Here is a 241277-nt window from a genome sequence, read left to right as displayed (position 1 = left end):
AGTGTAACAACCAGAGGAAGGTGTTGGGGCTCTTATGTACGACAAGTAGTTTAACTGCTGGTCTTAAACCTTATTTTATTTTGAAAAGGGTTAAATTAAGCTTTTAGTAGTAAAATCCAAACACTAGCATCTCCCTGTCTGAGACCTATGCAAGAGGCAAGCTTACACTTCTTCATGAGAACAGGGCCTGATGTAATGGTTATCTATCCCACAGTACCATAACTTTCTCCAAAAGCATTTATACCTGCGTGCTTATCCCCAGCTGGTGAGCCTTTCTTTGGAGACATCACATCATCCAGAGGGATGGCAACTAAGAAAACATTGGGTGTGCATGGCTCAGCCCCAGTTTCCTCTGCAGGATTAGAACTGGGGTTTGTCATGTCTGTTTTCTCATCAGCTGGCCTGGCGACTGGCACTGGGACTGTAACGAATCTCCTCCTGGCACCTGCATCTCGCTGAGCAAAGACAGCACAGCCAGGAACAGGTTTCCAGTCCTGCGCATTCTGAACATTAGAGCCCACTAAAATGAAAGGTGGAGCATTTCCCCTCGTGCTGTCATCTTGCATCACGTAAACTGGAGCAGCTACTTGTGCCAGCTGACCACAATGTTGATCTTCCCCCCTGGAAAGACGGAGGGTTGCCTGGGAATAAGGAACACCAGCTCCAGCAGGAGGAAGGGATGGTGGTGGGTTTTGGCCTTGTCTCAAGTCAGTTAGGCAATAGAGGGTCCACACATTAGAATGTGGTGGTGGCTGTCCTGCTTCACTTGATGCCATGGCTACAAAGATAAAAGTGAGAGTGCTGGTATCAGGAGCAGTGAATTCCAGTCATACTGTAAATCGTTACATCTAAACCAAACATACCTACAGTTGGTGACAGCAAACACATTAGAGAAGGGAGCTGGGAGAGCAAACAAAAACCTTCTGGTATGTGGCTGACAAACACCTGCAGCCTAAAAAAAGTTAAACTGTTCATGGCCGGAGCTCTGGCTCTGCTTATGGCCAGGCCCTTCTGGGTCAGGATTTGTCTGGTATTTCTGAAACTGAAATTTGTCAAACTCCCCTAAAAGTATGTTTTGGGTTTGTTTTTTTTTTTTTTTTAAGAAAAGAAAGAGCCAATGTGAATTTACAGATCTGCCTAAGATCAGCTCCCCTCTGCCAAATGCTTTGCTGAGACCTCACAGCTGTACTATTGCTGGGGCCTGGGACAGGGCTTGGACAGATTCTGCAGTACCAGGGAGACTCAGGGCAGGGGACCTCCACCCTGGAAGGTTTGTCCAGCTGGGCAAGAGTGGAGCTGGGCACATGTCACCACAGGGAAGAGATGCTGGTGAGGCCCTCACCAGCATAAGACAAGCACCAGGTCTCTTCCTGTTTGTGGAACTGATGCCCAGTGCTTAGCCCACTCGGCCCAGCTGCAGAAACCCACCACGCTCAAGACAGCACAGGCAACCACCACCATTTTTTCCTAAATGGAAAACCTCCTAGGTCAGTGCTGAAATACGAGATCTTTCAGGGGAGGAGTCAAAACTAGGGCTCCAACTGGTCACCTCCCTTCAGCCACAGGGCACGTGTATTACATCGTAGGACCCTAGCACCCGCTTCAGAAAATATGGCTCGTTTTGAGCAAGACCATTTGGCATCAACGGGCACTCTCCTGTCACTCTTATCTGTGTATTTGCCCGCAGGAGTCCTGCCCAGAGCTAGCCACATCTCTGGGAACAGATGGCAGGGAGATCTAACACATGTGCACTGGGGCCAAGCAGACCGTGTTGGGGCAGTAGTTTCTCAGAAATCATCTCTACCCTGTGTCACACTGACATCGGTGCTTTTCCGTTTAATGGCCACTGACGAAGCTGTAGAGCTGGAAGATGAAACAGGAAAATGACACACAGTCTCAAACCTTCTTACCTGACAAGACATACACTTGCTCAGCTGATTCCACTTGTGCTGTAGATTCCATACTCTCAGGATGGCATACTAAATCATCAGCATATGGACCTAAGGTTGTAGCACTTGAGCCCTGGCCTGCATTTAAAGGCTGATCAATCTTTACCAGATAGGCTGTTTGGTCTACAAAGGGAACGATTATTTTCTGTGGAAACTGCTCAACATAAGGTGGAACCTCTGCACCCATAATCAGCTTATCATCCGAGCAGAGCCATAGAACCTCAATGGTTGAGGTAACCTCAGCTTTGTCGCAGGAAGGCACAGCCTGCAATGGATCTTTAGGAGCAGGTGATGGTGGTGGTGAAAGAGGTAATGGTTCTTCCCACAAGGGGACAGAGGAAGCTTGACTTACATCATTTGTTGAAACATCAGCCTGGCTGTCTGAGGGCCCTAGTTCTCCAGCTATGGAGGACTGACTTTGCATTGCTGGTTGTGACCTAACAGCCTCTACAGAAGCCTCAGCTGCTGGGACAGCAGAAACATCTTCAGCAGCACCTTCTACTGGTGTAAATTCATTCTCTGAGCTCTGAGAGTCTTCGTGAAGAGTCTGCACACTGGTTGCCACATCCCTCACAGCATAAACAGAGTCACTGTTACCTAGCACGTGGGCAGCAAGCTGTGTGGACTCAGCAGGGACATACACCAGTTCAGGTCCCTCAGGGGATGAAGCTCTATCAGATCCAGGGGGGGTTTTGCTTTCTGCAATGGAACTGGCAATTGATGGGTGCTGAGTTACTTTGGAGCTGTATTGAATATCAGGTTCTTCAAGGAGCTGGTCTTCCCCTGTGTCAGTACACTTGTCCTTTTGTTTGGGCTCCACAGAAAACAAAGTATCTGTGTACTCTGATGTCTTCTCTTTCAGTCCTTCATTCCCATTTTCTGCAAGGTAAAAAGTACTTAACAGCAATACATAAGCAACTGTTTCCACTTAAAATTAAGACTGATTTCAGCACCAACTCAATTAGATGCTCTACAGCACATTTATGAGGCTTCCTGGGTTGCAGAGATGGAATAATTTAAGGAGGGGGTTTGCTGCTTGCCTATCAATAAGGGGAAAGAAAATTCAGAGAGCAGTGGTACAACTTCAAAACTTAAGAAGCCTTAACTGTATTCCTGATCCTGCAGTGATGGCTACATTCTTATCTACTGCCCACAAACATTGCCACACTTAGGGGTTAAAAGATTAAACCTTTTACATTAAGCACATCACCAGCTAGAAGACCATTCTCTTCTTTGCAACACGTCAGAACTCTTTGGATCCATACAAGTTATTTTTAGATCCACAGGTGGTGACATTTTAGCTTCCTCAAGAATCTTGATTGACCTAAGAAGTATCCAAGTGAAGAACAGGGTAAGACATGAACAAGTTTTTGATATAGTGCAAAAAATGGCTTCTACCTTGACTTCAGCAAGGCTTTCGACACTGTCTCCCACATCATCCTCACAGGCAAGCTTAGGAAGTATGGGTTAGATGAATGGACAGCACGGTGGATTGAACAGTGGCTGGCAGATAAAGCCCAGAGGGTTGTGCTTAGTAGTGCAGAGTCTAGTTGGAGGTCAGTAACAAGTGGTGTCCCTCAGGGGTCAGTACTGGGTCCAGTCCTGTTCAATATATTCATCGATGATCTGGATGAAGGGATAGAGTGTACCATCAGCAAGTTTGCTGATGACACAAAACTGGGAGGAGTGGCTGACACACCAGAAGGCTGTGCCACCATACAGCATGACCTGGACAGGCTGGAGAGTTGGACAGAAAGAAACCTTATGAAATTCAACAAGGCCAAGTGTAGGGTACTGCATCTGGGGAGGAAAAACCCCATGCATCAGTACAGGTTAGGGGCTGACCTCCTGGAGAGCAGCTCTGTAGAAAGGGACCTGGGAGTCCTGGTGGACAACAGGATGACCATGAGCCAGCAATGTGTCCTGGTGGCCAAAAGGGCCAATGGCATCCTGGGGTGCATCAAGAAGAGTGCGGTCATCCTTCCCCTCTACTCTGCCCCAGTGAGGCCACATCTGGAGTACTGTGTCCAGTTCTGAGCTCCCCAGTTAAGAAAGACAGGGATCTGCTTGAGAGGGTCCAGCAAAGGGCTATGAAGATTATTAGGGGATTGGAACATCTCTCTTATCAGGAAAGGCTGAGGGACTTGGGTCTTTTTAGTCTAGAGAAAAGAAGATTGAGGGGGGATCTTATTAACGCTTATAAATACTTAAAGGGAGGGTGCCAGGGGGATGAGAACAGTCTTTTTTCAGTGGTGCCCAGTGATAGGACAAGAGGGAACAGGCACAAACTTGAACATTGGAAGTTCCATCTTAACATGAGGAGGAACTTCTTTCCTTTGAGGGTGGCAGAGCACTGGAACAGGCTGCCCAGAGAGGTTGTGGAGTGTCCCACTCTGGAGACGTTCAAAACCTGCCTGGACGCCATCCTGTTCAACCTCCTTTAGGTGACCTGGCTCAGGCAGGGGTGTTGGACTAGATGATCTCCAGAGGTCCCTTCCAACCCTGACCACTCTGTGATTCTAGATTAGTTATAAAGGGAGGAATACAAGGGAGTACTCATGGGATCAAAACAGTGTTCCACCACATGGTTAATAAAACCCTCAGCATTGGAAAAAAAAACAACCAACCAAGAGGTATAGATTCTATCATGATTAGCAAGCGTTGGCCAATATGTAAAACCAGCACGGGAGCAGAAAAGAAGGCGAGTCTTTAATACATCATCACAGCTCAGCACTGAGCTGTTTTCTGAAGTCATGAATAGATGGGATGAGAAATTACAAGAGAAACATAACTCAAATGATGACAGAGCTAAGTCCTCTGTGAAAAAGCATTATTCTGACTGCCATCCCAAGCCAACACAGCCCCATTTATAATCCAATGTCAGTATCGGGCAATGCTACAGAAAAGAAAGGCTCCCCTGCAGCTACGCAAGCTGGCTGGCTACCTCCTGGGGCACAGCCAGTCTCAAAAGCCATGCTGGCACTGCAGGTGGGACACTCCAGAGGAAACCTTGCTCGAGTTTGCTAAGGAATTCCTCCCTGGTCATCCCCTTTCGTAACACAGTTATGTGACTGCATAGTACGGGATGTCAGACACGTTAAGAGAGGGATAAAAGAGCGGACCTGTACTGGAGTTCGGTGAACGTGCGGGGGTCAGTTCATATCACATAAGCAAACCACTGACAGGCACAACGACAGGAAATTATGCAGCCAATCTCCATCATACTTGAAAAGTTATGGCAGTCAAGCTAAGTCCCCAGTGATGGGAGAAAAGGGAATATTGCACCCATTTTTAAAAAATGTAATAAGGAGGACTCTGGGAACTACCAACCAGTCAGCCTCACCTCCATGCCTGGTAAGATCATGGTACAGATCCTCCTGGAAGATATGTCGAAACATACGGAAGACAGAGGTGATTAAAGATAGCCAGCACGGCTTTACCAAGGGCAAATAGTGCCTGACTAATCTAGTGGCCTTCTACAATGGAGTGACAGCATCAGTGGACACAGGAAGAGCTATGGATGCCATCTACCTGGACTTCTGTAAGGCCTTTGATACAGTCCTCCACATTCTTGCTGCTAAATTGGAGAGACATGGGTTTGATGGATGGACTATCTGATGGATAAAGAATTGGCTGGATGGCTGCATCCAAAGAGTTAGAGTCAACAGCTCAATGTCCAAGTGTCCAGTAATAACTGGTATCCCTCAAAGGTCTGTACTGGGACCAATACTATTTAATATCTTCATCAATGACAGAGAGTTGGATCGAGCATACCCTCAGCAAGTTTGAGGATGACACCAAGCTGAGTGGTGCAGTTGATTCACTAGAAGGACAGGATGCCATCCAGAGGGACCTGGACAGGCTTGAGGAGTGGGCCTGGCCCATGTGAGCCTCATGAAGTTCAACAAGGCCAAGTGCAGGATCCTGCACCTGTGTTGGGGCAATCCCCAGTATCAGTACAGACTGGAGGAGGAACAGATTGAGAGCAGCCCTGCGGAAAAGGACTTGGTGGTACTGGTGGATGAAAAGCTGGACATGAGCTGACAATGTGGGCTCACAGCCCAGAAAACCAACCGCATCCTGGGCTGCGTCCAAAGAAGCGTGACCAGCAGGTCCAGGGAGGTGATTCTGCCCCTCTACTCTGCTCTGGTGAGACCTCACCTGGAGTACTGTGTCCAGCTCTGGAGTCCTCAGCACAGGAAGGACATGGACCTGTTGGAACGAGTCCAGAGGAAGGTCATGAAGATGATCAGAGGGCTGGAGCACCTCTCCTATGAAGACAGGCTGAGAGAGTTGGAGTTGTTCAGCCTGGAGAAGAGAAGGCTCCACAAAGACCTTATTGCAGCCTTCCAGTATTTAAAGGGGGCTTACAAGAAAGATCGAGAAAGACTTTTTACCAAGGCCTGCATTGACAGGATACAGGGCAACAGTTTTAAACTGAAAGAGGATAAATTTAGATTAGAGATCAGGATTTCTTTTTTTTTTTTTTTTTTTTTTTTTTTTTTAAACTTTTTACAATGACCATGGTGAAACACTGGAACAGGATGCCCAGGGAAGTTGTGTTCAAGGAAGTGTTCTGGAAGTGTTCAAGGCCAGGTTGGATGGGGCTGTGAGCAACCTGATCTAGCAAAAGACATTCCTGTCAGGGCAGGGCATGGCGTTGGACTATATGATCTTTAAAAGTCCCTTCCAACCCAAACCATTCTGTCATTCCGTGATTCTACAAAAATTGCTGTGTGATAACATTAATGCAACACTTCCACATGCAACAAATTTCAGCCTTCAGTGATACTTTTAAGTCACACAACAACATCCACCAGTCATTTTTACAAGAAAACTGCTTCAAGTGCTGAAATCAGTGGTGGTTAGCTTTTTTAGCTGAGATCCTAAGCAAGGAATAAGATATTAGACTTTCTGTTCATAGCTGGGGCTTCTCTTCATTACTGTAATTACTGTAGTGTATAGCTCTCAATCTACAGACCAAAGCTGTCTCAAGTGCTGGCTGGTTCCAGGGTTACCTGGAATCCAGCTTAGGCGGCCTTTCTGAATAAAGGGAATATTTTAAGCTGCTCACATTTATGGTAACCAGACGATGGAGACCCAAACCAGTGGGGCAGATACAAACAGGCTGTGGGCTAGAGAACGCATCCATATCACTGCTCCCACACAACCTTCAGGTGGCACCATGTAGTCCAGCCCTTACAGCCAAACCCAGGGAGCAGCTGAAAGCGCCCAGCACTTCCCAAAGGAATCAGCATCCCGCAGAACTAAGTCATCTTTTTATAAACAAAGAGATACAATATCTATTTGTAAAGAATAAATAAGTGTAAAGTCGCTATCTGCTTAGGGGGTGATAAATCACACTGCAATATCTTAAAATTAAAATGACCAAAGGCATCCAGGCTCTCCTCTGCACTCAAGAAGAAAGTATAGCACCCTCAGAGACTAATTCTTCCCACATTAAATAGAAGCAAGCGCTTTCTGAAGACGCCTGCCTTTTTAATACCCAGAGCCTATGTGCCTCTTTCACGTAACCAGATACAGATGGGATGCAGCCCATAAAAAGGGAAAGCTACTCGCATCCATTCGTGTTGGAACATTGTCTCAAAATACATTAAAAGAACAAAGGGCAACTATCTTACCGCTAATGAACTCAAACTTATCAACCAGTTCTGCTATATCCAGATTTGGATGCCCTGGAAACAGAAGCAGAAGTTAAGCTGGAGCAGGACAGCACTCTCAAATAGCTCAGCTCTTCATGTGAAGCGCAGGTAGGAACAAACCTTTCCGAAAGGTGACAAGCTCCTGGAAATAGAGAGCAAAAAACTCTGCAATGTCGTCGGGGTTGTTTTCCATGACAGCCTGGCTCACCCCCTCAAGCAGGGTCTTGAGGCCCCGTGGAACAACCAGCTTGATCTTTGAAGACTGCATCTTTGCCCACTCAAGCCAGCTTACGGTTTCTCACCTGTACAAACAGAATTCTCCTGGCTGAGCATCTACCCCACCTCAGTGAGAAGTGTCCAACGCCAACAGCGTGATTGCAGCTGCTCCTCCCTTGCCATGCCATCCATAGCCCTCCTCCAGCTCCTCCTTTCACTTAAGAGGGGGTATTTACCATTTACAGTCCCCAAATCCTTTACACGCCCCTGTGCACCTTTAGGCAGCAGGAGGGACGGTCGGGAGCCCAGCCAGCAAGGGAACCACGATGTGAATCCAGACCCCATGCCCTGAATTCCCTGTTTTTAAAGATAAAACCCACCAAAACACCTCCTGATGAGCCAGAAAAGCCATTTGTGTTCAAACAAAGAGTTTACAGGACACTTCTTCCTCCCCCTGCAACCTCCTCCTCCATCCCCTCCAATACTTGCTCGCTCCTGGTCCCAGCCTCCCGCCAGCAGCCGCCGATGCCCTCATCCTGCACCCGGGGCTGCCACACCCAATCGGGAGGGCATGACATCACAGAGCCCATGCGACATCAGCATGGTGTAGCAGCGCTGAGGTTCCGAGCCAACAGTGGCTGCGCTCCAACGCTGCAGTTGGTCAAAAAGGATTTAAAAAAAAAAAAGGAGCGGGAGGTGAAATACGCAATTAAAATTTACACTCAGCAGAGCGCTCTGCGGCTGGGTGATGCTGCCGCTTGTCAGCGAGGGCTCTCCTCCTGCAATGAACACCACTACGTTATTGCACAAGAACCGGTGCAAGACCATTTGAGCACAACTCTATTTGTAATCCTTTTAATAATGTATTTTAAGACCGAAGCACGGTGCCGTGGCTGCCGTCACTCCAGACAAGCAGCATAAGGGCTGCGAGGGCAAGGCTGAGCACCTACGGGTGCTGCCTGCAAGCGCCCCATGAGCTGCTGCATGTCCTCCCATCCCACGGTACTACGAAACCTGTTCCCACCTTCTGCCACCACTGACTTGCCTTCAAGTGGGTAACCAGCTGAGCCCACAGCGCAGGCAGAACCCCTCTGAGGATGGGTTTTGCCTTTGCCAAAACAGCAGTTTTCCTCAGCAGCAGCAGCTGAACCAGAGATGTTTCTTCCCGGCACAGGACAGTGTAACTTTGTGCTGAGTCTCAGGTCGTGGTGACTCCACACGATGCAAGGCTGTGACCTGCGGAAAGCAGAAAGGCTGCAGCCACCACGTCCCTCCCAGCCCTCTGCCTGCCACGGTGGAGCGGGTGGACGCACAGAGCCACCTCCCGGTTCACAGCCTGGACTTTTGAGAGAGGTGACATACAACACCCAAAGGACTTAGACTGCAAAATACAGCACCTGAGAAGCAATGTTCTGTGGTGATCTCTGAGCAAATGCCTGGGGACTGTAACCTCTTCAGCCACGGCAGTTACATGCAAAGAAGAACGAGATTATTCCTTAATATGGCTCCGTTCATACAGCAGAACCTTACGGTTGCAAGGGCAAAACTTGGAACAAACCTCAACAGCCCCAGGGATGGCATCTGCTTTCCAGTACACATTTTCAGTGGATACACACAAGATTATTTTCTGTTCAAATAAAACAACCATAAAAAAAGGTAACTGTATAGTGCCGTATTTTCAAGGTTACCACTAACTGGATTTCTGAGGATGACAAAGGCAGGAAGATCATGGGGGCAAGCCATAATCAGGAATCTGCTGTGGGATAAAAACTCTTTATCCACCAACAATGGTACAGATCAGTCTTCATCAAAGTTGGAAAACCATCATTTACCCACCTGCTCTGGCATTCCTGGATGTCTGCGCCTCTGCAAAAACCTAAGGGGAATTCCAGCAGCACTGAAGATTTAAGTGTCATTGTTGCTAAAGCATTTAGACTATCTACAACAGCTTCCTTTAATAAGTAATATATTCTTAATAGGTCATTCAAAATTAACAGAACATGACATCACTTTCAAGTGAGTTGAAGCATACTGGAAAGTATGTTAATGGTAAACTCACCACAAAATGCTTCTTCCGTAAAAGAATCCTTAGAAAGCAACTTGTCATTAAGAAAATTTCTCACAAGTCATCAGTCCTGGAGAACAACAACACAGACCATATTAAAAAAGTTAAATACAAATACACTATGACTTATGAAATTAGGAAGAACAGCTTTCCTATAGAAAGAATAAGATATACGTCAAGAATATATATGAGGAGTAGAAAATGTATCATTTCTGGAGTTGGGACAATAACCTGAAGTCTAGACTTCTGTATGGAGAGCATACGGAAGCAACAGGACTTCATAAAGGCATTAAACTTACCTGGGCGCAAAGGCAGTCGTGTCATTACTTTGAAACCACCCTATGAATACAGATCAGAAGATAACTTGTAAATTTGCTTCTTTTGAAAACTTTCAAAATTCTAGCTCTGCATAGCAAAGGCTTCAAATATGTTTAAGTACAGATGTCATAAACCACAGAAAAATTTATTATCAGAGGTAACAGAACAGAAGCATAAGCCTCCTTAAATATTTAAAAAGGCTTCAGCCCCTAACACAGAAGCGTGTCTGTCTGAAACTTAAGAAGAGCTATAGGGAAAAAATATGTCTGGAAACCGATTCACTGTGCTGGAACTTCAATGCCGTTTTTGGATGCCATCCAGAGTAAACCCATCATGTGAAGCGTACCCACTACTCTGCTAAAACACATTGCCCTTCGGCCCCAGACTGAAGAGCCTGCCAGCCTAAGAGCACTTTGCCCAAGTGAAGGTTGCCCCATCTGTAGAAGTAATAACTTCCAGATAACGTTAATGTCTTAGAAGATACAGATTGGACAGAAGTTCAGCAAATCAAGGTCCCAGATAAGCCATGTATTTCTGCCAAAAAAAAGGAACAGGTCATTTATTTGGTAGTCACAACAGGTTAATGAATCACACTGGCTGGGGGTGTGTGTTCAGGTTTATTTTTGGTTTGTTTGTTTGTTTGTTTTCTTACCTTGCAATCTCTTTCAAAGCTTCAGCTAAACAGGCAGGAGAACAGGTCTCATTTTTCACATGCACCATCTTTGTGTTTCTACCTGCCAGAGACTTCAGTGGGCCTCTTGCATTCACATACAAAAATCTCCACGAACACCCTCCTACTTTTTCTACCAAAAATACTGTTTTTATTTAAGGTGTCTTTATGTGCATCTCTCTGGCTCTTTGTCTTCCCCTTCGTCGGGGCCTTTTCTACAAGTAAGTATATGCCCCAGCACCACAGTTAACTTTTTTCACTATAGTAAACTTATTGCTTTTAATGAAAGACTGGGAGGCATTTGTTACATAAATGGTTTTGCTCAGTGAAGTCTAACAATCTCTCTCCCCTTCCCTTCCCCTCTCAAATACTCAAACAAGATTTTCTCTCTCTCTCTAAACTTCTTCCCCTGGGAGCCCTTCTGGGCATCTCCTATAGATAAGCATGGCTTGCCAAAAAAATGACTGAACACCACTGAGGACCAGCCAGTCTTGCTGAGCTTAACAGACTACTTGATTGGAACACCGTCTTGGAAGAAGTCACATCAAAAGATAAACAGGATTTTGGAAAAGGCAGCAATGAAGATGACAACTGAACGTGAGCTCCCCATGGCTACCACACACTGGTAGTTAAAAGACAGGGCCTAAATAGGTCAGGAAAATTTCAGGTAATTAAGCAAAGATATTCTGAGCAGAAGCAGGGAGGCAATATGCAACTCAGATACGCACCTACCTTGGGTTACTGACGCCGGGTCCACTTTTGGGGTCCAAACATACATTAAAAAGAAGTGGCCAAAAATAGAAATAATTCAGTATTTAACTCTGGGAAGTCTGTCTCAAGTTCAATTTCTTACTCTTGTAAGAAACAGGGATGGGGTCAGGGAGTGGGAATATAATTTTTTGCCATCTATTAACAATGGCACACTTCTATAACTTGAATTGAACAAGTTCTGAAGTTCAGGGAAAATATAGATTTGTAACATTGTGACAAAGTTAGGCCTTTTGTAAAAGAACCCAATATTTTTTCCAGTGCATCTTGAACACCAGTTAATTTCATACAAGAATTTGCTTTGGCATAAATTAAGAGTACTGTATATAGATACAGATAACTCAGTGTAGAAACAGCAAGTTCTCATGCTTTCTCAATTTCTGTATAGAATACCGTATTTTAATTGTTCATTGGCAAAAATGGACCAGAACTGGAACTTGCCTATTTCCACCTTCTGTAAGTAAAGTTTTCCAGATAAAAGTAGTCTTTGAAGTAGTACTTTCTAGCTCACCTCAAAACACCAGAATGCAAGACAATATTGTATAAGCATCTACCCAAACTGTAATTAGCAGAGAATCACAAAATGGTCAGGGTTGGAAGGGACCTCCGGGGATCATCTAGGCCAACCCCCCCGCCAGAGCAGGGTCACCTACAGCAGGTTGCACAGGACGGTGTCCAGGCGGGTTTTGAATGTCTCCAGAGTCGGAGATTTCACCACCTCTCTGGGCAGCCTGTGCCACTGCTCTGCCACCCTCAAAGTGAAGAAGTCCCTTCTCATGTTTAGATGGAACTTCCTATGTTCAAGTTTGTGGCCGTTACCTTGTCTTATCACTGGGCACTGAAAAAAGACTGTTCTCATCTACCTGGCACCCTCCCTCTAAGTATTTACAAGTATTGGTAAGAAGCAATTCCCTTTCCTGCCTTTTCTTTTCTAAACTCCTAATTTATATAAAATAATTTGTCACGCAGTTCCTTCAGGATGAAGGATGATCAGAGTCAACATACCTGTATTTCTTACACCTAAATTTCAGTGGAGTTTACCATTGGTGTTCCAGGCTGCCTGCAAAGCCCCGGGGGAGCCAAGGGCAGGAATGCTGCTCATATACCACTGGCTGCCTAATTGCCCTAAAGGACAGCTAAGTATTCGTTTACTTCTTTACATTAGGTTTAATACTTGTTTGGGATTACATAATTTTTCATGAAAGTGATGTCTATCGCTGTTTTTATTTTGTAATGATGACTGGAAAGGGAATTTTGAGTGTCATTTATAGGCTACCCTGCTTTCACCTCACTGATGGGTTCAATTAGCACCCTCGTAACACCACATATAGCCCTTCGCCAACCTAACACTTGCACCCATTCAAACTTCACACAGTTACAGAACATCTTTTTTAAACACAAGACAATCAGATTGTTGTAAATTCAAAAGCAATTGAATACAACATTAGGGGAATTTTATTTAAGATAAAGCATAACTAGAATATGAAACAAGCATTCAAAATCAGAGAGAGAAGAAATTAAAGTGCTTGCTTTAGAGTAAATTAGAAACATTTTTCAAAGGTGTAGGAATACAACAAATACAATTGTGTGTGGTTCTTTTTCTTTAATGAAGAACAAGTAAATTTGATGTCTTAAAAACACATCTTAAACCTTGTTCACTCTACGGTTGATCTCAACATGACACATGTAACTCACTTTCTAAACCAAGAGACTATAATTATACTGGAAGAACAAAGGCTGAGGTAATTGCTGACTAGAAAACTTTGTTACTGAGTCACTTCACATTCCAGAAGTTTTCCCAATACTTGATATCATCTTGTTCAGGAGGCCACCAATTAAAAGACAAATTCGAGGAGCAAGGGAACAAAACTCATGTCCACGTTTCTTTTAATTTTACTCAGAAATATAAAAGTGCAAGTTCTGTAAATTAACAACATTTACAGTACATCACAATAAATATGCCACCTTGTGACATCTAAAAATTCTAGTTATTTATTTGAAATGAGTCATATTGAGATAAAAACTGCATCAACATCAACAAAAATACCTGACCCCGGTAAAGATAGTCTTAACATATTAACTAGCAAGATGCATATTCCATTATTGCTATTAGACCATGCCTCCGAGTTCCAAAGTATAAAAACTTACTAGTTTACACAAAATACAGTTGAAATTTTTCTCATCACAGGCACAATCTAACATAAAAAATAATTTTGACATTTACAGTGTAGGAGATTCTCCTACGAGGGGAGAAAAAAATAATTAATATAGAAACAGATAGTTCTATTTCAGTGATGATTCGCTAAATCCACAGAAAAGCTGCAATTTGCACAGAGTTAAACTTTTATATGAATATATAGTGTCCTTTCATAACCACTCCTGGCCTGGTGAGAACAACAGGCTTTTACTAAACTTACTACAATTTGCTAGCTACCTCCAAGTATGTAGACCCTAGATATCCCAACACAAATTGCATGCAGGTGCTTTGTGTCCTGAACAGCCTAGTCTCACGTTATGTTTAAGCAGTGTATTTAAAAGGAATTTTGTCAGTACCTGTACCGTTTCTAGCTATTTACCCAGAATGGACTGTGTCTCTGCAAACATTAAAATCAGGTAGGACAAAATAAGATTTCAAGTACATTAAAGCCCATTTTAAAAATCATTATTTGAATTCTAAGTAGTCACTATGTATACAATATATTGTTTTCTAGTCAATACTTATTTGGATTGACCAAATAAGGTTGAACACTCACTTATGACTCAATATTACTCTCAAAGTTCAATAAAAAAAAAAAAACAAAAACAAAACAGTGTACTATCTGTAACACACCTAGATAATAGAAAAATAAAACTGCTATTTTAAGAGTTAAGAATCTCTACTCTTCTTCAGGAACTGCAACAGAAGTGTTTAACTGCTCTAGGAATGCCTTTCATAGCAGGAACTGTGTATTTCTACAGAGAAATAGAAGTGTCTCAACCATTTCATTCGGCCTACCAAATAGGATATTACTTTTCTCCTCCATATCAGTCTTGCTTTAGATGCAATCTCAAAAGCAAATCAATGAAGGTTAGGTGTGGGCAAGGTCTAAAACTTTGGCAACATATTCTACAAAAAAGAAAGAAAAAAAGAAGTTTAAGCTAAGCAACTGTTTAAGGCAACCTGACCAAAGTAAAGATAAGGCTTTTGGATAACTATTTCCAAGGATATCCAGTTTTCTTAGCTTTGCAAAGCAACATAATTCAACTAACTTTCTGGTCAGATTTCCATTCATAAACTTCTTTAAAAATATATTTACCTTCCTAGAATACGGTATTAACTGCATATAAACCATAAGGAGATACTACATATTACAAACAAAACTAAAAGAAGGTACAGATGAGCACACAGATGGCCAAGTTATTAGAAATTATATGGTCACAATAGAAGTTTTAAGCTCTCCGAGGTATTTCAATATCTTAACATCACAGGTTTGGAATACCACATAGACTTAGGATATCGTGTTATTGGTATAACTACCAAAGTGGATTTTTGGTTTTGTGTTTTGGTTGGTTCATCTTTTTAATACCTTTAAAGATCACCGCTATAAAGATTCAACAGCTTGAATGAAAAATATGCAAGATTACTGTATCTGGCCTATATATTTTAACATAATATTCAGAATATTGAGAGCAGAAATAAGAACTGCCCACACTGTAATTGCGTGTCAAACAAACCAAAGTATTCGTCCGGAATGTACCAGAAGCAGAGATCCTAAATATTGACATAATTTACATCACAAGTATGAGCTGGGTTGGGGGGAAGGAATGAAGAATGGAAGGGGATGTGAGGTTTAAAATTCACACATTAGTCATCATGAAGTCACTGGCATAGGCTGCTAAAATTTAGTAAGATCTGTTTTTTGTGGCTAAACAATTTTCCTTCTCCTGTGTATTGGCTAATGCTTGAAGAAAGAAAGAAAAAAAAAGTGTTCTGACCATTCCCAAATTCAACATTTACACCAATTACTTTTATTGTATTACTCTAATCAAAACAGAATTTCTACCCTTGGCATATTGTAGATCTAGATCTATTTCAAAAGGTAAAAATCACACCCGCCAATATTGTTGAAGTAAATCATGTGTGCTTATTTAGGCTCACCCACAGAGTTACAAGCAACTGTGTTCAGCTTGGTTTAAACAAAATAAAAACTGAAGAGTTAAAAACACAAGGTCACTTAACCTTCTTCCTGGTTGATTTACTTTTAGTTAAAATTGTAACATTTTACTAAGCCATACCAACTTCGACCATACTAGGAAAGTGTCTCTGGCACAAGTGGTTTTCAGAAGAAAAGCTGGTCTTCCCAACAGCTTTTTCTTCTGCTTCATCTTAAAGTGCAGAAACTGTGGGAAAGGATAACAAGACTTCCTGTCCATCACTGTGGAACTACTTCCCTTAGAGAGGCTAAGGCTGCATGTATGCGGACGTGCAATCTGTTCTCAAAGTCATAGCCAGTAAATTCCTCCTGGGATAAAACAAACAAACAAAACATGTAACTATTAGCCTCCTTCACTTATGATATGAAGATAATTTTACTACTAACATTTAAGAAGTCATGTTACAAAACAGACCACAGAAAAGAGGTGAACTGGAGATTGCATGTTGCAATATCCCCGCATTACCCAAAGCAACAGAACTACAGAAATTCCAAGTTGGTGAAGAGAGGAGAAAGCTTCCATTTCCAACATGCTGTTTGGATCCTGTGTAGTTGAACAGCACCCAGAAAGTTCTGCAAGTCCAAAAGCTCTAGAAAATCCCAACATGTCCAAGGTAGGAACCAGTTGGAACAGACAAGGAGTGGAGTGTTGTTATTTTCAAAACTTTCTCTAGCCAAATCTTAGTTGAAAAACTTGGCAAAGTTCTAACACCCCAGGAGAGGTCACTAATGTGAGCTCTGTGCTGTAACTCACCTAAAAATACATATCTACAAAACATACATAAATGTGTATCAGATACATGGATGTACATCTACACAATAGTGCTGTAGATTGTAGGTGAGGGACACCAACACTTACCATCCACTCCCCTTGCCCCAAATACACAACCTCTCAAATGCCCACATCTCAGAAAGATAAATTTGAAAGTGTCTTAGTTTTTACCTTGGCTTGGAGAAGTAAGGTTTTGCCTCTTGGCACAGTCTACAAAACGACAAACACTGCATTAGAAATGCATTGCAAATGTTACAGAAAATATCTTAAGTATATAACCTGGTCAGTCCAGAATAGCATCTCTATCTTGAGAGCAAGGTACTGGGCAAACAAAACCCTCTCAAATTAGGAAACTAGAAATACTAATGAGGCACCCACAAAATGCAGTACTACGTATTTCTAGCCTTTTGCAGAAAAAGATAAATTACACTTTTAAATGCAAGTTGTTACTGATGATGCTGAGCTACAACAATGCACAGGGAAACAACTGAGGCTACAGATAAATGACTAATTGATCAATAGAGTACTTATTGTTTCTCAACCAAAGTTTAAGCCATTTATTTACAAAACAAATCACTGGATTTTAAGCATTAAAAGTTGCTTCAGAAATCTCAATTTCAAACTCAAGGACAAATATATGTATTTGCAGATTAATATTTACTACTGAAAAGCTCATGGTTAATTTCTTATCATACATTTTTATTTTAAGCCTTACAAATAAATAATCAACTTCCTGATAAAGACAGAAAAATTAAGTTTTCTTATTCAAATATATCTGAATATGAACATATGTACTTATATTGGTTGAATTACATTCAGTGTCTAAGACAAAAAAAAAAATCTGTAAACCTCTTGACATAACCACATTAAAATATTAAAGAACTTGATTAGAACTAGAACAAAGATGATTCCGACGGCATGGTAAATCAAACAGGTAATTATGAGTAATTTTAAAGCAAAGTAAATTTAATATGCTTTTTATACTAAAATGCATATTCATTTCTCTATCTGTTGCTCAGATCTTTAATACGATCAACCTCTCCGGTAAGTGTGACTTGTAAAATCCTATTTCCTTTCCCTTCTTAACCATTACAAAGCTCTCGCATAACACCTCAGCTAGTAAATGGAATTTTCTATAAGTAGCATCCACTCACCTCTAATTCTAGCTCTTGCTTTTCCCCACCTCATCCCACTTTATTCCAGTCAAGCATAATTTACCTCCTTGTTGTCTGAGTGCCACAAGAGGGAGTTTCCTGCATGTCCTTCACATCCTAAGCGCTACCACAGCTTCTCAGTACAGCTACAAGCTGAGGCTTGTTCAGTCCTCAAACACCCAACATGAAGCATGTTCGGTTAGGTTACTGTGTGCATGTACTACAAGTAAGGCAGGGAGAGAGGAAGGACTGCTCCCACATTCTCAAAATCTTCAAATAACTTCACTACTCACCACATCTTTTTTTTTTAAGAGACATTTGACACGATCAAATTTAAATATGAACATGGAAAAAAGGCAACAGTAACATCACTGGACTAAGACCTCCCTACCAGGCTTCAAGGTCCAGTTCTAAGTCATAGGGCAGCAGGGTTTGCAAAAAAGAACAATTATTTTTAAAAGTGTTTCCTAGTTTTGTCCTTTGTCATGACAATCATTTTTACTGAAAGATTTTCCTTTCCTTTCCTCTTTAAGGGGAAGGTTCAGCTCAGATTATCAAATCTGACAAGATTAAAAACAACTGAAAACAGAATCTTAAGATTGTGAGATATGATCAGCCCAAACACACTACATACAGTGATGTGGGAGTTCAAGTCATTACTCTGAAACCGCTTCCCCAAACTTGCAATCTGATTCAGGAAGTACGACACAAAGCGACATGATCTTCAAGTAGCGGTCTTACATGTTTGACGAGGGACACACCACCAAGAATGGTCCAGAAGCTGCCCTAGTTTAAAATTCCCTGGGCTCCCTAGGTGACAGGGTATGTGGAAAGACCTGAACAATTAAATGTCTCATCAACCAAGCCATTTGGAAAGTCTGAAAGCCAGTTGAATTATTTTCCTCTTCATCCTGAACAACAAAAACCTCGCTACTCAGGGTAAAAGCCAAAATGCCAACCCATACAGCTTTAACAGAGTTTAAATGACTGAAATCACTTTACTTATACATCCCCTGCAATGAAAAAGTACGATGGTATGCGTGCCCTCAAGTCCAGGTAGGTTTCCTGGTAGGTTTCCTGGTATCTGTCGTAAGAGTGGGGATAAATAATCCCAAAGTGTAAAGACTTTTGACAAATACCATATTGTTCCAAATATGAGTTTGATCTCAAAAACATGGAGCTATTTTAGGAAGGCACCAAATTCTATTAGGAGAGGATAACTACAGGTAATCTTTGAGCTCAAACAGCATCCAACAGAAAAATAAATAGATAAGAAAAGGATCCCAGGCACTCACCACACTAAATACCACCTGCAGACAATAAATCCCTGCCTACCTAAGGCATTCTTGCCAGGCTTCTGCTGCCGCCAGCAGCAGCAACACTAAGGCAAGCAAAGGGGCAGAGAGGCTTTTGTGTCTTGTGGGGTGATGGAAGTATTTCCATACCCCAGTACTTATATATACTCTTTCTGTAAGGCACATACAAAAGAAATGGGCATCATGGCATGATCAGAGATGTGAAAAGTGAAGCCTTTGTGGTGCTTTTTAGGGTAATATACTAAATAATAGAACAATGTGGTGCTACACTCATCAAAATTCTTGCATTACTGCTTGCTGTAGGTTTGCAGACGTATTCATTTTACTGTTAGAGAAAGACACCACCAATGGTCAGGAATGTAACAGCTGCCCTGAAGGACCCCAGAGAGTCACAGGCTCTGTTTTTTTTATGTAAAAATGAAACCCAGTAACAACAAAACAGTTAACAAGACAAGAGTGTCATCAGCAGATAACTAAGCTCCTAAGAATGTCCTTATAGCTCTTGATATTGAAAAATTAAGATGTTACCTTAAACATATTGCATTACTTGGTTTGCAAAAAAAAAAAAAACCAAAGTAGTAAGTTTCTTCACAATAGGTAAAAAACAAATTTTAAAAACTTAAAATACATTATAATCTATAAACTTAATTTCATTTGTGTAACAGTATGGTGACTCCCCACACTAATTTTAAGAGATTAAAAATATGTTATGCCATTACCTCTGGATTGTCTAACAGAAGACAGCCAAGTTCATAGCAAGCATATGGCTGGACATATAAATTGTTTTGACGGCACAGTTCATCTTTAGCAGCTCGCTGAAAGAACTATAAAAATTAAAGAAAAAAGATTGTAGCAGTACATTAAAATTGACTGTTTGATACTTAAAAAAAAAATCCAGAAGCACTGTTCAACTTTAAACACTAGAAATTAGCTCAAAGCTAAAATGAGAATAAATTTAAAACTTCCAATAGCAGAGATTCTTTAAGCAAGAATGCAGGGGTTTTCACTGACACTAGTCTACCAAGGCAAAACTATTTGTTTGGAATTTTATGAAGTCAATATATTGACTGTTTCAAGAGTTTTCCAACTTCATATTGAAAAAATACTAAATCTAACGAGGAACTTTAACATTAGAGAGTAAGTACCCAGATTATTTAAAATATGCTTGAGAGGCAGGAAATAAAATAAAAGATTTAACACCAGCATCGGCTCCCTTGTTGCTTATGTGAATTGCAATCTACTTTGGGGAGGAAAAAAAACTCAATTGTGCCTACCGATCAAAGCCTGGAGCAGTGGCAGAATTATTCTTTGGTATGTGCTAATAATCAAACCTTTCAGGTCTGGAGGAGAAGCAGCAAACCCATGCTTCTCAAAGGTCAATTTCCAAGTTGTTTTTTTTTTTTTTTTTTTAAAAGTTGAACTTTCTATGTTGGACAAAGTAAAGCCAGCAGAGCCAAGAACTTCTCCATTCTTCTTCCCAGCTTCCCCTTAACTCTTTCTCCTACAAGCCACTTTAGCTACCGTGTTCATCCAACATAGGCATTTACTTTTACAAGACAGAATATAACGAATACATGCTAAACAGAAGATTTTAAAAGAACATGACACTCAGTTGGAATTCACAAAACAGGATGATCAACAGCACAGAAAACTAATGGCTTGCTTAACAATATTTACTGTTTAACAGAATAGCTTATAAAATAAGATTAACGGTGTAAATTATCATTTAACAACTTACCTGAACAGCATCTTCAGAATTTCCTAAGCATTTGTGTATGGCACCAAGAAGCAAATTTCTCAAACCGACAGCTGATGAATCATCAACATCCTGACAAGCTTAATGAAAAGATTCCAGTAAACAAACAAGATGGATTGAAATCCTTCTGTAGACAACAGTTGTGGTCTATGGTGACTTTTAGACCAATGATTAAGTTTACATAGAAAAAGGAGAGGCTACTAACATTAATATAAATCAAAGTAATTTGGTTTCTTTTAAATACAACCCAGTTTGTATGAACCTCATCAAGCAATCTGTCACTCATGAGAACAATTCCTAACAGGAACAAATGGGCTGAAGTCAAAGGCAGTTGCTATGTTCTTCTCAGAAAAGGAGAATCCATTTCTCTTTGAAATATCCACTAAAAGGTGAAGTTAAGAAACAATCACCTCCTCTTGGTGTTATGGGAAACTAGGTTGTCCCAGATATTGAAAGGAAAATACGTAGTCCAAGTTAAAAGGAGCACAGGGCAAGCAGTTCAGACAAAGCCAATTTGTTCTGAACTGAAGCGAAGTGATGGATGAACAGAAATCTGTACTGGGCTTAAAAACCCAGACTAGGGTATTGTGGCATCATAATTCTCGACATTGATGAGAGGATAAGGCTTATTTGCCAGACTTTAGCTGGTCTATGATCCAGAGACAGACACTGCCTCCGCTGAGTAGTGCTGTTTCAGAAAGAACTGAATCATGATGCACATAACTGTCTCTAGATGAACCAGGCTCCATTTTGATCCAGCTTGTTAGCGCCGGCTCTGTTAAATCAGGGCTAGTTCCACGAGGAGCCATTTGCACTTGTCTGCACCATTGCCTCCAGAACGGCCGAGGTGCAGGGAGGCCTGCAGGGCTTCTCATCCCTTCAGAAGGAGCACTCCAGCTGTGGCTGGAGTGGTAGAGCTCCTTCAACTTCACATTCTGCCTCATCTCATAAACCATGCCAGATCTTAACGAGCTCTGCATTCACAACACAGTTAATCCACAACCCAAATAAGCCACCTATGAATAACTAGGAGTTGGCTGCGTGAAGTATTTGGACACTACACAATACACAAGGCTGTCAACTCACCCTTGCATTGCAAGCCTCAAGTTACTTGGCTTTTTACTTACGTGGATACAAATTAATTCCTTTATTTTTAAGTCCACTTCTAGCCCTGAGGAAGAGCCTGGAAACTCGTTCCAGCAAATTACACTCCAATTATTCAAGAGAAGAGGAAGCAAATAAAAAAAAAAAATCCTACCATCTCGTAATTCTGAGATACACACAGGGCACAGCAATAACATTGCCACTGTGCAGAAAATCTTCAGTCAGGTATCGCTGATGCAGACACATCTGTCAGTGTCAGACTTTACAAGAAGCATAGAAGAGTTTTAACCTATATTCCTGTTTCACATTAAAATGCGCACCACCAGCAAGAAGCTTATACAAGGAAGAACTGCACTGCTTCTGAGTGTGCAGGAAAGAAGTGCATATCCTTTACAATCTCTAAAGCTGATGGTTCTAAACGCAAGTGACAGAAAAAAAATTGTGACATTTATTTTTATGTAAATAAATCTAATTTTAAAGCCTTCACCATTATCTTTGGGACTAGAAAACTAGGGATCTGAATGTAACCCATCACCATCACACAATTTAAATGGAAAAATTATCTTAAAAACAGAACAAAACCCACAAACTAGTCCTGACTCTCAACTTAAGCCCTGGTAGTTTTCTCACTTAACGTAAAAATCGTGTACAACCCGCAAAAGTTCACAACTGCAGAAAAAAGGAAGTAAGTATCTCTGTGGCAGACATTTTTTGTTTTATTTGCTAAATGAGCGGGTAATAACTTGAAACTGTTTGCAGAACACAAACACGACTGATAGCTGGATGGGGGAGTAATGAAAACTTCATGATAAACACTGTTACCATAAGCTTCACATGACAGACATCCAAAGCCATCTGGAGACTAAGAAAGAAGCAACCATAAAATGTTCCTTTCACCACTGAGATGGTCCCAGCAGCCAAGATAAACAAAATCCTTATGTCATAGATGACCTCACAAGCCACATACTTCCTCTTAGAAGAAAACTGACACGCAGAAATTAATTGGTAGTTTTCATTTGCTTTGGGTTTTTTTTTTTTATTTTGTAGCTAGGTTTAAACGAGTTAAATTTTGTTTAGTGATTTTGAACAATAGCTATCACACTATTGTTTCATTTTAAACAACAGGCAAACATAACTGATTAAAAAAACAACTATATGCAGCAAGGCAGTTAAACTTCTCCCAAAAACCTATTAAAAAATTGTAAAAAAGAAGCATTAAGCTGAATCTTAATGGGTCATTGTTAAACAAACTGTTTCGCTGTCACACACACACAGAGGTTTAAATTTTCACGCTACAATAATCAGCTACTCCACACAACAGAAGAAAATTACACACCTCATTTAAAAGAGTAAATAAATAAATCAAGGAACCATACCTTGACTCATATGTTGTAAGTTCGAGAGGGAACAGTTTGGAAGGGCTTTCCATAAGTATAATACTTCAATGGATGCCAGGACACAGAGCTCTTTGGTTGGCATTTGTTTTCTAAATCTATCTGCCTGCAAAGTGGGGAGAAAAAGGGAAGGGAGATCCGTCATCTGTCCTTTTACAGGGAACAGAATATTCACAAATAATATATCACAAACAGTAATTCTGTTTCATGAAAGCATCCAACAATTTTATGAAAATAAAGTCGGTGGTAACTTAGCTTAAAGACTAAAAAGCAAAATCTTTCAATTAATTTAAGGGCTTACATATTGATCAAAATTAAAGCTTCCTTGTATGCAACCTAGATTTGTTTTGTTATATTTCACAATTCCAAGTACACACTGACTGGATGCTGAAACGGCAACATCTGCAAAGGCCATGAGTTGGGAGATATTTCCCAGACAACTCCTAGCTTTCAAAAAAGAACTAAGGCTTCGATAAACAAGACAAGATAAAAAGGAGTAAGAAAGGCAAAGCTAGAAGGAAAATTGCCAAAGCAACTACAGTACCATGTATTTTTATCTTTAATAATTACTTTAGTTGTAAAGTGAGTAGCTAATTCACATTTCTTTTGCTAGATCCTTAAAATACATGACGCTATTGTTTTTCCACCTGAATCCTCCCCCCTAATTCTACAGAAGCAACACAGGAGAAAACAGATACATCCTTCAAAAATAAATACTGGTAAAGAATCCAACAGAATTACCAAGAGTAATTACTGTACTGAAACAAGTCAGCCTATGCTAAACCAAACCTTTTTCACTGAGAATTGTTCAATCTGATTGTTTTTTCTTTTGAAAAGTTTCTGAACTTCCTTGAACACATTCTGAGCACCATTGACATCACCAGTGGCTCCTTGACACACTGTAAGAACACAGAAACAAAAATGTGTTAACACTACTGGGATACGAAACTGGAAAAATTAAGATTAGATACCATTCAGTCACAGGAAAAAACACACTCACTTCCAGAAAGGATCTAAACTGAGGATTTGACAAACATGCAAATCCCAACTCTCCCAGGTACCCTCTGTGATCATTAACAAGTCAGTGCTTCCTTTTCATACCCAATAAAGAAACTAATACCACCCAACATCTACAGATTTATTTATTAAATCTTTGCAATACACTGTTATATGACCTGTCACTACACTGACAATCATAACTGCATCTACATCTAGGAGAGGGAAGCAGGGGGGGGACAGGGGAGAAAGTATTTATGCACATGAATGTGCGTGCATGCAAGTGTACATTATATAAACAAAATTATGCAAGTCTGGCATAAAGCTGCATAAGCAGCAGGCAGCATGGAAGGCACTTCGTGCACTAGTAAGTTTCCCAAAACAAAAAATAGTGCTAAAGCCTTATCACATCACTGATTTATCACTTAGCCAACACATTGAATATACTTACCTGCTGTTAAATAAGCATAGTAGCACTGAGACCACCTGGATTCATTTTTAAGCCTTTCAAAGGATTCAAACGCATCTTTGAAATTCATCTCTATCATGCTGCACCAACCTAAAAAAAAAAAAAAAAAAAAAAAGACTAATTTAACTTCAGAGAAAGCACAGTAAGTCAAATTTGGTATCAACGTTACCGAAACACACAGTCTGTTATGACAGCTGGAGCTAGTTTAACAATTACACCAATAACTGAAAAAGTTAAAACCAAAATAAATCAATAACATACATTTAAAGCCTGATTTAAACTTACTGGGAAATGTTATAAGATTCCATACAAAACAATGAATCCACTTCAGAGCAACAACAAATCTATAGAGAGACCAGAAGTTTGGGTTTTTTTATTTAAATACTATGTTTTGTAGGATGCTGAAACTTACAGAGCTACTACTTGCTCCCTTATTCTTCCCCACTGTGAAAAGATCCCTTAAAGAGATACATTTAAAGCTTGAAGCAATATATCTTCTCCACTCTAAAGACCTGTATGCAAATTAAGAACATATAGCGTATATTGCTACTGAGAGAAGGAAATGAACATGAAATACAGGTCCTGCAAACTGTGAAGCTTCACTAGACAATCAGTATTTGGCACAGCAATGGTGATTCCACAGACAAATCAGATGAGTTAATTTCTCATTTTAAATAATATTCTGTAGGTGAACAGTTTGCCCTTGATTCTATAGTCTACTCTCTGATTTTGCATCACCTTATATTTGCAGAAAACTTTAAAATAATGAAGAGTTGTTGAATTCTACTTGCCCAAACAAGACGACAGGATTATTGCCATAATCCACTGAAGACAAAGGCCAGTACTCTAAAACGTTTGTGGTTTTTTTTTTGTTTTTGGGGTTTGTTTTTTTTTTTTTTTGAAATCTGAATAAAAATAATCCATTTTGTTTATTGAAGTTACTAGTCTAAACTTGAAAGTGAGCTATTTATAGTATAGAAACATCCAACTTACCTATTTCGTATAAGCAGACATGTTGAATCTCCCTTTGGTCTGTTGCAAGTTCCAGAGCGGTATGAAATGAGGTCAAGGCACTATTGATTTGACACTTGTAAAAGTGAAAGAAGAAAAAAAAATTCAGATGTCTGAAGTTTCAAATTTGTTGGATAATTTGATTTTGATAAGGAAAACATGCAGATTTGTGTTAATAGGTATTTAAAAATAACTATAGAGTTAAAAAAAAAATAATTGAAGTGTCTTACAGGCTTCAGGCTCTGGTTTGATTAGATGAAAGAGGCACGATATCCCATTGAGATGAAAGCCTCAAAATTAATTTCAGACTCTAGATTATTTTAAATGAGCTAAAACCCACCATAGAGCTAACAGTTTAAAGAAGGGCTAATATTTATTCAATACACAACCTCCACATTGCAATTCCTTTGGCCAGCTTCCCTCCTCCCAGCTCTCTCAACCTGATCACTTTTGAATGGAAGTATGGGCAAATTACGACAAAGCCTTTATTTACAATGATAAAGAAGCATTGTAAAGAGGTCCCATAGCAAACTGATTTTTCCATGTACTTCATATTCATGATATGAAACATAATACAAAAGCCAAATTATACGAGACAAGGGAAGTAAGAATCACTACTACAAAGCAACTCAGATTTATATTTAAATGAAACTTTAGACAAGAATGCAAAGTGTTTGCTTGCAAGGTACTAACAATTAGTTCCACCATGTGCAACAGTAAAAATTAAAAAACATATGGTAAGGAAATTGCACTCTAAAAGTCATATAAAAAGATAAGTATAGAACCCTACAGAGTTAAAAAAGGGGAGAGGGGAATAGTAGGAGTTTAATAATGTAGTAACAATCACCAATAACTTACAGCCAGTTCAGATCATCTCTTAACCTTAAAAATCAGTGGCTGTATTCCTTCTATTTGGTGTCAAAGTCCAGAATTCATTGGTTTTGTGCAGTAAGCTTTTGAGTAATCTCATTTCTACTCTTATTAGTCATTCCACCTTTAAAAGCCACATATTTTTAGCATCTGTCAATAAAGTTTAGCTTTCTGCACAATAAGGGTATCTTTAATGTTGGATTTTATTTTGAACTATCTCCCCTTTTTCCACATCCCTCAGTGGATGTGAAAAACCACTTTAAGCAACAGTTAACAGAGAATTCGTGAATGCTGCATGACATGTAAGAAGACACAAAGGCATATGGGATAAAAAAAAACATTTTGATAAAATCATTAGTTACCAACAGCTTAGCAAAAAGAGATTGACAGTTTTGTAAGAACAACTTCTTTTGACTACTTTAATTTCTAGTTTTCCCAGTCTAGGAAGGGACTTCTCTGTCACATTCGGGGGGGGGGGGGGGGGGGAATGCAAATCAATATTTTATTAGTTTTATACAGACACACTATATATCCCAATATAATTATAATAATTTATACAACAGAGGAACATATAAGCCACTCTCTGCTGGCTAAGCATGTAAGTAAAAGAAACCCTTGAAAAAGCAAGCCTGTCATCAACACAGGTGTAACTGAATTCAAAAATTCCTGCAAATGTCTGCAGCGTTGTATCTTAAGACCACACACAGAGCTCTAAAGTGATTTTATTAGATTTGCTTTTTTGTCTCATCACGGGTAACTGTTTTAGTTGCTAAGGAACAATTTAACCATAAATCACATATATTGCATCAAGACAGTACAACTAACTACCAACAAAGGGATCCATAGCTGTACCAACATAAACACTGTACACCTAGACAATAAAATGGTGATTAGATCAAGATGTTTGTTGGCATGACAGAAGAATATACTACACAGAAAGACAGGTGAGTTATATTTGCGCTCAAAATTTCCAGGGAGCCTGAGCAACATACATCTTGTTTACTTTTGTAGCAGCACAGTCTCTCCACTACATATTACTCCACTGATGCTGCACCATTCCAACACGTCTTCCTGGAAAATAAGTGTTATGAGCCCAGTCTTACAGAAAAAATAAAATAAATCGGCTTAAAACTTTATCTTTGCAATAAGAAAATATTAAGTCTATGTTTTGATTGCTTCTGAGGAAAATGCAAAAAAAATAAACAACCTAAATATTTAGTCCTCTGTGAAGATACTTTGCCTTCAAAAAACCTAAATATTTAAAAATAGAAATTACTTATTGTAGCGTATGTTATTCCACACAATGAATAATGGCGACTACATCACTGTCTGCAATGCCGTATACCAGCCTGGAGCAACACATGAAATACTGACCACCTAGTAATACACAAGTCCAGTTAGTTGAATATTCAATCTTCAATAATCTATTTCTCTAGCTGTCTAGATCTCTCAAGTGCTTTGACACCTGCCTAAGTTTTCCTTAAGCATCAAGCTCAGTAAGTATGTTTCAGACACATTCCTTAATAATTAAAGTCTCAATCATCTCCAGGGATTGTGACAACACACTGGAATATATATTTCTATTCTTAGTGTTGATTCTTTAAATAAATTAATTACTATCCATTTACTGTTTCAGAGAATAAACAGAAAGTCCCAAGAGTCTGCAAGTATAACATTATGGCTGACACTTAGAATCACAGAATCATTTAAGAGTTGGAAAGGACGTTGAAGATCATCGAGTTCTAACCCCCCTGCCATAGACGGGACACTTCCCACTAGACCAGGTTGTCCACTTGAAATTGATGTTCTTGAGATTTAAAAATACACATACACACACACACACTTGTAATTCTTTCAACAGGCATCACTCATACCTCTTGGGCATAATAAGAAGACAAAAAAAATTAATCCACAAAATGTGTAATATACAGAACTACATAAGCATAAAGAGGATCATTAAAGCTAATGTGATAACCATAACCTTACATTTCTTGGCTTCAGATTAAAACCAAAACCACCCCTACCTACTAACTTAAGCATCTACAGAGCTTACCGAGCCAAGCCAGATTCCTGAGCCGACACGTTTTTCCCAGAGTTTTTCTCAAATCTCAGGACACCCTCCCTCTCCCAGGACTTCTCTATTCTCAATCAGCCCTACAAATTTGTAAAGCTTTTAAGAAGCCATGCTCATAATTAAGGGGAAAACCAGCAACCAATATCTAAAAGGGGACAATTTACACTGAAAGACACTATAGGGAAATTTCAAAGCCTGTATTTTCTATTGCTTAACACACGCCCCTTCTTCCCTGGACACACCACAAAATCAAAATAGAGTAAAACTAGGATTCTGTATTTTATAGCCTAGAACAAGTAAGTAGAGAAGCCAGCACAATTCCTGAAAATGAACTTTGGCATTACACAAGCTCTGAAAATTTCTTTACTTAAGACATCATTGTGACTTTATTCCAGACAATTTATTTAATACTGTTCAATGCTTATTATTACTCTTGCCCTCAGTCTACTTTTCTGTGCCACACCCTCCCACCCCTAAATAAGAATGATACCACTGATACCAAGATGTCTACAAAAGGTAACTAAAAAAGCAAGTGTACTTGTCAGCGGTGTATTTAAGCTTGCAATACCACTACACACCAAACACACTGTAGCACACCTGAATGTACCACTGGTGTTTTGCCTGTCAGCTGGAGTATTCGATACATTCTTGTTCACTCTTAACATGCACCAACTGAACTCTACAGATCAAGCCTCAGAACCTGAGTTTTAGTCCCAGCCCAAGAAATTTCTTCTTGTTTATATATGCCCACCTGGAGTCTGTTCCCAAGAGAAGCAATCTTGCCCAGTTCACGATTTTGTTTAGGCAATTTTTGCTTTTTTACCCTTACTGCTCTCCACATGAAGCTATCAATCTATTTAACTATTTCTGAGTGGGGTGATTTGTACTATTTAAAAAAAACAGATGGAGATTTTTAAAGTGTTTCTGGTTAGTAAAATAAAATTTAAAAAAAGAGGGAAAGCAAAATTGCAAGCTAAAAGCGCAGAGGCACGTAAGAAGATTCAGAACACCGCTTTTTACTTTGCCCTCTCCCATGCTACCACCATGCTCATCTTTCACTACTGGCCACAATACCGCACTTAAATAGTCTAAGTCACAGTCTTAAAAGTAAAATGGTATTTATTAACATAATTATAATATTAGACAAGACATTTGGCAAATGGATGGTAATATTTTTATTTTCACAGTAATAAGAAAGGCCCAAGGGTACAGCTGGAAATTCTGGTTTTCAGACCAACGGGTTTCAGCAGCTATTATACTCATTACATTTTTAAGTACCCTTTATGCACAAGTATAAAATATTATTCTCAATCGTTTTTAGCAGCTTAAGCTTACATGAAACATCACTATCAGCTTTAGTGGAAAGTACTTCAAAGATACAAATAGTCAGACATTCACAAATAAATACTTGTGAGGCTGGAATACATACCATACAATCACAAGTCAAGCACAGCAATAGTTATGCCCATAAAAACAGCCTAAGTGAATTACACAAAAGTCAAGGAAAATGCTACTTCTAATACACAGTCTCCTAACCTACTCTCTGAAAAAGAGACAGCCTACCAGTGCAACCTTTAACTTTCTGGTGCACTTTCATTCCAGCCTCCCCAGATCATCCTCCTCTCCTTTCCCTCAACTCATTCATTTCAATAGTCTCCAAACGCTTTCAGACTTCATTTCTCAAAAACATGAATCTGGGAAAAAAGTTGAAAGGTAATTTGGTCCACACTTCTAGTAGCTATAAGGCTACTTTGTAGAAAACTGAAGTCTGTTAAGGCTTTTATTCACTAGTATTCATATATGCTTTTTGGAGCACAAAGCATTATACAGTCACATGCTCTTCATTTGTCTTTCATAGCCCTGTCACTGCGAAATATTCCTTCCTCCTTCATTGCCTGCCTTGGCAATTGTCTCCTTTGTCAGATTTGGGTCTCACTGTCAAGTCTTGCACTACTGCTTCTGCCTCTAGATTGGTTTCCCTGCTTCCAGGTACTCATGGCTGAACGGTGCTCCTTACTGTTTCTTTTTTCCACAGAAAAGAAAAACATACACACATACACATAAATAGCTGTGTGTATGTATGTTAGCATACACACACACTTACTTGCCAATAGAAGCTGAACATACCATCAGCTGAAAGTTACACAAAATGTATGTGTCTGTAGGACCAACGTCTATAAAATAACCCTGATGGACTGAGTGCTAGTAGGCTCTAATACAAAGCCTACAATGACCATTATTGATTCTTATTTCCAGACCACACGAGCTCTTCTGTATAACAACATATAAGCTGCCGTTCATCTGCGTACAATTAAATTTTATCACAGAATTGTTAAAAGATTACAGATGTTAAAGACTATAAGATATACAAGCTTTAGCTCAAAGTATACTTTAAGTGCTTACAGGTTAAAGCAGAGACTTACTAGTTTCGGCACGTCATCTCAAAATAATATTCCCATGCCTGGCAGAAAGAATTTAAACCTACCTGTGTATTAACAATTTCAAAGAAGGCCATATAAGCACTTTGTAGGTTTTGCAGGACCTTCACTCGGGCCTCTGAGAGGTGAGATGGAAATTACTACTCAGCATATTAGTTTGTAATCCAAGAGTATATGTGCGCTTCTGGTTCAGAATGTAGAATAAGGCCAATGCCAGGATTTGGGACATATGTAACTACAAGTATATTGTGCATAAATCTAGTATAGCTCCCCATGCCATTGCCACCACATTTTCACACATCTGCCTTCACTATTATGTCAACAACATTGGAGCAAATTAAGTTTGCAAAATTCCTAATATAGTCTATAGAAGAGCTTGAGACATTTAACCAAAACATTTAGACACAGCAAAGCCTCAGTACTACAGTACCACTTAGAACAAAAGCATGACGGGGGAACAAACGAAAAAAAAAAAAAAAAACATAGCAACAAATAACCCACACCAAAACAAAACAAAAAAATAGAGAGGGTCCTGAAAAAAAGCTCTCATGCAAAAAAATACGTGAATAGGGACATTTAATTCCTGTTAGCAACTAATAAGCATTCTGCTGACTAGGGGTATGGCTACATAGCATAATCCATAGCGTTCTGCCTGCCTCAGCTAACTGCGCTATCATGGCTACACAGTCTATGGCACAAACTATTTCACTTGGAGCTAAACTTCAATGTCTATATGGAGTATCATTTAACGCACAAATACTAAGATAACAGGTAAAGAACTCTGCTTTGAAACATAACAGTACTCCAGAAAGGGACTGACTGTACAAAACTGACACTCATCCCAAACCTAACCTCTGTATTTATACATAGAAACATGTACTCAGTTTATTGACAATTATGTTTACAATTTTGCCCTGAAAGTCAGAATAATCATATAATAGTTTAATTTTATTCCTCATGACATTAAACACGAAAAAAGTTTCACATACCAAGTCACGCTCTGGCAATCAACATATTTACATTTTTAACTTCACTTGTGTTCATACACATCTAATTGAACCAAGACCAGTAAAATCCTTCCCACTCAGAAAACAGCAATACCTCCCATAGGCTTCCCAAGCTTGCCTGTGACAGTGTAATTCCCCAAATGCACTTTTGCATTCAGAAAGATAGCAAAAAGAGAAAAACAATATCCAAACCCCATGCAAGTATATGCCTGCAAAATCTGATAGGTCACAGAGTGTGCCCCCACTGTTCTGCTACTGTTGTTACTTCCCTCAAAATATTAAGTTGTATTTGCGAGAGTTAACTGCAAACCCTAGCAAAGAATGACCATCAATGTTAAGAGCTGGATTAACTCTTGTAACTATGATGTTGAGATGAAGGGTTGAACATTCCAGTTTTGTGCTTTTGTGTTGGGTTTTCTTGTTAATGTAATCGCTCTGGAAATATTCTAGTCTGATAAGAGCAGCAGCCAGGAGCTGAGTAGTTTGAGGTACTCATCACCATCTTGTATTATCACAGATTCTTAAAGAGTAACTCAGCCAAAAGCAACGAGGCTGCTGCAGTGTTTGAACAACACTCTGCAACAGCATGCAGAAAAACATTTTTGGTGAATAAATTTGTGCTTGGGTCAGAGCTCACTCTTAGCAACAGAAAACATCCTGGTTTGACCTCGTAAAAGCCAAAGCAGTTATTTGAGAGAAATTATTGCAGAGAATTAGCTGTATACGACAATGCATAAAATGAGAAGCAGAAGATAAATACTATGTACTCAGCAGATAATAGATTTTAGCTTGACAAGCAAAACTGAAATAGCTATTTATACCACAAGAAACTCATGAGTGACCGAAAGCACTTCCTTTTAGCACAGAGCTACAAATGTATCAAGCAGCTGAAAAAGAATTTCAAAGTGCCATTAATTTGGATAGAAGTAGTAGAAGAGCAGGTTTGGCATGTGAATTTGAAACTAGGATTCCTTTCTTCTTATTTATCTTTGTATGTATCTGTATCTTTAGGCACAATTTCCTGAAGCTGCACGTTCATTCACATCAGGAAAACATAAAATAAAGAAGGCAGAGGGGAGGTGGAATTAGTCAAAAGGGTGAAAACATGCAGTACCTCTAATCGCTGTATCCTTCCCTTGAAGAACATGAACAGAGAGGAATTTGGATAAGCAGATTCTTTTTTTGCAAGAATTTCTTTTGCCTCTTTCAACCCTGCCTTGTTATCGCTGCCATCAAGGGCAAAAAAGGGACGAACAACTGTGTGGTACCACAACAGAGCTAATCTAAAAGAAACATAAGAGTAAAAAGGATTACAGCTCATAAACAGAAATTTGAGGATAACGTTCTACACAGGTAAATTTATTAAACGATTCTGAAAGACAAAGATAGATATGAATCTTCTCTTATACAACCTGGCTTTAAAACAAACACCATATTGCTGCCATACATCAATGTACTCCTAAACTGCACCTGAACATACAATTCAGTACACATTACCCACAGGTAAAGTAACAAATCAAGCTCATAGCATCAAAGCAGTTGACCATTTAGAACTCTGTAGGTTTTAAAAAAGAAAAACCAACAGGAAAACTTTGAAAACAAAGTGTTCTTTAGCAGGGAAAAAACCCCAAACTAACAAACAAAACCAACAACAAAACTAAACATACATCAACAGACACACTTGAAATCAATGTCAAAAAGAAATACATCCAGTGTTCAGAAGCACAGAGATCTACACAACTTACATTGCTGCTGGAAACAAGAGCAGAGCACAAAGATTTCCAAGACCATCTGAAGGAATAAACACCCCCAAAAATACCACTTTTCTTCCCCAGAAAGGAGTAAGAACAAATCAACAGGAACATTTAATCCTAAGATCTCTTAACCTATCAGAAATCCAATTCTTCTCCCTAACAAGAGACTTTAGCTCTGCTGTCAATGTTTCAAAAGTGACATCTGATGGTGCATGCAGTAGGTCCAGTAATAGAAGCATTAATCTGGAAATAATGGAATAATAAACCCATTTATGAGGGCAGTTTAAACAAATCTGGCTAATCATTCACCTGATAAAAAGACCTGAATGCAGGTGCAGGATGAAGGCTTGCGAAGGAGCATACACAAAAAAATACTCCTCTAAAAAGACTATAAGGGAACATCCCATTTTACTCAGATGCTAAAATTAAAAATAAACTGGAAAAGATCTTTGGCTAATAGTAAGATAAATAGCTAAGTGAAATGAAATCAATGACTCATACAAAATAGCATGCTCTCCATAGCAGAGAATATAACTCACATAAATTTACTCAGCCTTCAGGGGGTGCTTTAATTTACTCTGCTGGCATATAAATTACTAGACATTAGAATAGCAGGTACCGAAGAACACAGAAAAATACTGACACAAACCCCAAATACATGTAAATAACTAACAGCAGAGAGATCTCATACACTAGTAAGTGACGAATTTACTAAACCATGGCATGTTAAACAACAAGCTACGAGTTTATTTTACCTGCTGTTGTTTCCTTTAAAGCAACATGACTTTTTGGTTTTGACTTTTTTCCAGTTACTTACTTTTAGTACTAAGTTATCTACCAAAGCATTTCAATATAGCTACTCACGTAGCTAAAGGGGCCTTCATGTCCTTACTTTCACTTGCATACATCAGTGAAGAAAGCCCCTGTAGGCGGTCTCCAGGAAAACCCAGCAGGTTGATGATTTTGAGCAGGTTTGGGGGCACCATGGATATGCAAAGATGAAAAAGTCCATATCCAAAGCTAACAGCACCTTTCAGTCTGTTTAGCGAATCCTCCGTTACACCTTCTGCAGCAATATGATTATCATTTGCAGCATCAGAAGTCAAGGATTCCTGAGTTGTTTTCTTCTGATATATTTCCTGAAGTGTATTAATGTCCGTATAGCACTTATTGTAAATTTTCCAGGCTTTTCGGAGTATCCACCCACCTTTTATGTATGCTAAAAGTTAAGGAAAAAATATTTCAAGGACATATTTCAGACGTGGAACATAGAAAGTAGTAAATGACATTTCACAAATCCTAGGATGCTCTCTCTATTTGGATTAACTTACTGTATAAAGGATTTTGTAATAGCTACTGTCCTCTCAAAGAGGTCTTTTATACTGGGCAGTACAAACCTTTCAACCAGAGACTTTAAAACAGCATGCAATACAAAGGGACTTCCCTTCAGCTATGTAGCAACACAACTGTCAGAAAGAAATACAGAAATTAAAGAACTTAATGCTGGATTCCGCTCCACTACAGAGTGGAGATGAAATGGCTGCCTGGCAAACAGCAAGAATCAAAACTCAATGAAGAGATTATACCTCTTAAGCCCAAATGATGTTACAAGACAGCTGATGGGAAAATACTATGAAAACACCTTCCTTTGGGTTAGAAAATAATATTTTCAACACCATTAATTTCCCTGCCTCTCATATGAACACAGCGTCTTATAATTAAGAAATAAATCTAAAAAAAAAAAAACAACAGAAGAATGCATACATTTTATGATTCTAAAACATTTTTCAGTTGCCTAACTTCCTCAATTACGAATGTAAGCTGGGACCCTAAATTTCCCTGAAAATCTGGTCTTCAGCATTCTCAGTTGAGAATGAGAGAATTATCAGTCTCGTTACCCTCTTTGCAGGAGGGTAAAGAAAGGCATGACACCAAAAGGTGAAGATGTCCAATTTGCCTATTTACACAGCACTCATCTTGGTTATAGCACATCCCTGGATAAGGATAAGTGGTAAACAGAAAAACACACACAGAATATACTTGTACATCTTAATTGTAAAAGCAGACACCAGCATTTTGTCTGTGATAGAGCCCTGAGAGTTAGGAACTGCAGTGACAAAGGATTTAACTAAAAATGAGAGAAAATAAAAGCATAGTTATAGCAGCAGTGTTCTAAACAGATATCAACAAATTTGCAGAGATCGTTGTTATGACTGATGCCAGAATTAGATCATAACAGGTGGGGTGTGTCAAAGAAAAGGAAAACGCTATTAATACCAAACCACAAAGAGGGGCTGAAGCTAGTTTGACATTCCTAAGAAACCTCACTGAGAGAGACTGCAAAATTTGTATTCTCAGTTGCGACAGAAGGATTCTGTCAACATGAACTTAAAGTATTAAAAACATTAATCCTCTATCTTGAGTTCCATATTAAAGTGCTATAATAAAAAATGTAAACCCTTGCCATGATTCAGCTGCATTACAAGACTACCATTACTTCAATTTTAAGCAATTAGGTCACTTTTTGGCTGCACAGAATATTTTAAAAGTTATGCGGTTCACCACAAAATGAATGCTCATACAACTATGCATAGCAATGCAGCAGACAAATAATAAGGAAATACCCACATTTTACTTATCCTACGGATAGCTATTAGCAGAAACACTAACTACTGTGTTCTGATGCATGCATCAAATGGAAAGGATAGGATGTCAAAAAAAGTATAGTTTTAGATTTTACTTCCGTCAGTGTGCTTTTATTAAGAGTTCACTAACACAGCATAACCCTAACACATTTGATATACTAAGATAAAACAATCTAACAAATTAAAATAATGAATTTCTGACTTTTCAAACATAAAAATTAAATCAAGCCCACTTACTGAGCTGATTTCCCAACATGAACTTCTGAAAGTACTCAGACCCATGACATCAGTGGTAAATATTAAGAAAAGGTAGTTCAATATTGCTGTGGGAAGCTAATATAAGTTGCTGTGTTACTAACTTTATGATGAAGCTATTTGTAATACATCCATGAGGGTGGAAAAGAAAAATCTAAAATGTGTTAGGCATATGAGAAAGCAGCTTGCATGTCATCATATGCTTCTTGTCAAACTGTTCCAGGAAGAAAAACAGAGGAAATTTTTTATCCATCCACCAATCAGAAATATTTGTCTGCCTCTGAAGAATGCCTTTTTTTTTTTTTTTAATTACACTCATTTGAATAATCTGGTTGCTACTTCTGTACAGGAACATGATAAAAACAAAAGATGTTTATACATAATCAGAAAGATAATATACTTAAAAAAATGAAATAATGGATCCAACAGTTCAGCAACAGCAATAACTAGCAGTCACTGAGGTGGCATTTAACAGCTTGAAATTTTAACTAAAGATTTCGGGTGTATTTTTCACTCAGCAAAGTAACTCAAATATACTACAAGTTCTGCAGTACTCTGCTACCCACTTCAGTTCTCTGAGCAGCAGACGAGAGAAAAGGAACAGACACCACGCTCAGTTACAGCATCCAACCCAGCTGTGCAGCTGCAGAATATATACTGAAATAAGGAAAAAGCTTCAAAAGGGGGGAACAACCCACAAATGAAAACCCAGAACTGCATCAAAAATAGTAAGAAAACCTTTCTGCAGCACTACATGCACAGCAGACAAATACCCCCTGTATTTCTGCTAGCTGGAACCAAATGCATTCTTGATGCCATGGCTATAGAAGAACTCAAGTCTGCACATTGCAGAAAGCATTACATCCCTGACTGACATCCCTAGAGTTATTTTAAATAACCCGAATGTTATTTCCCCAATTCCTTTCAGCTGATCAGCAGGGTTTTCAGTGACAATCTGGTCTGACTGCCTTCTCCTGGTCTTCACTGATTTGGTAAGAACCTGGGAACACGCTCACTTTGTATATGACCTTGACCACATTTTCTATAAACACATGAATAAAGGCATGTTTTAAGATTATGCAAGAGATCCAGAAATGCAAGAGAACATTAGAAACAGCTTTGTATCTGAGATGAGAAGGTTTGTATTCAACATGACGGGATTAACCTCTTTGGCATGCAAGGATGCACTATGGTGACCAGAGAATAAGAACTGATTCAGCAGTTTCATCTTCAATATGCTCATTTAAAATTACTTTCACTGGCAGTTTGTCATCTCCCTGAGTTGTCATGAACGTAACACATATAGACTATTAGGATTTTCCCAGTGGCCCGGATTTATAGCCTCTTTCATCTTGCAGGCCACACGGAGCACACAGATGCTACCCATCTTTGTACCAACTCCTCAAATGCCTCTATGGGAGCATGCAAAGGATTCCAACCTATATAAGGAGAATCAGTTGAATATGATTATTGGTCTGAAAAAAGCAGAAAGCTGCAATCTGTAGCAGTCCAACTCATTTTATGATACTGCTACCTATACAAAGGTAGAACAATACCTCTGCAAGTGTACCAATCTTGGAATGTCTCAAATAGAACTGTGCTCTTTCTTACAAAACAATCATCTTTACTGATAGTTATATAGCCACTTTACGATCAAGCTTTATTAAAAAGGTTGTCATGCAAAAAATATATCTAAACATTAAAGCCACAGCACACCTGATAACTCTTGTTTTACAAACGAGAGCACAGCCAAGTAGACTTGACAGTCTGCTACAATTATTTGTCTTTGCAGACGATCTATCATGGATAGAGTGGATTTTCGTCCATCAACCTGTTTGAAATATACAAACACAGAGCACAGAAAAATGTTAACAAAGATAATACAGAATACCAGTCTAAACATGACAAATAAAAGATCAAAAAAATAACTACAAGTGGTAGTATTGCTACTAAATTAACTCAGCATTTTGAAGTGCAAAACTACGCTAAAAGTTTTTTGACAGCTCATCAAGCAAGCTACTGTTTAATAAACATATGCTATCAACTATTTTTCTTAAGATTCTACAAATACTCAGAACAGATTTACATCTCATTTGATTATTACTAAATAGATCAGACATGCAACTAAAAGATGTTAGACAGAAGGGCACAGAAATGGGTATATGACAAGTGGCAGGGAAAATACAGTACCCAAGAGCAGAGAGCTAAGTATGTCAGGTTCTATACTTTTTACCAAGTAAACTAGATATTGAAGACAAATTTTCTGCTGTAGGTCTGCTGCATCACACTAGGCAGGCCACTAGACACTTCTATACTACTACTTTAACTAGTTCCCAATCTGCATACTTTATTCTTCCTTCATTATTTAGAATGAAAAACCTAAAAATGGAAGGAAAGTTCCCAAGGAATATGCCTGGCACACAGCACTATGAAGCCTCAATCTCACAACTTTTGAACATTACTAGAACACATATGAATCAAACTTAGCCTGAATTAGACAGGCTATAGGCTTCCTGAAATAATTTTAGTAGGTGACTGATTTGAGGTGTTAAGAAAGTAATTACTAACGTCAACACAACCTGCTGATTTACAAGATGAATTACCTGAGTCTGGCTATTTTATGAAACTTAGGAAGTCCAAGCAAACTATTTGACTTAATTTCTAAATTTATTATTAATCTCAACTGCTCTTTGCATATCAAAAATAATCTTTTCAAAATACAAAGAAGACAGAAACAAAGTTTCCAGAAATATTTGTCCAATACACAATTCCATATTTTATAAATAATGTTCTTACATTCTTTTTAATTTTATTCTTGATTGTTTCTATAACTCCAGCTTCTTCACTTTCACAAAGTTTCTCTGTAGCCTTTAAGTCATCACATGCCAGCTGCATTTTCTCCTCTTCAAATGTCATCATGGCATTCTACCAAGAACCAAACATATTTGAATGGTAAAAATCATATATATTTTTATTTCTACAAAAGCTACAGGACAGTAAAAGTTTTCATAAAAACTTGACAGTAAAACTTACTTTTTTTCTTAAAACCTATTAATGCACACACAGATCAGTACACATACTTCTACACAGAAACATCAAACTAGAGATTTGAGAACGCTTTACTAAAAATTTCAAGACAAATCAGAACATACTAAGTCTTGTCCCCTTGTCTTAACAAAGCTTCACAGGCAGTCAAACTGAATGAGCTGTCACATTACATTAGCGGAAGAAAGACTTATATAAATTAATTTTCAATTATTGTTACGTAAGGCACGATTTGCATCTGTGCAGATACTGCTTTTTTGTACAATTCATCCACATAAATAGCAGGCCTCGAAAGTCAGTAACAAGTAACAGCTATTGCCTTTTTCAAAATAATAACCACATTTCCTACATATGTAGGAAGGGAAGAAAAATGCATCCAACTCCAACTACTGCTGAACCAATTTAGAAAGAATTTCAGAACAAGTAACTTCTTATCTTGATGCTTTATTAAACGAAAGCTCTGAATGACACAGGCACACAAAGTGCTGTTGCTATGTTTAGAACAGTAGCTAAGCAAGATATTTTCAAGATCCACTGATGCTGCACTGTGATGTTACACTGGTTCAGTGCATCAATTCAGATAAGCAAGCCTGAGAGATTCTCCCTCTTTTCTTTCCCCTCTCTGTTAAAAGCAAGCATATGCCCCAGGAGGTTTCCTAACCAATATATTTTTTCATATTGCATAGTCTACAGACCCTAGAGAGAATTTAAATTAATTTCACTTACAACTTAGCTATTTCTGGCATAAATTCTCTCTTTAAAAAGAGTATTACCATAGATAATTTCTGGTGTACTCTAAGATTATGCAGCAAAATCAGAATAAGGACAATCTAAAAATCAAGATCCAAACATTTTCTAACACACCTGCTCAGTTTTTATATAAGATATTCCCACTTCTAATACAATAAAAAAAATAAAAATAAAAGCATTTAACTGACCTAACTTGCTCATTACAACTCTTTAGTCAGCCAATATTCTCAGTTCTCATATATTCAAAAAGGAAGCAATGTGAATGGATTGAATTAACAACTTTCACCCAGCCGTATGAAGAAGTTTTCAATAGCAAAAGCCATCAGGAAAATGGCATTTATGACTAATTATTTTAATAATACCTCTACTGCTTATTTAAGAGAGGGTTTTATTATGGCTTTTCGAATGGAACACATTATTATTTCATACATTTGAGAAGCTGAATCACAGAACCTTTACTTTCTATTTAAACCATGTGAGTAAACAAGTTTTAGAAAACATAATTTGTGTTCTAGCTACATTTAATCTAAAACTTTTAAAAAATTAAGTCTCATAAAAAAAAAAACCAACAAATTAAAGTATCCACTGTTATGAACAGACATGCACATACAAACATTAACCACATGAGAAGAGATGCATACTCTCTACTCCCGGCTACTCACCAAAAAGCTGACAAAACTGGCTCCAAAGCTCATTAATGGGCTATGGTTTCTGTGAAGTAAACAAAATGCAATTACTATATGCGCAGGTATTTCCTATCATAAAGATCAATATTGCATTTCTCGATTTTAACATATATCTGTAAATAAATCTTGGGGTTTTTATATCAAGTTACAAACAAATGTCCTATCATTCTTCAAGATATAACAGAAATGGAAAGCCAAAAACTTCTTCATTTTCACGGACTTCAACATATCTTTAAAAAAATAATTTTTCAAGCATTAAGTTGCAGATATTTTTTAAGAAAAACCACTGCCATCAGGACATTCAGTGCAGGTAAAAAAAAAAAAAAAAGTAAGAGCATCACAAAATTAAAGATCCACTAATTCTACTTTTTGTGACCCATCACTACAATTTTGACCTAGCAGACAAGTGTTAACTGGTTTTATTAAGAGATTCCTACTTCCCCCTGTTCCTATTAATTTAATCTACTCTACTCAGATTTCAGACAAATGCATATGTCACATGATATAAATTGCTGGAAATACAAAATTCTTATAAGGTTTATGACTTGATAGCTGCTTTGTTTCAAGCCCAGAATACACATCTTACTACATTATGTGGAACAGTTTTAAGATGTTTCACCTATTCTGTTTGCAGGGATATTCCAAAAGGTTGAAATCAATTGCTAGATCAAAAAATGTAGGCAGCCAAAATTTTGCTAATATACATGACAGGTTTCAAGCTTCAGGGCTATTGTAGTCACACACCACAAGGCTGCAGTAATGTCATATAGAAGGCATTTAAAAAAAAAAAAAAATAATAATAATTGCAGGATCTCAGCAGTATCACTGATCCACACTGTTCAGCAGTGGGCTGACAGGTTAAGATGTCCATGTGAAAACTTCCCCACCGGAGTAAGGATAAAATACATATAGCAGTCCAGAAGAAAAAATTATATACAAACATTGACTTTCAGGATTTAAGAGTTGGGAACATTTACACTACAGGTACATATATTGCTTTAGTACAGGTACATATATTGCTTTAGTACAGTACTTATGCTGTTTCCAACCTAATTAGGCAAGCATCAGATTAAAGTCAGGGTTTTAAAATAGGACAAGCACTTGAAACACATGGAGAAAATAGTATATTGCTTATTAGAACACAAATTTCCAATAGTAAAGCTGCATTATAATACAAGAGTTTGGGGTTTTTTTTAAGGCAGTCATCAATATTCCCCCTTCTCCCTTTTTGATTTAGAATAATATCTAAAAGCAAGGACACTAACAAGAAGAAAGGAAAACGAGGAAGATAAACACAGCAAGTTATAACAGAAAAACCTTCCCATTTTATATACATAACGCTATTCTCGATATACATATAAGATCGACATAACTTGTCGCATTTTATTGCCTTTTTTTTTTTTAAAAAAAAAGAAAAATAGGTTAGGTATTTTCCCCTTTGTTGGCAGGCCAACAAGAACAGCTGCCAGTAAATGCCTCTGGACTGTTCTCTACCAACAGCTGTGTTACAAAGAGCAGTAGAAATCAGCTACACAAGTTGTACTTGCAGCAGCTGGCACCTGCAGCATGAACTCTTGCTGCAGAGGGCACATGGGACCCTCACAATCCACTTTTCAACCCACGAGGCATGCAGGACCCATTCAGCAGCCAGTTTTATCACCCTACTCTACAGCACGTATCATCCACCATACATTTCAAGGTCACACCTACTGCATTATCAACACCCAATGGATCAAAAACTGCAGAACAGACCAGCACAGGAACTATTTACGTTTATGTCCTTATGTATGAAGTCACACTTACATCATACTTTCAAGAAAGCTCAAAAATAAATCAAGTGTTTCATTTATGAGCTTTCTTAGGTCTACCTACACAGAGAGAAAGCAGTTCTGGGGAGGCGAAGCAGGTAGGCATCTCTAGATAATCAATCTTTCATATTGAAGTCCATTCAGAGCAGAAAATTGTCAGAGAAACACTGTTTAATCATAGTGAATGAATTAAGAGACATCAACCACAACAATCTTTGAATATAACCAGAAAAACAAAGATGCATAATCATAAGAAATAGTTAATCAGTTTGCACTATTCAGTAAGATTCTTAATATTCACTTCTTGAATATTAAGCTTCCATCCACACTGAAAATTTTACTTCCCTACCAAGAATGGATCCAAAGAAATTATGTTAATGGAATAACTAAAATTTGAGCATCTGAACCCCTGTAAAAAAACTACTTGTAAAACTGATTAAGTATCACACTCTTACTAAAATTTTGCACAATAGGAGCAATATTTTGAGGTTTTTTTTCCCCTCTGAAACATACACAAGGAAATAAAATAAGCTGAGCAACACATGCATTTAGCTCTCAGAAGAAATTAGCATCCAGGCATTCCTTGGAAATTGGCAAGAAGGATAGGAGTTTTATCAGCAAAACATAAATAGAAATTAAATACCGTGGAATTTTAGAATAGTAACAGTGTTGCATATGAAAACATTTTATGTTCCAGACTATTTTTCACGTTCTATGAATTTATAAAAAAGATCCTGCTGTTGCAGAAATAGCTATTGAAGCTTAAAAAAAAACCCCCAAAAAGCCCACAAAACAAAACAAACAAACAAAAACCAAACATCTGCTGTAGAGGTAAATTGATTCTCTGTCTATGGGAACAATATTTTCAAATAGAGCAACTTGAATAATAGCCATGTTTGGGAGTGAAACCACTAAAAACTGAATAAACAGGAACATAGTTGAGAATCAAACAGCATATACATGCTGTTATAGCAGCTCAATATATACACTAATTTGGGCATACTATTTGAACATTTTTTAAAATTTGGTTTTCTTTCCTCTTCAGGACTAAGAGCCTGTTCTTAAGAGTGCACATATATACGTGTGAAGGTATCAACTAAATATAGATTTTAAAAGCCTAACTGAATAGCAAATTTTAATACTATGTTAAAAAATAAGGCAGCTAGTTACAGTTGAGAGCCAACTGCTCTTCAAGATTACAAAAATTACTGAAGCACTTACTGCAAGCAATGATAATTTATAATTATTTCAACATATGTTTGTCCAAGTAAAACTGAGTTTTCCCGAAATAAATACTCATCTTTCAAAACTGTTTCCCCACTTGAACTCTGACACTCACAGCTCACTGTTTACAATTCTTCCAACATGATTAAAGATGAGACAAAAGACTCAGGAGCCACACTGAGATTATCAGTAGCTGTAATACACGAGTTAAAATGTCGCAGATTAGTCCTTTTTAAGTTTCAGTCAGTCTATAAAAAGCATTGTCATTACAGCACATATGGGCTGTAGCCATAAGGACCCTGAAGCAAGAAAACATGATGCATAATATTATACAATGTCTGGGAGATGCTTCTGTTGAGACCATGGGGTTTGGCAATCAAAACATGAACGCTTTACTGCAGGAGCTCCTCATACAGAGTTTGTGTCATCACTAAACAAAATAAGGAACGCTTCTACCATATTCCTACTGTTCACTGGGTAGAGACTATAGTTGCAGCTTTATGGAAGATCACTTACGGTAATTTCAACATATACAATCCATTTTAAACAACAACCACGTTTAGTGCTCAATCTTTGCAAATATTATGTTCAACAGTTTAGCGTTATCTTTTCTTCGAGAGCTAGGAAAGAAGTTTGCAATGGCCCAGTACTGTCCCAGTAAACACTAAGGCATGACTAATGATGACAGTAAGTTTCTGAGAAAAGCACAATTCCATGAAAATAACCCTCGGCTCAAACTCCTTATAAGTGACCTTCAGCATCAGACATCACTTTACATTTTTTGACAGATTCCAAAAAGTTGTTGATACAAAAAAAAAAAAAAAAAAAAAAAAAAAAAAGAGGCACTTGAGAAAATACTAACAGCAGACCAATGGCCATATTGATGTTGACAGGAGTTATGGAACAGAATACAAATTAACATTGGGACACTGCACTACACATGCTGTCCTCACTACTTTGAAGCAATACCCTCCACTAAGAAAAACAAAACAAAACAAAACAAAAAACAACCACCAACCAAAAAACACAAAACTCAATACTTTTAATTAGGTCAAAGATGAAGAAAAATTCAGTCTCCAGACATATTTTCCAAAATACCATTTACTCCTCACCTATCAAACTAGGACTCAGAAGATAACTTTATTATAAGAAACTCCGTTATCAACACCATTTCTACCACACTAAGAGGTTGTACATATCAATAAAGTTAATATGTATAACTAAACTTAAGTCATAAGCTTATGAGCACTGAAGCAGACCTTTCTTCCAGGTATGTAAACTGGTGTTACATGAGACACTGCTTCTCCCAATAAACCCTGACTAACTCATTTCATTTCATAGCATATCTTTAAGATGTTAATTCACTTTCAGAAGAAAGGTGTTTGCCATGCCCCACTTTCACACACAACAACATTCAGGAGTTTTGAGCCTTGGTTTAATAAGGCTGTAATAATACAGCCCAATTTTACAATTAAAAAAAAATAATCAGAACTGAAGCATATCAAAAGAAAAATCAATTACTTCTCAGTATTTTCTTTTTTCTATAGTCCTTTCCACGATAGTGTTTCACTTCCAAATACATCAGCTTCTAAAGCTAGCTCAGGTTTAAATTTAAGTAATGTAATTAAACCACCAACATTTCCTCCTGCTTTTCTAGGTGCTGCTTCTTTAACCACAGTCTACTAAGAATTCCAGTCATCATACTGACAGCGATGTTCAAGTTGAAACAAAATAAATTATTTTCCTCCAACGTGGAAGAGAAAAGCATAATGAAAAATTAAGAACTCATGTAAGTTCATAGATAAATATAGAAGCAGCTACTGAGTATTTTAAAACACGCACAAATACGTATAACCTACATATAAAGGTAGGGAATTTACTGCAACAACATACAAATCTTTTGGTCATTATTCTATCCCAGATTATTCCAGAATATATTCTAAAAATTATTTGTGAGGCTACAAATATAAGACAGATCTTTACACAAGTATGCATCTCATCCAATATTGGTACATGAAATAGCTAAGGCAATGTAAGTGTCATTACGGTATTAAGACACATTGAGAACTGCAAATGTCACTTCTAGGTTTAGTTTAGATTTCACTATCAGCCCAAATGTGTTTTAATTGTTAAATGAGCTCTTAGTGTACACTTCTATTTTCACTAGAAATACACAACCAAAAGACAAATCCAACAATATAAAAAGAATAATTCTATGGCCCTGTCCCATACAGTTTTTACCCGATTTGTTTTGTCCCGATTTGTTTTGTCCTTCTGCAAATTAACTGGGGATTGTTTTGCTCTAACTTCAGGCAGTTACATGTAGATGCACAAGAATATCAAAATATTGGGAATTATGAGAAGCATTCTAAATTGCACCTTTACTTTTAAAAGTAGTTACAAAGCTGACAGACAAGCTAGTCTAACTGTTGTACTAACTGTCCAATTGTGCACTCTTAATCCATAGGAATTATGGACTTTTGCAAAATCTTTTTCCATTGTAGGTTTAACTAACCTGATCAAAATTACTTTCCAGGACAAACTATAACAGCTTAACTGACATCATATAACTTTTTAACACCTCCGAAATCCAGAAGTATATTAAAACAAACACATACAATATATAGTGATCAATGACTAGGTGCACTTAGCAAGCATGAAAAGTCTTTACAATATCTGTATCTTTCACAGAGTTAATTTCTCCAGTGTTAAAATAAGATCTGCTTACTATTGCACCTCTCCTGCCATCTCCACCAAATCTAACTTCTAATTTCTAAGTCATAAAGTCAGATTTTTATTGAGCTTTCTGTCATCTTCCCTGGGACTTCTAGCCACCAGATTTTTCTCCGTATGACAAATGGATCTCTCAAAGCTCCCTCTACCCTTTTTACCACTTCTTTTGGCAACAACACCTGTCTCTGTCATGAAGGCCACAAAACTATGTGTCACACTCAACCTGATCATCTCTATATATCCAGGTCTTGAAGATTTAAACTGCAGAATACTTAATTTTTTTCTACTCTATCCACATAACTGGAAAACTGATACTGGTTTTATGTGCATTAACACTACTATAACATGCTCTGCCTAGCCTTGAGCAATTAAACCTTACCTCACTAAAGTACGCATTTAGAATATTGCTGCTAAAAATCACTTCCCTTGTACATAACTCTCCTTTCTATACATCCTTCTAGTAGTTGAGCATCTGCATATCACTGCAATAAACAAAAGCACACAGGGTTGCTACCAGGGCACTCATGATTTATTCTCACACTGCCAATCAACATGCCCTCATCCTTCTCCCAACTGACTTACATCAGTTCCCACCCTGCCGTCTTTATCTTTAGAGAGGCTATTGAAACATCTACTAAATCACTTCATTTTTGTTCTTCAAGTTCCTTTGCTGAGCTCCATAAAAAAGAATTTTGACAGCAGTTACACTGCCCATGATCTACCTGCTGATCAATGATGGCTTAATATCACCTTGTCTCCACTCATATGTGGGACAAAAGTATTTTGAGCCATAGAAACCATTTGAAATTGGTAATATTAGATTCAAAAACCTACCCACAATGGAATTTCTGGTCCATTACTGAAGTTTGTATGTCTGTTAATACACACATTGTAACATGTCATAACTTTAAAAATTTGAGATAACCATATTAAGCTTTTTTCCGCTCACTTTCCCATTTGCTCCAACTTTCTATTCTTCTCCATGTTCTGCTTTAACCTAGCAGGTTGTACAACATGTTTTCCTACACTGACCCCACTCCTTAAATCATAGAAAGGTCCTTTCTAACTGTAACCATAAAGATCATCAAGTTTGAACTCCCCTGCCACAGGCAGGGACACCTCCCACTACACCAGGTTGCTCAAAGCCCCATCCAGCCTGGCCTTGAACACTTCCAGGGATCGGGCATCCACAGCTTCTCTGGGCAACCTGTGTCAGTGCCTCACCACCCTCAGAGTAAAGATTTCTTCCTTATATCTAATCTGAATCTACCCTCTTTCAGTTTTAAACTGTTACCCCTTGTCCTATCTCTACACTCCCTGTTAAAGAGTCCCTCCTCATCTTTCCTGTAGGCCCCCTTTACGTATTAGAAGGCCACAATAAAGTCTCCCCGGAGACTTCTCCAGGCTGAACAACCCCAACTCTCTCAGCCTGTCTTCATAGCAGAGGTGCTCCAGCCTTCTGATCACCTTCGTGGCCCTCCTCTGGACTTGCTCCAACAGGTCCATGTTGGGGGCTCCAGAGCTGGACATAGTACTCCAGGTGGGGTCTCACCAGAGCAGAGTAGAGGGGCAGAATCACCTCCCTGGACCTGCTGGCCACGCTTCTTTGGATGCAGCCCAGGATAGGGTTGGCTTTCTGGACTGTAAGTGCACATTACCAGCTCGTGTTCAGCTTCTCATCAATCAACACCCCCAAGTCCTTCTCCTCAGGGCTGCTCTCAATCCATTCTCTGCCCAGCCTGTATTTGTGCTTGGGATTGCCCTGACCCAGGTGCAGGGCCTTGCACTTGGCCTTGTTGAACTTCATGAGGTTGGCACAGACCCGCCTCTCAAGCCTGTCCAGGTCCCTCTGGATGGCATTGCTTGCCTCCAGCTTGTCGACTGCACCACATAGCTTGATGTCATCGGCAATCCCACTGTCCATGTCACTGACAAAGATATTAAGCAGTGTCACATATTCTGTCTTAGAATCACATTTCCTCTGTATCATCTTCATTTTCTTCTTTGGAGATGACCTTATTACATACATTTTACTTATACATCTTGTACTATTTGTCTTTTCATTCAGATGCAAGTTGAAAACTTTATCAAGACTTATCAGAAGTTAAGCATCATTCATGCAAAGAGTTAAATGTTACCCTTGTAGGAGACAGAAGATTGTTGGATTTCTTGTCCAACATCCCTGGTCTTATGCTTTATGTTGTGAGTCAACATTTAGCTGAAGAACTCCTGATTTTATTTGACACTGTCTTCTCTCCTCTTAGCTGGAAGAAGTTTTTAATTCATTTCTGAATTGCAAATGCTCTTAAGAAGTGAAGAATCAGGAAAAAAAAAGAAGTCTCCTGATAGTTTCTTCTTTTCTTAAGTGTTTAGGAATCCACAAAGCTAGAAGGGGAAAAAGAACACTCCAATTCCAGCTTTCTTGTTAATGTCAGTGGTTCACCAAAACGATACCATCCCATAGGCTGATTGTGGGCTCCACCTCCAATGCCTATGTCCTTAGTTAACCTCCATGTCTCTTACGGTTTTCACAGGTACTCAAAACTTTAAACTGATGAGAACTGGGATGGTGTCAGCACCGTTCAAGCTGAATAGAAAGATTGATACCTGACAGTTTCAAATACAAGTTAGCACTGTGGAGACCTGACGCAGATACAAGCATTGAAGACAGTGGTGCTGTCTGTTGCAGATTTATGAAAATATTACATCCACTGGTATTTGATTCATGTTGAGAACATTGTCACCACTTGCAGGTGGAAGATTTGGACTACTTTAAAAAAAATAAACTCACAAAAAAGCATATGCAAATATTGATGCTACTTGCAAATGATTTTTTCAAACCCTGCTATCTACCCCTCAAGTACAACTTAAAACAAAACAAGTCACAAACTACACCTGACAAATCATTAACTGCTTTACAGTGACAGTCAATTCAGTTCCAACTATATGGTGTATCTGACACACAACAGACACATTCATTTGACTTCTTTGGGTTCTAAATAGATATATATGAGCTCTAAACACCCAAAGACAAAATAGTATTCTCCCACACCCAACACAGAAACAATGGTTCAATAGCCAATGATTTCAAAGTACCACCGCTCTTCAAAGGCAAGACTTCACTGTTGCAGTTATCCATATGAAACACAGCTGCCATTTCTACCCTGGTTTCCTCAAGACCTGCACTATGACCAGCTTTCAAATATAACTCTTTTTGGGCTCATCAGCCAGCTTTCTGGAAGATGCAAAAACACAGAACAGCCAAGAAAGAAACAGACCCAGCTTGCTTTGGAACGACAGCTGTCCTTAGGCTCACCAAGGCTGTCTACTGACCCATAAAGATAGCAGCATTGACTTGAATTAATTTTTCACAAGGTCCTTCAGGTGGTGAATGAAGAAAAAAAAATTAGAGTAATAAAAAGTAGAAGCAAAACCAGTAGTTTCTAAAAAGCAGTTTTAACTACTTTAAATGATATGGGTAATGAAACTGAAGTTTTGCTGAGTAATTGAGTTTCCAAATAGTCTTGCAGATTCTTAAATAGTTTCCATAAAAAAAAAAAAAATTCCATTCTTCCCTTCACTTCTAGGATTCATCTGATAACTGTTAAGCTTCTGAAACAGAGCTAAACTACCTGCATAGGCAGAAGTCTATAATTAACACTTTGTATAAGAAAGGTCATTTGAAATACAGACAACACACAATCGCATTAAGTTCAAAAAGCTGCATTTCATCAGACGTCTCTGAGCTCCAATACGGCAAATTACAAACATCCATATTAAATTATGGAAAGCTCCCAAAAGCTGCTCATTTGGCTTACCATTTAGGATGGGTTCTATTTCATAATTTCAGGCATGCACCAACAAAAATATACTTATTTAGGACTGTATGCAAAGAAACACATAATAGCATTACTTAAGTCCTTGTAGGAAGAACACATCCAAAACAAGTATAGAACCAAAAACCACTGGGAAGAAAAAAAGTGGACCTCACTGCACGTGTCTCCAAAATCCAAATTTACAGGAAGTTGAGCATACTTTGCCGTATCTTCTCTCCTATGTCTAACACAAAGTTTCAACACACAGCTAATCTGCAATTCAATAAAGGTCTATTAGTTTACAGCAAGAGGAACCCTGCTACGAATTTTGGGATGAGGTAGACAGGGCTGGAGATTTTCACAGTCGTTTGAAAACTAAGACACCAATTATCAATTTATGAATCATAAAACCACTTAATCTAATGAAGGAATTTGTATTTACTCCTTGCGGGTAGGGTTTATAGGCCAAGATCAAACAGTACACTGAACTTAAAGGCACTTCTTGATAAAAATCAAACACAGAAATGCCCGCACCTGGAAAAAAGATAGGTTAAGTTTCTACATTTAAGAAATCCTTAGTAATAAGCCTTCTAGATAACCAAAAGAACAGTCTGCATAAGACATCGTTTGTCACCCTTTCAAGGGAGCATTGAATTGCATTTTGAAAATAGGAATCTCAACAATTTTACTCCCTAGTATTACTATACAATATAAGAAGCATCACTCATTTAGAATTCGTAGACTACTTCCAGATTCATACTACTGAGAGAAAGCAATGGCACAACACAACAAAAAGAAGACAGAAAACCTCAACAAGCATTCCTTAACTAGCACCTTAAAAAAAATACACACCATAAAACCAAACAACCAAAACCAACAGGTTCCTCAGATACCTTCAACAATTGATGACTCCAACAGACTCAAGAAATAAGTAACTCATAAGGTTGCAACTTCATAGGAACACAAGTTGCATGTTATCCGTGTGAAGAATGCAGAATTGGGACCTTACTTGTCACCTATAATACTCCAGTTAGTTCTACACAACAGTGTTGTGTATGTAACACAGCACTATATACTAAAGACAGAATGATGTGTTTAATATTAGACTGCGGCTGGTACATGGTGAAGTTATTATTGCATTATTACTAAGGAGAGCTTTCTTAATTTGTCTCACTCCTCCCACTCTACCTCCAAATATCCTTTTTGTAAATAAGATTTAAGTACCTAAGTACACCATCACTATGAAGTGCTATTTTAAGTCAAAGTCTTTTTTTAATCATACAGACAACAGCAGTATAGTGCATATTAATTATTTAGAACATATGCGCAATTACAGCAGCTCAAGCTTGCGTGGAACGCATTAGTCCTCAGACAAAAAGCAAGGGCAGGTACGGGCAATCTTTTCTTTAAGACTGACTTACACAAGTCGTGTTAATGCCGTTCCTACCGGATGACTACTTAACGCACAAACCTAAACATGATGTATGCAGGGATTATGAACATAATCTTGGAGCCTGAAGATAATCACAGCAGCATTCAAGGACCTTTCGCCGCTATCCGTTTGGTCGGCTGAAACCGGCATCGGATCACACACGAGCGTCGGAGCGAAAACTCCCCAGGAGAAAAAAAAAAAAAAAAAGCCTTCGGGCGCACGTGTGTGTTTCCCCACCCGCGTTAGCGACACGCAGCCCACAGTACCGAGGGACCCGCCGCTCCCCGCCCGGCCCTTCCCCACCCCTTTCCGCAGCAGCACGCCGCCCCCACCCCAACCGAGCCCCGCACAGACCCCGCGAAGCAGATCCGCGCACGGGGCCGGGAGGGGGAATCACGCGTGGCCCCTCCCCACCAGAGCGCGGACTGAGGCGGCGACGGGAGGGGAAGCGACCCTCCCCGCTCCGAGGAGCCGGGCACGGCCAGGCTGCCCGCCCCAAAGACACGCGCCCTTCCCCCCCCCCCCCCCCGCCCCCTCCCCGAGCACCGGGCCCTGTGCGCCTCACGGCTCCGCGGGTCAGGCGCCGCCACCCCGGGGGGGGCGCCTGAGGGGAGAGCGGGGCCGGCGCGGCCGCGCAGGTGGGTGACGGGGACAGGTGCGCGGAGGCCCGGCGGGCGGAGGGGGCCGCGCTGTGGTTAGAAGGCGCCCGGTGAGCGGTCGGCGGAGGGGCGGCCGGCGGGTGGGTGAGGGGGGGGCTACCTGTATTTCTTGAAGAGCTGGTCGGACTCGCGGAAGCCGTTGTTGAGCAGCATGTTGATGCCGGCCAGCGCCAGCTCCGCGTCCTCGATGGGCAGCGGTGCTTCCCCGTCCTCCCGCCGCGGCGGCGGCTGCTCGGAGCCGGCCATGACGCTGAGGAGAGCGGCAAGACCCAGCCGGCTCCCCCTTACCTACCTACCTACCTACCCCCCCACCCACCTATGGTACCCGGGCGGCTTGGTGCTGCTTCGGCGTGCCCGGAGGCAGGAGCCGGGAACGCCCGGTAGCCGCGGAGGCGCGAACCACGGTATCCTCCTCCTCCGCCGCCGGGCCGTGATGCTCCCCGCGCTGTCGCGTCCCTGCCGCCGCCTCCCGCCCGCAAACCCTCCAAAAGCGGCGGCGCCCGCCTCGCTCCGCAGGGCGCAGGCGCTGAGGGGGCCGCGCATGCGCGGGCGGCGCGGGCGGTCGGGCGAGCGAGCGGCTTGGCGTGGCGGTGGGATGCGTAACGGCCGCGGGGCGGTTTCTCTGGTGGCGGTGACTGTGTGTGGGGATGGCGCCGGTTTACGTCGCCGCGGAGCCCTGAGTCGCCCTTGTGCGTCTTCTGCCCGGTCCCACCGGCAGCGGGGAAAGCACGGCGGGCCCCCGCGGGAGAGAGGCGGGCGTTGATGCCCGGCTTGGGAGGGGATTTGTGTGTGGAGCTTGCTTGTTTCGTTCCCCTTCAGGTTAATTTTTCCTCCTCGGTGTGGCTACCCCCACCCCCGCAGGCCTCTCACGGTGGGTGGGTGCCGGGCGGCCTCTCCACGGCCCTGAGGCTTCTCGCAGATCCCACTGGGGATTTTCACGGGTGGGATGCGGGAGCTGAGGCCGCAGCCCAGCCGTGGAGGTGAAGTAATGAAGTCCTCCTCTGATAATGCAGCTTTCCCTTTTCAGAGAAATGGTGGTTGGGTTGGTTTGGTTTGTTTTTTGTTTTTTTTTTTTTTTAAAAAAAGAGTTATTTTAGTCAGTGGCCGAGGTCACTAGCACAGACATTGAAGTTCCTCATTTGTGCAATGGTGACTTTGTGACCTCCCTGGTGCAAGTCTTGGAAACCAGGGTTTGTAGGAATTTACTGCCTAACTCTTTGACACCCAGCTCCGTGAGCAGCAACCTGAACCTGCCCGTGAAACTGACAGCAAAAATCTGTATGTTGCAAGTGTGGTTCAGATACAGGCTGGTCTGGCAGGTGTTTCCAAGCACAGGGTGGGTGAGAAGTACACCTGCATAAATGTATCTGTTCCAACCCAAAATGGCCAAGTATCTGAACACTGAAAATACACCCACATTCACAGAATGGCCAGGGTTGGAAGGGACCTCTGGGGATCATCTAGTCCAACCCCCCTGACAGAGCAGGGTCACCTACAGCAGGTTGCACAGGATGGCATCCAGGTGGGTTTTGAATGTCTCCAGGGTCAGAGACTTCACCACCTCTCTGGGCAGCCTGTGCCAGTGCTCTGCCACCCTCAAAGTGAAGAAGTCCCTCCTCATGTTTAGATGGAACTTCCTATGTTCATGTTTGTTCTCATTGTCACTTGTCCTATCACATTGTTTTCACCCTCCTTTGCAGGAAGTTTTCTTTGCTGCGCTTAAATTTAGGTGAAGGCAAAGGCTATTACCTCAACTTGGTCTTCCTTCCTGTCAGCTAGGATGGTGCTGCTACAGCTGCTCTTGTGAAGATTTAAGGATCAGACTCCCAAGCCCCACCTGCTAGCATACAAAAGAGTGGGACCACACTCTACTTTTAGTAGCGACACCTCTTCCCTGTCAAGAAAGAACATCTGTCTTCCTGTGAATCAAGTAGCAATATTTCTGTACATGTCTTATGGGAATCACTACCACCGCCTCGGGAAATAGTCTGTACCAAAAAAACTCTCGAGACAATGCTTTTTGAAAAGCAAGGATTGTCTAATGCCAGGAGGCTTCTGAAATCTGTCAGGTGTGATTCAGGCCCTTTGGCTGATTCCCAGTCCCTCCATCTTACTATTAGTGAGCAGAGATGGATACTCAGAGGGGTGTTTAAAGAGAACGTGCCTTCTGTTACAACACACATCTCCAAAACAGCATGATCTACACAGCCTATAAGTCCTCAAGGGCTTGTAGGAAATCAGCACAGCATGAATTGGGAATGACGTGTTCTCCCATGTGTTTGCAGGTTATTTGTGAAATTTGGACTCCAGCAATTCAAGCTGCCTTGCTAAAAGGGAGTTGCAGGTTGCAGTTTCACCACCTTTGTTCTCTGTTTCAGGTGTGTGCAAGACACTGCATTCCAGATGAAAAGTATTACTTCTGTAAGTTTATCTCCCGTGCAGGATTCTGTGGGTAGGGATTTACGGTGGAACCATTTATAACATCCTTTCCCTTAGTCATATGTAATCAATTTGATCAAGAAGCAATGAATCTTCTTAAGGATTCCCTGAGAACTTGTCATAGAGAAGGCTATCTCCTACCTCCAAGTACCATTTCTGAGGAGTAAGCAAAGAGCTGCTCCTTTGGCTGTTTCCTTTGTGAAACACCTATGCCCTTTCTTCAAAACTAGACTCCTATTTCCTAGACCCTGTGTTTGAATAATGGTGTAGCAAGGCTGTGTGCTCTCTGCAGGTTTTTGGCCCTGTGCACATGGAGCTAGAATTCTTCTGAGATCTTCTTTCTAGCACCCAGTTGCTCAGGGCTGGCACTGATAATCTCTTTTCTGTAATAAATGCTTGTATAACGATGTGGTAGCTAGCTATTAATTTTGAAACTCAAGACGTGAATAGCTAAATCAACTCTCCAGAAACACAGCTATAAATCTATGGAAAAAATTGGCAGAATGAAACTGCGTTTCAACTGCTCAAGTTGAGAAGTAAGGCATTTGAACACCAGTAATGAAGCAGTATGACATCTGCAGTTTGACTTCAACAGCTGAGCAGCAGCAGTTTTACAGTGCCCGTGGTGTTGTGAACTGCACTGGAACTGCATTTTTCTGCAGAACTGGATTTGAAATCAGCAGGGCTGTAATTCTCCCTGCCTGCTGTGTAACGGCAGATGAGGTCTTGTGGTGGGTTACAGTTAGTTTGATTCACCCGGAGGATGTGGTACTGCTGATTCAGCCTGCTAAAAATGGCCAGGGGAGCATGGAAACCACAGCGAGCAGAGCTACATGGATGACTTGTACTTGCTAATCAAAGCTTGTATTTACTTCCCAGTCTACCAACACTCCAAATGTCTTTCTTGTTTTGGTTTGTTGCTTTTTTTTTTAATTCTTGGTAGCATACGAGCATGATAGACAGTCATCAGATAGTAATTTCGGCAGAGGGGCCAGCTAGTGGCCAGCTTTCCACGTGCCCCCGCAGCTTGCTGCAGTGCAGCATTGAATAACCCATGCTACTGTGGCCTCCATTACCTCTCTCTTATGAAAAGAGATTGAGGCAACTGGTTTGCGATTACTCAAGGACAATAAAGTTACTGATGGTGAGCAAGAATTGTACTTTTAATGAATTAACTGGCCTAAAATTTCCAAGACCTTTACTCTGGTTTCCCAGAAGTTGTTAGACAGATAAAAGGCAAAGTGGCTACAATATTCGCATCCTGTAAGAGATACACAATTGTGGTGGGTTTACAGCGCCTTTGCAGGACATTGCTGTTGTAGCTCAAGATAGCCTGTACCTTTGAATATTCAATAGCTCAGCCCTTTGACAAGCTTTCCAAGTTTCTGCCCTGTCTTTGTGCTTCTGACAGGGACAAGTCCTGCAAGTCATGGTCTTCATGATGGTGGTCCTGAGTCAGGAACTGTTTTTCGTCGGTGTTTTTCCTCTAATTGGAATTTAGCCCTACTATAAACTCCATGAGCTACAGAGAATGGCAAAGGTTCAATTAGCAGGGAATAAACTATTACAGAAAACTATATTGATTTATCTAAAGCACCAGAGAGAAAAGAGTTAAAAACAGACCTGTATTCATGTTTTCTTTAATATCATTTTCATACTCTGTAAATTGGGTCCCAGATATCCCAGGGCCCTTCTCCACTGTGTCTGAATGAGGCAATCTAACCCCTTGCTTCTATCTCAGAGTGCCCTAAATCTGATTTTGCTGGGTTTCTTTTTACCTATCTTGTTCCAAAATTCTACCTCTGTCCTGGAACACCTCAATAAGCCTGGTACAATTTACAGTTTTTAAGATGGAGATGAAATTTCAGCAGTGGTTTTAGAATATTTGATCATCAGCAATTAAGTTAGAGTCACTGCTCATTTGAGAGAAGTAAAATCCTTCAGAATGGAATTAACTTTTTTCCTCTCTGTTGCAGAAAGTGTGACTGTGTATAAAGTGTTGAAAATACTAGTTAAAATCATAAAAACATCTCCCACGCTTTTTCAGTCCTAGTCACAAATCTGCAGAATCCTCCTGTAATTTTAAATTCCTTTCAAGGATTTGCTATTCTAGTAAAATGTCAGGTGTGGTCCTGCTGTTGGTTATAAAGGGGTGTTACAACCCAGGGCACAGCCATCTTTTCCACATCAGCTGTTAGAGGGATCTTATGTGTGTCAGTGACTGCCAATAATGGCTCGTGAATACAGAAATGCGAGTATGTTCCCTTTTTGAATATATTGTACTTGGTAAGAAAAAAAATTATTAAGTTCACAAGTATATTTCTAAGGAAATGTACTTTTAAAGTAGCTAAAGGTACTTGTTCTTGGGCTTTGTGCCTCGCACTATACTTCTGAGTTTTGCAGCAATGAAGGTGCCTGCCTATTGTGTCTTATCACTTAAATATTTATGAGTGGTGAGCTCTACATCTGTTATCATCACGCATTTTCCATCCAGCACAGCAACTTAGCAATACTACAAAGCCAAGCTAATCTTCAGAGCTGGCTCTCCACATTTTCCTATTAATATGCATTGTCATTTTAAGGGCTAAACCCTGCCTAAGGACACACACATTAAATGACTATTGAAATGACTTGTCTGTGCTGTCAATAGACAAGGAGTAGGCATACATATCCTGGTAAAACAAAACAGGCTCAAGGAGCCTCTTCATCCAAAGTACTCCAAGGATACTGACATTGAGTCTTTTTACCCTTTCCTCTGGTTAAAGAGCATTACAGTAATAACAATTAGAATAATAACCTCCATTTGTTGCAGTGGACTTTACTCCAGAATCAACTACTCCTTCCTCTCACAAGCTTTCTCTTTTCCCTGTATATTTGTTGCAGGAAACCTTTCATGTATGGAGAGATACCAGATGGAAGGTGACTGATCTCTCGATCTCTCTTGGTCAGGGCAGGTAAATTTCTTGGAAAGGCCAAAAGGAAAGCAAAAGATAAGACAGAGCAAGTAAGAGCAATTTCATATGTTTTTTCATATTTTGATTATATTTTATAATGTTTATTTTTATCCACACTTATTGTTGCTCTGGGCCCAATATATAATCAGTCATATAATGGGATAAATTCATGTGCAGTTACACAGAGTTATTTTTATTGAAGCATATGAAGGTGTATAATTTTTGCTATATAAAGGATGCTAAATGACAGAGCTTTTTAGTGTTGGGTTTGTTTTTTTTTTCCCTCCGAATTTGCTAATGGCCAAACATATGCACACAGTTCCGGAGAAAACAAAGGAATACACAAGTATTAAATACTAACAGCTGCTCTGTTCAGGCGGCAGCCACATGCTGGCCTGTTTTATGAAAAATAATTGGAAAAACTTCCACACAAAATAATCATCCCACTTGAATTTTTAAGAGCCACTTTAAAATGTTTTACTTTCGGAGGAATGACTTCCTGAAGACTTCAGATCTACATTTCGTTGTAAAAATACCTGCTCTGTATTGCCAGAGAGCATGAAATGTAAAGCCCAAAGTGGTTGTCAGAAACCCACCAGTGCTAGCCCAGTCCTTTCTGGGAAGTCAGAACAAATTCATCTTTATCTAAATGTCCTGAAAGTCTTTTCAGTATGGAGAGTGCAAATTAATCTTCCCTCTGCTTGCTCCAGTGACCAATGAAAACAATTGATTGTATCTTTGTTACAGAAGCAGGGGGTAACAGCAAATTAAAATGGGTGATCTTAATGGTTTTGTGTATGGAGAGTGAGGTAGGTTGTCTTGTCCAAGCTGGAAAATATAAACATCATTTGTCCTGCACCATACCCTTTTTTCTACATTATGGGATCTTGATTGGTACCCTATTAGTCTTTCACTTTTTAGAACAAATAAGAACCTGTTCACTTAAACCTTTCACAAGCAGGCCATAAATTTTAATACTCTATCATTTTTGCTGATCTGCTTTGGAGGGTCCCTCCAGTTTTCCTGCATTTTTCAATTATGCATGAAGCCATTTCACAGACCAGATGCATTTGTGAAGGATTTTCCTCTATATACGTGTACATGTATCTAACTATATGTGTAGCATTCACAAACAAATTACTTGCCTAGTTACTGAGGATGGGCCTTTGTACTTAAGCGTATGATGAAAAATGAGGAGTCAGCAAGGCTGTGGCAAACAGTACGTGGCAAACATACCAGCCTTAATAAACACCCTGTGTGTTAGTGCTCTATCCCAATCCCCGTAATTTAAAATAACCAAAAATCCTTGTAGGACATATTTTGAAATGTTTGGAATGTAATAAACATAATATCTTGCTAAGGCTTATTTTCCTTTTACTAGTTTCTTAGTAAATATTTTCTCACAGGTGTCCAGCAGCTTGATGCATAATGCGATTTGAAATGAGATTATTTAAAGATTACTTGTCAGCAACATTTGTACTTTTCTACTTCCATTTGGGACTTTTGGCATTATATGTGTTTTATATTTAGCATCTTAACATTTTTCACTAGCTTATTCCTCAGTCCTTCACTACAAAAATAGAATGGCCTCTGTTGGGCTACAGAGGTTTTATTTTGGCCATGTTAGACATCATGTTTGGTTTTGAGTTTTGAAATCGGCACTTCTTGCCTCCCCTTCTTTCTCCTAGCCTGAGAGCAGGGAATATTTTGTTAAAAAGTTCTAGGGACAAAAAAAGTCAGTCATTGATGAAAGGAAGGCATGAAAGAAAGACCTGGTGGGCTTATAATTGGGTACCGAAGACAGCCAAGAGCTCAGCTTGAGAGGCAGAGGGAGGTTATGAAGCAGCCGTGGCAGAACTGTGAATCTCCCTTTGAAAAATTGGTAAAACTGCAGAGAGTGGATTCTTGTGCAGATGTCCTGTTTTCACATTTTCTTGTTGCTGTAGGCTTGTAGATGAGAGTACCACTTCAAAGTCTAAGAAAGCATCACCACCTAATAGTCATATGTCACTCATATATGAGGAAACCTTGCCTCACCTGTGTCTTTCAGCAAGCCACTTAAATTCTCCATGCATCGGTTCTCTGACCTATTGGTGGGGTTGTAATGCACAGTAATTTTCTGTGTTAACATTGGTGGCAATACTACATCAAGGCATTCAGCAGTCTACAACTGCCTCAAACTAAAGCATCTTGACTTTGTAACTGGAATAGACCACACAGAATACATTCATTTGAGCAGCTCTGTCAGCAGTGTATATGCCTACAAAGATGGTGAGCTTCTTCCCTTGCATATACACCGTGTTAGCTATTGATATCTTTGTCCCTGATTATTTCAGTTCCTTATGTTTTGGGAGTTTAATCATGTCTTCAGGAACATAGGGCTGTGTTCTTTACAAAACTCTTCTCTGAGGCTTGCACACACAGAGATGGCAACTGGCTTTTAAAAGAAGCAGTATGATCTGCAGCATATATCATAAGACAGAAAAAAGCCTAAAAACCATATTGAGAGACAGATGCTACCCCAGATATCAAAGTTTTTATTTCTGGATACTAGCTTTTCATCTGTGAAACTTGTGCTTTGGTCTGAACACTGTTGCTGCTCACTCAAGAAAATAACTAGTTGTACCATTTAATTTGGAGAACCATTTAATTTGTTAGAAAAGTCATTATGTCTATTTGTATAAACCTAAAGTGAAGGGATCATCTTCTATTAAGGGTGTATTCAGACAGTATGTATATTTATATACACTTGGGCTACAGTATTCTCTACAGGTAACAGCTAAATAGAGCCACGTGCTTAAATAATCTTCATTCTATTCTTCTTTGCCTTAATTTGTTGTTCAATAGTCATAAACATTAGTTTATGTGAATGGACTTTCAGTTTATATAAATAGAAGATGCTTCACATTTTGATGCATAGAACTATAAAGCAGACATAAAAAATACACATTTGTCATTTGGTGAGATGTATTTTTTTGTACCTGTATTTGTATCATTTCTGTATCTGACAATTTAAAAGAGACTTTAAGAGAATGGAAGCTGATGCTTGACCAACTAGATTTTGAGTTGACGATTCCATAATGAAATTAAGTAAAACCAGGAACGTATGTGTTGTCTTCTGGTACTTAGCGTAACAAGCAGCACGTAGTTGACTGAGGTTCCTATTCTCTAACCTATTAAATGATTTCTCTTTTTGCTTACCACTAGGATTTCCCATTCTTCCACTTATTTCTGGAAACTTAGGCCATTTATTTGGAATATGTACTCTGTCCAAATTGGTTTCTAAAGTGTTCCTGTTTGGGCACTTGTTAATCAAGGTATGTGAATTGGGAAACACTCTTGAGAATTAAAGATTCCTCCAAGCAGTTACTACCAGAATCAGTTCCCACTATGGGAAGTGGCAGCGTTTGCTCTGCAGGTGAAATGCTGCATTGCAGATAAAGGAAGATGGCAAAGTCAAGAATCTGTGTGCATGTAATGGTAACCACAGAAGTGACTTACGAATCTAAACATGCAACAAGATTTGTATGAAAATAACAGCAGAATAACAAATTTAATAACCCTCCTCTTTTTAAAAGTATATTTGTATTCTGAAAGCACTCCTACCCTTAAACAGCACAGTACCTTTTAAAACCGCATCTTGGGTGACTTATTCTGTACTGACTCACTATTTATTGTCCTACCAACAGCATTTTGTGAGGCTGAGCTACATACCAGGCAAGCATCTCAAATTGAGTTGTGTAATTTTAGCCATTATGAGTTACACACAGCAATAACCAGGATAATACAGTGAGAAAAGCTGTGCTTTTACTGCAGGCCATTTTTTTCAGATTTCCTCTTCCAGACATAGCACAAGGAGAAATAATCTTTTATTTTCTCAGTGCACTTTCCCATTTTTCATTGCATTAGCATTTTTCTCAAATGCTTTTTTCTACTGCAATTCATCCAGCAAGTGTTCCTCTCTTTTTCCTTCCATTCCTTTCATTTTAATAGCTCTTGCAGGTACCTATTTTTAGGTACACAAACACATGTAAATACACATTCTATCTCACATCTCTTTATTTTGTATGCCTTTCACTTGGGGTTCAGCCTACATTTTCTTCTTAGATTCTCAACCTTCAAATCACACAAAGCACCAACAAAATAGTTCATATATATTAGCTTCCTTGGTGTAAGGTAGAAACTAAGAAGAAATATATGAGCCCACTGATGTGTCCAGCTCTTCACAAAAGCAAGGAGTTCAACTGAGATTTTTTCCAGTGGTGGCACCAAGATACTGAAAAATAAAAAGGTGAAGAAATGCCAGCAAATCTAGTGTCATAGATCCAAGCACTGTCTCATCATCGTGATGAGTCACAGCATCATAATATGGAGATGCCAGGAGCTAACCACACTATATTTGGGTAACGCAATACTGAAAAGGATGAGTGACAAAAGCATTTATAATGACAAATATTCCCTGTAATTGGACGCAGGAGATAATTCCCTATCACTTGTTCCTTTCTTCACTGAGGCCTGCTGACACCACTGCACAATGGTATTTCTATAGCTAAGTTGTAAGGCGGTCTAATTATTCCAGAGGTCTAAAGTAATCAAGCGCTGCATCCATCTTCAGGGAATTAGCTCAGTGGGTTTCTTGCTTGGAGCCTGAAGCTAGGTTGGCTGCTGCCATGTCCTCTTATGCCATATGTTTAAGAAGATGTGTGGGTGCGTTTTTGTTTGGGGATAACTAAACCCCTTCCATTGATTATAGAAAGACAGCCTAGAGTACATACCCAATTGTTATACAACTGAAGTTGTGAGATGAGCAACCACACTGCTCCACAAACGCTATCGGGCTTATATTATATAGCAAGTACCAGTACAACTGGCCAGTTCCATATGCACACAAGTCTGTATAGCCATTCTGTTTGCTTAAAATCAAGTAGGTCCGCATATTTTCTAACTTTCTGTGGGCCCCAGATGAAAAATAGTGAATTTGCCTACTCCAATAGTAAAAGCCTTAAAATTTTTGTCTGGATTTGGTGGTGGAATGTGCTCCCATAAGCACAGCTATGCCTGAAATGCAGATGCATGTGACAGTGTTACAGTGCTTGTTGGTGCCAGCCAGGGTTGTTCTGTGCCTTGCTGTTACAGGACATTCACAAAACCCATACATTAGTATTCGCACTGAAACAGAGAAGACTTTGTTTTACCTGTATGAGAAGCAAACTTTTGTTTTCAAACAGGTCTCTGGGCCTTAATAAGTTTCTGAAAGCTACAGTTATATTTTCAAATAACTACTTGATGAAAATGCTTTCTGCAGTTTGTGTGAGTTTTTGTAGCTGGGAATGCCTACGTACTATTAACATGCACAAGTAAATCCAATGGAAATATTGCAAATTATACCCAAGAACTCTATTTCAAACATGCAGGAACTCTCCAGCAGAGATCATTATGTAGGCATGAGACTCTTACCTCAACAAAGGCTTTGATCAGGCAGCTCCATTAAACAATGAGCAAATGCGAAGGGTCACATGCAATAATCACTGTTGTCCAGATTGTGAAGCCATTTCATGGAATCTAATCCCTGCTTGAGGCATGGTGGGCCCTTTGATCATCACACTCCGGCCCTTTCTTCTCCAATTTGCACCTGCCCTTGCTGAAGCCTGCCCTATTACTACACTCCGTTTCAGTGTACAGATAAATTAAAAGATACGATGCTAGAGGCTGACATTTAGGAATAGGCAACATTGTCTTTGGTTTTCACCAACCTCAAAACTTGTTTTGTTTTGTAAATGACTCTGAACTGTGTCTCTTCATTGCAGCCCTGAGCAGCTTCTGTTTTACCTGTCTAGAAAATTTGACTCTATTACAGGATAAATGAGGGCACCAATATTAGGCAACAAAATGCTACCTATGGCTTCACTGCCAGGGGACTCTATAACTGAAAAGACAGGCATAGGATATATGTATTTACTTGACATGATAAGATTTAATAATATGCCCTTCATAGAATGCCTGGGGTGGAAACTGTAGGGCAAATGTAAACTTCTTTATAGCTGCAGGGAGTAGAGAAGCCAGTATTTACCTTGGGCAACTGCAGAGAGGCAAAGGCCAGCCATAGGAAATATCAGCAGTCAGAAACAAATCTCCAGAGCTCGGTTTCCTCGGATCTGAGAGGAGGAACTAGGAACAAAACCTGCTTATAGCCCCCAGCTAAGCTGGGATGCAGACACGGGTGTTTGGATTTGGGTCACTTGCATCCTGTCTTACACAGAAAGCAGTTTCTACAGGAAATGGATATATCAGAGGAAGTTCATCCTAGTCAAAGTGATACTGAAGGGTTTAAGCTCAGCTGTACCACTGTCTTCACAAACAAGAAGGAGGCCAGTGCTCAGTGCCTCCCGGAGATGCATGTGTGAGAGGGCCCTCCCAAGGGAACAGAAGAATAGGCAGGAAGGGGCGTGGAAAGCTATCTTATGACTAATTGCTGTTTGCAGCTGCAGATAGACACGTGCTTAATTATCTGCTATATGCATGCAAATTTGGTTTGCTGTCAGTAGAGTCCAGATGTTCCATTCCATTATACTAAGCACAACAAACAAAAGGAAAAGGGTCAGAGAGCAAAATGAAAGGGGCCAGGAGTGGCAGCTTCATGCTATTTTCCTTCCTGTTATACACTGGGCCTGGCTTACCATTTTCCCCAACCTCCCCAATGCAGACAGGATTTGTGGGTTGATGGGCTGGGAATCTGGTCAGCGAGAAGCTGTTCCCCACCACCACCCCAGCTACCTGGGATGCCAGGGAAGGGATGCAGGCAGGCACCTAGCACCACAGCAGGCAGAGTTTGGGCTGCAGAGGGGCTGGGGCACCCGGGATGCCATGCAGGCACGTAGGAGCTGCCTGGGAGCTCTGACCACCGAGCCTGGGGTCAGAAGGGAGCAGTGGCTGGGCTCCTTGACACCACCACGTAGCCTGAAATTGTTGAGTCTAGCTAACAGTCATCACAGTTTCTAACTAGCTTTCTCTCCTGTAGACATTTCCCTTGGCAGGGGTAGATCCTCGCAGAGCAGTCTTATGGCTTACTTTTCCTTAGGTACCTTTCCTTCTTCAGCTATAAAGCCTTTTTCTTTCTATGCACCCTCTAGGCTCGCATCTGTTCGTTAGGTATTTTTTTGTACAGATAAAAAAAATTCAGTATTTTTTCACAGAAAGTGAATCGAAACATTCTTCATTTTAACTCTTTGCAGCAAAGTCCGTTTCATAAGATCTATACATTGTGTTCCCAACATTTAAAAACAATAAGCTGCACAAACACAACTAGAACCTTTTCTCCTATCAGCCCGAATCCAGGAACAATAAAGCTATGTTGATTCATACCACTTATTCACCTGGCTTTTATTCTGTTCGATGGCATTCAGTGTCTCTTTGGAAGATTTAACCTATTCATTCCATTTTAATTAAATAACAATGATGATCATTAGTGGTTTTGTGGTGTCTGTTTTGAATTAAATTTGTTCTGAGTACATATGTCATGTGGATTCGTTTTATCTTTTGCGATAAATGCAATATACGTAGATTCAGTGATCACATGTCCTCTTAAGTGGCTCAGCAGTGGGAACATTTCCTTCCTTTAGCATGGCAATATCAAGTTACAAGAATTTGACTAAATGCAACTTATCAGTTCAAAATTTGGTCCTACTCCTCTGCATGCAGGGATGATGAAATTCCCAGAAGGGTTTTCTTTTCTTTGAGCTTGGCAAAGGCATAGTGGGATGACTGCAGTTACGTCTGATTTCGAGCAGCATGGGAAAGGGCTGAGCCCAGGCGGGCTCTTCGGGCGTTCAGGCTGGCTGGATCATGGATGGTGGTCTGATACCACCCCCAGACTGTCTTCACCACGGACACTCGTCAGGAAGAACGCTTTATCTGCGTGGTCTCCTTGCTTCCACCCCTATTGCTGATGCAAATCCCTTTGTATTTGCGTAAAGTTTCCATTTATATATATTTGCATAAGAAGGGTTATCTTAGGTTTTCTGGAGACTGTGTCCTGCCCTTTATTACACAAGAAACAGATTTAATCTGCAATGACAATTCTCTATAAACCTTGGCAATATCTTAGAATACAATTTCTATAAACTGTATGTAAGATTTTCTTTGTGTTTTAATGAGGTGTGTGAGCCAAAGTCCTGTGAAGTGGTTAGATCTTTCCACTAAGCCACTGAACCTTGGATCACACCTACGTGTTTTCTTGGAGAATTGCCCAGAGTACCTTTAGCTTCTTTATTACTTAGGTTACTGTCCCCAGAGGTATGTCATTACCTTTGATTTAACTGAGTACAGCAAAAAGAAAGTTAGAACTTTATTATTGATTTGATACCTTGTTCTCAGGTAAATTTTATTAGTTGAAACCCTTGCCTTAGCCAGAGGAATCATTTTCCAGGTGTATTACTGACTCTCTAGGTTTGTAGCATCCAGACAATAATTCTGATCAGAAAGTAATCAGAACGCTATAGAATTAAGATTTATGGCAGGTGCTGTTACCTAAAAATATAAATCCTCTATTAAGTAATATCTCATGCTGATCAATTTTGGCTGATTATGTTATTAATACATTGTTAATTAAAACTGTGTCTGCAAGAGCTGGACATAGAGCCATTTATTTCTGTATCCTTTAAAATTATTCTCTTCATTATTTCCTCAGGCTTCAAAAAACAAATCTGAACAGTTCTTTCTGGATTGAAATTCTAACAGTCTTCTTCCATATCGATTTATAAATTACTGACATTTCTATGAATGTGATTATTCATTCTTACCAGTGCATAGTCCTCCTGTGACAGGAATCTTAGACACAGGCTCCCGCACAATACAGAAATCTGTTGCTGTTCCCAGTTTAAATATAACTGAACAGAGACAAAAGATCATGATGCTAACTATCTGTCTTTTTATTCTGTGTAATAATGCAGCAGCGCTCAATCTTTATCAATAAGTAGATGACATCTTAACAAAGAAAATGCATCTCATGGAACATTTCACATATGCTTCACATTCAGAACAACCTATAGGAAACACAGTAATTGGCTCAGGTGCAAAATAATGATAGAAGTGTATTTAAAAAAATCTTATATATTTTGAATGCTATCAGTTGCAAACCAGGAAATACAGTATGATATGCACAACAGGTCATAGTTTGGTTTCATGGTTACAGAGGATCCCCAAAATTGACAGAGAGAACATAAAGACTCATTGGTGATTTTGTGTGCAATCCTTTATACTCAGAGGATGCTTCATTGCAGCTCTGGCAATGCAGCCTCTTGCAGTTTTGAGATGCCTGGGCCGGCTGCACAAGGGAGGATTATGCTTATGCCTTGCAGTCTTAATGCCCTCAGGAAGCTATAACATTGTATTATGGCACTATCCCCTTTAACGTAAAGTAGTTCCTTTTGCCAGGGACATCCATTTAATGTATTTTTAGAAAATACAGGCAGATTTACAGAATACGGGACCATTGTGCCCTAAATTTCTTTACATCATTAGAGAAAGATGCAGGAGGTTTTTAAAATGAGGAAACCACAAAGAGAATGGTAAGAGGCAAAAAGCATGGCAAAAGTTCATTACAGAGCCATAATGCATTTGTAGCATTTTCAGTAAGGCTGCATTTCCAGGCTATTTTATGAGGGGCAGAAAGGAAGCAGAGGGGAGAAAAAAACCCAAATAATTCACAGAGGACTCCAGAAGAGGGAAAGCTACTAGCAGGAGGGAGAGCTAGAATGAACTGGCTCACAGGTAACTCCAAAGAAGTGGTTACAAACCCAGAGAAAGTGAACTCACCCAATTAATTTTGCTGCCAACAGAGTGAAAGGTCAATGGCTCTGTGTTTTACGTGAAAGCTCCACAGTAATAAAAGCACAGACCTTCAAGCTCAGATACGAGGAGACTGTTAAGAAGTTTTAATTGGAAGCTTTTGTTATTACAAACTTAAGTTACAATATCATTTATAAGCAATGAAAAGGAAAAATGTTTTCCTTGTAAATACATTCTTTTTTCTACAGTGAATGTGTATTTCCATCTACAGGGCCCTGTGATCTATTTCATTTTATTTGCCTGCAGTTCTCAGTGTTAGGTTTCCTAACTGTCTTTCAGCTCCCATTAATCTGGCTGTGTTTTGTAGTTATAATAAATGGGAACTTACAGACCTTGGTGTCATCCACCTCAGATAACATGATCCTATTAAATCTAATCCAAATTAACCGGAGGAGAACCCTTTGCCCTTGATACTTATATGGACAAGAAAGAGATTTGGCACTAGCAATACCAATGTGGCTTAGTCGGGAGAGGAAATCTTCTGCTCTCCTTATGTAATTGATTTGGGATTCAAATGAGCCATTATGGCAATCTAAACACACTGTTAAAGAGCGTGGGGTTTTTAGTCATGCACTCTCAGTGTATTGAACATTATATTTGATCCTTTTTCATTAAATTTTTCAAAACTTTCCTCAGAAGCTTGAATTTCAAGAGGTACAAACCATATAGCAAAATCTTGCCAGGAGACATTAACATATGCATTTCTTTGGTTATTACTTCTAATTTTAAAGTGAATGAAGCAAAATGCAAGCTGTAATACCTTTGCACCCTTGAAAACAAGCAATGAATAATAATGCAGGCTCAGAAAGGATGACTGGAATTGAGAGGTTTTTACCGCTGAAAATATTAGTATTACTTAAAGGCTTGAATAGCAAATAGTAAAGATGACTAGAGAATACAAAAATTACATTATCCCTCTCCTGTGGGAGTTATTTACTTCTATTCTAACACGGAAATTGATAGAGTTGGGGGCCCACCTGAAATGCTATAGCCAAAGGAGGTAAATAATCCACGGAAGTTACTGTAAAATGGCAGCATTCAGATGATGAAGACTTGGAACTGCTACTTATCACAATTAAAAAAAACCCGTGACACAGTGTTTCCCCAAGGCTAACATTGCTATTTACTCTCATAACATTTCATCTTACTTCAAGTTTTATTTACTTCTGGTCTGCTGTAAAATGCATTGCAGGGAATTGTTTACTTTAACAAAGATCTTTCCTGGTGAACCTGAAGAGAAGGAATCTTTACAATTGAAATGATGTCTACCATTCATGACTTGAAATACTTGATAATTCAGGCTCTTGTTTTCCAGAACTCGTTTCCCATGTGAGAAAATTCAGAATATTCTAAGCACAGAACAGACAATGCATGAAATACAGTTCAGTGTCCTTGTGGATTTCTTCAATAATAAGAATTCTTCATCAGACTAATCTAAATAGGACAACTTCTTTCCTCATGTAAAGATCATTCACTGGCTCTTCAAGATCAAAAAGCTTTTTACTAAGTGTTCATCAGTCTGGCATAGGTGTATCTACGTTTAAGTACAAAACCTGAAACTCTAATTGGCTGTTATTGATTGTCCCCACAATGCGTGACAGCCTGACTCTATGGAAGCAATACAACTGAAGAAACTGGGGAGTAAAAAAGAACCACTAAGAACCTTAAAACCAGAGAGACTTTTCTAGTTTTTCATTATGCATTAGGATTGTCCTGGAATTACTACTTGCTAGCCATTATCACTTATATTTATGTGAGTCTTTATACATTTTTCATTTCTTCTTCTCAGCATTAAAACTACTTCTGATAAAATAAAATCAGATGGAAAGGAATTGAAATCCAGGATGGGCTCCAGGTTGTGATGCAAAAATCTTTGCCATGTTTGCTTTTTCTGAGGGGGGAAGGGAAGAAGGAAAAGACTTTTTGTGACAAGGGAAAATCTGCCTCAGAGAGCAGTCTGGTGGGCATGAGATATGAAATGTTACTAGAGAATTGCTTGATAAAATTTAACTGTTCTTCCTTTCTCCTTGTGGAAATTCTCAGTGCCAACTAAGGCCAGTAAATCAACTGAGTATTTCCACAGTTTTGGTCCCCTGAATATTTGACATTCGACTTCAAAGGCAGGGGGCTTTACATGTAGAAAGGGTTCAGATGTTGCTATCTGAAAAGGTGATTTCGGAACCCCACCACCTCTAGGTTGATGGGTGTTTCTGTCCCACATGGCAGGCAGCCATACAGGAGAAGCTGTTTCTGCAGAGCATCTCCAGGGAGAGGGCTCTGCCATTATGTGCCAATTCCGCGCTCCTCAGAGGCTTCACCCATGGCATGCTTTCACCGCATCCCATTCCCTCCAAAACTAGCTCTACAGCTGAGGAACCTCTGCGTGAACATAGATTTGCCTGTAGCAGAATTGCCATAAAAGAAAAAGCAACGCAAGACTTGGTGTGAACAGCTTTCTGACACTTTTGCCGACCTGCAAAGGACCTGCAAAGCTGCAAAAATTTGATAAGGGATTAATGACCAAAGCCATAAGGGCTATTGGTCTGGCATCTTCTTCTATTAATCCAGCTAGCACCTCATTCCAAACACACTGAGGACACACTGCTGCACCTTGAGCAAGAAGGCAGCGGAAGGTGGGAGCAAACATTGCATTAGGTGGGAAGGAGGGTTTGTTTGCATCACTGTCTACTCCCGCCTAGGACCAGCCTTAGAAAATGTTTTAATTTTGCAAAAGAGGGCTGGCATCAGGAAAAAAAAAAAAAAGTAATGATCAAAGTGCTGCTTCTGAATGATACTGGAAGAAGAAGTCACATCAACTCTGTACAGTCCAGCCCTGTATTCAGAAAAATGAAGCAAACGGGGTCTCCTGCTCTCCACAATGGGTCAGGGTCAGGTACAAAGTAAAGATCTGAATGTCAAAGAAAACATCAAAGAAAACAGTTTTGCTGGTTTAGTCATGCAATTCATGCTATGTAACTCTAGCAGGTGCAACTGCTGTTCCTAAAATAACTTGTCTTCATTTAACCAAGAAAAAAAAGCCTATGGAGGAAACTTTCTGGTTTTCAAGACTACAAGAAAAATTACTGTCTTTCTGAGGTTTTTATATAACCAAATTCTAATAAGCGGAGATGATGGACTCCCGCTTATTCAGGCAAATCAGCTTCTTAGAGCTACAGAAATATTTGCATAAAGCAAGCGGGATTTAGCAGCTTGTAAAAAGCACATAAAAGAAACACCAGGTTAAAATAACCAAACAAGAAAGTGGATGGTTTTAAGAACATACTGCATTTATTTGGCCCCAGAATTCCTCGCATTGTAACAAACTCCCAGAGTTTCACTCCTTAAAGTGCTTCAAACTCCATTTATATTATTATTATTACTTTTAACATTAATGTACATTTCTGTATAAACATCAGTCCAAAGAGATTTATATTTTTATAAAATTCTTTATATTAGTGGATCAAATTTGCTCTCAAGATGACCAGCATTAAGGCAAATTTCCAAATTTAAGATACTGGAGTTACTCAAGTCTATGCTGTTGTGGGTGAGAGCAGAATTTGGCCCAGTAGGGTATATACAATTATATTTTCTGCATATATTTCAAAAGGCACAATGGATTACCTTGGAAATCAATAACGTTTAAAAGGGAGTCTATCAAAGCAAATACTTTTAATTTGCTTTGGCGCAGTCCACATCCAGAGGATGCATTTGCTCACCAGCTGTTCTGAATAACCAGCCTCATGACAGTGACATGATCAGCAAAAGGGGAACCAACGCTGCATGAATTCACACGGTACTTCAGCAGACCCAACCTGATGTGTGTACAAGCACCGTAACAGCAAAGTTACTTTGCTGGGCACCCGTGCAAACTCACTACACCATGAACCTCTGAAATTCTCCTGGCGGAGACATGTTTGTCATTGATGTTAATATTCCGAAGACAGCCAAAAAATGGGTCTTTAACTGGATGCCACAGTGTGTCCAAAGTTGCTATGAAAAACAAGGTGGAAAGATCAAATTAATAAAATGAGAATTATTTTAAAGAACATTCATTCCTGCTAAACTTTCAAAAGAGGTGGAATGATATAGAACTACATGCATGAATGGGACCTTTGTTTTGGAAAGGAAAAAAAGCCATGTAGATACATGAAAAACTAAGCAGCAATAATATTACCTGGAATTTTGCCGAAGTAGAGTGGCTGATGCACCCGTCTAGGAGGAGAGGGTGGAAGGCCAGTGGTATAGTTACTCTGTGTGCCCACCTCTAGCTGCACCGTGTTCTCCTTCTGAGAGACTGTGAAGAAGCAGGTAAATGAGTACTCCTTCTCAACTCTATTAAAGAATCAACTAGATATGGCACTATTTTTAAATAGCATCTGTCTTGAAATTTAACTCATAGGAAAAATAGATTTTATTTTAATTCAAAGTCAGATTGACACATCTGGGTACTCTGGGGCTAAATACAGTCCCCAAACCTCCTCTTACGTAAAGCCTTGAATTAACACGAGACACTTACATGGTTCTAAAGAGTGTTCTCAGAATAAACAGAAATGAAATGATTAATAAAAATCTGGAGCTGCAGTGCTCTGTGCCGACCGTCCTTTCAAAGTTTCAGAAGAACTGGTATGATACAACATACCTGCAATAGTATGCCACTGTCCATCAGACAGAGGTTGCTCAGGTGTGACTGATGTCTGGAATTCCCCAGCACCACTATTTCCAGCAGCAATGACCTGTAAAAAAGTTCTCTTTTAAGTTACCATGGCGAAGAAAAGAGCAACAGAAACACACGGTACTTTAAGTAATTTACTGTTCTTGTGATGGCTGAGTTTCACCTAGTTTTAAGAGTCACAGTCACTGTATACATATTTCAGAAATTATCCTCTCCAAGAGGAAAGTAAATTTCCCTCATAGATTTTACAAGCATAAATACATACCTTTGTCTCTCCCTCACAATCTTAAAAAATTATGTTAATTCTTTTGACCTAATCTTTCTGCGACAAGGTCTTTCCTACTAGGCCTTGCTTTCCTTTCCCGAAGCAGTCATCTACATGTTTGGCAGCTCTGGAGAGAATCTCTGCAATACATTTCTCTGGCCTTTCACACAATTTTGCACGACTCGTAATTCACTCATGAAGCTTGTAGCCTGGCTATTTACAATGACATTTTGAAGAAGCACCTGCTTGTGCTTTTTCACATCTTCCTTCTCATTCCTTGTGAGTGCATTAGTTTCTTTCAACATTTTCCTTTCAAGCTCTCTTTTGGGGTGATGGTTACAAGAATCTTGGTAATGCTCAGGTACCTGATATGCTGAAGCCACTTCCTATCAGGCTGATTGATGGTGTCCCACTGACCTTTTATTCCTTCCTGCTGCATCCTGGCCACACTCACAGCCAGCATTAATATAAGTTACTGCTGAAAAAAGGGGTCAATCTTGCCCTTAAGGAGTCCCCAGCTGTTGATGCCCCTGCTTCCATGTGCAAGTTGTGTCTTGAACCAGATCAGTGATTTGGGGGAAACTAACTGATGACAAAAAGATAAATAATAAAAACAAGTTCCCTAATCTGGGACGAGAAGAGCACATCTTCTATTTGACTGACATCTTTCTATTTGATGTCTCTCCAGCAGCAACCACAATAATTTTGTAGTCCACAAGTCACATTCTGAAGCTGTTACATTATGAAAAAGCAACAGTGATAATAATCACCATGACACACCCATCAACTAGAGGAGAAGATGCTAACACAAAGCAAGACTGCTCAAGTTCTATAGCGGACATGGTTACAGAGATGCATCAGTACAGCTGCGTGATGACTGACGTAGGAGTGGGAATAAGCCACAGAGTTCTGTAGCCTCTGGCCAAAACCCCAGTGGTTTTTTGCAAAGGCTCAAAAGCCTGAAAAAATTAAGACTATGCCCTACTGCTGACCGCTGTGAAGAAAGCATGTGCAAGCTAGTGTGCACACAATGGAAGCTGCTAACATAGGCACAGAGACAGGTTAAATGCTTTTTTTTCTATGCGATGTTTTTAAACAACTCTGAGGAAGTTGTTTAACCTGTAGTCATATGTTATAATACATCAGTCCAGAGTTCAAGGTCAGAATCCCCCTGCTGAATGTGGGTAATACAGCTAAAATGGAAACACAGCCTGTACTTACCTTTCCTCCTTCCATGTAAATAGTCAAGTAATTGTCTTGCTTGCTTCCAGCATGGAGAAGTATACCTGTTGAACTCCTTGGTCGAATGCTAAATACAATCCTAAAATCCAAGCCCATCAGCAAATTACCTGTGGAGAATTAAACAGTGGGTTGAGGAATGATCATAGGAGGAGATAATTGGAAAACCACATAAAAAAATATATTAAAAAGCCCTTACATGTACATATTTAAGACATAATTCCATATACCATAATCTCTACACAGCTTACCAATGGTGATATATCCTCCTTCATTAAAGAAATAAATCCCCGTCTCCATGGGAACATCCAGACATGGAAGTATGCCATATTTTTGCTGAGGTGCATTCATGACTTTTCCATTCATCTTAAAATTCCTCAGGCAACCCTTGAAACTGTTCATTGGTATATTCTGAAAGCATATTTCAACACAGGAATACTAAAGCATTATGGCAATTTTTTTAGTAAGAATATCCATTAGTTCTTTTGTATTGTTGGACTGTAGAAAGCCAACTGGCATTAAAGGCACCTAAAACCCATCTCTGATGCAGTGAAAAGGTATTCCAAAATTTAGAAAAAAGAGCTTAAAACATGAAAGTAACAGTTGCTTTTGAGTTAACATAACTCCTGCTTGCAGAACAGATACTTGCCAGTGATGTGTCAAAAAGACAATACAAGAGGAGTTGTGAAATCTCAAATATGCCCTTCCCTTCTAAGAGGCTGTTTATTTCTGATTTTATAGAAGGCTCTGCATCATTAATTGTCCAATTTTTAAAGTAATAGGAACCACACATATTTCGGATTAAAATCCACTGCTACATTCATAATTCCTTAATGAGAAGGATTCCTTTGCTTCTCTACAGATTAGCGCTTAGTCAACTGAGGTGAATATTCTGTGGCAAGAGGGTATTCCTGGAATTACAAATATGACTTTGGGCTTTTCTATTTTTTACAGAATAGAAATGAAAACAGTACATGCTTGTCAACAGTGTCTCAGCAACAAACATTGAAATTATGGGCCTATCTGAGAGCTGTATGAAGAGGAGAGGAAAAAGATCTGTAATGAACAACTGCAAAGACCACAGATGGTGCTCAGTCAGTGCTTGGAAATATCCCCCAAACCTTTTCAAGATGGAAATCCTGCATATTAACACTTTCACATGTAATTAGTGCAGCATAGGTAGTGGGGGGGGGTGGATGTATCAATTATTTACCTGTCTTTTCAGTGATGGCAGCCCTCCCACATAGATTGGTGGCTTAATACTGATGGCGGACTTTGTTGCTAATCTTCCGTGCTGGGCCCTTAGACCATCAACAACAAGGCGGACATCCTTCCCATCTGTGCTGAAGACCACCTTTGCAGGGTGCAAACATAACAGAATGAGAAACCCCAAAGCCAATGAAAGCCACTGGAGGTTTTTCTTTTTTCCTTTAATTTGAACACTGTGTTGTTGAAATATTTAAACTGAAAATAACCTGCTGGGACCATCAATCTCTGTAAGCTCTCTTATAACAGAGACCTGTCAACCACATGAACTTTCAGGCATAGGAATTAACTTCAGATGACTAAAATCAAATTTCTAAAAACTTAAAAATTCAATAGGCTGTGCCTGCTGAATGCTAGTTGTAGTTTCACCATGGTTCCTGTGCCATACTACTTACACTGTGCCACTGCCCATCATTGTATTTGGTACTGGTTTTGATTTTGATTCGTTTTCCTCCAGAGCCTAGTGAAAAGACCAAACGTCCTTTTGAAATGTGGAGAGCCATATAAGAGTCCTCAGAGCTTTCCTCCGTGAAAACTATTAATCCTTTTGATGATCGAGTCCGTACATCTACAGAGAAATGTAACCTGTAGTGGAAAGTAAGCATATTGAAATATATGTCTGTTTTGTTAGTTGTTGTATTCTTTCCATTCTCCAGAAAAATGCCAAGGAAACTCCATTTGTGAAATGCAGAACAGCTTTTGGGTGGAATCACAGTGTTCTACATTGCCTGCATTTCTGAAAGTGAATGAAAGTTGACACATTCAGGCTTAGGATTTGGCATCAATATACACTGTAATTGTCCACCACATACAAGTCAATCTACAAGTTTGGGTAAAAGTTAGCAAAGAAAAAAAATGCCTGAACCTTTAGAACCACTCTTGTGCTATGCCTCAAGACATACAGAAGAAGAAATCCTAACTTCCAGCACCCAAAGATTCAAGCACCTTTGACAATTCAAGTATTAGGAGAACAGAGAACGTTTGTATTACCTGTCTGTAGATGACAGTGGAGAAAATGTGTAGGACATGAAACTGTTGGGGGTGTTTCCAAGGAGATATGCTTCACTGCTAACATTTAACTGAGTTGGTAAAGTGTGTTTGTTCTGGTTCTGCACATTAGCGGCTTTCAAATAATCAAGGTATTTTTCATTCTGTACCTGTAAGGCAGAATTGAAACATATACTATGTGTGAACATGAAAAAAAAACATTTCAACCTACACATTTAAGAGTTCCCATCTGAGGCAGTCAACAGCCTTCTCTAAATGACAGAGAAGCTGTTGTTATTCTGGACAGGTATGGGTTTAGCGTGGAGCTTCAACACAGAAAGACCTTGCTTCAGATGTGAGATGGAAGGAAAATAGTAACATCTGAATCTCAGTTCTAGAAACCATGGCTGTGCAGACAAAGCCTTGGCATGAATACGGAGCAAAGATGACAGTAAAAACAAGCATACCTTGAGCATCTTAAACCTGAGAGGGTTTTTAAATTCTTTCAGTAGCAGTGGTTCGAGGTTCTCATATTTGCGGCAAGCTCCGAGGGACACACCAGTCTTTGCAGTATAATTAACGAGATTTTGAACCTCAGGGAGCTGATCTGCCCTAGAGTGATGAAAGCAGTAAGTGCTGTGATGCAGCATTCCTTTTCTGTAGCGTAATCAAGAACATACTGTAAAACTGTGGTCTGTACAAAATAGATTTCTGAGTGACCTGATGTTAAAAGTACTGATTTTTATTTTTCAATGAAAAATGTAGGTTCAATGCTGAAAAACGTATTCATATTTGTCATGGTTCTGCCTATTTCTTTTTGGCTATGGAAAAACCTCTGACGTTTTGTTCTCATCTCTTCTACACAAAGTATTTTTTGCTAAAAGCTATCTATTTAAAAAAACAAACAAACAAACACTGCCATTGAAGAAAGGGGAAAAAATGACAGCAGCTTTGATTGACTAAGATTTCTGGATCAGACTACAAGATTTTGCTGGTTAATTATGCATAACCAGTGGCAGATCAAGAAAAAATGGCAACATCAAATCTTGCTAACTCAACAATTCACTCTTTCCTTAAATAACATGTTCTAATGAGACTTCTCAAGGGGTAAAGCCCATCACAACTTAATATGTAGCTTTAGTATTATAGCCATATTATCAGAAAGACTGTCAAAACCAATTTCTTGTGTGCATAAAGAATAATAATAAGTATTACTATAATTTTGTAAGTTGTACACAGCATAGAGATGCTGTGTACACTGCATTTGTAATCAGTAAACTACAAAACACTTCACAGCTACAAAAAGCAATGAAAGTCCTTGTCCATGTTTATTTATGATGAGAGCAGTAGAGTTGGGAGCAGAACCTGTACTTCTTCAATTCTGGTCCAGTTCTCCATTCACTTGATCAAACTAGCTACAATCTTAATTCTCCATCTATTTTTTTTACTAAAAGCAATTTCCAAATTTGTTTTCTGACAGGTAGGTTAATATACAAGTTACTTCATTGTCTTGTAGTGCTTTAAATGAAGATATAATTTGAGCAATCTGATCTAGTAAAGATGACCCTATGCGTGGCAGGGGGGTTGGACTAGATGATCTTTAAAGGTCCCTTCCAACTCAAACCATTCTGTGTTTCTATGATAATCAAATCAAAATACACTACTATTTTTTTTAAATTCTACACATTTATAGCTCTTCATCAAAACTTAACTAAATCAAAGCCCCACTGGGACATCACTTGTGACTCAAGGAATGCTTTTCTTTAAAGAACATATTTATGCATAATTTTTCGCCTAAATTTTGCCTGTAAGATGTCTCCAATAACCAGACAAACAGATGTGAAAAAGGAGACAACATAAATCTGGCACCTGATTTCTATACATATGTTCTCATTTGTTTGTGTAACTGCTTTGGTTCTGCCAGTAAGCTTCGCTCATTTCATTCCCTGGCTCCCTGAGTAGCTGTAATGATACTATCTAGCAGATCTTTTTGGATGCTTTGTTGGGACACTCCCAATTCACTATGTTGAGTTCATTCTTTGATTAAAAGACTACTAAACAGGTATGATTCAGACTAAAATTCCATTACATCTGAACAGCAGATTGAATTACAACTTCATACCATGTATAATCTGCCTGAATGAAGGAATATTTCAGGGCAGCAAAGTTATGCGTTCGTGAAGGCTTCATCCACGTAGAACAAAAGCAATTTAGCAAAAAGTGATTTTAGTATGATTATAGAAGGAAAACAGGCCAAAATACATGAAACAAAATTATTTCTAAGCCAAATACCTTTTTATAAAGATGTTTGAGATGCAACCTTCAAAATTATCTCCACCAAGTTTTATAGGTTCAATTAATGCCCGTGCTCTTGGAGAGTCAACTGGTTCTGATGTCAACCCATCATCAACCAGCAGATGTACTCTGAAACAAAGTGAATGAAAATAAGCATGAAAGCTAAAGAAATAGTTACAAACCTAAATGAAATATATATATATTAAAAAAGAACCCTTCGACAGAAGTGTTTTCTTGTTACACTGTAATTATGCTAGAGCTTCATTAGCTTACTTCTGCTATTTTTTCAGTATGTGCTCATTGACTGCTGAAACTGCTCTGCTTTTTGGTAGTAGGTATTGAGCTGAAGGTAGTACTTCAGTCCTACAGTGAAATCCTGGTCCAATTGAAAGTCATGAAAAGACTCTCATTGACAACTATGGGACAGGATTTCATCCTTTGTGTCCAAATGGTGCACTTGACATGTTAGCAACAGCCAGTACAGATAATATTAAGTCATAATTACCCAAAGTTGTAGCCAATCATTCAAAACTTTCCACTTTAACTAGCACTTATATCATTTTATGTGTGCCACAGAAATCAATATGACTTAGGAGCTTTTTAGTAAATTGTCTCTTCTGATATGTACATAACAGATCATTGTTAAAAACCCAGACAGAATATTAGCTTCTTCCCTGGGCCTTTAACTGCCTGTGTTAGAAATTTAACATAAAGTTACATATGTAAAAGCTAAGGGAAGGTGAAGAGCTCCAAAGCTCCAGCTTGACAAGCAGTCAAAACTCACACAATCTATAAAACACACGCATACTGATGTACAGCTGATATATCACAGGTACCGACATGCACATTCATAGACCAAAAATCTCCTTTTGCTTCATTATTTCAGTATCCTTTGCTAGCAGAGGTCATTTTTAGCTGTGTACTCAAAGAACAAAGTCACACAGAATTTTAATCTTTCCCCAACCACAACATAAAAAAATCAGATAAAGAACTGGACTCACGTGTTGTCTTTTTTTATTACTGTCACATAATGCATCGACCCATCTTCATATTTGTTTTCCAGTTTGATTTCCTTCTCTCCCATCTTTGCATGTACAAAGCCAGGTCTCAGAAAGATGGTAAGAATATTAGGCTATAAAAGAATGCCACAAAATTATCAGGTAAATGTAAATGCCTTTAGTTCTCCTTGATATTGCCATTAATAAAGTTCTCAGTGGCCTCTTGTGGGAAAGAAATTTTCTTACACTAAAACTGCATCTCTCAGTCATCTACTACCAGATATTACACCCAGTTCTGCACAGTTAGCATAGTTCCTGTTTAAAATACCTCTGCACTCTGAATACTAAACAGTCATTTAAAATATTTGTTTAAAGTATTTTTACAAAAAGTGGAGGATTCAGTCCTCCCCTTCTCAAATGCCTGGTGTGCACTCACTCCTTAACTCCTCCAGCCAGCAAGAATGGAGTTCTGCTTGAACCTCCCTGCTTTCTGAGGGAACATAGCCAAAATCAACCCCTTTTCTCTGCCTATTTGGTCATGGTAATGTCTCTGCGTGGGAAGAATGCCAGTTTTTCCTGAGAAAATTTCCAGCCAACTTTATTAGGCAACAGTTATTTTACTGGGATGGTGGTGTTCTGGTGTATGAGCTACTCTGCAAAAGGATCAAGTTCAAAGCTCAGTTACTCATCAATCTACTTGTTGGCTGAATGAAGAGATTGCCAGGATTAATTTCTCTGGCCTAGGGCATGCAAGATGCCATGCTCAAAAGATGATTATGATAACCTTTCCTTGACTTAAGATACAAGAATCTACATGAGACTTATGACACAAACTGATGCCAAACTGACAGAGTCACGAAGAGACATCACTGATCCAGAAACAAAAACCAGTCACATATTCTAAGTTGAACATGTTTCCTACCCATAGATTGTAATTTAAGAGTGTTCCAGTCGATGCTGTGGTCTGAAAGCCAAAGCCAACTTGGAAATCCTTGGGAAATGGGAAACCCACAGCACTCAGGCTCAGTGTTCCCTGCTTGGAGAAAGCTGCAGATCTGATGAGCTGAAAGAGAGACGATGCTTTCAGTGATTTTTCTTTTAATCAGAAGTGTTCAGCATGGGACAGCAACTGCCCCACTCAACATAATTGCGACTGACTCCAGTCAAAAACCAAGCACAAGGGAAACTGCAAGTACAATTATTTCAGTATGGAACAGACCGCTTCCACCAGCACTAACTATGATCTGAGAAATTCTAAAGGGACGTGAGGCTTGCTGGTATAACGAGCTGTTTGTCTCTAGCTAGTCTTCGCATCGACATAATGGCTTTGAAACTTTTCATGTTTGGGGACACAAAAGTGAGCAGCTGGAGGAATGGTTCGTAAGTACGGAGCTGTGCAGATGAGCTACATAACTGAAACTGTGTGAGTCATAGGACAGACTATACCTGGGCCTTTTTGAACAAAACACACTTTAATACATGAGAAGTCATACAGATACAGAGAGAGAATGAAGGTCAGATCCTCTGCATAGGGAAATGGCCTGCAAAGAAACTGCTCTGTGAAAGGTTTAGATGCCACAAAGGGAATGCAAATGAGCACAAACTTTCAGTGCAATGCTATAGTAAAATGGGCAAATGGGATCATGCACCGTGTAAGTAGCAGCAAGTAGAAGCAGAAGGGTAGTTTTCATCTCTCCATGCAGCATTGGTTAAGCCAACACTGAAATGTCACATTGTCCCATTTTAAAAAGAATGTGGCAAAACTCAAGGGTGCACAGAAAATAATTATAAAACAATCAGATGAGCGGAGCAATAGCCTTTCAATCAGAGACTTCGGTGGAAGTAGAATCTGCTTAGCTCTTTCAAGAAAAAAGGTTGAGAGGTCATTTAATTAGGAAGCATAAGCACTTTGGCAAGAGGAAAGATCATAAGTAGCATTAAGTAACTAAATATTCTGTCCTAATCAATAACAGCAACTGGAAGCCAACAAGTTTACATGGTAAATATGAATTCTTAATTGTACACAGTATTAATTAATAGGGTGGACTATGTGCTGGAGAAAGCTACCACAGTAGGGGTGGAGTCTCTTTTCTTCTGTGTCTTCATACCAAGCCCAAGTTCTTTTATTACCATCACATGTTAACCAAATATAATTTTTTACCTAAGTAAAGCACAATGGTCCAGGATTTATAGACAAACCAGACTCTGTGAACTCCAGCAGAAGTTTTTAAAGAACTTGGTTAGTTACCTTCCAGTCATCTGAACATTTCTTGCTGACACCAACAGTCTCGTCAAAAATAACGGATGCAGTGTTAGGGTTTTTCACATTCTTCATACAGCCCCGGAACGGAGGTGTGGATATATTAAAGCTGGTTTCAGGGAGTGGAAGGAAAAAGAGTTCAGTAGCCTGGTATTTCAAAGCACACACCAGTACAGTAGCCTGTAAATGCTGACAATATAAGAAAGAGAAAAACAGAACGAGCAATCTCTCTTGCACACACATACTTCATGCTGATCAAACCCGATCTTCCGGATACACTCCAACAAAGATCCCACCATTAGCCAAAAATCACAGATTATAATCATGTATTATACACTTGTTATTTTCATATCACATAAGATACCCAATACAGAGTGTGAAAGAAATTGCCTAAGGAAAGAGTTTAAATGGAGTTTCCATACAAAGCCTGTGTATTACAGTGTTTTTATAGTTACTCACTGTTCCCGTAGAGAAGGTGGAATTCCACCTAGATAGTACTTGGTGAAAAGGAAGACATTTATGTTGGCTTTAATATTGGGACTGACATGAACAGTATTCTTACTTCGGGCAAGCACCAAATGAATCTGAAATAGGTGAATAATGAGAATGACTTAACTCAGCAGAAATAAAAATAATTTAGCAGATTAAAAGTACTCCCACAGAGCAGGACACATTGGGGTTTTTTCCCCTCCTCTTGTTTACTCATGACTTAAATCCAGAATAACTGCAGCAGTTCAAAGGTACTTTGCAAAATTTGGGCATTTAGCCAAAGCAAATGCCTAAGCAAAATGCTCTACTATCCAAATACAAGGTGAGGTTTTATTTTCCTCAGGAAGATTGCCCTAAAAATACACCTCACCTAAGATTCAGATATTGCTTTCTATTTGCAGTTGAAGATTCAGGAGCTGCTGCGTGATACAAAGACTAGGTCAGTCAGCTGGCTGGGAGGTAACTTGACCCAGTACGGCATAAAGATTCCTTCCAGCAGACCCTGCAACCTACGCTATTTAGTTGGAGATGTATTAAGGGGAAAAGGGAGAATGAATCAACATGGCAATCAAAGGTTTTAACAATGTCTTTACAATTTCACTCTGGTAGCACTACAAAACAGCTGGACTGAAGCTAAGTAGACAAGCAACAACAAAAAGACTCTTTTGTAGTACAGATCTCTGTAAAGATCCCTTAGGTGGCAAAACCACTAATCTAATTATTAAACTAATGTTCAGAATTGCAGTGTACACAGCTCTCTCTACATAAAGCATTGCTCTGTCAAAGTTTTTTGATTGGTGGTTTTTCTGTTAAAACTGAACGTATTCACAGGAAAGCACAACAGTAGAAAGATTAATTTTCACGTGTCCAAACTCATCTCCAGCAGCTTGATCTCCTCAACACAAAAGGAAAACTTCACAATTAAACTTTACAACAGGATGTTTAGTTTCAGCTAATGTGTATTTTTACAAATAATGATCACTTGACTGTTTAAAATTACATACTTGTTTATATGTTCCGTCATTTACAGTTGCGTTGGTTCCTATTTCTTTTGGAGGCTCAGAGCCAACTTTGTATCTAAAAACTGTGTGACCATCTTTAATGAGCACACTGATGAACTGATCCTGCAATAAAAAAAAATGGCCAACACAATTAGAAACATAGAATCATAGAATGGTTTAGGTTGGAAGGGACCTTAAAGATCATCTAATTAATTAAACTGCCAACATTTCATATATATTTCATTGTCATGTGAATAATCTTAATGAAGCTATAGAGTTGCTTGAACAAAGCTTTTGGAGGAAAAGATAACACAAAGCAGACTAAAACTTATAGTAATCAACCATAATTACTTTAATCTGTTATAAACAGATCTGGTATCAGCTCCAGATGTATCCTCCAAATCTCTAGAGGACTTTTTGTCATTTCAAGATGTCTACTGACTTCTTACAGCATTAAGAAATTATCCAGAACATGTCCAGTGATTGCAAACATGCCTATAATATTATTAGATAAGTAGCATGACTGCTGTTTTGAGCACTTTTGCAGGTATAAGTCACCACTTATCCCATGTCACTTTCTACATTCTTCCTTACTCTGTTGCCATGCGTATCCAGGTTTTGGAACAGTGCATTTCCACTTTTGGAGGATCTCAGTATTTCAAAATCAGTTTGATTCAAATTACATCCTCCCTGCCTACCCCCCAGTTCCGAATTCTCTTCACGGCCTAATGGAGGAGCTACTTGGAATTATTTTTTTTCTCAGCCTTGACAAAGTGAGTATTCAGCAGCCATTATAGAATCATAGAATAACTCAAGTCGGAAGGGACCCATAGGGATCATCAAGTCCAACTGTCTGCTCCTCGCAGGACTAGCTAAAACTAAACCATATGACATTAAACATACAGCAGAATCTACCCATCTGCCACGCAGGCAAAAATAACACTTTTAAGAAATTTCCTTACAGTTATTACTAAATCTAACATGTTCTTGAGTAAGCAAAGTTTTAAAAAATGTTCTCGGACCACAAAACAGACAGAAGCATTCCACGAATTACCCCATTTGCAGCAAAAAACACAATGCCTTCATCTGCGGTAGTCTCAATTGTCTGCTCGTAGCGCACTCGGCTGTGGGTATTTTGTTCTTTCAATTTGACACTGGCATAACCAGTGCCTTCAAAATAGCTTTGGTCAGTCTCTTCTTTATACCTGTAATAATTCAGTGTCACAGATGTGAATAAACAAGAGCAAAAACTGTTACCATATGGACTTATTGTCATAATTTTAAAAAAGCTTAAGTTAAAGCATTTGGCCAAATTCTGATCTAACCCAAGTAAAGAGAAAACCTTCCACTGGCTTCTATTGGATTCTCATATGGTCTTTAGAGAGGAAATCATTAGTGACTGACTTTTTTGCACTTAAGGTAATATTTACTTTATAAAGGAGCTGAATACATCAATCCATGAATTGTGTCTGGGTATTACAACATTTAAATTGTTGGTCAGCGCACTGAGATTGCCATAGATGTAAGTTGTGACACCAACACTGAGGATTTTCTCTAACAAATATAGTAAGGACCAATAGTTAGAAAAAAATCACCAGTTTACCCACAGTGATTATTCTTCTGAATATGAAAAAAAAAAAAAGAATTCATAATGATAAAATCACAGAACCATGAAACACTTCTGTGTTTATACCATACCTTCTGCAGGGTTGTACTTCAGTGGTATTGAGATTAAATGTCCTCTTGAAGTTGTAAAGGCTGATAATATGCTCATTTAGGTTGTCTAATTCAATGCAGCCTTCATAATGAGGATAGTCTAGCTTAAGTGGAGGCTGCAAAATAATGTCATCAAAAACATTCCGTCAAAATCAGCTGACAAAATTTTACATTGACATGTAACTGCTAAGACCTACTGCAAATATTAGTAAGACACAGAATATGACATTCTAAATATCATAACATTATTATAGCTTTGTATATAATATCCAAACCATCTGATACCACCCCAGGAATACTGCAGCACAATTTACAGTGGAGTCATATGGATGGACTTGGAATAGTACTTAGCAGGACTGGACAGGTTTCATGCTGTCCTCGGCAGATGAAATACCATCATGCTCCCTTCTAGCATACTATAAGCCAGGCAGCTTCTGTAGGAAGTAGCATCTCTTTGCATCCCCTCTGTTCCTACTGACACAGATAAACTTTTACACAGCCTTTGAAAGACTGCTAGTTTCAATCTTTACTTGTAAGAACAACAGAATGGTTAATATGGAAATCTCTTAAAAGACTAAGCAACTCTTTGTACCCTAAAATCTGGTGGGTATCCTCCAACATAAAAGACAACAGTGCTGGGATCAAGATTTAGGAGAATGTCATTGGCTTCTCCACTTGCAGTCAAAGGTCTTTCATATTCTGGAGAAGTTGATGTTGCTGCTTTGATGTAATTCAGCTTTACATACTGGTAAATCCTAAAACCAAAACAAACAAAATATCACATCATGCTAATAAAAGATCTTCTGAACAGGTTTTGGAAAAGGCTGTTGTGCACTGTGGATCTTATACCTTTCAAACTTAACTTGATCCATAACAGCTTCTTCAGTTTCACTTTGAGTCACTAATGGCTGCACATCTATTTCTACATCGCCGTCTCCCAGGTTATAGACACAAGTGAGGCGACCACCTTTCACAGCCATACCAATATAGTCCTTGGAAGCCTAAGAATAGCAAAGCAAATAATCATTAATAAATGATTAATGTTAATGAAGGTAAAATACAGAAGCACTTCCTCAGAGACATCATCATACTGTGCATGAGTCGTAAGAAATCCACCCACCTAATGATGAGAATTGTTATTAAGTTTATCAGTTCTCGGAAAAAAAAAATTGTAATCATACATGTTGCACTGATTCAACGAATAACGTGTTGCATTGATTCAGTGAATATCGTTATAGAGTCATGTGTGGGTTTTTATTTTTATAACAATAGTAGCTAAAATAATTTCCACCTTCGTAACATCTCCCAGCTAAAGCCATGAAAACATGACACCTTTACTAAAAATTAGACTCAATGTCTGTGAAATAAAAAGGAAGTTTGGACTAACACTCAGTCAAGGACAACGGTTCCTCCGGAGATGACTGGAAGCAGTCATTTTCCCAAACCATTCACATTTTATTTCTCCAACATATCATATTTCACAAGTAACAATTAAAATGCTGCCAACAGATATCCTGGCCAGATATTCAGGGGATAAAAAGGTGAAATCCAGTGTAGAACAACTACCTTTAAACAGCTTTCTCTGTATCCACAAGACTCACTACAGATACAGCTGCTGTCATATAACAAGATTTAAAAGTACATAGTTAGGAACTGCAAGCAGGAAATTTCTAAAATGTTTGATGGTGCTGGAGCAAGCCTGAATGCACAAGCAGGTCTGTATTATTCTACGCATTCAGAAGAGAAAAACATTAAAAGCCGAGGGACTGAATTTTAAAATTTGTTTTTAACCAACAGAGAAACTCACAGTGACTTATATTGTGAAAAGAGCCAAAGCTCTGAGGCAGCAGTTGGGCTGAGTTTGTGCTGACTGCTGCAGAACCTGACACTTCTGACAAGACTGTGTGATGGTATCCGTGACTGAGAAGTAACTTCCAAAGGAGCAAAACAGCAAAGCATCAAAGGGCAAAGCAGTCACCCACCCAACAAGTTACTTTGCTAGTGGAGGAATGAACTATTCTTCACAAAATACTTCTGCCACCATATAATGGCAATTATAAAGAAATGGGCCAACAGTAGCTATAAACTTCAGTCAAAATAAATAATCTCCCATCTGTTTCTCAAAGCGTTTTGTCTGTTCTAAAAGTCAGATTAAATTTCAAAATATACCTACATCTTTATTTCCCAGGTACAGTACAAACTTATTTGATGCCCTCTGGGGAGCGTCTAATCTTGTCTGAGGTCTTTGGAGAAAGAAAGAAAGCGAAGTATAGCCTTTCAGATCTTCAAGGTTGCTTGGAGGTCGAACCTCTACACCAGAGCTGCCATTGAACCTCATAGGAATAGCAACCTGTTAAGAAAAACAAAATTCAGTATGTTATCATTATCTATTGCTACTAATCCTACTTATTTCACTGCTGTCTTTAATTGCAAAGTAACCCATTACATATCCTAGTCATGTTACAGCCATCAATTACTACAGATTTGGACTCTGATCCTACCAAACAATATAACTAGGAAACAGACTGGATAATACAGTATTCTGTATTATCAATACTTATCACTTAACACAGCACTTTTTTACTCCAGACATTAATTAATCAACCTTTACCGCACCTCTGACAAGTAACTGTTACCTTCAATACACGGATAGGGAAGGATGCGCCCTGCGGCTGTAAAGAGCAAGCCTATGAATTATTTAGATGACTGCATACATATCCTGATGCTTCACTTAGCTGGACTTGACTGTCTGTTGGAAATTATAATGCACCTCTGATATTAATAAAGACATGTCCTATTACAGCTATTTACACCATGGTCACAGATTCCTCTTATTCATTATAAGCGTAGGTTATTTGTGATGACCTAAGGGATGCTCCTCTGGGACTTGAGACCACACTATCCCATGAGCAACCACAGTAGTTGCTTAAATGGAGAAAAGGCAGTGTAATAAGATGCTAGTAGCCAACTCCTAAAATTGTGGGGCAGCTGGAGACATGAGAGCACAGGGCTCCACACTTTTTTGGAAGTGCCACTGTTCCACTGGCCATGCGTGGGTGGAGAGCCCTGCCTCTAAGCTGCAGAGTCGACTCTACCCCTGCTGCCAAAGCCAACAAAATGTACCTTGGGAGGAAAGAGGCTATTGTACAAATAAGTATTACAGAGATTACCTGGATAAAAAAACCCTACGGGAGGAGGATGGAGCAGGATGCTACTGCACCCACTCATTTTTATGTACAAATTATAATGCTTCCCATCATCACAGTTACTTTAAGTGCTGGGTGGTGATGTTGAATTAAATTTATGTCTGGTCTTGCACATACATTTTAACAAAATGATTTGGAAGGAGAAAGAGGAACAACAGTACTACTCTTTGTCCAAACCACTGAGGTCAAGCACAATTACAATGTTCAGGACAGACCTTATTTGCAGCATCTCTTGCCTGCTGAATCAGCTCTCTGATACGATTTACGTTCTCAGATATGTTGCTTATTGGCATCAGCTGCTGGTTGATACTCTCGATCTTGCTGAACAGATCTGGAAGTTTGTTTGTCAATTTTTTTACTACAATGAAAGAAAAAAAACATTGATGATAGAAAGGAGAAGGAAAACAGATGCAAAAATATGATATGACTACATGATTATCAGAAAAGCAGTCTGTAGGGTGATGACAGAACTGAAAGGATTAGCCTGAAAGTATTAGTAGTCTGCAACTCTATGATGCAGAGGGCAAATAAAAAGAAATTCAGACCTATTATTTTTCTAAATATGACTTAATAAGTCATAAGCCGGTCTTGTAACTGCAGGGATGACTTACGACTCTGCAATAACATTCACGGATAGCTCTTGTATTTTCCTTACTTAAAATGTTTTCTCTCACTTGACTTTATCAAACAAAGTTGCTGAAAAGATGAAAAAAAGATGCTGTTTGGGATTGTGATTATCCCCTATTTTGCATTCAACGCAGGCTCTATGCAATCTATTTCACTTAATTTCAGCTAACAGACACCCAGCCCAAGCTAATTGCCAAGGTCCCTTCTCTAGTCAGCGTAGTGGAAAAATCACAGAATCACAGAGTGGCTGACGTTGGAAGGTACCTATGGAGGTCATCTTGTCCAAATCCTCTGCTCAAGCACGGCCATGTAGAGCCAGTTGCCTAGAATCATGTCTAGGTGGCTTTTGAGTATCTCCGAGGATGGAGACTCTACAACCACTCTAGGCAACCTGTGCCAGTGCTCGGTCACCCTCACAGTAAAAAAGTGTTTCCTGATGTTCAGAGGGAACCTCCTGTGTTTGCCACAAGGGTACATTGCTGGGTCATGTTCAACTTGGTGCCCCTCAGGACCCTCAGGTCCTTTTCTGCAAAGCTGCTTTCCGGCTTGGCCACCCCTCAGCATATACTGGTGCATGAGGTTGTTTCCCCTCAGGTGCAGGACTTCTTGTTGCACTTCATGAAGTTCCTATGAACCCATTTCTGCAGCCTGTTGAGGTCTGTCTGAATGACAGCACAACCTTCTGGTCACTCCTCCCAATTTTGTGTCACCGGCAAACTTGCTGAGGGTACACTCTGCCCCATCATCCAGATCAATAATGAAGATGTTAAACAGGGTCAGACCCAGTACTGAACCCTGAGGTGCACTGCTAGTCACTGGCCTTCAAGCCTTTAGCGACCAGTCACAGTATTAGCTTTTAACACATACCACATGATGGCCTGAATCACCATCTGCAGTACCTGTCCCTTTCCACTGGTAATAAAGGAAGCTCAGAATACTGGCTTAGGCTAGGTGCCTAACTTTTGGATGACTAAAATTTCTGCTGCAAAACTGACCACGTTCACCTAAAAGCGGTCTCAGATAGCACCTGCAATACCTGAATTGTTTGCCTCCATCAATGCTTTACTGAAGCCAGCGCTCTGTGTGCTTCCATAGGTACTCTTTATTTTTTCCACATCTACTTGAATTGGGAGCAGTTCGTCCAATACATTAGTCGTGACATCCTCGGCACTTTTTACCATGCTCTTTGCATTGGTGATGATGCTGTCGATGTCATCTGAAACACACACAAATGCATGTGCAGATTCTTATAGTGATAGATAAAAGCAGCAAAACAGAAGCAATCAGGAAGTAACTAACCTCTGTTTATCCCATTGAGATTATTTTGAAGAGTGACAAGATCAATTTGCAGTGTATTCTTCTTTCCATCGGTGACATCAAGTCTTTGCTTTATGTCTTCAAGGGTTGGACCAATAGCTGCAAAACAGTGAATGCCCTGTATGAATTTTAAACAGAAATACCACCTCTCTGTTGGACAGGTGGTGTGGCAGCACCAGTCTGCACTCTTGCACAGCTCATGTTACCAGTGAGCAGTGAATAAGCATTTGCACTGCAAAACAAATACAAGGCTAAGGATTTGCTGGATTGGAGTACTTCAAGGATGTATAGCATAGGAGAGGTAGGAAATCCACTTTCTCGCCTTTTTACCATTGGAAATAACGATCACAAGATGTCCCATTGTAATGGAACTAGCCCCTTCTGGTTAAATATAGGCTGCAGAGCTTTGCTGAACTGTGAAAATTCATGGTTCAATGGAAGCTTGTCATGCTGGGCCAACATTTCTACTATCGCTTTCTTTCTCGGTACCTTGCAACGTCCTCTCAGTCTCCTGTGCTTGATTCAAGAGTGTATTGCTCTCGGTTTTTAACTTTGCGGCTTTTCCTGATAGGTCTTCTCTCTTCACAGTCTGGTAATAGAAGCATGGTTCAGTAAGCCTGCTTTAGTAATTATACTAAAATTTAAAGAGTAAAAGAGATAGCCCAATCCAGTTTTAAAAAAACAACTATACAGGGGGAGAGATTTCATGTGAAGAACACCACCTTAAATAACAATTATCAAGATTAATTTAAGCATAATACAACCTTGGTGTTTAGCAAACTTCTGATATATTTTTGGGGCATTTGGAAGAAATTACTAGCCCACAGCTGTTAGATACTACTCCTCTGCAGAAGAGCTTGTGGGTATTACTAGTGCAAAGTGAAAGAGAAAACTGAAATCACCTTCAGTAATCACCAGGCTTGCCTTATGCAGATCTCTTTATTTTGCACTGAAAGGAACAGTTAGCATTCACATGGACAGCCTCATCAGGAAGGCAGTAATTGGCCTGTTTAGTTCTGAACCAAGACTAATTCATGAACATGTAGAATAGCAGCTCATATAATGACCACAGATAAAGAAGGCATGCCAAGACACACAGGTCTTTTTTGGTGCCTCTCTGATAGTTAAAAAAAAAATCTAGTTGTATCAAGTTTACCATCATTTGGCCACTTACGGGTACTTACCGATAAAGCTGAGTCAGCTGCATTCCCAGCTTTGTTGGCTGCTTCCTCTGCTGCTTTGATGGCATTAATAATATTGTCATAGGCAGTAGAAGCTTCCACAGCACAGCCTACTAACTCGTCCTTCCTGGCACTGTTCTTTATTCTGTGGGAAAAGGGTGAAAAATGCAGCCTTCTGCAAAGACTGAACTTTGAGAAGTATTCTGAATCCACCTGAACTCAGTATTTTCTCATTAATGCCAATACAGAAAATGTTTTTTGGTTAGATCCATAATGTCATTCTTCAAAAATATCAAACTTAGAGGCAGACCAATATGAAAAGATTCTTCAGAAGATAGGATAAGTTCAGGTGCTTGGAAAAGCACAGCTGTGGGCCTCCAAAGCAGTCTTTAAATGATTAAGAATGTGAGAATCACTAAGGCACAAGGTCAATAAGCCACCTCCATCACAGCCCCCCAAATATACTTCGGTTCAGAGAAATGCAGCTTCCAAATAAATTCTGGCTGCTCCAGCATCCTACAGGAGCAGCAGGTGGAGCACAAGATGGAGCAACTACACGACCCTTGGGTTTCTCCCCAAGAACCAGTGCAGCAGCTCTGGCATCAGAAACAATGGACAAAATCTTTTGTACCCACTCCCTGTGAACTATGCAACTGCCCAATATCAGCTGCCTTGTATTTGTGAGAACATTGTCTTCTTCATTGAAAAAAATCATACAGAAAACTAAAAAAACGCTAATGACTTTTTTTTTTAACCAAGATTTTTCCAGCAGAATTAGGTATTTTGGAATTAAACTTTGAGAGTTTCTAGTTGGTGTAATGACAAAATGCAAACAATTTGCACAGGAAAAAAAATAACCAGGGTTTCATTTTTTAAATTTTGTTCTGATGTACCATACAAGGCCTCCAAAATCTCACTCATAATTCCAAGGTGAAGTGCAAATAATGGAGAGAGAAACACTTGATACATAACAAGTTTCTCAGTTTTGCCTGTCTAGAAGATTCCTCAAAGGATGAGAAACCTATAGGAGTTCTTTTCCTCATGAATGCTAAACAGGCATGTCTGAAGACTTTACCAAGACAAAATTTCTTCCAACTATTTGGCCCAATTCACTGACATCATAAAGGTATCCCTGAGTATGAGTACAGGCAATAACACTACAAAAAGGACATTCTAAACATCTTCCCACTCTGTACATGAGGTTTTTCTCTCATTAGTAATAAGTTAATGAAGTTTTAATGCAGTAATATAAAGTCATATTATGGGAGTCCCCAATTCTGGGGAAAAAAAAAAATCAGGAAAAATACAGGAAGACCTAGTTTGGGGGAAAAAAAAAAGAAAATAAAGCATCTGTACATCAGGAAGAAGCAGAAAAAGACAAATTTCTTTCTAACTTTGCAAATGGTCATTAAAGCAAGTGAAGTTGCAGACAGAGCATTGCAACCATGGATAGTATGCACAAAAATTGCTCATTTACAGGAATAGCAACGTACTCTTCCAGTTGTTTTGCCAAGTCTTGCAAAGATTTGGCATGTTCCTCAGCCCTCACCACCAACGGTTCTTTGCTTGCTGATAAGGAGTGATTTGTCAGCTTTTCATTCATATCCTTCCTTGCTCCATCCAGCTGAGCAGCCAGGCTTTCATATTCCTACGGGTTTGTAAAGATAAAATGTTATTTGTATTCATACATGTTGGATTTTGTCCTCGTCTCCTTCAGTGTTACAAATACCTTGCATCTGAGGAGACCAAAGGGAAAAACATTCCCTTCCAAGTTACTCTACAGGTTACTGGAAACAACCGTGAGTCATTACATTATGCTTGTAGACCCATTATATAAAAGCAAACCCTGCCGTACTGAGTCAGACCACAGACCCTTCTAGCCCAGTATCCTGTCTCTGACAGTGGCTAAAAGCAATTGCCTAGAAAGAAATACAAGCATATACAATCATTGACGATATTTCTCACAGATCCTCCCAAATTCAGGTATCTGCAGTTCAGCGTCTTCCTCAGACACCTCACAACCCTCAACAAGTTTCTCTTACAGAAACCTGTGCAGGCAGGCTCCTCTTGCACCCAGGATGGGCTGGCAGACCCTTCCCTTTGTGGGACGCTCAGATAAGCCTCATGTCCTAGCCACTGAGCGACGCTACCCATTACAGTGACAGCAAGATATTGGGGTTTTTAACCTTAACTTGAGAAGGTTAACTATACCTCTTTGCTCTTCTGCAATAATCCCAGTACACTGTTAGCTTGCGTCAGGGAAGATCGGGCAGAGCTCAGAATATCCAAGATACTGTTCTGTTGTACATTTGTCTCCTCAATCCTTTTCTGAGGAAAAAGAAAAGTTTGAAAAACATGTGATCTGGTTAAAAATGAGAGGCAGGGAAAACCGTATCTACCCAATCTGGTTTGCAATAGCATTTACCAAAAGTTAGCACGTTGCTGGGCTAGTTAGATGCCTATAGTGTCCAGGGATTAATGCTACCCTACTGATTAGAAGAGTGAGAAAATTCAGGAGTCTGCAGTAGCAGAGCCTACAGCTGGGCAGCAGGCTACTCTTCAGCTATTAGACCTCAGGCAAAGTAAAAGTATTACAGGTCTGCTGGGATGAACTGTCAGGACCAACCACCTAAGTGTCTGATCTCTCAAACCTGGAGACTTTAAAACCAGCTCTTTGGTGACTACCCTGATCTTTTCCATTCTCCCAAAGGCAGAAGTAAAATGGTTACACCATCCCTTCATCTGGGGAGGTCACCAGAAAGGGGGTGTGAAACCTCCCCACCTTATCATTTTGAAAGCTCTGAGGGGAAAACAAATGAAGCTCCTTGGTCTCGAGCAGCCCTGTGACAATCCACAGCATAGCTCTAGGGTAATGGCACACCACAAACGCAGCAAGACACGTGGTGTTGCAGGTAAGGATGTGTTAGCTCTCTTAAGTTGGGTTTTTGTCATTGTAACATGTCAAATCTCTCTCTACCAGAAAAGTGTATCGGGAAATTTATGACTTGTACAGATGCATCCATCTTTTAACACAAATGTGCATACTTCTGTGGCACATGTACTGTACAGTCCATGCACATAATGGTACAATATTATATTAAATATTGAAAGGAACAGTTGAATGTAGAAATTCATTTGTTTGAGCAGTGTTAGCAAACTGGATGGACATGAGTGTGCTAAAACAGTGATATATTTCAGCAAAACCACAATTAATTTAAAAGAATGGGTCCTGCAGCATACCCATATTTCTTGTACTATTTCACCAGCTCTAAAAGTCAAGCACTGCTCAGGAATGACAGATGTTTCTTGTCACCTTTCTGGTGAGACCTCAGAAGAAGTTCTGTAGAATATTAATCCCAAATAATTTAACAGTATTGCACACATTATTGCTCCCATTTTTTGTGACTGTTAAAGCCAAATACCTGAAGGAACTTACTACGGAAAGCCTCAGGGATTTGATCTAGAATAGGAAACAAAAAGGCTAGTGGCAGCTGAAAAGCAGGGCTAGGCAGAGACTCTCCTTCCCTGCTCTCATCAGAGCTAAGTCTTGGTTACACTGTCCTCATCACATAAAGAGGCCACAAGCGGGAGTAGACAACATTTATACCTGTCCATACATATAGCAAAAGATGGAAAGAGACCTTGGAGAAAGTCTAAAGAATTAGTGCTATTTGGCTTTGCAAGGTCAAAAGTAGCAATCAAAAGCTCTTATCTCCTGAGGTTTAATTTTCTTCTCCCGAATCCCAATATTACCTTAATGTCTTCCAACAGAACTCCGTTATCTCTGTTTAAGTTTTCAGCCTGCTTGACTTGTCCCATCGCTTCATTCAGAGCTTCACGAAGGTCAGTGATTTTGGTTTCATAGTCATTCAATGAATCTCTCACAATTTTAATAAGCCCGTGATTTTCTTGGTGGTACTTTTGTAGTTCATTCTTAATACGTGCCAGTACTGCAGTATCAGGACCAGAAGGAAAAGTTTTGTTCAGAGAAGAAGGGAATCAGAACAAACCGCCTTCAAAAGGGCTTGACATTTAGGATTAGAAAGCTGTGGTTGTGTGAAATACTGAGCACCCTTTGCAGCACTAATTTCAGTGTTACTATAGCAGAGACGCTATTCAGCATCTCACTGGCTCAAATCTGCTCACAAGTTTGCTGCTGCAGACAAAGAGCACAGATAAACATTTACTTGGATATTTCTAAACTAAGTAAGGATGAAGATGATCTGCAAATACTGAATAGGTTTTTTTATATGGAACTAACACAGTTTCATCTACAATGTAGACATCTACATCTGCGCTAGTCAAAGCTTCCTCTGTAATTAATGGAGAGATATGGGCACATTTAATCTCAAAGAAGGTAGTACGTCAAATGAATCACACTCTTAAGACTGCCCATTTCACTGCCTACAAGATAGGATACAGAAGAGTTACTCAGAGATAGGTATCAAAGTCCAAACTTAGGGGAAATTACTGTCACTCATAAGGGCTTTCACATTTCTCAACTATGCCCCTGGTTAGGAGATAAGCCTGTGACTTTGCTGTTCTTGCTGTCTCTAATGTCCGGAATCAGGTTTCTAAATGTCCAAGTCAAACACATACAGAGAACATAAAAGGGAGTACAACTAGTGCAACTAGAACTTTTGAACTTCCTTATCCTTGTATGATCTGGCCCTTGAACTACTTCAAAATCTGTTGTTAAATTACATGTGTAATTCCTCTAAAATAGCTGCATGTGCTATAGCCTATACATGATAACACACCAAGCAGTGCATAAGTTTGTTATGATTGGCTACGTCTTTATTTTACTGAGATTCAGGTAGTTATTAAAGAAGGATCTACTGGGTTTCTTCCCCAGCTCAACTCAGTTCCTCCCATAACAAACTAAAAATACCTTTATATCCCCTCCAGAACCACTTTCCTGTTGACTAACGAACACTACAGATCCCGCTACATTGCAAAATGCCCTTCCCTGCACTCCATTCCAAATAATCAGTAACACTCCAGATTTAAGATTGATCTCTCTAGAGAGTAAAATACTGAGAGAACAAGCCCTTACGCAGCTGAGCTTCTGTTCGCTCCTTCTCCGCCTCTGCCTGAAGTTGGCCAAAGTTGCGGTTTCGCATCTCCGTCATCATGCGTTGAGCTTCGGCCAGTTCTTTGGCAGCATCTCCCAAGGGCAAGTTGTTACCTTCTGCACTTGTACCAGCTATTTGTTCCAAGAGCACTGAAAAAAAGTATTGTCAAAGTGAGGATTAGCTTAAGCCTATGCAAAAGACAGAAATGACAGGGCTGGTTTCTGTTCTGAAAAAGGCATGCCTATTCCTGAATCCCTTAATGAAGAAGATCCATTTTGCATTAATTGTATTAGGTTGAAAAGTATCCCGTGTCACACAACCAGAGCTAGTAAGATGGCATTGGGATTGTGACACAGTTCACAGCAATAATTTTAAGCTTCTAACTTAAAAGAGCCTATGATAGCAACACAGACTAAAGTCAGACTAAAGTCAGGATACTCGATTTGTTGCTCCAAAAGTCCCTATGGTAAAGCTTCTCTGTCGCTATTCACTACCCAGAGAAGGTAGGCTCCTAAATCAACATTATGTATTAGATTTCTAATAGGAAGAGGGAATTCCACACCTATGTCTAAATTCTGATATATGAAGTCATTTCCTAAGAAAACCTCTCAATCTTAATTAAGAATACTGTAAATAAACTGAAAAGATTCAATAAACCAAAACATATTATGGAGTTAGAAACTATTTTTACCTTGTATATTGTTGACAACGATTTGTATTCGTGAAACCAAATCCTTTCCTTTCTGATGAGTTTGGCCAAAATTATTAAATAGTGTCTCAGCTGCTTTGTAGTTCATTTCAGCCTAGCAAGAGAAAAAACTGACTAGGTTAAAAACATCTGGATACAGTATGCTAATACGTAGTCAAGAGATGTGTATTTTTAAATTGATTTGGTAAGTCACCTTTTCCTGGAGAGCATTTACATCATGATTTAGGTTAATGAATTCTGTCTCCAACTCATCTACCTTTGAACCCTGATTATGAACAACAGAACGGTAATTGTTCAATAAGACCTGAAAAGAAAGAAAAAAAAATTAACCCAATAAATCACCCATACACAGGAGACAAAAGCAAAAATTCACTGGGTTAGATCTTTACCCAAGGTAAATAAAAGCGGCATTACTGACGTGAAGGCTGACCCATTGCTGCCCAAAACCTGGGCTCTTTTATCTGTGAGTATAGTAACTGCTATTCTAACCAAAGAAAATTTTTTTAGAATTAATTTTAGTTTTGGCAATAGGAACGTTGGGGTTTTTTGGTGATGCAGAGACATGAATTGCTGGAAAAAGACAGACCTACGGGGAAACCTCAGAGATACAGCTTTCAAGGTGAGCAGACCTCAGACAAAGCAGAAATACTGATTCTCTTTCAGAGCATGACATGGAAATAATAGCTGTCTTCTAACAGGTGCAGCCGAGTGCTGTCAGCATCTGGTATTTGAAATCAAAAGTTGATGTATGTTTCCTTGCAAGCTGAGAAAAGTTGGCATAAATTCCACGGTTCAGCTCTTTTCCACTTAATCTGAAATCTACTTTTCTGTTAATGTGGGCCTACCTTTAAATCCCTGATGCGGGTTTCCAGACGTCTCATCTGCTCCAGTGTGTTGGAACTCGCATGGACATTTTGCAGCTGAGACTTAATCAGCTGAAGCTCATCACCTATTGTACTCAAATCCTTCAGCAGTGTGATTACACAGCTATCGCAAGCTGGAGGGAGCAAAGGAAAACAATACGTACTATTGATATTTGGTGCAGAGAATATTTGACTGAGCACATTGATAAATGAGATGCAATGGAAATGCTTTGATGCTTGTCACCTGGTGCCGCCTGAAGAACAAAGGCAACAACAAAGCCCATAGTATTAAGAAGACTGACCAAAGCCAGAAATAAAGAGGACACCCCATTTACATCTGGCTAGCTGACCACCTCTTTTATCATTCTTCCAAGTGTTTGGTTGAATGTTTGCTTTTAAAAGACTCATTACAGGACACCTCCAGTCCTTTTTAAACTCTGCCACCCTTAAAAAAGTCATCAGTGTGTATCTGAAGCCAGCAGAAGGCAATCTAAGTGCAGTTCTATTTTATTACTTACGGTCACAATCTTCATTTGGATCCACATCTTTTGGTTCGTTATTGAAACATTCTGAAATCATAAGACTGTCATTAGTAACCAAAGCTTTCATATGGAAATACTACAGTTGCATTTTTGCCCTCACTTTTCATGGCTGGCAGCCATTAAAACACGGTGCTGCCCTTTCATAAATCCATACCCAACATCAACGAGCTGAAATGCCCAGAAGGCTCGAGCATGCCAAAACATTCAGCACCCACTTACGCCTTGCTGAGATCAACACCTTTTTCACCGGTCAAAGGAAACTGACTGTAACCCATCCCAATATATGCTACTTGGGTAGCAGCAGGAGGCTCTCTCACATCAAGTGTGCTGAATGCATTGCTAGAATTTGCCTAGAATAACACCACGGGGAATGGAGCCAAGACTATACCGTTAAAGCATTTTACCCAGGACATAGGTTCAAACCCCTTTATCTACTTTCGCATCCATGTTCAAACCACAGAATCCGATTCCCCAAAGGATGCCTTACTCACAAAGAACTGAGAAATGTTTATGACCTTCCTTTGTACCTGTCACAGTTTGCAAGATTAAGGGATTAATCAAGCTTGAGAGAAATCCACAGTGTATGCATGGAAGGAGGCACTGTACGTAACCCAAGGCACGGAGGGTGGGCCACAGGTACAGGTGGTATACAACAAACATTGCCCTCAGTCTTTCTAACAAGCCAGCACAAGTGGCTGCCTGCTCAGTGTGCTGTTTTGTTTTATTTGCTTGTTTTACAAGAAGCTTAACACTCTCCAGGTGCACGTGGGATTGTAACATCTTGGGATCCTAACTTCCAGGAGGCAGGAGAGGAACTGGCTCCTGAAAACACCGTCATATAGGACAGGAATCTCCCCATCTTGATGCCCGAGTCCCTTTTACAGGCTCGGTCCTACTGCCAAATTCTCATCTCCTCTTGAAAATGCGAAGAGCTCTGCGTGCATTTTACTCTGAAGGAAAAGGACGCACTCAGGGTATCGGCTGATGCTGTCAAGAGTCAACAACAGCTTGTAACTGTGAGAGGTTACAGTGATAAAATTGGCCCTGAACTTTAACAGCAGCATGAAACAGCCTGGAACAAACTGCCTAGCTGTGCCATTTCCTTTGGCACTTGCACATTAAGTCTTCAGGAAGTTAAATGGGACTGGCAGTGAGCGCTGCTGCCAAAAGGAGGCAAGTCACAAAGAATACATTTGTAAGAGAATGAAGGAAATTATTCCAAAATTCAAATACCCATGCTGTTCTGCAGTTGTGTAATTCAGCTAACACCAGACACATTTCAGCTGTCGCTGTGAAGTACCAATTAAATAAAACTATTATTACAGCTTGTGCACAAACAACATCAGCCAAGAAATGGGGAAATGAAAAAGTCTGGCCAAGTGCCGAACATCGCGCACAAGAAACCTGCTAGAACTTGCTGTGCTGATGATCACAGAGGGTTTTATTCCTAATGTGGAGAAAGAGACGGCTGATCAGAATATATAGTTGGAGACAAACTGAAAACAAACCGGCTTGTTGAATTTTGCCCTACGGATTAGTTTGTCCCAGCAAACTCTTGTTTCAAAAAGAAAGAAACGACAAAACATCAAACGCTGCTTGGACCTGTTCCACACAAGGTACAAATATAACAAAGATGTATTACTTCAATGATGAAATATGAAATGAGAACTAGCTATTGAAAAATTGCACCAGCTGCCAACAGCAGCTCACATCACTTGCCGGTTTTCTAATTTCTGTGACCAAGGAAAGATAAGGCAATCCTTGGCAGTCATTCGAATGCAGTACGAAGAACAGTGCAGAGAAATGAAGAGTATGGAAATATTAGGAGTTATTAGTTTGACACTTCACCAACATCTGAAGAGGAAAAGCTGCCTGCAGGGAAAGAAAAGCATAATTTTACTGGGGAATGAAAATATGGGAGAATCAAGGTCCCTTTCAGGAGCAGTGGCCTTTGTATTTCTGAATAGAAATGAGCATCCCAAGGATTGAAGTGAATTGAGGTAAAGAGTCTGAGGAATGTAGGCTCAGGCCCTTTACTTCAGAATTATAATAGATAAAGCACACATATGCCGGTGGCATAATATTTTTATAAGAGCTTACTAGTCGTGCAGTACATGTGTGACTGATACTGGCAAAATCATGGAAGTGGCAGAATGGTTTAGAGCAGGATTTATAAAACAGCCTCCCGAGTCAGGTCCTAACTTCCACTGTAAACCTAAGGTGGCAGTGCCTGATGCAGACTCTGAAGATGTCACTGAACTGTCCCAAATACATTTTAAAAAGGCACATCGAGACTGCTCAGTTTGACCGGCAAGACTTCACTTAACCATGTCAGAAAATGAAAAGTAATGCATTTAGAAACACACCCATGAAACATAAACCAAAATAAAATTGGTAGTATTTATGAAGGGAAATACATGATAAAATGGCTTACATGGGTGAACTCAATTCCTCAGGACAGACCTTGTATTACCATGGTGTTACGCTTTAGGAAACCTTACTTGTTGTTAAAAATTATCTGCATTTCCTATAAGTCTACGTCTTTACTTCAGGTCATCTGATCTAAGTACCCTCCTTCTCTGCTTCCCAGAGAGAAAACAACGCTCCCTACCATGTTCGTAGTCCCTCACATACCTCCAGTCAGGCGGTCACAGCTAGCCAGCTGTCCATTATTGTTACAATGACATTTCTGACAGTAGCCTCCATATTTCTGTGGATTTCCAAAATATCCCGGAGCACAGCTAGATAAAGAGATACAAATAATTTTTATTAAATATTTGAAGCTACTTTTGTGAAATGTACTTTCCCTTGAATAAAGCCCCACGGTTATTCTCCTGAAGAAACTTTCAAGAACTTTTGATTTCATGTCTTGACAGACAAAAAGGGTATATTTTTGGTTTACAGTACCCTCTGCACCATGCTAAAAATATCTTTCCAAGTACTGCAGAGATTTTGTCTAAAAATAAAAGAACTCCCACAATGCTCATATAGGAATAATTCACCTAATCTGAAAAAATACAACGCACACAGATACCTACATACATAGAGAATTTGACAAGGCTTAACTCAGCAAACCACATCATTCTGGTCTGTGATCTCACCAGAAAACATATTAAAGAGGATCATACCGCAAGCACATGTTGAGATTTCAAACAGCAATGGCACCGAATGACATTATCGCCCTACTGCTGGGTGGTCCCTCACCTTGCCATCTGCCAGCAAAGCAGTCTGTGTGAGTGATCTCTAAATATTTTATAGGTAAAATATATTGTCCAGACTGGCTAGCTAATATTCCTAGAAGTCACTCTGTTGTAAGATCTATAGGGGTGGTAACGCCTGATCAAAGGGCCATGATGAGCAGCTGAGGTACAGGCTAGGTCTGGAAGCGAAAATCTGTCTATAACCTGCAGCTTAGATGTCAAAGGTAACAGCCTTGAAGCCCAATACAAAGTGGTACTGGAGGTACTGTCTTCAGGTGAGATATCATGACTTATTGGCCTCAAGCTTCCAAACCAGACAACGCCACTCCATTATGCTTAAATTCTCCCTGGATTTGAAACTCAGTGAAATTGCTTACTCTGCCTGCCTGAAAGTGCCATGCTGTTCACAGAATCACAGAATCACAGAATAGTCAGGGTTGGAAGGGACCTCTGGAGATCATCCAGTCCAACCCCCCTGCCAGAGCAGGGTCACCTACAACATGTTGCACAGGACAGCGTCCAGGTGGGTTTTGAACATCTCCAGAGTGGGAGACTCCACAACCTCTCTGGGCAGCCTGTTCCAGTGCTCCACTACCCTCAAAGTGAAGAAGTTCCTCCTCATGTCAAGATGGAACTTCCTATGTTCAAGCTTGTGCCCATTACCCCTCGTCCTATCACTGGGCACCACTGAAAAAAGACTCCTCCCATCCCTCTGGCATCCTCCCTTTAAGTATTTGAAAGCATTAATAAGATCCCCCCTCATTCTTCTTTTCTCTAGACTGAAGAGACCCAAGTTCCTCAGCCTTTCCTCATATGAAAGATGTTCTAATCCCCTAATCATCTTCATAGCCCTTTGCTGGACCCTCTCCAGCAGATCCCTGTCCTTCTTGAACTGGGGAGCCCAGAACTGGATGCAGTACTCCAGATGCGGCCTCACCAGGGCAGAGTAGAGGGGGAGGATGACCTCCCTCGACCTGCTGGCCACACTCTTTTTGATGCACCCCAGGATGCCATTGGCCCTCTTGGCCGCCAGGGCTCATGGTCATCCTGTTGTCCACCAGGACTCCCAGGTCCCTTTCCTCAGAGCTGCTCTCCAGGAGGTCAGCCCCTAACCTGTACTGATGCATGGGGTTATTCCTCCCCAGATGCAGTACCCTACATTTACCCTTGTTGAATTTCATTAGGTTCCTCTCTGCCCAACTCTTCAGCCTGTCCAGGTCACGCTGTAAAGCCGCACAGCCTTCTGGCGTGTCAGCCACTCCTCCCAGTTTAGTGTCATCAGCAAACTTGCTGATGGTACACTCTATCCCTTCATCCAGATCATCGATGAATATATTGAACAGGACTGGACCCAGTACTGACCCCTGAGGGACACCACTTGTTACTGACCTCCAACTAGACTGCACCACTAACCACAACCCTCTGAGCTCTATCTGTCAGCCAGTTCTCAATCCACCCCACTGTCCATTCACCTAGCCCACACTTCCTAAGCTTGCATGTGAGGATGATGTGGGAGACAGTGTCGAAAGCCTTGCCAAAGTCAAGGTAGACAACATCCACTGCCCTCCCCTCATCCACCCATCTAGTCACTTGCGCTTTGCCAAACTGCTGCTATGTTCCAGCAAAAGAGGTGGCTTCAGCGTTGTGTTTGTGTGCTCCACCTGTGGAGCACATCGGAATGATTTGGGATGAAGGGTACGGTGTTAAACATTACGTGGTTGCTGTTGGATAACTAAGAACACTGAAGCAACATCAGGTACATTGGAGGAAACAGGAAAATGTTTTTTAACTCAAAAAGGGACGAAGTAAGTGGGAGTCGTGGTTACCATAAAGAGTGCAGGATAAGGCCAGGCACAGGGCACTCAGGCAAAGAGGCTGACACTTCCCTTTTTGGTAAAAACTGTGTAGTCACTGTGGAGAATTGTTTACATTTCTTCAGGGGGTATTGGGTGTATGTCTAGAATTACACAATAGCACCATGCTATAGCATCTGTTCATGTAAATAGATTCTCCTTAAGCATGTGCGTACGATGCATATGTGTACATCCCTATATGACCCAATACAGACATAGCTCCTTTTATGGTGTCTTTCAAAACCTTGGTCTTGAGAAACAAGTCACTTACCGCTCACAACGAACTCCGGTATAGCCTTCTTTGCAGAGACACTGAATTTCTTCACCATTTGCCACACAGCCAGTTGCAAATCTTTGAGAAGAAGGAAAAATATTATTGTGAGCATGTCATCAAATAGATTTTACACTCTAGAGGCTAAGCTCAGTTAAATGACTTTCAGACTAAAGAGTTTTTATACCACCAAATTACTTCTCAGCTAATTTAATTGCCTCTAGATAAATTGCTGTGACTAATTCTTTGAAGTTTCATATTTTTTCATCTAAATTCTTTCCTTAGACTAAAAAAAATAATCAGTTCTTGACCCTCTGGACTGACTATAATAGGTCACTCCCCAAAGGAATGCCTAAAATAAACCTTAATAGCGATGTTGTAAAATAAAACAAGTCTGGGTAGCTATTTTATCTCACTAGGCAAGAATCAATAGCCTGTGCTGGACAACATTTCCTACTGTTTTGATACCTTTTCTTCTCTTTTTTATGGATGGAAAAATTGGAGGATATTTTTATGTAGCTAATATTGTTTGGGGTTTTTTTTAACCAAGGCAGAACTGAGTATGGTGAGGAGCTGCAGAGTATATCTGGTTAACACAATGAACATTTTTGTCTGCTCTTTCTAGCAGACTCATTTAGATTCAAATTTCTCTGGGAGAAAAAACTTTTTTGGCTGATGTTTGGGAAGAAGAAGGCAAGAGGTGAAGCAGGAATAGGTCATGTTTGCTATTTCCAGTTTTTAATCGATGAACAGTTGGATAAAGCGAGTCTGTGTACCAAAGACAGATGTCTGCACCAGGAATTACATATAATTTGACTGGGTGAAAAACTGTCAACTCCAATAATGCCAGGTGGGGTGGATACCCTATGTCAGGAATGGTATTTACCACCCTAATATGCAGTTATGAAACTGCAGAGGTTTACGGTCTTCCTAGGTATTTCAGCACTCTTAAAGCAAAAGATGACTAAAAATATGTTCAGTCAGCCTCAGGCAAGCACCTGCAGAAGAGGCCAATGCTGTCAAAAACAGATCTATCAGAGAGTTCTCTGATAAATGAAAAACCTGTCTATAGTCTGCTAGTGTAAATCTCTTACTTAAGGCTACTTGGGGCTTGCTAATGCACCTGGCAAATACTATGTGGTGCCTTTAGCACTTTATAGCTTAGTTTTTCTTAAAAAATATTTGGTTTTATTTAACACATTTCACATTTCAGAACTGACCAATGATGACAAACAATGTGGCTAAACGTACCATGCATTTAAAATGCAATTTACTGCCCGATTTTAAAGGCCTGGCAACCTTGTTAGACCCAAGGAAATTTAATTTTTTCTAGGTCAATATGTTTGTGCTTCCAATGGCGCTCCCACCTGAAGAGCAACCATACTCTTTCAGAAATCTAGACAGGTGCTTAAGAGCTTTAATGTTTTTATACTGGTTTTGCATCTTAATAAATTTTCTGAATTCATATAAAAGGCTCGTTTCATCGTTCTCACTTACCTACTAGCCAGAGTAATGGTGTTAAATATCAGACTAAAGATATTTTACATCCTGCATTTCAGTAAACAAGAGAGATTCTGGATATGCCCAGTAAGGGAAAAGACTGCCATCCTATATTTCTCACTAGTAAGTAGTTACTGGTGGTTTTCTACATAATCCCATTACAGCTGCCTGGGGCTCCCCCAGGCGATGAGCAGCATGCCTTTGTGGTTCAGGAACTGAGTAAGAATTGGAATACACAGCTTATTGAAAAAGGCATTGCCGTGAGACAGACTACCAATTTACTGCTGGTCTAACATGCCTCAGATGGGTCTGATGCCCCACTATGCTGGGCAATATGAGAATACAGAAAAAGATCGTTATCTTCCTGTGCTAGCAGGGTTTGGGGGGGTTGTTTCTTTTTTTCTTTTTCCCCTTCCCTGCTTGACTTCTTATGACCTTTTACTGTACCTGTTTGTATAGGGGCAAGGACACACCCGGCAGGAACCCTGAGTGGCGTCTCCATAATAGCCATCTTTACAGCGCTCACATTTCTCCCCAGCGGTATTATACTGACAGTTCTGCAAAAGGAAACAAGCAAGACAGTTAACAGTGCTTTACCACTCAATATGGCTTTACTATTAAAAAAACATATAGCTAATCTACTCAGAGGATGTGTTCTTTCCCTTCCACATAATCAAGTATCTATTGCTGAACTGCTTTCACAACCAGGATAGATTGGTTCCAGCCATTCTCTAATTGTAGAAAGCACAGTTTACTCACTATTGTGGAAAAGCAACAGATAAATAAGCAGCATTAAACATATTTTTAAAAAAATTCAATCAATCAGATGCATAGTTTGCTAAGGAACATTCCATTAATGAACTCTCTCTGTCTTGATATTTCAATTAAAAATCACTATGTTTAAAAGGAACTTTAAATTTTGTATCTTAACACTGATTAGAAGTCAGATATCATTTAAAAGCATGCAATTAATTGACCCCAAGCACATTCTTAAACAAATCCCATGAAATTAATATAAGAAGTATTTCTCGTAGTAGATTCAGACCAGAATTGAATTTCATGTACTTTCTCCTGTGTATGTCATACTTGTATTTACCTGAGGTAACTGGAATAAATAATGAAAAGCAAAGGCTTTAGAAACATTCTTATTCCTGGTGCTGTCTAATTGTCACACACACTTGGTTGGACTCGATCTTAAAGGTCTTTTCCAACCTAAGTGATTCTATGATTCTACATTTATACATTACGGGGAGAGGATGAGCTACTTGCTTTTGCATTACCTAATGCGATGCTAATGTAAAATAGAAATTGTTCATATACATTTTTGAGCAGCCATAAAAATTCCACGTCACCAACACTCAAGAGGCATTAAAGCTCCCAAGTTCTAAAACTGTTTTCTTCAATGTGCAACAGACTGATCCCGTGGCCCACAGAGCTGAGGCTGTACTAATAAAGTGAAAGATGGAAAAAGAAAGCAGGAAATTAGCTGCAAGCAGTCACTGAGCAGATTGCACTCCTATTTAATCGACTTTGATGGCTTAGGACTATGTTTGAAGGCCCTACTACCATGTTTTGCAGCAGAGGGGCATTTCTCCCTACAAATGAGAAACAGTTTTGTCTCTCCCATCTCCTCTTACACTCCGTTCTCCTCCACATTTCTTCACACCCACGTTCCCTCAACCACATCAACAGCACTTCCCTCAGCCTCTGCATGTAGTAACCCCTAATTTGGTTTCATTTTGGTTAAAGAACCAAATTTGTGGCTCACTTGAGAAAGCTTCTGGGAAAGAACAGGAAAAACTCCAGTTCACATATGGGCCATTTAACTAGTGGAAGCTAAAGTCATATGAAGACACTATGTTTGTAAAAGGACACTATGTTTTGTAAAATGCAGCCTCTATAAAAGCTGGTGCATATGCTCCTGCAAAAATCTCATGGAAAATTTAGACTGTTTCTGAATAATTGCTGTAAATTTTAATAATCCTGAAGAATAAATTAAACTGCAAAAAGAGTAAAAGAGAGGTATTTAAAAATATTTGTATTGGTTTCATCTTGGAGCAACCTCCCCCCTCAACCCTGGGTTTATCTCCTGGCTTTTATTTTGCTCACTCTTTCTTCAGCAATTATGGAATTGCTTCATTTTCTATAGACAGTGTAAGATATTTCACACATAAGCCATTCTGAATGCGCCATGCTGTTCCTCTAGCTACATGGTGTAGAAGGACTGGAGAACATAATCCAGTGCTCCCAAGGAATGGTGGAATGAAGCCAGAGCAGCAACTCCCTCATGGGTCTTCAAGTTTCACTGGGCCAGAGACAACCCTGGTGTCACAGCATCTCCAAACCATCAATATTGAAAACTCTGAAAGGAAAACTGCCAGCTGACTCCATATGCACCCATATGGTACAAGGAAGCCAGAGCAGAATGTGTCATGGCTTCAACAGAAACACCTAGGTGCATGGGATTACGTGATATGAAACAACAAGTCATGGGATAAGCAAGTGTCAGCACCATGCTGCTGCTGAGAGCGCGTGCCTTTCCGGAGGAAGGGCAGGGACCAGGAGGACACAAAGCCTGACTAATGGCAGAGGGCAGGCTTTTCCCTACACATGAGAACCAGTTCTTCTGTCTTCTCCATCTCCTTCTGTACTCCATTCTCCTTCACCTTCAGCAGCACAGCATTGCACCCTTCTCCTTCCACAATGTCCTGGTTTGAGGTAAAACAGAACCAATTTTGTTCAGTAACTTCGCTTCTTAGCTAGGCCTCTCTAACTACTGAAATTAACTGCATATTGTGCAGACAATATTCACTCTCTCAGAGTGATAAGACCAATGTTTACAGCTGATGCCCAGGCATGGTATGCAGAGAGGCTCCTGCTTATACTTATTGCTATAACCCCCAAGGCCAACCAACTTTGTTACTTGCCCAGTTGGAGTGTCAGAAGCAGAAAAGCATAGTGGGGTCCCACCTGAAGGGAGGAGCGGATAGGACAGGTGACCCAAAACTGACCAACGGGGTATTCCATCCCATCTGCCTCATGCTCAGTATAAAAGCTGAGGGATCAAAGGGTCAGCTCTCTTCATTCAATGGCCAATGTCTGAGGAGGAGTCTGTTTGTCTGCCTGTGATCCCGATCCTGAATGCAGATCCGGAATCCAGTTCCCGTCCGTCACTGAGTCCAGCCTGGGACTGCCCCAGTGCCAGCCGGTGACGTGACTGTCATCTCGGGAGCTTGATACAGTTCTGTATATATTTCATTATTTCTTTTTATTTTATTATTTCATTAAAGTAGTTTAGTTCCTTCTAAACTCATAAGTCTCTTTTTCCTCCTCTGCATCTCTCTTTGAAGAGGGGTAGAGGGGAGCATCTGTCGGTCCCATCTGGGGTCCCCCAGGTCCCCAGTAGCGGATTTTGGCCTAAACCACGACACACCAGCATGCAGCAGGATAGCTATCGCCTGAGCTGGGGAGGATTGCACTGCAACCACAGCAGAAAGAGTCAGCCTGGGCTCAGCCTCTCAGAGCCTTCTCTGGAGGCTATCACTGGAGGGACGTTGACTTGTGAAGGTACTGGTGGGCTCCAGTGCTCCAGGTGAGAAGCAGGAAGGAGGCGGTCAAGTGCAGTTGCATCCAAGCTTTGCACTTTGGATATGAAATTTGACAACTCCACATTGGGAAGCCTCCTTGTCTTCTCTGCACCACTGCAGAAGTCCCATGGCTCCTCTACAGAGAGACAAAGTCTCTCCTTATTAGGTGGAGGCTCACGATGGAAACAGGCCCTCTGGGCTTTCATTTTTCACCACATTATCCTGGATGACTTCGCTTGCCCTAAATTTTGTCCCAGAGCCAAGTGTTGATTTAGCTCTATTTATCTGAAAGTTAATCCAGCTGTGAGAAGGAGGGGACAAAGAGAAACCTAAATCACATACTTCATGAGATAAAAGTGAGATTTGCATATATTTTTTCCTTTATAATTTTCATCCAAAGTAAAACTTCTTCATCTTTATAGCTCTGCTGCAGCATTTTCCTGTCCCGGCCTGCCCGGCCTCTCCAAAGCAGCAGCCCGTAAGTCATCCTCCAGAATGTGCCGAATGGGTTTATAGTTTCCATTAAAGCAAGAGGGTTGGTCGAGACAAAGTCGGGGGGTGGAGGGGAATGACATAACATGCAGGAATGCACCGCAGGCAGAACGGATGCAGCACGAACAAGGAAGAAATAGCAGAGAAGACAGACCATGAAAGAGGTTGGCAAGGTTCTTGTTTACACAGTCAGTGAAAAATTAGTGAAAAGTTTTTAAACGGGAATTTTTCAGAACGAGCTGTTCCAAGAAGCATCAGGGACATAAGCTGGAGAAGCACAGTCAGCCAAATGTCACACTTGCATTGCTGCGAGGGCTTTTCCACCCCCCATGAGGCCACTTTGGGTTCAATATGGTATGCCAGGGAGCAGAATCTGCCCTGCTGTATCTTCTGTAACAGCTGAAATTTTCTAATTAATCTAACTTCTATCCCCTTTATCTCATCTTATTTACTGCAGTATTTTTTAATCCATCTAGTTGTAAATTAAGATTAGTGGCGATTTACTGATGCTGATTAAACAAACGATTCTGCAAAGGCTATGCTATGCACAGATGCAAATATCAGCAATGTACAAAACTAAGGACTCCATATGCCAAGGTAAGACCCCATATTTATTATAAAAACTGCAAACACTTACATATGGGCTAATTTGGTGACTTTTTGTACCATGAGCTAACAAAAATTATAGGGGAAAGAAGAAAACAAAACCAAGGCCACAAATTATTCTTACCACCTACTGTTATGTTAAACATACGTGTAAGTGTCTCCAACTTACGCTCATTAACAGTACAAGATATAGAGAATGAGGCAAGCAAGGATTATTTTAAATGCTTGGAATTTAACAATACTGTATAATCCATACTGCAGTAAGGTAAATGTTTTTTTCTCCTTTTTTTTCAATTAATTTCTTGAGTGTTAGTATTTACTTACAATACATTTTCCAGTACCATCTTGACACCTATTTGAATTCCCATTGCAGCTGCAGGGGACACAGCGTCCAGTAAATAATCCTTTATTCTCACGATAAAATCCAAGGCCACATTCCTAGAGAGTAAGCAGAGAGAAAAAAAAACAGTGAGTTGTGGTGGAAAGATTTACAGGTTATGAGAAGGGTATTTTGAAATTGTTTGCCATTTAGTAGTGGAGGTGTACATCTCCTGGCAAGCTCTTCTTTGCCCATATTATTGTTTAAATTTATTATTTAAATATTTTAATGCGGTGAATGGCACTGAAGAATGGGGCTGAAGAAGATTCAGCCTAAGCATCTGAACCCTGTGCTCTACACTTTGTGGTAGTGGGGATTTCATCACTTTGACTCTAACCTCTGAGCAAATCATATTTCCTGTGGCTATGTACAAAGGTGTAGAATATGACTTTAAAACCACAGAAAGAGATTTGAATATAGATTCATACTACAGTCTTCTCAAAGAAGAACATATGAAAATCTCACATATTATCTAGTGGTTATATGAAATCTTGATACTAATCTAACTATGGTGTAGCCCTTGGAAATACTTCTAATGAGATATCTTTGACACGAATTCATCATGACTTCAGAGTCTACTTGGAGCTATACGAAGCCACGCTTAGACACAGCGAGGTGATCTTACAAAACACACCGCGGTCTAATTTCTAAGTACAGGCTTGTCCCAGAGACCCAGGAAGCATGAGAAGAATGTTCAGCTATTGAGGGCACAGGAGCAGAAGCACAGCCTGTCAGATCAAGATCAGGTTTAAATAGGGAGCTGAACCGGAGGAAGATTATGAATGAAGCAAGAGACATGAAGTTTGTTAGCCTACACCAGGAAGGTAGTAACCAGTATGGTAAAACCAGGTTCTTGCTCGGCACGGGAAGGGAAAGCACAAGGTAGGAAAAGTGTATGCAATTCTTCCTGGGCATGGAGCCTTCTCGTATACAATTCAAATATTCATGCCCATGTTCTATGCTCAGCATCCTCCTGGCACACCAAGCACACTAAAAATGACCGGACATAAGTCTATCCCTCCTATTCCCGAGCTCCTTCCCACTAGTAACTAAGCTGGTGTGGTGCAAGGAAGATCAGAAGCTGTATGCAAGTGTGGAGAAAGCTGTGCTCCCCACGAAACCAATACCTCCCAGGTTCCTGCCTCCAGCAATGTACTTCTGCACTGTGCCTATACCTCACCTGGACCTCACAGTTAAGGGCTGGCCCCAATGACATTAAGAAAACAAGTGACAGTTGAACTTTAAAGCCATAAATCTTTTCTCATAGCGACTGCACCATCAAGCCTGATGGGATTAAACTGAAGAGCAAAGGGTTTGCAGGACTGTGTCTCAAATCATGTTCCAATAGCTTGAGGTGTAAGTATTTATGCAGAGGCAAGATTACCCAACGAATTTACCAACCATGTAACTACCAGGGGAAAAAAAACATTCACGTCTCCCAAAGCAGATCCCCAAAGGAATATTGAGTTATTGCTGTTTAAACAACAGTTGCTAGTGGCACCTTTGCCTTCTTTACATGTTGGAAAAACAAAAAAAAAAAATACACAGAATACTAATATCATCAACAGCTTTTAATACTGACTTCAGTGTGAGTAAGGACTGTATTTAGAATAGGCACTTGAAATTTTTCAGATACGTTTTTAAAAGGGTGAATACATTCCCTGAACAACAGGGAGCCAATATATACAGCTTCTGAATAAACCAGGGCCCGAAATACATTAAACAGCATGACTAAGTAAAATATAGGCTCTAATGCAGATAAATTTTATTTACTGCAAGTCTCTTTTTGGAAAGCAAAATGAAGCACTCATTGTAAAAATACATCTAAATGCTTTTGGAAGAAATCTATGCAGTTTTTTGTTTTTCTATTTATGCTGTCTTTAAAACAGCACATTTGAGTATGTGGGTGCTTTGTTTTCAAAGCAGCATTTGTGATACTGAGAAATTGATTCCATGGAAAGATAAAGCTCCAGGCACTTTCAAGCGCTCGGGAGTTCAGGCTGATTGTTTTCAAGTAAACAGCAATTTAAAAGAAACTTCTCGCACACACGTTTTTGTTAGCAAAGTACTTTGCGACAGGAGATTAGCCACCGTATTACTTTCATGTTAAGTAATGTAAAAGTTGTAATCAAATTGTTTCATTTAAAAACAAAAAGGAAGAAGGAAGCAAGTCAGGAAGGGAAAAGGAACAAATTACCTGTCTCTGGTAAAAATCATTTTGAACTTGTTGCTGCTGACTCCCCTCCTGAAGGTGAGGATACAATAGCCTCTGTTGCATGTCTTGTGCTAAACAGCGCCCCAGGGCTACTAACGTGACAACCAGCCATCCTACATTCCTCGGCCTCCGCTCCTGGGCCGTCATTTTGCTTTAGCTCCGCTGCGAACATATGCCTCTATCCTTTTGGCGCCCGCCCGTCCTCTTATACTCTCCCTTCTTCTCCAGCTTCTGACTCAGATTAATGAGGCTCTGTGCTGTGATGGGCCCCACCTTTAAACTTTATACGTGAGTCAAGTCGTACAGCACACATTACCCTTCCTGAGGTTAACAAGTAACCCCACGGTTCCTGTAGCTCAATATATACCTAAGTCGGGGTGTGGCAGGCATCACCTCCTCCCCACCTATGGCAGCCAGACAGAGCTAGGTGATTAGAGCAGTAAATCACTGCCTGAGTAATGCTGCATAAACATACGGGGCTTACGAACTACCCAGGTGAGTGTCTTGATCACTTCCTTTGGCAATATATTTCCACCAGGTTACATAAAAAAACCCCCAACACCTTAGCTTATAAAGGTGGTATGGTGAAAGCAATGGGATGGCAGTAGAAATTTCAGTCGGCACACATCACTTTGCGTGTGGCACAGAACATCAAATGTAGGAAAAAAATGAGTTTCTAGAAATATTTCCAAAATGGTATTCGACAGATGATGAAGAGCTGCCCTGAGCAGTGGATGCACACACGAGACATAAGCCAACCGTAAATGTTGTTTTGTTCAGTCTCTCTGCAGCTGCTGTGGTCTAGATAGTATACTTTCATTCTCATTTCAAGAACGTTTGCAAGGTTAGTACAGCAATTGCTGCTTTATGGTAACCCTCAACCATTTTCTGAGAGAATAATTCCTCATATTTTGTGCACTTTGTACACCGCTTACCTCTCCGGTACTTTATTCTGCTGCCTTGGGTGCGTAAACATGGGAAAAGTCAAGCTCTAAGCTAAGCAAAGTGACAACCGAAAGATTTACAGCTACAGGAACAGCAGCAGGGATAGGATATACAACTGCAGCTAGGATTTCACCATTCTTTAGGTAACAGTATTACTTTGCAATGCTTACATTATCTTTCATAAGAATATCTCCAAATATTTTTTTTTTCAAATATTTTAACTTCAGCTTTCAAATAATTTCCTATAAAAATAGGAAAAGTGTTAGTCACTCCATGAAAATAGGAAAGTTACCAGAATTATCTAGGTTCAGGTTACTTCTCTTGGACCTTGTCATGCATTTCCCTGATAAAATAAGGAAACTTGTCCACATGTAGGGTCTCACAGACTGTGATCAAGTCAACTCTACCTTCTCTCCTTTGAAGTAAGTATTAACTGATACTGAATAGATAATAATCTATTCAGCCTCTTGTAGGGCATCACAGAAGGATCCCTCATTATAGTGCCATACACATGTAAAATGACATTCACAGTTCCGCAAAAGCAGTCATGAGTTGAATAACCCCACAGTGCTTCTTAGACAGTGAAAGTATTTGAGCCATTGGAAGTGCACGTGCTTACAAGAAGTACGTTTAATTACTTTAATAACTACCCCGTTCCTCTGACTCAAGCACTATGTATAGCTGTAGGCAAGACAGAAGACAATGGCACAGTATGGAGGCAAATGCTTCCTACCTGGCATGAGTCACCAGCATACTCCGGAGGGCAGGAACATGTCTCTACGCTGTGTGCAACGCTGCCGCTTCCTGCGCTGGTGGCTTCTTCCAGCCCAACCTCTCCAAGGGTTAGTCGCTGAGTCTCCGTGAAGTAAAGGCCTCTGATGTGTAAGCCATCGAGTCTAGACAGGATTATCATCAGTTCTTCTCTGGACACAAGGTTATTGCTGCCGGCATGCCTGAAGTTTCCCTGCACATTAAAGGTACGAAATGAGCACAGCTCTGCAGCTTCTTGAAAAAGAGTACCTGCAAAGACGACAGGATGACAGAAAAAGGGAGAAAACCCCCATGGAACAGACCCCTGTAGTGCCACCTGGTGCAGGGTGAAATAGAGTCAGGAGAACAAATATAATGAACATAAACACAGGATAGGTGGAAAAAGGAATAATGAGCACAAAAAGGGATGTACGCTTTACTTTGCAAGGTAGATACGGCTTTGAGGTATCGAAAAGTGAAGAAGCATATAGGTTCTTCTTCAGTCATTCAAATTTCTTTGAGGTATCACCCACCAAACCATAAAAGGGTGGAAGAAAATGCTTTTATTTTTAAGAGTAAGCAAAGTCCTAGAAATCCAGTCTTTGAGGGCTGCCTTCTCGCTTTCTTGCTGATAACAGACACAGCATTACTGAAAATGGAATCTGGCTTGTAGAAACGTCTTTTTTGCCTATATATGAGATAGAAATGAATAACCCAGTTTGACCTTCTGAGCACAGATTTAAGGTATGAATAATCCCCTGCTAAATTCACCTGCCTGAATCACAGAACCACAGAATGGTCAGGGTTGGAAGGGACCTCTGGAGATCATCTAGTCCAACACCCCCGACAGAGCAGGGTCACCTACAGCAGGTTGCACAGGACGGCGTCCAGGTGGGTTTTGAATGTCTCCAGAGTGGGAGACTCCACAGCCTCTCTGGGCAGCCCGTGCCAGGGCTCTGCCACCCTCAAAGTAAAGAAGTCCCTCCTCATGTTAAGATGGAACTTCCTAACATGAATGTTGGACATGCATTCTAAACTAGGTAGCTAGACACCAAGGAAAGCAGATAACAGTTCATTCCATCCCTATTAAGTACAGTCTGGGGCTGAATCATCTGGCATTGACGACTGATTCAGTATTACTCCACTACCCCTGGAGGGCTAAATTGGACAAGATGCCTAACTTAGAGGTGCTAAAATTAGGGCTCATGAACCAGAACCTAGATTCAATGTGGCAGTAAAGAGAGAGAAGAAAAGCTGTTTAAAGTCTACGGTATTTAAGCTTATATTCATTAATATTATCAAGTCTTTGGTATTTCTGCACATATTACCTGCGCATTTTTTGTGTGTCACTGTGAAGAAAAAGGGAAGGCCATTCCGTTCTCATTTCTTACCTCAACTAGCTGCACACGGCCATAATATTGACGGTCAGGCAGTGGGTTGTTGGGATCCATATAAACAACTGTCATTTGCTGGCCCTATGTGAGAACGAGGATATAACGTTGCCGTTTCACTACTTTTTGTGGTAAATGTTCAGATGCAATAAAATTTGGTCAAGCACATTAATCTTGTTCTTTGGGGGATAAAAACTAAGTAATACTAGGAAAACTGTACGACATTTTGTCAGTGAAGTGGTACAGCAAGCACTGTGTTACGGTGTCAGCAGGATTTTCACTGCTTTTGCCTATTAGCAACCTTGCTTCCAAATAAAACACAGAGAATTTAATGCTGACCAATTGCCACAGGAAGTAGTTATTACTTTTGAGTAAAAAAGTTTTTGCATTTTCATACATTCTCCTGCGCGTCCTGGTGGAAAAACAACTTTGAATACTACTGTAGTACTTTATGAGGCATGTTTCTCAATAGGAATCCTAGAATGCTGAATTAGTATTTCTGATGGTCTGAAGAAACAAAACCACCCCCTTGAGAATTTCAACAAACAGTAAAAGATTTTAATTTTTAGCCCTAACGTGGCTAAATTAAAACCTGTTAACCTTAAAATCCATTTTTACTTCAGTCCCTTGAAGCGTTATAATTATGTTTAATTTTTTAATTTTTATGCTGAAGAAAATTCTCACAGAAAATGAGATTAATTACATATGGAACGCAGGGCACATTTTACAGAGTTGAGGCCATACTTGTTGACAAGTGTGCAAGGCAATAATTAGGTTTTTTTCCACAGGTGCATTTTACTGAGAAAATCCTGTTCCTTTTATTTGCTTTCAAGTCAGTTATGCTTAATAATATATTACGTTGGCAACAGAGATAGGTGTGTTGACGGCTTTGAGCAAAATGCAGTAAAAATCACTTCTATAGAAACTTTTATAGCAACTTGCTACATTAAGCACACTACAGGAGCAAAATTTGCCATAGTTGTCAAGTAACAGAACAAATCATGGTATTGGTATTGCTTGAAAGCAAAAAGTAATATTTCAAAACTTACTGTTAGTTGTACATCAGGTCTCTTATCCAGAAGAACCATGCCCTCACTAGGTAAGCCAAAAGATTTCACTTGGTAACTTAGGAAGCCACCATATGAAGAAAGCTGTAACAAAATGCACAAGACCAGAGATGCTTTACTGCACTATTGCTTGATATTAATATAACTTTGTATTCAAGTTTACCCCATGTTCCAGCACTGTAAATAATGTATTTACTCTTTGTTCTTTACACAAAACATGAAAATATGTTTTACTTGAAGAAATGACTTTCGATTTTGTTTACTTTGTGTATCTGACATCGCTTTTTGAGCAGTTACTGTTTTCTGGAAGGTTACCTGCATTGGGCTTTATTTTTTCCATACCTGGGATCATGCCATCTGTGTCATGGAGAAATCACATGTTCATATGAACGTGCTCTTCCCCTGAGCCTACAGAACAGATTTGGTTCAATAAGAGCAGATGTCAGACTGACAGTGGTAGTGAATCGCCTGAACAGCCACGGATAAAAAGGAGACATCAGACTCAGCATGTTAAAGGTGGCGTTCATAGCCAGAATTTTCCAAACTTACTACAAACATGAATCTAATCAGGAAAACTTTGCTCCACCTTCTGGAGGACAGGACTTCCACTGGTACCAGCTGGTATCAGCTCTGTTCTAAATAGACTGTTGCTGTAGGTTGAGCTGAAACCACACTTCTTTTGGCTCAACCACAGGTGACCACAGGCGGCCTCAATCCCAACCAAATACATATGCTGCTGCCCAGCACAACGACGTAGGCGAGCCTGTTTGAATCATCTGACAAACAGCTTCCCTGGGTTGTGTACCAGTGACTCAGTTCAAAACATATTGAGAGGAGAGGAAGCTCCAGGCACAGCCTAGACGGTTTTTGTTCCAAGAAGTGCCTGGAAGGAAGGTTTGTGGGTACTACATGAAATCAGGTGTTTTGCCACAGAGGTACTACTTTGCTTTGCACCCCTCAGCTGTTTGCCCTTATAGCTTATGCGTGGTTTTGACGTGAGAGGAAGAACGGCTTTGTCAGGTTTTGGTGTTCTGCAGGGAAGCGCCAGCCTTCAGTCTACCCCTTGATGAATTACAAACAAAACACAGACATGTCAGTAGTAAAGTTGTTCCTTGGATCGCAGGGCTGTAATTAATTCTATTATCTTTAGCCAACTGCATTTTCAAAAGCATCATTTCGAACATTGGCTATATTTTGTCAACACAATCAAAACAACCCTGTATAAATATTTTGGGTTTTATTCAAAAATATAAGAAAATTCAGATTAGAGCAAACTTCCTGTTTAACACACATTTTAGGACCATACCGTATGAGAGGCTGTTATGGTACTGCTTTTTTAATCGATTTTTTTTTAATGGGAAAATATTGGTGTTATAAACTACCCTCTGTATTCTATATGTACAGTATTTATTTTTTAACATTAAGAGTGGTCTATTAAACAGAATGTTAAAATAAAAACGAGTAGAAAATGGGGACGATGCAATCTGAATTTCTCAATGATTGTGAGTTTCTGCACTGCTATAGATTTTACATCCGATTCCCTTTTAACTTTGTAAAAAAAAGACAGAGAGAGGAAAGAAAATATACTCTCCTAAATAGGAATGTTCCAGTGGAACTAGTTAAAAGGTTCAAGATAATAGAAAACAGTACTTATACCCTCATGATATTGAAAAATGACTGGAGGGATCTTGTTCACATTTTCTGAAACAGATGCTACCACTGGAAGTAGAGGTAGACCAAAACCAAGACAGAGGTAGACAAAGTAGAGTAGACCAAAACCTGACATTTTCAGACTACAATAATGTGAATAATTGGTAAATTTATAAGCTTGTAAACTTAGCAGCAAGATAGTATTTTGGGGGGGACTTTCACTACTACAGCATTGCCTGTGTTAAAGTACAGTCTACAGTAAAAGCAGGTCCAAAAATAGAACTATTTTATTTACAGTGTTGTCACCGTACATAAAAGCAAGTCATGGCATGCCGAGTTAGATACTGTGACATGCTGCATAAACCTCATAGCACCGTTCTTAATAGCTGTGTTTAAAAAGGGTTATTTTGTTGTGGGAACAACAGAAGTCCTTTTGGTTTAACACTGTAGTAGACAACATGTGCTTTAACATGAAATTTCTTTGCAAAATCATTTGCAGACACTGAAACAAGAACCTCTATAACATAAACAAAAAGCAGCCTAACTAAACGTGCTGTCCAACTGAAAGACCTTTACCTCTGAGCGTAGGAGAGGAGGATGAAAAATACTGCTCTGGGCGTTCGAACCAGGGCTAAGAGGAACTTCAAAAATTGTACCATCTTTAATGCTGCGGTGTCTACCCCATTTGTTTTCACATGTGTGACAGTAGGACTGCATCTGAAAAGCCTGGATGTCCTACAACTGGCCAGCAACTATCGACACTGCCAGAGTTCCAAACAGGGAGAAGCTGAGGCTCTGGGCCTGCAAGCCACCACTAGCAAAGCCCCCCCTGGTCAGTGTGATCCCCAGGCAGAAATGCTGGTAGGTATTAGCCGTGAGCAAAAGGCTGCTGCCACGCATCAGTAGAAAGAGCAGCAACTCGTTCAAAGAACACGAAGGTTAGAAAAACAGGTGTTGCTCTCCCCGAGCAACGTATCAAAAGCAAAAGGTTGGGGGTTTTTGTGTGCCACTGAGCCCGTAATCACCTTTTATTCTTTTGGAAATCTGCCCAGGAGATATTCTAGGAAGTCTAAAGGATACTTGGGCACAAGTACTAAAGGATAGTTGGGCTCCACTTGTTCTGGGTTTCAGAAAAGGGGCCGAAGGTAGCAGCCTTCTGAACCATAGCTCCTGACTGTGCTGCTCACATAAAGACCTCCCTGCCACCAAGCAAGGTGATTAATTCTATGTTATTGGTCATAATTTTAGCACTGTACTCAGAAGCAGAACGTTGTGATTCCTGGCATGACAGGTAAGAGAGATAAGAATCTCGTGAGGGAAGAGAGAGAAACATATCTAAGAAAAACAATGAGACTCTTTATCAATGATGCTGGCAAAAAATGAATATGTTATTAAAACAGATGAGTTAGGTGTCATTTACCTTCTCTCCCAGGTAAGACGGTGGTGCTTTCCAGTACAAACTACGCACTGAAGCAGGCAATTCTTGAACATCGGCGACTACACTATTACTGACTGGATTGAAAGTGACTGGAATGTCAATATTTTCATCCACTGCCTCCAAGCGCCAGTTCCTCATGTCCACAAACTAATAAAAATACATAAAGGAAATAAAAGCTCGTCTCATCCTTTATTAAACTTTACAAGAGCCAAGAAATTAGGAGAAATTGTATAGCCTCTATAGCTCCGTTAGCATGAAATTCAGCCCCTCCAGAGCCAGCCTAAAGTCTTTGCACGATGGATGTTGCAAAGACCTCAAAAGAGAGCATAAGTGGGACAGATGTGCCAAAGCTACTCGTGATGCCAGAATTTGGTTTGTCACTGGCAACCTAAATACTATCTTCAGTCACATGAAGACATAATCCTTCTGGAGGTGACTAGGAATTGTGTACACAAACCCAAGGATATAATTTGGATGTGCCTTCCAGTCCATGCCAAAATCAAATCAACATCACGAACCTAAAAGACAGAGTGCAGACCTATTGTGACAGGTTAACTGGGAGGGAGGAGACATGGCAGGACATTTTGCAGAGGCAGTCAATGTAGCCTAATATTCTGGATCTTTAATGCACATTTTATGTTCATGGCTGCTTTTTCATGAAGGACCATACATCCTGCTATTTATCTTTATGCTGGGGGAAAGAAATCATAATACATGTGTACCAGCACAGTTCTTTGGTGGGTTGCTCTTGGCTGGCCAGAGAAATAAAACGAAAAGATAGACAAGTTTTCAAAAACAGTCTTTGGTGAGGACAAGTAATCGATAGAGGAAATTTTCCTAAAGCAAATGGAAGTTTGCTACTGACTTCACTGAGGCCAGATTTTCATCCTTTGCTTGTAAAGGGCCACAATCTGGATTGCATCTAGTCTTTGTCTAAGCCTAAACTAAACTCTACATCCATCATTCTAGGACTCGGCTTCTTTCTTTTCTTTCTCCTGCATTGTTTCAAGCAGTTGTTGCTATTGTTCAGTCTTCAGTCATCTTACCATTCATTTATGCTACTAAAAATCTATCCTCTCCTCTTCTCACACTTCGTGTCATGTCTTTTTTATAGGGAGGGAAGAAAGACAATTTTTTACAACCTCTGCAGAATCTGTCACACATTTCTTAGGTCTCAAAATGCATCTATGATACAGACATGTAAAATGATACATGTGCTTATGAAAGCATCTTGAAGGAGACCATTGTCTTTAATGATGAGTTAGCGTCTGAAGATAAAGCGACAGAAGGTCAGCTCAACTTCAGTCCAACTAGTGATTTGTAAACAAACTGGTGAAAAAGGCCATTTCTGCTGAAAGGTACTTTCAGAATACACCTAAGTCTTAACAAGGCTTAGAACTTAATAAAAATATATTTTCAATTTTGGAAGAAATCTGGCATTTCCTTCATGGAATAAACATAGGTTCATGATAGCAGAGAAGAAAAACCTATTGGATGCACCTTGGTTCGACGACGATGTGTGCTGCGACAGTTGCTGGTTGCTCCAAAACAAAAGCAAGAAGTGCATCCCCTGGGGTTAGAAGGGTCCAGGTAAAAGGATCCTGGTCGGCAAGTATCACATTCTGCACCTTCAACATTCTCCTGTTAAGGCATAGTTGAAAGAAATCTCAGCATTTTCCTTTTGGGTTTGGTGAAGCCCCCAAAACAAAACCTCCTGCACATAAAAGAAATCTTCTGAAAGAATATTTATTTCAATGTACGGAAACCAGAATGAAAATGTGTGAATGTCCGGATACACCATATTCCTCATGCAAATAAAACTGGCTTCTTGGAGACTATCTTAGTTATGAGCTGTCTTTCCAGTTTATAAAGTGAATCACTGAGTAATAAATCTTAGTCAGAGACAGCTGGTAACTTCCCTGCCAAAACCCTCCTGCTGGCTTTTCCAAACCTACAATATAAAAGGTCACTTGTGAAAGTTCACATTCACCACATTTAATTATGCAGATCAGAACAGAACAAAAGAAGATCTCTTGGATATAATGATGTGGTGAAATGTCAACTGACATAATATGGCTAAAAAAAGCATGGGACCCGGTTAACATCCAAAAGTCGAGATGCAGATGCATAAAGTGGATCTGTGCAGGGTACAGACTGCTTCAGTGAATCAGTAGACATCTACTCTGCAGCTCGGTGACATCCTGCAAAGCCTAAAACCACCTGTAAAGCTGTCAGTTATTGAACTCCTTAAAAAATAGCATTTAACTGCTACCATGATAATCTGTGCACATACTGCAAGGCGTGATGGGTTTGTACAGCTGCATTTAATTCTTACTGAAAACTTAATGATAAACTCACTTAATTCACCCCATTAAATACGAAATAGTCACTGATGTGTGAACAAGGCTTGTGAATGCAGAAGTAATTTGATTTATCCGACCTTGCAGAGACAAATTCCTGTCCGGGGATCACAAACATCTGGTTCTGTTCCATCTCTGTTACAGTTACATGGCACGCAGTTTGGGAAACCGTAAGTACCAGGAGCACACTGATCACACTGACGTCCTTTTATTCCTGGTTTGCATCTTTATCAACAGACAAACACAGAGGAGGGAGTCAATAGGGGAGGCAGGAATGAGCAAAGATGATTAAAACCAAAGGCAGGTGGGTCTTTGAAGTGATTGCATGGCTAAGACACAACTTTCTGATTTCCACAGAGAAACGGCAGCAGGTTAGTACTGGTCTCAGATTTGAAGGGTGAGGTGTCTTGGAACTGACCAGGAATGGATTTGATTTTGAAGGAGATAAATGCTCACAATAGAATTAGACTTAGCTATTAGAATAGAATAGAATAGAATAGAATAGAATAGAATAGAATAGAATAGAATAGAATAGAATAGAATAGAATAGAATAGAATTAGCTATTCAGTGCTTGCAGTGCACAACGACTCTCTCTATACACCAAGGTGTGAAACATGGATGTTGCACACAGGTAATCGGAGCTGGAAGAGGTTTTATAGCTGGTGGATGTGACTGGGCATTACTCAAGGCGCTCACTTGCTAACAAAAAGGTGGAGAATCCCAGGCATTTGTATAATTATGGGGACTTCAACCTGCCACAAGGCTTGGGATAGTCTACAACTGTTCACAAAGGGCAAAATCTACTCTGCTCACAGAGAAGGCTGAATGCCTTGAATTTGTTTAGGTGAGGTACAGCAGATGCAAAAATCAGCAACAAAATATGAACAAGGCGTGAGATGAGAACATCTTTCCGTGGCAGCAGCTACTTCGTCCTACCTTCACAACAAACTTGCACAGTCTGATAAAACTAGTGAAAATGTAGGTCTGGTGATCCCTCTTCCTCCTGCCTATGTCGGTAAACTGTCTGTACCAGCCCAAAGCAGGTTTCAAGAGAGTAAGGATCCATTGATAAAGAATGTCTGCCACCACCACCACCATCCACATCTTTACATTTTAGTTGTGATAAGATAATTTTTAAAAGTCTCAGCAAGCTGGTGGAGTCTCCTGTGGCTCTCAGCACCAAATTCATACGTGCACTAACACTAGGAATTTAATGGAAATAAACAGTTAAAGTATGCGGACAAGGTAGACTGCACTTCATGTAATATAAGAAAGTAATTACTCAATTCACCAAACAATGGGCGAGGTTTCTCAGAGTCTCTTTGAACACATTCCCCCCCCACCCCCCCACCCCGAGATAACTCGAGCTGGATGGGGACTTTGAACTTCATATAATCTACAGAAGGAAAAGTATTAATCAGAATGTAGTAGTTAGCTACATACTTCAGCAGTCAGTCCAAAAGTATTTGCTAAATGTCAAATTTTGCTCCAGAATTTTTTACCTATAAGCTGTAATTTCCTTGATATTTCCAACTAGGCTTCCCATGAAAATATCACCATTATATTCAGGCAATGCAGCTTTTCACTGAAACAGAAAAACATGACTATTTCTGCAAAAATTATCCTTGATTTTACTCGAGTAGAAATGTGCTAAACACTTTCTTTGAAGTATTAGATTTTATTTGACTGAATTATTTATTTGATATATTTTTGCATAGTTGTTTTTTTTTTTTATTTTGTATTGTATGGTGAAAATGAAAGCAGAGACTAAGCATATTGAGAGTGCATCAGGAGATACAGAATTTGCTACAGAATATTCCTGTTCTGCTCTTGGGATAAGACAATTATTCACTTCATATGGAAAGGACAGCCTGAGGAAAAGAATTTAAATTCAGGCAATAATATGACCGTCCTCTGAAAATAAATGTTCTCTATCATATTTACAGGCTTAATGGCAGAGCAGGAAGGACAAATTTCTCTTTGTTAGGACCATAACACAACCAAACCAATCAAACCGAACTAATCCTGGCCTTACACGACTTACTGGCTATCAAGTATTTGTAATTCCTATTTAAGGACTCGATCTCGCCAAGGAAATAATAGAAATGTTCAACTATACTAATATGACAGCATCTGAATTTAAGATCATTCCCTATGGTTGTGGCTGTATGCTACGTCTATTTTAGATGATGTAAGTAAGAGAATAAAACTAAAGAATTTATTATCATCTCAGCATGCCTAGTTACAGAAAAATAAGCACAAGTCATACAGAAGGTGTAATTTTAAGGGCAATTATCATCACTGACTCCAACTGAACCGTATTTTCCATAGACACAGCACCTATCATTAGTCTCTCAAAATTCATTGCAAACATTCAAGCTTTACAGAACTTAAAAACAGCACTAGATTTAAATCCAGACATCAGACTGTGGAAGATCAACTGCAAAGTTGTAAGAATTTGGGAAATAATGTACACCATTACAAATGATGTATGTGTCCAGACGTCAGGAGCTCTGATCTGAGGTCTGCTGATAACTAACATTGGATAAGTCAAATGAGCTGGACAGAGATTTGGTGACTTACCATGAGTGGCATGGCACGCCACTGGCAAACAGAACACAAGCCCAGGAATCCCAAATCCCACCATTAGTTACCTGCACCGAAACATTGCAGGTGTCCCTGAAGCAGCTGAGTCACCATCGCCAAGCACTGCTTAAATCCCTGTTCACCATCATCAAAGTTTCCCACATCCCCTCCAAATACCCAAAAAGACCGGTGAAGCAAACCACTCATGCATTGTTTATAACGCACATAACCCAAACTTACTTGCATTGCCCGTTGTTTTCTTCACATTCTGGGCTTGCCGCATCAACGACTCCTCTTTCTGAACAGTTGCAGCTCTCGCAGCCAGCAAGAGGGTGATAGCTGAAGTAATGTTTCTCGCACACTTCACACTTGGGTTTCACAGTTCGCGGAGGGCATATGCATTTACCAGTCACGTCATCACAGAGACGCTGCCCGCAGTTGCATGCTAGGTCAAAGAAAATGTTCTACAAATCAATCACAACTCAACTTACAACGATCAACTCTTATTGAACTTGCATATGAAACAAACACACCCAACCTTTATGTATAAAGGACACCATTCTTTTCTCTCTTTCGCTAGTTTTAAGCTGTGCCTGGCTCTTTTCCACAGATCGGTTACTTAACTTCACCACAGGTGTTATTATCACTTCCCCAAACCACCAAGGATTAAACAATGAATAGTTTTGGTGTTAAGGGCACCAGTTTTACAAAGCAACATTTACAAACATCGAGTATAATACTGGGAAGGAAGCTGAGGACTGTTGCTGTAATCTATAAATCTGTTGACGTTATTAAGAATAACATCAAAATATGAGGAATGAAGAATGCTACGTCTCTGATTATCTATGGAAAATCTTGAAGGTGTAAACTGGAATACAACAGTAGTAACCTGTAAACAATTTAGGAGTCAGTGCAGAAAAATCCATTTGACTGAAAGACTGTCAATATGTATTTTAACCAGTTTAACTGTAAGCCTGACCAGACAACACATGCGAAAGCGCACTTCTTGGTGAACTAGGTGTGCTTTAAGGGAACGGGGTTACTTCTGCCTTAAACTGAAAGCTATGCTGTGCCAAATCTAAGGCGGCTCAACCAGCATCTCGTAGAATCAAGCCCTGTAAAGAAAAGCGAGGCTGCGGTACCCGTCCAGCAAAACCAGAGACTTAAATAAAAGGCCAGGTCAGATGCTGAGTGAGTCCGAGCACGAACTTACACTTGCAGAACGGGAATCCGTAGTAGCCAGTTTGGCATCGGCTGCACTGGCGACCGATGACGTGAGGTCTGCAAATACACTGCCCTCCCAGGGGGCTGCAAGCAGGGCTCGTGGCACCTGCGCTATGGCAATTACATGGCAGGGCTCCGTTGTTGTAGAAAGCCACTAGTGACCTTGCAGAGTCCTTACAGAAGGCCGATGATCCTTCCGGGCTATTTAAATTGAAATATAAATCATGTAAGTACTGGCACTAGGGAATTGTTACGAGCGTGCTTTGCAGTGGTTCAGTCAATTAGGGTTCTGTTTTCCGAACAGTTCTTTGGCATAAGGATGGCATCAGTACACATGCAAGGATATACTTGAATTAAATTAGCGGTGAACGGCTTTGAACATGCAAGTAAGAGATTTTTTTCAAAGAAGGTGCGTATATTAGTCATATCAGTTCAGGCATGCCAAGCAAAATACCAAATACCAAAGATGGAAATAGCAAAGACAGAAAGATGACATAGATTTTCCTCTTTTGTACTGTGAGCAATAAAGCTCTACCTTCACATTTCATTTACAATAGAAAGTCATAGGAAAATGACTCATGGAAATGTAATGGGCCAGCATAAGCCATGAAAAGCATATTAATGTAGCACAATGATGGGGATTTTATACATATGTCTTTAATACGGAGTAAAAGTAATATTAATTCCCAGCTTGTTGTCAACGTTCAGTTTTTTAGAAAGCGATGCTTACTCAATATAAAAACTGTTTCCTCCACATTGGCTGATAAAATCAAATGACTTGTCCACTGTCTTTTTGTCAAGAATTTTGTAACTGTAGGTGTCTGCTGGAACAACTAAGACATTTTCCTTAAAACAACAAGAAAGCTAAATTGTACATTTCAGAGTAAAGCAAAAGATACAAGCTAAGATATTTATATGTTTAAATGGTGCTTCATTATGCATTCTGGATTTTCTCAAAACCTGTAACATTTTAACTGAAAAAAATAGGAAAATTTGCTTCTTGCCTTCCCCCCAGAGTTGTGATGCTACAAGCAGTGTACAATAGAAACAGTATATAGCATCTTAAAAATGTAAAATAAAACAGAAGCAGTGCACAAGATCCTAACAATTTGAAACACAGCATTAAAAGACAAATTCTTGCTTTTTGGCTTTCATCTTTGCATCTATCTCTAATGGTGAAACCGAGAATAACATTTCCGAGTACACGTATGTAACAAACATACCAGAACCAGCATTCTTCCATCAGGTATCACCACTGTAACAGAGACCTCGGGTTCAGAAACATCAAGCTCAATTTGCTTTTCTGCAATCACCTGATCCCGACAGCCAGAGGTATGAGGGCAGAATGAAGCATTGAAGAAACCTAGATGAAAAAAACACAATGCCAAAAAAATGCTCCATGTGCCAAAACGCTCAGAAAGAAAAGGGGTTAGCTCAAATTCAGGTGCTCACCGGACCACGCACGTCCCGCATCCACCCGCACGTGCACGGTGAACCCTGGGTGCGCTGGCTGATAAAAGTGTACCACAAATACATATCTGCCCAAGCGGGGCACTCTGCCACTCAAGGTAATCCGGCTCTGCAGAAACAAGAACAGCTCTCATAGTACATTTGTTTCGCGAGATATTCTTGGGTTTCTGAGCTGTGCTCTGTGCCACCTACCTGCAACGAAAGAGAGGGGGCTTCGCATCTCTCAGGAAGTTAACAATCTCTTCAAAGTGTGGCATTACAACTGCATGCTCCTACCTCTTTGCATGCCACGCATATCTAATGCTCTTCTGCAGTCTGTGAGACTACTGCCTAGTTTATTCAGAAGCTGGCGTTTTTGTTTCTCTTTCTGTGTATTTTCTTGATGGCTTACTCAGTCTACATCATTTTGATCATATCACACCACTCAGTTTTGGTTCTCTTAAAGCGCTTCGTCTGTTCAACTTTACTAGGAACAGACTTTGTGACTAAGGAAACAATATTTTCAAAATACGAGATACCTGTGACGGTGTCAAGGTGACTCCGTTAACTGAGCCAGAAGGTAAACGGGCACTCAGTGGATCATAGAGTATGCTTCTCCGTACTTCAGAAATTTTCCCGTCCTTGAATGCATCCAGAACCAAAGCTGCCACTGGAGTTTCATACGCTGAGGGAATGCATGTTGCGCTAAACACAGAGTTATATTAATTACTCTTGGGGCCAGGAGAATTCCTTCTGCATCATGAAAGGAAAAGCAGGCAACTCACAAAAGTTAATATATTTGAATGTACTACAATTAACTACTGTTACTCTTTGGATTCTATGTAAACGATCAGAAAGTAAATGAAAACAAGAGGTGCAAATTTAACTCACAAAGGGGGGAAATGTACATTAACTGATTTTATTCACTCAAAATGTCAATTACATGATGCGTGCCAACCAGTAGAGTTTACTAAAGAAGATGAAACCTAAGGGAACCAAGAGTGTTAAAAAAAATCCCCAGTTACATTCACCAGCATCTGTACTAATACTGCTTTTTCAGTTCTACAAATATTTATGTAGGTGCATCCTTTAAATATGCAAGTTTTCCCACTGAAGTCAATGGGACTACTTAAGTACTTAGAAGTTAAGCATACACTCAAATATTTGTACAATCGGAGCCAAAATAAATAACAGTGCTCCTTGAAAGCATCCTCATTCATTCACTGCTGTGTTTAACTACTTCTTCCTTGGTATATTTAATTCTGAAGGAAGGACTTGATTGAGAGAAGTATTTTCCAAGACTGCAGAAGAAAATGTTTCGGGGGGTTTCCTGCTAGTATTTGTTCACTTCTTGTAAGTACTCAGCAGACAATGATTAATCTTTGCACAAGACAGGCCCAGAACTGGAATGGCAAGTGTGTTTCAAGGCCAGGCTCGAGATGTATTTGCCAGGCCTGTGTGGGAAATCACGTGCAGCATCCTGCATAATACTTTTAAACTGAGCCAAGACTCCGCATCTTTCAACTTGATGAACACTAAATACTTTCATGAAAGCAAAACTGCTGCCAGGTAATGGCCATAATAACAGAACATAAATATACGGTAAACTATGCAAATATAACAAGAGATTAAAAACCAAAACAAAACACAAAAGCAAAGTAGAAGGTATAAATTTGTACAATAGCTTTATCTTAAATCATGTTTTTGACCCAGCCTCTTTCCCCCATTTTACTCAGAATATAAATGCGCAGGAATGCGAAATACCTTTGATGGGGGGACAAGTATCTTCAGTCTTAGAAAGCTGCTCTCAGCTGTAACACTCTGAGCAGGAGAATTAAAGCTGCGATTCAAGGCTATGCACGCTTGGAAGCCAAGTACAGTCACATGCTTTTATCCACTTTACTATCCAGATTTTTCTGCTTGCTATTTCAATTCAACCATTATATTAGAAGCTACCATCTGGAAAACTATTAGACCTAGTCACCAACGCTTTCTGTCTCTGAAGCCCTGCAAATGACATTTACTTTTACTTTCAGGCCCTTCCCATTGCCAGATCAGTAGGAAGAAAGCTTTAGGAGTAGCATCACGAGGGACATCCTGGGGAGTGCAACAGGAACTGAACTGTGGGGCTCCCTAATTTGGAAGCTGCAGTGATGGTTCCTCTCTGGCCCAAAGAATAAAACATATGGAGAGGGGAAGACCTTCATCAGGGTGGAGAAAGTGCTCTGCAGAACACCAAACTGACCGCTTGGGAAGTGAAAGTTCAAGCTCAGAACTTTGCAGCACAAGAGAAGCCATCGCTCTGGGTCAACCAAGCCATATATGAGTGCTCTAATTAGTGGTCCTGTACAAGTATAATGGAGGAGAGGGATCACCTGACGTTGCTGTGTGGGGTGAATACGGAGGTCACACCTACCATATGGGCCCCACGATGAGATGGACAAGGGAATGGCTTGTTTGTGAAGCTGGGGTTTACGTGTTGAGTAGTTTGATGCTGCCAAGTTGAGCTGGTGGATTTGTGCCTGAAAGGGCAGCCACATCCCCTACCTAATGACAAATTAAAGCCATTTTGAAACAGCTGAAGCAGTAATGAGCAGAATGAAACTCCAGATGGAGTGGTAAGCATTTCAGGCCACCGAAGCAGCAACGTTTCTTCAGCTTGGACACCTACCATACTGGACGGCGTGTGAAAGATGTGTGTTTTCTAACGCATCAGGACTCAGCAGTTCAGACAGACCAAGAAGAGACTAGTATTAACAAAATCCTGCGCAAAGACTGTCCAGGTTAAGACTAACACTTCAGCTCTTTTGCAAATACTACTTTGCAAAAGTGGCCTACAAACCACCTGTAAGTCACTGAGCAAAGGCTCATTCGAACGAATTGAAATCCCATTTATTCTGCCTTTCAAGGTCTTCTTCAGAAAATACAAAGGATAAAACCAAGACAGTTACCTTCCCTCATGGGTACTCCTGTAAGCAGCTATGCACTGTACTTTAGGATCCACATATTCTGGAGAAAATTCTTCAGCTGATATAATACAAACCTTGTGCTGAAAAATAAGCACAAGGCACAATTAACAATTAATATCGTAAATAACAGGGCCAGTCCTGAATGGGAAAGATGAAACCTAATTTGAGCACGAGAAGACCTGAGCCCAAAGCCATGTTCTGTCATGGACTTCCCACAAGATTTTGGATCCCTTTACCTGCCTGCACCTGAATGCCTCAGTGTTGAATAGCATTTTTCTGTCCTTCTCAGGGGAATGTTGGCTGTTCAAAGTTAAATATAAATTAAAACGTAAGTATATGTATGGCAATGGGAATGAGAGAAGACCAGCTCATGATGTCAGAATCTAGGCAAGGAGCGCACAGAGGTGGGAGGGAAAAGCGTTCATCTGTGGTATTAGAGACTTTTGGACCCTGGGGGAATTCCTGGACCTTCTGAAATGCAGGCATGAACACTTGCTTGCACAAAGTCCATAGGAGCGAGTTTAGGCGACACCAGGATTTCTCCCAATAGATCAAGAACTCCTTTTAAAAGCCAACAAGACCTCATAGGATTTTTATCTTTTTTTTTTTTAACTAAAACTAGACATGAGCAAATGAAGCTGTGGTTCTCCTGCTGTAGCCATGGTGGTGAGGACATAAGGGAAGACTCGTGGGTAGACACAACGGTTTGCACTAATAAAATGTGTTACCTGCACTTAAAAAATACGTAAGTGCAAGTTACAAAGCTTGTGCATGAACTACTGGAAAAGGAGATAAAAATTCCTGATAAGCAGTAAGATAGCTAGGACCATGTATTAACATAAATAAAAATTGCATAGGGAGAATTCATTAATGTGCAAAGTGATTCAGTTTAGAAGCAGGTCCTAGGGGAGCTCAGCTTGTGTTTTAGGGGTAGTGAGAAGGGATTAGAAACCCTTTACAAGCTAGAAGGCGGAGTGCTAGACGTCTCTTTTCCTGGGCAGCAAACACTGTGCCTGTCCTGCATGTAATGACCCACAGGGCACCCACCCATCGCAGCAAAACAAGGGTAGACTCTGAAGCTTCGAACGGCACTTTATGAGGGGCTAAAAAGTGCAAAACATGGTCTGGGTTTAGACAGCTCGCACGCATCAACGTGAGATAAAAACTATCAAGTTGTAAGAGCCCCTCTAAAAAGCTGACCTCAAGAACCCCAATTCCCCTTTATTTAGACCAGATTTCTGAACCCCAGCACTGGGGGTGGTTCCCCTTTGCCTCTTTGGTCTACATGACAGGGCATCACACAGGGGTCTTGAACTCCAGAGCTGCTGACATTGACTTCATGATTACCGTCCATATATCAGAAGCTCTTCTTTTCCCCCTTCTTCCTATGTTTTGCTGCGCATTTAACATTTAACACAGGGAAATATTTTCTGTATCTCGGGAGAATATTGAAATTTATCCTGCAGCAAGCTATTCAGAGAATGAAAACTAAAATTTAGAAATAAAGTTACAGAGATTCTTAGCACGAGAGACTTCCACGTGTGGAAATACAGACTAATAATATCAACGCCTTTTGGATATGGATGTTGTTAGCACAGCAACTGCTGCAGGGAGCCAACAGACAATTTAAAAGGTATTTGTTCACAGTGAACACTGCCTCATGAAGTGAAGAAAGAATGTATCAGTTGTTAATCCTAGTGGTTCTACAAAACTGCTCTGGGTTTCAACTCTTGATTTTAACCAACTGTGTAACTCACCTTGTGTTTCTGAAACGGAAAACAGAAACAACACAGAAGAAAATTCAGTGTTCAGAAAAATGTATTCCTGGTGTGGCCAAAAGAGGGCAGTGAAGGCTTTTTATTCAAAGTATTTAAACGTTCTACAACTAATGAATGCGTTTATTACCTGAATTTTGTAAGGGACCCAGGAAACTCCCACATGGGTTTTGAGGTTTTAAAAAAAGTGAAAGATAAGGAACAAAAAAAAAGATGGAGTATAAAAGCTACCAGAAGATTTTTCATTTAAAGTTTACGTGTAGAAAAGAGAGGGGAACTGAAATAAAGCAGGAGAGAGCTGGAAAAAACAATTTGCAAAGAAAGGCAAATTTCTGTTTATCTTTGAAACTGATCAAGTTTGCCTCAGTTGCTTCTCTGAGGATATATAAAGAAACATCTTCAAGCATCTACTATACATCTTTTCACATTTTACTGTACAGCATGTGAACATGGGGAGAAAAGTATCTCTCTTTACCCACTCAGGGAACAAGTATTACAAAAGGAAAAAGAAAACGGAAACTCACCAGGAGAAAATTAATTGATGATGCCTTAAGATGTATCTTTGTATCTGCTAGAAGGTCATAGGCTGCAATGCGATTCCTGTCGTCAACTACAACGCTGCGACAAAGGAAACTGAGACAGAAAGCGGGATTAAAAATGAGCCTGCTGGCATTGCCGTGGTGTTTAGGCTATCGCCTCGCTCAGCTGCCTAGCTTTTGGCTAGCCCCACCGCTGGTGCCCAGCCCTCCTGCTGGATCACAACTAACAACTACCTTTGGCCACTGGTGAACATACAGTACCCTCACCAGCGAGACAAAGGATGTACCACGTGCCCAACACTGCTCGTCCTTTGTGGGTGGGCCTACCCAGAGCCCAAACCTCCAGACCTCAGCTGAGATCTCCATTTGAGCTACTGCTTTAAGTAGGACGTGAACAGACACATACGCGTACATGCTGTCTGCAGAGGTTTCCAAGCTGTGCAACACGGCGTGTAACTCGTATTCTGTGCCTGGGCTGTGCTCTTTGAGGCTCCTTGAGGCGCCAGCACGCACCAGCTGCTGCTTTCCACTACTGCCATGTGCCGTCGATGGCGTGGACCAGCAGCTCTCACCCACACAGCGGCAACTGGTCAAGTCTTGATTTCAGGAACCTATTCTGTACACCGAGATACTCCTCAAAGCAAATGAAAAAATGTAGATTTGCCTCTTAGTGACTACCTTCAATTGGCTGTGCATCTTTAGTAAAGACAAACACGCACTAAGAAGAAGAGTCTTGCTAAAGTCTTCGAACTCTGCCTTGTTCAGGGACCGCGACCCCTGCAACACGCCAAAAGTAGCAGCAGTTCCCTTTTGCTAAAGAGAAGTCATTTAAGCCTTTAATTTCTTTTCTTCTGCACTTCTGCTCAGCTCAGCCAGCCAGCATACCGTGGGTGAGATGCTGCAACCACCATACAACTGCTTCTCTATTTCTCCTCTATGAACCAGAGAATGTGGAAGTTTCGGTCTTGTTTAGAGCACAGCCCAGAAATAAGGTCAGCTCAGGGCTAAGGATATTTAAGACTGGAGAAATACAGGTTCCTTATTTGTGATTCGCTGAAAGCTTGCAATGTTTTATTCTCTTGAGATGTTTTATTGGGAATAATCAAGCTCAGAGAAGTAAGAAAGCCTGGCACAATACATTCCTGATTCTACAAGTTCTTATCTGTCTCATTTCTTGATTTATTTTTTAACAGAAGAGACTTGTAGCTTTCCTGCTTAGGAAAGATGGCACAGCAACTTGCAACGTGACCATCAGCTTCATGCAGAATGGCCGCAGAAGGGATTTACTGCACTGCTACCTTAAAGTAGAAAGGGCTTTCTCTGTATTTTCATGAGCAAGTTCTTAGTGTTTCATATGAACAAACAGGTATGTTCAAAATTAGCCTATAAAATGTGTTTGGGGGGAAAAAAAAGCAATAAAATGGAAGATTTATAGCAAGTAGTTTGGGGCTCAAAGCGTTACATAACAGGCTAAAATAAGAGCTTTCCCCAGCAATAACCCGACAAGGTCACTGCTCCACAAGCTCTGCTCTGTGTCACAAACATGCTGATGAAAATGATTTTTCTTACTGGGCAATTTCATCCCAAATATCCCTAAGCTTCCAATCTGCCAAACACTTGGCTCATGGGAAAAACAGATGCACATCTGTAGTCCCCTGGCACTGGGTAGGCTCTGCAGAGCGCGCAAACATCTGCAGGATCGCAATCCTAATTTGAGTCATAAACTGAAATGCTCAAGTGATGAAGATAATCTCACTCAAGACAGACACAATCTCGCTCAGGACAGACACAATCTCTTGTGCAGACACATCTGCAGTAACCTCAGTAGTCAACAAGGATAAAGAAGCCTTCGGCTGAAGACCTTGCCTGCAGCCTAACAGCCAGAGGGTGGCTACACTCAGAATTTCAGGCACCTTTATACTTCTGCTTCAGCAGATCCTGTTAGAAACTGTGGGAATGCTCTTGTAAAACTGGCTGCTACATTTTTTATAGCCAAAGCCCTTGGACACGCTTTTAACCAAATAAAAACAGTGCGGGCATCTGCAGCCCATAGTGATGCTCTTCCACTGGACTCAGAGATTAATAATGTATAAGGATTTAGAAATGCACATTAAAAAGTAACCCTTTGTATAGGAAAACCATTCACTGTAGCAGTAGCAAAATTTAATAAGCTGATTGCAGAGACAATTAAAAATCTGTACAGTACCCACAGAAACATGTACTTGCTTTTAAATCACCCTAAAACTTGAATAATCTACATAGTAAAATGGATTCCAATATCTGAAAAGTATAATTATATCCCAAATGCTTATTTAATCATGCAGTGATTACTTCAGAAGTTCTTACCTGTATTTACAACTGTATATTCTCACTCTGCCTTCAGTGACAGGTCCAGGGCTATGTATGAATACCTCGGCAGTGTATAACTGATCCTCTTCATTGGCATATTCAAAAATCAGAACGTAGCGACCAACTTGAGGAACATTTATGGTCATCTGTAAATTGACCTAGGTCAAGATCATTGAAAAAGAAAAAATCCATTAGATTTTTCACTCCCTTTCTTGCAGGTAGGTCCCTTTTCCTGCCCTGCCACGCAACGGGTCTGCGTTAGTCCAGGGCCAGTCCTGTGCTGCCTCAGCAAAAGACATTCAGCAGAATGGAAGCAGTGCTTATAAATATCACTTTGTCCACTAGTAAGAGTCAACCAAGTTCAAGAAACAGCTGCCATTCTAACTGTTCTAGGAAGGCTGCAAGATAAGTCGGCGGAATTCGTGTATTATTATTATTATTCTCCGTGATAGAAAGTACCAGTGAGAAAACTTTATGATACTAAAAAATTGTCACTGTCATCTCTAAGCTATCTTTAACAACAAACAAAATTGACTCTGTTTCTCCACTGAAATATTTCCAGGAATGCAATTCCTACCACAGTAGTTCTGTATATTGATTCCCTACAAAGAATGAAAGCATCTTCTCCAGCAAATAGCCAACGCCACTTTCTGAAGCATCAAGTTTTTCTTTTAGTTTACCTGCAAAAATTGGTTAAAATACTATTTAAAAGAAAATACTTTGGAGTAGTTGCATGGACACTACTGCAGTTACAGAGGGCTTTGCTGCAGCTAGCTATATGATTCTTTTCAAATTTAAACTGATTTTCTCAATATTTCCTTAGGCTACAAACACTTCAACTTGTAAATAATTCCGTCAACAGCCCTCTTGACTTCACTGCAATTATTCATACCGGTGAAGTTTTGCACATGCATCAGCGACAAAGCACCAGGGCCTGTGGCATGTAAGTATTCTTGTTGCAATTGGTATTTTTGAAAGCAGCATGCAAGCACAGAAATAGAGGACGTAATCATTTTACATGTAATTATCACGTACTTGATAAATTACTTCATTTTTACCAAACACTCCTCTAGTATAATTTTTCATTTCACAAAGCACGTTTCTCTTTCAATGGACCTACAGCAGTGGCATAATTGTTTCTGCTTGTTCTTTAGTAAAGCAAACATTTTACGTAAGTACAGCTATTTAAGAAACAAAAAAAAGATGAATTTAGGGTGACATTATGTACACAACTTCTGCTGACAAACCATTATGCCATTTCTGCTGTAATTAAACACTACGCTGAAGTCGCCCGAAGGCCTAAAGCAGAGGGACTTTTATTTAATAAAATACTTTTGTCAGATTGCAATGTCCACTCTTGCCACAGTTACGAATCTGCCTACGCTGATCCCTTTGTACAGTTCTGTATAAAACGCAGAACTTATCACAGAGTCTGTTTCAGGGATCCTGAGCTGTAAAGCTGCAACTGTTGTAGTCCGGTAGGTTTATAGTCAACAGTGCAGACGGGACTGCAATTAGCAGGCAGGAATCTGACCTCTCTTCCACTGATATGGGACATCACTGGTTGATCAGGAGTTGGCTGTCGCACGGGTATTCTTCTGTATTCTCCCCCATGGCTGAAATACGCCGCCTCTGACCCAAGGACACAGGAAAATCTGCCCAGTGGCAAATGCTGATAGAGCAAGCAGCTTACACCAAAAAAAAACAAAAAACAAACCCAAACACAACACAGGATTATTATTGTTTTCAAGTGCAGCAGGATAATAATAAAATAATCCAAGGCTGGTTTATTCTGTAGCGTATATACTGACTGCTCTGTTGAAGTGCGTCCTGAATAGGTGCAGGGCTCTGTAACTTGCATCTGCAAGATGGATGCTTCGTAGTAATCGCTAGGTAACAGCACCATATAATCCTAAGAACAAAGGATACAACAAATACAAGACCATGCAGAAAATTACAAAAGGTATTTCACTAGACTTTCACAACATAGCAATGAACAAAACCAACCACATAAATAATTTTTATAGAGGATACCTGCAAGACATGGATTTTTTTTTTTTTTTTGTAGTTACATACCCCAGCTCACTTTATAAAAAAATCTTCCACATAATCTGTTACGCTGTCCTTCAAAAGCTGGTACATTTTCGCTCTCCCTTGCCTACTTAAATTAACGTATTAAAGCTTATTTATAAAAACTGTTATTGTGAAAACATGCTGGGCTAAGATCACTCATAAATTGCTTTTCAAAGGTACTAGTAAAAAAGCCAAGCACAATAAGTACTGTCACTTTCAGTAAGAAATATGTTTGCAAGCTCTTTAGTAACAGTTTATGTGGTATTCCATAAATTTAACAGAGCCCCAGGCTTAATGACTAAAGACACTGGCTATTTGTTAACCCTATACACGTGAATGTCAGTATGCTGTCCTTGTGGTCATACAAGTTTAAGGTTTTTCATACATGATCACTTCAAACAATTTTTTTATAGCAATTTCTCAGAACCGCTGCCAGGAAATGTTTCAGTTTTTCAGTGAGTGAAAGAAGAGTGATGATGGGAGGATAAAAACATTTACAAAATGACGTGTTAATCATGCAGCCCATCTTATAATACTTTTCTGAAGAGTCTTTGTCAAGAAACTGAGGCCATGGTCATCTGTGGCTGAGCCAAGCTTTAGATATGACATCTGCTATGTAAGAATCATTAATTTCTATGAGCATTTATGCTCAAATAATTGTGCTATATGTTAATATCACTTTATCCTTTGAGGGTATAGATTCTGGATAGACTTCAAAGTCTGTAAGTACAAGGAAAGTTAGGGAAGGTGAAAGTCAGAGAAGAAAAAAATTAAATACGAGGCAGAACTGTAAATTTTCATAATGACATTCTGCTGCTGTATTCTTTTCACTCGTGCTAAATTTCAATTGCTTGCAGGGTTCTTCCTGGCAAGTAACTCCAGAGCAATACAATCATGACAGCCTTCAAGCACTTGTTTTCCTCAATTGTTTTCTTACCAAGAGGACTTCCTCTGCCATTATACTGACAGTCCACACGCCTGGAACCAGTGAGAAAGGCTCCGTGGAGCTTTTTCCTGGGATTGTGACAAAAGCTGGCTCCTTGCTGGGTGGGAAGACAAACTCTTTGCTCTGAGCAGCCCCTGCCAGCAAAAAAAAAAAAAAAAAAAAAGACAAATCAAGTAAAAAAATAAGGGACTGTGTAAAATGTCTCTACTTGCCTAGTGCGCTGGGCTGATGATTTCATCCCTTAAACTTGGTCTAACAGGAGCTGATCGATGCTTTTCTGTCAATATGTATTAACAGTGCATTCGATGATACACAGTAAGCTACAGAGCTACGCAGCGGTTGTTGTCTTCGTTCTTGTTAGTCTTGAGCACATTGGTTCAGAAAAGCAGAGCTCTGTCCCTGTAATGGCCAGTTTTGCAATATTGTGAAACGCTCATTTCTTCACTTTCCCCTTCCATTACTTTCCATTCGACCTGTCTCTGCCCTGACTCACAATGGCTTCAGCTGACACAAAGCCTGTTCTCATGTGACTTTCAGCCCAATATTTCAGATACTTGAGGTTCTCGGTAGCATCTAAAATGTTTAGTTACAGATATTAACTGAAGGTAACTTCTGGGCAGAGATGGTATACAACAGAAACGCAGCTGCAATATGCTTTATCAAAGAGAAGTCGTGAGGATCAATTGTTATGAATACTAAAGGTTTCCTCTTTGCAGCCCCTGGACCCAGACAAAAGCTGGTTCCCTGCCTCCCAGGTGATATAAGCCAGACCTGACCATAAACTGCTGCCACTGCTGAGTGTTACCTGCCAAGTCTTCAGTTTTGTCTCTTCCAAATTACTGAAAGGATCTGGGACTAAGCTCCAGTAGCTCCCATCAGCATGCTGAGGTTAGGCATAATGAGAGATAATTCTGCATACGGGCTCGGTGTGCCTCTACCATTCAAAGGACAACGGAGTACTCATCTTTAATTAGAGCCCAAAAGGCATCGCATGCTGTTGAGGTCTGTAATCAGAGCTAACTTGGTAGATTGGATTCATCAAGTAAATGATATTCATGGAATGAAGGCAGAAGCCACCTTCACACTAAAATATTAAAGGCAGCTAAACCAAAATGAGTGCTGTTATCCTTTCTTTAAAAGCTTCATAAAACACAAAGTTCAGAGCTTCCAAGTGAAGAACTGAAAGTACCGAGTTTGGCAAACCTTTGAAAAAAACAAATGTTGATTCCTACTGTGAGCAGGGGTTTCATGCAAACACAGCCACATCAATTACACGGCAAAATATATTAGGAAAAGCACAAAAGCGCTGACACTGTTAGAAGTGATGCATTTTTAGCGACATTACAAATTTGACTTAGGTGCACCTTGAGAAGGCTCCTCTGATCTAGCATTCATCTGATCTGTTGTGCTGTTGAGTTGCACCTACCTGTTTCAGGCCGAGATTGACAAGCAGAAATGCGGCCAGACAACGTTTCACCTCCAGGGTTAATATATCTCAGGATAATGCGAAATAAGGAGCGGTTTGATTTTTCCACATTCAAAGTTATCCTCACTTCGTTCTGAAAAACGGAAGTTAATAAACAAAAACAGCCATAAAGTGCTGAATAGAGGAACAGCGAGAAGCCATGCAAGCACCGTACTAAAGTCCTACAAGAAAAACACACGTGCAGACAAGTATATACTGGAATGGCAATGCTGGTGTAAGACAGAGGAAGACAGGCAAGCCTAGTGAGAAAATTAATTCACTTACAAGTATAATTAGTGCCAAAATGTTTTCCCTCAGCAATTGAGATCTTCCCTTTAGAGCTTTTTGAGCCCAGGCCGACATAGCGGAGGACTAGGTGGAAGAGCTTAGGGGAAGCCACAGTGACAGGCACAACCACCTCTGGCTGGGAAAAATAAAAAGAAAGGGGAAAAGGAGGAAAGGAAAGTATATTATTTGTTACTAGCACCCAGAGAAAGAAAAACCATTTGGCAAAGACAAACTCCATAACAGAAAAGAAAGGCTTGGGCAGCTTACAAAAGAATATGGAACAAAACCTCCTGTGAAATAAAACTTGTGTTGAATAACAGCTTCTCCAGAAAGACACGGAATGGCTGAACTAACATGTGTGTTGATATTGCACCTTGAAACATGGACAGTATTTTACCGTTACTCTCCCCTCCTGTGCCATAAATGAGACATATGGTATCAAGGGCTGTTCGTACTCCTGGCCTCCTGAGGAACAGGCCAGAATCATTGATCCTAGTCGGAGATCACACACAACGCTCCACAGCATGCAGACATCTTAGACCGTCACTGAAACTTCTGCTCCTCCACCAGATCCCAGTTTCTTAGAGATGTGATGCCATGGCTCTCTTTGCCCTGGGGCTGAACCTATGGAGCCACTCAGTCCTCCTCCACCCTGGACGGGCAGCGAGCCCGCAGGAGGCTGCACTCACACAGCAGATTCTTTCTGTTGCAGAGCAACAGAATCAGCAGAGACGTATTCAAAGGTTGGTGGTGGATCAGGAAAAACTAGGATTGGTGCAACCTCAAAAGTTTGGCTTTCTTCTTTCATTCCTAAATCCTAAAGCTCCCCTCATAATCCAACTCCCAGTTCACCCATCACAGTCCACTCGCTGTCCCTTTCCAAGATGCTTGTGGTGCGGTGACCTCTCCACCACTGTGGTCCACTCTGCTTCCCCCAAAGCACAGAGGTTTTCTCAGGTCCATACATTTGAGAACAGAGCACAAAGTCTCATTTTCTCTTATTGCTAAAAGCTACAACAAACACAAGATTGCCAGCTCCCATATGCTGCTCAATGTATCTTCCTCAACTCTGTCATCATCATCCCAGAGACCTCCACTTTCTTAAGAGAAATGCAAAGCAGAAAGCAAAGATAGACATATGACAGATGGCAGGGCTGAGAGATCTACAGAGACTAGACAGCTAAAGTCTAGGTGATTGCAGAAGCGCAGTGGACCAGAACAGAAAATGCAGACAAGCGAGGGAAGTCTTTACAAGTGTTGTTTTAAATGGAGAAGGACGACTACTGAAGGATACTACATGGATAAGACAGGCACTGAGGGAACACTTGAAAAATAGGTATGAACAAAAAAATAAAAGGCAAAAGAAATAAACAAACATGCTTCGGGGGATTTATCAAAATTATTTCTAAGCTTTAATGAAAAATCCAGAAGACACAACGAAGAGTGAGAAAAAAGACATGGGAGGAATCAGAGAGGAAGAGATGTCGGTCCCGGGCTTCAAGCAAAGGCAGGGGGAGTGGGGAGAAATTATTCTTTAAGCTCTGCCACAAACTTGGGCAACTCTGGCCAGTGCTTTAAAATCTGAGCCCAGATGTCAGCTCCTCAAGCTACAATGAGACAGCCATGTCGGCGGCATGACAGGACACCAGTCACCACCTCCACTGAGGTCACACACAGCTTATTTATTTCACCTCAAAATTTTTAAATTGTATTGAAATAGCTTCTTTTCACAAAAAGTTGTTACATTAGCCTTTTGTGTGGTAGATATTTTGTCTTCTACAAAATAAATGTCAGGAGGATTATTTCAGGGTCCTGCAAGATACAGAAACGCTATGTTAAATTTAGGAAAGTTCCTTAAAATGAACAATGTGAGATTATCTATCTCAGTTATGCAAGGATCTAACTGAGGAGGGCCTGGGGCTGACAATTACTTACATGAGCGAAAAGCTTTATCCAGGTAAGCAAAATAATGCACAATTTTAGCAAGATTAGAGACTGAGCTTCTTTGCAAAATGCCACTGGAAACTAAATACAAAAAGCAGCTGAGTTAGAAAGCAGAAGTTAAGAAATCACAGCTGCTGGAGAGTTGCCTTCATTCGTGAATGCGGAGTAATTCTGAAGATCCAACAAATATGAGCTCTGGGTTAAAAAAGAAACAAACAAACAAAAAACCCAACCAAAAGAACAAAGAGGAAAAAGTGGAAAATTAAGAACACAAAGGAAATCAGTATGCTTGCGCAATGGTTATGTGCTTATGTCTCAGTCTACAGTGATCCATTAGTCCTTGGACAACTTACAGAAGCTGGACACAACTATACCTGGGGACTAAAAAAATCGAATCAGCACCAGAGTACTACCGATAAGAGAGTACTACTTTTAAGAAGAGTGAACCTTTATTGCTCAAATCTAATGTTGTAAAAACCTGGTTCACTCGCTCACCATTTCAGTCATAAGTCAGACAGGTCCCTTCTCACACAATTAAACTGTGGTGACTTTCTTCCTGTGATTTACTTATTCCCTCTGCTGTTGTTTAGTTTATTTGTAGACTGTATGAGATTAAATTAAATGTTGCTAATATGCTCCTGTTCACAGCTTGTTTTACTGAATCACATATTTTCCTGTTTGCTGTAATGTGAAGGTATCATTCCTAATACAGTCGGTGCCTTTCTCTTCTTCAGTCAATAAAAGTTGCAAGTGTAAGAAGGCTTCAGTGACAACGCTGTGATGGTACCTGAAAATCTTATGGACACAGACTGCCACTGAATTCTGTAATTCAAATTATTTAGCCAAGCATTAATCTTCTGCTGTTTCTGCAGTCCTTCGCATGACAAGAATTTCTGCACTTAGTATTATAGGCTTTAAAGCTATCGGTTCTTTTCTATAAACCTATAGCAAAATCCATATTTCTCACAAAAAAAAAAAGAAACAAACTCAAAGAATATCTCTGAAGAACACATATTTGCACTAGCAATGGCTAATTTACAATAATACCAACACTCACTAATCCAAACAGTAATACAGTGCCAAAGTTCAGATTAGAGATATCCTGTAATTTCTTGTGGTTTCTCCATGACCTCGCACACACAAAGCAGTACTGTAGAGACATACATACCGTACACATATGTTTTTACCCAAAAGCTTGAGTGAAATAGCAGCTTACTTCTATAGAGGACATCCGGGCATATCCTCTCCAACTGAAGCTAGGAAATTCCCGAGGATCATAGCCAAACCGAATTTCCCTTCCCTTGACAGTAGTACCGTCTTCAATCTCAAACTTCATGTGGTGCAGATCAGGGAAAAAATAGTTTTTTTCAGGCCTTTCAAGGAAAAAAAAAAAAAAACCAAACCAAAGAATTACCAGTTGCTGTATGGTCTACATCTAAGAGCATAAAGCAGTGAAGAAGAGCATAAAGCAGTGGAAGGGAGCTGACCACCCACTGATGACTGAGGAGTCCTGATAGCAGCTAATAAATTCAAGACATTTGATAAGATGGATGTAATGAGAATTCCTTTTCCAGAAGCTTTTACAGCTCTATGTTTTCCTATATAACTCCCGATAGATACACAGATACATACGCAATACTATTACAAAACAGGTATTTAAGGAAACACGTTAAAAAATCTTATTAAAATAACAGAAGAAAACTGCCTGGCAGAATTAATATGAATAACTAATACAATTCACCAGGTTATTAATCAACAAAATTGGAATCTCATGTGAAAGGATAGCAAGGGACGGATGGGCAGTTTCAAAAGAACTATGCCGAAGCACGAGCTACCAGGAGCTACAGCCAGACTCACTCCCGACAGGTTGTCCCCACGACGTGCGCCCTGCACTGGCAGCCACCCGAGGGCTCGGCACACGCCGGGCTGAGGGATCCTCCAACATCACACCGGCAGCCTGTCAAGAGAAGAGCAGAAGCCAAATATCCCATCAGAAAAAAGAGTGATAAAAGTTATCAGAAAACACACCTCACTTCCACTAATTAAACACCATTAATGACTCGTTTCCTCCTTCCGGAGCCCTTCAGACCCCCCTCCCCTCAGACTCTTTCGAACCCGTTAACACACATGCATAAGCTGCAATTATTTCTGGCTTCCCATGTTTGTGGTTGTTTTCTTTATTTCTCCTTGGAATGTGACAAAAGCCACTTTTTAAAAAAATCACACTTAATAAGCCATGTCACATTTGCAAGAACAGCCATTCAAATGTTTTGCTAATAAGTCAGAATTTCTAAAGTAATGTCATGATGAATAATTATAAAAAGAAAAAAAAAACAAAACACACAAAAAAAACCAAACCCAAAACCTAATTTACAAAAATTGTAAGACATTAATTTTTCAGAGTCTGGTACCCCAGTATTTAATTTATCTTACAAACATTGCACACAACAAGAACATATGTGTTCATATAATAGCATATGCATATTTTTAGCCATTACTGGACAACAATATTGAATGACTTGCTACAGGAGACAGGACTTGTGGCACAAACCAAAGGACACCTCTAGTAACAAGGTGTAATATATCACACTAAGGAACATTTCAAGCTGATTTGAAAGGTTGAAAGTTCCCAAACACATATTTACATCATGGTGTAAAAGCCTCCTGTTTTATAAGACATGTTAAGCGCCTGTAGTCTCACTGAAATCAAGGATAATTAAAGTATTTGACACCTTTGTGAAACAAGATCCCTTTCACCAGCTCCTTAGTTGGCACATTAGGCATGAAAGCTTTGTTTGATACAGTAGCCATTATTTTTAACTTTGCACATATTAAAACGATTGTTAGAAGTACTTCAATGCTTTAAAAATAAATCTCTTGCACCAACCCTGGAAAGGTGTCAAGCACGCTGAAGTCAGTGAAAGTGCTTTCAACAATTTTAACAAACCTAAATCTACAGTGAGGGAACAAGGAGGGAAGGGAACTGTTGAAGTAGCCCTACACCCCTCAAACCGCATGGCAGAGCAAGTATCCTTCAGGAGAAGGACCGCTTTCTTCACACCACAGCCTCATCTGTCTCTGTTTCAAAACACATCAAGCCCTGGGCTAAAGCAATACACGAATATACTTGCAAAAAAAAAAAAAAAAAAAAAAACAAGCTAATATCTGTTGTAATATTTTAAGTTTTCATTGCAGCAGCAGACCGTAGAAAATCCCTAAGTGGAACAGAAAGCTACCGCTCCTGCAGGTAACGCTTGCAGGAAAATCAACCATCCCTTGCCCCACAGCTCTGGAGAAGGAGTGAGAGGAGGAACGACTCTCAGTTATCTTATTTGACAACAGCTTTAGCATCGCCTCGTGCGATCTCACTGCAGGCTTTGACAGAGAAGCCTCAGGCAAGCGGTGGTAAATAAGGTACCAGGGAAGGCGAGGTGAAGGACAAGGAACTCCAAGAGGAACACCTTTCCTCACGTGAGCGAGCCACAAAACAGTTGGGAACCACAGTGGTAACATCTGCCTTGCTCCTTCTCCTTTCGGAAGGCAAAGGAGGATTTACTCGGGTAACAGGCAATTGCAAGCAGGAGTGCAAAACGCTGTGACTGATTCAACAAATACTCCCACATTTTCAAAGCACAACCTACGGAATTCTAAAGACTTTTGTGCAATGTGCTACTAGAGATGTGCTTTATTCGTTTTACCTCGGCAGCCAAAATAATTCTTGTTTTCGAGAGCATAATAGCCAGCTTCACAAGTGTCACAGGAATCTCCACAAACATTAGATTTGCAGTAACAATGCCCATTTTCCTGTGAAGAAAACAATTTCAGCAAAAATGTTGCGGCACCTTTTGCAGAACTTTAACCTTTCACTACTTTGGATTTCCTCTAATTCTAAAGAGGAGAAATATTCTAATGAACAAAAAATGTTATCAGGACATAACTTTTGTCATTTATCACCATCAATGAACAGACTAGAAAATACATGAACTCCAGACGATGAAAAATTTGCAGAACTGTTATACATCCCTAGGATGTACAAAATACATACATCCCTAGAATGCAGAAAACTTCTGTATAAAATTGCTTCTTTGCTGTATAAAACCAGCCACTTTATGTGCAAAAGCAATAATCAGTACTAAGACTTCTACCTTACCAAGTGTTACAACAATTTATCTTTACAAAAATCAATGTAATTAATGTCTTTCTCTTAATTTCACTTTACCTGCTGACATTCTCCGGCTCCACTTAGTGTTCCACTCACATCACACTGGCATGCTGCACAGATGAAAAAAAAAGACAATCTGCATTTTGTCTTTCCAAGATACTTTGCAGAAAAAAAAAAAACACCACCCTGAATCTGCAATTTTGAATCATAGTGCCACAAGGTGGATTTTACTCTGGAAGGTGCAGAATAGCAGATGGATACTGGCACAAGCAAAGGAGAAAGAATAAGGCCTTCCGTGCATGTGCACTTTACTGGTGTATTTTAAAGTGTTCTAACTTGTGTTTGACAAAAACAGCCTGGAATTTGGATTTACAACTGTTTTCTTTCTTAGAAACACTCAGGCAACTGATGCAAAACAGCGTCTTCCAGCCCGACTGCCACCTTCTGTTCTGCAGTGCCACTTTGGGACCAGTTTATTCGCCGTATGAAATATAAATGAAGCAAATATTGCGGGAAGGGGCTATGCTGACCTAGAGGTTTGGTGAAACTCAGCATTGACTCTGTGACTGAAGGCAGAGAAGATGAATTACATGAGAGGTGCAGTAATTAATCTTTGAGGACATGTTTAGAGTGTATAGTATTCAGAGATTTAGAGTCAAAGACGTAATGATATTGGTATCAGCGCTAAGGCCACTCATACTGTCTCGGTGGCTGTTATGGTGGAACCTTGTTGGAAAGGAAATAGTTGGGGAGAAAACAAATCTTTAAAGATTTTTTTTATCTTTACCCTCTTTAATCTTTAATATTATTATTATATGCCTGAAAAACACACACTGGCTGTTAGCAAACATGGAAAATTTCAAACAGGTTGGTATTAAATAGACATAAACCATAACAGATTTGTCACATCCTGAGCCCATAAGAAGGTTCTTCACCCCACCGCTCTACAAGCTAGGAGATGATAATAAATGAAAAAGCACCTTTTTCTCAAAACAATAAGCCGAATTCTGGTTTCAGTGTTAAGGGCAGATAACCTGTCTCACTCCAGTAAAACTGCCACAGGGCTGTGTGAAGTACACACCATTGTGATTCAGAGCACACCTTGGTCCAGCAGTAGCAAATGCTCATGAAATTATGGTCTAATTTCTAAAAGTAACTGCTGGTATCATGGGTAATGTGGTGTTACAATTAAGCAGCATGAAAAACATGCTGTTAAAAAGAGTTGTGAAAGTCACTGAGCATCAAAGATGTAAACAGCAAATAAAGATGACTTTCAGAAGAATTTAACACATTCCAAAAGCCAAAGAAATATGCCAAGAAGCCATACCTGTACATCCCTCGGGGTTTTCTTTGGCCAGGTTCCAGTACAATGGTTTGCATTTACTACAGGTAGGACCTTCAACGTGCTGAAGACATTGACAATAGCCCTAATGACAGAAAGGAGTTAATATGGGTTCAACTATTTCATAGAAAACATACTGCTCTTTAGTACTAAGAAAAAACTAATATTATTAACAGCTCAGGCAGTTTATTGACTTTTACAGACCCATGGAAACTGTGGCCGATTCAGCCTTCTTAGATTTTTCTGTCTCATACTATCAGCACAGGATCGTTCCACCCTGCATATTTTTTCTCTATCTAGTTTATTCTAAATGTCCCAACGGATGTACTTTCCAATTCTTTTATAGCCTCATTAGAACCTTATTAGAACCTTATTAGAACTCCTCTAAAATATTAACTGTTTTGCAAAAAGTTAAAAAAAAACAAATTTCCTTAAAAATAATAATTAATTTTCATATTTACTTCTTCCTTTATTGGTGGAAGACACACACAGATGTATACATGAGCCTACATAGATACTTCTTTCATCTGGGTTACATGCCCTTTTTTACTCGGGCATGTAGCAATAGGACAAGCGGGAATGGCTTTAAACTGGAAGAGGGCAGGTTCAGATTAAACATTAGGAAGAAGTTTTTCACTTTGAGGGTGGTAAGGCACTGGCACAGGTTGCCCAGAGAGGTTGTTGAGGCCCCATCCCTGGAGGTGTTCAAGGCCAGGCTGGATGTGGCCTTGGGCAACCTGGTCTGGTGGGAGGTGTCCCTGCCTATGGCAGGGGGGTTGGAACTTGATGATCTTCAAGGTCCTTTCCAATCCAAACCATTCTATGATTCTATGATCTGTCAGACCTATCCTCTAGGTCTTCTTTGCTACACATTTAGCAATGACTATGATTTCTGGTAATATGCTACTAATAATAACTGGCAGTGTATTAATAACAATAATAGTGGAATAGCAACAATTACAAAGAGATAATATTTTTTTCAAGAACAATTTGATGCTGAAATGGCCCATTGCAACCCATAACCAGAAGGTCTATCTGCATGTATATGTTAGTGTTCTAGCATACCAAAGTGACATAAACAGTATGCATATTCCACATATAAAAGATTTAAAAAAAACCCAACTTAACAGGTAATTGCAGTGGTATGGTCAAAGAACAAAACACAAAGTTTATTTCCACTCTTACTCTGCAAATAAGCCTGTGCAATTCTTTCACAGTCTAAGAGCAGTCTCTAGGGCTTCAGCAATTAAGTGAATATGTTCGGCAAAGGCATATGAATTATTAACATGTATTCTTAGCTGCAATGGTAGAATACTTACAGAATGAGAATCAACACTACCTGAAGGGTCACATTCACTGTTTACACCTGTATGAAATTAAAAAACAAACACAACTGAAAGATCTTTTGAAAACAGAGCTGTGGAATGTAGTAATGCAGAAGTACAATGTAGCAGGTGTGAGTTTGAAAGGGCTTTTTAATACGGTTACTTCGGAAGGACTCAAATACTTTGAAGAAGCCTTTAATAATGATTTTTCAAATGTGTATTTAGCCTGGATTAGACTATTTGGGTTGGTATGCAAAGCAGTCACTTGGAAAAATATAGCACTAACCTCCAGAACCAAGAGATGCTTTCTTAAAGTTCCTGTGCCATCATCTAAAAAAGGTTTTAATCTTATGGTTCACTACATGAAACAACACACAGAGTGACAAATAAGCTCATCTAATATGTGCTCCTGGTGCATCCCTCCCTCCCTATGCTTCAGGGGATTTCTATAAAACTATGTATGCAGACTGCGCTGGGAACCCTGCAATGAAACTGGGGGCAACCCAAATCAGAATGGGGGGGTTTCCCTCGGAAGAGTTACCTTCACAGTAGGGGAAGCTGTGGGCTGCAGAAAGGCATCTGTCGCACCGTTGCCCCGTGACACCTGTTTGACACTCACACTGCCCCGATGAGGGCTCACACGTGCCATGCTGGGAACCGTCAGGAGAGCACCGACAAGCTACGTAGCAACAAACATAGAGAGGGGTGGAAGGGTTCGCCCTGTAGGCACCGAGCGACAACTTCCCAAAACTTTAATACTGCAGAGGTTTTGAATACTATTTGTCTAGAGCGTCCTTCATTTTTCTGTCCAATAAACAGCTCACAAGGTCGTCCTATAACTCACAGGGTCCTCACCCCTGCTTGGAACCTACGAGTTTGAGGTGACCTGTATCATCTTGACATTGTTTTCTTCCTGTGTTCTTGACAGAAACAGTAGGATTATCTGGAACCATAAATAAACCCCTCTTCTGAAACCTTTTTGTCTCATCCTGAGAACAGGCTTGGTTTTGGCTTTCTGCTTTCTTGACCTTCTTATGGTACAGAAAGCATAGGGCAAATTCTGTAATCAGACCTGCACTTAAAAATATGATGGTGAAATATGGAATATAAAATTGTATGCCCACTATACCTTTAGATCTGAGGGCAGAGGAGGCCAGAAGCAAGCTTTGAAATACACCATGGAATAGTCTTGTTGTTTCAGATTCCCATGTAAGGCCTCAGTTGTGCAATGATTTACACACACAGGGTAAATAAGAATAATGCCACAAAAAGGAACAATGCTGCTACAGGTCAGGAGACTTATCTTTGCTCAGATACTAAGGGTGAAACGGTTAATGAAAATTATTTTAGCAAAGTAGTAGCCAGTCTCCTAAAGAGAAAGAACAGACCTGTCAGAGTATTTTTTGCTGTGGTTGTCGTGATTAGTAGTAGCAGAATTCTGAGCGTGCTTTCCTTCTTTAGCACTACTAACCTTTTGATTTCTAGGAGAGAGCAGTCCTGTTCATGACGATCAAATAGCTTGCTGATGTTAATGACAGAGCCTGCAGGTTTCCCTCTGCTTGATGTGAAAAACCTATATATACATTCTGCACCTGATCAACTGATCCACATGGGCAGGAAAAATTGGTGATACTATGGCAGATTTGCAGAGTCCAGCCCTTCTAGACTAGAATTTAGGGTGCAATGTCAGCACAGGTCAATAGCATACACTTTAAAGTTTATAGGACAGTGTATCAAATATTAGAAGCTTTGAGTGAGCCAGAACTCATAAAGGTACAAGCCCATTGCCCAGCCTAAGCTTTAGATTTCATATTTTAAAAGACAGAGGCAACGGTGCCACAGCCAAACACTGCCACGCTCACATTAATCCAACTAGCACAGGAACAGTGATGACATGCCAGGGAGGACTACCGGAGTGTGTGTGCCTGCCAGGAAGCCTGGCCACTGGCTGGATCTTCAGCGGTTTGGTTGCCAGCTTTGGATGGAACAAAACTATCATACTTACAGAGGTAACTCCAGTAAAAGGAAGAAAGGCTTTTACTCACGCAAACAGCTGGGGTAGCTGTAATAACCTGGAGCGCACTGGTCACATTGAAGTCCAGCGTAGTTACTATGGCACAGACACTGACCTCGAGGACCACATGTATTCTCCGCTGAGCCAACGGCATCACAGTTACATGCTGCATATAGGAAGAAAAAACTATGCAGATGCATGTCTAAACCGGCAGTTATTTAAACCAGAATTTGCCAAAAAAGTTACCTCTGAATGTAAAGCAATCATGAGGAAACCAGACAAACCATAATTTTACCACCAAAACCAGATGCTTATGCTGTAATTGCCTCCTCATCCCTTCCTAACCAGGTTCTTACTGCAATTCTATAATGTGCGGTTTAGAGATTTAGTTTGATGCCAAAACACATGTAAGGGACAAAAATCCTTCTTACAATGGAAGGAACATCCCATCAGAGAAGTACTTAACATCTTCAAAAAAATAACCTCTGAGAAACGGCATCCACAAAGCTAGGCTAGGTCTAATGGCTAACAAGAAGCTTATTAGTAATGATGCACAAGCACAAGTTCATGATGCACAAATAAATGATGCACAAGGTAAAAACTGCTGACATCGTAATCACACAAGGTGGCAGGCGGTGCATTGCAGGAATCTGCATGTAATACACAAGGCACGCTGTCAGACTGTAACAAAAACTGTTGTCAGACTGTAACAACAACTGTTGTCAGACTGTAACAACAAACTTCTTTTGGAGTTGCCACTAGTTTAGGCTAACAGCTCTATCACAGATAAGATGTGCTATTTTATTGAAACAATGCCGGACGTTACACAGGGCCAGGCTCTATAGGTACACGAGTGGGAGCCCATCTGCGAATCCAAGCTGCCCCAGGAACAAGCCGAAGTGTTGCAGTTAATCACTTGGGTTTTATGACGGACAGAAATATAAAACAAACACTGTCTTTCTGTTCCATGTTCCTGTTCGTGGTTCCCTCTTTCGGTTCCTCTTTCTGCTGCAGCCCAGGACATCTGACTTTGCTGTGTTTACTTCAAAGACTCCTGGAAAGACGCAGGGCTTGCTAGGAAGTTAGTAGAACAGAAATACAAATACTAAGGCTTCCAAAAACATCCCTTTTACACTAGAGTCCAGCCCCAGCTGAACATTATATTGCATTCTCTCCTCATTTTAACAATACTGCTTTATTTAAAGGCTTTGTTTTGATATTACCCCTATCAACTTCAACAAGGCAAGACCAGAGAGATCAGGTCTAGCTGCAGCAGCCAAAAAGTTATAGATCTACCTCCTTTCGGAAGACAATAGCTCCAAACAGGAGTAGCAGGCTGAGCTGCTCACTTTCCCCTACCCATGGCAAGTTTATTTTAAACCCATGGCAGCTTATTTTAACAGGACAAGCTGCGAACTGCAGCGGTTTTGAGTAATCCCACTGACTGGGTTTTCAACTATTTTTATCTGTCTTTTACAATTTGTTTTTGCATGCTCTTCTAAGCTCTTATGTCTCTCCTCAGCTTTCGGTGTTAAAAGTTCAAATGCATTCAATACGGGTTTGATTTGCTTTAAGATTGCTACCTGATTCGGTGCTAAGAAAAATAAAATGGTTAGAGGGTTTTAAAGCCACTGAACAGCATGTACCTACGCAGAATCCTGATTTTATGTTTTTCATTAAAAAATGTTAATCTACTCCAGACCATAAAACACAGTCATGTGGTATTTCTTTATTCCACCCATTGTGTTTGGTAACACAACATAATATAACTTTGCAAGGGCATAAAGGATTCTGCTCTCTATTTATAGGACATAAACAAGTACGTAAGCCCAAAAGGAGGAGGACTGCTATAGCAAACAAACAAAAATAATAAGAGAGAAGAAAGTAAATCATAATGTTCCGCATAAATTTTGCTAAGCTGTACAGGAAAGTACATACCACAATTCAGTAATATCCTATATTCTTTCTCCCAGTAAAATTCACTCAGGATTAAGAGCCTCTCCCTCACTCATTGCAAAGGCAGACAAAACCTAGGATAGGATTTGATGGATTCCTCATACACACACAAAACCATAATGATATTCAAGGCTATACTTCATCAGTGCTGATCAATTTGCCTCGCTTGTAAAAGGCAGGCACACTGGTGAAACCCTGGGGAGATCATTCATGTTTCACGATTACGTGAACAGAGGTTGGCTCTGTGCCTGTTGTATGATCTTAAAAAGAGTGAGAAATCACTGTGAAGGGCAAAATGGGAGCTTCTCGTTTTCAGGTTTCCAGAGCACAGCTTTTACAAGGTACCAAACACTCTCTGCTAAAGTAGATTAGTGCTTCACAGCTCCGCTATGCCAGTTCCTTCGCAGTCAAGCATACTCTATTACTGTAGGTCTCCATGTGAAAACAGCTTTCAAATCCTTCGGTTATTAGTAAGACAGCGGTGCTGACTGAGGTTGTAGCAAACTGTCTGACCACGCAAAAAAAGCCTGTGAGAAAACAGACTATATAACTCTTCCCTACTATGGAGGCATGCCTGGAACTAGTGCTTGGAGAATGAGAATGTAGGAGGATTTCACTGCAGAGAACAGGAGTCCCTTGCCCATTAACTGCTGTGAACGTTGCTTCAGCCGCTGCAAAAACAGTACCTGAAAAGCACTCCAGTTTGCCCGTTCGGGCGCCTGTTCCGTGCTGTACATGGGATCGGCAGCCTTACCTTGACAGGCAGGGAAAGAGTGGTGGCCAGGCTGGCAGCTGTCACACTGAAGTCCAGCTACCCCGGGGCGACAAAGACACCTCCCGAGAAAATTGCAGACTTCGGGCTGGGTACCCGCCAAATTACATTCGCACACTGCAAACAAGAAAAGACATTTCAGAGACAGCCTCTGTGCAGGCTCTCTTACCTTTCTTTAAATACTACTACTAATAAAAAACATACAAAAAGAAAAGAAAAAGCAACACTCTGATGCTCAACAGGACCACAATCTTCCCGGCAGATTTATTTTGATTCATAACAGCTTTTATTGATTGTCCACATCAGTAATAATGCAGCATCATGGGAGACATTAACGAAAGGGCAAAAAAAAATCTGGCTTAAAGTAACTACTGGGTTCAATATCAGGGTTGCAGACTACACTTAGCTTGTCCCCACTCAGAGTCTGATTTATCCATGCCAAGTGGTATGCCAACTATTGAAAGTAGTTCCATCCTTTTTTTAAGACTAAAATGAAACAATTTATGGTTTTGATTTACAATCTCAGGTAGGAGAGTTTAATAAAATGCCTAACAGAACGCCAGTACAGAGATGGTTGGTAGAGTTTAAAAACAGTCAGTTTTCTAGTGTTGATTAGAAAGGCAGCTTGGAGCATCAAAGTAAGGATGGAAACTCAAATTAAACACAAATATTTTTAAAAAAAAAAACAAGGATAAGTAACAGAAATATTCTCAAAGGTATTCTAAATTTCATCAATGACAGCAATCAAGGAAATAGGGGCATTTTTAGATAGAAATCTCCCCTCATCACATTTTTCTCCTTCTTTGACTTCTATGAGTTTTGGGAGAGCCCCTTATGAACACATCTCAGTGCCAAAAGAACTTTATCCTTCAGTGTAAAACTTGGGTCTCTCTTTTGGATACACTTGCCGAAAGGGATCGTTAGGCTCACCCTGGCAGAAGGGGTAATGATAGTACCCGGCTGCACAGGTATCGCAGGAAAACCCTTGAAACCCAGTTCGACATCTGCACTGTCCGGTATTTCCATCGCAGTCCCCGCCCAGCGCTCCTGCGCCGTGGCACTGGCACGCTGAAGAGCACATTTGTAAAGAAAACATTTGCGGTGTTATGATCTTAAAGTTCCTGTTTCACTTGGAAGCTGAATGCTGGCATTTACACCGGAGCGCAGGCTCCAAGCGTCAAAGAAACTACGGCACTTACGCAGACACTGGGGGCCAAAATACCCTGGTTTGCAGCCACCTTCTAGTTACAAGAGGGATGGAAAAGACAGAAAGGAACAAAGTTAGTGCATAAAATCACGCAACTCCTCGTTCTTTTGCAGAGAAAAACAGACCAACGCTTAGCAATTATTACTCTTGAACCGACTAAACTATTTGTATGATGCTTACAGACAAATCTCATTTATAAAAAACCCCAAACATCAATCGTGCATAGTCTGCCAGCACAAATTTAGAGCTTCTACAGACACAGAAGCTTCCACTTAGAGGCAACAGCCTTTCGCATGCCTTCAGACTCAGATGCTACTCATTGAAAATGTAAACAGCTCCAGATCTGCTTTCTCCTTTTTATAATTCCTCGTTTTATCTTTGGAGTTTTCTTTCTTCTTGCTTTTAAAAATATGTGAGAGAAGGGGATATGCAACACAGCATACCCAGAGGCCTACCAGGGCAATTATTTTGGATGCTGTACGAAGGAGTTAAGTGGCACAGGAGACTGAGGCTTTGTGGGCTGCGATGGCAACTGCAGACACTTTCAAGAAAACAACTGGGACTTGTAAATACATATATGGATTTGTACTGTCTGCTTATATCTAAGTGTCTGCTACATTCACAGAAGAAAACACTTTTTCATTTGCCAACATAAACTCCAGTTCTATCAAAGCTAATAGAAATAAAGGGGAAGAACGTTGATTTTAGGATATGAAAAAGGTTTCGAAGTTTTTTAAAGTTATTAATCTTGAAGTGCACTACAAGTATGTATGTGATTAAGCACTAGCTGTGATGATGCCTCTGTTCTGCAGTATGATAATATATACCAAAAAGTATCAGCCCACTGAGGGAATCATTGTATGGATTTCAGGCAGCTTTGCAGTGGGCTAAATAAGAAACATATGGCTCTCAGAAATCAAGAAGTCCTTCGCTGCCAAGGGCAATGTACAATTTGCCAGGTGGAAGAGGACAGTCCAGAAGCAGAGGCCAGTTTGCCTTAAGAGATTTACACCGCAAAGCAGCTGACAAGTTGTACATGTCGGCAAGTCTTGATGGATCTGTTCATAAGAGCACCAAACAAGATGGTCAGCCCCTTCTGCAGATGTTTGCCGCGGGCTGGTCAAATTTATTTTGATCCATAACTCTTTCTGAAACTATCCTACTAAACTGTTCAATGCGAACATGACAATATGATGAACTTCTGGCAAGAACAAAGGCTCTCTGAAAGATAAATGCCGACAGTGGCAAGATTACTACATAAATCTCCACGAAAGAACGGTGAAAAATGGTGACACAGGGAAACACAGTGAAATGGGGGGGAACAAAAAACACCAAGAACTTGCCGATTATGTCACCAGCCATAGCATCTCTTGGATTTGGAGAAGTAAAAGGATATACAGGAATACCTTTAAAACAAAAGAAAGAATGAAGCGTATTTGAAACAGACACAGTTATTTCCCTAAAAATCACGACAAACCATGAAGTGATCTGTCAATACTGAGAGCATGATATTCACATTACTCTAGTAACCAACTTCGGCTTAGTTTCCTTTCAGTTAGGAACAGGATAGGAAACATTTTACTTTTGCTCTCCAATTCAGGTACAAACATGCCTTCTCGAAAGAACAAGTGTGAAAGGCCGGGCACCATTTGGAAATGCTACCAGGTTGCTTCCCTGCTCCCCATCCTTTTGTGCAGAAAGCTTTCTCATGCTAGATGGAGTTATGAGAGCTGCCTGGGGAGCTCCATATTTATTTCGCACTCCCTGCTGCCAGCTGAAGGTCCATCTCCTGCTATGTGCCGTTACGACTCACTACCTCAACTGCCAAATTCTTGACGTCGTTCATGTTACATCTTGGGAGCTTTTTAATAGAGAGTCCTCCAGCTTAGGAATGGGAAAGACATCCCAACAAACTTTCCTCCATTAAGACGGGATCCAAAGTTGACATGCTACAAACATCGGTGGGACTTAGCTCAAGGTTTACCTGAGCTGAACTTACTTAAAAACACTGGATTACAAACAAGAGGATAAATAAATTGTGATAATCTAGAGTGCGCTGTACAGAGAGGATTTATTCTATCACAGCCATTGAATTCAAACAACATTTCCTTTTTTTAACACTTTGTTTTTCTTTTGGTTTGCATTGATGTCCACCTTCTTCCATTTTTATCATGCTACCAATGTTTTAGTCAGACCTCAAATCTTGCCCCAGAACAATACCTGTTTTATTGGCTGTCAGAAACACGCTTCTCCTGAGGGCACAAAACTCTCCCACCGATGCGTTTTTAGAATCTGATCATGGAATCACAAGCTTTTATTCAGCAAACACAATCCCAATGTTACTTTTTTTCTCTGTTATTTTATATATAATTGGTTTATGGGGAAAGCGTTTAATTTGCTGAATTCCCAGCATTTAATTTTAGTCTCTTTATTTTAAAGTAAAAACCTAATTTTCAATTAATCAATAGCATTAGAATGCATTCTGTTACCATTTTTAATAAGCAGAAACACTCAGTATTTGTGCCACATAATTTTTTCGAATATGTTTATTTTCTCTGGATTTACAAACACTTTTCCTTCAATCATTTCTTAAAAAATCTGAAACAAACCGGAACCCTTCCTTCGCTCACATATCTGCACCTAACTGCAGTCCAGCAAAAATAAGACAGCATGGCTGAGAGCATTATGCTCTGCCAGGAGGACCTCTCCAACATTTCCCAGGCACTATTCGAGAATTATTTTTAATTATTTTAGAATCCACCAACAGTCTACAAGCTTTGTTTATCAGAGATGCAAGTTCCAAATCCTAGGAGGTCTCAAGGAGAACACACGACCATTTTCTCCCCTCTGTCTCACTACAGTCACCTTCCATTTCCCAGTCCAAGTCATTTTTATACCTAAAGACCCTGAGACACTTTTAAACAGTTTGTCCAGAGCTTCAGGTCTGGGGTTCATGACTTACTGAGAGACAGGCTGTAGCCTTGATGAAAGTGTCTTAAGTGAACTCGGAATTGTGACAATGCAGCACAATCTATTTGATTTTCAAGTAACCATCATTTTGTAAAATAAACCAGACTCTCTTCAGTGTTGTGACAATTGTTTTATCAGAATGTGTAAATACATGAAGCTCGAAACCAAGTCAAGTGTCATGAAAACAGCTAATTCTTTAACACACATTTAAAATACTGGAAAAGAGGCATTTTTATTTATATACTTACGGACACAAAATGGATAATCATAGAATCCATCAGCACAGAGTTCACAGTTTTCTCCCTGGAAATTCTGCTTACAGAGGCAGCGGCCAGACCCTTCCTCACAGCCCTCTGCACGCTCCGAGTTACAACTGCAGACTAAGTAAGTATCAGCAATTAGGAGCTTTTTGGAAAATAATTAATTCGCCTTTTACAGCAGTGCACAATGGCATTATAATAGTGTTTCATTTGCAGTTGTGAAAGTCTCATTATTTAAAGAATTAACATTTGCATACTGTTACACATTTTCCAAGTACTTTATATAACCAATTAATATTTGTGATAACCCTTAGAAGTAAGACCTATACTATTTTCTCAGTGTTCATTTTTATTTTTTATTTCAGAAAACTGCATGTTACCCCACAGCACTGCAGCAACTATCTCTTCTGTGGCTTCTGCTCATTTCTCTCCACGGTCTACAGCAAGCACCACGCTCCATCCACCTTCCCTTACACACCACGTGCAACATTATGGCAGTACGCCACAGCTCTGTTGACTTCCCTTTCGTTTCAAAACCCAAACACAAAATAATGTAGCTTCCTCCTACCTGTCACAAGGCTCCTTTAGCCTGTTGGTAATTCAACTCTTATCTCTTACCTACACTCAGTTCTTCTTTTTTAAATGCCATAGAATCATAGAATCATAGAATTGTCTAGGTTGGAAGGGACCTTTATGATCATCAAGTTCAACCATCAACCTAACACTGCCAAAACCACCATTAAACCATGTCCCTAAGCACCATGACTACCCATCTTTTAAATGCCTCCAGGGATAGTGACTCCACCACTTCCCTGAGCAGCCTGTTCCAATGCTTAACAACCCTTTTTGTGAAGAACTTTTCCTAATGTCCAACCTAAACCCACCCTGGCGTAACTTGAGGCCATTTTCTGTTGTCCTATCACTTGTTACTAGTGATTACTAGTAATTATCCTATTGCGTTATTTATTAGATGTTAGGTTCAGCACTGTGTAAAGTAGGACTAGTGATCCTCGTGACCTTTTGAGCTACAGAATAAAATTTTCAAGTGACCAAGAGCCAAAGGATATCTCATATATACATCAGAGAGCGAAGAGAAGCAAGGTCATGAGGGCAGGAGATGAGAGTGGCTTCTTAGAGGTCATCGCACCTCCCTGTGGGGTGTGCAGCAGCACCCCGAGTTCACATGATCCTATCTCCTCAGCAGCCTTCTCTGCCTTACTTCCTCCTATTGTCCCACTGCTGGTCTGAAACTTTAGGCTCATGACACATAAGTTGAGAAGGGGCTAAAAGGGTCTAAAGGAACACAGAAAGTCATTTGCTGTTGTTCTCCATCTTTCGGCCACTCTTTCATTTTTCCTCCTCAGAAAGATGCGTCCCATGCCTTCATTATAACAAAAAAAACCCCAAGCCACTACCAGAAGATAGTTAATAGGAAGGGACTCACGTATGCAGCCGTCAGGAGCTCTCACTGGAACACCATAAGGACGATAGTAACCTTTTGCACACTTCTCACAGTTAATACCAGCTGTGTTATGCTGTGCAAAATAAAACACAAGGAGAATACGAGATAAAAAGGGGAACTTGGAAGAATTAAGAAACAATAACATCCTTTACACTGTTTCTATATACAACTAAAAAAGGATCAGCACAGGAAAAAATGGAATATGACTGCAATAAAGACAGCATTCATCATTTGCTGTTCTTTAACCACCTGTTCTCTACAGGTTTCTGAATCATTGTATTCTCACATAAAGCAGCTGAATTTTATCTATTTTAACCAAAAAAAAGTAAATCTAGGAAAAAAAAATCTGTTTTCACTATCACATGATATTTGTCTCTTTCTATACTACTTTCTTATCATAACATGTACATCATTCAGGCAACTACATCATTTATTTTTCTTCATACTACATATTACTTTTTTGAATACCCTATGTCTAGGATCAGCAACATTAAAATAAACAAAAACCTGATCAGCCATTTCAGCACAAACCAGATCTTCCATTAGAAAAGCATACTTCTCTATAAACGTGGTTTAGGCACACAGAAAAAAATACCGTAACTTGAACCACAGCAAAAATATCTAAATCCCCTGTGAACACAGTCCTGAATGTATTGCAGGTTGTGCAGCAAAGCGCTCTCCTGTGGTGGGGATGGCATTCATCAGTTGAGTAAAGCACAATCTGGAGACATTCTGGTGTGTTCACAGTCTCGTGAGCGGAAAACTGGAGGTGGGGGAGAAGCTTTGCCCTGGAGCAACCAAAGCAGCTGCCCCCAGCTCCCACTCACTGTTTAGTTCCTCCTTAGGGCGTGTTGCAATTCAGGGCTGAGCAGGGACCCAGCATTTAATGGAAGGACTGGTGGGGCAGTTCATGAGCGGGGCACCCAGGACACTGCGGGGGCTGCTGCTCGCTGTTGGCGCTCTCAGTTTGCGCAGTAGTTTTGGGTTCTGCTTCCAGCTCTTCCAGGAGCCTCCTCTAGCGTCTTCAGATCTGAGCTACTGGTGGGAAAGGCTGATGCTAGATCAGGGAGGATGATGCTCATATCGTACAGCAGATGGAGACGCAGTGGTTGTTACAGCACTTAGCATGGCAGGAGCATAGAGGGGCCCAGCACCTCTCTCAAAACTGTGTAGGGATACTTGGAGATTGTGCAGTGTTGGTCTCAACACATTGCAGGGCACATTCTTTGGAGACTACTGGTGCTAATGCCCGTGGCACATCAGAGGCCTCACCCCAGACAGAGCTCCAGGAGATGAATGCCACTGTCCAGGTCTGGAGCTGCAGAGCGTGCCTGGGCTTCTCCCTGCAGCTGGGGCAGGTGATGAACCTGTTGCAGACCTTGCAGGTAAGGACCAGAGGACAGAGCAGCACCACTGATATTGCAGTAGGTGTCTGTTACAGACCACATGAACAGGAAGACAAATGAAGCCTTCTTTAGGTAGCTAGAGAAAGCCTTGGTACTCGTGGATGACTTTAACCACCTCAATACCTGCTGGAAGGACAATGCAGCTGGACACAAACCACAAAAAAGTTATTCCAAACGTATCAAAGAATTTCTGGATGTAGAAGTTCATGAACGAGTTAGGGGACATGCTCAGTTCAAACTGACACCCACTAACAAGGAAGAACATGTGAAGGTTGAGGGCAGCCTTGGCTGCAGTGAGCCTGAGACTGTGGATTTTAAGATCCTGAGACAAGTAAGCAAAACAAATAGCAGGATAACAGTCCTGGGCTTCAGAAAAGCAGATTTTGACTTATTCAGGTACCTGCTTGACAAGATCCTATGTGAAACTGCCCTGGAGGGGAAAGAGGACCAGGAGACCTAGTTGATTCTCACAGATAGCCTCCTTAGCACAAGAACAGTTCTTTCCGATGAGGAGAAAGTCAAGTATGGCAGAAGGCCAGCAGAGATAAATACAGAGCTCCTGATTGATCTCAAATTCAAAAAGAGAGTACACAGAAGGTAGAAGCGGGAGGCAATACAAAGACATTGCTTACACGTGTAGGAGCAGAGTTAGGAAAGCCAAAACTTAGCTGGAGTTAAAACTAGCAAGATAAATGAAGTGGAAAAAGAAAGGTTTCCAGGAGTACATCAGCAGCAAAAGAAAAGCTAATGGGAGTATGGGCCCACTGCTCAGTGAGGAATGAGATCCAGTGAATCATTTTAGAAGCCATTTCTAAGCACATGAAGGGCAGGAAGGTGATTGGACGTACTCAACACAAATTTATCTAGGGCAAAGTATGTCCAATCAATCAACCTCATTCCTCTCTGTGACAAGATGACTGGTGCTGTCAGAGCCACCAGGATGGTGAAGGACTGAAGCACATGACACCCAAGAAGAGGCTGAGACAGCTGGGTCTCTTCACCATTTAGAAGAGAAGGGAGAAGTCATTGCTATCAACAACTACCTGATCAGAGGACACAGAGGGGATGGAGCCAGACTCCTCTGAGAGGTGCACAGCAATAGGATGAGAGGCAGCAAGCACAGATTGGAACATGGAAAATTCCAACTAGGTATTAGGGGAAAAAAATATCATAAAGGTCGTCAAACACTGAAACAGATTGCCATGAGTGGTTGTGGCATCTCCGTCCTTGGAGGTGTTCAAGGCTTGACTGAACAAGTCCCTGAGCAACCTGATCTAATTAGACCTGCTCTGAGTAGGGGGTTGGACTATGTGATTTCTAGAGCTCCCTTGTTATCAGACTCTAAAGAAACTGAATCTGTCTTTGTATGCAACATTTCACTTCTATCACTTCAGGCATCCATTCCTAACACTTTTTTTCCCCTGACACAAACAGGGGAAATTAAAATCTATGTGTTTCATCCATGAAAAAAAAATAATGCTATAATTAGATTTACGGTGAACTCATTTAATCCAGCGTAACTTCCACAAAATTAGGCTACAAACAATTAATATCAGTCATATAACCAGGATTCATAGATTTAGGTTAATTTTGCTCTTTTCTATCCTGGAAGCAATAAAGACAAATGTTCTTTCATGACCAAAGAGCTGACTGGAAGGACCAACATGATAAATCTTACCAGACTGCATGAACAAAGTTCTGCACAGAAATGTCATTTGGAAGACAAAGAACATTTCTACTCATGCAAGTAAAAATAACTCTATTCTCTTCTGACTGCCTTTTGGACAATATCTGATTATATTGTGGCAGTAAGATGGAAAACATAGGCTATAAATTTTACTAGATATTTCCCTTTGTTGTTGCTTAAATACAGCTATATTTTTAAATTAAAAAATTTTAAATTTATGGTAATACATAAATCGCGATGCATAGGTTTTGTAGGAACATAGACTTGATGATAATTTTCCCTCTGAATTACACTCTGGTCAGCTGCTTATCATCGTACTTCAGATGACTTGACAACAAAAGGAAGACAGACTTCCAAATAAGTATGGCTGTATTTAACCCTGAGATCACTAACCAATGAATAATTTAGGTTATAAGGTACCTCAGGAGGTCAGGTGGTTCAATGCCACTCAAAGCAGTGATAAGTCCAAGATGAGCTCAAGTTGATCAGAGCCTTGTATGATCTTTCCTGATAGTAATTAACCAGAGTTGAACAAATGTTACTCAGGATGACAGACGTTCATTCTTTCTCTTTCCAAGAACGTATTATTTATTAATGACAGATACAGAGTAAAGTCTTTGACTCCAGGTTTACATTTGTCTATTCAATCCAACCAAGCCTCTAAGACAGTTAAGGGGCTGGAGCACATGGCAGGTAAGAAGAAACTGAGGGAATGGCTTTGGCTGGCTTGGAGAAGAGATGTTCGAGGTGGGTAGGGGTGTCTAATGGCAGTTTTCTGCTGTCTAAGAGTGGTTTACACAGAAGACAAAGTCAGCTCTTCTCAGACATGTACAGTAAAAAGACAAAAGTCAACTGCCACAAGATGCAATTGGGGAAATTCCTACTGAACAGTAACCAAAATCTCTGTACTGTTAGAGTGATTAAGTGCTGTAAAAGATTACCAATGGTCTGTGTAACCTCCATTCTTGGAAATTTTCAGAACTCAATCGGACAATCTCAGTGCAACCTGACGTAACTTTGCATCTAGCCTTGGTTTGAGTCAAGCACGAGTCTAGATGACTTCCAGAGATCCCTTCTACGATGCTGTGCTTTTTCAATACCTATAAGCTTCCTTCTTGCTAAAGCCTATGCCCTCCTTTACTCCTGCCGATGAGGGAGAGCCCTCTGCGTTTTGCTGCAGCAAGGAACCAGCTGGCTTGAGCTGGAATTTTATTTGGTTAATTTTACTTCCTTCTGTTAAGCAGCGAAATGGCAGAGTTTGTAATAACAGGAAAGAGAATTTTTTGTAGTTGATTTAATTGTTGCATTGTGTGTCTGTATTTGAATCACACAGGACTGCCCAAAAATACAATTTATGTGTGTCTTTTATACGTTAACAAGCAATGTTGTACAGTGTAAATTATTTTCAGATACTTTTTCCCTGCTTTGAGCACAAGTAACAACGCCAGAGAAATGAAGCTATCTGGACTGGTCAGCCTAGACACAGTCCCATCTCAGTAGCCCTTCTTCAAATATCATTTATTTAAACTGACCAAAATGACCTTTTTACCTGGCAGTTAATGCAGACTCCTCCACCTTCATAATGCCCATGGATGCTTAAGCTTTCTTGACGCCGATCAACATCAGCATCATAGTAGCAATCAGTGGCATGTCCGTGGCAATTGCAGGCTGAAAAAGTAATATTCCAAGTCAGCTTTTGTTGCAACGCTGGAATTCAGTAATGTGGCAGAGGTGAAAAAGAAGCTTAGATATTTTTATGTATACATATACTCAGGTGGTATGTTGAAGTATGTTCAAATACATGTATTTACCTACCAACAAATGGATTTTCACACCAGAAGCACAGTCAGATCATCTAGATAAGAAGAAAACATGTGCTGCTAGGCTTACCACAGGAGGCAACCATCTCAAAACAATATATTTATGTATAAATGCAGAACTAGGAAGCTCCAGAAGAATGGTCTCAGCAGTTTTTTAAAATTGTCAAGAACATGTTCAAATGTTTATTCTATTTTTCCATGTCTAAAAATACATCTGGGCTGAAGCTGTGGACACTAAATCTTTGTTTAAAATTAACAATTGTAGCTAAGTTATACACATTTAAATAAAAAGACCTGTACCAAGAAACTCTCATACTCAGCCATAGGTACAGATACACCAACAAACTCAGCTATACCTTTACCCAGCTGCTGTCTTCTGAACAGATGTGTTACAAGTACAAGTTCATTCTACTTCCTGAGAATTGTGGATTCAAAAAGAAGTATGGTGTGAAGAAGTACGGTATGAAGAACAATAGTAACAACAACAATAATGTACCATGATTCCTTAGAAAAGGCCAGAGTTAGGTGACTGAGTTCACTCATTTCCCCAGTTTATGGTTGTTTACAATCTCAGCTGTGATAAATTTTACTTTGGGTGGTGTGCGGTTAGCTCCTTTCCTTTATTTTTCCCTTCTGTTAAGCCAAATAAAGGTAACAGCTGAACACACGGTGGCTCTGAATCCATCTCTACATACACGTTCTGCTATACTTTTAACTCCATCTAACAGATGTTAATGTTGCAGTACTCGGAAGAGATGGAAAGAGAGATACCTGTAAGGTTTTGCTTGCAGGCACATCAGCCTCACATATGCCTTTTAGCCTTGAACACAAATCAGCTATCTTCACCAACCTACTTACATCAAGGTGGGAGACCTAAATCCCAAAAAACATTTGCCGTTTTACCTTTGGCAAAAAGGCCTAGTAATAAACAACCCAAAATCAGCCCAATGATCATGCCTTTCTCGCAGAAAAGAATGAACCTGAAAAATAGCCCCACACTTTGAATAGTTCCTGCAAATAAAGTTTGAGTAAAGGGTGACAGATTTACCCAGAAAAGAATTTATCTAATTTCCTAGAGATCAGTTTCGTGTATGTCATAATCTTCCCATTTTAGTTAAAACGAATCTTTTCTTGTTGGTCATGTAAAGCTCTGCCTGTCTTCACTGAAATCTTCCAGAACTATAATCTAAATCTAAGTAGGAACCAACAATAGGAGCAAGCAAACAGAATAAATGAAAGGGTAGGACCACGTTTTTGCCATAAACTCATCTTATGTCCTTCTTTTTTTCTGACTTGATCTTCTTTCCTCACTGGAGAGGAACAACGGGAATTTTTTTGAAAGAACGCAGGAAATAAAAGAAGGCTTCCCTGAGCACCTGGATGCTAGGTAAGCTTTCAGTTACAGATGTTCCAGCACTTCAGAGAAGCCTTCCCAGGAAATTCCTGAAGTTTAGCCTTTACATAGCTATGACTTCATGCTTAGGGAAATCCTCCCTTCATCTGCACCAGGGGATAAGATACTCTGGAAGGTAATGGGTTCTTGAAAGCACCTCAAAACAGAAGCTAAGGGCCCGGGCCCTACTTTCTTCACAATGAGGGAATCGTATGGGAAGTAATCCTTCCAAACTCTATTCCAAGTACCTGGTGCAACTGGGAGCACAACTCAGGGACAACTGATTCTCCATGCCTTGCTACATGATCATGCAGACAAGAGAAGGGAAACTGGACCATTCTCTGTATCTCTTCTATGTCTTTATATCTGAACAGCTTTGGATGAGGAAGCCTTTTCCTAGAAACTACCAACTCTGCAGCTGAGGTGGTGGCCTACCATCAGGTTCACTTATGGTCTGCTGACAGGAACCAGACAAGTAGAGGCAGGGTTCCCTGGCCAGGTTGTGAGAGCCTGTGAAGATCTTTGAGGTTTTTTGTTCATATAATTCTTCAAGAAAATAAAACGTTGCACAAATGAGATGCTGGTTCAAGATACTAAGTCAGAAAAGGAAAGAAGAGAACATCCAAGTAAAAATTAATATATTTACAATGTAAATAAAAACTCCTTGCCTCTAGGGCCAAACCATCCGTGAGCTACAGCTCACAAGTACGTCTTCTAAAAGCAACAGGAAATTATTTGCTCTGATTATAGTAATGGCATTTTCTTTCACAGGGGAATAGAAATCCCTTCTACCTCACCACGCATCTTCTTACCACTTGGGGCCATCTGCTGACCCATGCAGTACTGGGAAACTCATAGCAAAAGGTTGGACTTATCCCTACAAGCTCCCACCAACCTCTTTCAATTGGTTTCTCTCAAGAGACCTCAGGCTTCTGGGAAGCTTAATGAGGTTGCTTTAATTCCTTCACTACTGGCTGCCAGGAAGAGTTCTGCACCTGGCAAACACTCTCAACAAATCACCTCAAAGTGCTAGGAGCAATACATACTAAAAAGGGTATTTTTTCAGAGGTAGTTAGAGACAAAGTTGTTTTGGCTCGGAATCTTGTAGATGATCTTCTATAAAGTCATTCTTTAAAAAACATGACATTATTTATGTTCTTTGTCTACCTCTTTCCTGGCAGAAAATGTTTTCCTTTCAAAGAGGAGAATTTAAATGAGGTTTCAAATATTGTCCAAAAATTGTGTCCCGACATGCCTATCTCCTATCAAACATTTTAATCAGCTTCACCTCCCGCCCAACGCTCAGTCTCAGTGCTGCACTTTTGATTAAACAAGCCATCTCTTTATTCCTCAAACTAATTATACAGGTACATCTCTTTGGCTTTCAAATAAGGTTCCCCTGTTAACGGTTTGTACCCACTGGCTACGCCACTCTCAGGAACGGCAGATGAGGAAAATAAATTAGGCCAGACACAAAGGAAACCGCAGGCCGCCAACACATTTGCTCAGAATAGGATGTGCACAGACGGGAACGCTCTCTGTACCACAGTCACCGGTTTCTGGCCAGAAGGATGCAAAAAACCCCTGTGTGAGAGTACATACCCCTCCACCAAAAGGGGGTCTGTGTGGTCACTTTCTTTAACAAAAGAATGAAACCCAGAGGGGGTGGGAGAAAGATCAGTGGGTTTCTCCAGCTTGCCTACCCCATCTGTGGGGCTAAAGCACTCCAAACTCCCGACTACAAGCATGGAAAGGGGTGCAAGTGTAGAATTGCCAGGACTCCCCACCAGCAATACCTTTGTGCCAACTTATGTATGGTCAGCGAGGGGCGACCACCAGAAGGAGAATGGAGAGCAGCTCAAGCACCTGTAAGCAATGGCAGCCTCGAGCAACCTCTCTGCAATCTGAACAGCAAAGAGGCTGGGTGGTGGGGAGGCAAATTTTGAAGTTGTACAAGATGCCCATAGCCTCTGCTGTGCTAGCGGGGATCCACAACCTGTCAGCAGACAGCTATGACCGGGGACAGATTTTTGACTCAGACTACTACAAAAAGGCTTCCACTTTTCTCATGTAACATTCTCACGTGAATGACTATTTTCATTGTTTAATAAGAGAAAAGAACATAAATACTATTCGCTGCATCATCTGTTCCTTATTGCTGTATGGAAAGAATTTTCTCAGTAAAGATAAAAGGTGTTAAAACGCAGTGTGCTGGTTATGCTCCATGAACATGTGTGCTATGGCTAATTCCCACCCACAATGTCCCTTTTAACCTAACATCTTTTAGGCTACTCACGTTCGCATAGATTTGTGCTCCCAGCTGTTGCAGGTTGCCACCGCTTCTGATTATATCCAGGGCAGCAGTGATCACAGGTTTCCCCACAAGTGTTATGCTGACATTCACACTGAAACCTACAGAAATGAAAGCCTCTTATTCTACTGAAGCTGGGTAGAAACTTTAAAATTCATATTATTGCAGTCCGAGATTTACACATAGTGTGAAAAGGATGGGACATAAGCTTACATGTAAAAAGGTCAAACAGTAATACTAGAACATTTTGGAACTTTCCTAAAATGCTTCACGATTGATTACTTTAATCATGTGATTATGAGTTTATTAGCACAAATTACTTAGAGAGAATATTTACAATTGGATTCAACAGACTGGATTATGAAACTTTATTCTAGAATATTAAATGAAGATGATATATAACAGCTTAGAATGTATCCTATTTTAGCTTCATTCCAAGGCTCAAGCTTGTTGACCTGCAGTAAATCAAAATATTTATCACCTTTATATGCACACTCATCATTTTCTCATTACGTTTTGTTTATAATAATTTTATTAGTGTTTTTAATAAAGCAAGATAATAACTTCATCTTGCTATTCTTAAAATACCACACACTATTCATCAAGAAAATGTAGTTCATATTTATTTTGATTTAGCTGAATAGCCTACTTAAAGGGCAGACTCTCATTATGGGCTAGGTCTTACTATCATGCATAACAACTGAATCCCAGGAGGAACAAAGAGACCTTGAGATGGGAGAGGCCTTTTCCAGTGTTCCTCTCTTATCTGTGTAGTCCAATAACCAAGGGGCAATGCAGTTTTCGAGTATAACCATCCTATTCCCGTAGATTTCACACCTTCTGTACTTTTCTCTCTTCACTTATTCTTCATTAAAACACAGCTGAAAATATTGCATTGTCTTAATAAAAGTTTGCTTCGATACCATCATGGATAAGAGCAACAGCTGGTTTAAACCAAGATTTTAAAATATCTTTTAGATAGACTGATTATTCGCAGTCACTTCCCTACAGCAGATGAGCTGAGGAGCCTAGTCTAACTCCTTGTGAAATCAAGATGGAGAACATAAACTTCACAGGGAACGGGAACTTTACAGGGAAAGGCAATAGTTCATTCGGTTTCTGGTTTTACTTTTTCTAGTGATGATCAAACGCCATTGGATCTTGGCTGAGCTCAGTTATAATGCTCAATATTTCCAGGAAGTTCACTAACATTGTTCTTGAATTGGCTTTCTAATTCCTGCTGTAGGAAGGTGGTATCAACCCATGTTTTCCAAAAAAACCTAAGGGTTTCTAAAAAAATTATTAAATCTGCTATACTCTTATTTCAATTCAAAACAAAAATCTAAGTAAAGACTTTTTGTTATTGTATTTCACATACAATAGCTCTTGACATGTTTTCTTGTCAATCATTAGCAGATTCTAGTTTTTTAAATATAATGAAAAATCCCTGTAAGACTAAACCCTTCTATAATAAAAAAGGTCATTTAAAAACATTCTTTTTTTTTCTCATATTAAATTAATGTTATGCTCCATTTACTTACTGGTATTGGTTTTCAGCACTCTTTGCATTACATACTTCAGCATGGCCATGGCAAACACATCGACCACCAACACTGATGTCCTTTATACTGTAGTAATACTACGGAACAAGCACAAGAAGTATGTATAGATCTTTCCTTACTTGGATAATGTCAGAAATATCAACATCAGATTGTTGAATCTTATCAGAATTGTAAAGGCATGCCTTTACAAAAGGCCAAAGTCAGGCAGCCAATGGCCAAACCTCTGTTGATGTCTATGTCCCAGTACGAGTACCAGCAAACCAAAGACAACACCCATGGGGTGCCTGATAGCAACAGGCTTGTGCAGCTCACCAAATGCATATCGCCATAGCTCTCCATTCCCCAGCAGCTACATAGCCACCAATAACCAAGACCAAAGCTCGTTCAAAGACAGCTTGAAGATGGAGATGTAACGTACTGTCAAAGCATCAGTTTGTGAGACCTTGGTCTGCTCAACAAACCAGACACACTGGTGTGTAGTGCAGTTTCCCCATTCAGTCAGACATGACCACTAAATATTAGAAACAGACTGAAGCCACCAGCTCGGTCAAAATCACTCCTGACTCAAGCTGGATTTGAAATTGTGATCTGAAGTTGAAATACTTTGTATCTCATCCTCATACCTTGCAGGCATCCAGGCAACAGAAGATAAAAATTTAATCGGTTCGACTTAGTGAAAATATCATTACTACATACATATCAATAGTAACTTCTGCATACGTTTTTGTAGCTCAGAAGTTGTTTCCTTGTCTCCTTAGAGCACCAGGCAGAATGGAGAGCTGGTTGTAAATATTGGTCTCTATGTACCCACAGAAAAAGTTAAACGGGCAGATTTAATGCCATTGGTGGACAAAGAGAAAAAGGGTCAGAACATTACACGGTTATGTCTCCTGTGCTCACTCTATTCACAATACAGCCCCTCTCAGTGGTGTCTACAGCCTCTCTCAGTGATGATCCTTCCCCTCTACTCAGCACTGGTGAGGCCACACCTGGACTGCCGTGTCCAGTTCTGAGATCCCCGGTACAAGAGAGACATGGACGTACTGTACAGAGTCCAACGAAGGGCCACAAAGATGATGAGGGACTGGAGCATCTCTCCTATGAGGAAAGGCTGAGAGAGCTGGGACTGCTTAGCCTGGAGAAGAGAAGGCTCTGGGGGAACTTATAATTTGTGCACAAATCCCTGAAGGGAGGGAGTAAAGCAGATAGAGCCAGGCTCTTGTCAGTGATGCCCAGTGACAGGACCATTGGCAATGGGCACAAAATGAAACACAGAAGGTTCCCTTTGAACATCAGGAAACGCTTTTTAACTATGAAGGCGACCAAGCACTGGCACAGGTTGCCCGGAGAGGTTGTGGAGTCTCCTTCCTTGGAAATACTCAAAAGCTGACTGGACATGGGCCTGGGCACCCTGCTGGAGCAGGAGGGGTCAGACCAGAGGACCTCTAAAGGTCCCTTCCAACCTCAACCCTTCTGTGATTCATTTTGGTTGCATATACACTCTCTGCTTTTATGTAGGTGGAGTCATCTGGGCACAGACAAGATGCTTCCCCAAGGCAGAGAGCTTTTCCAACTAGCGCGCTTTGCTTGAGGCAGGTGAAGAACAGTAGGTGGGATATACAGACTAGGAAATACTTTTTGCCTTCTGAACTATCTCTATTCAAATATACACATTCATTTCTAACTGTGCATACCATTTTCATACTGTAAGTAATACTTTCTAGTAAAAACTTTCAGGCAAAACTTTCAGTATTTTCAGCACAGCTAGAAATGATCACTGCGACCTGCCAACGTATTGGACAGTGGGTTTTGATATAAGAGTCTTCACAACCCAATCTATAGTTTCATACAGCTTTGCAGAGCTATGCTTTATTTCTAACAGTAAATGTATTGTCACTGGTTAGTAATAAGTCAAATTAGTAACAGGCCAACACAATTAATAGGCCAAACTGCCACACTTTAGACATAAAACATACTCTATATAATTCAATGTGTCATGAACTCAAACCACTAACAGGGCAAGCCAGGCAGTTACTTGGATAGGAGAACAGAACTGGTCTGGTTTTCATCTGTTTCTACAATAAGTTTAACCCAAAGATTTTCCTTAAGAATATTAACTCTTTTCTAGACTTGGAAGGTCTCTACAATGAAAACTTGTGCTCTCTTTTAACCATTTAATAAAACACCCAACATTTTATTCATCTGTCCTACATCCCATGGCTATGATAACACCAGAATTTTCTTACGCGAAAGCTGTGCTGCTTGCCAAGTAAACTAAATACTGCATTTACATCTGCCTGTGAGCAACATCTTAAAATTTACTTAAGATAATAAAGGTACTTAATGGGAGTGCTATCAAGTAACTGGAATAGTTTTATGTTTTTCAGCGCCGAAACCCTCACACACATTTGTGCAGTGCCTCACCCCAGGGTTTCCTCCAATTGTTATTGAATCTTCATTTTAATTGAAAAGGTTAAAAATAACAATACAATATGAAGTCTGCAGTCTCTAACTATATGAATTTCTTTGCAGTGTTCCCTTGAGGGAGCTGAATTGTACGCCCTTTGATTCCTGCTCCTTCAGAAACTCAGGTACTGTTTCCTGAAAATCTTTCTTTGAATAAATAAGGGAAAGTAGTGTGAAAGAAAGCTGAAGAGATTGAGTTCCTCAGCTCTGCGTTAAGACAGTTTAGAAGATTTCCGCTTTGGCTCCTTATAGGTCCCTTGATGCACCCAACTTCCTTCCATATTCAAAAACAGGGAAAGACGACAGGCTGTTACAAAATCATTAATGGTAACTTCCCCTCCATAAATCTGTGCTGACCCAGTTACCTTCTTCTCTCAAATGAACCTGGAGAAAATATGGGGATTTAAAGGTGGGTCACTACAAATTTAGATTGTTAGGATGTCACAAACTCAAAACATTCAGATAATTTTTTGGTCTCTAACATGCTGAATATGGTTGTTGAGTATATCTCGGTGAAAACAGTACTTACTCTACGGGTTACAGTGGGGTCTCGTTGAGCTTTCGATATCAAGTGTCCAAGAAGCGTATTAGTTCTGAGAAAATGAAGGCGGATGTTTGTTGCTTTTGTGAATTCTTGAAGACTAGGGGAATATGTGAAGTTTTTGGCTCCTGGGCGGCCATTTACCAAAGATACTACGATCTAACAAAGAAGCAAGCACATTTTTGTTAAAACTTATCAACTGCGTCAGTAGCAGCACAGAGCAAAATTAATAAAAGAATCAAAAAACTTACTGTTGTTTTTGAGCATATTTGCAGTAACAACTACACATTTCATACTGAAGCCAGGACATTGGGAAAAATAGTGTTGTTACTCTTGGACCCTCCCAAATTCTCATTACCCATACCACACATTGGAAAAAAAAAAGTGCCTCTACCTGTTTTGAAAACAGTGGGTACAGCACACAAAAAGTACACGTTTTCATAGGAAAAAATAATAGGAATAGTTGCAAATAGTTACATTAACAGTTGATGGTGTCAATGGGAGTTTTGGCTGAGTAAAAACCATCAGGTTTTGGCTCTTTCCCAAAGCACATTTATTTTTGGGTTAAGGCACAAACATTCCTGGAAAATATTATTGTTACCAGGTCCAGTGCCTGGGAGCGTATTAATGGTCTTTTGGAAGAAAGTACACAGTGTTGCTTTTGAAAATCCCCTCACATGAAAGGAGGTTTATCTGACTTTCAAAACAAGGGCTATTTTTTAAAGGAACAGATGCCAGCAGCCTAGCAATCATGAATCTCCATTAAAGTAACAATCCAGTGTGCACGTACACAACTGAGTAAGAAAATTTAATTTATTTAGAACTGAACAGATAACAGATCTCTATTTTCAAACGGCTCCTATACTCCAAAGTATCTAACAAGGGAATGGTGACAGTTCCGATTGCAGCACAATTCCTTTAGGAAAAGTCATACAGCACTTAACAAAGGATGGCACCAGCAGCGATCTTCTATGGCAATTATTCTTCACAATATTTTATTAGGGAAATTTTGCAGATAGGTTAATAAACTAATCCTACTTTAATACGAATCTACAACCCCAGATCCATATGCTCAAAACTCTGGATAACTCTGGAGGAGTTCAGATCTGGATTCTAACCACATGAGGCATAAAAGGAGAATGTCAGCAGGAGCCATCAGCACAGCCAGGAGTTTAACGCTCATTCAAATAACACAAGCCACAGTTCTGCCTAGCAAGGACCAACAGCTAAAATCAGAGCAACGCTTTTCCAAACACATGTATTGTATTATAAACATGCAGCATTTTATACACTTTTTTCTAAAATAGTTACTTATTCTTGAATGGTAAATATCTGTTTCTACAGCCTTTACTCCCGTGAGCAATTCTGATACAGGAAGTTCTGCTACGTACATTAGAACTATTCAGAAAATGTGCTCAGCATCTTCAAACGCATATGGCTAAAGTGAGGCATCTAAATCATAATAAAAATCACCAGAGGAAGCTCTGTGCAGCCCCTACCCCTACAGTTAGGAGGAACGGTGAAAGTTAGGAGGAGCCAGCTCACCCTCCAAAAATCTCACCAGCTACTTAAGTACTTGGTTATGGACTTATCAATGTAGATTTAAGCAGTCATAGCTGAAAAATTACTTCCCGTTGTAAGATTTTATTGAAAGAGCAAACTTCTGAATCCGATGCTGTTTGCTTTCAGTGTTACACAGTACTTTTCTAAAAGCACTTACCTCTCCATTTTCAAGAGGCAGAATGCGAGAGTACTCTGTGGTGCAGAGGACATCGCTGTCCCTCCTCAGTGGAAGATTAGCTTCCTTTCCAAACCGCTCCAAGCAATCTGCTTTGGAGTCTAGTCAAGTGAGAACACAATTATTTTTATACGCGAAAATAAACACTGTTGTTCTAATTTAAATTAATCTGTGCTTTCAGATAAATTCTCCCCCGCAATTGAATTATAACAGTGATCGCTTTGCTCAGCATAGAAAAATGGAAATTCCTGAAAAAAAATAATTTCTCATCCTAAGCAGTTCCACGGTGCCTGACAAAACATGGCACAATATTTCTGTTATCGTCACAAAAAAAGCTACGTATTTACTCCTAGATTTTGCATTTGTCTTTCACCTAGGTTTTCACAAGGAACTCTGGGATCCCATGGGATGAAGGACACTGTAGTTCTGACATACCAAAAAGCCAAAACAAAACCAAAATAAAAATTCACAGAATCACAGAATGGTCAGGGTTGGAAGGGACCTCTGAAGATCACCTAGTCCAACCCCCCTGCCAGAGCAGGGTCACCTACAGCAGGTAAATTCCCAAGAGACTGAAAAATATTGATGTACTGAGTTACACTTTCATTTTTAGTTACACTCTTGTCACTAATTTATTGTGGATAACTACGAGGAGAAATGTATTTGATGTTCACTGTCTTCACTGCAGTTGAAATCTTCAGCAAGCCCCATGGTCCGATTTTCCTGCTACTGGGCGAATGATTAAAGAAACCCATCCACAAAAGAGCAGTGACACGAGGATTGATACTCACGAGCGAAATATTGCCAGGGGGTGTAAGTTCTTCCAAAGTCCACTGATCTTTCTAAGACCCAGAGATCTGGACGAGGAGAATTTGCAAACTTGATAAGGATATACGCAACATGGAAGAGCTGGTAACAGAATATACATAGATCTTATCAGAAGCTTTTTGAACTCTATCAAAGTACAACAATACTGAAACTAATGCCAATAAACAAACACTTTTTCTTTCGTGTATAGCGAAGTTATCCTCTGCAGTTTCATTCCAATTAAAATAATATGCCAGACTCTGAGCTGGCTACCTCACCTGGCAACATGCTCCAACACATTAAGAAAGCTGCAATAGGACCGTGTTAAATGCCATCTCTTACATTTTAGAACAGTTCTGTTTTGCACATGACTGATTGCTCGGGTGTGTTAAGGCTACAGTACTTAACCTTGAAAAGTTAGCATCTCAGCACATCATTGAACTAAGCATCCTGGTACATCTGTGTTGTGTTCCGATCACGCAGTGTGTGTAGTCAAGAAAAATCACCATGACCTAAGAGAAACTGCACACACCCTTTACACTGGGACTCCTTTGGTTGCATTTGACAGTAATCTAAGCCACCTGTTCCCTCACTTTAAGAATATTTCTAAATAATTTTGCCACTTGACAGACTTTCCAAGTAACAGAAGTAAGCCACCCCAGAGTTTTGCGGGTATCAAATAACACAGGAGACATTCTTATCACTGTGTCGTGGTTTGGCCTCAGCCGGCAACAAAGGACCACACGGCCGCTCACTCAACCCCCACAGCTGTGGGGAAAAATTGGAAGAAAAAGGCAAAACTTGTGGGTTGAGATAGGGCAGTTTAACAGAGCAGCAAAAGGGAAGAGAGGACAATAACACCGACAAAGAGATATACAAACGTGATTACAGTACTGTCATGCATTGACCAGACCCGGACCGCCGCAGCCACCCCCGAGAGGCGACTGCCCCCCCCCTCCCTGGCTAGCTCCTCTTATAGCCTGGGCATGGCTCAGGTGGGATGGAATACCTGCCTCCCCTGCCGCATCCCTGGGGAAATTAACCCCATCCCTGCCAGAACCAGGACACACTGATAGCTCATTCATTGTCTGAAACAGCTCAAAAAGCTTCATCAGCTCAAGGTTCCCAAGGCCAAGAGTCCCATCTGCCTTCTTTAGGTGCTCACTGTGTATCACAGTGATAGACCACAGAGAGATAAAGCTCCCAAACACTAGAGCAAAAATGGATTTGACAAGAAAGAAAATCTTACTGTAAGCCTCCTGGGATAGTCTACAGGCATAAAGATCAGAACATCAATAAAATAACCTCTACACAAAAGGATGAACGCAGATTGACTCTAAGGGTCGTTTAGAATCTAAACAACCACAACATGGATATGAGCTGTCAATAAAAGTGATCTGATACTGAGGTACAGTCAATATTCAAGTGAAGCTGCACCGGAATTTCTCACTCGACAACTTCTTGCAAGAGATTTTAACTTTGGTGAGGGAGGCAGGGAGTTACAGTCAACGGTCTGTCAAGGAACTGCTGCCAGAGCCCTCACATCAAATACACCCATGCAGTTTACCTTTGCTCAAACATCACAAATGTCATAACCCTGAAGCTAATACTTCGCACAGGTTATTAGACCCCAAACCACAACTGCATACAAGCTCCCAACCACAAACTGGCAGCAGCATCTGTTGCCATGCCTGCCCCATTCAGCTGCCAGCGAGGACCAACGCAATAGCTGTCATACCAGCTGGGGCCACCATAAGCCCGATGCAAATGGTGAACAACACAATGGAGCAGATACCTGGAAATATTTGTCCCTAACCAGTACTGCACGTGCCGATCCCATGGCCACACGCATATGGCAGTCATACGGCTACATGCAACCTCAATCTTCACGCATCTGTTTCAGACATCAGCTTCTGAATATCAAAAGTATTAACAGAAGAAAGTAAAACCTTCCCTCGGAAGGAATTCAGGGACTTCATGGAGCTTGCTCTCATGATAATACCTCACATCCCAGAAGAAAAAACTGAAGCCTTTTTTATTGTGCATTCACTTAATGCAGTATGTGAAACAACTACCCAGGGCAACTGCCTGCTCTGCGCACACTAAGGCATCGCTGCAGCAGGTGTCGTACATTAAAACCCATTTCAGAAACTGTTGATTTGCTGTATGCTGCTGACCTAGGTCAGTGGAGAGATAACTGAGGTAAAAAAAAAACCTTTCACGTTAACGCTGGAATTTACCCTGCCTACTTAACACAGCCTGGAAAGCACCAACTTCACCTCCTGTGATACTAAGTTGGGTGCCTAAGTAGCCAGACAGTATCTACATGTGGCAAATGACTTACCAGATGACAGTATCGAGCAAAGTAAGTGGCAGCCATTCTGTTGACAGAACCATGACAGAACCAGAACTACGCACAGCCACTGCACAGGTGGAGTAATGTCCTTAAATTACCGATGGACAGTCTCTACTCTGATTGTCACAAACAGGTGAATACTTTGGGGACTGTGGCAAAATTTGCTCTTACTGAGTTTCTGTGACTCTTTGCCTGAGTAACTTCTGCTACGTGACTGCTAAGTTTCAGAGTAGTGATATTGGCCGTAGGACTCTACATGTCATCCAGTATGGCCATTCAGCCCAAAGACTGGTATCCTCCCAGGAAAGCATCATAGTTCTGAAATTCCTAAAAAAAAAAATAAAAAAAAATGCTGCATGTGCTTGGTTTTAGCCAGCTGAATCTCTCAAGGGGCATTGCCCTGTTCAAATCAGGTTTGGACTGAGCAGGCAGCTGCCTATCCATTAGAATTCTTGCTTCCCCTACATCTTAAGGCCTTTGAGAGTCCCATCCTTACATGCACGTTAACAAGTATGGATAACACTCCGTGTGTTGATCAATACAGATTTAATCACGACAAATGGTTTAGAAAGCACGAGAGGAAGGAAAAGAAGCATATAGAAAAAGTGCCTGCCTTCTCCAGGACCCCGTTGCTTGTAGTCACATTGTGGAATCATTACAACAATGACCTTCAACCTACTCTCCAAAAAAAGCAGATGACATCTGCTTCAGCTTGTGATACAGTTATTATATTCTTTTACTCAGATGCTACTCAAAGTGCTGACACAGCCAGTCTCATCTCTTCTCTCATAACAGGTCATACCTTCTCATAAGCGTGAGCAAACTAGTAGCAGTGAATTCCATTTCCGCAGTGCTTCCACACTACGGAAGAAATATGAGACAGGCTCCCTTATACATCAGTGTCACCCTGGGCTATAGGCATCTGCTTTCAGAAGCTTCTAAAGGATAAACTGGCCAAAATGAAGGCACACAACAGTAAAACAGCTGAATCAGCATGTGGCACCTGCCAAACACCTGTATGCCACATCTCATATGCAGCTGTGGAATTTGTTTAAGCCTATGACCGCTTGTGAATATGTGTGAAGTTGAACTACTGTCCAATATATGTACTATATCAGGAATCCCTCAACACACTCCTCTACCACGTCTGCCGGTGCAAGTACTGTCTCCCAGCACCACACTTTGCATACTTCCATGCAAACCACAAAATGGAAGAAAAAAATGTATGGCAACTTCAAACTACTGCTGCATATATGAAAACCCTCAATTCACATGCAGCTCACCTTACATCTCATAGTCTGAAATACTGCTCGGGTTTGCACAGTCACTTTTGGGAAAAGGATAGGTCTCGATAAAAATTAAATTAGTGTTAGTTCATGACAATGTATCACAAAAACATAGTCACCGATCCTATCATCTGTCCTGGTTATGACTTCATTCGTGTGCCAATGATTTGGTCCTGACCTGGATCAAGGATGCAGAATAGCACCTGAAAATCTGAATTGCCACCATGGTTGAATACTGACCAAGTTGGTGAATGGTCTCTCTCCAGATCTGATGAGGCAACAGTGGAAGAAAAATATTCCTTAGCTCAGCAAATAAATCCTAGCTAAAGACGGAAGAGTAACCTTGCTGACGTAAGACCCAGAAAAGCAACCACTAAAACCAATTTTAATCATGTATTCTAAGCTGGCATTTCACTAATTTAAATCTTGACCCCATTGCACTGACAGAAATAAGACCTACCCTGAAATAAAGGCATAATAAACTCAAAGCAGTGTTTTTCTTCAGTCATTCAGTTTTGGGGAAAAAAGGAAGTGAGTTTCTTCATTTTTGAAAAAAAAGTTTATTTGGCTGCTTTAAAGTCAATTTTCTTTCATTAAAAATCCAACCATGTTTCAAAAGGAGTGTTAAAAATGTAAGTTAGCATTAAAAATAATGGCTCTTTTGGTGCAATTATATAACAGTAAAACAAAAATTCACCAAAAAATCTGAAATATTGTTTAATCAAAATTCTGTCAGTTTTCTTATATGAATAAAGAATTAAGTTTCAAAGTAAAGACAGTATTTTGTTTCCAGTAATGGAAACAACCCACTCTGGAAATTCATGCTTGAAAGAGGATGTATTCCTGTAAATGTCCCAACACCATATCCTGCTGTAATCTACCAGCATGGGTCAAATATGATGGATTGTCAACAGCTGGAATTTAACCAGTTCCATATTGATGTGACCTTTTCCTGTTCACTCGAGCTTGTTCAGATTTGAAATGTTTTTGCAGGCAGTGGCCTTGAAGATTTATAAAAACTGAGATAAAAATTTAAAAAATCATCCAGTAGAATGAGCAAAATGTCTTGCTCATCTGGGAATGGAAATTACAATTCAGTGTTCGGATATTAGCCATATTACATTATAAAGACAGAAACATTTCTATAGAAGCCCTTACAGGTGAATTTAAGACTGTCTTAAAAGAGCTCATTTAAATTGAATGAGAATCACACTGTACCATTATTGTTGATGATACAATATTCATGATCTCTAACAGCATGCATACTACTTTTCTTAACCCGACAGAAAGAAAACTTCCTACGATCCATTGCATTCTCACGAGAATTCTAAAAGTTACAATAATAGCAATTAAAAATATTTTCTCTGTTTTCTCCTGAAAAGTTTAAACAACTCTTTAAATAGAGAAATAACCAAGATTTTTTTGAATCATATGCAAACGGAAGAAAAATGTGCATATACAAAAGTATAGTATATTTTCCTCCATTCCTACCACCATAGACTCAATACAGAACACTAAAATACTGGAATGACTTGTTAGTTAAATGCTGGACATAAACTAGTACAAAAGAAAACCACAGTATGTTCTGAACAATCATTATGCAGTGTGCTGCACATGCAACAAAGGACTGTTCTCCCTTTTTGGCTCATGAACAACAAAAATTCCTGGAGTGTGGTACCAACAAGAACACAACTAGACCCAGGTAGATCACCTATCTGAGGCATTCTGTGTATCTCAAGATACGTTCAAAGAGATACCAACAGCAACCTCTCTTCATGTAATCTGAGCTGTAGAAGTACAGAGAACAGCTGTTTCCAGCACAATAGTATTTCCTCAGACTGTATCGGCAGATATATCTACACCACCAAAACTTCCTTCAACGTAATGACTGTTCTTCTAGGCTTCTGGCGTTATCTTGAATAATGTCACTGGGGCTGGCATTGCAGATTACGCAGAAGATAGTGAGGTCCCTGCACTAAAGGACATCTGCGAAAGACGCCCTGCATTAGCAGACACGCAACTTTTCCCTGCTTGCTGGGGTATGTTAATAAAGTGAGAAAGAGGCAGAAATCTGATGATCATTCAGTACCTAAACTAAACTTCTCAGACGTGGACCGATGCAGGAGTGGGATCCAAGGAAATATAAATCGTGCTTAGCACCTGCTCCAGAACACACTGACTTCACAGGGTTAGCGTGTGTGTGTAATGAAGCCTTAAGTTCTTGAGCACTGATTTTTCTCAAAGACCAAGATATAAACATAACGATCTATTTAAATGAAATAAAAATCCCATGTACTCTGGTTAAAATGAAAGGCTTTGATTTCTTGTGGTTGCAAAGACGTCAGCACCCCCTTTCCTCAGTAACCTCTCAGTAGGAAATGAGGCACCTTTGTAGATCCAGAGCCTTAATAAAACACTCCTGACAGTCAGTATTTGGCAATCCCCGACGACGTATTTTGCAGATGAAACCGTAATACAAAAACAAATGCCAACTAGAGAGAGCTGACCCAACCTTTCTGGCAGTTGCCAGCTACTCTTCTGGGTACCTGGACAGCAGGTATAGCAGAGGTGCAGAGAAAATCCCGTGTGGGTAGTATCCGAGAGGCATTAGATCCACTGAATGTGTTCCATCCAGTTTAACTGCACACCCCTGTATGCAGCAACGCTAACTGCGTAAACAGTGACAGTGACTGGAGAGGCTCCCACTGCGTAGCCGAAGTCATTCCTTGCACGCCAGCTTCACAGTCTGGGGTGCAGAAGCCAGGAATAAGTGCAGGACTCCCAACATTGTCCAGTTAGCACTGTACATGTTGTACTCATATCACTTTTTCATTTAACTAGTCACTGATGCTAAAAAGCATATTTAGTTCTGTAAGTCAGTGCCTGCACATATGCCTCACTGACACGTCTGGAGATGTTAAGTCTTTCCTCTGTCACAGTTGATGGGCAGGACCAGAAGGGAGAAGCTCTCCATGCTTCACAGGCAGTATTCAGGAAGGAAGGAATGCTTCCAGAAATGAAAGGGTCGTCCATTGTCCAGGTTCAATCAGTCCTTGGTCCTTTTGCCAAGGCTGCAGGCAAATACATCAATGATGGCCAGTTATTACCCTGAAATTTCTCATGCAGCCACTTTTCCATTGGGATTTGGACAAAGACCAACTCAATGCTCTTAATTATTTCTTACATATGGCCTGTTTCTTCACAGAACACTGAAGCTATTCATATGGGAAAAGATTTGTACGATTCAGACCTCAGTTGTCCAGGAGATAAACAGGGCCTGATGAGGGCTGCGGTCCAAAGTAAAAAGAACACAGTCATACTGTCAGCGCTGGAAGGAAACACAGGGAAGTGTGGAGGGTTGGAGGCTATCAGCAGAGGTTCTGCTTTTACTATATTGAGTTGAAAGTGAGGTATTTAGGACAACGTATCACGAAATGAAAGTAACATGTAGGAATGGGCATAGGAAAGGAGGTGGGAGAAGCAGAAATACAGACATCGAGGGAAGTGAGATCAGAGTGGGAACAAAGACCTTCCTTAAGGGATACTGAAGAAGAATTGGAAGAAGACAGTGTCAGGAAAGTTAAGAGCAAGACTTGAAAGATTTTTTCTGTACGTTTTAAGGATAATGCCAAATTAATACATTTCAAAGCCAATGACATAGATCTATTAATGCAAACATAAGAAAAAAATTACTGAGCCATTCAAAAGGTTTTTAATTAAAGCTTTAAGAAAACACAACACATTGACTACATCTTAAAGGACAGTAGATGAGCAAGAAAGGATGTAGTTAGGGTATTTCCCTGATTAAGGCTGGCAGCTCAGGCCAGGATGAGCTGCTTGTAGTGTGACTGAGGAATAAATAGAGCTTCCATTATCTGATACAACTTTTAGAAACTTTTATCAGACAGCTGCTACTTGATCAGCTGAAGTTGTGTTAATCTAGTTCACAAGCAGATTCACCTTATTGCGGTGTGAGCCAAAATCAAGTAACTTCAAAGTATAGTCTTTTGTGGCATGATCCCACACCAACTTTCTGCACAAACTGAAAAACACAGAACCGTAGTTCTCTAACACAAAGCAGTGCAAGATTCTCTGTGACGTCAGCATCCCCATTTTTGGCTATTGCGGGGCCAATATTGTACCTTCCCCAGACCTAAAAACCCCCTTTCTCCCCAGCATAAGCGAAACCAGCAGAGTAGGGGTCAGAGCTGTGCAGGGATTTCAAGTGGAAGGCTTTGTCTCACTGCTGGGAAGGTTCTGTAGGACCACAAAAGCTTTATGCAGTGGTTCTCATGCCCCAGTTTGTAGGACTTCTCGGTATTATTATAGAGATTACACAATTCCACACCGGAGCTCGGTCTAATTTCAGGGTCAGTGGTAATATAAAGTCTTCAATACCCAAGCACAATGAAGGCAATGACTATTTTTCAGAAGCCCAGTTCAATGCAGCTTATGATAAATCTCCCACCACCTCGACAGTTTCTCCCTACAGGAGAAGAGTCTACAGGACACTGTATATTTTACAGAATGACAGTAATAACTGTAACTTCGAACACTTTTAAGAAATTACGTCAATCTTCTGTAAGTTAAGAACAATTGTTTTTAATAACAACAATTAGCCAAAGCTGATTACTATTCCCAACAAAAAAATGTTTGCAAAGCTATGGACATAAAAGATCACTATCAAATATAAAAATTAAACCTGTAAGAAATAGCTACCATATAAAAGCAACTTAGAAGATGCGCCAAACAGCGAGGCTTTTTTACAAAACGTTTACATTGGCAGATAACATAAAAGCAGAAAGTCCTCCACAGGCCAAACCACTTATCTTAAATTTATGGCTGACTTTCCCTCCGTCCCTAATAAAAGTACTAATTTGGACATTACATTCCACTGTGCGCCTTTAATTTACAACAGGGACTAATAATATTGCTACACAGAAACTATTCAACATGGCAGCGCACAAGACTTCACCGAGCCTGAGCCTTTCAACACTATATTATTGCCACAAAAGCACAGTAAAGAAATGACGCATAACTAAAAGCAACAATAAAATTTGTGGAGTACACTTTTTGAAGTGTAACATTTATTTTTCATTGTACGCTATCATGTTAGCCTGAACCTTCGTCTTCTACTTCTGAAGACAGAGTTCGGAAAAATACCTGGGGGAGTATTACTGTAATACCTGCTGCTGGGCATTAAGAAAGCCAAAGATGAGGGCACACCTGCTAAAATTAGGCAATCCAAAGAGTCAGGGGAAGGGCAACGAACTTCAGTCAGACATGCTGGATTCAGAAGTTTCAAATATGTTGAAAACTACATTGGGAAAATCGGGACCAATTAAAGGAACAAGTGAGGCTTCATTTGATCCAAATATTTTAAACAAGTCAGGAATAGCCACAGTATAAGCAGGTATGTTAACAAGATGCAGAGACTGCCTCGGGGATCAACATTATAATTATTATTCAGAAGGACTGTGATTGATTAGAAATGTAACTATAGTACAGAAAGTCAGAAGGGGAGACAAAGCAGGGCGTTTGCTTTAAGGTTTTTGCTTTTTCTCATATTACAAAGTACAGCAAAATGAGCATTTTTCCAGCAGAAAGACTTAACATCCTGAAGGGATTTTGACTTTCAAAATCACCCCCAACCCTCATGAAACAGAAGCAGCAGCAGGTGGGTGTTCTGTTCCAACCCCATGATGGCGAGCGCTCAAACTTCTATCATGGTGCAACTATTCAATCAAATATTGTCATCAGACCATGGCAAAAGGCTCCACTGGGGCTCCGCTCTCAGTCTTAAAGATATAATGGCAGGAACGCAGCAAATGAAAAGCTTTTGACATTACACTAAGTTCTGCTTCCTCTAATTGTGAATATTTGATGACTGACTTACAACTCGGCCATCGCTTCCCTGCACGCACATGTACCTTACTCTTTGCCACGCTTTGCACGTGCAAAAACCTTTCCATATTTTGTTTGCAGAAAAAGGTGCCTTGTGTCAAAATAAAGAACAGGACAACAACTCAGTGAGGAAAAATGCATCCCTGCTATCTTTTCAGTATTACAGCCTGTGGTTCTGCAAGGTATTTAGGCACACACCTAACTTTAAGAACATTTCTTTTTCCTTAAAAACTAAAACCTTCATTTCAGGTCACTTGAGGGGGAAAATTGCACTCTGAAAATTTCTGCCTCTGTCAACTGCTGAAAAAGTCCGCATAACTAACACACACTAAGCTCTTAATTTTTAGGACCCTGAAATAAGGTAAGGTGAATTGGGGTCTCAGTGCTTACCTGTTCGGTTGAGTAGACTTACTCTGTCATAGTATTTAATTTTTTTCTTCGTTATTAGTATCGTGCACTACTGGATGAATTTGGGGTGTGAGAAAACTAGGCAAGATGTCTAAAGTGGATCTCAAGTTCAAACAAATCCTGAGACTAAGGTTTAACTGACTGAACGCAGCTATGAGATAATGTCTATGCAGTGAAAAAAAAAATAATAAATTCACATGAATCCTACTAAACCCTCGTCCATTCACCAACTAAAATGATCCCTTCCTGATCACAAGACCTGAAGTCATTTTGACCTTTGTCTTGGGTTTCCCTCGTTTCCAAGTAAGGGAGTTCAGAGTCACCTTTCCAAGTGGCACCAGACTGAAGAGGAACCCACAGCCTCCTGCTGAGAAATCCTTTAATAACTACAAGAATTTTAGCACATAGCGGTCGGTCTCCAAGGAGTCCCATGAGAAGAGGGCACACAGTCCACATCCCTCCTCTGAAGGAAGGAGGTTTCTCACAAGTTTACTCAACACACAAAAGATAAGGTGTCTGTCAGTAGGTCCTCCAAAGAAGCAGCGGGAACAGAAGTTCTGGATGGAGCAACGTGCTACAGAAGTGGATGATGATGATGCACAAGCGTTGGTCACAAATACGCTGGACTACACCACAAGACAAATTACAGCCTGCAACCTAATCCTGCATCTCGCACAGACCACTGTGGATGCAAGCAGCTCCGAAGGTAAGGTCTGCTTTACTGGGAAGCGATTGCCTTCCCATGCCTATTCATAGCACCCTGCTCCACACCCAGTGTCCCTACTCTATACACCCAGCCTGAAAGACATGCTTCCCTACAGTTTGCTGGGAAAGAATGACTGAGCAACTCACTTCACAGGAGCACAAGGCATCAGGGGATGCGACACCTCTCAACTGTAGAGAGTAACAGAAAAAGCAACACAACTCAGAGATAGGTCCGACCACTGTGTGCTACGCTAACGTGGATGCTATGGCCTAAAAATTCATCAGCTTCTACACAGCTCTCCCTTCTTTCATGGTACAGTGGAGAAAAGCAAGCTAGAAAACAGACATACTATTCATTTAATTAATAGAAACACAAATTCAAAACCCACAGTAGTTTAGTTTAGCTATTGATATTCTCCATCTTAAGCTGTCTAGCATTTCTGTGCTGTGGGTATACTGGATCCAATGACACTAAATTGAGGTACCCTCAAAATGACAACCATTCTGGTCATGTGAAAGACAGGAGCATTAAAACCCCATGCAGCAGAAGAGGTAAAATGGTTTGCACCCGGATCCCCAACACTACGGCAGCTAAGTCTCACGGAGAACCTCTTTTCCTTAGTTATTTCTCCCCTTGCTGTCAACTAAATTGGCAAAGCCTATTAAAAAAATCCTGGCCTATACAATCAGTCAATAAATAGTTACTACTGTCCAAAATAGATAGGCATATGTGTATTTTGCAGCCCCCAATACATATTTATAGCCATATATTTTCAGCTGGTGTGAACTTGCAGAGCGTAACTGATTTCACTGGATCGGTGCCCAATTATGGCAGCTGAGAATCCATCCCTGTGACTTAAAATACAGATACAGAGGCTTTACTGTCAGCTACTTGCTTGTTGCCTGCAGAGGAAATACAGGTATTCATGTTACTGTCATATTACTAATTCATATTACACTGGTTTTGCTGTCCCCTCCGTTTTAGACCGTGTTATCATTATTTTTCTGTTCTAAGAAACTGTCTATCTTGAAGATCTTGCTGGATGACAGAGAAAGCAGAAGGACCCCTGAGGCAAAAGCAGACTCCAAACGTTATTCTCAAAATATCTGTATGGTAAGAGATCACGAAATACCTCTCTCTGTGGGGGCCATAGAGGAGGAGAACATGAAACGGAAGGCAGAGCCCCAGTTTCAACTGACCAATATCCCTGGTAACCTCAGGTTAACAAATGACAGTACCTGTGCCAGAAAGCAAAAAGTCATTGAATCTCTGTGATGCTGGTGGCAAGAACCCACATCATCAAAATTCCCGAGTAAGATAACCACTTTAACAAAGTTAACTTGGTAAAAAAATACAGAACATAAACCGGACAAAAAAAGCGTGGGTGTTGGAAGTTGAAATCATCAGTTCAAACATCTCTCCCAATTGCAAAGCTTGTACATAAATGCAAGAAATGATCAAACCTCACCCAATAGCTCATGCACTTACCTGTCCCAGATCTAAAGTGACATTGACTTCGTTGTACTTCAAGCCCATAGAAAGAGGGGGGCTTTGCCACCAGCGCTCGGTGCCATCAATTGCGTTGGTTACCGGGTGAGCTTTACTGGGATCAGCAGCATTGCAATAATCACAAAACTGTCCCTGAAACACACACAAATTAAAAAGATAATCTCAGTTGAAATCTTACACATTGCAGACACATGCTGTTGTTAACTGAGATTCTGAACTAGAGCATTGACTAAAAATGGGGTTACATTTTATTTCTCTCTTTATATAGTGCAATTTTTAATGTATAAGGGATTCCCCCGGCAATTAAATTATACATTTGTACCCTGAAACGCACTAAATTTTATGTTACAAACTAAAATTTCAGAAATCTTTTTAAGGAAACTACATAAGTCTTTCTTTATTAATGAACTTATTGATAGTTCGGTGAAATTACCTATATTACGTCTGCAGGGGTGGCTGCAGGAAATTAATGAAACAAAGATTCTTAAAAATGCATTAAGACCAACACAGAAATTATCCTCAATTCTTCTAAAAGACCACGAAATACCCACATATGTACATAGCTTGGTATTAATAAAACCATAATAAAAGTACTCTGTCCGTTACTTGCCTGTAAGTTTGGTGTTACAATTTTATAATACTGCTTTCATTTTTTTCATGCCATTATAATACATTCTGAATCAGAGACTTCTGAACAATACATAGTCATGGAAAATGCAATGGATCCCATAGACTGTTCCCTTTAAGCTTCCCTTTAAAGAATCCCATTGTATCTTCATTTGCAGAAGTTACCACCCAATTTCCAGTCCACAACTAAAGCTACGCTCTGGAGATGCCCTGATAATCTCTCTTTGATAGTCTCTAAAGCTCTTTCTACTCTTCTGTACAACAATGATAAATAAACTTCAGGAAACTTAATTGTCTTTTAATTTGCCATCCTGGCTTGCCCCACAAGTAGTATTTTTATCTTCCAGAGACTGCATTTTACAGTCTACTGAGATATAGTGCTGAAGCATTGTAATTTAGTGACTTCTTACTCCAGTCACTGGGTGAAAAGAATCAGTGAAAACGCTGAACTGTGCCAGGCACAGTTTCTATAGAACCCCGAAAGAAAAAATGACATTTTCACTGAACGGCAGTACCCTCTTCATGGTTACTCCAGTCGGACAGTTGCTTAATCCATTCAGCCTGTGAGGTCCTGATACTGTGTTGGACCCATGTTTTAAATAAGATAATCTATGCATTGTTGTCTTTACCAACCAAACATATTTTCATCAAAAAGATGCGACAAATCTTTTGTTGTTTCCACAACCCATGTTGCCTGGCACAAAGTATATTCCTAGCTTTGAAGTATTAACAGAATCCCATATAACTGCCATTATTTTGTCGCTACTGTGAGACTAACCAGTGTAAAGTAACTGGAGCAATCATACTTGTCCACTTTTAACAGAGGAATAACATTAGGGCTCTCTCATTCTTGCTGGGTATAGTCTTGCAAGCTTGGTGATTTTAAGATGTTTATCTCTAGCAGAATTTGTTTAACATCTGCCATAGTTACTAATGGATTGGAAACTACTACGTCATTCTGAGATACAAATACACCACCTTGTGCCTTTCAAATACAAAACGTAGGTGTTCACTGAGTACTTCTGGATCGTTAGCAAAAATTTCAGCATCTGCATCTAGCAATGGTTCCATCCTCACCCTAGTCTTCCAGAAAGCCCAGAATATGATGTTGTTTCCAGAAGACATGGCTACTCTGGGCTGTTCTGATTCAGCACTGCAGGTGTCAACCTGGCTGAGGATTAACTCTTGAGAATTCAAAGAGTTGCTGAGACTTACTAAATCCTCACGTACATAGGTTGGTTAACTACGTCTGGGGTCATGTTATAACACGATTCTCCTCCAGCTCTGTTAGACAAGATGGTTTGGCTGATTTTCGTGCAAATTGCAATATGCCAGGACACTGCTGGATTCAGATACGGTTCGCTGCAGCAGACGCCACATCAGCCCATGCTCGCTACAGGCAACGTTGCCAGTTTCTGCAGTGACGACAGGGAACATCATGTCACTGTCTGCAAAATCAATACACTGAGAAAGCAATCTATCCACCAACAACTGCAGTTACCACCACATCAGAGCATCTTCCCGGTTCAGATTCTCCTGACAAATGCATACTTGGAGTCCTGACATATATATTACAACAGTACAAGCTTCCCTAAATAGTTTTATAACGTGCATGAAACACGGTCTTTAGATCTAAATTCACGTCCACAATGATCAGGCTGGAAATACCCAGAAAACAGTTGCTGCTACAGCAGTTTCAGCTCTGATCTGGAAACAGCCTCGAAGAAAGGCTGAATGAACTGAAAACAATGAGGAGTATTAAATGCAAGCGTTACATTTATACACACCTATGTGATTTCCGTATACCAGAGCACTTGATCTGAACTCAAGATACCATCTTTTTTTTTCTCTTTTGGGGCACATAATTAAAAGAATTTCATTGCAACAGCTGGAGTTTCAGTTATTTAAAGTACATTCCAGCAACCCTGCCAACAAGGCAGCAAAACAAAAAATGAAAGAAAATAAATTATTGGACAGAGCAGCGTTCCCTGCTTCCCACTGGCAGTATCTCAGGCACGCCACGATCAGCCTGTCGGCTACAGGACTTGTCTCCGTTCCAGAAGACCGGGCCTTGAGACTTTGTTTGATTTTGGCTGCAGTTCATCAGGCAGGCAGGCAGGTGCGCATTTGCTGGTGACCTTGTTACCCTCCTTTCCCCTGGTTCTCCTGAGTGCAGGAGAAAACTGGAACTGCATGGGGGAGTTTGCTGAAATATGCCGGCGTGGACCAGAGACACCCGGGGATGAAAATGTCTTGCCTGTAAGTTGTAGAAAGCGACAACAATGAAGGATTTGTTCGCTATTTCATACTTGGCAGTTCTGCGCCCACCGGCGGGGCAGGACAGGTATGCAGTTAAACTTTAATTCGCGCCCGCACACCACTGCGAATAGACGGGCGGGCAAAGCCAGGCATGCCATTTATCTATCAGTCGCTGAAATATATTAGACTGCGGTGCATCTCTTCACTCAACACTGTTCTTATTAAGTCATTGTCCTGCTTGTCAATGTGCTAACTAAGGGAAACATACTGCTTTTCACAGCGTATGCCCGGCACTGCCTTACAAGCCTCAGCTGAGCTGCCCGCGATGGGACTGTCACCCCCATCGATCAGCTCTTGGAAGGGCTTTAAATGACCTCCAAATGCTCTTTCTGGATGTGCCGGGTACTACAGGCTTCATTAAAAGACACATCACCAAACGTCAAGCCGAACAAGAGAGCCCAATGGTAGAGCAGAGGAAATGAAGCTGGGGTTACTCTTCTTGCCTTATTTCCAGGGATTGGGATAGCACTGGGAACAGAGCTGCCTGCTCCCTTCGTCTGAATGAAGATCCTCCTTCACACCTTCTTTCTAATTTCCCTATTCTCATAGAGGGACAGCCGCAATCCAGCCTTGCAGAGATCCCAAAAGTGAGTCACTCAAGTGTATGGCGTTACTTTAACCTGAACTGGCCTGACATGGTGGCTATTATACCTATCACTTTACGTAAAAGCCGCATGACCTTCCCTCAGAATCTTAAGAAACAACACGTGAATACTTATGCTGATTTAAAATCCTTCTATGTAAGCTCAGCTTCTGTAAGAGTTTAATGCGCTTCTCTTCAATTTTCCACGAAAGAAGAGATTCTCTCATTTACAGTGTCTTTGAACTTGTGAGGTGGAGCGGTTTGATAATACATACATTGTGCTGTTATCGCGTTTTCCGTGGCTGGATTTCCCTGGCCTTTTGAAAGACTTTCCAAACCCTTCTTGAACCACAACAACTACTGGTAAACCACAGAAGTATTCATGTTATGTATCTCAATGGGGCTTTGTTAAAACGGGAGAGAGACGCTTCTGTATCCGTGCTTACACAAATGCTACAAGAGGCACAACGTGCTTCCTTGTGCCAGGGCTGACCTATCAGTAGTCCTTCTGGGAACTTGAATCAGGCATGAAGCATAACTGCCCTCTAACCTAAGACCTGTAAGGAAAACATTTAACAAGAGGAACTCCTCCTTTTCTAGCCTCTTCCTACACCCAGCAAACCCTCATTTCCAGGTCGGCGTTAGTATCTAAAGGGAACAATTACAAAAAACATCAATGACAGTGTGCATCACACAACAGGCTTCGTTCCCCTTGCTTGATGTGTTTATCTGATGTTTGCCTTGGCTGATTTTTGTTATACTGTGATTTCTGATATTCCAAGGCATGTTAGTATGAGATTTCACTGTAGCTGTGGTCTATAGTGTGTTGCTGAGACACTATTGATCTTGTTATTCACCTGGAGGCATGGTTGTTTCAGGCAACTTTAAAAATGGGTGTTGCATTCAGTATGGAGGGATGGATGCCTAAACTTCAGAGCTGCACTAGAAACAGAGGACCGAGCAGTTTCCTGATCATCACAACCATTTTTTGTAACCTTAGTTTAAGCATGCAATGACTGTGATCCAGTTTTTCTATTAGTAAAGTAAAACTGTGTAATACTCAGCCTGTAATCTCCAAAGCACTTTGAGCTTTTTATGATGGAGGGCACTAAACAGATGTAAGGTAAACTGAGATTTCATGCTGAGACAGGGAGGCAAGTTCAGAGAGAAGTTCAGGGCAAAGCCCACTGCTGGCTGTGGCTGCCTAACGAACTGTGAGGGCAGACTGCGTGATGGTGCATGCTCCCTCCTGGCACATGACAGAGTGCATACGCTGCACCCTCTTAGTCCTCTCCCCCTCTCTTGAGCATCTGTCCCCATTAAAAAATGTGAAGATAAACTCTCATACCCATTGCAACCTCTTCTGACACCAGATATTAAGAGTTATTTCACTATTAAAACATACAAACACCTCATAAGACTTTGAACCACTCACCCTTCTTCCAAGATGCTAAAAATTTACTTGCATTCTTTCTGTATTGCCTGGAGTCAGAAAGTGGACCTTAAAGCTTTTGAAATCCCTTTCGAATTGCAGTTTCATTCTGGCTCTCTTCTCCTCCCACCAAGACAGAATACAAATAAAATAACTTTGGAAGGTCTGAGGCTTTAGGAAAGTCCCCCACTCAAACAAAGTTCTGATCAAACTGATACTGAACATCCAGTACATCACAGAGTTTGGTGCATTTGTTACTCCTTCCTTACCCTCTAACAGACATGTTCATACAAGTTTCTACCAAAGGAAGAATACATTTCCATTAACCCTTTCCCAGGAGCTTCGCCGTTTATTGTTGTCTTTCTTGTGACTGGCACAAAATGCGTGTAACAATCTCGTGCTATGATAGGAGGCAACAAACTTGAACATAGAAATTTTCATCTAAACATGAGGAGGAACTTCTTTACTTTGAGGGTGGCAGAGCACTGGCACAGGCTGCCCAGAGAGGTTGTGGAGTCTCCCACTCTGGAGACATTCAAAACCCACCTGGATGTTGCCCTGTGCAACCTGCTGTAGGTGACCCTGCTCTGGCAGGGGGGTTGGCTTAGATGATCCCCGGAGGTCCTTTCCAACCCTGGCCATTCTGTGACTCTGTGATCATCCTCCTCACTGCCCTGTGTGCTTATACTCCCTGCCAGAGTCCCAAGGAATCTCTGGCTTCCTCCCACAAGCCATGCAAGGCATAGACGATAAGCCTCATGTTCAGTGCCCATAAAATGCCACAAAGTCACCTGACTAAAACCGGACCACTTCTCCCGCCGCCCATGGCAAGATGCCCGCTCTCCGGTGGGGAGGTTACCAGCGCGGTGCATCCCCCATCCATTCTCCCTCTAAGCTCACAGCCAGAAGCATCACGCTGCTCTCCGCGGGCCGTGGGGCCAAGCGCTGAGGCCACAAAACACCGCTTGGGTATTCCCTAAAGCCACCTGCGGGCGCCCGGCGGGACCAGCGGTTCACGCGTCCCCGGGAAGGGCCGCAGCACCGTGGGCACCGGGAGCGGCTGGGGCAGCGGGGCCGGAGGAGGGGGGAGACGGGAGACGGGGGACAGGGGGGCGGGAGGAGGGGGGACAGCCGCTCCCCGTGGCAGGGCCCCCCTCCAGAAGGTGCGGGGACACCCGCGGGCAGAAGCCCCGCTGCCCGGCTCCACTCCTCCCAGCTCTTCCCCGCGCGGGGTGCCGCTGGTCCACGCACGGCTCTGCAGCGCACGCATCCCACCCGCAATTTAATGAGACCGCGCACCCATTAAGGGGTGTAACGCCAGCACCCCCGGAGGGGACGGGACGCCCCAAAAGAGGACACACACACAGGCACGACACACACGACAGGGAGCGGGCTGCGAGGGGAAGGGGGTCCCGGCGCCGCCACCCCTCTGCGACCCCACACGGTTACCTGGATGGCGCGGCCCAGGGGGGCGGCGGCCGGGCCCCCCACCAGCTTGCAGTACAGCTCCGCCCGCCCCCCGCCGCCACCACCGCCACCACCGCCGCCGCTCGCCACCTCCTCCCCGCAGGTGGCCGTGGCCGAGATGCTGGCTGCCGCCGCCAGGTTGAAGTAGGGCGGGTGGAGGCTGAGCCCCATCCCGGGGGGGTCCGGTTGCGCGGGGCAGAGGGTGAGGAGCGGCGGGAGGAGGAGGAGGAGGAGCGGCGGCAGCGCCCAGAAGAGCGGGGAGCCCGGCGCCGCGGCCATCCTGCGCCGGGCTCTGCCCTCGCCGCCCCCCCCTCCCTCCCCGGGGCGGCCCTATAGCTGCGGTGGGCGGGAGGGCCGGGCTGGGGGCGGCGGGAGGAGGCGGGGGGGGGGTTACCCCGCAGCCTGCCCGCGCCTCCCCGCCTGCCCTGCGCCCGGCGGGGCGGGGCGAGGCGAGAGGCAGCCCCGATGCGGAGCGGGACGGGGACGGGGAAGGGTCTCCGGGCCGGTGGGGGTTGCCCCAGGTGTGTGCCCAGCTCTGCCAGCGTGCCGAGAGGTGACACCCCACGGCCACCCCACGGCTCCGCTAGAGCTTTCTGATCCTTCCTCCCCCCCCCCCCCCCCCCCCCCCCAGTAGCGCTCAGCGGGTTAATATTTTTAACGGACCGTGAAGAAGAAATCTCGGAGCATCCATCCTCGCCAGCTGTGACTTGTCACGACGTCACACGTGGGCAGTAAAACTCAGGTTTCCCAGCTTTCTCCTCACGCAGGGCTATCTCCACGGAAGGGATACCCTGCTTCGGTCTGCAGGTCCTTGGGAGGGCCGCCCGCGCAGCCCTGCTGCAGAAATCACAACTCCTTTTGCCATTTTCAGTGCTCTGACGCTGCTGGAAACCGTGCAGCCCAGGCCACCCCGCTGCGATGCACAGCCAGCACCCTCAGTTCCTTGTGAAATGGGTGTTCCTCCTCATCCAGGGCAAAGACAATGAAGCTCCTGTCTTTTTTAAGGTATTTGGCACCAGCTTTGGATGACACAGAAGCTGGGGGGGAAGGTCGGGGAGGGAGAAGGAGGCCTAAGAAGCATGTCATCTGTATCGGGAGTTGCACTGCTTAATGGCATTGCTATCCAAAGTTTCATACCCATTCGCATTTCCAAACCCACACTCACGCATGCATCCAGTCTTCAGTCATCTTGATAAAATTTGTCAGATTCAGGCACAAAGATATGGCTAGATACACATACCTCTAATATTTTAATAGTGATTCATGTGAGTAGCAAAGTATTTCACAACTTATGAGGGCTTTGCTACATGCCACACAGCAGTAGCGAGGGAGATCCCTGGTATCCCATTTCAGGAAGCACCAGCCGCAAGCTATTGATTTTTGCCTGCAAGACAGTATCACCACCCTTGGTTTTGTGCCACTATGGCTTTAGCGCGCCACAGAGACTTATCTGTAGGAAACAATTTCTGTGTCCTCCATTCTAAAAGCTGGCTTTCATAAATGTAGCATGCTGCCAATTCAAATATATCAGATTTGGCTTTTCTATCCATAAATGCTTTCAATTTCTATAGCAACTTAAAAATATTCTCCTTTTCCCACTGTGACATTGTGAAGGGAAATGACCTTATTGCACATGTCCATCACGTCACTTCCTACAATAGTTTGTACTTCATAAAAACTATGAGAGGTTTGAATACAAACTAACAACACCAAATGTTCCATTCAAAAAAATGCCCGTACCTGATAGATATCCACTGGTCTCTTCAACCTATTTCTTGAAAACCTGTTAAATCCTAAAACACTTGGAGTACATCGGTTTTTACAAATGGAGATCTGGAAGTATCTGAGATAAGTGGCCTTTAAGAGAGCAAGCAAGCTCTTACAAAGGCCTGCCGTCCATTAACTTGCTGAGCATCCTTGTCCTCTTTATTGTTAGAGGAGTTAAATTGAATAAAAGCTGAGCAGAGCATGTTCCCAGTAGAAAATAAACATTTGGGTACTTGAAGAGAAAACCATTATAAAGTACAATATTAAGAGGAAACAATGAAGATTGCAATTATGAAGATTACAAAATCATCACAAACTCTTCCTGAATAGTCAGATTATCTCCAGGCTGGGCATTCAGTTAGCAATCTCTGAAAGGTGTTGCTTCTGTACATATATATAACAAGCCATGGAAGACTTGCTCCTTTTCAACCAAAAAAGAAACTTCATGTCTTGTACAACATTTGCCAAAACTAGTTTACTCCAGTAACCCTGTACTTTCCTACTCCAGTGGTGGGACTGTGAATTTTCCTGACAAGGCATCTTTTGCTATGAATGCTTCAAATTCACATAACTGCAAGAGAAATGCCCTTTAGTTAGTTTGGACACCCTTCTTGCACAGACCCCTGCCTGTACGTGTGTGGGGATTGTGAGCAGCACTTCTGCGCTTTAAGGTTTGAACTCTTCTTCTGCACCTCTGTCCCTGGTCTCCACAATCAACGCTCGGGAAGGATTTTCTGAGAAGCATGAGCCTAGAATAAGAATAAGCAGAAAACAAGCCAGGTGATTGAAATACATTTGATGAAGCTTTAAAAAAGTCAGAGAATATACTGTGAAAGCCTAGAACATAAGTGTCTAAACCAAGAACTTGAGATGGAGAGCTAAATCCTGTGTCTACTAGAATCTGCTCCAAATTTTCTTTGACTGCACTTGTGTAGAGTAATACCTGACAAATTTTTCTGGCATAGTTTTGCAGGTAGTTCGGGTAAGGAATACAGCTTCAGGAGATCCTTTACAATCTCACTTTAAAGAGGAGATTCCTGTGAGCTGTCTGGTAGGTTGCACAGCACAAAAGGCAGCCCTTGCGCACAAGGGAGTATCAGTGAATTTATTGGGAAGCATCACACAAGAAAACACAGCTTACGTGAGCAATAACCTAATATTTTAATAAAATAATGACATGTTCTAGGATCTGGTTTCCTAAAAGTTAAAATCCGGGATCAAACTTTGCCAACAATCAGAAAATTAGCATATCAGTTAGAAAAAGTGAAGATGAAATCCTCCTGTTCCCTCCCTCATAAAATTATGTGCATTTTGCTGAATGCATAGCTATATTTTAAAAGATTTTGTTGACCTTCTGGGTGATTTAGATTGGACAGGTTTAGATTGGATATTAAGAAAAAGTTCTTCACAGAAACGGTTGTTAAGTATTGGAAAGGGCTGCCCAGGGACGTAGTGGAGTCACCATCCCTGGAGGTATCTAAAAGACGGGTAGACACGGTGCTTAGGGACACGGTTTAGCGATCGCTTTGGCAGTGTTAGGTTGACGGTTGGACTCAATGACCTTAAAGGTCCTTTCCAACCTAGACAATTCTATGATTCTATGATTTTTCTGTCCTTCTGTTAAACATTTATGCTAAACAAGCTTTTTTTATTCAGTGTGTTTTCCAGAAATGGAGACTAAAAATTTTAGATTTTCTTAAAAAATCTCTGCAGATACCGAAAGATGTGGGCAGATTTTAGGAAAAATCTTGTGGCAACTTTTGCCTTTGACTTAAAACAGTTGGGGAAAAAAAATGTTTATAGCAGCATTCCCAACATGGGTACTCAATAAGTCGATTCCTATAAAATAACTTGATTCCTATAAACAGTCTAAGTGACCAAAAATTTTATGCAGAGACCCTGGAGTAAAACCACTCTGTGTAAAACCAGAGTGAATCTTGTGTGTGAGCCAGGAGCAGGACTGTGGGTGTGTACGTGGAGATGCCAGAGTGGCCTGTCAGATAGAAATTATCTAGCACATTGGTCTTCCTGTTCCGACAGCATTGTGAAGGTTGCAGTAGGACCATGCGCAGGCACGAGTCTGGCCTGGCTTCTGCAGGGCTTTGGGACCACAGGAAGGATGGGTAGCGTAAAGGAGAATAGAGGAATGGGAATTTTTTTTTTTTTAATGCAACTCTCCAAATTTATAAACTTTATATATCTCTTTTTTTAAAATCTGTTTTAAGACTAATCCAAAGCCAGCAGAAACCCACAAAAAAAGCCGTTACTGACTTCATTGAGCTTCAGCTCATCCTGTCTAACGTAGAACTTCATCCTGTATAAAAGGTCAGTATCAATAATTCATGGTATGATACTTCATCTTCCCCACTTGTCATCTTTTGTTGTAATTACAGTTCCATAAAAACAGATAAGAATTTATTAGCTGGCAGCTCTCAGAAATCAGCATTTATAAGACAGTGGGCCTCTGCAGTAAACAGTCTTCTCCAGCTACCCACCCTTTTTTCCTCCCCGTAAGTCCTCTCCTCCTTTTTCCTTCAGACTTCATAAGGTTTGCTTTCCTTGTTTCTTCCTCTCTGCAAGGAGTAGAATTTGTTACCTGACAGGTGTCCAGTACTTTATTGAATAATGTAGGCAATCAAAAGTGTTTCTGAGTCTGTATTATTTTAACATAAACAGATTACGTTACATTAGTAGGCATTTACACCAATATGATTACAGATCATTCTTGGTGTTCAATGCCTTCTATTTTAAAAGATGTTCACTTAAGAATGGATTTACAATTTCAAGTCAAGAATGTTTGCTCCAACGTAGCCTCGCTGATGTAATGTCTCTGTTCCATTCTCTTACTGGTATGTGTAGTATAGCACGTCTCATCTCGCACTGCCATTCCATAATGTATTTAGGACTTGGCATATTCTGCTCATCAACCAGAAAACTGCAGTGAAAATGAGACCATCAAAAAAATAGTCTCAGCAAGTCATACTAGTGGTAATATTTAGCTCCTACTTGATATGATTTACCATGGGAATTGGAAGGTGGCACCAAGTACCTCAGAATTTAAGAGACAGCAAACCTAGCATGGATGAGGACTTGTGAACTGTGCTGCTTGAGCTGCGTAGCAGGTCAGCAGAAAAGGTAGGAACAGAACCCATGATTGCTGTGCAGGCGCCACATTCCACACCGGGTGAGGTGGGAATTTGCTCTTTCTTTGAGATAATAAGGAACCAATGTGCTACCAGGTAGCTGGAAAGTCTCTTAGATTAGACAGATCCAAGTCTCTACTTAGTGATTTTTGAATATTAAATTGTGCACGTTGTGCCCCCATGAAAGTTTTTTTATCTGGCATTATGTTGAGGCCAGTCCTAAAGCTTTGGTCTGTGGAAGAGTCTTCCTGCAACGTACTGGAGCTCTCTGCGCTCTTTCAAAGTTATAATCAGTCAAACATGTTTTTAGCCTACAGTGTAAATACACAACCAGAGCATTTCAAACTCAGATAAAGCTCCCTAATTTTATGCAGGAAAAAAAGCATTTATCACCTCCTGTCATAAATGCTTATGCATGATGATTATTCAGTTCATGTCTATAAATAAACTTTCATTTGTTTTACTAATTCGTTTTCCTTTTTGCCGTACACCGGGGCTACAGTAAGGTTGCTCACGCTCTGGTTTAACAGCCAAATGATGCAGTGTACATTTATGTGCTGGCAAGTCCTATGTCTTCACTGCCTTTCATGAGGAAAGATGCATTCCGTTAAGATCCTTTTGGTCTCTGCTTTTCCGATGAAAGTATCTTTTTCATTCTGCAGAAATTTCTTGTACCACGGTATTTGAGGAGCCTACCGTATCACTTTGAAAAAGAGGAATTATCCTCCTTTATAATTGGAATATTGAGGCCCATAGGAGCTAGGACCCAGGTCTAAAAATGCAGTTCTGTCAGCAGAAACAGTTTAGATGCCTACGGTTCCTAATGTAATCCGGAACCGAATTATTCAGAACTGCACTTTTGTTTTGTCCTGTTGTCTGATTTCTTTTTTTCTTGTTTCTTTCAGCCGTTTCTGTCTGGATGTACACACTAAGATGATGCCAACCTTCTTTATGGACCATCTTTTTCTGAATCTTCTTGTACTGTACCTACTAGATCTTGTCCTCTGTCCAACTGGAGCCTCTCTTATTCTCTGTCCTATCATCTCATGTGATTCAGGTATCTCAGCCGATGCTCTTTCAGCTTTTTCATGGCAGTTTTCTGTTTTGTGGCTTGTATACTGTTGCAGGACTGTGTAACTGTGCTTGTTGCGTAGTAGTTTAGAAGCTACCATTTTACTTAGCGTCCCTCTACAGCCTAATATCAGGTCTGTCATTTCTTCTGCCAACCAGCAATCCCATACTGATTTTCCTGCACATTCTGCTTAAGTTTACTTGGCATATTCTTATCATAGAAAACTACCGTGAATTCCCTCACTTTCCAACAGGGCTCTCAAGGTAAATTGCAACATCTGCAGCCACATTCTTATCACAGCTCAACCCTGAAACATTAAACTCCTGTAGAGACTTAAAATAGTACCATCTAATTTGGCTGGTTTCTTGTCTTTCTCAGTGAAGCATACCATATATTTTGGCTGACTTGAACCACCATCTTCTAAAGCGGCTCTTGATTGTTCTAGATATTCCATCTTTATCTTTGCTCCATAACATCATAGGAAAAGTTAAGGAAAGGCTTTTCCTTAGCCCTCTGCATCAGGCCAGTCATTACAGTTTTGGATAGAGATAGGCTAAGTAGTGATCAAGGGCGGACTTGCGATGTGTAAGGGGGGACTTGCTCAGTGACCTGCCTCTCAGTGCTGCCACACTCTTCTCCTGCGTGATACCCAAAGGCATGCCTTTGGCAGACTGCACAACTAGTAACAAACTACGTTAGAGCCTTTTCCAAGTCCGTGACATGTTAAGTGCAATTTTTTTATATCTTTTGATCTCTCTTGAAATGTTTTAGCTACGAGCATATTCCTAGCGTGCACTCATGACTTGATGGGATTGTGGACAAAAAACTTAAAAATGGCTATGTGGTTGTTGCAAGACTTGGCTTTGGTATTTCACACCCTTTTTTTCACACCCTTTTTATTTCACACCCTTTTTTTTTTTTATTGCAGAGAAGTACTAAGCCAGAAGAGGAGGGAAGCTGACTGTTTGGTACCTTAAAACACCTTCCCCATTTAGGAGAAGGAACATTTAATTTCCAAGCCAAAAACATGAGTGCTCGTCAGTAGCCAGTATGTAGAAGTCATACCAGTCCCTCCCAGTCTTGGTCTCTCTAGGTTTACTCGCTGAGTGTACTAGGGACTAGGGCAATCCTGGAATAAGACACAACTCCTTTGCCATTCAGTTCCAAAGAATAAGTCAAGAGAAACACACTGCACCTAAAGATATAGCTAATTTAAGAATCCCTAAGAATCCCCACTTGACCATTCTCCACCATATTGACTACAGATCCTGATGTATCTTCTTTTTTTTTACCTGAAGAAACTTCCTTATGGGCAACAGTGGAATCCATCCACTTTATTGTTTTTCTTCTTCATGGATTTCCTTTACATTCTCAGCTTTCTGTACTTTTTTATAGAGTTGCTCAGGGACTTAAAGTTCAAAAAATAAGAAAACAAGTCTTGGTCATATGATGCCTGATTCTTTGTGTAGAACCATATGCTCCTTTTGGTCAGTACTCGATGACTTGTCAGTCAAACATGTGGGGAAAAATAAAATATCTATTCCCGTATTTTTCACATAGTATTTTTTTATTTGCTGACATCGGTGCTATTGTTGCTGCTTTCGCCATCATAATCAGGGCAAACAGCGAGGCACAGACTTCGTGCCACAGTACGCTGAGCAGCTCCTCGTGGAAACCACTTCTTTGTAAACTGCTTTTCTTAACAGACTTTCAAACCATTGGTTAGATTAGACTGGCATCTGAATTTCATAGTTTTCTCTGCAAGAATTTTCTATGATCTGATGTCTATTAATAAGGCAGTGCTTTTTCCGGGATCTGCTTCCAACAAGGTTTTTGCTGTCAAGGTAGTGTTGCTGTCATGAATTTAGACACTGCCTCAGGTTTACTTGAACCTCAGCTCTAGGCTGACCATAGTCTCATCAGTTCTTAAGTTTTAAATAGAACCTTATGTTTAAAAGTGCCACATCTCTAGCAATATAAATTGAGGGGACTCCAGTGTTATATCCGTTTATTCCAGCCGACAATCCGGTGACAAATCTAACTAGGAATTCAAACAGATAGAGATCAAGAACATTAAGATTTACAAATTTTCATCTTTGGAACTTGGAAAATATAGTAAATTTAGAACAAATCCCTTGTGAAAGTGCAGAAAGTGTAATGAAATATACATTTGCTATGGTTTTTTTGAGCACAATTATAGATTTCCGTAACACAAATAGAATACACTATCAAAATTCTCTATGGAAGAGAGATTTATAAGAGTTATAATTCATATATCTCTATTTTTTTGTTAACAACAATTAGTTTCAGCCATGATAATTATCAGATACTTTGTTAGGAGATAACGGTAGTTCTAGCTTCTTAGCGCTACTGTAATATTATTTTGTTGTTTGGGCATTTTATCATACAGTTGTACCCCACATTCTTTAGCTAAGTTCTTTCTTTTCAATTGGTGGACTGATTTTTTGACCAGCAGAGCAGAAGACAGAGAAATTGAACAGACCGAGATGTAGCCAGTAACTCAAATAAATTTTGTAGATGGCAATGTAAGGACTCTCCATCTTGCATAGATAGAGATGACTCCTATCAAACTTGCTTATGCCCCATCATCTTTATCCTCAACTCAAGGTCCTCAGTCCCTTCCTTTGAGGGCTTCCACTCTCTTCAAGTGAGGATAAAAACAACCTACCATGTTGGTTTTACTAAGTGGGGTAAGCTCCTAAGGAGCCATCTCAGAGTGTCTGGACCTTGATAGTTGTGCTGTCCCATGGCTTCTGTCGTCTTCAGAGAAGGCTTTTGGGACAGAGGAGAAATATCCAAACCCATACGCTTCTGCCATTCAGAATGTCTCACATGAACAAGATGTCGAGAATCTTGCACTTCTGTGCTAAATATAAAGCTGGCTTGTGGGTTTTGTGCAGCACTAATGAGGTGTGTCCCCCTTAAACAAATCTGTTTACTTAGGCTTAGGAGGATAACTAGAATTTGGCCCAGTTTCTTATGCTGAGGCTTTTTCTATATTTGTTAGGGAATGTACATAAAACTTCCACTTACAAGAACAGCAGTCAGTTATATTATGTGGGAAAAAAAAAAAACCAACAAAAACCAACAGAAAACCCTAGATAATCTGTTGTTTTTCCTACTCATAGTAGCATATGGAATATAGCATGCATTGTTCTCACATTCGTGGAATACATATGTTCTCAGACTCACATCACCTCCTACAGTAGAGCTGTATACAATAATACACAAGCAACACCTGGGGAAAAAGGCCACTATGTGATTTGGTTTGAATATGCCTTTATATTTCAAGAGCTTCACTGCCCATCGAGTTTAGGTTCTCCACGCACCCAGGCAGCAGTTTTCATCGTCTGCACCAGTGTCAGCCAGTAGGTAAGTGCCATGCGTGGAATTCGAAAGTCTGCAAACCCAAAGCACCTGAATGAAGGCTCAGCGGCTTCTCTCTGGCTGAGCAGATGGCAAATAGGTAAACAGTCAACTTCAGACTGAGTCATAAAATCAACATATACAGAGGATAAGCAGGGGATGGGAAAGGAAATGACAGACAAAGAAAACATAGTCACAATCTGTACGTGCTGCCTTAAAGCAGTAAAACTTCAGGAGAGCAAAATTCCAAGACTGGAAGGGGAAGGATAGAAAATTTTAAAGCGCAATGCACCTGTACAGATGCTAACATACAGGTGTTGAAGTTCAGCTGTTTGAAGGCTGGAAGGCATTTGCCCTGAAGTGAAGATGCTATGCTGGGCTGGAAATTGGTCTTAGGTGGCAGCTGTAGTCCTTTTGTTGACTTTCCTGATGTGTCACTTAATCTCTGTGGCTAACAGCATTAATTTGCTGGGAACAAATGGAAAAGAGGAAACGAAAGAGCAAATCCATTGAAACACTCAAATGACCATTTGTGGAAATTATTCTGTACCGCTTATTCAAGTACAATGCTGACTTCTCTCTGATTCCTAGGTCACTAGCCCGGGCATCAGTTCCAAGGTCCACATGAAGGAAGTAACACTTGTGGTCCGCAGCAGCTAGGTGTCCTTACACTGGCTTATACCTGCACATTTGATATGAAATTTGGTATCATAGGAGGCCTCAGCAAAAGGACCATGCAGTGAAAAGAAAGATTCAAGGTAACAGCTCCCTGGAAGGACGAATGCATACAGTTATGAACTTGTTGGGTGAACTATTTCTATTATTAGAGAAACTTTTCCTTTTCAGGTCCAGTTTTATAAATTCTCTGTTCTATATTTTTTTAAAGGTTTATGGCATACATAAATATTTGGTACGGTTTTCCTGAGAAGTCTGCAGGATTTGTTTCTAAAGTCATTTTTACTGTTTCTCTTATTATCACTATTCATTTCTAAGAGTATTTCCCAAAATAAAGAGCAACTCAAAGTACATTCTTTATGCACTAATTTTAGTAAGATGGGCCTGTATTTTTGTAAATATTATAGAAACAAGAAACAAACCATGTAGCTGGTTATGCTACAGTTTAGCACGGGAAAGATTAATGTAAATGATGGGCCAGATGGAAAATCTTGTTTTATAGACAGCTTTATCAAAGTTATTGCTGATGATTTAAATACATTTTCTTGAACAAGAACAACTTAAACTAACAGTGCCTAATCCTAAGAAAATTTATTTGCAGGACATTTATGATTTCTGTCTTTTTTGGGAAAGGAGAGAGGTAGATTAATTATGATCTTGTACTGCAAGAATCATAGAATCATTTAGGTTGGAAAAGACCCTTAAGATCATCGAGTCAGCTAAGCTTTAGTGAAATTCTTTTAAAATTTTAGTATTTCACAAATTTCACCAGTACAGTCCTAATGCAAACTTCAAGACCTCTTGGTTTAGTAAAAGTAGCAACTTTAGGTACTGCAAAAGGTACAATATATTTTAGAAGACTAATAACATGCTGGAAAGATCCCACTATTTCAGCACTAACTGCAGGAGTACTTGCTACAGTTGTGAAACTTGTTGTTTTCATGATTTAAAGTCATGTCCTAAATGACTGCTTTGCTTCTTTTATAATGAAATAAATGCATAAAGATGAAGTGTTTAAAGATATACTGACTCGCTCTAAGTCTAAAAAGACACGCTGGCCATTTATTTCTTCCACTCTTCAGAGCATTGTTCTCTGCACAGGCACCCGTCAGAGTCTGAACTGGGTATGAACATTGAGAGCTTCAGCCCCGAGCTCCATCACCTGTGTGAAAGGAATAACTGGTAGCACTTAATTCATCGCATGGGCTAGCCATTGTGAGGAACCTCTTTTTGCCAGAACTTCGCAGACTTGCTTTCTGGATTACTAAAATCTGCTCCCAGCTTTTAAATGGAAGCTGGTTGAGGACAGCGATGAAGGCAGAGTGGTCAAGTGTCATAGGAGAAGCTCTGATGGGTCCTTTGAACTGACCTCATGAACACAGGTCAGAATGGGTTGCTGTGTCCCACAGAGGTTTGTGTTACACAGCTTGAAGCAGCTGGAACTCAAATTATTGAGCAAAGCAGACCTCTGCTGCAACTCTCGGGGCAAGGTAGAAATGGCACATTTTTTTCCAAGAGCAGTGCTATTAAGGAATAAGAACTTATACCTGTTACACTTTTCCCTGAGGTACTGGGAATGAAATGTACATACATCCTACACTAGATATACAAGAGACTTTGCATTGCCTCCTTATGGAGACAGAGTTAATGATGGATATTAGCAGAAGAGCTGTAACGTAAATTTCTGGTTTCTTTACAGTATGCAACTTCCTTAAAGGTACCCAGTATAGTATTTATTTCCCGGGCACAAAGAAGGACTCTAGTTAAGAAGCCTGAGCTCTACACAGCGGAGACAACATGTAGAGAGCACTGTGCGACTAGAGTTTGGCTTTGGGACTGAATGAGTGATAATTTTCCAGTATTACACTGAATATATGCGGATGATATCTTTCAGAGGTTTATGTTTCAGCCAAATACAGACTCTAGTTCTGAATCTTCTATGAGCTCGCTATGTGATCTTGAAAAAAATTGCTCATCTTCCCTTAATTAGGCATTACCACCCGTATAACAGAGATACCGGTATGACTTTAGAAAAAAAAAAAAAATCTTTACACAGAAAGTGCAGTGTACCAGTTGAGTTGAAAACTATAGAGTTCCTTGTAATTGTAAAATTGACAGCCACTCGATCTATTAGATTAATTTTCTCTGAATTTTGCAGTATTCCATTTTCAAATTAAATTAGGTTCTACAGCCAAGAAAGCAGATAAGATTCCTTAAAGAATCACACATAAGTGCTTCCCAAAGCCTCAAATCCATCTCATAAAAGAGGGTGCACATATATTGGAAAGACATTACAGCATGAATTAACCTGATGAAATCCTGTGAATTAATCCTAGGAGTTGTCATTGTATGGTAGGACTTTCTGATTTCAGTATCTCAAGTATCGGATCTTCCTGAAGTTATATTCTTGAATTTTTTGTCCATAGAGTACTAGCAAGAATAACATTTTGGCTTGAAATGAACAGCATCTTTTTTGTTCAACACGGAACGGTCAGGGTTGGAAGGGACCTCTGGAGATCATCTAGGCCAACCCCCCTGCCAGAGCAGGGTCACCTACAGCAGGTTGCACAGGGCAGCATCCAGGTGGGTTTTGAATATCTCCAGAGTGGGAGACTCCACAACCTCTCTGGGCAGCCTGTGCCAGTGCTCTGCCACCCTCAAAGTAAAAAAGTCCCTCCTCATGTTAAGATGGAACTTCCTATGTTCAAGTTTGTGCCCGTTCCCTCTTGTTCTATCACTGGGCACCACTGAAAAAAGACTGTTCCCATCCCCCTGGCACCCTCCCTTCAAGTATTTATAAGTACTGATAAGATCCCCGAGCAGTAAAGAGCTCTGGAATTCAGAAGATGGCAGTCAAATTTGGCAATAAGTTCTCAAGATGGGGGCAGAATCCCATGTCAGAGCTCAGTTCTTATTGATAAGCTCCCCCAATGAAGTTAGGGGATTACCTACCACTTCAGCAACAGGACTGTGAGGCTCCCAGTGTGTGTGTGTGTGTGTGTGTGTGTGTGTGTGTGCGCACGCACACCCATGTACTTTCACAGTGACACATTGATGGATGCGTACTGGTGTTTTTATGATTTAAGACTCCTTGTATGCAAAAGTGAATGTCGGAAGTATAATATCAGTTCAATGAACCAATTTAGAAACACCTCTCAGATCTGTCACTATTCCTCTTTTTAAGAGCAGTTGTCTGAAAATACACTGAAAGACAGTTGGAATAACAATAATCTATCGCACTCGAATTAATATTCACCTCACAATGTCCTAGCATTTTGCAAACAAAAGTTAGCTAATTACATAAGCAATAATCCATTCGAGACCCGCAGCCGGTTTATCCGTAGTTTTTCACGTGAGATGAGCAGTGCTGTTCTCATTTAAAGAAGGAAGCACCCTGAGTGCCCGTGAAGGAGCCAAAGGGCATTAAAAATTGCAACCAAGAGGCAGCTGAGGATTCCCTTGGGGCAGAAGAATACTCCCAGGCGGTATAGCATGCTGGTTTAGGAACGATTAATACCCCCAGGCAGAGGATGGGCATGCCCAGGCACCCCAGGGTGTATCACTCCTGTTGCAGAGGTACAAGCTGAGGACACAGGCTGTGCTTCGTCGATGCTTGGGAAGTATCGCGTTTATTGTGCATGGTCTGTACCCTGAATTTGCCTATGTGTAGTGCACCCTGAAAAGGTGGAGTTTGCTGTGTCGGTGTAGAAGGTTGATGGAGCACACATACATGAAGCCTACAGCAAATCACAGTGGGTAGGCTTAGGATTTCCAGATGTTTTGTGGCCCATTTGTAGGTACTGCAGGACATCTATACGTCCTGGGCAATTAATGAGACTTCCCAAATTCTCACTGCATGAAAGAACACACACAGGGTAAAGGGAAGGACCGGTGACACAAGGCTTTGGCTACTTTTCAGGCAGGAGAGTGGGCCAACATGGCTGTACCAGCCAGCTTCTTATAAGGCATTTTTTCTACACCAAAGACTGCACTGTAGTGTAGAGATATCTAAGCCACTTCTGGTAGGAGTAGCAATCTACTGTGGACAATGCAGGCTGTCAGCATTTGCAAGTAGTGCAGACTAACAAGAGGAGATCTGCAGAGCAAACAGTTGGTGCTGAGGACCTGAAGTCTACAGTGTCCCCATTTCATGATGGGTTTGTGTGGTTTTTCTTTCAGACTGGCTGTCATTCAGTCCCAGCACATGAATACCCATTTGCAGCTGCAGTGCACTAATTCTGCTCCTGGAGAAATTGACTTCAAGTTTAGTTCAAAAATTGATCCCGTTTGCATAGTACAAGATGCCTCCACAATGAGAACAGCAGCACAGCAAAGGGAGACAACAGGAGAGTCACTTCAGAAGTGTGGTCCCGATCCAGACTAAAACACTTATGTGGACATCCCCAGAGAGATCAGCATGAACTGATTTAGCTAGTAAAGCAGTTGGATTTGGTGGTCTGCTCAGACATCCATGTTGGCCCAGCAGAACTGCTGGTGGTGTCCGAGCTGGCCAACTCAGTTCACTCCCCAGGCCAGGGCAGGTTTGAGCCGAGGTCAAAAGTGATTTTAGAAACAGAGAGGGTCCAAAGACCAGGGAAAGAAAAAGAAGTTTTAGCGCTCCTGCCTTATTGTGTGCAGATAGTGAATCTTGCTGGCGAAAACTGATGTGCAAAAACCTTAGGCTGATGCTTTCAAAAGTAGGCTTTGTCCTGGGTGTCTGCATTTTGAGTTACAAAGCAAGAGAATGTAAGGAAGCCAAAGTGGGAGATTTTGGCACAAAAGGCTTGCCCAAGTCCGCACAGGAGGTCGTAGGCAGAAACACACAACAGTCCTCTACAAGGCAATGATCCAGGGTTTTGAAATTACGCAAAGAACTAGGGTAGTTAAAGAGGATTTATACCTTTAGTAAAATAGAAATACAGTTTGCTCTTCACAGTAGCCAGGGATATTACTATTGTTGTCTGGGTAAAATTAGGTTTCAAAAGTTGTAACTGAAACTGCTGAAGATTCCTTCTATTTACATTTTAAACTACCTTTTCCTTTTAATCTTCGGATAAAGTAGTTTATTTCTGGGAAAGCATACAAAGCTATTTACATTTTTTTGAATATTTAAATAACTAACTGTTTACAGAAGAAAATGTCCCAGGAAAGAAGACAATGCAGATACAGCTGAAATCAACAACATTCTAGTAAGATCTCCACCTTCTGTAAAACTTTCGGAAAAAAAAAGTTACAGTCAGAGAATAAATGTGACAGGCTCCCATCAATGGTCTCTATACAGGTGATATTGGAAGCAAAAGCACCAACACTGTGAACACACAGCCATATGGGAAATGAGAAAAGTTATTGCAGAAGCATATTTGTCAATGCAGTACGTCCCGAGCTACACAGATGCAGCGTGTGATACACCCCGCAGTAAAGAGCTCTGGAATTTAGAAGATGGCAGTCAAATTTGGCAATAAATTCTCGAGATGGGGGCAGAATCCCATGTCAGAGCTCAGTGAAGTTACAAAACGTACACTGACCATCGCACTCCGCTGAAATATATTTATGTGTTTACATACACAGCAAGCAAACTTATATTGCTCTTCACTGACATTTCTAAACATGTATTTGCTTGTTGATCACTATTGTTTAATGTGACTAGAATAGAAATGAATGTATGTGTTTGCATACAGACTTGAAGATCTCCAAATGAATGTTTTGGCTAACCCAAAATTTGTGCCACTTCTTCCGATTTTCCATATCTAACTGTGCCTGAACTGTTCTGCCTTAGGTGAGGTTTGTCTGTGACTTACACAGAGTGGTTGGAGCAGCTTTTAAAGGCAATAGTTTCATTTGTTCCAGCAATTCATTTTAGATAGCCTTCAGATTTGTACAAAACAACATGACTAAGGATATTTGAAACAATGACTGTGATGAAATATTAGGTGGTGGGAGTGCAGCCTGCTGCCCTGCGGATTAATTGTGCCAAACGGGTAACAAATCCCGACCGGTTCAAATACCTTGCAATCTTCAATATCTTGCCAAGAATCAAGAATGGGGAAGATGCGTAACCACGTAGCCCTAAAATACCGTATTCCCACTGTTAGTAACAGGCACTGAGTTGGCAAGGCCCCAGGACTGGGGCTCGTCGGGCCTGCTCTATTTAAGCTTCTCTTGGCCTCCCCTCAACTTTGTTTTACATGGTTTAGCTGTAACAGCAGATTTTCTAATTGGCCAAGTGTCGACAAGTAACTTTTTTTTTCCCACTTTTGTTTACCTCTGTATAGTACCACTGTGCCTTTACGACTCTTAACGTAACGATGACACAGTATAGACAAGTGCAGACCTGGTGTGACTGAGAAGTGGTGACACAGAGCGCGGGGTACCTGAGCGTGGGCGTGGGCTGATAAGAGGTGGGACAAAAGAGCTCCCCCCCATGGCTGGTGACCCCACGGCTATAAAAAACTCACCAAGAGTCAGGTACAGAAATGCAGAGCTGGAGCTGGACAAAACTGAATTCAGGGGTAACAAAAAGAGCTGAAAAATAGTATCTAACAAACATAGAAGCCACCATGTGTAGTAAGTTTGGTTGTAGTGCGGAGCTGCAGACCCATCAAGAAAAAGCAAGACGTAAAAGCGTGTTAGCAAACGTATAAAACGACCGTATGCAGATCCAAGGGGGAGGAAGAAGAAGCCATCAACGTGAACATCATATTCCCCACAGCGACCAACTCCAGATGCTGACAGCTCATCCCAAACCACCACCACCAGAATGAAACCACCAACTTTAGGACCCAGCAGAACAGGGGAAAGGTAAGGATAAGACCAGGAAAAGGAGTAAAAACTAAGAAGTGTGTATAAGTTTTAACTGTAGTAACATTAATATTTGGGTTTTTTCTGCATAGACTTCTTTTCTTCTTTTTCTGCAATAATTATATCTGCTCTAGTAATGATTCTTGGGTTAGACTGCTAAGAATCAGCTATACTAATTATAAATTCTTGATGTTATATATATATATGAGGCCTGTTTCCTCTTTGCCCTTAAACAACATTTTGAATGTAACAATAGACAGAGATATGCACCAAAAAAAAGATAGTTTCTAAATGCTTTCTGGGATAAACTTTCAAAGGGTCACCAGTAAAGAACATACCATACATATGCATTTCTGGATTCAACAGTTCTGACAAATTATTTCACCTGAATATGAAATCAGCAAAATCACAGGAGACCATGTAAAACTGAAAATAGGTGCCGTTTCAGATTTTGTGGGCAAATTAAGAAAGGCACTTCAAAATTTGTCCCTTGACATCTAAAATAAACACAGACCCCCTAAAAATGTTAGTCTGCTTTTTTGTTGTTCATCCAGAGAATTTTTTGTTTTTTCTTTGTCAGAAAATATAACCTTTTGGCTGATGAATGGGAACAGGCTGGCATGTTATTCACAAAATAAATACAGGGATTTTCCAGGGGTGAGGCAGGGATTGTGTACAGATTAGTAATATGTTCCTCGATCAGTGGGCAAGCATCACTGTGCAACTGGATCAGAGCAACGATGACTCTTAACTATGCAATCTACTGAGTTTATTTGATATATTTAAGAAAAAATCAGAATAATCATTCGTCTTTGTATGATCTTCTCAGCAGTTAAGGTGAGGTTCACACCAGGCCATACATTCTGCGATGAGCTTATGCTATTAGCAGCTTTCATCTGCTTGCCTCCGGTTTGTTTTACTGTACGCACAGATGAATATTGCCTCAGGACAAAAATCTGCAGAAAATCCTCCACTAGCAGATTTGTAGAATAAACTCCTTGGATCTTAGCGCAAGTATTTTCTCTCAGTGCACACTCATAATTTTGTCGTGAATGGAATTTATGTGCGCACATCAAAAGAAGAAAATCCCTAAGGGCTCCATTTAAACCAACAATAGCAAAGAAATTCAGGAATCTCCCACCAGAGCATGCCCTGTTTTGCCTACTTTATATCACGCAGACTTTGAATGAGATCTGCGGCAGCCAGGCAAAACGGGACATGCATTGGCTTTATGGTTCTTCATTTTGAAAGGCTTAAAAATAAGCCCTTAAGAACTTACTGTCTTCCTAAAGAGAGCGCATCACCCATGGGAGACAGCGTGGGTGATAGCTGGGTACGTGCAAGGTGAGGGGAACACTCACCCCCACGTGCTTGTGTGGCTGCAGCGTGGGTATACTCACAACGACACCTTTTGCCAGTTTTTTCCTAGATATGAAGGGAAAAGGCTGTGAAATGCCAAAAAAAAGGTGCCGTGCAGGTGGCACTAGCTCCGTGAGGGGACCCGGGCTGGGGCGGGGGTGCCTGGCTTGGTTTTTTTCAAACCATTTCAGTGCTACTTCTAGAGAAGCAGAAGCCCGATCTATAGGTCTGAACCAGCGGCTGAGCGGCGTGTGTCCCCACCGTGGGGTTTTGCTTCTTTGGGATGCTGCTGTTGGAGGGGGGTGGGGGGGAGTGCGGGTGGCTGTGGGGGAACCGTGCCCACTGATTTTACTAATACTAATACTAATACTAATACTAATACTAATACTAACACTAATACTGCTAACACTAACACTAACACTAACACTAATACTAATACTAATACCAATCCTAGTAATAATAATATATTATGAAAAATATAATAAATTATAATTAATACTATTAAATAAATAAACAATCCCTACCTTTTCCCCCACAAGCCTTTAAAGGGGACTAATAGCCAGAAACTCATGAGCATAACTAAAGCCATGGGGGAGGGCTGCGCCGGCCCCCGCGCCGCGCCGCGCCCCGCCCCGTCCCCGCGCAGCCCCGCGGCGCGGAGGGGCGCGGATGAGCGCGGAGCGGCGCGGAGGGGCGCGGAGGAGGGAGGCGGGGCGCCGCGATGTGCAGGATGTCGTTCAAGGTGAGCCGGGGAGAGGGGAGAGGAGAGGGGGGGGATGCTCCGTCATATTCTTGGATTTGGGGATCGATTTATTGTGGTTTTTTTTAATTTTATTTTTATTTTATTTTTTTTTAGGAAAAAAACGGGGGTGGTTTAGGGCGGAAGGAAAGAAAACAGAAGCGTCCTTCCCGGGGTACGGGGTGCCGCGGGAGTGCTGCGGTGGCAGCTGATGGAGGGGGTGCCTGTGTGTGTGTGTGCGTGCTTCCCACAGCTGACATCCCCAAAAAGGGCTGCATGGTTGGTGTTACATAAACTACGAGCCTCCATGCAGCTTTAGGGTGGCCGGGCTCAGCGCTGTGGGTTTTGGTGCAGTCAGGAGCCTCCTCTTCACTTTTTCCATCATCTCTGCTAGTGCTGGTTGTGTAATAGTTGGGAGGCAGCGTTTATCCCTGCTCTTCCTTTCAGGCTGTGGCAGCCGCTGGAGCCAGGCTGGTTGGTTCCCTTTTCTGGCTGTGATTCCTGTCGCTTTTTGGGCTTCCTCCATCCAAACCCGTGCAAGAGCAGTAATTTTCCAAAGATCGCCTAAAATACATTTTTTAATCTGAGGACAGGATTAATAAAATCAATTGGCAAAAAGGGAAGCAAGTAGCAATTTACTGATGCTAACGGATAATATTTATGCTAGATGTACATCTTCTCTTCAGTTATGCACTTTCTGGATGCTGTGCTTGCCCTTCTCTTATTGATCACCAGCTCCGTGCCAGTCCTTTGCCGTGTTGCTTGTGTTGCATTGCTTTATTTGATGGATTATTCCCTGTACTTGCCTCTCGCTTCTGTCAAGCTGTCTCCCCCCGGGAGTGTCAGTGCTGCGGTGGCACTGTGCAGGTTCCATGGTGGTGGTGCAGCAGGTGGTTTCCACCTGCGGTTAAAGCTGGAGCAGGGTCCCTTTGCTCACAGTGCAGCTCAGCCTTACACCGGGTGGTGAAATCTCTGTGGTCATCCCCTTTTTGGTCCTGCACTGGTCTCATACCTGCTTTTTTTTTTTTTTTTTTTTTTTCCTTAGCCTTAGTCTATTCTGCCACTCCATTCTGTCTCCGTGAGTTTTTTCCCGCCTTCATTTCTCACAAGCATCCACCCTAACAGATGCTAGCCCCATGCCCCTGGTGGTGCCAGCCCCATCTTCTTGCTTTCTTCTCCTTTTTTTGGCCTCCTTGTTTTTTTTACCTTGTCCTCTGGGTCTTCTTTTCTGTTCTGTTCCTATCAGCTCCTTTTCTGTGCCCTATTTCTCACTTTCTATTCCCTCAAGTACTCCCATTCAAGGTAGCTCACTGCCTGCTCCCTCTCTCTCTGGAGAATTGCAGCCCCCCCCCTCCCTCTGCTTTCTCTCTCTTTTCTGTGTCTTTTTGCTTGGCATTTTCTCTTTCTCTCAGAAGACTGCGTCCTTGAATTCCTGCCGTCTCTGTTTGCTGCTGTCTGTTCATGTTTTCCATCTTATTATCCTACTTACCCATGAGGTACCATTTATCTTTCTTTCTCACTGTCCGTACACACGAATATCCTCTCTTTTTCTACCAGCTCTTGCCTGTCTAAACTTACATTTATATCTTGAACGACCTCTCTTTTTTATCAGGATCCTTCATGTAGGATGTATTGCTGTCTAATAAAGTCCTCTCTCTTTCCTCCTAAGTCCCACTAACATTTTCCATTGTGTCATGCCTGATCCTGATTTCCAGTTCTTCATCTTAAAACTTGTTACTCAATTCCTCATCTTAAAACTTGTTACTCAATTCCTGCTTTACATTAGGACTGGTTTAGAAACTGAGAAACAATAGGGAATTTTCTTGCACTTTGACAGTACAAGGAAAAAGCCACTGGGCTAGTGTTCTCTTTCTCCTCTCTTTTCTTTCCCTTTGCCGATCGGCTCTTTTCTTTCATCTTCAAGACCACAGTTTAAGAACTGCAGTTTTCCTCCTCAGCTGTTACCCCACTGTGACCTGCCTCTTCTCTGCAGACAGCAAGTCAAGGGTAGGGCAGGGAGCGGGAGCTGCTGATCGCAGCGTTTAAACGATACTTTTCCCCTCAATATTCCTAGGATGACACATACAGATACATTATCACATTTGATTTTTTCCGTATTCCTGCATAGAAATGGTCTTGTCAGATGTGTAACATATATTTTCCTCTAGGCCATTTTTGAGAAGTATTTTTGCTTGATGTCAATACAGCACGAATATAATGCCAGCTTTTCATCTTTGGGCTCTCGTGAAAGCATATAAACAATTAAAACGAATAGCACAGCCAGAGGTTGCTTTAGATATCTTGATGATGTGGAGGAAATTGTATCCCGAAAGTTGCTGATGCTGGAGCAAGTGACACAATGAAACATGTCGTTTTCACCAAAGCTATTAGCTGATCACTTTTTCAAATGTTTATTACGTTCTGTTGCCAGACTGTCCATGCTGAGGGTCAGTTCTTTATTTTAAGGAGTTTTTAGGACCAGACTAGCTTTATAATAATTATTACATGAAAATTGTACCCAGGTAATCTCTTGAAATTCAACATTACCTCTCCCTAAGAAGTATCTGATGAGACAGGATTGAATTCATAACTGAACAACAGCAGTCAAGGTTTATGTTTTATCCTGCAGTTTAAAACCCGTTTACTGGTCAAAGCTTATTCAATTAATCAGATTATTAATCCCAAAGTAGTGTCTTACATTTTACCTGCTAGTGATGTCATTATTGTCAGTATTGCTGATATCACCTGAAGGCGAAGAGCACAGAGGTATAAATCCTTGGTTTGAAAGGAGAAGGGAAATTGCCACATGGTAGTCCTTGAGGCTGTCCTTGCAGGGTGCCCAGATCATCTGAATGATTTTGCACATTCCATTCATTTTAGAAGGTGAAATAGCTCAGATTTGTGTTTGCTTTTTTTATCTAATCGCTACACGGTTGATGGTCTGAGTGTGCTGTATACTCTTACACAAGGAATCCCCAGCAACGTGGGCGCACGAGGGGAAGTACAAGTAGTGATAGCAGTTACTTCTAATTGGGTCGAAAACACCAAGGGGAAAAACCTAATTTTGTGTCCTTGATGCACTGGAGAATTCTTCCATTCCTTGGGTGTGATCCAAAATACAAGGACAGCTTCACTGGAGTGCTACTGTAGGAATTTCGGGGGGGGGGGGGGGAAGAGGTAGGAATTTATGACTCATAAGGCCAAAGACTTTGGACTTCTACTTCTGGATTAGGGTCACGCTGGCAACTTAGTTCTCTTCTGTCCTCATGTAAGCGGATGAAAGCAAGTAAAGAGTTCCTGAATATTGATTCTGGTTCCTGCTTACCTGATCAATAAAGGCATTGTCGTATGGTAGGCATAATAAAATGCAGTCACATCGCCACTGTGCCCTCGTAGCGAAAACCAGGCTGGATGACATAAATCTTTCCCTGTATGGATATATTGCCATACCCGAAGGCATTCTAAAACTTTAGGAGATAGAGTGAGACAATAAAAGGTAAGGAATTTGATTTCCCGGTCTGTAAGGTCTGAATATCATTCTTTTGCAATAGCTTTCCACTGAATATCGTAGTAATAAAGACAATCAGACAATATTCCTAACTACCAGCTCGATAAATAAATATCTGCCTAATAAATCAGAGCAAAAAGGGCAACATGGGATACCGAGTGTTTAGGTCAATTGTTTGCTTTTACGTAAAATTATAGTGATTGTAAGGGTAAAGATAGGAAAACACTACTGCATTGCCAGCAAAGAGGGTACAAACTGCTGGTTCTATTTTGGTGGACATTATCTACAGATTCACCTGGGGAAATGTGTTACCTGTGAAAGGAAGATCGGAATTTAGCCTATTGTGCTTGCTAAATTTTTCAGTCTCCTGCCCCTGCGTGCGTGGGTGCAAGAAATATCGCTATCGGTTTATAAGAAGTGTCTTATAATTTATTGAATGGTTGAAACACCTCTTGACTCAAAACAGCTGCCAATTTTCCAACCTACGAATATTAAAAATGCAACCCATGGAAAGTGCACAGTGCGACGGATCTGGGATGGATTCACACAGGACTGGTCTTGTGTCTGCTGGTTTCTGCGAGGTTTATTACCCGCGTGTCAGTGAAGGAAATAATTTACATCCTGCTCTATGTGTGCATTTTAAGTATCAACCATAAACCCATTCAATCCCAATTCTCTACCACATGACACGTGCGCAGTGGCATTTAGACATGGAGAAGTGTGTATTACATTTTTTGAAGCAGAATGATTGACATTTATATCCACTCTGCACCCTCTTTGGTTTATCCTGAAGGCAGGATTCACTGGAGGCCAAGGCCCCCGCGTATTTTTGACACTGTTTTGGTCTAAGATGACAATCAGTGAAACGATGCTTTACTGAACTGTTGGTGGTTTGGGGTCTTATTAAAAAATCAGTGTCATGAGCTTGCTTTATGGTACGTACCGTTGCCATCACAGCATTATTTCCCCTCCACACTTCACCCATCACAGTGCGTACCTGTCAGGGCAGCTTTTTGGCAGGTGCCTGCATGGGTCAGATGGGGGGGCAGGAGCAAAGTCTGTGTCTTTTTCTGCTGTCCTCCTCCTATGCCGGGGCAGTGGTAATTTGCTCCTACCCAGGAGAAGTCACACATAGCCTCACAGACCTAGTAAATGGATCCCTAAGTCTATAGACAGCAAGATTTTAGCCTTTTTTTTTTCTAGCCTCACCCAGGAGACAGCTCACGTGCCCGCAGTTACAGGGTGTTAATTCCAGGGAGGAGGCAGACCAAACACTATGGGAGATGCATGAGCAATACTTTTCCCGTGTTGGGACTTTACGTGCAGAAAAGAAGGAGACAGCAGAGAGCTAACCTGAAACCCAGGAGGATGTCCTGCAGCAGGACATGCCAGCAGGATGATTCAGCCTCTCTAACGGTGCCCAGCCCCACCACAGAAGCAGACAATACAGGTACCAGTTAGCACGTTGTTTTCTGTGACGTTTCCCTGTAGATCTGGACTGGCATCGTTGTCTGTCATTACAGAGCGAGCTAAGAGTCATAGGCTGCCATGGACACAGGGAAGACCCGAAACAACATGAGGTAGCGCAGGGAGACTGATCTCTTTAATTGTGCAAAGAAATTAAATTAGCTTCCCTTCCGTGCTCTGGTTTTGAACGAACAGCACACTAAGATGAAACTTGCCTGGCTTGAATGCAGAATGTGCACGTGTGCATTTGTCCATTGCATCTTCCAAAGTGTTTTATTTCTGCCTTTTTTTTCTTCTTCTTCTTTTTTTTCCCTCACCAGAAAGAAACACCACTCGCCAATGCCGCGTTTTGGGCTGCGAGAAAAGGCAACCTGGCTCTCCTCCAGCTGCTGCTGAACAGTGGGCGAGTAGATGTGGACTGCAAAGACAGCGTATGCACACAATGCCACTGCACCCACAGCACTGATTTTACAACGCTTTCCATAGCCCGCTGCACCGAGGATGTGGCAGGGATCTAACACGAGACACTTGAGAGTCTTATGGCACTTAGGGGTGATTTAAAACCTTCTCTTGTCAGGAAGCAAGTTTGAAACTCAAGATAAAATAGCGTGCTGATTTACATCAGTGGCAAGGGGTTAGGAATTTGCCAGCACTCAAAAATGTGTCTTACACAGTTATTTGTGGCTCTGACATTAAAAACACAGATCCTAGCACCTCAGGCTTCTCTTTGTGAGGAAATGTCATTGTAGTAATAGATCACAGTGAAGAGTCAGCTCAACCGAGCCCAAGCAGCAATGATTCTGTCAGCTAGCAGAGCTCCTCATAATTAGTTTTCAAAAAAACCCAAACCCCTGGACCACAGTTTTCATTTAGACAATGTAAAAGTTTGCGTTTGATGTGCAGCTGTTCCCACCCTGTGTGGCATGCGGCATCCTACACCCAGCGGTGCCGTCAGAAGAACTGCTGGCCTCCTAACTTCTTCTTCACCCCCACCCCAGTATCTCCTGGACTTGGTACCAACATGAAGGCACAGTACAATCTCCAAGCTAAAAGGAGCCCAGACACATGACAAAGATTTCATGGGGATTTCCTTACTGTAATTGACATGGGTTGAAATTAGTTTTGAGATTAGAAATGGGTTGAAAACATGAATAATGGGTACGTCTTGCTCTTCTGCCTACAACATATGGAGAGATACTTGGTTGTAGTAAGCTATGGCAAAAAGTGGGGGAAAACCAAGGTTGAGAAGTTCCCGGGTTTCTTTGATGCCAGGACTGACTTACTGAAAGTTGTGCCTGTGTTGTACAGGATTAGTGCCACTTCCAGCCTGAAATGTGAATCATAGAATCATAGATTCATAGAATGGTTTAGGTTGGAAGAGACCTTAAAGACCATCTAGTTCCAACCCCCCTGCCATGGGCAGGGACACCTCCCGTTAGACCTGCTTGCTCAAAGCCCCATCCAGCCTGGCCTTGAACACCTCCAGGGATGGGATGGGGCATCCACAGCTTCCCTGGGCAACCTATGCCAGTGCCTCACCACCCTCACAGTGAAAAATTTCTTCTCAATACCTATTCTAAATCTACTCTCTTCCAGTTTGAAGCCATTCCCCCTCCTCCCATTGCTGCGTGCCCTTATAAAAAGCCCCCCAACCTGCTGCAGCTCCTCTCACCTTGAATACATTCAAAGTGCAAGAGGTTTTCTAAGCCCATTGACTTTAACATATCTTTTCATTCTCATTTCATTTTTGCCCTGTAGGCAAGTATTTGTCCTGCAGTACTTCTGGAGCTGATGCTATGGGTGTCTGACAGGGAGGGAAGGATCTTCAGATGAGGGCGTCAAATAAGCAGGACAGAAATCAATGTAAAGAAATACGGTCCACTGCTGCTCATTTTTCCTCAAAATAAGGCTAAACTTGATCAAGAATTTTTACAATACATTGTAAAATATCCTGACTTATTAACTATATCAGGCATACAAATTTTCTAGACTAAAATATTTTTGTATGGTTAAGGCTGCATGGGTCTTTTCTTGTAAAGTCACACATCCCTTCTTTAGATTGAACTGGTGTGTGTGAATGTTTTAGAAGGATGAATTGCATCCTTATGCATGGGGTTCCTGTATATTGTCCATTCACTACATACAGATAACCTAAATCTTATTTGGTTCACCGGACCAGTGACGGTATAGGGTACTGAGGGTACCTGAACACATAGTTCTGGTATGGAAAGTTCTCTCATATAATGTGAGGAGTCACAGTGAGTTTGCTCTGATCATTTGGATAGGGAATGAGTATTAAATCACCCAGACCTTACCCCTGACTATGACTCACAATTAAGTGACTCAGCTAAGTCACTCAGCTCCTGTGTCCAAGGTTGCCTAAGGCTGTTCTTCTGGAAATGATGCAAATATCTTTGAAATTCTCTGATAAAATGCTCTGTATAAATGAAAAATATTGGTGTTACTTTTGTTGCACTTATTTTGGGACAATAAGGAGAAGTCATTGCACATAGGCGTTGAATGGTCAGGCCTTGGGACTGCAGGCAAGTCTGTAATGTTTTTGCTTTAACACCTGCTAATTGCTTGTTTCCAAAGTATTCCTGATCGGAAATTTTAAATGATAGCGGGTTTTTCAATGATCCTTCCTTCAGCTTTTAGAAGAGGTGCTGTCTCTTCCGGACAGCTGGAGGTGTCTGTTGAAGGTACTGACTTGTTTTTCCTTATTCCCAGCTTGGCACAACAGCTCTGATGGTGGCATCTTACTACGGCCACATAGATTGCGTACGGGAATTGGTGTTGCAAGGAGCAGATATCAATCTGCAGAGAGAGGTAGGAGAAGTTGTGCATTCAAACAGGGAGGGATTAAGTGGCTGTTGGTTTATTAGAAATAGAAAAAGTGTTGTTTGTTGCTTTTTGCCAACTGCTTCTTTGTCGCTTGCTATGCAGTGCATGTATAAACAGGCTCTGTTCTCCTGAGGACATCAAGGAATCAGATGTTTGGAGTTTCTAATAAAAAATGAGATGCCAGGGATGCATTTATAAATAATTCATCAAACACTTCCAGCACATCTGGCTGGTGAGGGTCAGTTAAATCTGAGATGTAATCCCCCAGGATTACACCATATATGCGTCCGCAATTTTACTTATTGGCACAGGAGTTTACAGCTCTCTGGATGGGGTAAATGATAAGGAGAAGTCCTTCACCTTTTGATTTGTAGAATCTGGTCATTAAAATAGAGTGGATACCATCGCTAGCCTGGGGATTACTTTGACTCTGTATGCTTTGGAGTTTCTGCCTCTTAGTCTGAGCCAACTCATCTCTAACAATCACACAGCTTAATCACCCGTGCCCTTCCCTGCATCTCTGCTTTGCATGCAAGGCATCTCTCACACCGTGACATGCTTGCTTGTGGAAGGGACGTCAGCGGCTGGTTTTGGGAAAGTGCCTTCCCCTCATACTCCACGCAAATGGTTGTAAGGAACACCTGCAGCCCCTCTGGCCTGTGTGCTGGCTACACAGAGCGCAGAGTGGCTCTGGGACAACAGTTGTACTGGTCCTAAGAGCAAAGCGGTTTAGGGAGGGCGTGCAATAAGGCGGGATGGCGGTAGGTAGTGCAGGACAGCAGTGTGCTCGTTGCTTTAACCATATGAGCCAATGTTTCCCTCCTTCCTTGGTTACCTGGAACTAGAGCATTAATCTCATGCTGACATCTGCGAGTTACTGAGTCAGTGAATGCCATATTCGATGATATAAGTGTCTTTGCACTTACTGGCCTTAACTTGCTCTAACTATGATTGCCAGTGTCTTTCACTGGGGTCCTGTTCCAAAAAAACATTTATTTAACATGTCCCTTCCCTTAGGTAAACATTGCTTGAAAAGCAGCAACAAAAGGAAAAGTTGAGAACAGCTTTATGGAGCTGCTCTTGAGTATTGCTCAGGACATACTGTTTCAGCAAGCCAACCAAAAGAGAAACACTGACATCCTCCAAAATCACTCTGTTGCAGAGAGGAAGCAAAACAGATGAAGTTGAAGCCCTAAAGACCAACGGCACTGTTCTGAAACTAAACCCACATACTCAAACCAGTGCTCTTGCACTCTGAAGTTGGGGAAGTGTGTCTGGGAGAGGGGGGCTCTGAAATGGTCGCAGGGGGCCACATGCTATCGTAAAGGCTTTGGGCACTGGAGTGAATTTCATGTGTACTTCCCCTCTCCTGCACCTTCTGCATGGTATGAGAGAGCCTCAGGAAAGCCTGCTTGTCTTTTTCTTTTTCTTTCTTTCTTTCTTTCTTTCTTTCTTTCTTTCTTTCTTTCTTTCTTTCTTTCTTTCTTTCTTTCTTTCTTTCTTTCCTTCCTTCCTTTCTTTCTTTCTTTCTTTCTTTCTTTCTTTCTTTCTTTCTTTTCTTTCACTCTCTTTCTCTCTTTCTTTTTCTCTTTCTTTCTCTCTCTCTTTCTTTCTTTCTTTTTCTCTCTCTTTCTTTCTCTCTCTCTTTCTTTCTCTCTTTCTCCCTTCTTTCCCTTCCTTCCCTTCCTTCCCTTCCTTTTTCCTTCTGCCCACCCATTAAAATCTTACATATCCTCTTTTGGGTCCTGATTTACTCACATTTTAATGACAGTTTTTTGTATAACTAGTATAAAATACGGGGGTTCAGTTCTTCAGTGAGGTTAAGGGAAATCAGGCATTGCAGGGCTGGTTACAGTTGCTTAAAGGCTGCTTGGCTGGATGGGGAGCTGCTGCTGCAAGACACAAGGATGATTATGCCATGAGCAGTCATGTTTTGTCAGTGGAGAGTCAAGGTAGGTGGAGCTTTTTCTTACCAAATAACCACCTCCCTGGTCTTGCCACACCCTGATCCAAATCCATCCCATGCCCCTGTTTGTCTCAAGTTGTAGCAGCAGGTAGAATAGGAGTTGGTTTCAAGTTGGCTGTTCCTCTATTGTGCAAAACTCTTCTCCCTCTGGGCTTGCTTTCCCTTTCTGGCAACTGGGTAGAAATGAGGGCATCCTTAGTCTATATTAGAAACTCTGTGCAGAAGCCCCTTGTGAAACTTGGATTTTGCTCAAATGTACCATGCTGGACACATTGCTCAGTGCACTGGGAAGAAAACTGACCTAAGATACCTGGTGTCCTCTGGAGTCCTCAAAATCACATTGTCTTTTCAGTTGATATTCAACTGATTGTGCTCAATACTTTTTTAATTTGAAATGTATATAATTCAGTCAAGCGTGTTATGTGTTTGGATTTTTTTAAATCTATTTTTTCCTTACAGTCAGGTGCAACTTCTCTGTTCTTTGCTGCACAGCAAGGCCACAATGATGTAGTGAAGTTTCTCTTTGAATTTGGAGCCTCCACTGAATTTAAGAATAAAGTAAGATCATGGGTCTATTTTTGCATGCTGATGCGTTCTGACAATCAAGGTTGTTTTTTCCTATTCACATGAAACATGACATGGCAGCAGGAAGATGATACAAGGATTTCCTCACTTGAACGTTTTCTGACTAATAGAAGTAATGCAACATATTGTCAAAATATTAACTTGTGACTAGCTTTTACTACCTAAACTTAATGGCATAAGTTGATCAAAGATGAGTCCCTTGATAGTGATATCAGTCTTTTCTCTTAAGCCATCCTCAAATACAAAACCAAAGGGTCTTTTTGTATACGTTAAGTAGGATCCCGTTTTAGGTGTATACGTACTTCACTTGCATAGACTGAAATTTCACCTACATTGGGATGTCTCTGCATACCACCATAAGATATGTAAGAGTATAATGGCTTCAGTCCTCCCTAAATTCCCATTTACTCATCTGTGAAAAGATAAAATGCACCTCAGAGCTTCTATTTCTTTGTTCAGGCAGGTCCTTTTTCAAAATCTTCTTAGAATAGCCAAAAGCACAGATGGCAGAGCCTAGGTCTGCTTCAGGGACCCAAATGTTTATATCTTCGAGACTGGGCTTTGGTAACCCACTGAATTTTTAGACTGAGTCTGGGTGGGAAGCCACCTTGTACTTTGTGCAGCAGTGTCTACCTGAGCAGAAGGCACCATTGAGAACGTACTGCATTGACAGTACGCATTTTCCATTGGCCTTCTAGCGTGTTTTTGTATCTGTTCCGTTTTCTGGTTTAATAATACGTTTTTTGTAGCTTGAAATCATTCCATCAAACCATCTTTTTGTTAACAGGCAACTGAGATAACAGGCTCCTCCATCCCCCCCAAACCCCAGAAACAATATAGTTGACAAAATATGCCTTTTCAGGTCAGAGATAAGACATTTTCTGATTAAGGCACACAGCTGGGAGCAGCACTGGAAAACATATGGCTGATCCTGTCTGTTTTTAAAGGGCACTGCAAAATTAATCAATTTACAAAGAACTTTCTATTATAAATGAAGACACGGAATTGAAATAACAGAACAAATTGAATGTATCCCAGGAAACAGACTTTAAAACTAGGAAATGCAAATCACAATATCTTCTTCTTCATGTACCTCTCTGTAAATTGTAATTACTACATTTGTTACTCACATATGAGGGTGATGAAGAACTATCTTAATATAGGCATTCAATTCTTGTCACCCCTTGTATCATTAGAGTTGATATTCACTGCAGCAGGTGAAGCAAGCATGTTCTAAAGCAGTGTAATAAAGTAATTAGCAACAATCGCTGATGTTGTAAAGAGAATGAATAGCACTATTGAAGGTTATTATATATATACTATAAAATACATATTACTCAATAATATTATCCTGCATTGTCTGACATCCCTAGAAGTATGCATCATAAATTGAATCATGTTCTCTTTTCTTACTCTGAGACATGTTATAAGCATGTGGGTTCTTAAAAGGGTTTGCCTGGGGGCGTGTTTTCTGACCAATACTGCAGGTCGAACGGTGTGTCAGAAGCTATTTTGCAGCAGGTAGTGCCTGCAGAAGATCAGTTCCCCGACCTTGTAGCATTATTTCCGAGATGATAAACCACCACATAATTCTAAGCTACTTTCAGGTGATGATGACAGAGGTGAAGGAAGAGGTAGGCAAATAGACGGGGAAGTCTACACCGTATAGTGGGGCCTTATCAGGCGCTGCTGTTCCAAGTGCTTCCATGGGAGATTGGCAGCTACTGTATGTGCTGCCAGGGGGGAGGACAGACTGGGGGGGTAAGTAAAATGGTTTCAGCTGAAGAATTGCAGAGGTAGCTGAGAGAACTGGCTCCTATCGGAGTTGGAAGGGTTTGCAGGGCAGAATTAATAGGAGCTACGTTGTGTCAGGAAAACAGGATATGAGCAAGAAATAAACCCAAGGCAGTGTGCCTTCTCTCAGCTGCACCGCTGGCTTCCCACCTATCCCATCGTGGCCCTCGGAGGGCCTCTATGGTTGCTTACGCGTCCCTGCTCCCGCTTGCTGCCCTCCTCAGAGTTTCCAAGAGGCTTGCCAGTACCAAAGATGCTGCTTCAGCTTTTTACTTGTCTCAGCTGAAGCCAAAAAGGAAAGAGACATCACATGGCTGAAAGGGATTTTAAAACTCTGATTTACTTTTTTTTTTTCCTCTCTCCCCCCATAAGTCACCTGTCTTCCCAATGGTCTGTAAAACATTGGGGTTTCCAGCTACAGCGTGCTGGAGAAAAAGCTCTTGTGCTGGCAAAGAGGGAAGAAAGTGTAACAGAAAGACAGACATAAGCTCAGTAGGGGTGGGAGGGGGCTGAGGTTTCCTCCTCCTAAGAAACCATGGACCTTCACGCTGTTTGACAGTCCCTCAGTTTGAGTGCTGTCTTACTGCATGGGCTTTTCAGTGAAAAAGGTTTTTGGTCCCAACTTCCCTTTTCTTGCAGAAAGATGTGTCTCTGTCAGAGCATTCAAATTAATCTCTGTCTCTTCTTTTGAGTGTATCCAACTTCATAGGAGACATCGAAGAGCAGGTCTTAAAGCCCAGCTGTCTTCCTGATCAGGGTCTAAATCTTTGAGTCAAGGAGTTGTTACCCAGTTCTCTCTGGCCCTGTAAATATTGGATTCAGCTGGAACTGGAGACCACCAAATGTGTTTTTTTTCTGATCCCTAGACTCTGATTAGGGTGATCTAGGAAACTTGGTCACTCTAGTCTGAAAGATTTAAATCATATATTTTGGAAATGTGTTATTCATTCCAAAAACATATCTGCCTAAATCTGTTCATTTGATTCAACCAAACACTTGGTCAGGATCCCCATTTTGAGACACTTGGACATATCCTGTGAGAAGTGTCTCCCTTCTTAAACCTCAAGCTGTGACATCTCCCAAGGTGGGATCACACAGTTGTACTCCAGGCGCTGAGCGTCAGCTCCGCTGTGCTGACTGCAGTTAGCTTTGCAGGGCTGCCTTTTATTTGGGACCTGTCATTTGGTTCCCTCCAGAAATTACCTTAATAACCAAACAATCTTCTTAGAATAACAGGAGTTTGTTAAGAACACAAGAATTTCAGAAAACAAAAACCAGACCGTGAAGCAATAAACAAACAATTCCCATATACAGCTAACTGAGCGTGTCTATTGACCCGCCATACAGGGAACCCCAATATTTTTAAGCTTCCTAAAACTCATCCTTCTCTGCCTCTCCACAGAGGACCTCCAATCTGGATAGCACAGTTTCTCTTCTTAACTCACTAACCTTTCTATCTCCATTTCCTTCAGTTCCCTGAGTCTTTAAAAATGTCTCTGTTTTTTGTTTGTAGCCCTTTGATCTGGTAACTCATTAATCGAGCAAAATGGCTTTCAGCTGGTTGGAGACAGGAAATAGGTTTCACAAAGTTATTAGCTTTTGCCATTGTGTTTTAAGTGTGTATAAGGTGTTTTTTAATCCAAGAACCATTGTGGTTGCTTTTGTGTTTTGTTCCAGCAGTTCCTATTAAATTAGGGTAGTTTAATTTCACAGGGAAGTCTAATGACTCATTGTAGCTACAGAGTAACTTAATTCCACTGACCTGATTACACGCTGTATTTACTCAAATAATCCAGAATTAATATGCAATTCTTAGATTGTCACATAACAGCTTCACGGCTGTGACTTTGCTGACACTCAAACCTTGTTTGCTTTTCAGTGTCGTAGGGAGGAAGGGTGTATATGAGGTTTTGAGAGTAACTATAGACAGTCCCCCTGGGTTAGTTCAGTCATGTCAGAGGTTGAGCTTTCATGAGGTTATTATAGGCATGAAATAGCACCACAGATTAATAAATTTGATTGGCACTTCCCCTTGTAAAAGATCCATTTGGCCATTCGAGCTGTAACTTCTCTTGTGGATATCCGTCTGTGCGGAAAATTTCAGACAAAACTTTGGAGCTCTTTCAGAGGACAAGGCTGAGGGAAAACACAATCTTTTGCCCATGTTAATAACAGCTCTAGAAACCATTTATCTGAAATACTTTAGATAGCTTATCTTGTGGAGGAGGGGCTTGAGATTGGGAGAAGGCAGGGAAGGAGAGAGAAGACCTCTGGTGTGGATGACTTGGAGTGTGCGTCATCCTTGCTCAATGGCATCGTGCCATCCCAGGCAGAAGATAAAAACTTCCTCTCCGTATCAGTGTCAGAAATAACGGTAATTTTTGAGTAGGGCACAGTGCATTTAACAAGATGGCAAGACCCACATTTGCTGTCTTAGCTGTTTCAGCTGGCTTGGAGTCAATTGTCAATGACACTGAGGTGTTTCCCTTCCCAGATGGCTCCCAAGGGAGCGTCTCTACGTGCAGGATTTGATGCATGTGCCTAGGTCTCCCTTCAGTGGCGATGTGCAGTAACTATATCCGCCTGGGGTTGCCCGTACCTGCAAGGATCACTTCTTCAGAAGAAGTAATGGGGCTTTCACTGGTGGTCATGGGTTTGGTCTGATGCACACTTCCACAGTTTGCGAGCTTGCTTTAAAATGTATCCTCCCTACTCTTCTTCAGGCCAACAATTGACAGGTGAGAGGCAGGACACGACAAGGCATGAGGTTCTGGCCAAAGAAGAGTAGGTGATCAGTGGGCTTTGGAGCAGGGGAAAGGTGTGTTGTCCTTCAATAGGTGGAAGAGTTTCGCAGGTGTGGGGGATTTGGCTGTAAAGGGGAGAGACATAGAGGAGCTTGCAGTTGTGAAGAGAACAAAGCTCCTAGAGGGAAGGCAGAAGACGAGGAACAAAAAGCAGAATTTTCTTGGTTCTTGTCCCTCGCTAAAAAAGCCTCAGGAGAAAAATGTTTATAGTGGCAGAGCCAAGTTTAAAGATTTATGGAGCAAGACTTGGTACTAAAATTACAAAAGATTCAGTAGCTAGTCACTGCAGAACTGCTGTGAGCCAAATTCTGAAGAGCCTTAAAATTTGCTTATGTTTTATGGTGACGTCTAATCCAGCACCTGCCCTCTCACCTGACCGTACTCGTTCTTTGCTTTTTCACAGGATGGAGGTACTGCTCTTCTAGCTGCTTGTCAGTATGGGCATGCAAAGGTAGTGGACACTCTGTTGAAGCATGGTGCCAACATTCACGATCAACTTTATGTGAGTTATTTGACACAGATAATATTGACAACACCGGTGGTGGAACAAATGTGCTGTTTGTTGGACAACAGTAGATACTCTGGCACTGGCACAGAGAAGCATTTGCCAAACATTGTGGTTTTATAGTACTCTGCTCTTCTAAAATGTGAATTTTGTTAACTGTCAGAGTTTCATGATCCTGAGAGAAGGAGCACAAAATTAGAAAAGATGATTTTGCTGCCTTTTGGTTTGTTATCTGCATGAAGGGTACGTACCAAATCTGGATCAGATTTGTGCTATCCATTACCCTTGAAGAAAAGAGCATGTCATGTTCTACCATCATCTGCATTGCAGACAGACAAGTTAACAGCTATGAAGCCACTGACTGACATACTAGAGAATCAGTTCCTCAGTTTTCTGCCAGAAAAAGTAGTAAAAGTTGTGTCATCTTTAAAATATTTTTTAAAAATATAATTTAAAATTATGTCATTTGGTATTTGTGCGTCTCTACCTTGTAAGTGCTTTGGGCAAAGAGTGGTTAAAATGGCTGAACTGGCATTGTTTAGCTAATTTTTCAGAAAGCTGGACTGAGCCAGTGAAGCGCTGGATTTAATTTACTCCAACAGAGACACAAACAAGTTGAGCTTTTCAGCATTCAACAGAAATGAGTGGCAGATTTTCCCTCCGCTTCCCATCACTCTTTCCTATCCCAGGGCACTCAAGACTGACAAAAAGGAAGTTGTTCCCCAGGGATATATGATTTTTTTCAGCCATTTCCATGGGGTTTGGACCTGCAGGATGCTGTCACACTCAGCTCCCGTGAGCGTGGGTGGGAACCGAGGGCTGGTGACCCCAGAAGCCAGCAGCATGCTAGGGGCTGTGCATTAGTCACCAAGGGGGTTCCCACCTCTGCGCTGCCCTCACCTCGCATTTATGTTGAAATGATGATTGAGAAGGGTGTCCCACCCTCGCCGCCGCACAAATAGCGATCGCCTTTCTAATCTGAAGGCAGTGATTCATAGCTCTGCATGGTAATCCTGGGGGTTACCACTCAGTTTAAAAATAGCCATGCTGCCACACCTGCAGACACTTACCTAGAAGTGAAGGCAGTCAAATAGCTTCCTTGTTGTCTCTCCTGGAAACGAGTGATATTTGCAATTGGAATTAGAAATGTATTTTTATTGCTCACAGCCATTGGGCAAAACCAGTCAGAAACAGCTGCTTAACAAAATAAGAACACAATCTCTTGAAAAAGAGCATTAGGCTGGCCCCTTTTGTGGGACATCGTCGCGCTGCATTTGCAAAGTGGTATCTGGCTGGTGGTTTCACTGGCAGACGGCCAAATGAGAGGGATTTTGAGGATGCATTTAGGTCGTCCTCCCAAAGCCATCAAGAGATGTTTTAATCTTAGATTGACTCACATGAGGGGTAGAGGAGGAGACAAGAGAACAGCCTGACTAAACTATTTCTTGCAGAAATAGCCTTAAACCAGTTTTCTCAATACAGCATCATTCCAACTCAAGTACAAAAATCCTAATGATTTTTAAAATGGTTGGATGACAGGGAAACCAAGATTCTCTGTCTTGATTGACGCTATAATAAAGAGCTCTTTTACTACTACACAACCTTGTTTACTTTCTAAATGGAAGTGTTCTCGCTATACCTGTCTCTGGAGGAAGCCTGCAAAGGACCTGATACCATCACCCTGCTTCATGTACTCATGTAGCAGCCAGAGAAAACAGCCCCCCAAAGGGCCAAGGGCTGTGCATTTGTAGTGCCAGCAGACACCTCTCTTGTTTACCAGGGCAGCAGTCTTGAAATCAAGGTCAAACATTTTAAATTCAGTCCCTGGGGCACTATATTCAGCTCATGCTTCACTAGGCCTGTGCTGAGTTTTGCACGAAGAGGAGTAGCTAAGCAGTATCTCTTTGCAGACAGCAGCATTCTGTCCCAACGTAGTGACAGGCCAGCAAGGTCAACAACAGACTTCTATTAAAATGCCCTGTATTTTGTGATAAGCATATGCATAAATTGGTTAGGAGATGTGTACTTGTACATCTGAGATGCAGTGAGGGGATTCATTCTTGTCTCTATTTAAACTAAAAGAGTTTTACCTCCTGGGAAAACTTGCCCTAGCGTGTTCTGTGCCGAGTGCTGTGGATATAGGATGGGCAAACACCTTTCCCACCCTCAGTGCAGATTTCCACTTCCAGTTGGTTGGATGGATTCAAATGATGTTTGAAATTTTTTTATCAAAAAGAATTTAATGGAATATGACTTCAAAATTTTTTTCCTAAGGAAAAGCTTCTGTAAAGCCAAACACTAAAGAACATCTGCACAGGAGAGACATGTTGAGGAAAAAAAAAATCCATATTTGTTCATTTCTTTCACAAGCTTTTTGCAGGAAAATGCTGGTTTCTGACGGGGCTATGAGATACTCTGTCTTGCATGTGCTACTTCACATGATTATATTACAGGTCGAGTCTTTTCTGCAAGATGTGCCAGGGCAGTGCTAGGGTGACACAGTACTTACTCCTTCAGCCTAAAGGGCAGACTTCAATGCTGGAGCCTCCAGCTCTGCAAAGTACTGAACACGTTTTCACCACGTGTGTCTATGTAGCAGAACACTTAAAAGCTAAATGAACATATAAAAGCTAAATGAACCTAAATAAATATATTTTGCTATATAGGAATGGATTTCTTGTTATGTGGTTCAATGCTTTGATGAACTACACTCTTGGGATTCAAGACCTGAGATTTAATGCTCAGTTTGGTATATGATGGGAGCCAGTACTTGTGCATGCTGAATGAAAAATGTTAGTTTATTATGAACTAGACTTTGCATTTTGGTAATTATTTCTTGAGCTTGGCGCTATATATATGCTTTTACACTGCATATTGGCTTCAGAACAACTTGATTCAGTTTGCTTTTGTATGGAAAAAAACGGTATCATTTCAACACAGCATAAGCTGGATGTATTTGTTCTTAGGATGGAGCTTCTGCAATTTTCCTGGCAGCACAAGGAGGCTATCTGGATGTCATCCGACTGTTGCTTTCTTCAGGAGCAAAGGTTAACCAGCCACGGCAGGTGAGCTCAACATTTCAGGGAAGAGCTGGGGGGGTTTAATTACTAAATTTTACAGTTATGAAAAATTAACACTGGATTAGAGAGATTTCCTACATGTTAAACTAACTGAGGGATACGTAAGCGTACACGAGGAACACAGACGTATATAAAAGCTCTCTTGGTTTCCTAAAAAGGATTTCTTAATTGCACAGCTGTTTCATGACTCTAAAATCAGTGCTTAAACAGCACATTTAGATGCTGCTTTGAGTAGGCAGGTGTGGGAGTTGCGAAGCTAGCTTTCCTCCTGGCACTTAGAAATGTCTGGGTAGAGATAGGGCTTCCCAGGAATCTTTGCCTGCTTTGAGAGGGCCTCCCCTGTGGTCTGCTGAAAGCCTGCAGGCAAGGTAGCTGTCTTGGGTCTTCACTGCACATTTTAAATTGATGGGCTAAGGTCCTGTCCTTGCAGTCAGTCATGTATGGCTGCCAGGTGGCTGTGATCACTGACTGCAGCAAGGAAAAAATCAGCACGCGGGAGCAAATGAATGTGAAAACTGTAATAACGGCAGACAACGTGGCATGTGACAGGCTTTGCCAGGTATTTTGCGTATTTCCTTTCATCTAGCCCCAAAAAACTGCCAAATCATAGCCTGGCAGCAGAGATTGATCTATATGACTTCTGCTGCATCTGTAGATCTGCATAGCCTCCCTGCTGCTCCTGTGATGTAAGGAAATTGGATTAGCGTTTTATGTGCTGAAACTAAAGTAATTTTCCTGCTGCCTCTTCCCCCACCTCTCCAGCACCAGATCTGTGCTGGCAGCTGCTCCCTGGACTGATGCTTTAGTTGCTCCTAGGCTACCTCCACACCATCTCCCAAGATCAAGATTAAGAAATGTTGTTAAAAGCTGTTAACTAATGCAGTCTAAAAGATCAGTGTAGAAGGATAGACCAAAGTACGCCTTAATGCCCTTTGAGTGGGCCGAAATAAAGTTGGGGAGCCTCAGATTTAGCTCCACCGTGTTGCCATAAAAACTGCGTTCTGCTAACCATAATTATAATGCCCCAGCTAATTCTTTCTGACAATATTTTTTTAGCTTTCTAATCCAATTTCTACAACACAATGTTTCACGAGGCATTTTTAAATCTTAGTTGAGGCAAAGACTTTACTCTGTATGAATGTTCCTCCTGGCTCTGTTTCATCTCCGGCAGGATGGGCTTACTTTGCTTCAGGGTACCTCCGATCCCTGCTAAGATTATGCCTGGATAAGTCCGTGGCATTTGTATTTGGGCCCACCGTAATCCGAAACATTTCCTTAACAAATGGAACATTTTTACTGTTTAATTAGTAAAGTAATGGTTGGATGGACTTCAATCTCTTTCTTACTAACAAACAAATTTGTACTTTGTTCAAAGGTGGCATGTTGGTCAGGAGGAATGTAGCTCTAGATGGGGCAGTTTCGATGTCAGATGACTCTTTCTGTCACTTACAAACTACATTGCGCTCACTGCTGTAGGAAACTTTTCTAAGCAATGTAACATTGGATATAGAGCTGCAGAGTGCCAGGTGTGAGTTCATGCTTCTTCCTTATGGTGTCCAGGTTTTCCTCTCTACCTTGTGAATTTGGGGGCTTAATTCATGCGCCTGAGTGTGTGCATTGCCTTGTATGCCTCCTCCTGCTGCTGTAGTGGGTACCAGTTCCTCTTTGGTCTCGTGCCCCATCTCCCAGTCCCACAGGGATGCTCCTGACACCATAGAGCATCTCGGATGGTGTTGGCTGTCTGTGTGCAGGCCCTCCAGCTCAGCTCTCACAAGACCAAATAGTGAAGATTCCTGGCGAGTTTCTTCCCTGGCAATGACATTTCCCTTGGATTTTAGCTGCCTTCTATTCGTTCTGACATTTTGGAGCTGGGCAGGAATTCTTTTGTCATCTTTTTGTCTAGACAGAGCTCGGGTCACTGTCTGAACCTTGGTTTGGGAGATGTTTCTTTGCTTCTCCAACTCAACAACAAAGCAAGAAGATTATTTGCCAATGAATTTTACACTCTGTTTTGGCAGCCTGTGTCCCAGCAGGCTTTAGTCTGACTGGCTAAGCAGATTCAAAGTACTCTGAAAATTAATGTTGTTTTCTTAACACATGACAGATAATTACACATACATGTAAGCCAGTAAACCTATATAGAGCGTAGACTTCAGGCAAGCAAGCAATTTGTTATTAGCAAGAATTCAGCTGGTGTAGTGGTGCAAGTGGAGTGATGGGCAGAACAGTGGCGGAGATGAGGCCGAGTAGCCTGGGAGTAGGGGCTCTCTGGAAGTCCTTACTGGGAATTTGAGGGGCATTTCACCTCCCACCCTAATCTGGCCCTTTCTAAAACTCCAAGCCACAAGCAAAAGTTGAGGTTCAAAGCTGCAAAGCAAAAGTCATTAGTTAACGGGTAAGAGAAAGAGCATCAGAAATTTTGGTCAGAGTATGTTTGGAACTGCTGGCTGCAGGCTAAAATGAGATGTAGTCCTTATATACTAGCTTGTAATCAAATACAGAAATAAGCACAGCTTAAAAACACATGGCATATTTAACATTGTTCTAGGAACATAATGGTCTGCAGGCTGCTGGGTGGGCAGAGGGACAGGGAAAGGAAAGTAGCTTTTGAACTGCATCTTTCCCTGTTCTCCCTTTCTTCCTGACTCGTCTCCAAGCCTTAATATCTTTTTACACAGGAATTCTTATGTGGCCTCTTAGTACATATGTAATATCTCTTTTGCACCATACACCAACATGAAAATGGACAGAAATCTCATCTATTCCATATAAATATTATATGTGTTTGCATAAACCTGCATGTTAGATGCTGTTTGATTAAGAGAGAGAAGCTGACAATAGTCAATGTGAGGCCACCATCAACTTCTTCATCTTTCTTCTCTTCAGGCTAAGTCCTCCAAGACAGTCACTCTTTCTCACAATGTATTTTTGCCTCTAGAATCATAGAATCACTGAGGTTGGAAGGGACCTTTAAGATCATCAAGTCCAACCATTAACCTACCCTGACAAAACCACTTCTAAACCATGTCCCTAAGTACCACATCTACCCTTTTTTTAAACACCTTCAGGGACGGTGAATCCACCACCTCCCTGGGAAGCCTATTCCAATGTTTAATAACTCTTTCAGTGAAAAAAAATTTCCTAATATCCAATCTAAACCTCGCCTGGCATAACTTGAACCCATTTCCTCTCATCCTATCACTTTTCACCAGGGAGAAGAGGTCAGCCCCCACCTCTCTACAACCTCATTTCAGGTAGTTGTAGAGAGCGACAAGGTCTCCCCTCAGCCTCCTCTTCTCCAGGCTAAACAACCCCAGTTCCCCCAGTCATTCCTCATAAGACTTGTCCTCCAGACCCTTCACCAGCTTCATTGCCGTTCTCTGGATACGCTCCAACACCTCAATGTCCTTCTTGTAGTGAGGGGCCCAAAACTAGCCTATAACTGAGATACTGAGTCTAAAAGCATATTGTTAAGGACTGTTAATGGTAGCAGTGACGTTACCCAACATTTGTATTTCCTTCTGCTCCTTTGCATCTATACCTGAAAATAAGAGTTGTTCTTACAAACTTCACTGTGAGTAAAAGAAAGCTGCTGTGTTCCCAGTGCTGAGCTTGTGCTTGCATTTCTTGTGTAAAAAGAAGCTTGGATTTGCATAGCATTGGTTCTTCATGCAGATTAAATTGCATAGGCTGCTCTCAGATATTTTCCAAGTCTTACAGGCTTTTTCAGTGCCCCTTTTGCTATTTTCTAGAGCCCTCTGGTGGGAGGAGATTAGAAAAAATATGAAGTGTCAACTTGCTGGTAGGGAAAACACTAGAAATTGGAGAGGGACAGTTTTTGCCATCACGCTAACATCATATACACAAAAGAGCCTTTGTTATTTTTGAATCACAAAGAACACTCATTGTATTAACAGGATATATACTAGAATGAGGTCAGTCACTAATTTCAATGAGTTAATTTATGGAGAAATGATACAAGAGTGGGTAGAGATCCTGTTCCTCACCATTTGAGAAGACGGAAGATGTCAGGGTGTGTGTTTGCTCTTCCTCAGAATCAGAAAAAGGGAAGCCCAGAATATTATATCAAAGGAAGAAATAACTTTTCTGTTTCTTCTAATGGATTAAGTCACTAGCCCATAGAAAGCAGAGAACTGGTTCAACAACAGATTTTTTGGATTGTGTGAGAAAGTCATATGAATCTTCTCAGTTGGCACAGAGGAGAAGGATTGCTTCTTTGATCAAGGTGGAAACATCTTATTTAAAGTAAAAAGTTTCCTTCTGAAACTTCTCATTAAGGCTCTTTCGGAAGCCCCAGTGTATTTTGTCTTCCTTTTTCCTGCCAAATCTTCAGGCTGCTGAGGGTGGCGAGGGTAACTGGCAAGCAGTGAAGGCAGAAGCAGGCACCCTGCTATGTAAGGGCTCACTTTTATGTTAAAAAGTCCATAGAGGCAAAGCCTTTTGTGAAAGGCCCACAAGAATCAGTTTGGCACCACATAACTGCTGGAGTCCTCCTGTAGTCTGAAGAATCAGGCCATTTAGAAGCAAAAGGAGGAAAAGACACAAAACTAAATTCTAATTGCGTCAAGAAATACTTTAAGTGCTTCAACTCACCTTTGCCTTTGGGATGGAAATCCATCACTGATTATACTGAATGTGCATTTTATTTTCTGAGATTTTCTGCTCAAATAATGATTGAATAGGACAATTTTTCCGAATCAGATTGTTTCACGCTGGATTCCTTGAAAATTGCCTTGTTTTCTAGCTGAGTTCTTGAAGATAAAATTTGTGAAATAATTACCATCACTATAAGGCAAGATGTTTTTGCCAGATTCCCTGAGGGTGGATAATGTAACTTAACATTGAAAGTTGGTGATCATCTTGCATTGCTCTTTAGCTTCTCTAACAACTTCCACTCCACATGTAGAGACCCAGCTGCAGAATCTGTCCATGCATCCTGAGATTTACCTGTATTTTCTGTCACATCTAGCCACCTACAGTTCAAAATACACAGGATACCTTTGGCCTTTACATTTCAAACTTCCCTATGTATTTTAGACACGGCTGGTAAGCCAGAGAGGGCTTTAACTGTTCGCAGAGCAAAGCACATTTCAGGCCAACGATGCAAGAGAAAGCAGCTAAGGGTGGCTCTGCTCCACAACTGGAACGGTTCTGACTTGATACACCAAGCTCCCATGTGCTTTTGGAAGCGACTCTGCATATGTCTATCTGCGATGCAAAACTTGAACAAGAAATTGAAGTACGTCCATTCCAGTAGGTAGACTTGGGCGGTAAAATACCAGGGAGCACAGAATCTGGAAGTGAAACCTTTAGCAGTCTTACTTTGTTTGCAGGATGGGACGGCTCCCTTGTGGATTGCATCACAGATGGGTCACAGCGAAGTGGTGCGAGTAATGCTGCTCCGGGGAGCTGAGCGAGATGCCGCACGGGACGTGAGTAGCACTTCTTCCTGCGCTCTGTCTGTAGCCGGACACCTCCTAGGGTTATTTGAGGCTGCAAGGCTGCCTGAGTGGAGGCCCAGCGTCCCCAGAGTCCAGGTTGTAAAGTCCCACCGTGGACTCCCATTTTCCCGTTGTGTCTGGGACAGCCTTCTGGAGGGACCTTCTGGAATAAGGGAATGGAAATGTCCATATAAATGAGAGTCAAAGATGATATATGGTGTCACGGGTTCACTTTACCCTGAAGTTTTCACCTGCCAGAGGAACAATCCTCCAAATGCCCTAAAATCAGCAGCGTATGTGGAGGTGCCTCCTCAAGGACGTGGGCAGAGAAGACCCTCCTCTCAGAGGTGTGGGGGACAGCTGGCGTTTCCCTCCAGCCGAGGGGAACGCAGGTAAAGCATTGGTAATAACTGAACTGACCTTCCTCTCTGTTTTAAAGGACGGTACGACTGCTTTACTGAAGGCTGCCATTAAAGGGTACAACAATGTGATAGAAGAGCTGCTGAAATTCTCTCCCACGCTGGGCCTGCTGAAGGTTAGTAGTGAAACACAGATTTTTAGACAGAAACTCAAGAAAGCAAAGGGTCTGATGAAAGATCTGACGTTTATGACTATGCCAGTGGAAGTCAATAACGAGCTTGAGCCCAAAAAAGTAAAGAGAAAAATGAAATTATCTTATTTAGCCTTTAATGCCACACACAAATTAATCTGCTCAAACGAAACTGTGAATTTTATTTTTGGAGTGAGGAAGCACATTGTTTCATAGAAGGAATTCTCCTGCTTTTTGTCATCTGATGTTATTTCTACAGTAAATGGATTGCTCTCAGTGGTGCCATTTTTAGGATTATACCATGCCCTTTATAGCATTTAGTCAGCAAAATGGTATGCTAAGAGATCTGTTGTGAGCATATTCTCTACTTGATTTTGTTTTCCTCTGAATTCAGAAAGTGATTTGAAAAATAACAGATATTTGGAAGATGCTTTTCAATAGCTGATCTAATTTTATGTGCCTATAAATCACATACTTTGATAGCTTCTGTGCACGCAACTAACTGGCAATTTTGATGTACTTGAAAATCCAGGTGGCATTAACTTAGTTGTTAATTACAAGTATGAGATAGCTTCCACACTTATTTGAACTGTCAGTTTGCAGCCACAAACAAAAGGCCAGCCATAAAAAAATCACCACTCAGCTGTCTGACATTGAGATCATTAATCATCAGAGAAAGATAAAATGCACAGATGGTTTCTGTTACTGCTTATGCTTCTATTTCACTTGCTAATGGCTGATTTTGCCAGGCAGAAGCATGTGCTGTGTTCATTCCACCTCTAATCTATTGACAAGGGTAATTTTTAAAAGGAAATATTGCTGTGGTAAAGTGAACTTGACTCTCATGTTTATTAAAGCATTTAAAATAACCTCCTTCATAGCCCACTAGCCTGCCAGCACCCTGTCTAAACCAGACCCTGTACCTTTGATAACTCAACCTCTTCTGTGTTATTTCTTTCTTGTTCGTAGGCTTGTTCTTTGCAAACGTTTGTGTTTCACTGCCTTTTGATTTCTTCCTGTGCACAGTACAAACATCTTCATTGGTATTTTCTAGAACGGGACCTCTGCTCTCCACGCGGCCGTCCTGAGTGGCAACGTGAGGACAGTAGCGCTGCTCCTTGAAGCAGGAGCGGACCCGTGCCTGAGGAACAAGGTACGTCCTGGCATGCCGTGCCGGATGAGGGGCAGGTGGGGAGCACCAAGTGGTGGAGCCGTGTGTGCCACATGTGTCGTGGCAGTCCATGTTTCTGCGTGGGTCCATGGTTGCCACTTGATCCTCTCCTGAAGCACCACCGTTCGGTCCATTCGTTTCTGTATACAAGCATCTACAAGGGTGTTAGGCAGTACCACTGGTGGTGCCAGTAGTTGTGGAGTTACATCGATCTGAGACTAACCAAGCCATGCACTCACTCAGGCACCACAGGTTAAATCATTAACTATAGCTAGTCATGGGCTAGCGAGGTTGCATTTTAGGGAAATAGTAGTCCGTTACTTGTTTTGATAAGTTGTAAGTTATATTTGTGTCTCAGGTGAGAAATATGCAAGGAAGATATTTCAGCAGCAAGAGAAATATACATCTGGTAACTTTGAGGATTCACCGCATCGCTAATGCAAAAAATATCTCAAATTACATGCATGTTTCCGGTATCTTACAATAATATGTTAGTTTATTGAAATAGTTTCATATTAATTTTATGGCAGCAACTTTTCTGCAGAAAACTTGTCTTGTTTTCATTCTGTAAAGTGTTTTACCATTACGTATTTGATCATTTTCATGGAAGTGTGTTCCTCAGAGTTGTGTTTATAAACTCTTTCCTGCTAGTATTTGATATCAAGCTGGGTTTGTTAAGCTGTGAATGAGTGGTCTTGTATTTACTTCTGGTTTATGATTAGGTGAATGAAAGTTTGCAACACAACTAATCCAGCATATACCTTCTAAATGTTTTGGTCATTTACTATAAAATCTGTGCCTGTTATTTCTGTGTCATTCCACTTGATGGCAGCAGAGTTAATGCTCATACTGTAGTTTGTGTTCATAGACATTCCGTTTTGATACTATCATCCAAACAATGTGCAAGATTTTTCTGCTACTGATGGTGATTTACAGCAGAAGAGTGTGCAGTATAAGAAAGTCTGTGGCTGTAACCTCTCCTACTGATTTTTTTTTTTTAAACAACATGCAATTTGGCACAACAGAGTACATTTACAGGACAGAATTACTGATTTTCACAAGTAGCTTCATTATAAATACTTTATGTTACCAAAATTCATAGACTCATAGAATATTTGGGGTTGGAAGGGACCTTTAAAGGTCATCTAGTCCAACCCCCCTGCAATGAGCCGGGACATCTTCAACTCCATCAGGTTACTCAGAGCCCCATCCAACCTCCCCTTGAATGTTTCCAGGGATGGGGCATCTACCACCTCTCTGGGCAACCTGTGCCAGTGTTTCACCACCTTCATTGTAAAAAAATTTCTTCCTTATATCTAGTCTAAATCTACCCTCTTTTAGTTTAAAGCCATAACCCCTTCTGCTGTCGCAACAGGCCCTACTATTGTATTCAATAAATGCAGAAGACCAAATGCTGATGTTCTATTACCAATCCTACAGAATAGCATTTCACAGCAATGAAAGTCTTTCCTTGGATTTTTATGGACTTTGGTACTTAAAGACTTGCCTCATGTCCCACAAAAAATCAGCAGCTATGTTCTCTTTTAATTTTGTGGCAATAGCATAGGGAGCCCAAGGGATACCATTTAGCTTGGATAGCCAGCACAAAATGAGTTGACCACTCAAATCTCATGCTAGGATTATTTGGAAGACTTAAGTGAGATTTGCACACTGTGTGGAAAGGTGACTTCTTAAGATATCTCCAACAGTGGTGGAGACAACACTGGAATAAGCATGTCATTATAATGCCCAGTAGCATCTTCTTTAGGTGCTTTTAAACCATGGCTTGGAAATACTCCTTTATTTTTGCTAACCTGAAGGTTTTTTGTTCCAGGCAAATGAACTGCCAGCAGAACTAACAAAAAATGAACGCATCCTCCGACTCCTCCGTACAAAGGAAAAGCAAAGGAAAAGCTAATGCAGCCCTGTAGCAAATGCAGTTTGATAGAGGTGCACCCTGACCACAGTAGCATGACAGTAAACCTAGGTTGCCTGAGAAGGGCTTGTTGGAACAGTTTGCAGAACTGATTAGCCTCTCCAGTACACGCTCCCTGACTGCACAAGGCCCTTGCCGTGGGGTTGCCATGGGCTAGAGCCTCCGCCTGGCATCGCTGAACACAGAAGGACTGTGACGAGAGCAGGGTTTGGCCTGGGAGCTGCGTTTGCACTGCAGCCCTGCCTGTACTCCAGGATCCCACCGGTCCCAGCGCTGACATTTGCTCCTCCGCGCCTGCAGTGTACGCATCCCCGCACGTGCAAGGGCTCCCGCCGTTTCAGACACGTGTCCTCGTACTGGCATGGCCACACACCTGTAACGGGTCCCTTGGGGTGCCCACGTGGGTTGGGAGCAGTCAGCCCTTGTGACAAAGGATGCTCAGATCCCACAGCTGTTTGGATGCAATTGGTCCTGGAGCAGCCTCATGGTGCTGCTGGCCTCCCTTTGCTGGAAGAGCTAGCTCAGACCATTCCTCTCTACCTCCAAGTGCCACGTGGGGCTAGAGGTGATATCCCACCTGCGACATCCCAACAGGAAAT

The 241277-nt window shown here is 40.8% G+C and overlaps 3 protein-coding genes across 5 annotated transcripts; 1 reads left to right on the top strand and 2 right to left on the bottom strand.

Annotated features, from left to right (window-relative positions):
- Window positions 1-15955: 15955 nt before the first annotated feature.
- On the bottom strand, window positions 15956-53284 carry TTC39C (tetratricopeptide repeat domain 39C). 2 transcript variants are annotated; one of them, XM_082498882.1, is made up of 14 exons: window positions 53110-53284; window positions 41315-41363; window positions 39654-39782; window positions 38574-38688; window positions 34822-35176; window positions 33318-33486; window positions 25797-25890; window positions 24786-24893; window positions 24128-24237; window positions 23321-23444; window positions 20823-20920; window positions 19804-19908; window positions 16786-16824; window positions 15956-16151 (listed from the first exon to the last, which is right to left on the bottom strand). In XM_082498882.1, exons 1-14 carry the CDS (start codon window positions 53253-53255, stop codon window positions 16062-16064), a joined length of 1731 nt encoding a protein of 576 aa, XP_082355008.1. In that variant the 5' UTR covers window positions 53256-53284; the 3' UTR covers window positions 15956-16061. The 2 variants fall into 2 exon arrangements, with proteins under 2 accessions (XP_082355008.1, XP_082355009.1); XM_082498883.1 differs by having other exon boundaries at window positions 38574-38685.
- Window positions 53285-71522: 18238 nt separating this feature from the next.
- Window positions 71523-187665, bottom strand: LAMA3 (laminin subunit alpha 3; the record flags this gene model as incomplete). Its single annotated transcript, XM_082499123.1, has 76 exons — window positions 71523-72238; window positions 72423-72542; window positions 72888-72981; window positions 74407-74534; window positions 74676-74835; window positions 75638-75778; window positions 76086-76275; window positions 76681-76841; window positions 77145-77289; window positions 78970-79101; window positions 79974-80104; window positions 80893-81033; window positions 82219-82339; window positions 82690-82814; window positions 83724-83843; window positions 84775-84925; window positions 85419-85552; window positions 86029-86191; window positions 86286-86437; window positions 87610-87786; window positions 88858-89000; window positions 90306-90485; window positions 90569-90685; window positions 91076-91175; window positions 91771-91912; window positions 93261-93415; window positions 93979-94095; window positions 95521-95717; window positions 96824-96991; window positions 97534-97645; window positions 97745-97855; window positions 98397-98548; window positions 98933-98983; window positions 101591-101697; window positions 104281-104361; window positions 106228-106337; window positions 110790-110903; window positions 114738-114968; window positions 116146-116229; window positions 117195-117296; window positions 120283-120447; window positions 121801-121941; window positions 122741-122885; window positions 125488-125692; window positions 126461-126672; window positions 127202-127317; window positions 127695-127834; window positions 127924-128050; window positions 128460-128625; window positions 130872-130969; window positions 133189-133297; window positions 135550-135710; window positions 137087-137240; window positions 137364-137464; window positions 138563-138705; window positions 140322-140460; window positions 143485-143641; window positions 144126-144246; window positions 145967-146072; window positions 146488-146540; window positions 147758-147857; window positions 149092-149138; window positions 151143-151277; window positions 153822-153956; window positions 154770-154907; window positions 155039-155080; window positions 156390-156452; window positions 158265-158396; window positions 159721-159811; window positions 164381-164499; window positions 168341-168456; window positions 169897-169994; window positions 172913-173083; window positions 174645-174763; window positions 175454-175571; window positions 187618-187665. The coding sequence occupies 76 exons, from the start codon at window positions 187663-187665 to the stop codon at window positions 72093-72095; spliced, it is 9837 nt and encodes a 3278-aa protein (XP_082355249.1). The 3' UTR covers window positions 71523-72092.
- A 25240-nt stretch (window positions 187666-212905) lies between these two features.
- ANKRD29 (ankyrin repeat domain 29) lies at window positions 212906-240660 on the top strand (the record flags this gene model as incomplete). Of its 2 annotated transcripts, XM_082480078.1 has the most annotated exons (10): window positions 212906-213009; window positions 218302-218412; window positions 220712-220810; window positions 223251-223349; window positions 228378-228476; window positions 231446-231544; window positions 236914-237012; window positions 237461-237556; window positions 238626-238724; window positions 240577-240660. In XM_082480078.1, the coding sequence occupies exons 1-10, from the start codon at window positions 212989-212991 to the stop codon at window positions 240658-240660; spliced, it is 906 nt and encodes a 301-aa protein (XP_082336204.1). In that variant the 5' UTR covers window positions 212906-212988. The 2 variants fall into 2 exon arrangements, with proteins under 2 accessions (XP_082336204.1, XP_082336205.1); XM_082480079.1 differs by lacking the exon at window positions 238626-238724.
- Between the last annotated feature and the right edge of the window lie 617 nt (window positions 240661-241277).

This window comes from Vanellus vanellus (genome assembly GCF_965231255.1).
Source record: "Vanellus vanellus genome assembly, chromosome: 2".
Taxonomy (NCBI): domain Eukaryota; kingdom Metazoa; phylum Chordata; class Aves; order Charadriiformes; family Charadriidae; genus Vanellus; species Vanellus vanellus.
This window is presented reverse-complemented; position numbering and strand designations above follow the sequence as displayed.

What these genes read in the sequence shown, in the direction of transcription:
- TTC39C (XM_082498882.1), bottom strand. Translation starts at nt 53,255, where the DNA reads ATGGCCGGCTCCGAGCAGCCGCCGCCGCGGCGGGAGGACGGGGAAGCA. An exon ending in CCAGTTTTGTCAGCTTTTTG is followed by an intron (nt 39,783 to 41,314) that starts GTGAGTAGCCGG and finishes GGTTCTTGGTAG; the next exon opens with AATGCCATGATGACATTTGA. An exon ending in TTCTGTTAGACAATCCAGAG is followed by an intron (nt 16,825 to 19,803) that starts GTAATGGCATAA and finishes GTCGTTTTGTAG; the next exon opens with ACTGTGCCAAGAGGCAAAAC.